At 50.1% G+C, this 278,063-nt stretch overlaps 12 protein-coding genes and 1 long non-coding RNA gene across 43 annotated transcripts in view; 6 read left to right on the top strand and 7 right to left on the bottom strand.

Moving 5' to 3' along the window:
• The window catches only part of GAPVD1 (GTPase activating protein and VPS9 domains 1), a 29,800-nt gene extending 23,589 nt beyond the window's left edge, over positions 1-6,211 (bottom strand). For 4 of the 7 annotated variants that reach the window (XM_054220351.1, XM_054220344.1, XM_054220347.1 and 1 more), the window contains exon 1: positions 6,096-6,211. The gene's annotated coding sequence lies outside the window, so the exon portion shown is untranslated. Of the gene's footprint in view, positions 1-72; positions 93-5,630; positions 5,694-5,859; positions 5,933-6,095 lie in introns of those variants that run through there. The other 3 variants (XM_054220348.1, XM_054220349.1, XM_054220350.1) reach the window with 3 other exon arrangements.
• A 3,499-nt stretch (positions 6,212-9,710) lies between these two features.
• HSPA5 (heat shock protein family A (Hsp70) member 5) lies at positions 9,711-14,035 on the top strand. The gene is made up of 9 exons (XM_054220357.1): positions 9,711-9,865; positions 9,985-10,123; positions 10,353-10,584; positions 10,884-11,021; positions 11,279-11,391; positions 11,473-11,863; positions 12,181-12,418; positions 12,598-12,765; positions 13,147-14,035. Exons 2-9 carry the CDS (start codon positions 10,008-10,010, stop codon positions 13,704-13,706), a joined length of 1,956 nt encoding a protein of 651 aa, XP_054076332.1. The 5' UTR covers positions 9,711-9,865; positions 9,985-10,007; the 3' UTR covers positions 13,707-14,035.
• A 965-nt stretch (positions 14,036-15,000) lies between these two features.
• RABEPK (Rab9 effector protein with kelch motifs) lies at positions 15,001-17,664 on the bottom strand. Its single transcript, XM_054220370.1, has 7 exons — positions 17,535-17,664; positions 17,309-17,457; positions 17,070-17,222; positions 16,697-16,858; positions 15,981-16,130; positions 15,649-15,798; positions 15,001-15,405 (listed from the first exon to the last, which is right to left on the bottom strand). Exons 1-7 carry the CDS (start codon positions 17,591-17,593, stop codon positions 15,104-15,106), a joined length of 1,125 nt encoding a protein of 374 aa, XP_054076345.1. The 5' UTR covers positions 17,594-17,664; the 3' UTR covers positions 15,001-15,103.
• Positions 17,665-17,695: 31 nt separating this feature from the next.
• On the top strand, positions 17,696-22,321 carry PPP6C (protein phosphatase 6 catalytic subunit). Its single transcript, XM_054220371.1, has 7 exons — positions 17,696-17,847; positions 17,923-18,018; positions 18,139-18,204; positions 19,095-19,236; positions 20,341-20,420; positions 20,567-20,776; positions 21,511-22,321. The coding sequence occupies exons 1-7, from the start codon at positions 17,773-17,775 to the stop codon at positions 21,757-21,759; spliced, it is 918 nt and encodes a 305-aa protein (XP_054076346.1). The 5' UTR covers positions 17,696-17,772; the 3' UTR covers positions 21,760-22,321.
• An 81-nt stretch (positions 22,322-22,402) lies between these two features.
• ARPC5L (actin related protein 2/3 complex subunit 5 like) lies at positions 22,403-26,499 on the top strand. 2 transcript variants are annotated; one of them, XM_054220372.1, is made up of 4 exons: positions 22,403-22,676; positions 22,959-23,030; positions 23,341-23,517; positions 25,945-26,499. In XM_054220372.1, exons 1-4 carry the CDS (start codon positions 22,536-22,538, stop codon positions 26,005-26,007), a joined length of 453 nt encoding a protein of 150 aa, XP_054076347.1. In that variant the 5' UTR covers positions 22,403-22,535; the 3' UTR covers positions 26,008-26,499. The 2 variants fall into 2 exon arrangements, with proteins under 2 accessions (XP_054076347.1, XP_054076348.1); XM_054220373.1 differs by lacking the exon at positions 25,945-26,499 and adding an exon at positions 25,055-25,938.
• Positions 26,500-27,352: 853 nt separating this feature from the next.
• On the bottom strand, positions 27,353-46,949 carry GOLGA1 (golgin A1). Of its 6 annotated transcripts, none has more exons than XR_008469266.1 (23): positions 44,884-45,195; positions 43,238-43,328; positions 41,770-41,844; positions 41,177-41,274; positions 40,621-40,653; positions 39,747-39,875; positions 39,287-39,456; positions 38,775-38,886; positions 38,557-38,652; positions 38,222-38,347; positions 36,970-37,065; positions 36,443-36,538; positions 36,052-36,204; positions 35,749-35,844; positions 34,947-35,036; positions 33,601-33,703; positions 33,220-33,377; positions 32,615-32,776; positions 32,028-32,087; positions 31,506-31,676; positions 30,414-30,500; positions 28,144-29,911; positions 27,353-27,825 (listed from the first exon to the last, which is right to left on the bottom strand). XR_008469266.1 is itself a non-coding variant. In XM_054220356.1 (23 exons), exons 2-23 carry the CDS (start codon positions 45,016-45,018, stop codon positions 29,831-29,833), a joined length of 2,406 nt encoding a protein of 801 aa, XP_054076331.1. In that variant the 5' UTR covers positions 45,019-45,195; positions 46,574-46,949; the 3' UTR covers positions 27,353-29,830. The 6 variants fall into 6 exon arrangements, 4 of the variants coding, with proteins under 4 accessions (XP_054076331.1, XP_054076327.1, XP_054076329.1 ...); XR_008469265.1 differs by having other exon boundaries at positions 27,353-28,351; positions 29,758-29,911; XM_054220356.1 differs by adding an exon at positions 46,574-46,949 and having other exon boundaries at positions 27,353-29,911; positions 39,287-39,444.
• Positions 46,950-49,360: 2,411 nt separating this feature from the next.
• On the bottom strand, positions 49,361-94,242 carry SCAI (suppressor of cancer cell invasion). Of its 11 annotated transcripts, none has more exons than XM_054220359.1 (19): positions 93,599-93,788; positions 93,367-93,411; positions 84,313-84,374; positions 79,304-79,435; positions 71,676-71,771; positions 70,963-71,049; positions 70,291-70,389; positions 68,877-68,973; positions 67,375-67,473; positions 66,156-66,308; positions 65,225-65,326; positions 64,334-64,435; positions 62,624-62,702; positions 60,392-60,491; positions 59,853-59,934; positions 54,894-54,966; positions 53,192-53,365; positions 52,864-52,964; positions 49,361-51,751 (listed from the first exon to the last, which is right to left on the bottom strand). In XM_054220359.1, exons 1-19 carry the CDS (start codon positions 93,599-93,601, stop codon positions 51,605-51,607), a joined length of 1,833 nt encoding a protein of 610 aa, XP_054076334.1. In that variant the 5' UTR covers positions 93,602-93,788; the 3' UTR covers positions 49,361-51,604. The 11 variants fall into 11 exon arrangements, with proteins under 11 accessions (XP_054076334.1, XP_054076333.1, XP_054076337.1 ...); XM_054220358.1 differs by having other exon boundaries at positions 49,361-51,754; positions 93,599-93,786; XM_054220362.1 differs by lacking the exon at positions 70,963-71,049 and having other exon boundaries at positions 49,361-51,754; positions 93,599-93,787.
• A 27-nt stretch (positions 94,243-94,269) lies between these two features.
• RPL35 (ribosomal protein L35) lies at positions 94,270-96,228 on the top strand. Its single transcript, XM_054220374.1, has 4 exons — positions 94,270-94,377; positions 94,641-94,777; positions 95,219-95,300; positions 96,008-96,228. Exons 1-4 carry the CDS (start codon positions 94,375-94,377, stop codon positions 96,155-96,157), a joined length of 372 nt encoding a protein of 123 aa, XP_054076349.1. The 5' UTR covers positions 94,270-94,374; the 3' UTR covers positions 96,158-96,228.
• Positions 96,229-106,995: 10,767 nt separating this feature from the next.
• On the bottom strand, positions 106,996-115,335 carry OLFML2A (olfactomedin like 2A). 2 transcript variants are annotated; one of them, XM_054221058.1, is made up of 8 exons: positions 112,956-113,467; positions 110,556-110,819; positions 110,213-110,320; positions 109,912-110,097; positions 109,427-109,688; positions 109,064-109,297; positions 108,715-108,900; positions 106,996-108,470 (listed from the first exon to the last, which is right to left on the bottom strand). In XM_054221058.1, the coding sequence occupies exons 2-8, from the start codon at positions 110,790-110,792 to the stop codon at positions 107,869-107,871; spliced, it is 1,815 nt and encodes a 604-aa protein (XP_054077033.1). In that variant the 5' UTR covers positions 110,793-110,819; positions 112,956-113,467; the 3' UTR covers positions 106,996-107,868. The 2 variants fall into 2 exon arrangements, with proteins under 2 accessions (XP_054077033.1, XP_054077032.1); XM_054221057.1 differs by lacking the exon at positions 112,956-113,467 and adding an exon at positions 115,222-115,335 and having other exon boundaries at positions 106,998-108,470.
• Positions 115,336-116,248: 913 nt separating this feature from the next.
• NR6A1 (nuclear receptor subfamily 6 group A member 1) lies at positions 116,249-207,584 on the top strand. Of its 7 annotated transcripts, XM_054220477.1 has the most exons (12): positions 116,373-116,431; positions 120,866-121,001; positions 126,668-126,709; positions 134,271-134,330; positions 184,442-184,672; positions 189,432-189,487; positions 191,444-191,601; positions 192,481-192,708; positions 193,311-193,565; positions 197,688-197,809; positions 200,033-200,185; positions 201,195-207,584. In XM_054220477.1, the coding sequence occupies exons 4-12, from the start codon at positions 134,288-134,290 to the stop codon at positions 201,281-201,283; spliced, it is 1,335 nt and encodes a 444-aa protein (XP_054076452.1). In that variant the 5' UTR covers positions 116,373-116,431; positions 120,866-121,001; positions 126,668-126,709; positions 134,271-134,287; the 3' UTR covers positions 201,284-207,584. The 7 variants fall into 7 exon arrangements, with proteins under 7 accessions (XP_054076448.1, XP_054076449.1, XP_054076450.1 ...); XM_054220473.1 differs by lacking the exon at positions 120,866-121,001 and having other exon boundaries at positions 116,249-116,431; XM_054220474.1 differs by lacking the exons at positions 120,866-121,001; positions 126,668-126,709 and having other exon boundaries at positions 116,249-116,431.
• LOC128917428 (uncharacterized) lies at positions 131,908-155,104 on the bottom strand. The gene is made up of 3 exons (XR_008469272.1): positions 154,946-155,104; positions 141,614-141,643; positions 131,908-132,028 (listed from the first exon to the last, which is right to left on the bottom strand). It is a non-coding gene; the product is annotated as an uncharacterized LOC128917428 (long non-coding RNA).
• A 6,430-nt stretch (positions 207,585-214,014) lies between the features above and the next one.
• On the top strand, positions 214,015-234,492 carry NR5A1 (nuclear receptor subfamily 5 group A member 1). Of its 2 annotated transcripts, none has more exons than XM_054221129.1 (7): positions 214,015-214,176; positions 216,632-216,747; positions 217,243-217,384; positions 221,171-221,811; positions 229,081-229,200; positions 229,792-229,939; positions 234,099-234,492. In XM_054221129.1, the coding sequence occupies exons 2-7, from the start codon at positions 216,646-216,648 to the stop codon at positions 234,344-234,346; spliced, it is 1,401 nt and encodes a 466-aa protein (XP_054077104.1). In that variant the 5' UTR covers positions 214,015-214,176; positions 216,632-216,645; the 3' UTR covers positions 234,347-234,492. The 2 variants fall into 2 exon arrangements, with proteins under 2 accessions (XP_054077104.1, XP_054077103.1); XM_054221128.1 differs by having other exon boundaries at positions 216,629-216,747.
• Positions 234,493-240,358: 5,866 nt separating this feature from the next.
• On the bottom strand, positions 240,359-264,295 carry ADGRD2 (adhesion G protein-coupled receptor D2). Its single transcript, XM_054221126.1, has 25 exons — positions 264,248-264,295; positions 264,097-264,160; positions 263,140-263,370; positions 261,741-262,394; positions 260,999-261,097; positions 260,424-260,509; positions 259,757-260,038; positions 258,358-258,469; positions 257,827-257,961; positions 257,395-257,515; positions 256,467-256,572; positions 256,140-256,195; positions 255,258-255,384; positions 255,043-255,146; positions 254,272-254,374; positions 253,499-253,652; positions 252,596-252,729; positions 251,793-251,908; positions 250,316-250,436; positions 245,423-245,464; positions 245,170-245,223; positions 244,667-244,811; positions 244,082-244,140; positions 241,535-241,565; positions 240,359-240,474 (listed from the first exon to the last, which is right to left on the bottom strand). The coding sequence occupies exons 1-25, from the start codon at positions 264,293-264,295 to the stop codon at positions 240,359-240,361; spliced, it is 3,300 nt and encodes a 1,099-aa protein (XP_054077101.1).
• Between the last annotated feature and the right edge of the window lie 13,768 nt (positions 264,296-278,063).

The following is a 278,063-nucleotide window of genomic DNA, read 5'->3' as shown; positions in this document are numbered from 1 at the left end:
ACCCACATAACACAGCACTATCCAAGTGCTTCGGTGTGATTATCTCTGGCATCCCAAATTACCCCCTCTCACCTAATGCATAAGACGCACCAAGCTCCCAATATCAGTCTTTTCTGCAAAAAAAAATTTAAATAATAGTAATATTACAAATTTAAAAAAAAAATAATCAAGGAGTATCAATATCCAGATAAGGCAGAAGTTGGAAATAAGTCTGGAGACTCTGCTCAACAGTAGAATTCATTCAGAAAAAAAATTCCTCAAATATTTAAATTCAGAAGACTATTTCTTTGGCCTTGATCCAAAAATGTTGCTTTAAAGAGAGAAAAACTGAAACAACCGTAGGCTTTCATAGCACATCAGGGACAAAAAAATCTACACAAACTACTGTTATGTCTCAATGTAACATCAGCTCTAACTTCCTAATTAGAAAACACTGTAGTTACCAGCTAGCAGTTAGATAAACAAAGAGTACCATGATATTCAAAACAAGTTCAAGGAGCTAAACCATTTAAAAATTAACTCTGTGGAAGAAAAAAACCCCATCAATTGCATTAATGCTGGCAAGGGAAGGGGTAGAATCATGCAGATCAGATTATTTTTCCATGGAATTAATGATTAACTGCTCTATGTCTTCTTCCACACCAGAACAAACAGCCATACTAGCTAATCTGGGAAGAAAATGGGTTTGATCAGATATAATCTGTAACAGCTATCTGTCAGATATATTGGTAATAGACATACGTCAGGGCTGTGAAGGGATCTGATGATGAACCCTTCAAAGCCATGCCACCATTAAACGAAAAATTTCCTTCCCATGACTCTAGAGGAGCCTTGCTCCACAAGACCATTTAAAGCATGCTTGAGAAACTACAAATAATGTACCATGCACTGGCCTAATGCTCTCCCCTTTTAGTGTTTTAAAGATCTGTGGTTCACTGCTCAGCATAGCAGGAGATGATCTTCTCTGAAGAATACAGATTAGCTCCCTAATTAGACACAGGTTTTACATTTGTTGGGGTTTTTTTTCAGTGTGTGGAGAAAGCCTGATAACCAGGTGCACTGACAACCATCACTGCGCGTGTAATTAAGTTCTTCCATCTAGGTTTTAACCTCACAACCAAAACCCTAGCAGAGACAAAAAGTGATGCTGTCACAAGCCTATATGCATAAAAAATTGCAATCCTGTTACACCTGATGGTTTAAGAATCATTCCTAGGAAATATAGACAGAAAAATCCTCAAAGAAAAAAACCCAAAAGCCCAAACAAAAAAACCCAGCAACCCTAATCAGTGGCTACAGCTCATATATCCAAAGGTAAGATTAAGCAAGGAACTTGAAGGATGCAATCGTTTAGATGTTTTTAACTAGGACAGTCTCAGAGAAATGATTAGAAAAGAAACACTGATGTTACTGCCAAAGTTCTTTGAGAAACAAATAATGAATTCTTGCAACAAATTTATTTTTAGTCACAGAATTTTAGGGCTCACAAAAAAGATAGCATTAAACTTGATACTGCCTGTAAACACAGTAATAACTAGTTATTAGGCTATGAGCTATTGATATCAGCCAGGTAAAAGAAGTTGCATCCATAAAAATATGCAGACACGAGATCTATAGAACCACATTCTGTCTTTTCAGCTTTCTGCTGCGAGGCCATACTTAAGAGTTGCTCATAGTTTATCAAACCTTAACAGTTTTAGTTGACATTTTTCATTTTAAGTTGTCTGCCCACAGGCTCCACTTTTCTGGACAGAAAGTTAGTCCCAGCGGTTCTCCTACTTGTGAGCAAGTTTGGGGAAGGAACAGGAGACCCACATGGGGTACCCGCTGTGAACAGCCTGTTGACTTCACCTGCGTTCCTATGCCTTTGCCTTGTCAAATTTCAAAACAAGTTTCTATTTTTGTGTCACTCGTTATAAACACATTTAACTATAGACAAGCTGATTACACGGCTTCTGAGGTGTCTCTTATACTTACAAGTTATTTCTCTCACTGGTTTGCTCAGTGTCTTTTGATTTTTTGACTAGAGAAGATGTTTTCAGCATCAGGGATGGGCTAAGTGCTCTGACAGCCTTCAGCCCCTGAGGAAAAGCTGTTCTTTCCTCCCCTGGCCCACAGGTGGGAACAAACTCCAGTCAGCAAAAGAGACAAAGGTGGCCTGAAAGCAATATACTTTTTCTGGTAAGTTATGATTATCAAAATAGCAGTTAAATTGCTGGTAACCTTTTCTGGAGCTATGGACAATCAAAAAAAAAATAAAAATCAGTTAATAGTCAGAAAGTAAATAAGACTCCCACACTCCAGAGTCCTAATACACATGCATATAATTCACCTATCCAGCATGCAAAAAGACAACAGAATAGTAGAAAAGGTCAGACTACTGCAAAACAATATTGTACCATCTGTGATGCCACATGAAAAAAAGAGACAGTATGGGCCTCGCCCATACTCAGAAAGCAAAGTTACCACCTAACATACAAATGATTTGGGCATCTCTTCGTGATAGAGCATCACAGCAATTAAAAAAAGACACTGAAGCACTGAGTGACTGTGAGAAGTTGCACACTGCTGTGCATTTTAATTTTTCATAAACTCGTTACCACCATGAACTTCAGGCCCAAAACAAAACAAGGCTCCGAGGACTACCATTACCTGCATCTGCACTTCTAAACATACTGGTCCCATGACTACTTGATAATATCCTATCAGTTGGCCACTACCCATGTGTCTGTCTTATCTGTCTCTACTATAGAACAGCAGAAATAACAAAAGCAAGAGGAGAATTGATTTGGAACTGAACCGTAGCAGGTTATTAAGTACCACCGCTTTGTCAAGAGCTATGAAAATCCACAGGATTTTCCTGTGGATCCGCAGGAAGTCAACTGCACGACAGCAGTTTTCACCCTATGTATAAGAAGAAGCGATCAGCAGCGTCTCTGCTATGAGGAGGAATGCCTCATTCACTCCCATTTACCAGATTTTAAAACCAAATTATTCTGAAGTCACACAAGTATAGCAAGCAACACTGCAAACAACTTTGTCTTCACCGTAAGTTTCCGGCAGACATTTGAGAACACTAGAGATGTAAAGAAGGTAGTTTGATACACACGGTACTTCAGCAGGCTTCAGACGGGCACTAAAGAAAACCTGCAGCGCAGTAAAGAAACTCCAAAAAACCTAGCTAAGCAAGATGCACACGCTATTACTCTATTCAGATACTGATACCATTAACATAGCCTGTCTATGTCTATTGTACCACTAGCACACCTACATGACACACACTGCTCCCCTCCAAAACCCTCTTCCCTTTACGATCAGCATGAAAAGACAACAGTTGCATTCTCTGACCTTCCCAGGCTATGCAACGCTCGTTCCACGCCAGCATTCAGGACAAGAGCTGTAGAAGCAATTAGCCACAGTTACGTATTTGGTAACACACCACAGAAGGCAGCATTAGAGCAGAGTGAGCTGCTGCAGCTTCAGCTGGTACTAATTCCAGAAAGTTGTTTATCAGATTACCTTATCAGTTTCTCATAAACAAAAAGGTGCCCATAATTGTCCAATTACCTGGTTTGTGACTACCATGCACCGTACTTGAAATAACAGATATCTGTACATAGGTGTATAAAGGAGACAGTTTAGGAAATGTAGATACCCAACAGTCTGCTGTGGCTGAAGAAACAACAGATATTAAATAGTTCCGCTACGTGCAAATTATTTTTCAATCCTGGCAATTTCATTTTGATATGAAAGCATTTCAAATTTTTGTCAGTTATTTCAAGACTGCTTACTAACCTACCAAAAGCTGTGACACAGTAAGAGAAACTTAGCACAACAACTCAAACAATTTCACTTTGTGATGCTCCACCATATCAACAACCAAGATTGCACGACCTGACAGCATCTAAGATGTTTTGCCCTGCTATTAGCATGACTCAAGTTTGTTCAGAGCCCAAGAAAATCTATGCCTCTGATGAACGCAGGACATAGACTGCTTCCTACATTTAAAAGTCCTGGAAAACACCGCATTTAATCTTTGGGTACTGAACTCCAGCTTACAAAGTATGTGGTTTTGTAGTGTTGCACACAGGAACAAGCAACATCTCTATTGAATATTTCTGCAATTCAGTTGACAGAAAAGAGATTAAGCAAAGTAGTAAATACAGCCAGTACACCAGATTCTTCTTCCTCCTCCAGCGTTTCCTGCTCAGGGTTATTTGCTCCTCCTGAGTCTCACTACACAAGACTCAACTTCCAAAGCAAGTTTGGGCAGATCTAATGTAGGCAGGGCAGGGCAAGGCAAAACTGAAATCACTCCGTCTTACTGAAAAATAATTCCTAGGCGAGCTTGAATAGCTTCCATGCTAATCCACCCCAGATGAAGCACCTCTTTCTTCATTAATATTTATAGTAATAACTAACAAGCCTTATTTCTTTATATAAGCTAACAGCCTATCTCCCAAAGTTGAGCTAAAAAAATCTATTTTCCAGTAGGATAGTTCACCGTGACTGAGGAGTTATCTGCTGAACTCTCACATTACAATAGCCGCCATCTCAAAACATGCGTACAACATACAAAATGCACTTCAATTTGCTACAGTTCAACTCTCTAATCAATATTAAGAAACTCATACCTCAAGTTTGTTTCTGCCCAGTGGCTGCTCTGCTGCTAGCATTGAACACACTATCTACCCTGCAAGATTTCTGTGCAAGGAGCACCTCGCTTCTCATGCCCCTTAACAGAACTTACCAGTAATGCACAGGATCAGTTGGCTATTAAACTATCTATTATGGTATTACTGTGTTGCGTAAAATCAACTAAAGCATATAGCCATGCTAAAATCTACTCCAGTTGCTCATGATGCTAGAAAGAGGAGTTCCCCTTATGTAAGGAGTTGACTAATAAAACTTTTAGTCAGAAGACGTGCAGAACTCGAAGCTGCTCAAACCGACAAAAACAACCTGTTCCCAGCCCCTTCGCTCGAGACTAGCTCCCGTCTTCGCTGTGAAACATCCCCTCAGTGGTCCACCATGAAGGGCAGTAGCTGCTATTAAGGATAGAGTATATCCTCCAGGACCTGACAAATCCCACAGCAAAACCCCCATGTGCAGCATCTTAAATATTTTCGAAGCCTCCACGGTAGCAGCAGTTCAGAAGTCCATTTCCTAATATTGCCATCCTGCTGCTTTTACAGAAGCGCAGTATTTCAGATTTCACATACTGTCTGTACCATTCCCCACTCCATCATCTTCAAATTGCAGCTCTACTTGCGAGGCAAGTGCATTGTCCACAAAAATAGCATTCTACCTATCAGTAAGTGTAGTGTCACATGCTGGGTTTGAGAGCTTAATCGCAACGGCTCTCTTTCCTTCAGAGCACAGTATCATGACTTTGCAAGAAAAAAGACAGATACCCGCTTGATCAAGCTCTTCAGCATTGAGGGCCTATTAGTAACAAAAAAGGGAAGTCACCATACTCATCAAGTTACAAGTTTTAAACCTGCAAAACATGAAAGCCATAAAGGAGAGACGGCAGCGACATTCATGCCGAGAGCGACTCGTTGCCCAATCCCACAGCACCCGAGAGCCGAGAGGGCCCCAGCAGCCAAGTGCTTCAATTTTTCGAATACCTCCGCAAACCTCAAGAACTACCGGTTCCCGGACACTAACATGGCAGGTAGGGCTGGCTCCGGCTGACAGAGAAAAAAAAGGCACAGATAAAAAAACACTCGAGGAAATCTTACGGCCAACTTTGCTGGGTCGCCCCCCACCGCTCCCAGGGCACCAGCGTTTCCCCCCTGCACATGGCTCTGGACAAACCTCCCTCCCCGCAGTTAAATATAAATAAATCCAGCCTACCTACCGGCGGCTCGCTCCCCCCGAGAAGCCGCCGCCCGCCTTCCCCCTCGCTTCCCTGAAAAACCAAAGGGTTTTGTCAGGCCCCGGGGCCGGCGGGCTGGCTGCGGCCTCGCCTTCCTCCCCCTCCCCGCTCCTCCTCCTCCTCCTCCTCCGAGGCAGGCGGAGGGGAGGGAGGGGAAAAGGAGCCAAACGGTACCGCGGAGCCGAGGAAGGGGGTAAACGAACGCGTCTCTTACCCGCCCAGAGCCCCGGCTCCGCCGCCCGGCTCCCGCTGCGGCCCCGAGTCAGGCGCGGCGCGGCGCGGCACTGCGCAGGCGGCGGGCGGCGACGGCGACCGAGCTCCTGGGACATGTAGTCCCCTCCATCGGGGCCACGGAGTTCCTCTGACAGGCGACATAGGAGTCCCTTAGCCGGGGATATGGAGTTTTTTGGCCGGGTCCGGGCGGAGCGGGAGCCGATGGCAGAGCAGAGCTCCGCTGGCAGCGCCCGCTCCACCCGGCCCCGGCCCATGCTTTTTGATGTTGGGTTGGTGGTTTTTGGGTGGTGTTTTTTTTCAGTCCCTGTTGTAGAGGTAGTTTAGGGAGCCGGCACTTATCGATAGGACATCTCTATATAGAATCGTCCAGGCTGGAAGGGATCTTTGAGATCAAGCCCAAGCATCAACCCAACATTGACAGAAACGTCACTAAAACATGACCCCTCAGCATCACGGCTTTTAAATATCTCCAGGGATGGTGATTCCACCACTTCTCTGTGCAGCCTGTCCCTGGGCAGTGTTTGATAAGCCGTTCGGTGAAGAAATTTTTCCTAATTTCCCATCTAAACCTCCCCTGGCACAACTTGAGGACACTTCCTCTTGTCCTATCGTTTATTAATTTGGAGAAGAGACTGACCCCCACCTCACTACACCCTCCTTTCAGGGAGTTGTAGAGAGCAACAAGGTCTCCCCTCAGCCTCCTTTTCTCCAGATTAAACAATCCCCGTTCCCTCAGCTGCTCCTCATAAGACTTGTTCTCCAGACCCCTCACCACCTTCGTTAGGACACGCTCCACAATCTCAATGTCTATCGTGTGTTTCATCTCCAGGTGCGTTACCGACAGGTAAGATCTGTAAATGCTGGCCATTACAGTAGGCCAAAAAGCACGGCAAAAGTTGTTAATAAGCAGGTATGCCAAGTGCGAAAGCAGGGCTGCATGTGGAGCAATCTAGCTTACAGAATAGCAATTGCTTCATCATAAATAGCAACACATCACTTCAGCATAAGCCATGATTAATGCAATGCAGTCACAATGATTTTCACTCTGCCCCTCTTTTTGAGGTTCTCAGAAAACGTCCATCTCTCGCTGGCACGTGACAGGCCCTGGTACAACCGTACAGTTGAAAACAAGAGGCTCAGACTGACAGAAGAACACGGTAAGGTCACAGTGTGACTGATCTGCAGGGATGGGGATGGAGGCCAAAGCCACAACTCCCAACACATGTGATTGCTCCTCAAAACACACTTCAGTCAAACGTCATGTCCAGTAGAAATACGAGGGAAAACTAAGTAGTAGAACATGATTTACTGCATGAAAATTTGTCCGAACAAAGGATTAAAGAAGACTGTTCTCTGAAGGGAAAAAAAAAAAGATAGCTGGAGGCACATAAGCAGCATTTGCAGCCTGTCGATAGTGCACAGCTCCCAAGGAGAGGGACACCTCGTCACAGCGCACATCAGCAGTGGGCAGAGGCTCTGGATGTCACCCAGCACTGCCGGCCCTCCAGGACAGAGGAGGTCCCAGGCACCCTGTGAAGAAGGGCACAGTATCCAGGCGTGATGGTGACTTCAGTGGGAAAGGGACAGCTCCGCAGCCACCACAGCTGCTTGCTTTGTATGTCCAAGTTATCTGCAAAGCTCTTCCCAACAGGCAACTTAAAACAAAAGCCAAATGTTTACACTTTCTATCTCTCACTCTCCAAAACATTGTCTATGTGCCTTTTTCTTAACTGACACAGTTACTGCCCTGAATTCTCTTCCCTGATAAAAGAGAATGTCTTATGTAATTGAATTTTAATACCCAAACAACATTTTCGAAACGACTATGGCAAACTGAAATATAACAAAAAAAAAAAAATGTTCACTAAGCCCAAACACACAAGATGCCAGCAAACTGTTACATCTTGTACCACACAGCCAGCTGTCCGGGCCGTATTCCTGGATTCCCAGCAGTAACCAGCTGTATTTACCACAGCACTCCCCCTAGAGCACTGAGGAAAATCAGCCCAGGGCCTAGAAGCATGAAACTGCCCTGTCCCCTGCCCTGTCTGCATGAGGTTTCCTAAAAAGAAATAAAACGCTTACATTATTTACAGTTCTCAGGACACATAGCTATGCTAGGAGATAATTCTCTTCCCAGGAATAAGCTCAATAATTTGCATTAGAGACCTCAGGATTTTTAAAGGGAGAAAATCAAATCAATGTGAATGTAATTAAAAAAACAAACAAACAAAACCCACAAACAGATATCAAGGACGCAAAATACACTTCAAAATAGAAAGAACAATATCAAGATTAAAATGGCATTTCCAGATGTGAGTTAAGCAACAACGAAGTCTTTTGACAATATCTCACTTTGTAATCATAAGAAATCCAGGCAGCTGGGCCAGGCCCCGCTGGCACAGGAGATAACTTTAAAATTGAAGTTGCTTACACTTGCAAAATGCTGCCTGAGCACAGCCGTCTCTCTCTCTCTATTTGTAACCGCTTTTTAATACAATTACCTGAAATTATTATTGTTAGATCTTAGATCTGATACCCTCCAAAGGTGAATGAACAACTTTTAAGTTCTCATGTCACTCTTCAATCACTCAAAACTTTCAGTTTTATTTGGAGTTTTGTAGTTTTAACTTTTGCTTTAAACGGTGATTTTAAATATAAGCAGGTGGATCCCATACGTATGCATGATCCACAGCTATATAAGCCAATGGATGGCAGAGATGCAGCCAGGCCTGTCATCCGCACAACACAGAGGTGGCCGGAGTGGATCTACACTCCTAAGGACGGTGCCTTCACCTTCCTGGGGAGTTTGCCATCCCAAGAAGCCAAGGGGCTGATGTAACCCTGTGTAGCGAGTTACAACTGAGTGAGGACACAGTGACTCAGTGTCCAGACATCATGGTTCAGAAGGTAGCCAAGTGCCTTCCTTGAGAGACCGGTTGGCTCTCTGGTTGGGGCCGGAGCAAAGCACACCACGCCTGCCCCACACGGGCTCCACACTCTGCGGCGCACATGGGGACACCCCTGTTTCCTGAGGGGTAGCCACCCACATGATGGCCTTGTCCCCAGCACTTCCGCGGTGCTCAGGGACAAGGGCTCACGGTGCCTGTCTGCGGGCTCAGGAGCGCACGTTGACAGGTCACGTTGAGCTTCTCATCCACCAGCACCCCCAGATCTTTCTCCTCAGGGCTGTTCTCCAGCCATTCTCTCTCAGCCTGGACCAGAGGGATGTGTCCTCCCAGCCTGGGCCAGGCCCCGGCCATGGCTGCTGAGGGGCCACCGCCCCACCGTACCTCGCTCAGCGGATCCCGGGGCGCCCCAGGACAGGAGGCGTCGCGGGTGCGCGGCCGCCAGGGCCGACTACCCGCAATGGCGGCTCCAGCCCCCCGGGCCGGTCACCATGGAAACTTCCAGAACGTCCCCCCCGTCCCGGCCCCGCCGTGACGGCCGCCCCCAGCCAATGGGCTCGCTCCGCTTGGCTCAGGCTTCCCCGTTGATAGGCCCGCGCCGCCGGCGGGGTGAACCAATGGGGTGGCGGGAGGGGGGCGCGCGACGTATGTCAGAGGGACCGCCTGATTCCTGCCAATCACGGCAGGCCAGCTTAGTAGCCACCAACCAATGGGAAGGCTCCAGCGAGGGCTCCGCAGCCAATGGCGAGTCTCCACGAAGGAGTAACGGAAGGTATATAAGGGCGGGCGGCGCGGCCTGGCCCGCAGCAGCAGTCGGGGGTCCGGTGGTTGGTCACTGACGGTAAGGGTGGCGGTGTGGGCCTGGGGCGGCCTGGTCCGGCTGGGGGGATGAGGAGGGGCAGCGGCGCTGCCGGCCGCGCACGTGGCGCCTCCATTTTGTGACCTGCGACTTCTCGGCAGGGCGGCGCGGGCGAGCGGTCGTCATGAGGCACCTCCTGTTGGCACTACTGCTGCTGGGCGCCGCGCGGGCGGACGACGAGGAGAAGAAGGAGGATGTGGGCACGGTGGTGGGCATCGATCTGGGCACCACCTACTCCTGGTGCGTGGGGAACGGGCCCGGCGTGGGGCGAGAGGGAGAGCGAAGCGGCTGGGCCTGTGGGTCCACGGGGAGCGCTGTGCCTCGGGGTCGGGGGGGGCGCGGCTGGGCCTGTGGGACCACGGGAACCGTTGGGCCTCGGGGTGGGGGGGAAGCGGGCTGTGGGGCTGGGCGACGGAAGGGGAGGGGGGTGCGGGCCCCAGCGCCGCCTGACTGCTCCGCTACCCCGCAGCGTGGGCGTCTTCAAGAATGGCCGGGTGGAAATCATCGCGAACGATCAGGGGAACCGCATCACGCCGTCCTACGTGGCGTTCACGCCCGAGGGGGAGCGCTTGATCGGGGACGCCGCCAAGAACCAGCTTACATCCAACCCCGAGAACACCGTGTTTGATGCTAAGCGGCTGATCGGACGCACCTGGAACGACCCTTCCGTGCAGCAGGACATTAAGTACCTGCCATTCAAGGTGTGCCCCTGGGGGGATGGAGGGAGGGAGGAGGGCTGACTACATGTCCAGACAGAAGAGGCTACTTAATTATGGTGCTCTTTTGAGTAGCCCTGCAGTTCACTAGCCCTCCTGAGAGGGTTAGGGTGCACTGATGTGGCTGTGACATAAGAGAGCAGTTCCTTGTGTTAGCTAGCATTTAAATCGTGTCATGTTTAATATACAGGCTTTGATTAGTCTTCAGAGAGAAAGAAACAGTGGGACAAGTGATAATAAGTCTATGAACTACTGAATAGGACAGTATACATTGTTCTTACCAGGTTGTTGAGAAGAAAGCCAAGCCCCATATTCAAGTCGATGTTGGAGGTGGACAGACAAAAACATTTGCTCCTGAAGAAATTTCTGCTATGGTCTTGACAAAGATGAAGGAAACTGCAGAGGCTTACCTGGGGAAGAAGGTAAGTTCGTGAGTGCTACCAGTAAGAACTTTACGCAGCAGCTTTACAAAACTAAAGATGGGTGGGCTGAATCTGTGGACTAATGTTGCAATCAGTTCAGTGCTGTTGGCCCCTTTGGCAGCCCAGTGGAATGGGCTTAGCTGGGTTTTTATCTCTCTTTAAAGAACAATGGGCTGCTTGTTATCAGCATTGCTATGGTTATTTACAACCTATGTGCTTTTCTACATTTCTGTAACAAAACTGTATCTCTTGTTCAGGTGACCCATGCTGTTGTTACTGTGCCAGCTTACTTCAATGATGCTCAGCGTCAGGCTACAAAGGATGCTGGTACCATTGCTGGGTTGAATGTGATGAGAATCATCAACGAGCCGTAAGTAGCCTACGTTGCCCTCCTTGCTGGGGAGGTGGGGCTGCCAGTCCCAGCTTTCTGAATGGGCTGTTCCCTCTACAGAACGGCTGCTGCCATTGCTTATGGACTGGACAAGAGAGAGGGCGAGAAGAACATCCTTGTGTTTGACCTGGGTGGTGGAACTTTCGATGTCTCCCTCCTCACCATTGACAATGGAGTCTTTGAAGTTGTGGCTACTAATGGTGACACTCATCTGGGTGGAGAAGACTTTGACCAACGTGTTATGGAACACTTCATCAAACTCTACAAGAAGAAAACTGGAAAAGATGTCAGGAAGGATAACAGAGCTGTGCAGAAGTTAAGACGGGAAGTGGAGAAAGCAAAGCGAGCCTTGTCATCTCAGCACCAGGCTAGAATTGAAATAGAATCCTTCTTTGAAGGAGAGGATTTCTCAGAGACACTTACTCGAGCTAAGTTTGAGGAGCTGAACATGGTAAGTTTAGAAAGGTAAAGTTGCATTGCCTCAGCTCTAGGTCGGAGACTTGTCAGCGTGTGGTAGTTCATGCTGGGACATTGCACTTCGGGGTATAAATAACTTCTGCTTGCACTAAACACCAGGCAGCTGCTCCTTGTAAGGGTGGCTGGGGCTGTGTATGTTAATGACAGCTGAGGTCTCATCAAGGCTGGTCACAAGTCAGTTGATGTTCTTCCTCTGTAGTGGTTGTCTCTTGTATTCTGGGGCTGTGTAATTCAGAGGCTAGGCATGTGGGAATACAGTCTTATGGTCCTGGGTTGTTTTTGTCTTTCTAGGACCTGTTCCGTTCCACTATGAAGCCTGTTCAGAAAGTTCTGGAAGATTCTGACTTAAAGAAGTCCGACATTGATGAGATTGTTCTTGTTGGTGGCTCTACTCGCATCCCCAAAATACAGCAACTAGTTAAAGAATTCTTCAATGGGAAAGAGCCTTCTCGTGGCATTAACCCAGATGAGGCTGTGGCCTATGGTGCGGCTGTCCAGGCTGGAGTTCTCTCTGGGGACCAAGATACAGGTAACTGCACCTTCACAGCCACTTCAAGAGCGCTGACTCTGAATAGTGGATATTAGTTACTGACAAGCGTAGTAGAACTTCTTTTCCAGACCTTTAGAAGTTTGGTGCCTCTTAAGACCTCAGGACCTGTGTTCCTTTCAGGTTGAAGTCATGTCAGTCTTGCTCTTGGTCTGTTACAGGTGACTTGGTGTTGCTTGATGTCTGTCCTCTGACACTTGGTATTGAGACTGTCGGAGGTGTAATGACTAAGCTGATCCCAAGAAATACTGTTGTTCCCACAAAGAAGTCTCAGATCTTCTCCACGGCTTCTGACAATCAGCCAACTGTGACAATCAAGGTCTATGAAGGTGAGTGTCATCTGTGGTGGCCCATGTGACAGCTGGAATCTGTCTGTAGGACTCACATACTTGCTACTACCTGGTCATAAAGGCTGTAGATAATTCCAAATGCTTGTGGATATCTCCTTAGGGAAAAGAGCTTGGTAACAGTGCTAGCTCTCTGAAGCTGCTCTGATGAAGCTTCTGTTCCTAGACTTTTTTCTCATGTGTGTGTTTTCCATGGTTGCAATTCTGAAGAGCTCTTCAGAGTATGAGGCCAGACTGTAGGTGTCTAGATGGATGTCAGGTTGAAATTAAAACCTTGCCTTTAGAAAGTGTGTGGCTAGTGGTTGCACAGAGTACAAGCCACAGCTAGGAAAGAAAGAAACCATATCTAATTGTGTTTTCTAGGCGAGCGTCCCCTCACCAAGGATAATCATCTTCTGGGAACCTTTGATCTCACTGGAATCCCTCCTGCCCCTCGTGGTGTCCCCCAGATTGAAGTTACCTTCGAAATAGATGTGAACGGAATCCTCCGTGTCACAGCTGAAGACAAGGGCACCGGGAACAAAAACAAGATCACGATTACAAATGATCAGAATCGGCTGACACCAGAAGAGATTGAGAGGATGGTTAATGATGCTGAGAAGTTTGCAGAGGAAGACAAGAAGCTCAAAGAACGCATTGACTCCCGGAACGAGCTGGAAAGCTATGCCTATTCTCTGAAGAACCAGATTGGGGACAAAGAGAAGCTGGGGGGTAAGCTGTCATCTGAAGACAAAGAAACAATAGAGAAAGCAGTAGAGGAAAAGATTGAGTGGCTCGAAAGCCATCAAGATGCAGACATTGAAGACTTCAAAGCAAAAAAGAAGGAGCTGGAGGAAGTTGTTCAGCCAATTGTCAGCAAGCTCTATGGAAGTGCAGGCCCTCCCCCCGGAGAAGAGGAAGCAGCAGAGAAGGATGAGTTGTAGATACTGCTGGCATCTCCGAATGTTGTGTGTGTATATATTGGACTCAGGAACACTTGTTTAAAATATTGAACTCTTAATTTGGAATGTAACTCTGAATCTTCACTCATGAGTGGAGCTGGAAATGCTAGCCCAAAGTGGCTGTATACTGCTTTTCGTTAGCAGTTGCTTGATGTCTGGGGAGGGAAGGGTAGCAGGGGGGGAGTGTAAATGCGCAATGGGGTTAGAAGTATTGACAGCGGGAGTGTTCTATTTAACAGCTTGGTCATGTGAATTTGGTGTAGAACTTTTCTACCTGAAGTGACCACAATAAATTTGTTATTTACACTGGACTCTGTTCTAGCTTTGTTTTCCATGCCCTAGTCACAGCAGTGAGTGGAGAGGATTTGGATCAACTGCTTTCCCCTGAGAGGGGGGAGCTGATGGGGGAACCTGACCTCGGCCTGTTTGGTGCTGATGGACTCTCCTGGTCTGTGCTCAGTCTATTCTGGGTGCTGCAAACAGCTCCAGAGGCTTGGGATCTTGCAGAACTCCTGACAATTGCTGCACTAGAGCCTGTCCCTGGAGTGTGCTGACGCACTCAACCTCACTGCAGTTCTGCAGTGTAACGGCTCCTTACAATGACGTGGGTAGCAAATGTCAATGATTGCTGAAGGGGATGCTCCCTCCTGGCTTGTACAGATCCTCTGAGGCTGTCAATCTGAGCTGACAGTGCAGACTTCAATGCGAAGCATGTGAGGGAGAGGAGACTGGGCTTAACTGTAAATTCCTCCAGTATTAAAACTGTTGTTAGGGTCTCACATGAGACAACTGATCTGTGTCCTGAAGACTATACCTAATAAATGGTTTTGGTTTTTTAAAAAAATTGAAACTGTCATTTTACTGGGATCCTTACCCAATCCATGGGATTAGGTAAGAAACTGAACCGAGTAGAGACGCAGCTTTTGTGGCAGCTGCTCTAATACTGCCTTAAAACCACTCAGCACTCTTATTTTCCCTGGCGTGGGAGATAATTCTTTCTGCTTTTCATTGACTCATTTTCAAAACAGTGCAAGCTAAAAATCACATCATCCCTGCCAAAGCCTTTTTTCCAGCTGACACTGTGACTTTGTAGATAGAAGTGTTTCTGTAGCCAACAGTATGTGTGTTTCCTCCCGTGGGAAGCTGTCCAGGCACAGCACGAATCATTCCAGGAACCTGCAGTGACGGGGGCTGGGAACAGTGTACCTGCCCTCTGCAGGGCTGCGTACTGCAAATGCACCGGTACCTTGGGGGCATATTAGCACAGCATCATCCATTTGAGGGCAAAAATTTGTTTATTGGAAAGAAGAATTAATTTAATCCAACAGTACTATAAAAACTGCATAGAAAAGGCCGGTGCTGTGCAGACAGCCACTCCGCTACTCGATCAGACTGACCACGCAGTCCCTGTATATCTCCCCCTGTGTGTCCATCCCACCAAATATTAACAGCAGATGCATGACCACAGCTTCAGCACACCCCTCCTCCTCTCGGCTCCCCTGTTGGGGCTCAGCTGTGTCACCCGATGCCACAGTCGACTCTTGCCCAGCTTCACCTTCCCAGGTGACAGCTCCCACGTCTCCGCTTGTCCCAGCCCGCCAGGGAATGACACACATGGCATGGTCCAGCCTCCCAGCAGGCAGAGGAGATTCAAACTGCAGGAGCGTCCACTGCTGCTTCTCTGCAGTGCAAAGACACACATTCATGTCTTAAAAGTGCAGCTTCACAGGCTTAAAAAGCATGCTGAGACAGTGACGTCATCAACTACATTAGCTTTCAACATCATAGAGCATTTCGGCTTGTACTGGTGTAACTCCAGTGCAACAATAATGACTGCCAGGGGGATGACGCCCAGGAATTGAGGGGGGAATGCATTTTCCAGCAGACGCATTCCCCATTCCCCAGCTGAGAGAAGTCTCCCTACCTATGTGATACTTGTACGTAGTATCCAGTGTCCCATCTGGACCTATTCCACCAAAAATGTACCAGTGGTCCTTAAACACAGCTGATGAGTGGGATGCCCGTCCTCCCGGGATGTCGCCAGTGGCTGGTATCTTAACCCATCTCATGTCATCTATTGGAAAAAAAGAACACATCTGTGGTTATGCATTATAAAAAACCCACAAGTTTTGCTGGTTTAAACAAATAGGGTAATACTTCAAGCACTGAAGAAGTGATCTTTTAGAAAAAAGGCCCCCAAAATCAAAACACATCACACAACAGCTATTACTCCACAGTACCTATGTCCACACTTACTTATATCGATGCAGAACAGATCGTTGTAAAAAACATCACCAGCCAAACCTCCATGGACAAAGAGTTTGGTCCCGACTGCAACCACAACGTGTCCCTGCCGAGGAGAGGGAGGATCCCCATGAGTATCTGGCTGGGACCAGGTCAAGGTGGCTAAAAATGGGAGCACACATGAATTAGGAAGAAAACTCTGGAAGCTCTAAAACCAGTGACCCCAGGGCCCTGCTGAGGCTTCCTAAGGAAGCACCTCCAGTGGGGTCAGAGTTAATGCCACACCAAGCTTCCTGATGGAGCTCTGAGTGCTCTTTGGGTCACACAGTAGCGGGAAAGATTAATTCAAACTGGAAAGCAAACCCTTTCTTGTGCACACAGGGCTGCAAGGATGAACGGGACAGCTCTGGCAGTACACGAGCAGCACACGGCGATGCCATCAGGGAAAGGAATCAGTTGTTGGGCAAATGGGACAAAACCATTCCCATCTCTCATGAGTTTCTCAGCCCAGAGCTTTACACTGCCATTTTGGCCCAAAGTCCCAGTGACTACATAAAAATAAGTGTATGTCAACAGCAAGGAACATCCACCCATCCATTTAGACTTGTAGCCAAAGCAGGGGCCCAACACTTCCATGGCTTTGACTGAATCTGAGTCGCAGACCTCCTGTTCAGCAATGGATGGATTCCACCGTTTGACAGAAGAGCAATTCATGCACCCAGAGGTACCTGTGTCAAACACGTGAAGCCGCTGGTCTTGGACCGGTTCTGCTCCTTTATCTCCCCCTCCGAACACATACAGACAGTCTCCTACAGCTGCTGAGGAGGTGTGAAAGGTCCTGGGCAGCGGCTGCACACCACTCACTTCAGGACTCTCCCAGGTTCCTATTTCTAAGACATTTGGTTAACAAAGTAATCAACAAGGTAACAGCAGCCAGGCTCCACTCCCCTTCCCGAATGACAACCGCCATGGAAGCAGCTGCCCCCCGTCCCGGCACGGCTGTGTCCCCGCAGCTCTGCACCTGCAGCGCCGGTGGGGTGAGCACCGAGGCCGAGCCTGGAGGGGAGCCACGGTTGCCTGAGCCGCCCCTCGGGGACTCACCCGGGTCCAGCACCTGGACGCAGCTCCGGTTCCCCGCCGGGTGGGCGCCGCCGAAGACCCAGAGGCGCGGGGGGGAGGCGGCGGGCAGGAAGGTGGCATGCTCGTAGCGAGGCCGCAGCCCGCTCCAGCCGGCGGCGGCCCAGCGGTGCGCGCCTGCGGGCGGCGGAGAGCGCGGTCGGTAGCGGTCCGGCGGCCCCGCGCCCCCGCCGCCCCCCGGCCCGGCCCGGCCCAGCCCTCACCCAGCTCCACGAAGTGGGCGTCCGCGAAGGCGGCGGCGGGGTCGGCGCCGCCCAAGAGGAGGACGCGGCCGGTCCCGCCGCCCGGCAGGAAGAGGCAGCCATGGCCCACGCGCCCGCAGGGCCGGTCCCCGCGCGGCGACAGCCGGTACCTGCGGGAAGCGAGAGCAGCGCTCAGCCACGGCGGGGCGAGATGTGCCGGGCCGGGCCGCGCTCCTCCCCCGCTCACCACTTGCCCGGCTGCGGGCGGCGCCCCGGCTCCAGCAGCGGCAGCGCCCGTGGGCCCATGGCGGGCCGGGCCGGGCCGCGCCACGCCGCGCTCAGCGGACGCAGCCCCGGGCGGAAGCGGCTCTCGCCTTCCGTCCCGCGCCCGCCGGAAGTCCCGCCGGCTTCCGCTGGCGTCGGCGGCCCGCGCCGCTCCCCGGAAGTGCCGGGACCCGCTTCCGGCTCCGAGCCGCCGTCCCAAGATGGCGCCGCTGGACCTGGACAAGTACGTGGAGATCGCGCGGCTCTGCAAGTACCTGCCCGAGAACGACCTCAAGGTGCGGCCGCGGCGGGCGGCGGGGCGGGGGCGCGGGGTGGGCCCGGGCCGGCGCTGACCCGCTCCTCTCCCGCAGCGCCTCTGCGACTATGTGTGCGACCTGCTGCTGGAGGAGTCCAACGTCCAGCCCGTCTCCACGCCCGTCACCGTCTGCGGGGACATCCACGGGCAGGTAACGGGTGGCGGCCCCGCCGGCAGACCGCAGGGCCGCCCTGCTTCGCCCGCCCGGGCCGTGCCCGGCCCCGGTGCCTGCCGGTGCCCGCCGCCCTCACGTCTCTGCTTCCCTCCGCAGTTCTACGATCTGTGCGAGCTGTTCCGGACCGGCGGGCAGGTCCCCGACACCAACTACATCTTCATGGTACGTGCGGGCTGCGCTTGCCCCACTCGCTCGATGGGTGTTTAAAAATTAGCTTAAAATTTAAATCCTGGTATAGTTATTGAGTTTCACTTTGCCAGTGAGTGTTGTGTTTGCTTTTGCTGTTTGGTTATGGCGTACGGGTTTTATTTTGTTGAGTGTTATTATTTGGTTTTGCTGAGAGTTGGGGTTCTTCAGCCTGGAGAAGGCTCTGGGGAGACCTTTGAGCCCCTTCCCGTCCCTAAAGGGGGTCTAGGAAAGCTGGGGAGGGACTCTGGATCAGGGAGGGGAGCCACGGGACCAGAGGGAATGGTTTTAAACTGGAAGAGAGGGGATTTAGATGAGATATTAGGAAGAAATTCTTTGCTGTGAGGGTGGTGAGCCCCTGGCCCAGGTTGCCCAGAGAAGCTGTGGCTGCCCCATCCCTGGAGGGGTTCAAGGCCAGGTTGGCCGGGGCTTGGAGCAACCTGGGCTGGTGGGAGGTGTCCCTGCCCAGGGCAGGGGGTGGGACTGGGTGGGCTTTAAGGTCCCTTCCAACTCTAACCATTCTGCGAGTAAAGCACGAGTTACTGGTGTACAGCAACAGAGGAGGAGGAGTGCGGTGCCAGCCTGGCTGAGCTGTGCCGTGGCGCAGCAGCACGTGGCCGTAGCGCAGGCTGTCCCCAGGGCCCATCGGGTCGTGTGTCAGGGCAGCTCCGGGTGAGTGCGGTGGCCAGTTCGAAGCTGAAACTCCGAGTGAACAACGAACATGTTCTTATAGATCCAAGCAGATCCTAGCTTCCCTTCAGCGTTAGGTTGTCTTTATGCACTGTGAGAAATTTAAAATGGATGTATCGCTTTGTATTTTTCCATTTGACTGTTTCTGCATTTACAAATATTTCTTTGACTTGCAGGGTGACTTTGTAGATAGAGGTTATTATAGTCTTGAGACTTTCACTTACCTTCTTGCACTAAAAGCTAAGTGGCCTGATCGTATCACACTGTTACGGGGCAATCATGAAAGCAGGCAGATAACACAAGTGTATGGATTTTATGGTAAGTTTTTATCCAAACAATTTCTGAATGGGGGTAACGCGTAACAAATGAGTCCGGAATCTTTCCCTTGGGAGACCTGTTATGAATGCGGCACCACCGGGGGCTTTCCTGGGACTGGGCGGGAAGTGGGCTCAGTGGAACTTCGGTGTTATCATTTGTTAACGTGACCATTGTGGTCCTGAAGTAGGACGTGTTTTAGTCCAGATCTCGCTGTTCTTTTCCTCCAGCATCTGGTTTTCTGTTTGTTTTTTGGTGCCACATTCCATTTCCAAGACAGAGTCAGAGCATGTATTTATACAGAATGTGCTTTGGGATCTTGTAGCGAAAGGTTCTACACAAAATCATAATGTTACTGTAATTCCCCTTAAGTTTCAGTGTAACTAAAAATCAGTGTCACAGGTAGAGTTTGCTGTGGAGGTCATTTATTGTCAACCGTGAGCATCTGGGAAAATGCCACCGGCAAGAAATAAGCAGCAGAACAACTGTTTGAAAAATTGAGGGAATTAAATTGCTTGGAAACTTCTTTGTTTTTGTGTGAGGCTTTGATAAAACCTGAGGAAATCCTGGAAAGTGTCCAACACCTGCCTCAAAGAATATGGTCTGTAACATACTTTCTTTTGGATAATGTGTCAACAAGAGCAACTACAAATGTTCACAGGTCGCTTAAGAAACGCCTGCCCGTCAGGTTTATTGCCACCTTCGTGTAGCTTTAAACAAAGCTACTGTAACTCCCGTTTGTGGTAAGAATATCTTCCGCTAGCCCTGGCCGGTTCATGCTTTCTGCCTCAATTTTCCTGTATAAAACTTGCTCATTTAAGCTCTGGTCTGGTCAAGAGCCAGCTCCCGGCCGGCCAGTGGTGGGAAGCAGCGAAAGCGTCGCCAGCCATGTTGCACGAGACGCTGCGTTCTCTGCACCGCTGGTGTGTCGCTCGCTGAGCAGAGGCCAGCGGGTACGACCCTGGGCATCCCACCCACTGCCCAGCCCGGCTCCTGGTGGGGGGTTTGTTACACGTCTGATTGCTGAGTTGTGCTGCGTTTGCCTCTGATCTTACTGTCTGAATGCTTCTCATCCATTAAGAAGAAAAAAAATTCTCTGTTTAACAGATGAGTGCCAAACCAAATACGGAAATGCTAATGCTTGGAGATACTGTACCAAAGTCTTTGACATGCTCACAATAGCAGCTGTAAGTGTAAACACCACATTACAAAAATACGAGTAGATTGTCTAAATGCGACAGCTAGAATTAGTGACCTTTCAGGGTCACACTGGTAGCATTCTGGGCTGGATTAAAATATTGAGTGTTTTGCACACGTGTCTCTCTTTCTCCAGTTAATAGATGAGCAGATTCTCTGTGTCCATGGTGGCCTCTCTCCAGACATCAAGACACTCGATCAAATTCGAACCATTGAACGTAATCAGGAAATTCCTCACAAAGGCGCTTTCTGTGACCTGGTTTGGTCTGATCCAGAAGATGTCGATACGTGGGCGATCAGCCCGCGAGGAGCAGGCTGGCTCTTTGGCGCAAAGGTGACGAATGAGGTAATGATGACATTGTATGCAAGATAAAGTAATGGCAGGTGTGAGACAAACCGAAGCGTTCATCTTGATTTGGTATTTACCCAGCGATGAACGGATTGAGGCCACTGCAAGATGGTGAACTTGCCTTGTAAGGCCGCTGTGAGTCAGTCATGGTGGTGGAAAAGGTTTGCCCAAGCCAGCTTGAAAAAATGAGCCATAAATTATGTTTAAGAGCGTAACTACAGCTGCCAGATGTGATAACACCGATCTTGCTTTTAAAAAGTATAATGCAGTGAGAATAACTAAGTGTCACTAGGGTTTGTGTAGAATACTTTTCTAGGGATTTAAGAGAAAAAAAGTGCCATTTTTCTTAATAATTCTTGACTTGATTTTTGTTGCTTTGGAAAACAGTGAGCAGATTTCTCAGGGCTAACAGTCGCTGACCTTCCCAGGCTTCTGATAGAGCTGGGTTATGAGTGCGGTCCTTGTGCCGTGTCCGTGGCCTTTCTGTAGCACTTCAGGAAGGGCTGAGCCTTGCGGGCGGCGCAGACTCCTCACCTGTGTTTCACAGGTGTCTCTCACTGCTCAGGTCTCAAAACCCCAATAGTTTTTTCCAGCGCGCTGGGTGAGAAAGCTTCTCTGTGTCCCCCAACGGCCCCTGTGTGTCTGTCAGGGCCGGGCTGCGCACGGGCTCTGGTGCGGGCGGTGGTGTGGAGCCGCTCAGAGAAACCTGACCGTCCTCCTTTCCTTTACAGTTTGTTCACATCAACAACTTAAAACTCATCTGCAGAGCGCACCAACTGGTTCACGAAGGCTACAAATTCATGTTTGATGAGAAATTGGTGACGGTATGGTCTGCTCCAAATTACTGCTACCGCTGTGGAAATATTGCATCAATCATGGTCTTTAAAGATGTAAATACAAGAGAACCAAAGCTATTCCGCGCAGTTCCAGATTCAGAACGTGTAATTCCTCCTAGAACAACCACTCCGTATTTCCTCTGAGACCGTCCCCGCCTGCTGTCTCCCTCTTCCCCTGTACTGTCCCTTTACAATATACTTTTTATTGAGCACTTTGCTGCTGAAATGCTGCCTCTTGCCTTTTTTATTTTTAAATTATCTAAATTTATTGTGTATTATGGTGTCTGTAGCAAGTTTCGGTTTTTTTCCCCCCCCGCCCCTAGATTAATTTCAGAGTATTTGTAATACGTCCTTGAAATTTGTACTACTGCATGTAGTTCTTACATATTTCTGGGTTTAGATGAAACGTTTTCCTTTTAACAGTGGTGATCCCCGGGAAGCAGCTCGGTCTCGGTGTTATTCAGCTTTTTGTTTGGTAGGTTTTAAGAGATTTCAGCAGCAAAGTCGGTAGCTGGCGTGCGCGAGGGGCCGTGCTGCCCTGCCTGGGCGCACCGCCCGCCTTCTTTTAAGTGGATAAAAATAAAGTGTCGGAAGGGCTGTTCCCCCCCACCCCCACCCTTTTTTTTTTTTTTGTTTAAAAATACAGTTTAAAAATACACAAACCTGCTACAGCGATTGAATTTGTACATTAAAATGATTGTTCTGATTTTTTTTCAGATACTTTGTATTTTTAATAAAGTCGTATCGTACGTGAGCCCCCTCCGAGGGGGGTGGGATGGTGTTCGTGTGTTCGCCCTCCCGGGGCGAATGGAAGGCCCGGCCCCCCCGGCCTCTGCTCCCCGGGGCGGGGCTGTGGCGGCGGATTCCGGTTCCGGTGGGGCGGGGGGGTGTTTCCGGTTCCGGTGGGTGCCGGTGCCGGCATGGCGCGCAGCACCCTCTCCTCGCGCTTCCGCCGCCTCGACATCGACCAGTACGACGAGAACCGGTTCGTGGAGGAGCCCGAGGAGGCGGCGGCGGCCGAGCCCGACGCCGGCCCGGAGGTGGAGGCGCTGCTGAGGCGATATCCTTTGGGCCGGGGGGAGCGGGAGGGGTGGGCCCGGCCCGGCGTCCCCCCGGGCCCGCGGCCCCGCCAGGAGCGGGCGCCGGTAGCCGGACACCCCGTCCCAGTCGCCCCGGGCGGCGAGGGCGGGCGAAGCGTCCCGCCGGGCGCTGTCCCCTCCTCCCCCGCCGCGGGGGCCGCGGGGTCGGTACGCGCCAACCGGCTCCTCCACCGGTGCGCGGAGGCGCCGGTGGTACCGGGGCCGCTGAGGGGCCGTTTGAGTCCTTGACTCCCGCGCCGCACAGGGGACGCGCTGCGGGCCTTCCACACCGCCATTCGGAGCTCCCCGGCCAACGCCAAGAGCCAGGCGATGAAGGTAACGGGGCGGGGGGCTCCCGAGGGGCGCCGGGTGGCTGGGCCGGGACCCCCGAGCGCCGCCCAGCCCCCGGGCTGCTGACGAGCGGTCCAGCCGTGGGCCGTGTGGCTGCGCGGGTGATCCCCCGTGTTCACCCCCTCCTTCTCTCGCTCCTGAAACCTGCAGTGAAGAACGCTCACAGCCGGTCGCAGAAATAAGCCAGCCTTTAGCGTAGCCACGGGCCCTCCGGGCGTACTGTGTCCAGCACAAATCTCGGGATCGTTTCCAGCTTTGCTGTTCTCATGTTATTCCCCTTTCCTTGTCTTCGCAGGAGCAGGCCCAGGGAACCATGCTTAAAGTCCTCACGTCTTTTAAAAGCAGTGAAATAGAACAAGCAGTGAATTCCTTAGACAGAAATGGCGTTGACTTGTTAATGAAGTACATTTATAAAGGATTTGAAAAGCCAACAGAAAATAGCAGTGCAATATTACTTCAGTGGCATGAAAAGGTACGTATTTGGTGCTCGCTTGGCTCAGCCACACTCCACAGAGCCCCCACAAGAGCAGCAGACGATGGCAGGGGGCTCGTCCTGGTATTCCCTTTTATCTCTGGTCTCGTTGAGCTCGGACTCGTTAAGCCTTTGCCTGTATTTCAGACCTTGCCCTCAGCAGGGGGGAGAGACGAGGGGCAGGGGCAGGGCGTACTGGAGGAAGCATCGTGCCTTCTATGTCTGATGAGTGCGGTGGCCCCACTGCGGAGAAGGGGCTGGGAGCGGAGCTGCGGTTGAATGGCACGGCTCGTGGCGTTCCTTTGAGGCCGAGTGTTCGGCCAAGGGTGCTCGGGCTGGCTCAGGCCTCGTGTACAGAATCATGAGGGGAGGGGTGGAAGGGCCCCTCGGAGACCAGCCAGCCCGGCAGTTTTCATCAGCCAAGTGCTGCTAGCAGCGTTTGTGTCACAGCTTCGCAACAGGATTTAGCAAACCTGTTTGGTTTGTGCAGGAGTGGTCCTCTCGTGTTCCCGTGACCTGCCCGTTGTGAGCCAGGGAGGGCAGGATGTGTTTGTCAGCTGGCAGCTGAACGTTCCCTCTCTGCGAGGGATGGGGCACGCGGAGCAGCTGCTCAGTGCCACCGCTCCAGGCAGGAATCCGAGTGAAATCCTCCCCAGCTGCAGGGTTTTAGCTGCAGCACTGGCTGTCACTGCTCCTCCTAGGAAAAACGATCCCCGGGAATGCTGCAGCTCCCCGTGCCGCCCGTGCGGTAGCAGTGCAGCCGGCTGCTGGTGTCATTTTCACAAAGTACGGGATTTTTCCTGTGATACGCAAAGACAGAACTTGCGTAGGGTGACCAGCTATTGGCAGCTGTCACCGGCTTTGCAGAACCTGGACAGGGGAGGAGGAGGGAATTTCTCAGGACAGCAAAGAACATGTTTCTGCTTGGTTGTTTGGGGTTTTTTTTCCTGTTGTTTCCACTGGAGACTATTTTCAGGTAACCAGGGGTGGGTGCTCCCAGTGCACCATGTTACACAACACTGCCCTGACTGGAAGGATGGCAGCGCTCAGAGCATGTAGGCACACGTAAAGCATCTCGTCCTCTTTGTTTTGAAAGGAACGAGGCAGGTCTGCAGTGGGCTGGGCAGGGTTTACACCTTGCTTGTGTTCTGCGTTTCGGCAGTACCGGTAGGACGTGTGGCTTGCTCAGAGAGGAGTCAGCTGCTCAGCAGTGGTACCAGTCTGTCTGCTGGAAAAGGGCTGTCGTCCCTGCTTGTATCAGGTCTGGTAACTCAGGAACGTTTACATGCGGGCAGCGCGTGCAGGTTCTGCTCCGAGCGGACGCTTTGTGACGACAGTGAGGTGTCTCATCCTCTTATCATTGTTCTCATTTCAAACATTGCAATAGCCACTGGGCTGAATCTGAATTGTGTCTGCAACTTTAATATTTATTTTTTCACAATCACATCCATCATGTTATAGACTTTAGAAGGATATGTTATTCATATCAAGGGATGCAAATGAAACTGAAGCGAGCCCTTCCTCCTTTCCTATCCAGGGATATGGGAGGTGAGACATTCTGCATCGTCAACGACATGCGACACTGGTATCCTTCTCTAGATCCAAAAGACAGTTAGATTTTGGAGAATGTAATTTTCCCTTCAGACTTAGTAGTGTATGGGTTACTAAATTATTGTATTTGGTTTTGTTTACCCTTGGTCTTATGTTATGGAGTGCATTTATAGAATATTACTATGTATGTACTGCAATAATTTAAGGCAAAGATCACTCTCATCTATATTTACAGAGGGGAAGTGAGGCACAAACTTCCCAAGATCAGAGTTCAGGTCTCAGCCTCCCCATTAGCCTTTTAACTGTTGCCCTAAATCCTTCGGAGCACACCCTGCAAGAGCAGTCAGTGTGCGAATGCAGACCTTGTCACCGCAGGGCAGAAGGCACCTGCCGAGACACGAAGAGGTGGAACGACCCGAGGACTGTATTTCCCACTCTGGTGGCAGCAGCCAGCGTAACGGGTTGTGTTGTGGTGTGGGGCTGCGTGAGCGAACCAGCCCCTGCGAGTGCTTTGTACCCAGAGAACCCCCGCTGCCGCCTTGCAGGCTGGTGGGACAATGCCGTCTTGTCACAGAGACCTGACACTGCCACATGCAGTTTAGTACCTAAGTGAAATGACTTTAAGTGTCTTTAATGTCTGCATGTGCTAGAAAGAACAAATAGATTTTCCCCAATTATGTATTTTAAAGATTTGAGAGCAAAAAGGGGTAGAATGAGGTGGAATGGCCCAAGCTGCCTGTGTGTGAAAAGTAAGTTTTTGAAGAAGAGCCATATACTCCTCTGTTATTAAACACTTAATTGCTTGTTCTTTGAAGTTACCTTTTGCGCGTGACGCAGTGACTCTGTGTAACACCTCTCCTTTTCCCGTCCCCACAGGCGTTAGCAGTAGGTGGACTCGGTTCCATAGTAAGAGTTCTTACAGCAAGAAAGACTGTTTAAAAGACTATTAACTTGAACCAAGACGACGATCAGTTTTGGACTCAGAAGAGGGAAGTAGCTGAACTGACACTGGTCCATCTTAGAGATTGCAATCTACTGAAATACTATGGAAACCTCCTCTTGGAATGCTTTTAACCCTAAAGGTGGGGGAAGAGTAAAGGTATTCCTGCATATTCCGACTATCAAATACAGGAGCCAAGACATTCTCCTGATCCCTTCTTTAAAGGCAGACTCCTGCCTCCTATTACTGTAAGAGAACAGGTATTTTCAGATGCTGCTTTAGCGATGCGTGGTGATAAAAGATCCTGTGTGTGCTGCTTATTTAAGAGGTAGCGATGGCCTAGGCAGATGCAAGATCCTGACAGCTTACGGGCAGGAGACGCGTTTATTAAAAAGACGGTTTTGTATGTATGGTCGAAGGACTAATTGGACTGTGGGGTTGGTTTCAGTGTAAAGTGCCTGCTGCATCAATAAAGTTCTTGGATCACAAGAGTTAAGTAACTTATTTTTTGCTAAACAGGAATCTGACACTTAAAAGCAGGCCAGCAATACACCAATTCTAAGCTAAGCGTCCCCCTGTGCAGGAATGCTCTTAACTCCAACTGTTTACAGAGTTCGTCCTCAAATCCAGCTATGCTGGCTCTAGGGAGGGAGACCAAGCTCAGCTGTTCCAATCAAGGCTTCTAAGATTCTGTGAATATAATACATGATCACCCAGAGTTTGATTTTTATATTCTTGTCCATCCTAGAAAGTCCAGATCTTCGGAACTTATTAACTTATGTATGTATTAGTGCATCCTCACCTTCTGCAGGACTTAAGTATAACAAAAGGAGCTGCTTGCTTGGAGGCAGTATGCAGGGAGGTGTTATCCTTGATACGTCCTGACAGAGGGACACAGCTAGTCAAACCGTCTCTACCAAAGCTGTCTCCACCATCAGCTCCAGGGCCCTGGGCGTGAGCGCTGGGGCTGTACGGCGTCCCTGGGGCTGGGCTGGGTGATCTGCCTGGAAGGAGCCCGCCTTTTGGCACAAACGAGCGCGCTCCCAAGCGAAGCAGCTGCTCAGGGAGGTCCTGCTCCAGCCAGTCTTTGCTTTTCTCAGCTGCTAAGAGTGCAGCAGCAGCAGCAGCTAACCCTGGTGAGAAGATTTCAGGAGGCAGCAACACTCGCCTTATTCCTGGCCTAAGTCCCTGAGAGAAACAGGGCCCTTAAGGACCTGGCTGACACCTGCGTTCTTACCCTGGGCAGAAGGGGGGGTTTGTTCCATGCTTTAAAATCTCTCAATTTTAAATAGCTATAGCATCCCAGGGGAGATAACCAGAACTATAAAAAGAAAGAAATCAAGATTAGGGTTTTGATCCAAAATGTATTGCACCACAAATTTCCATAGTGTTTCATAATACAATCCATATTTACAGCATAGAAGGAAAGAAATCCAATGGCCATAGAAAGGATTATGTATACCACTGTTTTTATACAAGGGAAAGTGCATTAGCTTTTTAATATATGCATACACACCATTCTTGCTCTGATATCTAAAGAAAATTCAACACTTAAGAACTAGTTTATGGTAAGTTGATCCTGTATGAGCTTTCGGATCTTAAATTATATATTCACTAACACAACTTCAATTTAAGATTTTAAGTTGTCACTCGTTAGTCTAGGCTGCCCATACTGCTTTTCTTACTGTTCAGCAGTAACCTTTCAAGCCAGGATCACCATAAACCGATTAGTCATTCAGCAGGCATCGGCGTGAGCAGAGGGAATCCTGTCCCCTGGTCTCAGGTCCCACAGAAATAGGCCGGGGCAGAGGGACATTCTAAAGAAAAAGACCTTAGAGAACAAAATCTTCCCAGAACCAACAGTCCATCCTGCCCCTGCTTTGTTTCAGTACCAGAGCAACTGATATAAACCCACTTTTTGATTGTCTGTTTTTGTATTAGAGCAGAGTCGTACTCATCCCACAAACTTCCCTATGCTATCGTTAAGGGCCATGGATCAGGTTACTAAAGACTGGCTTTGGACAAGCTTTAGTGTACTAAAAAAACCCTGTTGGTTTTCTTGACTTTAAATAAATATAACCCAGCTCTAAACTGAGGAGTGTCACTTGTGCCAAGGGAACAGCTACTGCGAGTACCTGTGTCTGGGCCATGGCTGATTAAGGAGAACCGGGGCGGCCGCTGGGGTCTAGATCTGCAGCTCATTCACCGCTCTGACGACTGACCTCCCGTGGAAGATACTTCCATCTCCAGCACAGCACGAGGGAGCATGGCAGCGGGGCGCAGCTCCCGTGCTGTACCTCTAACGCTACATCTCGACTGCCACCACCAAGGTCATTCAGACCCCTGTTAGCAAAGCAAAGTTAAAAACCTGAACAGTGACCGTATCTCTACTACAGGACAGGTTGAATTTTCTTGAATATATTTAATAAAAGTATTGTTAGTAACACAGACCTCATTGTAAGAGAATTACCAGAACTGCAGCCTGCTCGTCGAATTCCAGACATATGTAGTTTTTTGAAAATACGTCCCATTTTTAAGAAGCCAGACTTGCTGCTCCTTCCCGTTTTCATCTGGATTTTGTAGAAGTGTCAATAACTATGGGCAAAATTGTGCTTCCACTTTGTGAGGCAAGTGCCACCTTGGTCCCCTTTTCTTAGCGGGGAAGGAAAGCAAGCTGCTGGAACCAAGATTTATTCATTACGAGTTGAATTTTGCCCTCAAAACCAAAAACCTCCCAAGCAGCATTTCTTTTACCATGTAGTTAGGATGCAGTTAACAGCCCACTACATGTTCATAACAGTTTTTAAGCATCAGTATTTGAAGTACAGAAAACCACAACCCAAGAGGCGGATACTGGTTATGAAGATTTGTTGCTAGCAGACTTGGAAGAAAAAAAAATAAAATCAAAGTGTTTAGTACCAATATTCTTTACCCTTTGTCACTAGATTTTTTTTTTTTAAATAAAAGGTATTCTCCATGTGCATTTACAATACCTGGAATTCAGCTTTAAAAATTTAAAATGGTTTACTACCCCCTTCTCCCCAATGCTAACAACGTATGGTACAGGCTAATAGATTAGTTTTAAAGGCGACTGAGTATTAGGTACTATAATTAAGACCATTTTAAATATTATTTTTCTTTAAGAAAAGTAAAATCAGACAACTCTAAAGTTGTGCTCTCAAATTAAATAATCATCATCAACATGCAGCCTTCAGGACTGCAGGCCAGGATATACGCACCTTAAATTACACAGTGATATGAAAAAATGCAAACTATTAGTTATGTCAGTATAACAAGGCAAGGCAGATTTCTTTTTTGGTTAAAGCTCCTGCTCCTGTTCTTTGAAAGGCTTTTCAAACTGTCAGAAAGTCAGTACAGTACTGCCAACATTTCCTTTCCATTGCCTGCTTTCCACAGCGAGACGAGGAAGCTTTACTGTGCCCGGTTACTCAACTCAGCCCTCCAAACCAGAAGCTGGAATCACCACCATAAGAGACGCACGCGTCAGAAGCCTGAACTGCCAGCACCGCTATTAGTGAGGTTAACGTTACCCTTTGGTGCCAAGAAAGCAAGAGCGATGAGCACAAGGAGCCGACTTCCACTGAGACCGTCGAGACAACGGTCCCAAATCCAACCCAGAAGAGGTGTTTCAGTTTGTAGTGAAATTTTCTCCTTGCACAGTATTAGTTTTGTAAACAGTGTCAGAAATTCTTGTACAAAATACTGCAATGACAGTGATTAAGACACACCTGAATTAGTGTGTTCAGCGTTCTTTTCACAGAAAAAAGTGGCTAGATGCTGACTGCCTGTTTTCAGGTTCCCTTAAGGCCACAGTGTCCTTGGGCTTGAGATAGACGGCCGGATACTGCCTTTAGGAGATGGCTTGGACCCAAACCATGACATCTAGGATAGGAAAGCACAATACACGTTATGCCAGGTTCACACTTTTAAGAGGCTGAAGATTTGAAAAAGAAAGAATACGGTCATAGGCATCTCCCCCTCATTTGATGGAAAGAATCCTTTATAAAACAGAACGCCGCAGACTTCAGACTGAAGTGAAAATAGTTTCACACAAGGACAAACCAAGAATTTGGCTTCCTGCTTTTGAATATTTGACTGTACTCCAGCAAGGAGCTTCTGCCTTCCCTCCACGGACTGAGTCCTCTGGGCAAAACCGTGCCGTTACTCCTTCTCTGAAGCACTGCAAAGTTGCTGTTTCCCTCACTGAAGTGGACAATTTACGATACGCATGTATGTGATTAGCTAACATTTTAATAATAAATTATGTTTTTTTATTGTAGCTAACATTTGGAAAAGATACTTTTCATGATCTCCCAGCATCTAAGACTTTTCATTTTGGCTGCTGGGAGTCCCGTTAGAGACTACAAGTGAACAGAACCCTTACCTTGTACTCCAAAGTTTCTTTAAGCATGTTTTCTTCCTCTTGGGAAAAATTCAGTAACACAGATACAGCTTTAATTAGATGGAATGCCTGAAAGAAACCACAGCATTGTGTTGCCTAAGACGCTCTCAGGCTCTACATTCTGGACTATGATGCAGCAGTTTTTCTGCAGGTTTAGTCACAGACTTTTTAGTCACACCCGCGAAGAGCAGACCAGCAGCCTTCCGTTATCCCCAGTTCCAATAGACTAGGATGGCCTGTATCTTATTTCTTCTGTTTGTTTCCTGGCTTTCTGTTCTTTAACATTGGTTTGCATATTTTAGGGAAAGACGACAAATGGGGAGCCTAGTTAGTTAGAACAGAGAAGCAGCTTGGCTCCCGTGGCATCCTAGGTTTTTTTAAGCTTAGAACAGTTGATCAAACCAGCATGTAGGCAGGGAAGAATTGTGCCATTTAAATATACACTTGAGTCTATTAACACTATAGTACTAATATTCTAAATGGGGCACACAATGCAGAGTTTGTAAAGGAGTCAAGCACTCAGGATACCATGGAGTTGCGCAATTATTTCTTGATCTTACCCACTGACTTGCCATTAAGCAGAGTGTATTGTTGCGCATGAGTTTTTTTTACCTTTAACTTTTTTGACCCAATGTGGAGAATGTGAAGGAGCTCCAAATGCACAAGGAATTACTTCTTACAGATCAACAGCAAGTAATTTATGTCTTTTTCTTGTTTTTTTCGGGTTTTTTTTTTTGGCTGTCTTTCTTAAATATACAACCATTTGACTCTAATTACACACTCCATATGCTTTTCAGAGTAGTGCAGAAGGAATGTCTTGTAGTTTCAGATCTTTAACTTCCAGACATAACTACCTCTCAAAACTTCACATTTTCCTTTCATTTAGTTCCTTATAATCTGTACTTCCAAACATATCGCTCTTAGCTATTTTGCTTCATTGTGCTGAATCAGTCAACAACTTTTTAGATGTAAAGTATGGAATTGGCATAGAAGTGTCCTGTCCTTGGCAGGTAACGGGTGGCAGTTTCTAGAGGAAGACAGACTTAGAAAGAAAATGCAAGTGTACATCTTTACCTCAGATTCCCGGCAGGACATGAATTTCAGTACAACATGTTTAAGGTATTCAAAGTTTATCTCCCTTGAGTCATTTAAATCAGAGTTGTTTGTGACAGTCACAGAAGCATTAGGCACTTCAGAATTTGCTTTTTCACGTACTTCAGGTACCTCACTGTCAGGCCTTATTTTCTAAAAAAAGAGAAGTACATTGTAAGAAGCAATCAAACCTCAGTTGTTCAATCTACAGAAATGTATTAGACGCCCAAGGTAACCAAACACAGGTGTTCTGTAACTAAAATTCTCTGTTGCAAGAGTCAAGTGGTGATGGCTACCTGTCACACCATCCAGTCAATAAATGAGCCAGAATACCGTACTTCCTTAATTTAAGGGTTCACCGATCTGCCTGCAAACACAGGGAAACTGCAGACATCCCTAGTGAAAAAAGTTACGCTCTAGCTACCAGTCAAGCTTTTGGAATTAGTAGTGCAAGTAGCTGTCAGTAAGCGCCAGCTGAAGAGACTGAAAAAACATAACCCTTACCAACTCTTTCTGGAGGGTTTTCTTGAGTTCTGCCATTCTTTGCTGTAGCTGCTTTATCATCTGTAAGCGGAGTAAAGGACAGGGTTAATACAGTATTCATTGTCAGGATGCATTTTGACCCACAGATCTCTGGAAAAACCCACGACGAAGAGGTGTAATGAATGAAACAATCATTAAACAATGTTCACAGCTCCGAATAAGCAACCTGATGTCTTGCCTTTCCAGCTGCACAGATTAGCAGGCATGAGATAGGATACTTGGGCTTTCATGGGACAGCACAGTGGAAGTGAGCTGCATTCACACAAAAGGGCTCTGTAGGAAAGCTGTAAACAGTATCATTTGCTGCATCTTTCCACCAGAATAGATAAGTATTCCTACAATTCTGGCTGCAGTTTTTATCCACTGTTGCTATATCCTTGTACAATCCAGAGGAAAAAAACAAATTACTCACAGAATATTGGATTCAAATTGGATCTGTCATTTTGGTAAGCTTGTCCTTCTAAGGCTGCAGCGTAAGCAGCACCAATTATTAGACTTACTAATTAAAAGGGGAAAGACTAACAGCTGTTTCTGCTGTTTCGGTTCACCTTGTTTTTCTCAGCAATTTGCTGTTCCAGCTCTCTGTTATCCTTCTGAAGTTTGACAACGTCTGCAGCTGCTACCTCTCCGTTCTGTTCCACCACACGGTTTTCTGGAGAATGGCAATGCTCGTTACTCAAGACTCCTGTTGATTCCTCTAGTTCTGAAACCTATAAAAATGAAGAGAGCGAACTGCAGAGATACCACGACATTTGCAGCCCATGAACACTCCCTAGGGAGAAGGCTTGACTTCTGTTTGGTTGTTGGTTTTGGGGGTGGGGTGGTGGTGACTTTTTTAAACCAGAAAGCATTAGTAACAATCTAGTTGGCTCCATCTCTGTCTCATCGGTTTCGTAATGGTTCTCTCAAGAGATTTTACGAGTCAAACAAAATAATGGGGCGTCTTTCATAAACCAGTCACAGACCATACAGGAAACAGCTTTCTTTAGGAAGACAGGGAACAACAAATAATGGTAGTCTACACTGCTGGTGTTTCAGGTCGTGAGCAAGTTGTCAGAGCATGTATCACCACGCATGACAGAACTGGGGTCTCTTGCACACCGGTTTATTTTCTTGAGAAGTCTGAACAGATCAGATTTGCAACTGCACTCACATTTTTCTCATGTTCTCTGGCCAACAGGCACTGCTGTATCTGCAACTTCAGTTCAGCAATTTCCTTTCTTGCCATTTCTTCTTTCTCCACTGCTCGGCTATTACTTGCTTCTATGTCAGATTGCAACTGATGCATTTGCAGCAAGACAGCTTCATGATCTGAGAAAGGTGTGTAAACATAAGACTTTGATTAAAAAAAGTGGTTTTGTTTTTAAGGATGCAGGAGGGAGACTGACTAATTAATACTGAAGGATACAAAATTTTCAAAGTTATTAAATATGGAAGAAAATCTAGAATTATTACAATCTATCACACAAGACCAGAACTAGAGGCTGTACTTGGATAAAGCTGTCTGGGATACAGTAGGCTCATTTGGTCTAACCTTGACTGAGTTGGTTTAGTTCTTCCTTCTGTTTTAGAAGTATATCACATTTTTCATCAATCAGCTGGTCTTTTTCCTTTATTAAGGATGCCAGATGTGAAACCTTCAAAGCAGACAAACAAACAAGCAGAAGTCATTAAAGACAGAAAACTAGAAGAGGGCATTGAAAGATTTCAACGTACCTCAGAGGTTCAGAATCTATTTATTTTTTTTTTGTGGGAAGGACTGGAGAAGAATTCTTGTATCAGTAACTGGTATCTACAACTGGCAGGGGCTGCCTGAGCTCTGTGCTAGGCAATACAACACCTTGAGAAAGTGGTTTGCGCAGCATTAGTGTTACAGGTAATACAACGTGGATGTCTGTCATCTGTCCAGAGACTCACAGCAGGCACCAGTTCTACAGTACCGACCTCATTAAAAAGCACTGAAGTCAATGTGCTGTAAGGGCTAAAACACACTTCACTTCTGATAAACTCTGTGCCACAATCACAAATTGCCTCGTAACCAGCAGGTGGCAGCTGTAAAACAGCCGCTGAGCAGAACGAGCGATCGCCTTACACCCCTTTTACATACAGCTGGACTAAGCAAGCATAGATCTACAGCAGTCCCAGAAGAATAAAGAAACCACAAGATGGGACTAAATCCGGTCAGACTTGCTCAGCTGGCAGTTCCCAGCTTCAGCAAACACAAGCTCATTTTACCCACCATGACCATTTTTAATAAAAGAAGAACAAAACAAGACCACCCAGAATTTATATTTGGTTACTGGATACAAGCTCCTTCCTATGAGGAAATTTACAATTTTAGAACTGCTGTGCTTCAGAGGAACAAAGATGTGATGTAAGTGCTGAAAGGAACAACAACAGAACAAATAGGTTTCTTTAAAACAAACTGCCAACTAGTCTAATGCCCCAGGACGGCTGGCCCACTGGGACTAGGCACCAGCTCACAGATGTAAAGGGCACTGAAATATCAGTCACCTTCATTCTGCGCAAATGTATTCACTTGCTGCTACCCGGTCTTCCCCTCACTTGTTCATATCCAGCCGCCACAACTTGCCATAACTCTCGAGCCTACAAACTTAGGAATATCCTTAACTTTGCAGTCAGCAGCGTTTCACATTCTTCCACTGTAATAACTCACATAAGTTGATTACGCTCTTGTGCGGGCATTTACAGACACCCTTAAGTTTCAAGTTTACTGAGGCAACCACTGCTGTCTCACATGCTGTGGATACTTTTCTAATTAATGTTACTGACTGCTATGATAATTAAGTCCAAATCTAGTCTGGTCTGTGCAAGGTGGAGAGCACCCAAATATATTTTAGACCACCAGTATTAACCAACCTGCTGTTGTAATTCCTCTCTTTGGTTTCGTGTTTCTTCCAATGCTTTGGCAATTTCAACGCTGACAGTCTCTCTGCTGCTCAATTCACTCTGCAAACCAAAAGAAATTCAGAGGTTACTCAAGACAACTAAAATCAAGTCAGTCTCTCATGTTTAAACCCAAACCCATTAACAACTAGAACTTACGGGTGTTCTAACACACCATAATTTACGCTTCCAAGTGACAGTTACTGTTTTGTTTTACTGCACTGCTGCTATCTGCACATGTAAGAGCAACACAGAACTGATGCAAGAGGCCAAACATATCCAATGTTTAAAACATCCTTTAGCTTGAAGTCTCTATTAAAAAGTAGTTCCTTCCTGCAACTGATCTTTATTCCAATTGTGCATCCAAGAGTAGCTACAGAAAAAAGTTTCAACAATCTATAATTATAGTCTGTAAATCCAATGATAAGCTGTAAATACCTGACCAATTTAAGTATTTAACTTTTGTTTTGAATGTTATGAATGGAATTTGATGTTTAACTATTCTGTATTCATTACTGCTAACAGGACTCAAAAAGCTCTTCATGCCTGACAATACGCAGATGTATTATTTCTGCCTGATTTAGGCAGACCCAAGCATTCTGTTTCAGAAAAGGATCACCCATTTGTAACGGTCCTGAAATGCATTTCTACTGAGTACCAAAGCTGATTTACAGCTGGAAGTACATGCAACCTGAATGTAATACACTTTGCTGTTAACCGTCTCTCAAACGCAGCTCTGTATTTAACCCATGCCACTAACCAAGTAAGCCCTTACCTTTAGCCTGTTCAGTTCAGACTCTTGTTTTTTTAAAGAAGTCTCATACTCTTCTCTGCTTCCATTAAGATTTTCATTTTCCTTTTCCAACTGGCTCTGTAAAATAAGAGATTGCTCAAAACCTAAGCACAATTATTTTAATGCTTTATTTAAAAATTCAACACATCAAATGCTTTGTTCATATTTAGTTTCTCAAAGTATGAGATCTTCTCTTATAATGCCAGGAGCATGCAAGGCCTACAAGCTGTGTTAAAGTCATTTTGTGAAGGCTCACATGGTCCACTGAACAGTTTCCGTACTTACGATCTTCTGCTGAGTAGCTGTTTTATCAAATTCCCAAGCTGTTTCAAGAGCAGCAATTTGAGACTCCAGTCCAGTAACTTTCTGATCATACTGATGTTTCTCACTTAAAATCTGTTGCTGTAGTTTACTTCTTTCACTCTCTAGATCAGTTTGCTTAAGAGAAATAAAACCACTACGTTAATAAAATGGTATTTTGAAGCTCTGACAAGAATTGGACACCATTCCATGAGACATATGCTCAAACTGAAGCAACACTATTCCTTTGCAGGAGTGTCATGTACTCATATACAGACCCTAGTTCAGGAGACAAACAGCAAGAAAACACTTGAGTAACGAAACAACACAGAGAAATTAATCTCTCTGCGACTGGGCAGTGAACCATCATACTCACCAGCTTCTGGATCTTCAGGTCCTGCCCAGCTGCTGCTTCTTTGCTCTTTTTCAATGCTTCTGTTGCAATCTGTAGTTTTTGTTCCAGTTCTTTTTTCTAAAATATAACCATACATTAAATTCCTTACCCATTGGTGCCTACATTATTAGAAAAAATGTACAGAATGGGGGATGACCCAGTAGGGGAAGGTAAACATTAAAACCACAAAACCACATAGTTCAGAGAGACTGCTGACTTGACACACACTGCTTTTACAAACTCTTCACCACGCCACTACCCTCCAGCAACACTTGCACTTCAGCTACTTGTTTCTTAGGACAGAGAAGATATGCATGAAATCTCCAACTTCATACCCTCTAGGCCCACTGAAGGTGGGGAGATGACTGAGACATTGATCAATTAGACTTCCCTTTCAAGACTAAGTGTGACATACAGTCTCACCTTTGGCTGAAAGCACAAGAAGAGGTACAGGGCATAAAGATGCTGGGAACAGTGGGAATGTATAGTGAAAAAATAATAATATTTACCTGTGTTTCCAACTGGTTCACAGTCTCGGTGTGATGTGTTCTGTCTGTTAGTAGCTGCTGCCTGGTTTCATCCAGTTTCTGCTCAAGAGTAGCTTTCTGAACATTGAGATGAAAAACAGGACAAAGGATGAACAAAGAGGGAAGGTTTTTTTAATTAGCATTTTTCTTATTTCATTAATAAGGTCAAACTAATATGGAGCAGTTATTTTGATGTGCAATGCAGCTTTGCTCTTGGGAACCAGCAAGTTTGATGCTACTGCATAGGGCCTCTACAGATCATGTTGCCCTGGGGATAACATCGTTAATTAAGATGACATCATTAATTAAGAATGGTAAATTCACTGGCATCCTGTCATGATCCAGATGTAAGTTCTAATCAACAGCCAGGTCATAATTTTCTAACCCTGCCCAAGTTTAAGGAATTAAAAATATTTTGTCTGAGAGCTTAACTGCTGCATCACAGCAAACACAAACCCAACACTTTTGGTATTTACTTTCCAAAATGTTTTGCTACCCCTACATGGACTTCAAACTGGCTCAAGTTTACTAGGCCAAGTTCTTTTATGATAGCAACATTGTTGTTGCTATCATGAGTTGATGTGTCTTGTAGGCAACACCTGACTCAGGAAGAGCACGCCTTCCCTGCCAGCGCAGGATGCAGCTGGGGAAGCACTGCTCCGAGTCGATTCTGAGCGGGAGCATCGGTGCTCCAGAAAGAGATCAAGAAGTAATGAGAGAATGGGCATTGACCCAAGCTAAGTTCTTTGTTTTCTGCTGTTTCTTAACGCTTCTGAGGCTCAAGCTTCCAATATACAACTTTCTGTTTGTGCGTCTATGTGCAAGAACAGTTCCTCCCTGGCTCAATGCTTTGCAAGTCATGATAATAAGAGACGAACAAGGAGAAGCGTGCACTATTCTCTGTAAGGATTAACCAATAAAACTCTCCAGTTGTTCTACCTCCTGTGGGCATGTTAAAAAGCTGCTCTTTTGCTTCTAAGCAGTCAGATGCATTGCCTAAACAGACAATGCAGAAAGACCAATGAAGACATCTGTGCAATATCTACATAACCAGGCTCAATGGAGTCATGCACACAATTCTGCCCAGCACAGACCACATGCCAATATACACTGAAGGGACAAACGTGCCTGCATTACTTCATCGTATATTCTTTCCATGTAGGATAAGTAACTCATGTCCTAACAAAATCTCACTAAGATTGCACTTCTAAGCAGTCTATAAATGTATAATTACCTCCTTGAGTAGCTCCTGCACATGTTCATCCCCCGAAAGATTTCTTTCTAGCTTTTTTTCCAAGGAAGACACTTTTTCCTGCAGCTGTTCAGTAAGTTTACTTCTCTCAGCAAATTCAAAAGTCACCTGTGAGAACAAGAAATCACAGAATCTTTTTTTGTAGCAAAGCTTTTATGTAATCCATTGCAGTTTAACTTAAAAAAACTGCCATTAGGAAGAGAAAAGTCCTATTCGAAAAGACAACATGATCCCAAAGCACTTTCAAACTCGCAGCACATTACCCAAGTGTGCACCTTTACACCAGCCAACAGCAGATGCATCTTAAAACACTTCACCTTTTGCTTGTGTTGTTCATATTCCACCTTCAGAGATTCATGCTCCACCTGTAACACTTCCAGTCTCTTCTCACAATCAGAACCAGCAACTCGAGCCTAAAAATTTTGAGAAATTACCTGCTTTGAAACTTAGATTTCCAAAACACGTAACTGATATCTAATCTAACTTCTGCAGACAAGGAGCTCTTTGAATCAAATCTCACTTAACTCAAACTTACATTTTGCAAGTCTACAGAAAGCTGCTGAATGACAGTTTGTAGCTCCTGTTCTCTTAACTCCAGAGCAGTGATCTTATTTTCTGCATTTGTCTCAGCTGTCATTAGTTCATCTCTTCACAGAAAGAGAATAAAAAAAGGTGACATACCATTCCAGAAAAATAATCTTTAGCAGAGAATTCTGCTTCTTATGAAAATGGGCCAGGCAACATCAACAAGGTTTTCTTGTCCTAAAACCAGCCACTGCTTGATTATACATTTTCCAAAAAAAGTGGCAGTTAAGCATTCAAACTATGAAAAAAAGAAATCACAACAAGCTTACAAAATCCTAAACAAGTACTACTTTAACTGGCTTGAAAACAACTATAAACTTGGCATTTACACCCACATCAGCATACCAGTAGCAATTATTCAGTCAGCTCACTACATATATAAACTCTTCCAAAAAGACAGAACTGGGCACAAAGTATAGGGAACACGAATGCACTGCTCCTCCTGACACACCACATCCGTACCTCTGTGCCTCCAGCTCCAAGAACTGCTGCTGCAACTCTTGCAGATCTTTCCTTAGGCCCGACGACTCGTTGCTTGCAGCCCGAAGCACCTCTTTAGCGTGGCTTAGTTCTTGAGTGCATGCCTCTAGTTCCTGCTCTGTTTTGCTCAGAGATTCTTCCTTTTTCAAAAGCTGAATATTAGAACGTTATCTTTGACAATACAGATGACCTGGCAATACTGATAAAGTCTTCTCATTGAAGCTTGTCTCTTATTAAGTTATGAGCTGAATTAAATGAAATAATAAATAACTCCCAGGAAAAATCACTGTCGAAATAAACTACGTACCTACTGTTAGGATTTTGACACTGATCAAGACTGTATACAAGCACAAAGGCTAAAAAAGTAACGCAGAGCTACCACTAACTCAGTAGCCTAACAGAAATTTCAGGAAAGAAAAAAAAAAGTTTAAAATAATCTTACCATGTGTTTAACTTTGGCAATTTCCTGCTGTTGAAAGCCCTCCAGTTCATCGATTTCATCTCTTTTTTGAAAAAGGTTCAAACTCTGCTCCCTCATTTCTTGTAACTGTGTTTCAAGCATTTTTTTTTCCTGATAAACCAACAAAAACAAAAGGAATCCGAGAATACCGGTATGCTCATTTCAAGTCAATAGATTAAGTTTAGTTAGACTCTCTGGGAAAGGAATCTCGCCTTGCAGCTGTAAGGCTCTCTGATGGTCCTACGTGTAGAACTAGAAACTCGTCCCCATTCACGTTGCAGTAGGCAATGTGGAGCAAATTACCAAACTTCTACAATCACCAAAAAAAAAATATCCATATTCATTACAAGGCAGCCAGTGATCACGCGACTGAACTCTTGAAAATGGACAGCAAATAGTAGCATGTTTAATGTCTTCATAATCAGAGATACTTTAAAATAGCCTAAGCTAAACAGCTAGAACAAGACTGAAATCCCGTATTACAAATATCCCTACCACATAGTTTCATTTATTTTATGAAACAGATGATCTACTGCAAGACTTCAGACAGTCACTATCTCCTTCTGCATCCCAGCTGCCTCCTCTGTAACAAAGGAAACTATTGTTCCCCCTTACAGAAGTATACCTTTCTCACTGCAACCCATCATTCTTTGCCTCCCCTCTGAAAAACAACTCCAGATATACCTCCTGAAGCACTGGGGCTGGTAACGAAAGCAAATGTCTGGCCTCTCCCACTGAACAAAGATCAAACAATAAAAAGGGCTGCGCAGAGTTGAGCTGTAGGAAGCGTACAGGCTGGTGCTTACAAATACACACGCACAAGAAAGACCACCCCAAAACTCCAAAGCTTAATTACCTTTTCAATTTGACCCAGTTTTTCCATCCACTCCTGAACAAGAAAGAAGAAAAAAAAAAAATCAAAATCCGTTTGTAGACTTTCAAGGACAGCAATTACAGTTTAAAAAAAATTGCACGGTTAACGGAGATATCAAGTTGTGGTAACCATTAAAAAGGTCATCAGCAAAAGAAAACTAACAGCTAGTGTTTTAATATAAAAGCTGAGAAATCGTTTATGCTACCTGAATAAGCTTTATGCGAGTAAAATAAAATAAAAAAGTGACAACAGGTGTACTGCAACTGAATCTTACCTAACACAAGTGCAAGCTTAACCTTACATTAGAAGTTGTTGTGGGCTCTTTTTAAAAAGAGTGAGAACAGTCAGAACCATGAGAAGTCCTACACCATTTCTGGCATTTAAACTGAATACTCCCTTCTTTCCTCAATGTTGGCACGCTAAGCAAATACAATGCACAATGACTATTTTAATTAATGGCGACACCTGCTCAAAACATCAAGGTCACGCACTCAGGTCTCCACAGACGGTCAAAAGTTGAGTTTTCAAGCTCTCTTACCTGGTCCTTTTTTTCTAAGGCCAAAGCCATTCCTTCAGCCATCTTGGCTCGACTGGCCTGGTGAGCTTCATTCTGCTCCTGAAACTTCCTCATGGAGGCTATCAACAGAGAATCACCAGATATATTAAAAACTCCTCTTTTAAAATTGCTTCTCAATTTTCTATAAGTTATTTGTTACTTTAAAGAGCTTCTCCTGCAAGTAATTAGCCCCATCTTGACTCTCTAGCACTAACCCTGTGCCACCTACTTCCTCGCACCGCTTGCACGCTGTGCAAATGCCAGAAATAACAGCAGACAGCAGTCCTGTTCCTCACTGGATTATAACAAAGCTGTCGGTTTCAAAAAAGTCTCTCCCGCACGTTAGCCCCAAATTTGGCAAAAGGAGTATAACAACAACTGTGTTCAACAGCCAACACACTACTGCTGCTTTTTACACTGTAAACAAGGCAAGATTTTGTGTCTATCTGTTTGCAACCTAGAGGTGCACAGTTTGAAAGGAAGTGATTAAAACATCTGTACATCAAACCCATTTCCTTCCAACCATAACAATTTCCAACTTAAAAAAAAACAAAAGGAAAAAGAAAAGTACGTACAATCCTGATGCTTTTCTAATGCATTTTCAAGCTTCTCTTTTATCTTCTGCAAGTTTCGGATCTGATCAGCATAATCTTGTGGGAGGAGGGAGAAGCACAGACCAGGAATGAACAGACATTGGGGAAGGAAATTTATAAAAAAAAAAAAAGAAAAGAAAAAAAAAAAGAAAAAAGGATGAGTGGAAAATGACAATGATTTTCTCAATCAGAAAATCATTCCTGCTGAGGAAAACTTGGGAGACCATAACAATGAACACAAGCAAACAGTTCTGAACTGTCCATAGGGTACATGGTTGGTACAAACAGGAGGACCTATCCTAGGTGTGCTAGTTATACAAAAATGGGAATGAAGAACTATCCCACGTTTTACTTCATTCAAGAACAGTGATCTATTTAACTTGTTTTAGGAAAGGTCTCTCTTGCTGGAGGATGCAAGGATGGGGCAATTCACAGACGCTTGCATCCTTGTTCCATCCTGCTCCTTGCTGGAGTCACACAGTATCTCTGGGCTGAGCCCCGACTGGGGCTCCCGCTCGGCTAACAATCTCGCGCTCTTACCAGTACTGAGCCTACCGAGCAGAACTGACAAGGCAGGCAGATATAAAAAACCAGAACAAAACACACACGCACTTGGAAGAAATTTACGTACAATGGAAAGGCAGATTTACTTACTGACTGGCTGCTTGCATGAGTCTCTCAATACTCAGAGCCTCCCTCTCTCCTACTAAGCCCGAACCAGCACTTTTAAGTTTACCTTATGTAAACAGGTGAACGCTTTGCCCTTTCAAATTGCAATGTACAATCATTTTTGAATCCTACATTTTCTTGAACTGAACAGGAGCCTGGTAAATCTCCAAAATAAACTAAAATAATCCTGAGCTGGCTATAACCTTACCTTATTTTCCAAGGCCTTCTCTGAGCTTTGGGAAGCAGCAGCGTAACACAGTTTAACCTAGTCTTTGATCCACTCCATACAACAGGGATGGAGAGCAGCATCAGAGCAGGGCCCTTACTACAGCTTTACAGAACAAGGTATTATCTTTGAAAGAAAAAAAGCCTCAAGACTGTTTGAATATTTTGAATTTTTTTCATTTCAAAGTTCACTTCTTTAAGGATGGTTACTGTGTTACATCAGAAAGCTCAGATCTTAAGAGAACCAAAACCATTACGTACATGGAATAAGTAAAATGAAAGTGGGGAAAGACACTATTTGAAGCATGGGGACAAAACACTATCCCAGCTGTTCAAAAGAATCACGTAAATGTGTTGTGAAATCAGCAGAAGAGAGTCAGTCGTCTTTACAAAAAATCAGTTCTACTGGATGCTACCTAGATGACAATGAACAGAGTTGTTACAAATGGTAACAAAAAAACCCTAAACCCATGTATTTTTAATAAATTAAAACACTTAAGTTCAAAGGAAAATACTTCCTAAAGTAATAGGGTTTTATACGTATCAAGACACATACCAGACAGCTTGACCTCCAGTTTTCTTATTTGTTCATTTCTTCTGAACAACTGGGATGAAAGATCCTCTCTAGAGCTGCTTCCATCAGAAGCCTTGGTAGAAAAACAACACTCACGTAACTTACAAAATTTCGAAAAAGTGGATGCTGCCATATACTAACTCTGTGATAATAAACGCTACCCCACCCAGGAATAATGCTTCGGTTTCCCACATAAAGGGGAAAGTTGTACTAGCACAGCAGAATGTGTAAAAAATGCTGAAGAAGTAAAATAGTAAGGGCTTAAATTGTCAGCTCTGCAATGCTGGCCTGTTCCATGAAACACAACGCCTTTAAAAGAAGCTATAGCTGAAAACTGTTCCAACTGGGCACTGAGGAGATGGCAGAACACAAAGACTAAGGTGGGCGGGCGTGGAAATCGGGCTTTACAGCACAGGTTTCAGGATGGGTCAAAGCAAAAGTCTTTTGAAAAACTAAAAAAGTAGGAAAGAAACAGTAACACTCTTCACACGGGACAAGCTCGCTTAAGCACTAACGCAGTAGTCTTGCCATGCAATGGGCTCTCCATGCAAAATCCACTGCGTAACTGACTCGTGATTCTCAATGGGGATTTTTTTGCTTCATAAAAATCAATATTAAGAGCAGTTAAATTAATATTGCTAAAACAACTCATTCTTAGAGATTTTCTGAAAACTGCTCAAGACTTCAGCTACCATCGTTATTTGTTTTCTGTTCTGTAAACTCACAAGACGGTAAATGAAATTTCTATGTGGAACATATTAAGTGCAAAAAAATTTCAGAAAAACAGAAGACTAATATATTTCCATTATAAAATGTGTTCAAACATTAGGGGCTCCAACTTTCTGCTTAATAGAACTGGAATTTCAGCTGAGCTTCAGAAAAAAACCAAGTAAAAACTCAACTGTGTAAATAACTTCTCCATTTTGCAGACAGCAAATCAGAATAATAAAGCAACTTGCTGCAATACAGCGGGTACTGTTGGCTCCAACAGCAGTGCAACACCGTGTCTTAATCCAGGTTTTAAAAATACAATAGCCATCAAGGGGCAGAGGTGCCAGAGCACTACAGGGCTTCATTTAACCCTGGAATTATACAGCTTCCTCAAACAATGCTTTATAGTGAAAGAAAGTTTAAACCAGACATTGGAGGAACTACTATAGTTCTGAACGCAGCAAAACTGAACATGTGTTGCATAAACAATATGCTCAAGTAGGAAGGGTACCAGGAAGCCAAATGGTAAACACAGGACCACAGCAAGACCTTCGCTAGCCAGCACCCAGCTTACTTTCCTACTGCTTCAGTAATTAAATTTACAAATAGGTATCTTACACATTACTACAGCTTTATTCAATGTTTTATGTCTGCTAAACAATGTTATGTGCTGAGACAGCTTTGTAACTCATGTTTACATGGGAACATAAGCCTCCTGGTAACTCCTATGGTTAACATACAAACATTTTTTCTTCAGTATTTAAGTTTATTCAAGCTAATGATTCATTTATGCATTAAGACGTTCAAAGACACCCCAATACATAGTCAACCTATACACTAGACTTAAATTGTTGTGAGTAAAGCTGTAATAAAAATGCTGCAAGAAAAATCAAATTTCAAAGCAAAGCGTAACTTACAAAGTCATCTCCGGAGTCTGCTCCCACGGAGGTAACCGACTCCTTGCTGCCAGACCTGGGTATCCTGGCAGCTCCCCCCGGCCTGGGAGCAATCGCTGCCTCTTCTGCTATCTTCTTCTTCAATTTTGCAAACATTTTACTGCTCTGTAGCACTGGAATAGCCAGGTACTTTGAAAAGCCACTACCTCCAATATGGTTAATGTAGTGACACTCTGTTTAAAGCTTCCAGATGTTGAGATTTAATTTTGTGCCTCATCCACTCAGTTTTATTGCATTTCTAGCTCCATTAGAGCCTCCATAGCCTAACAGTACCTGCAAATTAAATAGATACGGTTTCCACACTAAGAATTTCTACCCATATTAAACACTTAAAGATAACTAAATACCTTTTAGTGTCACAGCTGTTATAAAACGCTGAGAAAAAACTCACCGCGAGCAGAACCCTTTAAAAAAACCAAACCCAACCCACGGCAGCGCTGGGTGGCACGGCTGGCCCCGCCAGCCCGGATGCGCTGCGGGAGCGGCTCTCCGCAGCCCGGTCCCCCCGCGACGGCGAGAGAAGCTCGGGGCCGGCCCGTCGGTCTCCGCCAGGCCGGCCGGCCGGCGGCTGCTGCTGCTGCCCCGCTCTGCGGCAGCCGCGGCGCCGCCGCCCCCCGGCTTCCCCGCGGCCCCCCGGCCCCGCCGCCCCCCAGCTCCCCCTCACCGCCCATATCCTGGCCCGGCCCAGCCCCGCCGCCGCCGCCGGGGCCCCCGCTTCCCCTGGCGCCGCTGACCCGGAAGCGCCGCGCGGGCCGGAAGCGGCGCGAGGCGGTGCGCAGGCGCGGTGGGGCGGGCCCAGGCCCCGGCCCCCCTCGTCCCCGCCCGCGGCGGCCCAGGCGCCTCCTCACGAGCGGTTGCCGCAGTTAATTGGCGATAAACTCCTCCGGGGGCCGGGCGGGTCTGACGGCAGCCGGGAACAGCGGTGAAGGAGGGCAGGGCCCCGCGGACACGGAGCGGCCCCCGGCGCGAACAGCCAAAGCGGAGCGATGTGGGGCGGGGGGCGGCGCACGGAAATCTGCCCGAAATTCAGTGAAAAAGGCTCAAAACGTGGTGACGGCAGCAGTGAGCAGGCCTTGCGGTTCGGTTTTATTACCAATACAAACCGAGGCGTTCGCTTCGGCAAGGCAGTAACAGCAGTTCTGGCTTTTCCCCGAGGCGCCCGGCAGAAATACAAACATACAGCTTTCCTCCACAGACACCAAACAACGGCAGAACAGTTCGGTATTACATTGCTTTGGCGATTTACAGATCCCTTGCAAAGAGAGTACTTGCTCCAAAAAAAGTTTATTCATATATCTATATATATTTTAAGTAAAATATCTGTTTTTACCAAAATACAATATACAGACGCATGGCTGTAAAGTAACTTCAAACCAATTCACTATAAAATTACTTTTGGTAATAAATACTCTGCTTCTCAGAGAGGGGAAACGCTCCTTCTGCCTCGGCCGAGGGGCTGACAGGGGCAGTGCTCCCCCCACTCCCACCTGCGTCCCCTCGGCCTCACTTCGCCTCGGCCGGGGCAGGAGCAACTTGTGCTTTTCAGCCTGCACCAGGCAAAATCCTGCCCCCAACAAGTCACTTACAACTGAGAAGTGGTAACAAACACGTGCCGAAAGAAATCTGCAAAGTCAAGGGGGCAGATACTCACAACAGACTTTTATTCTTGAAGGAAGAGCTGCTGCCGCTTGCTCTGGTACCACCTGCGCTGCTCAGGGCCAGCGAGCTGCGCCGAGGTCTGCTCTCCACGCCAACGAAACCTGGGTCTTTAAGAGCAAAACATCTATGCGTGCATCGGGGCAGCTGGCACGTCAATAAGTCAATAGGAATGCAGAGACACTCCTTAATCCTCCAAAAGATCTGTCACATTCAGAAATCTCAAACTAAATCTCATCTGTCTTAGCAGAGTAATGGTTTGGAGGGGAAAAAAAAGAAAGCATGGCTTACTTTTTAAGGCAGATACGTGTGCCTGATGTGTTCCTCCCCTCCTCTATTTGTGGATATTCAGATCTTCAAAGCACTTGCAATACATCTGGTCACAGAAACAGTATTGCTCTAAAAGTCAAAGATACTAAAAATGTAAGAGAGCCACCTCAGGAATGTACAATCTCTCTGCTGCGGAGATTTGTGCCCTGTCCTCTGCGCCAGTATCCCTCCCACGGAGGCTGACCGCAGCGAGTCTAATGTCACCGAGTTGCACAGAGCAGCTTTCAGCTCTGTGTATTAGATTTTCTCCCTTGTTCGTATGATTACTCTTGCTGTTACTGCCTGCGGAGCTCCCTCGGTCCCGGCAGCAGCAGCCACCACAGATCAGCTACCGACACTGAGCAGCCGCTTCACATGGAACGGGCAGGACTAAACGAGGGCTCTGCCACTGCTACCACTGGTGACCTGGAGTCAGAACAGCTACTGAAGAATCTAACATAGATAAAGCTTTTACAAAAGAAGCCTCAAGACAAAAAAGTTGTTCAGACGGATTCCAAGCATCTTAGCTTTCAGGAAAAAGCAGACTTAAGCACAGCATGGAGTTACAGCACAAGGAAGGCGGTGGGGCAGGGGAGGTGCTTTACAACAGCATGCCAGGGATGGATCTTGGAGCGGCACTTTCATCCCGTCCTTAGAGGAGAAGCCTGACCAGAGCTACTGAAGTTGTAGCTTCTGAAGACCATCATTTGAAGCCTAATTTCCCGTCCCCCCCATCTATTTCCTCTCCTTAAAAGATGTCTCTGCACATCTCCCTGGGGAATAGTCTTGAGGGGCTCAGTAAGTCACAACTGGATGGATGTTTTGATGAACTACCCAAACAAACCATCCTGAAACTTCTCAGGAAAGCACTCCAGGGAGCAAGTCCAGTTTGCACAGCTCACAGAAGTTGGTGCTCCATCTAGTTCACACGTGAAGCAAAATGACACATGACATCCCAAAAGTAATTAAAACACAGAGGGTTAAAGACTCATAACCCTATTTCCCCCTCTCGCTGTTACTTGGAGAAGTCAAAGGGGCAAAACCGAAAGGCAACAGCAGTTAACTCTGGCTAGATGTCCTAAAGGCAGTTTGAACAGGAGCACAAACAGAGGTGCCTATCGTGGGAGCAGGATTCATTTGAACATAGCATGCGCATAAGTAGGGAGCTAGGCAGAAGTAGTCCAGGAAGGACACATTCAATCCAGTTCACATTCTCCTCTCTATATATTACACACAGAATTTACCCCTTTAATTCCATATTGCCTGGTGGTGGCAAGTCTTCACCACTAGCATAAGCAATAAAGATAGGTGGAGAAAGGGAGAGTGAGACAAGAGGGAAGGCATTAGGCCTGAGAAGAAAAGGGTTTGTTCTCACATAAAAATGGTTCACTCTTTGCTTCGCTTCCACAGTGAGGACTGCTAGATACATAAACCAAAGTTTTCTTCAGTACATACAAGCATACATCGAGAAGGTACCTACAACCATAGCACACAGCACACAGTAGCACAAGTTTAGAATGACTTAGTAAGTTCAAACAAGACAAGCTTTTACTTGGAGGGGAAAGTATCAATATTTTCATCTTGAATGCAGTTGCTTTGGGAGGGGAGGGAGCTGGCTCAAAATCCAAGACCAGATACTCATCCTGTCTGCAGCTAGAGCAGACAGAGGGTATCAGCCTTTTGCTTACGAAGTACAATTCCATACTCCTTCTGACACAACAGGAGTGAAATCTTTATCTTTGAACATCCCTACCAGCAGCGTACCTTCTGAACCAAAGATCAGTAGGCAAGAAGAGAATGGGGGACATCAAGAATGAGTTTTTGACTTAGACAGTCATCGCTCCCAAGTTCCACTTCTGAACTGATTTTCAAGGCCTTACGTTCTCCTCCTACATTCTAGCTTCATCAGGTTTTTTTGTTTTCTAAAAAGTACATTCTCCTCTCCTCTGATTAGATCTACCTTGGTAACAAGCAAACAGAACCTCTTCTTAGGGTGACAAGGTGCATTAGAAGCCCTCAGATCACAAGCAAGGACTCCTCGCTTCAGCCCAGCTAAACTGAAGACCAGGTCTGCCAAGGCTTTCCCAGTTAATGAGCAACATCCCACAGAAGTTCACCAGCCCATGCTAATGGAATCATCGTCACTCCTATGCTTGGAAATAACATCCTCTTTTCCAGATATACAGAACCAAAATGAGAATAGCTTCATCAAAGCAAAAGCTAAAGCAAAACAAAAGCATTTGGTTGGAAGGGAGTGAGCTGGGGAAAACTGGATTCCCCTTTTCCATGCAAGTTGAACACTGCTGGAACAGCAGGCAGGGTAACAGATAACCCGTCTCTCACTTGCTGGAACAGCAGGCAGGGTAACAGACAACCCATGTCTCACTTGCTGCTGCATTAAAGTCTTTCTGTATCTTTAGCTTCGACATAGAATCCCATGTCTTCATAACTGAGGACCTCCTACCAGAAAGGCAGGCAGATCATCAGCTTCACAGTTAAGAATACAGGAATCTTATCACTGTAATACATACAGGAGTACTCATTCCCCTGGATAACTAAGGCCTCCTGTACCTGAAATCAGTTATGAATTACTTCAGGGTCCAGGTGGAAGTCCTTGGAAACAGCAAATTACAATGGCAGAAAAGCCATAACCTTTACTACGACTACAGATCTGCAACACGTTATGGAATGCACCCAAAATGGCGTATGTGTGTATATATAAATTTTGTATATAGACATTGTACTGTTTCATTCTTTTTAATACATATACAAGTACCTATACATATATACATATTTACAATTTACACAGCCAGTAGATGTATGCATATTGTACATATACACACAAACGCCTAGAATACACATGCACACACACAAACACACACTCTTTAAAATAAACTCCACATCCCAGGTAACAAAGTCCTGCCATAGTCCAAAGAAGAGCAGCACCAAGTGGTGGGGGGCTCAATATACCAGCTTCAAGACTGCTTAGAACAAACACTAGCGATTATGGAATTTTTTACACTTGGGAAATTAAAGAATGGATGGCATAAGCTTCAGCCCAGCTCCAAAGAACCTTTGTGCAAACCTCCCAGCTACACTCCAGCAATTCTCCCTGTTCCACACCGTGCCCTTCTCAGCTGAACGGGGTCCATCAGTGCTGATCTGCTGCCCTTCGCTATTCCGGCTGGCTGGCTCATACCCTGTACGATGGCATAGCCAACAGGCCTACCATAGTACTATGGCAGTCACCAACGTCTGCATTTTTTTCACCAAAAAATAGAGGCATGGCTGGGGTTCAACACAAAAGCACTGATGAGACTTGTCCTGTCACTACTTTTCTAGCAGCCCATGGAACAGTGAAAGGGGACTTTTTCATTTAATAGTTTAAAATATTTTTGGTTCCTTCTCCTTGTTCAGACCTTCACTGTCAGGAGTTGCAGGAGGTCCTCCATCTCCGCAAGGAAGGCAGTACAGCCCAAATGGGTCAGCAAGCGCTTTTCCCTGCAGTCAGACCAGCCTTCTCCAGCAAAGGCCTTTACAAGGGCCACTGGACTCCCTAACGTACTGAGACTGAGCATTGTAGGCTGAGGAAGCCAAACATAATTGCAGCCCCTTAGTTTTACTGGGTCAAAGATAGGACTGAGATGCAATGGCGGGCATGCAAAGCATTATCAGGGCTTTACGACAGCACCCACTTTATTCAACCTGTAAGAGGAGCACCAGCATCTCTCCTGGAGCACAGGGATCCAGCACAGATGGGTCAGATAAATGAGTGATAGGAAGGGCTCGTCTTCAGCACCATATGGGACATTCCTTCAGCTCCTATCAGGGACTGGTAACACTTGAGAGTGCCACACATTCCATCCACACATGGAAAGGAGGGGTAACACCTGCTGGAAACATAAGAATTTCTGTCTAGTACCTCAAAATCAAGAATGCCCTCTCCTCCTGGAAAATTGTGGCAGCAATACAAATGGCAAGATGATCCATATTACAGTGAGAGATGGGGGCTAGCTTTCTTAGTTCTGTCATTTGTTAATCTGCTAACCGTCTGCCCAATCAGGCAGAGTGGAAATTGTGCCCTTGGCCAGCAGTACAAAGTTCATGTATAAAATTGCTGTGTCAAATTTATAGGGAGCGTTAAGTATCTTTACAACTTCACTTCAAACCCACTGCTCCAAATGCAAATTAATTGTCCACAGTTTTGTCTACTTACTTGCCTAAGACTGAAAAAATATATTTGTTATGAAGGACTCTGTTTTATTGCTATTGTTGGTTTGCACTGTGTGGTTCCGTCTTTACCATTTCAAATCCAGACTCTTTGGGGATAAAATATTGTTTTTCTATTGATTTTTTCCAATTTCTTAAAATTGTATAAAAATAAAGGATTTCCACAAATGTGGGCTAAAGGTAACCAATAATACTTCTATGCTTAGGATCAGCTGTTGGAAATGTGGTTGATAGCCACAAGACCACAAATAAACCTCTAGTGATTCTTTAGTTTAACATTTAAAAGACATGAAAACTTCTGCTTATAAAATTGACCCCATACAGAATGGAACAGCTAAACTAACAGCTGTTTATTATTACTTTTTAAAATAATGGTCCTAAATTTAAAAATAAAATCAAGTACTTCCTTTTATGATTTTCACATTATAAAACTGCACCATTCAAAATCTGTGGCCAGGGAAACCCCTTTGCAGTAAGACAGTTTCTTTTAATAGTCATCGAGGGTGTTTTCCAGGAAAACATTCCTAACATCCAGTATGGAAGCCAGCTCCAAAATGTGCTTTTGGAGGTGAGGGTTCTCCACCGTTTCATCTCTTGGCAGCTGAGGATAAGATTCGGGATAATTTCGAGTCTCCTGCTAGATGACAGTGAAAACAAAAAGAATCAGACATTCGTTTATTTTTATACCCTTTACGAAGAAGATTGCAAAAGGCCAATCTCACCTAAGAGGTATCCTGATCTGTTTAGCATGCCACATAAAGAGAAAACGTTCTAGCATTTCCAGTTTTCTCTTCCCCTTGACTCAGAGATGGTCAGAGTGGCAATGCAAATGCCCATTCATCTAAGACGGTTAATAATATGTTCACAGAAGCCTTGCAAAAACAAAGAAACCAACAAAAAAAAAGACAAAAAGACTTCACATATACTTACCTACTAGGCTGGAGTTCATTTCTTGAAATTACAGACATGTAAGCATCTCCCCTGGGAGATTCATCTCATCCTAAAACAAATACCTAAGACACTGGGGCAAATCTATTCCCAGTAACAGAAGATCTGCTTCTTTTCCCTGGTACTGAAGCAGCCTGGGTTGTTCACTTTGGCTTGGAAACCTACTAGGTGGCTGCAGTCAGACAAGGTCAATACTGCACCTCTCTGTGCTTTGACTTCCATTTTTTTCTGTAACGTTTAGAATGGAGCAGGCAGTTTATATGCCAGTGCTCACATACATACAATGGTGTCGATTCAGAAGCAGACTTCACTGTTGGCCCAGCATTAACCAACAGGGAGGGACAATACCATCTTCCTGTTTAGCTTATTCATTTACACTTCAAAGACCTTTCAAAATCCATTCACACTAGAATACATTCCAGCAATAACATTCCACTCCTCCCCATTTCCTCTTATATTCTTGTTCTACACCTTTTTAGTTGTGTAGGAATAATAATCTTGAATTATTAAGAGGAATTTTTCTAGCAGACAAGGCTGTTCAGAGTGACATAAATGAGTAAGAGTGTGTCTGCTATTTACGTAGAGGAATAAGGCTTCAGCAAGTCAAAGGCTTCATGCCTTTGGAGAGATACAAAGGCACAGATTCAATACAAGCTGGAGGCATTAGCATGTGAGCATCAGTTATCTTTCTGAAGTCACAGTGCTACGCTCAGACCTAAGACCCTTCCATCCTGAGGCAGTGCAGTTCTGTATGCACTGGATTGTCCTTCTCACAAAGGGATGGATATCCCTGCATACCCGGAAAATTTTGTGCATCCTCATAGTAGCCGAACAGAAGATAAATCTTGTTAGAAGCAAGCGAAGAAATTCATCCCCAAAAAATTGAAGAAAGGACTGATCTGTAAAGAAGGCAAAGAAAACTCAGTTAGAAAGGCTTAAAAAAAAAAAAAAAGAAAAAAAAGAAAAGAAAAGAAAAGAGAAAAAAAAGGAGACTTGGGGGAAACCACTACGAATACTTGTGCATTCCCCTTATTCAATACTCTGTCCCTTGGAAAGGCTGAGCAAGAAAAAACAGCATCTGCTAAATAGCATGCTAAGGTTCAGTTGTGCATCTTTAGGCACGTACCTATGGATCGGGAGTGGGTCAGCAGCTGGGCAATATCTCGGTTGATTTTTCTAAGGTAATCTTGACACTTCTCCCACAATCCTCTGCGCATGCTTGATAATCCAGAGACAAATAGGAATGCCATTAAAGGATTGTTCAGAAAGAGTGTGAAGAGGCTACCCCGCTGAGACTGATCTAAAAAAAAATAATAAATCAATAGACAAAGAGATACATTTGGCACATGAAACAGAAAAGCCGTCTCTGCCACAGAATGAAGTCGCTCACCCACTAAATTCTGTAACAGAGGAACTACTCCTTTGTGTTAGTTATATCTTCCCTCCTCTTGTGGCAGATCTGTTCTCAAGATGATGCAATGACTAGCAATAAGGGCTTACTGGAGATGTGCATTAACACCAAGAGAAAGGAGATTTTTCTCATGAATTGTGGGAGGCCTATATCTTCACTTTGAGCACATAACTTGAACACAAAAGTCATAACTGAAACAACCGACAGGATTTATAATCAGTATCTCCTGAAGAGAAACATTAAACATGGGCATTCTCATTCTGTCCAAAAAAACAGGCAGTTGAACCCATACACCCTCCCCCCCAAAGTCCACATAGTTGCCCTTTTATTGGGCATCACAATATCCTAAAGCCCATTTACTCCATGTAGTTCAACATGATACACAGAGGTCCAAGTGTCATCTCAATCAATTGGGAAATCAAAAAGAAAGGTGATGCAAATAAGATCATGTGCCCAAACAGTAAGGCCACTTCCTCCTCAGCAAGGATTACTGACTTGTTTTGATGCATTTCCTTTTTTTCCAGGCCCCTGGCAAGCAGCACGTGTGCTGCAATGCCGTACTGATGCAGGGCTCGGTCTCTGCGTGGTGCTCCAGCGCACGGTGTAGCACCCCCTCAGAACTACAGCAAGACTTTCCTGACTGGCCCATCAACACAATATAAGCGTCCAGTATTTTCTAAAATTAGTTCTATTTTTCTAAGTTTCTGTTTAAACAGGATTCATTATTACAGTACTTATTTCTACTTAAGTTTTAGCTAAAGAACAGGAATAGTTTCAAAACGAATGAGAACCTTCCCCTTCTCGCACATTCTCTCATGACGCTTGCCTAACATCACTCTGTGTGGCTTAAGCTACATCTTTGTACTTGTCCTTGTGATGGATAACAACCTTAACACAGCAAATTCCAATGAGAAAGTCTGGAATGATTTATATTTTATAGTAGTCACAAGGACTGAAGAACGTAACGTTTCATTGCCTGCTCCTGCTAGAAACACACCTTCTGAGGGCGTACAAAGCCAATGCTTTTTCTTAACTTACCCTCCAAAATCCAAACAAGATCTGAGAAGATTTTGCTCTACACCTGGCATTTAAAAGCTGATACCTTAACTGACTCTGCTCACTTTCTGGGACTAATAAAGCTACTCAAAGTGCGAATCATCATCATCCCAGCACTGGGCTGGCAATTTTCTGAGTATCCGTGTTTGCCTCCTGGCACTTGTTGAAGCTACCTGTAGAAATACCATCGTTAAATTATTTGCCATAAACAGTAACTAAACTACTTCAGGGAACGTTAACCTGATCTAGGGATTACATAGTGACAAACATCTATCTTTTCCTGAACAATCGAAGTTATAGTTGTTTGGAATAGATACATGATGCAACTGCAATTTCTTAGGAAATACAATACCACACATACCTTGTAATGCTTTTGGATATGCTGTTGGAGACAGCAAGCACACCAATGGTTGTCCAAATAAGTTTGTGAAATTCTGTAACAGATAAGAATTTTGAAGTATTGATTGTCATTTTGCTTGCTTTTGAATATTCAGCAGGTTAAGGGTACAAACAAAGACTAGTAACAACAGAGAACACGCTAATGCCCGTCACACAGTTCAGAATCGGCAGTAAGGCTGATGACTTACTCATAGATTACAGCGCAGAAGGACTAAAACCCATTACTTTTTAAAGGAATTATAATTCTCTCACTTCACTGCTACTCATAGCAGACAATAATTTCATGGAAATACGGCTTTCAATAGTAATACATTACTTGAAAAAATCACGTTTTGCAATAAAAAGGAAAGCCATCGGCTTTCAGGTCAAAATAGATCTAGCATCTTTCCTCAGTACCAACTGAACTATCCAGTCAAAGTGATTTATTTCCCCTTTTCTTTCTAGCAGGAGGAACTATTTATGATGAAAAAGAAAAACCCAGTGGAGAAAAGTTTTAAACTAAGTTTCCCTTAAAGCAAGTATGCCATAACCTTAACATCTGCCGTACTGAACCCTCATTTTACAATACTTGTTTCATGCACCTTCCACCAGCACCTTAAATATTGCCAAAGTGTTCTGTTGCAGAAGACTTTCTCCAGAAACCTCAAACGATGCCTTTGTCCAGTTTCACCAACATTTACCTGATAATAGCTCTACTATGTATCTATCTGGTAGGTATACTGATTGGCAATAATTATCACCAAGAAAAAAAGTAATTTCATTTACACAACCTCATTAGCTGTCATTTGTCTCACCAAAACAGCCTGCTTAAAACCGAAGGCTTGCAAAGCCACAGAAACTGGAAGTGATCATGTCTGCATCCTGTCCGAGCACACATTCAAACCACGCAGCCAGAGCACACGAGTGCAACATGCATTTCTGCGCATTAGAGTCTTAAAATTGGCAGGTTGCGAATGTAAGGTATACATTACCAGAAGTATTTGCTTGTGTAGAATCATCAAAAAGCTCATTTTTTAATTCCTTCTGGCTTCTGTTTAATTCAAATGGAACTTTTCCTTCTGGGCAGTATATTTCAATTTAATCAGTTTCCCTGAATTAATTTAATCTAAGTCTGCTAACTGCTAAAGACAGTAATCTAGTCTAATCAAAACAAAACATTTCCCATATGTGACAGAGTGCTGACTAGTCCCTAAAAACCCTTCTATTTCATTAGAAGCCCAAGGGAGATTTATAATGGTAGATACTACGGTTTGGTCTCTAATGAAGAAACAAAGACTATTGCCATGAAGACAGTAACTGCAGGCCAAGCCAGTAATTAGTAAAACTGTACTACAGACCAATATTTAAAACTCCAGGAGTCATCACCTCAGACATCGCCAGTTTGAACTGGATACACACTGGCAGGTTACACGTCCTCAAGTAACGCGTATGCTTAGCGTTCGTGAGCAGATCCCCAGGTTGAATTCTATCTTGTATCACCAGTTAAGAGACCAAAGCAGACTTTCCACACACTCCGTCGGCAAAAATGACAATGCAATTAAACACTGCCTCAGCTACAAGGCAAAACCAAGGGTCACTGCTGTACCTCAGGGAAGGCGTTACTCACTGACAGTATCTGAGCTCATTTTGGACTCTGTCCCGGCAGAGGTTAAGTCAGCATAGCTAGAAGTCCTGCAAAGGGGAGAAACTACAGGGTTTAACGCAGAATGCGCTCTTTGGACACAGCTGCTCATGCCAGTCGCTACATCTAAACTATAGACGCAGGAGGATCAGACTCGAGCTTCCAGGCACCTGTCTCAGCTCCTGCCCAGACACCACTGCCTCCCGTAGCCCAGATGAGCACCAGGACTCGCTCCCCACCGCCTCCGCTCCCCATTGCCAGGGAAAAGGCTGTGGGCGTACGTGCAACAACAGGACAGGAGCCCAGTACGGCCACGGCTGGGAGTGGAGGAGCACCAGGTGCAGCAGGAAAACCTGCCCTGCACGCTGGGTGTTGGTGGCAGCTCTGGATAAGGAATGCCCTACCTTTCAGTGCATGGACAACTCCAAAAAGGGTGAAATACATTTTTGTTTCAAAATCGACTGTTTTTTCACTTCAGGATTCAAGTTTTCCAACAGAAGTATTGCTGCTTTTTAAAATGTGTGTCATATACAACTCTTTCCAAAAAAGAACTACCTGTCATCTTCAAAAGAAGTCACTTCACACGTAAGCTTTACTAAGCTGAACATTTTATACCACATCGCTGACAGAGGCCTTGCATTCTTACTGGCTGGAGTTTTTGGTTTGTTTTGGTTTTTTTAAGACTTTGCTTTTGACCATAATCTTAGACAACCACAGCTACACGAAGATATTGATTTAAAAATATTATTTCATCCACATATACGGTGGTAACCTTCAAAAACACAGCCATCTATATTTAAATGGAAGTGTTAAAAAAAATAAATCATAGCTTTAAGTAGGTATGCTTGATTTGCAGTTATCTTCCACTTTCAGCTAAATATACAGGGGAGGAAGCTGCTTAAGTGCCGTTGATTTGACAAAGTGGCAAGACCCTTCCTGGGAGGACTTACTTTCGGCCATCACCACTTAAGCCCTCCAGAGAGAGGGAGGGGATGGGAATGCATGCAGGAGAGCAGAAATGGGCTGTAGAAGATGTGTGAGCAGTTCCTGTTACTGCCAGTATTGCCAGCAGTGACATTTAAATGTCAGGATAGCTCCTGTCCTGTCAGAAAGGATCAGAGCAGCCACGTGGAAAAAAGCCAGTGGACTGACTTCAACTTCTCACACAGCTGCACAGAACATCTTTGTTTGTAGCCAGTGCTTGAGCCTACAGAGCATCTGCCAACACACCCAGCGCAGTCTCAGGACAGCACTACGAGGGTATTCTGGCGACAAGGAACCAAGCATGTAAGCACGCACAGAACGACCACAGACAGGAACTTACAGGGGCTAGAAACACCGAGATGGAGAGCTCTGCCATCTACCTTCAGTTGAAAACAAAGCAAAACACCCAAACCCCTCCCCACACATCTACACACCCAGGTTCAATGGAAACAGATTGTGAAGGTGAAGGTGAGTTCTCAAATGCTGAATATATATTTTTTAAGTAGGAGTCCGTGCTCCTCCCCCTCCGCCCCCCAGCTTTATTCTCTTGTGAAATTCCTCACAATTGTGCCCACATGCTTCTGATCTGGGTCAGAGCTCCTTGCAGCCACTTCCATAATCCCGTCCTGAAATACTTCCGAAACTCCCATTTCTGTGCTCCTTACAAACAGGCAGAGCTGGACTGTCCTCACACCAGCTGCTCTGTGGGCTGAACAGACCGAGCACCAGTGGATTTTACACTACTGATGGTCAGTTCACTGCAGAACAAGGAACGGAGGTTACAGTTTTTGCTTACTGTGTGACCACAAAATCCAAAGAAAATTCAATTAGAAAATTTAAATGTAATAAAATAAACAAAGTCTACTGTAAACACTTCACAGTTATGCTCACAAGAGCTACAAATCTACATACGGGAATCAAAAGATCCTTTGCTCTAAGCTGTCCACAGAACCCTGGTATGTCCAGAGCTGTATTTGAATTAAGGATCACCAGGAATCCCTTACTCTCTCTTACACAGCTGATCCACTTGACACCTTGCAGCAATTCTACTAGAGAGGAAGGGTATAAAAAAAAAATCCCTAAACAAAACAAAAACCCAAACCCAAGCCACACTTATTACACTGAAACAAAGCCAAACCCCCTGTTTGTTATACTGGAATTAATGTCAGGAAAGAGCAGAGGAATATAAATCCCTACCAAATCCCCATTTTCTCAGAAAGACAAGTAAACCATTCTAACTGTACTTCCCGCCCCTTAAATGGGGAAGGGAATTTAATAAAAAGCATATTTGCACTGAAGTTAAATGCAGTAGTATTTAAGAAGTGCTTTGAAATGCATTACAATATATAGGGGAGGCCAGATCGTTACTGAGACTGTCAGGTGAAAGTTCCCTGCCTCAATACAGAACTGTTCTGAATCATCCTGATCACGGATTTGGAACCTCTGGCTGGCTAACAAGTGCCTCTATAAGAAATGACACAGGCTGTGGATACCGAAGAAGGAACAAGTACATCTGGCCACTAGACGTCCCTGTTCCTCCTCTGAAACGCAGCTGTGAGCGTTCACTCTTCTCACTGCACATAATGGAGCTATAAAAAGGAAGACGTAAGGAAGTGGTACTTTCCCCAGATATAGCACATTCTTAATATTCTATTCATGAATGAAATAAATGTCGGAATTCTCCCCAGATGCAAGTGGCAACTGAGACTGAGAACGCCTGCGTCTGCATTACCTGCCCTGCAGACTCCCAAAGGGATTGGCCACGGAGCAATTCTACTGTGTGGCCAGAGCACCCTAGGAAGGGGGCTCACCGCCCAAGCATATACCACTCTACAGTTACACTGGATCCTAATTTGAGTCTTGTTATTGCCTTGGTTCAGATACTTTCCAGACACAGACACCCCGTGTTTTATAAGATCAGGCTCAATGCTTTGACTCCTTTCTGTTGCTTAAAAGCAACTGAGTGTTGGATGACTGGAAAAAAAAAAAGCACATTAGTTATCTCCCTCCCCCACGCACACACACCAAGATTTGTCTTTGGTATATAACAAAAATAAACCTCCCACCAGAGACCTTGGAAATCTTGAACCTTTTTTCCCTCCAGGAGGATTTATTACTTTCCAATGAGCGGCTGTTCATGTGCTTCTCCTTCTTGTTCCTATTCATAGGATCAGATCCTGACTAGCATGCACAACCTCAAAAGAAAAGAAAGACTGAATACAAACTGTTTAAAAAAAATAGCCCATTAAAAGTGTAAGCTAACTAGGGGTTGACACTGTAACCTATCATACCAGTAGCAGCCTTCAAGAGCCTTACCTTATAGGCAACACTGTTTGAAGAGTCCACAATGATGAAGAGGGGCTTTCTGGTGAAAGGGTAGAGATCTCCAGGGTGAAGACTGAAAAGAGAAAGGGACGCTTCACAGAGCGCTGGAACTGCTGCAGAGCTGTGACAGCGCACACGTGTCCCAGACACCCAGCTGCCCACGGCCAGACCAAAAGCAAGCACATTCCTCGCACCCCCATCCTCAGATTCATCCTCAGAGAAAAACTGCCAAACTAATTCTGTATTCTCTATAATATGGGCTATTGGACTTCTCATTAGCTTTTTCCCAACAAGAGATGTTTATGTTCTTGAGAAGTCATCCACCGTTAATTTGAAGTTTTCCAGTAATAAAGAATTCACGTTAAGTCATCATTTAGAGTTGCATATTCATTTATAATTGTTCACCTTCAAGCCAATCTGCATTATGATGTCCTGCACGAAAGAGTCTGAATTCAAGAGGCTTTGATGCATTTTTCTCTATTAAAGACAAATTCTTTTGAATTTGCAGTTGTCACACACGTGAGACTCACCAGTGCATCTCCTTGTAAGATTGGTTTCGCTTGTGGATAGCATCCCCATTTATAATGTCCCGGTTGCTATTTGTCAGGACACCACCAAAATCATAGGGACCTACACATGGCAAAAAGAAAGCTAAAATTAGCAGAGGGAATTCACCTCTGTTCAGGATTTAATGATTATATGAAAGGGAGGAAGAAACTACAAATCCCAGAAAAGTGAGTGAATCTGAACTAGTGAAGTTGTAAGGAGAGGATGGAGGAATGCGGAGACTTCACTAACTACATATCCAATTTTATGCATTTTTAGGAGTTTCAGGATCTATCAAATAGAAGCAAGCAATCCAACTTCCTAACTTCTAATTTATTTATTTGCTATTTATCCACAAACAAAATACAAAAGATCCAAATATTGGCTCCTGTTACACTACATAGCAAAAAGATTAAAACCCATTACACATTTCATACAGGAAAATCAATACCTTTGTAAAATTACTATATGAGTTAGCATATTCTAGATTCAGAATTTGGTCAAAAAATAAGGCTAAATCAATCAAAACGCCTGTGGCCTCTCAGAATAGATACAACACTGTCATCTGCAGTTATAACACTGCAGGGGGGAGAGACAGAGCTCAGAGAATGAATATGCGCTCGATACTCTTAGAAAGGACAAAACAGTTTTAAGCAGATTTCAAATCTGCAGTAAAGGTTTATTTTTTTTTAAGATTTCACATACAGAATTCACAATTTTTAAATGCACACAGCCTGGACACGTGTTCCTAAGGTAAGCTAAAGAAATACTCTGCAAAGTTTGCACAATCGAGCTACCCACCCAACTGTCTGATGGACAGCAAAGATTAAAGTAATGGCTATAAAAAAAAAGCAAATCCCCTACAAAAAAATGCATTAATGATACCAGGGAATATTTCTGCCATTGATGTGCGGATGAAATGTCACTAACGTTAGTAAAATAAAGTATTAGGATTTCCTCATTCTGTTACACATTTGCAGAGTTGGTTGACCCGTATTTGGCCACCAAATGCAATTTTTTCAGGTTTGGATACATAAGACACCTTTCCAGTTTAAGGGAAGCTTTGGGAACACAAAATTAGGAACAGAACATACATTAATTTAGCACCATTACAAATGTCTTGCGTGATCTGTCAAACACAAATGGTTTACAGGCAATAAACAGGGCAAGTTGCAGCTGCTCTCCCTTTTAATAAGGTAGAAGTTTTCGGTCTGTGCAGACTACACTACCTTATTAAAAGAATGCAGTCGTTATGGGATTCAGTTAATGAGAACTGAAGCCTGACTATGCAGCTCTTCAGCTGACACAGCCTGGATGCCTCTACAGCAAGGTATTAAGCTGAAACAATACACGCAGTGAAGTGGACGTAACACAGGCTTTAAAGAACAGGGGTTAGTTAGAACCTGTCACCAAGTTGCAGCAAAAAGTAAAATGTTAAAAGCATTTAAAAAAAATCACTGCCACAATTCAAAGCTGACAGGGATTTTTTTTTCCTTTAACATTTTGAGTGCTCTACAAATCATGCATTGGGGTGGACAAGGCATGCATCTTATAAAGGAATGCAAGTTCTCAAACAGATGAGGCATGTACAATATTTAGGATGTTAAAAACTTTTTTTTTTTCCTTAAATTATATAAACAGATCTTTTGACTGTGTTTGCTTCAGCCAACCAGTTTTCAGCTTTCAGATTGCAGCTGCATCCAAATATTCTGCTAGGTTGCAAAGAACAGGAGGATGAGGTGAGGGGAATTGTCAAGAATCATGAGAAGGGCTTGAATTGTCAGGCTAACAAGCGTGCAAATAGACCGGTCCCTGCAGACGCTTCAGCCCTTTTACCACCCATCTCCTGACCATTTGTTCTTGTAGTTTTGGAGATTGGAAAGAATCACAAAGTGCCAGTCAGCCGTTTTATTAACTTTGCACTGATGCATCAACTGAGCCACGTGGTCTTCAAAATTGGTGAAGCTTTTAATACTTCGGATGCATCAAAAACTGGATATGCCATTTGAAAAGGTCTCAGGTTAATGCAGACTAATTAAAAGACGCAGAATGAACTATTGTTTGGGGGAAAAAAAGGCTATCTTACTAAGCAGACAGGAGAATAAAATTGACTTGTCCTTTAAAAGGAGTTTTGTGACATCTTTCTTGGTCACTTGTCCTGGAACATAAAGAGAATTCAAGCCCTGTTCATGACAGGGAGCATTCCTTTATTGTACCTTCACTATCCGAACGACCTGATGGAAACACGCCCGTGGCAGACAAGTAAATCAGCAGTACACTGTTTGCAGGCAGCTCCTGAAAGTCAAATAGAGAGAAAAGCGGCAAGGGAAAAAAATGCGTAAGTTTATTTTAATATTCAATCATTATCTTCATAAATATGTGGTCATTTAAGATTGGGCTACTCCTGCCTCTGGCTTCCCTATTCTTCATATGTGTATGTACAGTTCCCTACCACAAACACCCCTTCAAATAGACACAGACAAAAATGGAAACCGATGATACGTTCCTACGTCTTTTCCCCACACAGACCTCTAGGCTGATATTAGAGGTTTAAGCAGCACTAAAAAAGCATCTGCATCCACACAGACTCTCTGACTGCCTAGCCAGACCTGAGGCTTTCCAGGACCCATGCAGACCCGAACTCCCCAACAGTTCAGGAGCCTAAAGGAAGTTCTTTGTTTCCAAATACCCCAGAGTCTGCAACATCTGCCTCTTCCCTGACCCTTCTCAGCTGGACAACAAGCACAACACACCCAGGTCTCCATACAGACCCGTAAAAGAAATCTATTTTCCACCTCTGTAATGAGCTGTTTGCATGAGGAAACAGATGCTTTTAATTTGTGCAAAAGGCTGAGCATACAGGCACCCAAAATTCTTAGTAAGGACGCACTTCCTTCACCTCACCACTTGTTTCTCCCCAGTTGTTTCTTGAAACAAACTGAAACTTGTTTCTTTATAGGATTCATATTCTGGTTTTACTACTAAATCCTAAGTTGCTGACTTCTACAGCCATAATTAAGCACAACGAACCTAACAGCTTTACTAAATTAAGTACAGCAACTGTATTTAAAAAGATCTACAAACGTATGGACTATTTACATGGAAGAGAGCAGTGGTTAATGAAATAAGACAGGCAGATAAAAATACAGCACGTGCAGGAGAGAGGTACAATTCTAATGGGACACAGAACTGCAAAGCTCCCCAGCATATCCACTGCTCAAGAGCCGCGGTCTCCCGACATACTGCCCTGCCTTTGGGTGTCTTTGGCACAACAGGAAGCAGAAGAACAGTCTTAAGATTTTTCTGTTCTCCAGATCTCTTATCTCAAGAAATATTTCCTATATAATATATATGTACAGGAAATAGATAAACTTTATATAAGAAACAATTATTTTTTATATATATATAAGCATATATACATGTAAAAAATATAAATGTCTATATATATATGCATGTGTATCTACACACACACAAATAAAATTACTGGATAAGATTAAACCATATGCAACTATTGCACTGCAGCCCATTACTTATGCTTCCCATAGCATTGCCACGCACCACTCTCGACACCAGACAGCCCGTGCTGAGACCACTTGCACAGGAGCTGCTCAAGCTCTGCTTTGAAGACGGTTGTGTTTTAGCAATGACGTAACAACTGCTGTATAACAGCAGGCTGGGTTTCTGTCTTAAAATGATTTTTTTTTATTTTTCCCTTAACAGCAGTCAACAGATTTGCCTTTATTATACAAATTACACATATCTATAATATTTCCATCCTCTCTGAAGATCATATTGAACATTTTAAGAAGGCAAAAAAGGCTTCATTTTCTTGAAGCATAAAAGATTATCTCAACCACATTTTATTCAGTGTCACATACCATTCTGTTTATTTTTCTATTACAAATAAATTCACCAATTTCACAAACCTTAAATGATGCTGCTAAAAATGTATACAGCTGGCTAAAAGTTGGTTTATAAAGTAGATATTTATGAGGGTTTTCCCGCCTGGCTGGTTTCTCCGTTGACTCCTGTTAAAAAAAGACAAACAAAACAGAACACAAAAAAACAACAATTGTATATTACCAAAGCATTTTCATAAGCCTCTAAATTTGTATTTATTAGAATGTTCATCTTCAACATACTTCCCACACAAACAGGCTACCCCTAGTGCATTTCCTACTGCATGGCAAAGCCAGATGCACAGTGTTTGAACCAGAACTTTATATTATCCCTCATTTAAATTTGTTACCTAAATCTTTCTTACTCTCTAAAGCATCACGCAAGAAAAGAGTGAAGAAAGTCATTTCTCATCTCAATTAAATAAATGAAAATCTACATATTTCCTTTTGCCTCAAGACAGAATATTTTTTATGCTTTCTCTGAAGGGGGTCAACTTTCAGATGACTTAGTGAGCGGATGGACTTATCTGGCTGCATGGCTGCTAGAGTGAAAACAAAGGAAGGGGGGAGCGTATATGGATAAGGACGGGCACGGCATCCCTTCAGAAGTACCCCCGCTAGAGCAATCTAAGCCATTTGTGAAACGATGCCCAAATAGTCATTTCTGCTATTTTTTTCTACTGTTGAAGGTTTGCTAAGGAGAAAAAAAAAGAAGGACGAAAAAAAAAGAGACATTACTAGGATCAAACTCCACAGGTCTGAGCTTCTCTTCTCTAACACCCAGTAAGGGTTAGCCCAGCTTTACTAACCTGCTCTGCACAGTGACAGTACTGAAAGAGTGCACCATTTAAAACAACGCAAACAAACAAAAATACCCAGTTAAGATGTTGCCAGGTTTGTCACTGAAATGGAGCTTACTTGCATTCCAGGTTTGTTCATTTGTGACGCTAAATTCATTGGTTCTCTTTCAAGTGCTTGTAGCATTCGGAACATATCGATTGTCAACTCGCTGAACTTGACCTACAAAAGAGTCAAACAGTTTATTCTGCCGGATACAGATTAAATAGTATTTTTTTGGAATTATCCAGATAAGAGATTCAACTGCGTACCCGACAGACCACTTTCTATCTCTCAGGGACCTGTCAGTGTCATCTTGGAATCTCTAAAGACCCATGAAGGACTTTCAGAAGAGCTCAGAGGACAAAATCTATTTATTACTGGTCTACCAGGCCAGCTGACCCTAGTACAGACCCCTGCTTCACAAATTTCAGACTCCTCTGGGGTCAAGTGCTGAAACTACTATGTACTATGAATTTAGAGAAAATCTGAAAATTATACACAAACTGCAGTTTAGATACAAGTCCCTTGCTTACCTGAAAAAAGAGCTCAGAGAGAAGTCATGAAGTCTGTACAACTTCACTATCATCATCATCTAAGAAACCAAGATGTTGAATGTCTTTTGAAAACCCCTTCCTGTTGCAACTGAAGCTGCAACAAGCTGGAGTACGTCATGTGAAAGTCTACGTCAAGCTTTTTCTAGACATACCCCAGAGGCCTCTCATGCTTGAATGTGAAGAATAATACAGTATATGAAAATCAATTGTATCTACTTAATTGACATGATGAATATAAGCAATAAGAGGTCAGCACCACAGGTCTAATATCTCATTTTTAGCTCTTATTTCTTCTGAGAACCTCTTCTTCTTGCCGTCACTGCAAACATCACAATCAAAATATTTTAATGTTCACCTCTATTGGAATCTCTGTTGTTAAATCAGAAGGGATGGTCACAGGGAGAAGGACTCTGAACTCCAAAAATACAAACCCAAATCCCTGGAATTTCCTTTACCTGGTTGTTGCAGTTCCCAATAATGAGTGCATCTGCAAGAGCAAGCTGTCCCACTATCATTCCCTGCTCTAGCAATGGAGCTCCTGTTTCAGAAAGCCTGTTAGAGGTGATTACAATGGTGTTGTCATCATTTAAAACCATGACAGGGTCTGCCTAAAAAAACCAACCAGAATAAATCAGGAATTCAAGAAAACATACAGATTTGCAGTCAGAGAGAAGTCCAAAGGTCTTGTCACTTACAGTAAACATTTCACAACTGAGGCAGATTTTTAAAAATTAATTTGCCATACATATATTTGTATGCAGGCTACAGAGCAATGCCTTACCACCTGGAAAAGCAACAGCTCTTAGGGACTGCAAGCAAATACATGGTACAAGCACATGAAGGTACAGGAAATAGAAAAGCAAAGTTCCTCAAATGACATGAACTCTGCTTCAGCTTTTCTCTACCTGAGGAACCAAAGGTCATCAACAACCTTACAAATTCACACAAAAAAACTAAACATTCCCACAATACAGAAGAACCCTGCACTATTTTAGTTCACCTTGCCTTCCTACAAATAAATAGCAAAGGAGATGAGCGAACGATAATGCTGCCATCCATTCTGGAAGTATTTAAATAAATACTTGTGTTACATAGTGACATCTTGTACAAAAGGAGGAAAGTAGAACACTGTCTCATTTGACAGAATAAAAAAAAAATGTTTTCCTTTTAACAAACTTTAGAAATCGGTCACATTACAGCTATTGTAAGAGACTATCAGTTAAGTGCCATGCTTACACCGTACTTTCCATTACATACTGCTTATGCATTGCCAGTGTAATAGACCAACGAAGTACGCTTTGAAACACAATCAGAACATCAGCAAATTGGACTGGCTTCCACTAGAGCTGCCAGTCTCTCCAAAATATTGACCATGGTAACTGCTGTGCTTTCAATTCCACCATTTTCTGAACACCAAGAGCAAAAATGATCAGGTGACCACGTGTATCTCAGCTTCGCGCTTCTGTCTTCAAATCATTACGTGACCAGGTCTGACCCTTCAGAGACTTTAACAGCTGTCACTGTTACACTACAGTGAAGACAATTCAATGGTTAAAGCAGACAGGAATGCTGCCCCTGCTTACCACGGAGAGGTGGTGATACAGGAACACTGCAGTGAATAAGTCAGAACATTTGACTTTTAAACTAACAACTAAAAGGGAATGGTATTCTCACCTCAATAAACGCTGCCACTTCCTGAAGAACCAGGTTCCACTCCACTTGATCTTCAGTATTAAAACGATGAGTGTAGTCCTCAATTTCATCTGACAGCTCCTGATATAAAAAGTTCAGAGACAGACATAGTCACTTCTTAAATTGAGAGATTAACAGGCAGGCAGTAACTTTACAATTTGGTTAGCTGTGCTGGCCTTTAAGAATAATGATAAAAAATAAATTACTTGAGAACATATGCAGCATGCTTATGACTAACATGCCAGCCAAAACGCGCTCTTTCACGAGACAGAATGCCAATGTTAGAGTTTTGGCAATGCAAAGTGTCTTCTAAGTAGGTTCAAATGCAAAGAATATCTGGAGTTAAGTACAACTATCCCACTCACATACTGCTATGTCACTGGTTATTACCATAAGCTATAGATACCAAGGACTCAAATTTCAGCTTACAAGTAACTTTAAATACATTGAGAAAGTGAATGGTACGGGGTTTTTAGCTGCTACTAAGCTAAGCTAGCAGTTCAAGTCAGCTCAGACACAGACAGCAATGCAGCCTACACAAAACTGTCAATCCCAGGAGCTGCTCGCAGCAAGGTTGTTGGAGGGTCTGGGAAGCATATGCTGGCAGGAGCAGCAGGCGCTTCCTTTGCTGCAGTTAAAGGGTCCCTCCCTGTCTAGGCTGCAGATAGTGGAATATTTTTACTTGGTGTTCAAACAATGCTATCAGATTATTTGAGTTTAAAGTGTCATTATTAAATGTCTGATTCACAGAGGACATTCACTATGTTGGATGTCACATATAGTAGAAAAGCAATGATGAACATTGGCCTGTACTCTATTTGTTGTACCTAACGACTTGTTTTTACGGGCATTCAGCGCTTTACTCCCACAGCAGAGCCATATGCAGATCCAGCCTCTCCAACTTCATAATATTAGCAAGGCTTAATTTGGATGGGTCTCTGGAAGGTGCAGGATGTGTTCTAGACACGGGACAGAGTAATAGCAGTTTGGAAGGGAAGAGAAATAAGCTCAACATCAAGCTAGGAGACACTGGCTTTCCAAGCACCAGTGTGTCATGAAGACTTGCTGGGGGAAGTTCCACTGATGTCTTAAATCCACTACAGGAATAAAGATGTACTCAGAGTTAGCAGATTATCGCCACATTTTCAGATGAATAACATGCATCTTACAATTTATTCCTAAGTATATAAATTTATAAAGTTTTTCTCTAGCCAAATGTTGCCACCATACTGAATCTTTCCATAGCTCTAGCCATATTAGTCCTTCCTCCTGTGGCATCCAACAATACAATCAATTAAATGAGGGGAGGAGAAAAAAAAAAAAAAGAAAGAAAAGCTATGCCACAGCAGCAGCTAACATCACAGATCTAATAAGTGGTACTTCAACTGAAATAGACTATATTATGGATTCCTTAATTAGGAGAAAAGCCCTGAATAACTAGCAACCTCCCACCCCTTCGCACCTTTATCCTCATTTTAACATACCTTTACAAGATCCTTTACAACATCCATTTTGTTGAGCAAGAGACAAACCACTATAAACCTTGCATAGTAACGCAGCTTCTTCACCACTAATTCAGGCCTAAACACAACAACAAAAACACCACAGCCAAATTGGAGATTAAAATAGAACATAGGGAGGTAACAGGGGTAAGGGAGAGGAGGAGTTTAAGACCAGAGCAAGGCTGAACTCTCCGCACATTAAGAGTTCTAACTGAACTCTCATGGAGATCAATAGCTACCTGGCTGCTTAGAGGTTTATTTAAAATTGAGTACAGGGACATAAAATATACATCAAGAAAGCCACAGCCTCCCCCTTCCCCGCTGTCTCCTTATGTGGGAACAGGCACGGGAGCCAGATATAACTGCTGGCTCTTCAAGCCTTTTGAGAGCTCATGGGCACTATCTGACCCCACTGCATCGCACGAGAATCACAGCGGGCTCAGAGCTCACCCGCTCGCGACAACTTAGAGATCTGCAAGTCAGCATAGCCCATAATTACTCATCCAGTTCGAAAATCTTCCGGCAGCATCTAGAAACATGCTTGGTCAATCCTACCTTGTTGGAAACAGCTCAAGCACTCAGACTGAAATTGGGAGATTTTTAGCAGAGAAGATAATAGGATCAACAGATACCGGAACAGAGCAGGGAAACTTTCATTTTTTGTGGCACACAGGTGTATTTAGACATCAGCAAGACTAGAGATGTGCAATTAGTTTAAGTCCAGACATCCTTGAACGCTTGTCAGGAAACTCCCTAACCATCTGCATTTATCTTGATGATGACTTCAGATGAGTTCTTCTTTACTTCAATGGGGGAAGCCAGGTTTACTGGCTAGAATGAGAGATCAGGATCCAGAACTGAGTTCTCTACCTATTCTTATTTATATCTGTCTATGCTCTTGGCAGGCAGCACATTTTCTGCACTGCCACCACACAGCCCTGCTTTGTGTCCCTTTCTCAGTATAGTGTCTTAAAAGGAAGACGTTATGCCTCCTGAAGCTCTTGGACCATGTACCAGGCAGTTACAGAGGGCTGTTGTACTGCAGTACTGATGTTCCCCTGAAAAGCCTGATTAGACTCAAATAGGTTCCTCTTCTTCAGCCCAGCTGACCTACCTTCCAGCCACAGCATTCTAGGTCCCAGCACTGATGCTGCTCAGGACTCAAAATGACAAAAATTTGGGGCTAACAGCTTTCTAGCCAGGCCCAGATAATAGAATATTCCTCCAGTCCTACAGCAAACCTCTTACTGAGGTTTTTAATCATGGCAGTAGCATTATAAGAAACTTCCTTCAACGATGCTAATTTTATCCCAGTTACGCTCCTACAGTTTATAGTTATTTGCTGCTTTCATACACCATTCAAGTCTTAAAAACAAAGGCGTTCATTCAGACATACCTGTCTTCTTTGTTGACTTGTGAGTAGTACGACCTCTGCCTAATTGCTGAATAGAAGGAGAAAGCTTCATTGAGATAGCTGGTTTCTGAAGTGCGCAAACTGCAGAGGAAGAATCAGATTAGCTCAGTGCTTCAGATGGAAATCCATGCCAAACCCTCCCTTCCTGCCCCCTCAACCATCTTGTGCATCAATGGCAAAACTCCCTCCTCAAGTAATATTGCATGAAAGCCAGACTCTCATTCTTTGTGCCTGCTGGGAAGACAGATTTCAGAGCTTGGATTCCATTTCAGATAACAACCAAATCTGCCCATCTTGTACCCACACGTACAGGTGACAGGTTAATTCAAAGTTTAAAGGAACATTAAGCTTCCAAACATGTAAATCACACTTTTGCACAAGAGTCAAATGCAGCACGTGTGGAAGACTTAGAGATGCTTTTGAGGCAGGAGGTCAGTCCTTAGGCAGTACCAATGTGACGAGCAATGTGGGATGGGGCTCACAGGTGCCCTTCTCTGCAGCACCCCCATGCAGTCCCAAGGGCCTTCTCATTCAGAGACAGGCATCATGAATCGACTGATACATTGATTTCTCCTGACTGAGTATCCAGATGTTTGGCATGGAGCTGCCACTAACACCGATTCCACTACTGAATCCTTTTCTGTGCTTACTTACTAATAATGGTAATAGAGCTGCCCAATCTTGGAAGCAATTTCCCCAATTTGCCACCGCTTCAACCCATACCGATTGTCCAATACTTGTCTATTTCGCAAGAGAGAAAAGAAAGATTAAAAGGCATTCCAGAATTTCTCAGAACATCACACCAGACAAGACAAAGAGCCATTGTAGGGCCAAATTCAGCTTTCATTCCTGGTGTGGCATTCCCAGTAGCAGTCCCTCACAGAGCCAAGGGCACCGCATACACACACCAGAACAAGGACCATTTATCTTGCATAAACTTGCAAGAGCTAGACGTAAGTATGTTGCAAGAAACACACACACCTAAAGGTCACAACTTCCCAGGAGAACACTCAGGCTATGCAGCCAAGGTAAGGTGTGAAAGATTGGAGCCCACGCTGCAGCAAGACGCTTCACACCATTCCAGATGGGTTCTGCACTGCAGAAGCCATCATCCCAGCTTCTCCTTGGGAATATATCACAGCAACGTGCATTCAAATACAGCAAAAGGTTTTGGTAAAAAAGTCACACTGAAAATTCTGCAACATTTTAATTCATTAGAGTGTGAGCGCTAGAGGAAGTGACTATTCCCTCCCTTCATGCTTGAATAACACAGTGAAATCTCAATCTTAACTGGGGCCCCTAGGCATACCAGAGATTAAAGTTGCACTTAAATCCACAGAACACGTCTGCCTACAGCATCCCCTTACCGATGTTGCTGTTGAAACTTCCAGAGTTTGGTGTAAACGTCAAATGTTCGCCCAAAATAGGATTGCCACTGCTTTTGCCCATACTGAGGTAAATCCCTGCAACAGAGAAGTGACAAATGCAGAGTTACAGAGCAGATTCCAGTCCGTCCAGCGTGACAGCAGCGTATTTGTGCTAGTGTCAGAATAGACTTCAAATGCTTTATAACTCTGCCTGCACCCAGAACCACAAGAACCATGATTCCTGTAGTTTCCCAAAACCTGCTGTTGCTGGAATCCGCAAGGAAGTCCTCTCTAGCTTGTAGGAAGTACATGTATCAAGATCTGACCTTAGTATCCATAAAAACATGCCACAGGCCAGACAGCATATTCATTTAACGCCTACAAGAAAAGACTGCATATGCATATGTATGAGAAAGAAGCGTGTATTGGGGGGAGGAAGAAATTCTTCAGTGCTGTCTCCTAATTATTGCTTCCTACTTCCAGATGAATTCTCTAGTCACTTTCCAAATGCAAAAGGATTAAAGTTATCAGTGTTAACAAAGGTCCCATGCATTTTGGAAATCTTCTGAGTGATTGCCTACATTTAATCATGGTGTGGGGACACAGAGAGCCAGCATCTCAAACTGCCTGAGCTCTGCAGGTTCCACGCACAAAATGACGACGCTGTAACATCAAACTGACGGTGTGCAGCTTAACCATAATTTTTTGAAGTAAAACTTTTCCTACTAAGACAATAACTTGGCGTTTCAAATGCAAGAACTGTAATTCAACCACTTATTCAAAGAACAGCAGAATTATTCTAGTTATTTTGGTGTCTATTGCCAGCCAATATCCACGATCCCTAATGCCCTACCCGAGAGCGCTTGTCCAGCTGCGGACTGTCCGTCCGCCTGCACAGACCCCTTATGAAAGCTTTACTCTCCTTCCCCAAAAGATTCAACAAGATGGGTCCTGTCCAACAGCTTCTACCAGTTATACAGGTAGACATTCACTTACAAGTTACAAAGCATATGGTATATTTACAATGTATTTATATGCTATTTATTACGAACATACGACACACTGTACACATGAGCCTGTTCTCTCCAGATGTGCCTGGGATTCTGGAATGGTTGCTCTAACAGGCAGAGGAGCAGCAGATGGAAGCAGGGCTCTCCATGAGCGAGTTCACGAGTCAAGTGATTGGATATGTGCAAAAACATTGGTATTTACGGACAAATACAGTCTAAAGGGCAAAAAGAAATCCATGCTCTCTAACCCCTGTAAACATGCCTTTATCAAGGCTCCTCAATATTAACAGGTTCCCAACAGCACGAGATGAACAGGCCTGCAAATAATCACTCCAAACAGGAAATGATCATGTTTCTACACACATTTTTCAACAGGTGATTGAAAACATCTTACTATCTTGCTAAAAGATAAGTAATTTTATGGTTATATGCACAGAGAAATAAATTGGACTCTTAAATATCATAGTAAAAAGAAACCCTACCCAAGAGCAAGCAGAATAATCTAATGGAAATTACTTCATTTAGACTCATCTAGACTGATAATATTTCTTCCTACTCATTAAGGAAATAATCTTTTTTAAATGGATGAGGCTGTTCACTGTGTTTCAGAAACAGACCCTGTAACATCATAGATAAATCAGCTGTCCAAATGTCACCAGGTCAAGCGAGCCCAGGGATGCTCACCGCTGACATTCACTGGCTCCAGTTACATCACCGCCACAATTCCTCCCCCTCCAACTCATAGTTAGTGATGTGTCAGAACCTCAGACCTTCTGGTTTTTCATATCAGTCTCCAGTGCAATAAGGTGAGTTAGTCAATCCAGTTCAGATCCGCTTTCACACCTCCAGCCCATTTCCATGCTGTGATATATTTCCCTCCACCTCCGCGCCATAACTATGGTGCAGTCCTAAGGATCTCAGCTTTAAAGGGTTGTGCTCTTTTTCCTAACAGAAGGCCATCACCTGGGAGTTATGTGAATCTTGGACCAAATGTGACAGAGAAGACTGAAACCCCTCAGTCTCACCGAACACACGTTGCTCACAAATCTGCACTACAGCTGATTCAAAGGAGATATACAGCTCTGCAAGTGGAAGTGGAACAGCTTTTTCAAGACAGCATAATCTCTCCTTTCATTCAAGGATGATTTCTTCAGGGAATGCTCTCTCAAATCACTGTGCTGGTTAACATACCATCCAACACTCAGTCTTCTGCAGAACGGCACAGAAAAGCAGCATTTTCCACTTCCAAGGCTGGGAGGTCGAGCCTAAGGGAAACCCCACCTTTTGGAAGCCATGCCGTGTCCTCCGGAGGAGTACGACAGGCAAAGCAGCACACTACGATTTCCAGAGCCACGTACCGGCATATTTTTACTAACTGTAATTGCTTTAACAGCACCCTAGGTAGAAAAGGAAATTAATATTCCTTTGCTCATCAGCCAACTGTACTTCCCACACAGCTTGAAGGGACCGAGCTTAGTTGCTACATGTAAAATGAATCCGTTATCAGCTATGACTCTTACCAGCCTGGAAAACCATTCCAGTACTTGCTGCTGCTATTCTATGAAGATGCCAAGGAATCTGGGCAGGATTTTACAAGAAAAAAAAAAAATCCTCTCAAACTTGCAATTGGCTGCTCAACATCTTGGAACGTACTTTGGTGCAGTGAAGGGTACACAGGAGTATAAACATGTGCTTCAGGGCACCAACATCTTCATCCAAACATAGGTTGATACAAATGCGTGCAAATATTAAGCATTTGCTGCAACGACTGATTCCCCACTTTCTATTGTTGTAAGAGATGTAAACATTTTAGCTAAACAAAAGAAGTTAAGAAACTGTCCAAACACATGCCTAAGATGTTGCAAGCTTTGATATAGCAAGAGGTAGTGTTAAATTTAATTAGCACATTCACAAGTTTCAATGTTAAAAAAAATAGTGAATACAAATATAAAACAACACTAAAATGGATCGTTTAAAAAAGATAATAAAAATCCAAGTTCAATGACACAAACTTAAAGAATGACTGCATTAGCAGGTTGACTCAAAGAACCCTACTAGTAGTAAAGTGGGTTTTCTAGGCCAAGTTGCTTAGGACATTTGAGCAAAGGTCTAACATAAGGAACCAAGAAAACATACCCTTCTTCTCTCAAACACTGAGAGGCAGATATGTGCACCAATTAAGAAATAAGCAGGTAACTATTTGCTGATCATCCTTATGCATACATCCCTCATCAGAAAGCTCATACACTCTTTATACCTCACCTGCATCTTCCCTTGCGCACCCCCGGCACCCCCTCGATTCTGTACCTTCCTCTGTACAAGCCCAAGCATTCTCGTAAAACCTAGTTCAACTCGCTGTGCTGCATTACTTTTGAATATACAATAATTAGTAGCATTTTAAAAAGCCTCTATTAGCGCAGTGCACACGTGCCCGGCCATTGTTGTCCACTGTCACTGCTGGGTGTCCACATGGATATTCTTCAAGCAGCGTGCTCGCCTAATTGCAGCTGGCATAGCTGCACAATGCCATGAGATTCCTCGGCTCCCCAGGGAACAGGAAAGATCTCCATGGAAACAGACAGTAGCACTTGTTCTTTTGATAGTATTCTGACATGGCTGTAATAAAACTTCATTTATGACAACACATTACTGTGGTTTCACCACAGATTTTTGCAGACAGGAGCTGCCATTGCTGCCATCCATTTACTGTTTTGTGTTCTGAACATCATGCACGTTGCTCCGCACGTATTAAGAAATTTTGCTGTGAGAAAATGGATGCATAAGCAAAAGAGGACATTTAGTGCAGTTTTTTTAAATCAGAGCAGAGGATCTGCATTATTTAGTGAGAAATAGCCCAAAAGAATACTAAAGACTCAGTTGATTGCAGAGTGGGTTATTAACACGGCTCCTCCCACTGAAGGAGACAGGGAATACACGATGCAGAAGCAATTACACACCCAACTTGAGAGCCAAAGACCTACGTTATAGGAAGAGATTTTGCTACTTCCAGATCTACAGAAGGATACTAGAGCAATATGGAGAGAAAAAGGTAAGAGCCTCCTCCTCCTGCGGGGGTCCCTGGCTGGAGACACTGGGCACAGAGCAGGCAGCGGCAGGGCTACTCACACGTGCTGCTACGCATCACCATCAGCGTTACTGGAGGGAGGAAGAGCCAGCAGGAAGGAATCCAGATGCAGAGGAGGGAATGGAAATGCTTTGACGTAGGACAGCTCTATCCAGACAAGGAAGACAGTTACGCACTTCCTTACAATAGCCTCCAGCAACAAGTGGAAACCATTTCCAATTTCTTGGCTTTTAAAACATTCCAAACTGGTCATGAAGACAGAAACTCAGATGTTCTAAAAGGATGGGTTCCTCACACTGGGCACAGAAGACTGGTTCCCTTGCCACATTAGAGTGGCTGGTGGATAAATTCCATAAACGGCCCAGAATTTTATGCAATGCTTGCTGTATAATCTCAACAAAGACCAGCATTACTTATGTGCTCATAATTCATTTTCTGCCAGCAGTTCATTTCAGCCATGCTGTTGGCAGAAGCCAGATAATACTGGCTGCAAACCAATTAAAGGTGCTAAGGTTTGTTTGGCTAGCACCACGTGGAACCTGCCACACGGGGACAACTTCCAGAGACATAAAGATGCTGAGAAAGTCCTAGGGACTCAGCAGTATGCTTCAAAAAGGAAGGTTACAATAACTGTAAGTTTAACATTCAGAGCTTTAAATACATTCACAGTTTTGACAGGTGATAAAAAAGACAATTTCCTTTTATGTTCATAGGCCTGTAGTAATTAACAGGCTCCTGTTTCCAGAGCCCAACCAGCAGTGGGATAATCGCTTTGTGGCGTAGCTTCCCATCACCTCTAATAACCTGCAGACAGCAAGCACACCAGTAACCCTCAGGTAACTTGCCTCACAGTACAATCGGTGCGAGAAGCCAGTCCCTTCCCAGTACCAGATAGGGTACAGCCTGCAGCGTTGCCTGATGCTAACAGGGTCCTGCTGTTTCTAAATCAGCAGCAAAACTAAGAGGTTAAACTTGCATCTTACTATCAGTCTACAAAGTAAATGATTAAACACCATCACCTCTTTCCACGAAAGAATAGCAGTCGTGATTCCTGCAGCCTGCACAACGAGCAACAAGACCTTATTATCTGGGAAAGTATGATATATGTGGAAAGTATTTCATTTATTAAAGTTTCGAGCTTCTCTGTGATACTGAACACATTTAAGCACTTTTTAACATTAAAAAGAAAACAATAACTGGTGACAGTACACCATGAAATTCTGCTTCCTAACACACTCCCGGTTTCCAGCCTCTTTCCAAGAAAACAGAAAGTGGGACTGGGGAAAGGAGAGAAGAGAGCAATTGGAACATACTTCATTCAGTTGTTTCTAACTTATAGCTGGGGGTGTTCAAAAAAGGAGTACAGACAGTAGAAAGACAACCTCCCCTCTAAGTTATTCTAGCTAGCATGGCCGCAAAAGGATGGTATCGCTGGTAATATGAGCATGAAGTATACTTTGGAGCAGCAACCTTGGCAGATCATCGTATGTTTTCCTCAAATGCTGTATTTGGCATCTGTATTGGGAAGAGAGGAAGGAAATGCTACTGAAACAAAGACGTGGCAGGCTGAGCCCTTGCATTTTTGGCAGCAGCGACAGCTAAGCAGCTGCCAACACAGCTATAGGCTCAGTTCCCTGTAGCTGAAGTGCCCAGAGGAGGTTTCAGGAAGGAAATCACTGCTCTCCTCTCCTTCCCCCATCACTTCTTTTCCATGAAACATGGTAGGCAGAAGAGAATGACAAAAAACACAGCAGCAAACGCAATCATCATCTTCAAAACAGAAGAAGGCAGGCATGCATCAAATGCATTTATTATACTAGAGGGAAAAGTAAGCAGTTGGACTAAGAATTAGGATATTGCCAAGGTGAACTACCCAGAAGAGAACAAGTACTAACAGAGGAGATGCCTCAACATTATAACGCCACTTTATCCAGTCATTGTGCCCAAAGGAATCACAGGCCTTATAGGTGAAATGGTGGTCAAGTTCAGTGCAAGAAGCAGCCATGTTAATTGTGTTAAGTTACAGTACGGACAGAGGCAGGCTCCTGTTCCGGTATGGTTTTATTTTCACACAGCAGAGCTGGCTGCTGAAGCTCATCTCTCTATTTTTATTGCCCAAATTTCATCCAAAGGTATTTTCCATTTTCTTTTTACCTAGCTGGATAAGAAGGTTCCTTTTTGGCAAAGTACCATGGGTGGACATGGAAACTACATCTCTCATCTGGAAATCTGATACAAACTCACTCCTTCCACGCCCAGAGGAAAAGACGGAACAGCTGTAAGTACTCTGCCATCTCTGTGCTCTGAACTGGAGCATCACGCACCCAGACATGAACTGTATTAATTTGTACTCTTCAGTGACTTAGGCAAAACTTCAAGCAAGCTGTGTCAGAAAGCCAATGTAATGGCCTATATGGTCCTGGAAATCCTGGTGTCAAGATCTCAGTCCTTTTGCTTTAGGCTCGTTTCATGGGGTGCTGAACACAATCACCAGGAACTCTTCCTCTCTACTGTCCATTTACCATTCAGATTTTGGAGCACAAATTGTTTCGGATTGGGTAATCAACTTCTAAAGCACATGAAAGGATTATCAATAGTGGAGGGCAGGGGGGGTAAGGAGTTAAAAACATCTTTGCTAACCATCTGTGTTTGAATAACAGCAAGCTATATGGGCCCAAACATACAGTATTACTCAGAGACCAGTAAGAGGCTGAACTGCCAACAAGATACCAGCTAAAACCCATGCTGCTTAAGAGACTCTACAGCAAAGCTTAGAAATAAAACAGCTCTTGAATACGTAATCTTTAACTCAGTATATATTGACATAAACAGGATGCCTGTATCACTGTCCAAACATGAACTATTTTCCTTGAACTCCCCTTACTCTTATTCCCCTCTTTATTGGTGCTGACGAAACAGCTGGGCTTTCTAGATGTTATTGCAGATGTTTGGAGATAAATGCAGATTTGGCCTTTCTCCACAGTTCAGATTACACATTTGTTTCACCCAACACATACAGGCTATGGTTTGGATGTTTCTGTTTATCACTTCCTAAATTTCTTCCCAAAAAAATACTCCCTCCCCCCATTTCCTCCTACCTAGGCCAAACCTTCTTATTCCTTTTTTTTTTTTTGGAACAGAGACTGTGGGGTTTTGGACATGCTGCTGACTGTATACAGCCACACCTACTCCTTAATTGTGTACTGCATACACAGCATTTCAGTATGAATTCTATCAATTTCACAGAATTTCCAACTTCTAGCTTACTCTTAACTGACACGACAGACGTTCAGCTCACCTTTCTCACATTTCCTTCCCTACTTGCTCAGAAGAAATGTGTGCACCTCTACTACAGACAAGCTTACATACATGGTCCAATGCTATCCGTACATAGGTGCACACTGCTCTCTCCTAAACAAACTCAAACGTGTTTCAGTTTGAAATGTTCATTGTATAACTGACTTCGGCATCACTCACACTAAAGTGTATGTTCCAATGCTTTTCTGAAGGAATACTGTCAAAAATGCACTAACCTTAAGCCATTGAATAGCTGTTTAGATTTATCCAATAAGTAGCAAAAGTCTGTCACTGTTTTCCTCTCTGCTTGAGGAATATCATCTTCAGCTCCTCCTGATGACATGATTTCTTTTAGGGCAAACTCAGTCCTATGAAGAAGAAAATAGCCGTATTACTCAAAAATTGAGGGCTATTATGAACTCATCCAGATTAGATGCATGTACAGTTCCATGGGGATGGTAACAAAGAGCATGCAATTCTCCCACAGGTTACTCTTCTCAGGACTCATTAAAAATAACAGCTGAGAATCAAAGCATGGGACTAATTATTGCACAATGCACCAGTTAACAGAGCAAAATTAAAAATAAAAGTGGTACAAAAGTAATAAAATAAAGTAAGTGAGGACTGTATTCACAAACACAAAACTGCCAACAAAAGGACTGTAAAACAAACAGTACTTGGGTTTCACACTTGGACAAAGAAATCCTCTCTAAATTTGCCTTTCTGCAGAGGTGTTTATCCTGCAGCTGTATTTAGAGAGACTAGCCTCAGTTCTGTTTACATTTCATTTTTTTCTGTAACTGTTGAAAACTGAAGCCACTAGTTGCTATTGCTAAAACATAGCAATTTTAGATAGAATGCTAAAAAATACCCTGCTTCCTCTCTACTTCCTCATGACTGTTCAATTCTGTGGCTTGCACTGCCCACAATTACACCTGCAGATCTATTTTTACTGTTCATATGAGCAAAATGTCATATTGTACAGTAATCACCAGAACAAAAAGACCGAGGATATAACATAGATAACCCTAGTATTGAGTCAGTAAGGGAATATAAAAGCCTATAAAGGCAGAGGAGCTTTTAAAATCTTACTTGAAACGTACAGATAAAAAATTATCCTTTTGATCGTCCAAAGGTGAGCTACAGATTTCTCAGCAGCAGCAACAACACATGCTGCTCTGGAAATGGCTGCCAGGTCTTTTGCTCTCTGTGCTCTCTAAGAATTTTAGTGCAAGATAAACACACCTCTAACTGGGCAAATGCAGAGCTTTTACTTCCAGCAACTTCTCTACCGGTTCTGGTAAGCACTTGTGTTAAGCAACAAGTTTCCATTTGTGCAGAAGCTCTGTTTGGACGCTATTTGCATAAATAATTACCTACAAGTCCCAATTCAAGCCAGGAAATGGCAAAGCTAACTCCTTATGGTCATTGGAAAGTACCCTGAAGTATCTGTCATCAATTGTCATGAAAAGCCTTCATAACAACCAAATGGACTTTAGAAATACTTCCCCGAACAAACACTTCATGCCTAGCAAATGCAGAAGAAATTGGCAGTTCCCCCAGCTTTGGGTATAAGTTAGTGGGCATATCCTGCCAACCAAGCAGTTTCACGACTTCCCAATTTAAAGAAGATGCAGCACACGTTCATGTGTCTTTTACACACCCACGAGACAGTGCACTAGAGCACTATGCAAGGACATGGGGTGCCCTGCACAAACCGCTTGTTGAAGAGTTCCAGAAAAAGGTAGGAAGTATCCATTTATTGCCAGGTAACCACAAATGGTAACCTGCCAGACAGCAGAAGAGAGTTCAAAACATACCACCCAGATGTGGAAAGCTGTTGGCACAAGCCTATCAAGCAGGACATGAGTACTGTGAAGCACAAGCCTGTGTTTCAAGTCTCTAAACATGTACATTTCACACAGCATGAAACATACAACACTGAGTACTTAAAGCACCAACATATGATATCGAAGTGAACAGTGAGAGCTAAAAAACAGACGTCAGAAGCAGCCAGGAGGTGATTCAGGATTTCAGGCAGAGGGACAATACCCCGGGTCCTGTGTGCTCCGCAGCAGGGGTGACCTAAATCCTGCGGCACGGCCCCTGGGTTCTGCCACACTCCACTGCGGGGACCAGGCGCTCTAGGGCAGCGTCAGATACATTTGCAAAAATTGAGGAGCTTGCTTAAATTGCAAAGTATGTTTCATACAGTCTGCATATCATTCCTTTCATTTAATGGTAAAAGTCAATTTTTTTTATGCTACCCTTAAATTATACTACCCAGCTACCCCAACCGCTGCTAACACTGCCCAGCTGAACATGTGTCAGCCCTGGCGCAGGCAAGTAGAACCCGCGGCAGCTCTCACCTTGAGGGAGCCTGCTAGACCCACCATGAAGAGGTCATTTATGCAATCAATAAAAGACATGCTAGAAAATTCACTGCCTGCCGATCTGAAAGGTATCAGAAGGCAGGAAAAATACTTGTTGCAGAGCAAGGAGAAACTGATTTTTTTTTCAGGTGATAGACAATGAAAGTGAATTTTGGAAGCCTACTCCAAGGCCAGCCAGTTCCTAAATACTTAGCGCAATGCTAGTTTGTGGAAAGACTGTTGAAAAATGTTAACAGTTGCACTGCATATTATTACCCCTACATTTTATATGATTTAAGCAGATGATGACCATCACAAACACAGGGTGTCAGTGTTGTAGGAAGGTTATCATTGTAAAGGATTGTTATCAAACATGACCAAAACAGTGGTTTAAAACAGAGATGTACTTACATCATTAAGGTACTGCGGCTCAAACTTTTTGTGTGTGTGTGATGGCAAAATATTTGCAGACCTTCTGCTAAAACATCTAAGTTTGTTCATTATTTTAATTTCCATTAAAACAAATGCTCAGCAATAGGATGATGATACAAAAAGACTAAAATACAGATAATCGTAGTAAACCAAAAAAACTCATTATGATAGTTGCTGCCATGAAAACATCCCTACCATTCAGCATTCCAAATATGCCTTCTACCTGCTTCCAATCTGGATTGCCATATGTATTTCATATGACATAAAAGACAGACTTGCATGTTAGAGCCAGAATAAAACACTCAATGCATACTTTCATCAGCATGCTTTGAATTACACATTTAATGCTTATTCTAAAAAGGGCTTTAAGCAGAACTCTCTATGACAAACTCGAAAAACTCTGCCCTGCATCATCATCTGTAAAAACCTATCCGCGAGCTTTTCAGCCATGCTTAGCCTAGCTTCGTTGTTTGTCAAGCATTTTGATAGTATTCCTCTTGCTAAACCTTAAGCACCTAAACAGTAAGACAGACGCAAAAATTCATCTCATCATCTACTGATGCTTGACGAGGGTGACCAGAAAACACTTGATCTAAGACATCAGAATGAACAGAGAAGACTCTGAGTGCTTATGAAAAGCTATTTCATTAGTACACAAACAGCTAAATCACAGTTAAAAGTAGAATGAAATGAAACCTTAGTTATCCACGCAATTACAAAACTATCTCTGCTCTTAATGACCTGAAGATGTACGGACAATTGCCTGTGGGACAGAAGACACAGCAGACGGAACACCTCTGGGATGACGGAATGAATGTGCTCCAAATAATCAAGTTTGGACAGTGACAATGGATGAGATCAAGTTTCACTCTCTTGCAGGATAATTAAAGGCACATTCTGGCTCTCTCACATATTGCATTCAGAAAACAGCAGTATTTCTAAATTATCCAGTGTATTTACACATGTACAGGGTATAGTGGAAAGTCCTATAGAAAATCCTTAAGGGTTACACTGCAAAAGTCAGCATGAGTCCTGCTCAGAATGGATTGGTTTCTTGCTCACTACATGTCAAATTTATCCCCCTGATAATTATAAAACAACACCAAACACAAAATACATTATAAAAATATTCAGACTAAATCCTATTATGGGCAAAAAGAGTCTTCCCTCTAGAAAAAAAAAAATCAGGAAAATAAATAAGGAGTTCAACCAAGAAAGAAAGAAAAGCAGTGAAAAATTAAGCAGAGTAGTAACAAGCATGACAATTTCCCTCTGTGAGATATCTTTAGAAAAGCTGCCAGAAGGTAATTCTTCTGCAGATCTCAAATTCAAACAAGCATTTTGGTTACAGACATGAGCGGGCGCTGCTGCAATTTAAACCCTGGTTTCACTCAGCCACAGCACATGCCTGAATGTGAAGGAAAGATGGGAACGGAAGATGGAAAGAAAAAGGACAACAGGAGCCGTTAAATGATAGGTGAAGCTGGCTTTTCCAGCTGACAGAAGGAAAATAAAATTAGTTATCTCATGCACTGTTTTTGGTTTATCATGCTCTGGAGGGGGTGGTATTTGGTGCTGTACAAAGAAAGAACCACTATCACGAGCGGCTCGGGAAAGGAGGAGGTCTCCCCTGCACTACAGACTGCGTTGTAATGCAGCAGCATTACAGACAGGAGAAAGAATTATTATTAGAAACAGCAAGTGGGCACAGCAAAGGGAGGAATATAGCTACTGACATCGCCCTTTCCTCAGGGACTGCTCAGCTCCAAGTGAAAAATATAAATAAAATGCAACCAGCAGTACATCCACAATGTGGAGACCTCTCCTTCTCTTTAATACTAGAAGGAGCCCACAGATCTATGCTCCTCTTCTGCAGACAGACAGTTCTCCCAGTTTTGACAGCCCAGCTGTACCAGAAATATCACCTACTTAATATTTCGTGCTTTTTGCTTTCTTTCATGCAAAATAAACTGTTGGGCTGTTTTGAGTGACTTTTTTTTTTCTTTTTTTTCTTAAGGAGCACACATAAAAAAAATGATCCCCAGAGTCTGCAAAAGGAGACGCTGAAACATTGGTTTAAAAGACTGGTAAAATAAGTCAGAAAATGGTGACTTCCAGCAGACCTTATTATTCTCTCAAAGATTTTGCCAACTCCTCAGGCCATACAAGGCAGAAAAATTGTGCTAGCCAAGCGCTGCACTTGGCGTGACGGGTTCTTTCCAACGCACCCTCAGATCACACAATTCCAGGTTTCCTTGGTACAATACAGGAATAGATTTTACAAATTCATCCTGTTGCAGCACGCAGGACAGAGGGGCATCCCAGAGAATGGCAGGACTATGCAAAGCAGTTGGAACTGAAAGGCAGCAGGACAAAGGGTATGGGAACAGATGAAAGTTTCACGATGCTGGCCAGTATTTTTAAAGTTATGTGTCACTTACATCACACACGTTTCCACTTCCCTGTGGTTTGCCGTCTTTTGGCTAAGGTTTTCCAGGCTCAGCTGGAAGGGAAAAAGAGCGCTGAAGTCAATGGCATGCAGTCCCTGCTGGCCCTGTGCTCAGTAGGACTCAGGCCTGTAAAGCAAGGCACGCTTTGTGAATGGTGGAAGAATACTCTGGTTCGAGGAAATCAAGCTGACAATGGAAGTCAAGCATAGATATGTGAAATAATTGTACCACGTGCACACCTTCTCAGCCAGATTTATTACTTAGCCAGGATCACTACAACCTGCCATTCAGTTGCCTGGTAGAAGGTGGTTGTAACTTCCCACTGTACACTGACAAGGGAACAAAACCTCACTGCACAGAAAACGAGGTGGTACCGTAACTGTCTGGCATACTGTACAGGCGGCAGTTAGGAACGTACGAACTGTCGAGTAAGGACAGGTAGAATCAGGGGCAGTCTCCCAGAGCTGCATAGCAGGGTTGGCTGGATGCGGAACCTTGACCTCCTGACAGAGCATTTGTACATACAACTCTACTGTCTTTAAGCCATCACTGCGGCTTGGTTGTGGAATCCTCAGGGTCTCCTGCCTTCCAGTCAAGCCGGACAGCCTCCTCATGTGAGTATTCAGAGGATAAAAGCTGTGAGTACCTAGTAGCAGAGCTTTATCTACTTCACCTAAATGGTCAATTGAAAGAACAACCCCCTTCTCACTACAGCATCAGCATTAGACTTAAAACTCTCATGTTGTACGACTAGATGCAAACAATCTCATTACAAAGACTTTAGCAGCACATTTGTTCTGTCTGGTATTTTACCCAGGAAATCAGAGTCCATACTACTGAATACAAGGAGCGTGGAGTAAGGATACTTCACATACATGATATACAACCTGTCTTTCTTACTTCAAAACTAGAAGAATTTAGTCTTAAATCTTTAGACATTTATACTTTAAACTATCACATTCACAAAAAATCATATGATTTTCTAAGTATGAGCACAAGCGTATCTTCCAGAAGCAACTCTTCCAAAAATCAGAACACGTCACTTGTGTCATTTAACAGGTGACTTTATGCACTTTACAATACTGATCTCCATGGTGTTCCAGCCTTCCAAAGATAAAGTTTGGATGTTAAACGCTCTCACTATGCCCAAGAACAAATTTATTACAATGCAGAGAACTGATCAATGTGACCCAGTGAAGTTTCTCGGCTAAAATTAGAACGAGAATCGGTATTTTATTTCAGGCTCCAGTCGTTTTCATTACTGAGCCTTCAGTTCCGTCCCTTAAATAACCCATACGCAACCTTCTGAACAGGACAGCAGCTACAAATCTAACAGGACACTCCAGGATGGTTAATGTTGGGGATGAGGATTGGAGGGAGAGGAAGAGCACTCTCTTTTTTGGAAGAAATGCTCTTGTTTTTTAAACCCACCCAGCTGCAGACAGCAAACTGCAAACCAAGCAGTGAGCTAGGGGGGGTCGACTATATTGATAAACCTTTAGCCTGAGAATCAGAACTTTCTGTGACAGATGTAATACAGAACAGTTAACTGATGCATCAACTACAAGCCCTGAACTCTTGCTGATCTGGAGTTTCATTGCTTCCATCAAATACAATTGGCTTGGGGTTTACAGGTGAGGCTCTGATTACTGTTAAAATTCTGGAGTTGAGCAGGAAGCATGTGCTTAGACACGTGAACTAATGGTTGGGGTAAGTGATGGCTGCATCCTGATTCACAGCTTCATGGATAGTTTTACCATTTTAATGAGGATATCACAGCACAGAAATATAAACTCTGTTTTTCAAATGCTTCCCACTCCTTAGTTAGAGAAGAAAGTGGTAACCAAAAAAGCAAAAGCAAACATACTTTCTACATCTATCTTGATACAGGAATTTCTCCCAACTAAGATGTTATTAGAACTGTTCTTCACAGAAACCAATGATGGAAAATACATTCCAATCTATCAAGATTTTAAAGATCTCGAACCCTGAGTCACAGAGACCAGGCCTCTCTTCAGTTTTCATCCTGACACATCTGCTGCAGCAGCACTGCCAAAAGAGGACATGATGTAAAGCCAGATGCCCAGTTGGTATCTATTTCTTATCTGCAAATGAATAGTACAGATAAAACTAAAGTCTTGATCATTCATACCCAAAGCCTAGTACCATCATGTCTCAAGTCTCTACCAAGAAACATCTGACCTTGCCTTCGTCAAGCAAGATGTCTACCTTTTCTTCTGCAGACTGCCATACTTGCCTCTTGTGTTTTCTTTCAAAGCTATACTGCACGTCTTGGGAAACCTATCTGTGTGTTCCCATGTGATCTGCTCAGAGTGCTAGTCCTGACAGAGCCTCAGACAACACAAAATTAATTAGAACCCAAATTCATTCCTCTCACCATAATACCTAATTCTCTATTGAAAGCCACTGTCCTGAAGTTCCTGAGACACCACTTGGTTCTATTCACGAAACACTGAAATAAATAGATAACAAACACCCATACATACAGGCTCGTAGGCACCGAAAGCTTCACAAATTGCTTCCCTACTTCAGAGGGAACAGCAAGGAGCAGTTATGTATCTGACTATTTCTTTATAAAATACATGGGGGGGAAAAAAGGATGTCTTTATTATTCCAAGCTTTTTAGTAAAAGTTGGAACCAAACACAGACATTTCTCATCCCCAACCACTGTTCACCTCAGGGCACGTCTGCACTGCAGTAGCTGCAGCTCTTCCAGACGTACCAAGCTCCTTTTACAGTAGGACGCTGCAGGAGGCATCTGTGCGCAGGCTACGAAAGCGCTGCTGGGCTCTGGCGGGGTCTGCAGCCCAGGAGGACAGCAGTACCCAGGTCTCGCTTAAAGAACCAATAGATTGTTCCTGTACCATCTCCGCTCACTGCTGTATAAATGTGCACACAGAATACACAACGAAAAGGACTTGGGCAGAGCCCAGGCTTCGGAGACATTTTTTGTTTGAATGCCACAATAAAAAGGAACTTACAGTGTAACTTAAGAAAAAAGTAGCTATTTTATTTAGCTGATAATGCTGGTCAAATGGTGTTCTCTCTGCCTGGATGTTTGCTTATTTCAAAAGGGCACTAAGGAGAAATGCAACATGAACTAGGAAGGTGCATAACTTCTGTTTTGTAAACGTTACCGTGTGGCTGACTGAAAATCACCTGCAAATGCAACTAGCTCTACTGCAACTGGGAATTCACCAAGAAATTTTTTTTCTTACCATTTTACAGCTAACCTGCAGAAGCAGAAGATTAAGCAAGAGGGAAAACATTTTTAAAAAAACCCAACAAAAATACAAACCCAACTGAGCCTGTGACGCTAGCCCAGACATTTCTGTGCGAACAGTCATACTCTCTTTTACAGAGGGAGGAAGCCAGGCCCCACACCGACCTGCATGTGGCCCTGCTGAGCTTTCCCTACCCATCACAATAACCCCAGCAAAGGGAACTGCTTCACCTGTCCAGGGCTCCATGCACACGGACTGGCTGGCCAGATGCCTCCTACAAACTGTTAACGACTCTCTTCTGCCTCTCTTTCCCTTTAATAGAGGCACTAAACAGGTCCCTCTCCTTCCGCTCCCTTTGAGATTTGTGAACGTTACTGGCTAGATAATCTTCAGGACCTTTCTCCCTACGGCAACACTTGTTACATCGGACAAGTGATTTAAAAGCTGCCTGGAGAAGAATTAAAAAGAGGAAGCCTGACTGTGCATCTGCATAAACTTTGTTTCCTAAATGGGGAAAGAGAATAGATAAGAAAACAAGGTAAAAACACGCACACAATTCTCCGGATGCACACTGCTATAGCAGGTAGAAGTGACAGACAGCAGGCACAGAGTTATACAAGAATTTTATTTTATTACCGCAGACTGAAAGCTTAATACTTTCACATGAACATGTAGTTCGTTCCTCAGCATATCAGAGTAGAAGATTTGCGAACACTGTCTCATATTAAGACCCCAGAGTTAACGTGAGCTGCCACCTCTGCATTACCTTGGACATCTCAGCAGAACAGTCTCAAGACTTCCTGTAGTGAAACAGTCAACACCACAAATTCAACTCCATTCTGAGTCAAAAGAGTTTGAATATCCAGCATGTAGCACCAGTCCTATTATTTTAGCTTCAAATAAGCTCTTATTCTATAGAATCAGACTTTTCATTTGGTTTACAAGTCTTAAAAAATCCTTTTACTGCTTAAAGCATACCACTCTCTATCCAGAACTGAAGCTTTGGCATCTTTTCTCACAGAACAACGCAGAGCTGCTCATTAACATCATACAACAGAGACAGTGTTGTCCCTTCCTGCCTTCTGCATGGAGACCATCTAAGCCACACCTTACCAGCAGACTCTTCCAAATTCACTATGGGCGACTAACTTTAAATACAAGAGACATGATATCACCATGGGATGCACGTGGCCTTTTTCAATTACCTTCATAACACAAAACTTTTGCTTCTCTTCTTTATGTTTCTGCCACTGGCAATTTGTTCCACCTTTGTCCATTCTGTGCCCTCTGTGATCCCTCTTTCACTGCAGTTCATGACCTTTTGTGTATAGGGTGAACGAAGGGCAAAGGCTAAAAATGTCATCACAGTTGGGCCTCTGCTCTTCTACTGACTTAACTAGTTTGCTGCTAAAAACGAGCTCAAGCTCAAAGTCAGACCAAGGCAGAGTTTCTGGGTCATCGGAGTCCAGGAATCCCCAGAAGACAGTTCAGAAGCAACGTGGAAGAGGATGCAAGTGTTTCCTTTCATCCCAATTCAAATCATGAATCTGTCATGGTGCCTGCATACCACCTACATGGTACTTAGTTGTCATTTGCATTGTATGAAAGAGCAATAGAAAAAAAGAACATCAGGCTCGCTTACTCTTGGCAGGGGTGGGAGGGGAAGAAGGGAGATAGAAAAACACCATCAGCTGCCGCGGGCTGAGCTGTGTGTATTTACATTTCACAAGCTAAACTATTTAGTGGTTTATTTACACACAATGTTCTTGGAGCAGCTAAAATGCCAGTTGTGTTTTATCTTGATTTTATGGCAATGCACATAAGCCACAAAATCATAGGAAGAGTCTGCAAATGAGATATGAACCTTGTACATCTGGAAAAGCACGTAAGCCACTGTGAGAAGAGAGAAAGATTTTGGAAGCACAGGCACAACAAGGGTTGAAAAGCATTAGTTATGACAAGACATCAAAATACAACCCAGGGACTCGAAAGCAATGATCAAGTCACAATACAACAGTTCATGCTGCAGGGATCACACATCCCACTACAACTCTCATCACCAAGTCAACCTACAGCGAGGCATACCGGGGCCTCAGGTCTCCCCGGGCTGCCCTCCATGTTAGCGTGAGGAGGGAATTGCAGTCAGCTCCATTTTATGCACATTCGATGGCAAGACGCCAACACAACTGTTGACTGAGCCAAATCTGGGCCCCCTTGAACTAAGCCATCACCTAAAGCAGGGCGGAAAAGCACATGCCTCTCGCATGTAGAGCGGCCAAGTTCCTGAAAAGCATCTGAGTTACAAGATAGATTTTTTTTTTTCTTTCTTTCTTTCCTCAGAAAACGACTGATGTTTTAACTCTTTGATGTACACTAATGAATTCAAAACTGAATGGTTGCTGTACAACGTAGCTTGATGTAAATGTGATGGGGAAACTTCTTTCTAGCAAGTCAAATTATTTATTAGATGGCCCAAATGGCAGTTCAGGCCAGCGTCGATCTGGAGGGCAGTTATCATCATGCTTGCATCTTGTTAGCATTCTCAGCCAAGGTGTCAGTGGCCGCTTTCCAACTGGAAACTCACTCTGACAAAAGAGAATGCAGTACAAGCTGGGGAAAGCTTTTTGATGAGTTCAGTTCACTTCTTCCCTCCGAACTGGTGTTTGGCGGTACGCTGGCAGCAAGCTCGGGAATTGCATGGAGAGCGTCATTGCTCTGGGAATTCACCCTCCTAGGCAGGAGCTGCTCCTGGACCGTTCCTCTGCCACACAGCAGAGAAATCCCTCTGCTGACTTCTGCTTTAATTATATTTAAGAAATTCCGCTTCTAGCCTGTGTTCCATTATAATAATAGCAATAATTAAAAATACTTCAAACGATGACTGCTCTAAACCTGCTGTTCCATCCAGGCTTTTTGGCATCGCACACTTCCTTTCTTGACTGACATCCTCAGGGAACGATTGATGGTTATTCTATTCTACTCCTGTTGCAGGGCTGTACTGCGCTCTCTCAGCACATGTAAACTGCTAGGTAGTATTTGTGTTGGCAACTAACTTACATACTTTATAGAAACAGACCTCTATTTGACCCTCCAATCCAGCTCCCACACACAATTTGGTCCACTCCTTTAAACTGCTTCTTTCTGCTGCAACACATACCCCGTTCCATATCTCTGTTTCTAAACTACATATACAGAACAGAGCTTATGCGCTTAAAGAGAGCGACTCGGCTACAAAAAGCCAAGCCTGCGGAATGTCCTTATACAAGAATATGAAAGAAAATTAATATATAACTTGCACGTACAGGTCCTGGTTTTCCTTCTACAAAGATTGCTCCAACCGAACATTTCTATGAAAAAAAACGACAAAAAGGTCCATGAAAAAAGGCATCAACACACAGATTTCTGTGATAAGACTCCAATAGCTGTATCATGCTTTGGGGGCCTAGAGGGGGTGTTGCCTTTTTTTTGTTTAAAATACAGTTAAGTTTTAGCTATTCAGGTAGGCATCATCTCAGAATAGATGTTCACACCAGAACTCTTCCTTCCTTGCCCAAAGCACACCATGCATAATAAAACATAAGCCAACAAAGTAATCTGTCCACGTAACCAAATGAATTCCCACAACCCATTTATACCGTGGCAGTTTATCAACAACTCCATTTAAAGCACACAGAGCTAAACCAGAATAAAAGTGATGCAAAAAGAGGTGAAATCTGACTGGCAGAGGCCATGGCGAGCGCAGCTGCAGTGGGAGCGGGGGACTGTGCAGTCACATCATGTGACAGCAGCGGCGCTGGCAGCAGAGGAGGGAGAGCTACAGCCCCCGTCCTCCCACCTTCCCAAATCCGAGCCTCCATCGCAACATTACGGACAACACAACCTCATTGCAATGCAGAACTGACTCAGGGTATAAAAGTCTCAGTGTTTTGATTTATTGTTCTCCATTTTTATTATTTCCCTCCACCAAATAAAACAGTAACACAGAAACGAATAAGAATACAGGCAAGCCATGTATTCCTCCCACTGCTAGGCACTTTCAGTATTTTATCACTTGTAGATCTAGTTTCTCAAGTGAGCATGGTGAACATAGAACACGGTGCTGTTGTTTGCATCATTCTTACATGTAGAGCTTAGCCCAAATAGTCATCCTTGTGATAAAAATCTTCCAATGCTCACAAGGGACATGGAAGGGCCAATTGAATTTTGATACTATATTGCACCTATATTTCAAGATAAAATGACCACAATCTCCTTTGTAGCACAGCAAAATACTTCTTCTCTCCGTACAGTTTCTATGAATGGTTTTTATATTTTCTGTAGCAAAGTACCTGGCTATCACATTTGTGTATGCTATCTGCATTATTTTGGCAGCCCAGAATGATTAGAGAATTATGCTCTTTGCACGAGTTAAGCGACTCATTGTTTCTTTCATTTAACATAAATTGTGATCCAGTTTATCAAAACATCTTAAAAGAGACTCACTTATCTGATTTGAAAACAAAGCATCTCTTTTTCTAGGAACATGATCTACAGTCAGGTGTCACGCTTTGTAATTGCTCCCTCAACAGCCTGAGCAAGGGAAGTTACAACCGTTACACAACAGGGTTCACACCAGGCGAGAAGATGCACCGGGCAGTCACCGCATTTGCCCACTTTCACAGCAAGATCCACACCAGGATGATGATCTATGATTTCTGAAGCTTGCTACCAACACTGCGGTTCTGGTGCTCGCAGGAACGGTGGGAGAGCATACGTGTGCTGGAAGACTCACTTCTACTAGCATTTTAGTCCAACACTGCTGTTTTGCATTACCTTAGACAAGATGCTGAGAATTATGGATTGCATTTGGACAGCTCTTGCAAAAACTAGTGATTTTTTATATTAAGGGATCCATTTTGTAGGTTGGAGGACTAGAATTGCTTAGCCGAGACACAGCTTAAGCAAGAAAGCTTGGCGCCTGGTTATTAAATTACAGAAGTGCAACTCAGACTTTGACAAAAACAGGTCCTATTCTGTAGTGGGGGATTAGACCTGGACTCTGAAAACCTGCAGTCTTGATCCTAAATGTTTTATCTGGGGCAGCTTTTGGTTACTGACATTATTATAGCCAGTAGCGGACAAGAAATCTGGGGTGATGACAACACATAACAATCATCCTGCTTCTATCCCCAAGGGCATTTCACATCACCTATTGTCCAAAGCATTTCTCAGCACAAAACAAAAATTTGGTAAAGGAGGAGTTGTTGAGATAAAAGTTTAAAATCAGAACAAATCCATGATGATTCCGTTGAACTCGCAGTTTGGACGTCAAGCCGTGCACCGACAGTTCTTGTAAAACCCATCAACATTTCACCTGAAAGGATTCATTTGCTGATGCAGAAATGCAGGTACCTGTCCAAGGCATGCTGAACACCTACAGCCGCCCCAGCTGGGAGAGGCAGGGTGGCAAGAGGTATGGTAACATATCGAATGGAGAAGTTAATAAAGAGGGGCCGTTTTCATAATTACTGCAGTTACGCCGCGAATCCAGGCCTAGGCAGAAAACGTGCCACATCGCATTTCTCCTCTCCGTTAGCGGCGAAGGCAGTGGTGGGCACGGCTCCGTGTGCCCAGGCTGAGGGCCTCGGCAGCCTCCACCGCCATCGCCACCCGGCACAGGGCACAGACCTCCCGGCCAACCTGCGGCTCTGCCCCGAAGGCGCCCGCCCCGCCGCCGGGAGATGCCCACCGGGAGGGGATGCTCGGCGCAGCCCCGGCCACCCCCGCCCACACCTGCCGCGCTGCCCGCTCCCGCCATACCTGGGCCTCCTCTTGCGGCAGGGCTTCTCCCCTGGGCCTGGAGCTCTGCGGGGGCGAGACAGCGGTGAGGGGCGCGCCGCCGCCGGGCCTGCCCTGAGCCGCCCGCCGCCGCTCCCGCCCGCCCGCGCCGCCGCCCCGCCCGCGCCCCGCGCCCGCCCGCGCCGCCGCTCCGCCCCCCGCACCTGGAGGCCGGGCCGGTGCGGGGCAGGCGCTGCCGGGCGGCTCCTCTCACCATCCGCGCCGCCTCCGCCAGCTCCCAGGCAGAGCCGCCAGCGCCGCCGCCGAGGCTCCGGCTGCGCCGAGTGCGGCTGCCGCCTCACGCTAGTCTGGGCCGGCTTCGCCCCGCCCCCGCCCCCTCTGATTGGAGGAGCGCCCGGGCTCACGGCGAGGGCGCGCTCTGACTGGCGGCGCAGGCCGTCAATCGGGAGACCCCCCCCCCCCCGCCCCTCCCGCTCGGGGCCGCTGAGGCACGGCGCGGCTACCTGGATACGGCGGGTGGTGGCGCCACCGCGCGGGGAAGTCCGGCCTATCCCGCCGCCCCGGACCCAGCTCGGCCCGGCCCGCCGGGCCACCTGCGCGCACGGCCCTGCTCCGGCCCCGCTCCGCCGCCGCTCCCGCCCCGCCCGCCGTCACGTCCCCACCGCTGCCGGGGTAAGAGTGCCGCACCTCGGCCAGCACCAGAACACCAGCCCCGCTCTCACAGGGCTCCAGCGGCGGGAAGAGCAGGCGACAGCAGCACCGAGCCGCCGCGGCAGAGCGGCGCGGAGCAGCCCCTCGTCTCCCGCGGGGCCGCAGCCCCCCTGCCCCGGGGCCGGCGGCGCTACCCCGCCGCCTGCCTGTCAGCGCCCCCCGCCGCTACCACCGCGCTGCCCGCGGGGGGTGCGCAGCGCGTAGGCTCCTCCCCCCGCCCGGCCGCGGATTGGTAGGCTCCGTCCGGCAGCGCCCCCCGCCTCCTGTCCCCGCGCGGCTTCCGTCCTTTCCGGCCTGAGCCGCGCAGCTGCCGCCATCATGGTGAGCGCCTCCCTGCTTCTCCCGCGGCAATCCGCCGCCATCCGCGCCCGCATCGAGCCGGCGGCTGCGCCACCGAGCCCGCCGCGTCGCTGTCGCACGCTGCCGGCCCGGCCCCGCCGTGATGGGGGGGGGGGGGGGGGGGCATGGGGGCGGGCGGCGGTGTGGGGCCTGAGGGGCAGCGGGAGGCTGGGGGAAGGCCGCTGCCGGGCTCGGGGCGCGGCGGGGTGAGGGAGCGGGGCTGACGACCTGTCCGCCGTCCGCAGGCCAAGATCAAGGCCCGAGACCTGCGGGGGAAGAAGAAGGAGGAGCTGCTGAAGCAGTTGGACGATTTGAAGGTGGAGCTGTCGCAGCTTCGCGTGGCTAAAGTGACCGGCGGGGCTGCCTCCAAGCTCTCCAAGATGTAAGCGGGGCTCGGTCCGGCCCGTCGTTGGGCCGCTGGGTGTGTCGGCTCGGGCGGAGGCTGCGGGGGAGCCTGGCCGAGCCTTTAGCAGGGGCGCGGGAGCGGCGGTGTCAGCCCGTACCGTGAGGATGCTCGCTGTGTGGGCTGCGGTGGGGTGAGGGGCGCTTTCGCAGTCTGTGGGGCTGCCTCGTACTGTAACACAAGAGAAGACGGTAACGCGACAGAGGAACAAATATTTGTAGGCTTGAAAATTGGTTTGTGCGTCTTTTTGCTGAGAGATGTTGAGCTGAGATGTGCCGGAAGTTGTTCGTGTTTTGCCGCAGTGTGGTACAATGTATGTTATTGGTTGTAGGATGTGCACGTTTTCGGTATACTGGGCTTTAAATCTCTGGTACTTGTCTTTTAGTATGTTCTGAGACAGACTTTTTTTTCCACCTGCAGACGTGTGGTGCGCAAATCTATTGCCAGAGTCCTAACTGTTATCAATCAGACCCAGAAGGAGAACTTGAGGAAGTTTTACAAGGTAAGTCTAAACATCTTGCATAGTGGGGTTTTTTTCTTGCTATTTTCAAATGCATCGTTTGTAGAAAGGAACTAATTTTGTAGATTGTTACTTTGAAGCTTCACACTCAAGAAAAAAAATGCTCATTTATGTTCAGTATCAAAGGTCTCTAGTCATACTTCTTTTTTAAATATTATTGTAATACTTGCCTGAGTTTTGTAAACTCGGTATGAATCTGTTTTTGCCAGGAGAGTCTCCTGGGCAGCGTCCCCCCTCTGGTTTGTACTATACTTTCCAGAAGATGCAGCTTCCAGAAATGGAGATATTCTGCTAAATTTTAATAATGTTGCAGGCAACCAAGGAATACTTTACCTCAATAAGTTGCTATAATTTTTAGACTATTATTTCTTGGGGTTTGAGTTATATAGAACAGGACAAAAAGAACTCTTCAAGAGGTGTTGGAAAAGTGGGGCTTGTAAGATTAAGCATTACTTAAAACTGAGTCAAAGCTAGAACAACTGGTACAAAAGTTGGAGTCAACTCGTGTTTCCCAGTGGAGAGAAGTGCTCTTAAACTTTCAGATTGTAATGGTAGTCTCAATAAAAAGAAGCTTAAAGCACTGCTGCTGAGGTTGTTCTTACAGGCAGCTCAGCTCTCGATGAGTTCAGGCACCTGATTGCTACCTCGCAGTCTCTCAAACTCAACTTGTTGTGTGTTTATGCAAATAGGGCAAAAAGTATAAGCCTCTTGATCTGCGGCCGAAGAAGACTCGTGCCATGCGACGCAGATTAAATAAGCATGAAGAAAATCTGAAGACCAAAAAACAGCAGCGAAAAGAACGTTTGTACCCTCTCCGGAAATATGCCATCAAGGCATAGAACTGCAGTGTGCCGCAAGTTCTTAATTATATTGGCTGAGTATGTCTCATTAAATAGAGTTTTGTTTGGAAGCTGTCACTGGTGGTGTTTTTTAGTAGTGGTGGGATAAAGAAATGAGTTTTGTGAAAAGAAATCAGAGGATTCACAGGAAGCTTATGTGAACTCTTATTGCTAATGAAAATAGTAATGTAACTTGCAGTTTAAGATCATTTTTCCCTTTGAAGAACAGGCAGATGAGTACAGATCTGTGAAGCTGGTGCAGCTTAACATGTAAAAAGTATTTCACTTGAGATTGTTTTAAAACGGATCACTTTAAAACAGCGAGTCAATGTTCATCGCTTCAGTAAGTTTTTGTGTTGTGCCAGTGTTTAAGTGTTATGGAGATGAACTGATTTGCTGAGAGGTGTTAGTGGACTTCATTGAAACCAGAGAATTCCATCAGCACTTGTTTTGGATCTCTGCACAACTAGTTGTAGCACCAAAGAATGTCTTTCCCTGGTTCGAGTGGGTGCCGTCAGCTGTGGTTTGTCCGGCCCGCTTCGGGCAGGCACCTGGGGTGGCTGGTCACCAGTGACCACCGCTGGCTGGAGCTGTGGTGAGGGGTGGCCAGGGGGCTGCAGCAGCCTCCTTTCCTGGAAACAACTTCAGTGTCCATCGGGAAGCTGGGTTCCAGTGTTATCTTCCAGGTTTGTTCCCACTTGTAGCTGATTTCATCTTGTCAAACAGCTTCTGATAGCCATCTATGATGGCATGACTGGATGGATAGATGAGGGGAGGGCAGTAGATGTGGTCTGCCTTGACTTAAGCAAGGCGTTTGGCACAGTCTCCTGCAGCATCCTCATAGGGAAGCTTAGGAAGAGTGGGCTTGATGAATGGATAGTAAAGTCGATAGATAACTAGTTGAAAGACAGAGCTCAGAGGGTCATGATTAGGGGCACGGAGTCTAGTTGGAGGTCAGTGATGAGTGGTGTTCCCCAGGGGTCAGTACTGGGCCCAGTCCTGTTCAATATATTCATTGATGACCTGGGTGAAGGGATAGAGTGCACCCTCAGCAAAGTTTGCCAATGACACAAAGCTGGGGGTGGTGGCTGACACAACAGAAAGCTGTGCTGCCTTACAGAGAGACCTGGACAGGCTGGAAAGTTGGGCGGAGAGGAACCTGATGAAATTCAACAAGGGCAAGTGTAGGGTGCTGCACCTGGGCAGGAATAACCCCATGCACCAGGACAGGTTGGGGCTGACCTGCTGGAGAGGAGCTCAGCTGCAAGAGACCTGGGAGCCCTGGTGGACAACAGGATGACCATGAGCCAGCAATGTGCCCTTGTGGCCAAAAAGGCCAATGGCATCCTGGGGTGCATCAAGAAGAGTGTGGCCAGCAGGTGGAGGGAGGTCATCATCCCCCTCTGCTCTGCCCTGGTGAGGCTGCATCTGGAGTGCTGTGTCCAGTTCTGGGCTCCCCGGTTCAAGAAGGACAGGGAGCTGCTGGAGAGGGTGCAGCAGAGAGCTACCAAGATGATGAGGGGACTCGAACACCTCTCTTGTGAAGAAATGCTGAGGGATTTGGGTCTCCAGTCTGGAAAAAAGATGACTGAGGGGGCATCTTATCAACACTTTTATAAATACTTAAAGGGTGGGTGTCAGGAGGATGGGGCCAGGCTCCTTTCAGTGGTGCCCGGGGACAGGAGAAGAGGTAACGGGCACAAACTTGAGCATAGTAAGTTCCACCTAAACACGAGGAGGAACTTCTTTCCTTTGAGGGTGGCAGAGCCCTGGCAGAGGCTGCCCAGAGGGGTGGTGGACGCGTTCCTGTGCAGCCTGCTCTGGGTGACCCTGCTCTGGCGGGGGGGTTGGACTAGATGATCTCCAGAGGTCCCTTCCAACCCTATGATTCTGGCAGTAGGAGGGTGCTCTCGCGGTGAAGGGAAAACACCACCCAACACCCCTGTCAGCAGAGGTGCGTTTCGCATGGAGGGTGTTTGGTCTGTCGGTGCCCAGTTGCACGGGGCCCTGTGGCAGGACCGCGGGGGTGCTGGCAGGCAGTACCCACAAAGGCTGCAGCGCTGCATCCACAGGCTGGCGCTGCGCTCGCACTGGGAAATGGGAGTGGAATGAGGATGTGTGTCCAGTGGACAATGCCAATATTTCTTTTGGGTGAAAATAGTCCAGCCAGGCTGGTGTTAGCACACAGCATTGCACGCCGTGGGATGGGAAGAGAGGAAGCTCAGTTCCAGTTCAGTGTTAGGAAAACACAGCGGGTGTGATAGTTTCAGACCAAGGGCTCTTCCTGTGCGCATGTGAAGACTCACTGAGGTCAAATAAAGTCAGGAAACCAGATTTGAGGACAAACTGGTTGAACTAGAAGATTTTTACCTCTAAAGTTACAAGGCACTCCCTGGTCTCACAGTTCCACGCTTTCACCTGTGAAGCACAGAACTAGTTAAATGGTTTGACTTTGTCCCCCACGGAGTTGTTTGGAACTGAAAGATGGTGGTGTGATTCCAAAGGCCTTTTTTGGTTCGGATGTAAGGAAGTTATGTAGTCCTGCTCGAGCATCAGTGATGCAGCAGTCATGGTTTGTGTTAGTGCAGCTAATGCAGTCTAATGTGAAAAATTCTCTACCCATTAGGGAGTCCTTAGATTGGATCCAGATTCTGTTTAGGAAAAAGATCTTAATTCTGCTCGGGGAACTTAGCGTAGATCTGAAGGACTTTTAAGCCTCAAACAAGTTTTAACCAGAGAGAGGTCCAATTATGTGTAGTAAAGTGAATTTCCCATATATTGAGCCATAACGAGGAATAGCTTTCCAATGATGCTAATCCTGGCTGTGTGATAGCTTTGTTCGGAGCTTGGCGTGGACCTGAACACAACGCGTTTGGCAGGGAAGGAGCCCCAGCCTGGCACGGCTCCGGGCTCAGGCTCGGCGTGGGTCCGGGCTGCTGAAGCATGCTGTAAGTTTGAGTGTTGCGTGTGGGAACTGGCCCCTTTGGCCCTCATTGGTGTTACTGTGAAAGCAGGGAGGGTTACAAAGTGCTTGCATTACCATTTCTGAGTATCCTGCAATTCTCCATCAGCTGCTGGAGAAGCACACGCTTTCCACTCAGCACACACGGCCCTCCGGAAGAAGGAGCTCGTCGCTGCGAGGATCCCAATCCTCACGCTCCGTCCTGGTGCCTGAAAGAGGGGAGGGAGAGGCTGGTGCCCTGTGCTGGGAACTGGGCAGGCTGCCGTTGTCAGAGCGTGCCCGGCTGAGCTTGGGTGTCCCTTTTGGAGAGGCGTGGTGTACCCCACGCTCCTCCGGCAGCGCGTCCTGGGGGAGCTTGATGGCTCCTACCAGCATTCCTGGTGCGGAAAAGTGAACACGGGTAACGTTGCCCTGATCGCCTTCCAGAGCGGGCTCCTGGGTAGCGTGAGCTGGGTGACAGGAAGAAGGTGGATGCACTGCAGAGCCTCCGCTAACATCAGAGTGCGCTGTCAGATGGCTGTCACCTTCCCCCTGGAGCCGGGAGAGCAGCAGCACTGCCTAGGGAGGGTCTTCTCTCTGAAAGATCCGACTGTGGTACAGGTCACTAAAGTGCTGTTCGTTAGTGAGTAAGGAGGGGGCGGGGGGGAATAAAAAAATCCTAATTAGCAGGTACTGAACTTCAAAGGAGAAATCGCAGGTTTGAAGAAATTTGCATTGCGTCCAGAGAAGACAAATCATGTGCCTGAGCTGCAGAGCAAAATGGACAGCAGTTTGAAGCCGATAGTTCCGAACGTCCTGAAATCCCAGCTGGGAAGGTTTTGCTGGTGGTTGTGTGTCTACAGTGCTACAGGGGGCAGTTCCAGAGATGGAGCTGCCTGCTCAGAGCAAGGCTACCTTTGAAGGCAAATCAGTTTGTACAACTTCTCAAGTATCTAATGGGGGTTCTGATTACAATCTGCTGTATTTTCAAAGCTTTTCTATACATCCTTGTGAATGGAGAACAAAAGAGAGGGTGCTCAGTGCGCTGCCACCTCTGCCTCCGGCCCAGGAGGTGGCTGTGCAGAGTGCGGAACTAATCCCTGGGGAGAGGGGACACCAGTGCAGCGCTCTGCTGTCGGGAGGGGGAGTAGGTGACCTGCCAGACACTCGCTGGGATGCCAGGACTGCGCCCAGAAGCTGAAGCGGGAGCTGATCTGGGAGAACAGCTCAAGCTCCGGTTTGTGCACAGTCCACACCACAGATTTCAGGAGGTAAATGGGTTTCTGGCACCGCACTAAATCCTGGGGCTGAATTGCTCTGCCACCCGTAGCAGGGTGGCAAAACCAACCAGTCCAACCCTTTCATCAGAACTACCCTGTGCTATCACAGAAGACGTCCCACGGACAAGCAGCCCTTTATCGGGAACAACGTGCTGATTGTCTGGATGGATGCAGAGGTGAGGTGGTGGGCTCTAGCGCGAGCTTCCTCTGGGGTACAGGTGGAGAACAGTTGTTACTGTGGGAGCACAGCGGGTCCCTGCCCTGGCCTGTGTCACAGCTCCGCAGGGCGGTCAGGGGTCTGTGCCCATTCCGGCTTTACCTGCCAGCCCCAGAGGACGGTGGGGAGGTCCCGGCTCCCTGCCGAAGCTGCTGCTGCAAAGCAGCTGGCTGCAAACTCTGGCTGCAAATCTCTTGGCGGGGGGGGAGCAAAAACAGCTAAGAGGAGAAAACCAAGGTAAACGTGCTGGCCAGTAGCCTGCGCCCATGCTGTGCCGTGCTTGCTCAGCAATGCTGGCCGTGCTTGGGGGTGTGTGGAGGAGCATCTGCATGGCCACGGGGTGGCCCTGGTCTGAGCGTGGCGGGGAGGGAGAACCCCCCACGGCACCCCAGGGGCGACCGGGCAGCGTGGGGTCTGCGCCCCCTGGCATGGTGCTGCCTGCGTGTGATGGGGGGTGCTTGGAGCCCCTCTCCGGGGGACCCCCCTGCTCTCCTGCGCTGACCCCGTGCAGCTGCCGATGCTGGCCCTGGCTTTAGCACCGGTGTCTGCAGAGCATCAGGGCCTCCAAGGCTCAAACTGTTTATTTTTCCCTTGTAACCGAAGATGTCCCTCAGCATTAGAGCAGGCTTCCCAGGAATAATAAATAATTTCCAGGGCGGGGACGAGGAAGGGGGAACAGCCGCCGGCTGGCTGCGGGGCACGGCCCAGGGCGATGCCACTGCGCAGGGAGCCCTGGCTGTGCGCCCTGGAAAGCATTCAGCAGGACCAGATGTTTCTCTCCCCAACTCCCCGGCACAGCAGGCACCGGCCAAGTGCGGAAGGTGTTTCTGGGAGCTGGCAGGACCTGCTCCTGGACCTGATTCTGCAGCTTGGGCAGGGGCAGGAGGTCTGGGGGAAGGGGGCAGCTGCAGAGGGGCAGAGGCAGATGGGAGCTGTGCAGGGTCTGGGTGGGAGGGCACGGGCTCTGCCTCCCTTGGCGGGTGTTTGCTGCGATGGATGCAAACCCCAGCTCTTCCGACGCTTCTGGCATTGCTTCTGTTGCCTCTCTCATCTGGGTCAGCGCCTCAGCAGCTCTCCTGAGCACTAACATGGAGGGCTGACCCTGGTTTCTGCGTGCAGCGGAGTCTGCAAGGATGTGCGCTAGGCGGGACATGCAGGGTGCTGCGCAGGGCAGGACGGGCTGGGAGCCTGCGAGTGACCACCCTGGGCACCTCTAGGTGCCCCCCACTGCCCCCCACCTCCTGGGGGGAGGCAGCCCCACACAGCTGCATGTGAGCAGCGTGTCTGGGGCATCTGGCTGACAACAAGCCCTGCGTTGTGAGTGCCTGGCCCAGCAGGGAAATGCCATATCCCGCCGGCCACGCGGGCAGCGCAGGTCTGCCCGGGGCAGCTGCCGCTCCCTGCCCTGAATGCCTGTTTTGTTGGCGGGGCTGGGGGAAGACTCGTCCCCACGCTGCCCCGGTCCTGCTGCTCCCATGAATACAGGCAGTGTCTGGATGCAGGCGCTGCCCCACGGGGCCCTGCTCCCGCTGTCCCTGGGGGATCCCGGGCAAAGGTGGCCCTTGGGCTCCTGGGAGATGGGGGCCGCTGCGTGCCGGGGCTCCTGGCTCCCTGCCAGCCTGGCTGCACATCCGCGGGGTGATGGAGAAACCCCTGCGTAGGGGTGAGCAGAGCCCAGCCATGAGAGCAGCCCATGGGCAGCCCTCTCCTTCCCCTGGTGCAGTGCCATGGGGTGCTGCCGGGGAAGGGGTGTTTGCAGGGTGCATTGCACCGCCCCAAGGGGCTGCCGTGCCGTGCTGTGCCAGGGGGACTGGGAGGGTTTGGAGGTGGCGGCGGTGAGCCTGGGAACAGATTTCTGTTTCCACTGGTGAGTGAGTCAGCGGCGGCACTGCCAAGGCCCACGGCTCCCCTCCCTTCCCTCCGGCCGCCGCCGCCACCCGGCCCTTTCCCGCTGCCATTCAAGGTTGGCAGCCGTGGCACCCACATCGCCCCGCGGCTCCCCAGAGACCAACCAGAGTCCCCAGTGACACCAGTGTTCTCCCACCAAACACATCCCAGCGCAGGTGGCCGATGGGATGGGGGCACTGCACGAGGGCTGCGGCACGGGCACCGCGCCTCCTGCTCCCCGGGGAGGTCCTGGGGACCGCCAGGCTCCGGAGGCTGCTGTCATGGCTGGGCACCAAGTTGCAGGCACAGCCCTCTGCCGAGCCCCTGCTCCTGGAGGCTGGCGGTGCTGGGAGGAATCCAGGCAGAGCAGCAGCCGGGTGGTCCCCGGCCCTGCGAGGCTGGTCGCAGCCAGGAGAAGGCAGGACCGCTGGGCGTGATGCCACGCTCCCTGCCAGGCCGCGCTGCCTCCCCAGGCGATGATGCAGTCGCAACCCCCTGTAAATCTTTCACTGGCCCTGTGGACGATCAGCTCTATTTTTGGTGCAGAGCAGGATGGTGCCCTACATGGTCCAGAGAAGGGAGGTGGTGGGGCCAGGTGGGTGCTGCCTCTGTGCCCGGTGCTCTGCCCCTTCCACCTTCCTCCTCTGCTGCAGCAGGTCCCTGCTGGGAGCAGTGGGTCTGTGCTGGGCTGTGCCCTCTCTGCCTGCCCCAGCCCAGAGACGGGGGACATGCAGGGATGCAGAGGCGCCCCCGATCCAGGGATGGGTTCATGCCTCGTCTCCCCGCCGTGCCATTTCTGACAGCCCTGGTGTGCTGGGAAGGTGCATGTGGCGCCGGCAGTGCCTGCTGCTCGCCCGACCCACATTGTTTGGGTTGGTCACCGCTCACATCCTGAGCCCCACCGCGCTTCCAGCCGCAGCTTCATCACGGTTACAAGAGAAACGGCTCCCTGCTGCTGGCGCAGCCCCGGCCAAGGGGAAGCACTTGGGCAGGTTTGATGCTGGGTACCTGCGCACTTTCCAGGGGAGCCTCGCCATCCGTGTCCTCCCCAGCTCCCTGCTGGCCGTGGGTGCAATGAGCTGGTGGGTCTCAGCAGGAACGTGTCCGTCCCGGTGAGGCACTGCCCTGCGAGCCACGGCTCGGGGATGTGGAGGGCAGGGATGCCCTGGCAGGGCATGAGGTTGGAGCGGTGCCAGCACTGTCCTGCTGTGCTGCCGCTGTGCTGGGGAGCCAGGGCACGTCCCTGGGGAGCGGGAGGGAGAGGCACAGCGGGAAATGCCTCCCCTCCCTGCACTGCTGCGCTGCCAGGGCTGCACCCGAGCCTACCGGCAGCAGGGACCGCACGGAGGGAAGGGTCAGGGAGGGCAACAAAAATAGATCCCTGTGACGCTCGGTGCTGCTGGCTCTGGCTTTGAAGCGTGTTTGCGATGTGGGCACAGCCCCAGGAGTCGCCCCCACCTGCTGCCAGACACACATCGCCTCCTTCCCCGGGTCAGTGGCCCCGGATGGACATAAGAATGGAGGGAAGGGCCCAATTCCCAGGGCGGATGCTCCATGCGCAGCCAGTCCTGGCCCTGCCATCCCTGGGCAGGCAGCTCTTGGCTCTCTGTGGCCCGGAAAGGGCTGCGTGGCCATGGGCGAGTGATGGCGTGTCTCGTGCCCCAGGGAGGGGGTTGGCACAGGGCCCTCCCCGTGGGAGCAAACTGCTGCACCCGGCTGCACCCATGGTGGAACAAGACTCAGGTTTTCCATGCAAGGAGGGGACGATCCCCTTCAGTGGGTGCCAACAGGCTGCGGCCAGGGACGGGCTCCAGCCGGGATGTCACCTGGAGCAGGACTGTGCCACACTCTACCCGCTGTGCATCCTGCTCGCCCAAAGGCTGGCCACCCCCCGGGGCTCCCCTGCGGCCCCGAGGTGGCTCTGCGCCATGCCAGCACCATGGCAGCAGCGGGGGGAGTGGGGCCAGCCCCATCAGCGGGGCCAGGAATGAGGCAAAACCACCACAAACAAACCAACCCCAGCTGGTCACTGGGAAGGAAGCAGCCGGGACAGGGGGGAATCAGGGCTTCACTGCCCAGCTTCACCGAGGGGCCGGCTGTGACCACGGGAGGGTGTTCTTGGAGGGGGGGCTGTTGCGCCAGCAGCCACCCGCCTGGATGGCCTCAGCCACCCTTCCCTGGGCGCTGGGTCGGTGTCACGGGGGCCTCAGGCACTGCAGCCCCTCAGCATCCCTGTCTCAAGCTTCATTTGCTGCTTGCTGCTGAACTGAGAGATTTTAATCTTTTAATCACGTTATGAGCCGAGGTGGTGCCGGCCACGCACAGGAGGAATGTCTGGAAGTCAACAGCGCCCGGCGCGGCGGGAGCCCATCCTGCCCCGACCCGCATGTCCCCCCAGATCCTGCTTGGGGACTCCTGTCCTCCACAGCCTGCCTCATCCTGCCTGCGACCGGGACCGGGACTGGAACCAGGACCACAGCCAGGAGCAGGACCAGGACAAGGACCAGCTGGTGAAGGGCTGCTGGGGCTGGAGCATCCCCCACCACATGCCCATCTGCCCCACGTCCCTGCGGGCAGCAGCAGGAGCGAGGGAGGTTTCCGCATGTCCCAGAGCTGCTGAGCCCAGCTGCTGGTGCAGCAGCACTGGAACGGGGATGTGCTGGTCCGGCCACAAGCGGGGAGCGTCAGAGCAGGCACTTCCATGGACCTGACCTGAGGTGTGATTCCCTGACGTATCATGGCAGAAAAAGGGGATCAGGGTGACTTCGGATTGAGAAAAAGGCGTGGAGCCGTGGGTGGCCCGGGAAGCCCAAAGGACCCAGCGCAATAACCCCCCCCCGGGGAAACAAAAGCCCCTTTGGTTTTGCTCGATGCTGGTGTTTTGTCGGCAGGGAACTGGGCGCTGCTTTCACAGTGTCTGCGCCCCAGCTTTTACAGTGCTGCAGCTTTTACAGCCTGTGCTGCGACGGCATGGCCCCGTGCCGCTGAGAACCCTCTTGAGGCTGCAGGCTGCCGCAGGGTCACTGTCCCGCATCGCCTCACATCAATCTGCATCACCCTCTATCACCCTGTATCACCCCATATCACCCCGCATCACTTTGCATTGCCCTCTATCACCTTGTATCACCCCGCATCGCCCCGTGTCACCCCCCCGCTGCCCCCAGGCTGCAGCAGGACAGGGCTGCAGAGCCTGGCTGAGCCGGGGCATGCGGCCACAGGGTTTGGGGGCAAGGCCAGGCAGCCATCAGAGGGAGAACATATTTCATTAAATGCCTGTCATGTGGGCATAATTAAAGCCTTTCGTTATCATGGTGTTAGCGGCAGCGAGGGGGATGCTCTCAGAGGGGTGCCATTGCAGGAGGCCCCACGGTTGCAATTAGGTGACGTTGCCCTCCAGCCACGTGGGTTTAATTACTCCCTTCCCCGTGTTTCCCCCCTGAGGGGAGCGGAGGGGCGTCCCGCAGCCCAGCCTGGCGCAGCCAGGCAGCAGAGAGCTGCGGCAGCCCCCGCCGAAGAACAACAAAGCCCTGGAATTAGAGATGTGCTGGGAGTTTACTTTACCGCAAAAAAATGTCAGAAATCCGTATTGTTTGGACAGGGATTTGATGTGGATCGCTAGATAAAAGCCTGGCAGGGACCCAGCTCAGGGCGGGGAAAAGTCAGCCAGCTCCTTTCTCGTGGTGGGGGCTTGTGGCCAGGCGAGGGATGCAGCACACCGCCGGTGCAGGGGGCTTCGGGGCCGAGGCACAGGCAGGGTCAGGGGCAGGGATGGTCGGTGCCTTCGTCAGCCAGAGCAGGACCTGGGCCTGGGTCAGCGTGGGGCCAGGGGAGGGGCTGCCAGGCTGCCCCGTGCCAGGACCAGCTTCGGGTCTTTGCAGTAGGAAGCATTTCGGCCATGCTGGCATCCTGGGACACTGGGCTCTGCTGCCTGGTGGCAGTGTCGCAGGACACCGGCTGGTGTGCAGGGCTCCTTGGTGCCGAGGGGTGGCTGCCCTGGCACACAGGGACAGGAGCGGGAAGGAGCTGGGCGGCAGGGGCTGCTCTCAGCCCTCGGGGTCCCCCCGCAGCTCCACGCTTGCCAAATTTTGCAGCAGAGCCAGGCCAGCTGCTCCCGCCGTGCCCACGCTCAGCTGCTCTCCTCTCCCCGGCAACAGGGCTCAGCTCCCAGCTCCTGCTGCTGGGGCTGCGGCTCACACCCAGGAACGCCAAGTCCCCTTTGCCCCAGGACCCAGCAGGGTCTGTTCCTCCAGGGCTGCGCTCGGGACTCGCCTGTCTCTGCGCTGCCCAGCCCAGGGCCCACGGGCACAGCCATGGCACTGCCGGGGGGATGTGGGGTGCCCTCCCTGGGCCAGTCAGATGTGCCATGAGCAGCAGCCGTGTGTGCCAGAACCTCTGGGCACGTCTGGCCATGGGACAGGGACAGCGAGCGCCCGCCTGGCGGTTCCTTCCCCGCCGGCTGTGGGAGAAACGACAGCGCACACAGCCTGCTTTCACATCGGTTATTTTTTTAATACTGTTCACGTCTAAAATGACCAAAACCAAGCCAAGCGCCCCCGGCCCCTCGCCCTGCCCTAGGCGGAGAGCAGGAGGGCTGTGGGCTCCCCGGCCATGCGTGCTCCCCCTGCCCGGCGCTGGGCACAGGCAAGGGTGCAGGCAGGGCACCCCGGCACGGCGGGCAGGCTGCTCGCACCCGCTGCCGGGAGAGGGGACCCTGCGCGGCTCCGGTGAATGCATTTAAATAATAAGCTAATGAGCGGCAAAAGCAAAGGCATCTTAATCACATCTCCTAAAATAGCAATCGGCAGCTGCTCCTCCTGCCCCGCAGCAAGGGGGCCCTGCCCGGCCCAGGGAGGGCACGGCCCCCAGCAGCCGGCAACAGGCCATCAAGGCCCTTGCACCGCTGGCAGCCGGCGGTCGCAGTACACGCGCGGTCATGGGGGGTGTGTGGGGAGCGGTGCTCGGGCTGGGTGCAGTGTGGGGAGTGCTCAGTGCGGTGGCGTGGGGCGGGTGCTGCCGTGTTGCCGGCGGCGCAGAGCCGACTGCCTCCTGGTGCCACAGGGGCGTGGGGCCAGGCTCCTCTACCACGTCCCCGGGAAGGCAATGCCGGCCGAGCTGCCGGCTGTGGGGCAGCCCCACAGCTCCAGAGGCCACGTTGTCATGGGGGTGTGTGCTGGGGGCTGTGCTTACCTGCACCCCTGCCCGGCGAGGCAGCAGGCGCGGTGCGAGTGCCTGGGGCACGGCGGGTGGGGAGGGCTGTGGGTGGAAACCGGGCGGTCGCCGCAGCCCTGGCCCAGCGGGGCAGCTGGGGCCAGGCTGCCGACGGGGAGCCCCGGCCGGGCACGGCGGAGGGTGGGCACAGGGGTGCAGCTGGGAGCCGTCCGGGCGCTCAGACCACGAAGCGGAGCCCGTACGTCATCTGATGGCCGTTGTCCCAGGCGTAGAGCACCTTCTCCTTGGGGTTGTAGTCGACCTGCGTGGTGAAGGCATACTGGTTGAGGAAGGGCAGCCGGAGCTCTGCCTCCGTGTCCGTGTGCGTGTCGAAGGCATAGGAGATCTGCCCTTCCTTCTGGCTGTAGGTGTCCACAGCGTAGAGGATGCCGCAGATGATGAAGCAGTTCCCGTAGGCGTTGCGCTTCAGACCCGTCTTCCAGGTGGTCTCCCTGCGCACAGAGAGGTCCCCGGGGTCAAGGCGGCTCAGGACGATCACCTCCTGCTGCGAGTAGTCGTAGTCCACGGAGGGGTAGATGACCCAGAGCCCACTCTCGTCCACGGCAAAGTCAATGTCTGAGTGGCCCTTCCACTTCCAGGGCGTCGTGTCCTCGTACACCACATCATGGAGCAGCGCCCAGCCCGCCACGTACCGCTCCTTCAGGTCATACTTGATGATGTTCTTGGTGAAGGCACGGTTGTAGTAAAAGGCCCCTTTGTACACCACATGCCCGGTGCCAATCCAGTTGTAGGGCAGCTTGTAGAGATTGCTCCAGCGGCCTGCGAGGGGGCAGGAGAAGTGTTGGGACCCCCTGCAGCACTGGGGTCCCATGCATGATGGCCCGAGCGAGCCAGCAGTGGCAGGGGACCTGTGTCCCCCTCACTTTCCCATGGGTGCTCCCCAGCACAGGTCCCCATCAGCTGCCCACCACCCCAGGACCCAGCATAGACGGTGTTGCCCGGTGCTGGGCACCCACCCAGGAGGAGCCGGGGCCCCTGCACCTGCTCAGCCGCCAGCCCTCACCCTGCTTGAAGTTGTCGAGGCTCCTGAACTCCACCAGGCTGTTCCCGTAGTAGTAGTTGGTGACGTAGATGCGGTCATCCTTGGCCGCCGGGTCCTTCATCCAGGCCCCCTCGTTGCGCCCGTAGCTGTGGTGCTCCGTGGGGGGTTCCACCGACTCGATGGTGCCTTCGCACTCCACCTCTTTCACTGGGTACCGAGGAGGAGGAAGGCTTACCCCTGCCCCAGGCAGCCTGCCTCCACGGGGTCCGGAAAGCCCTTTGCCATGGCAGGGCTATTGCTGGCCCAGCCTGGCCATGGGCACCAGGACCACTGGGGTGGGTGCCCCCTCCCAGCCCCCGCCCTCACCCACCTCTGTTTGGCGTGTCAGGGCCCCCGGTGCCGTCAGCCCCCTGCCCGAGGACAGTTGGGGGGAGGCTGCGGGTGGTGGTGCGGGGGATGAGGGCGGTGCTGGGCGCAGCCGTGGTGCTGGGCACAGTGGTCTCTGCCCGCCTGATGGCTTGGGCCGGGGTACCCTCAGCTGGGGGGGGCGGGGGGCCCCTCTCCTCCTGCCGCTCCAGTGCAGCTGCCCCCCTCGCAGGGCTCTCTGCAGGGGGACGAGACGGGGGTCGGTGTGTTGGCAGGAGCAGCCCCTGGCTCTCTGTCCTGCCGAGCAGCACCATGGCAGGAGGGTGCCCCCAGCCCCGCGCACCCCTGCCCCGTGCTGGGGACTCACCGCGGCTGCCAGCTGGTCCCTCCGCCGCCCCCGCCTGCCCGGCCTTGTAGTAAGTGATGCCCCGGACCACGGTTTGCTGGTGTGACGGTGGCTTGGGCTTGGGTGTAGGCTGCGCACTCCCCCTGGCCTTCGTGTTATCCTTTTTGGGCTTCTCGAGCTTCAGCTGCTTCTCCTTGGGCGCCCGGGGGGCTGCCCTGTCCCCCAGTGCCTTGCGGGTGCTGGGGTACCGTCCCGCCTCCTTCTCTCGGCCACCCGCCGTGTCCTGGGGGGCACAGCCCGGTCAGATCCCTTCTCCTCCCCTCCCGACGCCGTGACGGACAGCGGGCACAGGCACCAGCCCTCAGCTGCCGGCGCGGTGCACCCCGATGCACGCGTGGGAGCTGCCAGCACCCGCCGCAAGCCCGGGGGAGCTCGGCTCTGCCCCATGGCAGGAGAAGCCCAGCAGCACCAGCCGTGCCTGCGAGGGGCTGTGTCCCTGGGGGTACCTGTGCCTTGCTCTCGGGGACAGCGGCAGCGTCCTTCTGCAGCAGCTGGTAGCCCAGGTTGGAGATCTCCTTCTTGATGCTGATCATGATGTCGGAGTAGTTCTCGTAGCGTCTCATCTGGTCAGTGAGGTGCAGGACACTCTCCTTCATGAAGTCGTTCTCCCTGCTCAGGTTGGTCTTGATGGTCTGGAGGAGAGGAGAGGTGTGGAGCCCCACTCAGGGAGCCCACGGCATCCCCAGATGATCCCGAGCAGCCAGACAGGGCACACTGCAGGGACAGTGCCTGCCAGAGCTCACTCACCTCCTCCAGCGTGTTCATCTGGGCCACCACCTTGCTGATGTAGGAGTGCACCTTCATCAGATCCATGCTGTAGAGCGTTCCCTCCAGCAGGTCCACCATGGACTGCAGCTGCAGAGGGAGAGCGGGGCTGGGGCACGGGGCTGGGGCACAGGGCACAGGGCATGGGGCAGGGCTGCGCAGCCACTGTGGACACCCCCACATGTCCCCATCCCCGCTCACGGACAGAGCGCAGGAACCGCACTGCTCTGTTGCCCTGGGGGCAGGGCCAGGGACCGTGGGCTCCTGCATGTGAGGAGGGGGTCTTGGGCCCCCCAGCCCACGGTCCCACCACGTCTGCAGATACCTTGAAGAGCTCGGGCGCCTGCTTCTTCAGCTTCTCCATCTTCCACTCGTTCTCGCAGGGGTTGAGCGAGGAGGGGGGCGCGGTGCAGGAGCACTTGCAGTCAGACCCCGAGCTCACCGTCTCCACCGTGTAGAAGTCCTCCACCCGCATGCTGCCGTTCCTGACGCGGCTGCAGGCGTCCTTGCTGAGCGGACGCAGGATGCACTTGCAGCGGCAGTCGGAGCCCTCTGAGGTCATCCGGACCTGGTCCGCCTCGCCCAGCGCCTGCGGGGACACGCAGCAGTGGGGCGGCCAGTGAGCCTGGTGACCTGCCCGCGTGTCCCACAGGGCCCTGCCGACCCCAGCAAGCCATCACAGTCGGCTCCCTATCTGCTGCATGCCCAGAGGTCTCCCATCACCCCTGGGGCTCCCGGCCATGCCCTGACGAGCGTGGGGCATGGTCTGTCCTGGAGCACCCTGTCCCACCATTCTGCAGCTGGGTGACGGTGACGAAATTCAGGCAGCTGCTCACCCCCGTGGCCACCAGAGCATTTTGTTCCCCAGGTACTTTGGTCCCATTTCTGTAGCTGTTTCCCAGCCTCCAGCCAGACCCGAGTGAGCAGGGACGGTGGCGAGGAGCCCCAGAAGCGCCTCTGTCCCCCCACGCTCGCAGCTCCGAGCCCACACAGGGTCCGTTGTTCATGGTGACACGCAGCCACCTCGGGGTGAGCTCGGCCCCTCCAGACTCCCGCAATGGCCCCAGGCACACACTCAAGGACTCCCTTGTTTCCACACATGGCCCTGACTCACGCTATGGAGCCCAGGGTGCTTTTCGGCTGGTTTCTGCAGATAAGGAACCGTTCTCCCCCCAACCCCGCTGTGCTCGGGAACAAGGCTGCAGCTCAGGCAGCCCGGCGGGATGGGGAGCCGTGTCCCTCTCACCCTTGCCACCGGCCGTGCATCTCTGGGGGACATCTGGGCTGGCGGGGAGCACGGCCAGGCTGCGCTGGCTGCCTGTGCGCAGGGACGCGTCTGCTCTGAGCACGCGGGAGGGTGGGAGAAAGGGGAGAGGCAGCGCGGTGACCCCGGAGGGAGAGGGCTCTGCCCATAGGGACTCTGACTCACTCTGGGAAACAGAACGGTGGCAGAGCTGGGAAATGAGTTTAGCTCCGGCTCTCCCACCCTCCCTGGAGCACAGCACGGCGTGGGAAAGGGCAGAGGCACACAGGGCTGATGTCGTGCCTGCAGGGAGCACCCATGGCCATGCCGACGCCATTCTGCCCGTGCCCAGCCAAGCAGATGTGCTGGCGGCACCTGGGGAAGTGGCTTTCCGTGCAGGGACCCCCAGCTCCCCACAGCCCGGGCCAGGGGCTTCCCTTCCTAAAGATGCAGCAAAACTTCCTGCATTTTGCATTTCAAAAAAGCCTTCTCTTTCAAAGGGAAACGAAGGTCCCGCTGGCTGGCAGGAAAACGCCAGGCAGCCCAGAGGGCTGTAAATCCAACAGCATCTCATCAGGCTCTCGGCAGGGAGCAGCAGAGCAGGGAGCGGGACCCTTTCCCCAAACACCACCTCTCCAGGCCCTCGCACCTCCCTGGCCCCCCTGACCTCCCCACGGCAATGCCGGCGCTTGTGCAAACAGGCAGGACAATTCACAGCCTGGCGGCGAGCTGCCGGCCCCTCCGCATGCACCCGGGTTGCTCCTGGACCCCAGACTTGGGCTGCTGTCCCTGCCACCAGCTCTGTCCCTCCGTGTGCATGGCACTGAATGAGGTCCCAGAGTGGACACGCATCCTTGTAGGAGCCCTGCATGAGGTCCCGGTGTGTCCCACAGGAGCCCCACTTGAGTTCCCAGCCAGGGTCCCCCATTCCCACCAACACCCCAAGCACCAACCACCGCTGAAACTACCACCACCGCGGCACAGCCTGAAACACGGGGACACGCCGCGATCCCGCCTGCCATCAGCACCTTCCGCAGGGAAGGGCTGCAACTGCCTGCGCTGGAAGCTGGTTCCCGTGGGAGCAGGCGGCCGCGGGCTGTGCGTTCCCTCCCACCGCCCTTGGCAGCGCCGCAGCGGGAGGCACGGCTGGCGCGGAGGCCCCGCGTGTCCCACTGAGGTGGAGCGCGAGCGGGCGGGAGCCGTGCGCAGCGAATGCACCCGGAGCAGCCCCACCAGCAGCTGTTTACACTGCGCAACGCACGGCGGGGCCCAGCAAACGGAGCCTCCCCCGCAGCACGAAGGGGCAAACTCTTCCCCGGAGACCTCCCGGTTCAAGCCATTCTCTCTCGTGTCCCAGCCGTTGGTCCCCAGGCGGGGCAGGCTGCAGCGTGGCGGGCAGCCAGCAGGACAGGCAGTCAGCGGCCCGGGGGCCAGCAGCCCCTTTTGTCTCGCGTCCGCGCAGCAACAGAAAAGTCCGCTCACCTCAGGTCAAGGTGCGAGCGGGTGCTGGGGACTGGGGGAGACCGACTGCCCCTTCCTGGGCGCTGCGTGCACCTCGCTGCGACACAGCCAGGGCAGCCGCCTGCCTTCACGCGGGGTAGTAACATTAAACCTCGCTCTGCCTTTTAAACGGCTTCCTTAAACAGGAACCGTATGTTCTATTTATACAGAAAAGGCTGTAAACAAGGAAGTCTTAAAAAAAAGGCCCCCGCACAGTCCATTCCACAAGGGTCACCCCGCCTCGGTGCATCGCCCGGGCATCCATCATCCCGCTGTGTCCCAACCCCACGGGAACAGCCTGCACCCCCTGGGGCACACAGGACCCACTCCCCAACAGCCTGTGGGTGGGTTGGGACATTGGGGGCACGAGGCAGCCCCTGCTGAAGGCCAGCACACTGCACTGGCTGCTCAGGGTGGTAATCTGACAGCTCCCTAAGAAACCTTCATGGGGGCTGCTGCAGCCCCGCGGGGTACCCGGGTGGTTCTTTCCCTGAATCCCCCCGCTTGCTGCAGACCCCAACCCAGGATGCAGACAGGCGGGTGCTGCCCCTTCTCCGGAGCCGAGTCCCAGCCGCGCAGCGGGGCTGCGCACCCACGGCTGGCGTGGGGGAGCATCCCTGCACTTTGCTGGGGGTTTCCTCACTCCCAGTTTTAAGAGCTGGATGATTTTCCCAGCACTGCCTGGTTTCTGGGACCTCTTGCAAGAGCGTCCATGTGCACATGGAGTTTGTGCCATTATTTGGAGAAAACGGGACCTTTGACAATGAACCTTGGCCAGCTTTTAAGCTGTCCTTTGATTGCTGCCAGAGGACTTGTCTGGGAGGAAAACACGCTGTGTTGATAAGCGTGCTGCTGTGCTGCACGCCTCTCGCACACTGCTGGAAGGCATGTCGCCGTCACAGGAGGGAAACCATGTCGCCCTCCTCTTCCTCCTCTTCCCTGGCTTGGCACAACGCATTGAACACATTCCGCAGCACGGGGAGCCGAGGCAGAGCGGGGCTGGCAGAGCTGGCCGTGGCTGACGGCAGCCAGGCCCCGGGTGCTGGCACTGCTGGGGTGTCCCGTGTCGGTCACGGGGACACGACCATGCGAAACACTTGTAAGGCACATGAATGCCCACTGATGGGATCTCATCCAAATGGCAAGAACTGAGAAAATACCTTCAAGAACGGGGGGCAGCACCTGCGAGGAGGGAGGGAGGTGATGACAGCCCCACGTGGGTCCGTGGGCTGCGCATCCCGGGGTCCTTCAGACACCATCACCCCTGAAACCCTGCTGGGACCCCCAGCGTGGGGCTCCCCCCAACACCTCTCCCAAGCCAACAACAGCTGTGTTTTCATCTTGTTCCACTAAATGATTCGGAAAATCTTGGCTTTTTAACGCTTTGGTGATCCTGGCATCAGCGCCCTTCCTCCCTGGGGGCTGCTCCCACCACCATCCCTCTGGGCTGGCTCCCGGTGCCCCGGCTGTGGACACGGCCCCCGCGGGAGGGCAGCCGAGGAACCGAGGGCTCCTGGATCCACGTGAGAGCCCGGTTGCCCAACGCGAGCCCGGTTCCCCGACGCTGTCGCGTCCCGCTCCCACGCTCTGCTCATCTCGGCGGGGGAAATCTTGTCCGGGCTGTTCTCTCTGGCACGGAGGCGCTAATTGCAGAGCTCATCAGGGCAGCGCCGGGCTTTGGGCACCTTCCATCCCCCAAGCCCGCCCGCAGCCCAGAGCATTCCCTCCGCCGAACCCCCGCAGCCCCCAAACCGCACCGGCCCTTCCCGGGGAACATCCCCCGCCCCGGAGCCGGGGGATTCCGGGGGGGCCCAGCCATCGCCGCCCCAGAACCTGCCCCTGCAGGCAAACACCGCCTCCGCCCGCCGGAGCCGGAGCCCCGGCCCAGGGACACGCTCCTCGGTCCCTGGCGCAGGTGGCGGTGCCGGTGCCGGCCCGGGGCCGGGCTCTGCCCGTGGGGGTGCCGGGGTTCTCGGGCACCCCCGCCCGCTCCCCTCGCTGCCCGGGTCGGTGCGGCTGGAGGCGGTGGGGGGAAGTCGGGGGGAGCCACCGCCGGGCCGCGCCCCCGCCTTCGGACCCCCCCGGAGCCCTCCCGGTCACAGCGGCCACCGCTGCCGCCGCCGGGCCCTCCGGACCGGCACCGCCCGCCCCGACGGCACCGACCCCGCGGGGAGCGAGGGGGCTGCCCCCGCCCGCTCCCGTGCGCACCCCCGGCCCCGATCCCACTCCCGGTGCGGCCGGTGCTTACCGTGGCGGCGCCGCGCGCGGCGGCCAGCGCCGGGAGCAGCAGCGCCGGGAGCAGCAGCGCCCGCATGGCGAGAGCGGCGCCGAGCGCCCGCACCGAGCGCCCGCTCCGCCCGGCCCGGCCCGGCGGCGGGGAGGAGCCGCCCGCCCCCCCCGGCCCGCCCCGCCCCGGCCCGGCCCGCCGGCGGCACCGGCCCCACAATCGCCGCCGCCATCCCGCCCCGGGGCCGTCCGGGCTTTCCCTGCACCGGGGATGGCTGCTTGGCCCGGAGGGGGCTGCCCGGTGCCGGGGCTGCACCGCTCCCTCCCCGAGCTGCCCGGTGCCCCTTTCCCGCATTCCTGGTTCCCCCTTTCCCGGTCTGCCCGATCCCCTGTTCTATCGATACCGGTGCCTGGTTTCCCCCTCCTTGGCCTGCCCGGTGCCCCTTTCCCGGTGTGCCCGACCCCCTCTTCTATCGAGACCGGTGCCCCGGGCGGGCCCACCCTCCCCGGAGCTGCCCGGTTTCCCCCTCCTCGGGGCTGCCCGCTGCCGGTGCTGCACCCCTCTCTCCCCGGTCTCCCCGGTGCCCCTTTCCCGGTCTGTCCGATCCCCTGCTCTATCGAGACCGGTGCCCCGTTTCTCCCACCCCGGGACTTCCCGGTTTCGCCCTTCCCGGCCTGCCCGGTGCCCCTTTCCCGGTGTGCCCGACCCCCTCCTCTATCGACATCGGTGCCCTGGGCGGGCTCATCCTCTCCCTTCCCGGAGCTGCCCGGTTTCCCTCTCCCCGGGGCTGCCCGGTACCGGTGCCAGCGCTCCGGGCTCGGGCGAAGGGTGCCCCCTAGCGCCCCGCCGGTTCCGGTGCACCGAGGGGAACGGGGCGCGGCCACGCCCCCCCCGGCCGGTGCCTGCCGGTCCCGCGGGCACCGGTCCCGGTGCCCGCGGGACCGGCAGGCACCGGCCGGGGGGGCGTGGCCGCGCCGGAGGGGGAGTGGCCGGCGTGTGGGCGTGGCCGGAGGACTACGCTTCCCGTCGTGCCCCGCGGGAGGGCGGCTCGGCCCGGCCCGGCCCGAGCGCGGCGGCGGCTCCGGCTGTCAGCAGCTCCAGTGAGGGGCCATGGGGCAGCGCGGCCGCCGGGGCCCTTGAGACCTCACCGGCCCCGGCGCCGCCATGGAGCTGGAGCCGCCCGCGGAGCTCCCGGAGACCCGCACCGCCTCTAAGGGACCGCCCCGCAACGGTGAGCGAAAGCGCGGCGGGGAGGGGGGTCGGCCCGGCCGCCCCTCAGGGCCGGTGTGTGTGTGTGTGTGTGTGTGTGTGTGTGGGGGGGGGGGGGGGGGGGGCTGCGTGGTGTGGGCCTTGCCGGGCCGGAACGTGGTACCGGCGGCTCTGCCGCCGCTCCGCCCGGTGCGGGGCTGCGGGGACGCAACTTTCCGCGGCCGCGGGGCACAACAAAGGGCCGCGGCGGGCAGCGCGTGCTGCCCGCGGAGAGCCGTACCCCCCCCCACCCCGCACTGTCAGGGTCCCGGCGGGACCGGCCGCTCCGCGGAGGGCGGGGGGGCGGTTCTCCGCTCCTAACGCATGTCCTTCCGAAATCCAGGCGTTCCCTGCTCTGTCCGTAAAAAAAAAAAAAAAAAAAAAAGTATCTTTTTTGCCATCTAAATCTTGTGTATTTTGAGTTCTGGAAGCCGCTGCGGGGCAGCCCCCCCCCACTTCCCCCCTGTTTCCCCCCTCGGTGCGGCCCGGTGCCACCCTCCCGCTCCCCGCCGGCACCGGGCGCTCGTTTGATCCGAGCGTGGGTTTGATCCGCGGCTGCCGGTGGGTTTATGGGCACCATTTGGGACCTTTTACACTTCCATATGCAGATTCCGCATCTGCACTTGAATGTCCCTGCCAATTTTTATGGTTTACAATTGCATTTTACCATCTGAAGGTACCCTGTTCTACAAAGGGTTGGCTCGGACAAAAGAGGCTTCTTATCAGCAGCATCCCTGGCGCTTGCTGGGTACGAGCCCCACCGAAACATCCACGGTGCTGGCAGTTACAGAAATGGGTATTTCTGAAATCACCCGGAAATGTAATTTCGAATTGTGTCCCTTAGTGAGGCTGCTGGAAACACTTTATTATTATCTCTTAATTAGATGTCCGGTTGAATGAAAGATACTTTTCATCTTTAATAATTTCTTAACTTTCTGACTTCATTTGGGCAGCGTCTGTTCCTTTGGTGTCCTTAATAATGCAACAATATTAATACTTTGTCTGCATTTACTATTTTTCCCACAGAAATGTGGCATTTGGGGTGAATCTCTTTTGATTCATCATCTTAGTTTTAAGAATTATTTGTGTGTCTTGCACAGCTCTTTCATGTGGTAGATATTGTACCTGTGGCTGCAGTTAGTGTTTTGAATGGGTGATGTAACAACCTTTTACTACTTTGCCTTAAAAAATGTGAAATACTGGCATGGTGTTGAGACACTGCTTGACCTTCGGTCTTTCTAAAGCCTACGACAGCCAGGGGAGGAGCAGAAAAGATTGGCTTCTTACTTTGTTGGCTTATAAAATATCTGCAAATGGTAATGAAAAAGGAAGAGTCTTAACATTTCCTGGTTTTAAGGAAGATTCATAGCACACTTGATGGTACAGCACCTTCTCTCTTTATGGAAACAGTTAAAATTGTACGACATGTATATAGATACACAGGAGATAGCTATAGATAGTTAGATACATCTATAAAAGTAGGATTATATTCTTGGTGGCTATGTTAAAATCATTAATGAACTTAAGCTCTGCACGTGGCTTCTGTGTTAACCCTGAGTAAACTGACACAAGTTTATTGGCGTCTTCAGCGAAAGAAGCCTCAGAGTAACTTTGAAATGCAGCTATGTGATTTCATTTCAGCAGTTATGGTGAATTACAGCCTCATTATTTGAGGGGACATTTGACATTCTTAGAATATAAGATGATGGTTTTCCCTTACCAACTTGAGTACTTCCCCTTCCGTTTAAGAAAAATACTTTGTCATTGAGCCAATCAATGGCAATGAGTAAAGTGAATTATTAAAAAAAAAAATCATTTAATTAGGGCATTCATTTTTCCTGCACCACTAGCAATTATTTTTCAATGGGGTCCTATTTAAGACCAGTTTGCCTATAGCTTCAGTTGGCATGTTTTTCCTTTGTGAATGAAACATGATGGCTTTTAAAGCATAAAATAATTACAATGGTGTAAGTAAAATGGTAAAGCGGGTTATCTAGAATTAAGGTACTTTGGAACTTGTGTGGATGTGGTCTTGGAAGACAGATTTAAGTATCAGGAAACTACTTGAGTTTTGTGTTCCCTTAAAATTATAGGAGTTTCAGATAGGCAGATCGCTAATCTGGATGAATTTCGTACCAGAGAGAAGAGGAAGGTTGTAAGAGCATGGAGAATGTAAGGTTTTCAAAGAAAAATGCCACTGCTTGTGTCCCTTCCCTTTTCCACAGCGCTCTCAAACTTTACTGGCACACAGTGACATTTTTAGTGGTTCTTTATGCTTGATTGCTTTGCATCTGATGAGATAAGCCTTTGCTTAACAAAGACTATTTCATTGATATAGTTAGGTCTTAGTTTGCTTGCTATAAACATTTCTTTGAAGATTTAGGAAGAAAAACAAATTGAGTTGCTAAATGGTAATGCTGCTAAAGTCAAACATCTGAATAAACAGTGTTATTTTGACTCAGTATTGGCCTGTTGAATGTGGCTGGCTTTCGCTTTTGTAAATAATAATAGACAATAATAAATAATAGAGTTCTGAGCTTGTGCCTATGTTGGGAAATAAAAGACTTGTAATGTAGGAAGAACTTAATTCCTTTGTTATGATTTGATGGTAAGATGGAAAAATACCTCTTGGTGTAAAGTTGGAATTTGGTATTGATGGCTTCTGTAGATCATTAATCAGGAAAATGGGTTTATGCATGCCTTTTTGTACTAAAAACAGGACTAGCAATGTATGTTCAGCAGACGCAGTGTGTGATGTGACACTGAAACAACAGGATTTTTTTCCCTGCTTTGCTATAAAACAGTATAAAGATAACATATTATAGAAAATGAGGGCATTTTTCCTTATAGGAGACTATTTCTTGATTGTTGGGAAGCAATAGTCATCTTTCTGCCCTGTCTCTGGAAAGTCATTTGTGATATCTTTTTTTTTTTTGGTGGGGGGAATGTGCAAGTGGTTTATTAAATTACTGTTCAACTCTTAGATGGGTGGTAGCTTTGAACAAATGCATTTACACTAGCGTTCTCTGAGAAAGAGAGCACAGTTTATCCTGTTGATAAACTGCCTATTTAAATAAGGCCTTCAGCAGTGTAATCTGGTAATTCTAATTAAGTCATTTACATAAAGAATTGGCCCAGGGTTTCATCAGCTGGTTGCTGGTGAGCTGAAATGCATTCTTTCCCTCCAGCTGTATTAAACTAGCCTTTTGATCCTTTCCTTTTCTTAGCTTTAAGCCGGAGTGGTTATCACTTTGCAGACTGAATTGAGAGGGAAGTTGGGGGACAAGAGGACCCTTCCAGGTTTAGTTTTAGTCTTAATTATTGCAGTTCTAATTACCCAATTAGAAGACTCCCAGATTTTGTGCTGATAAAAATGATTCTGTACGCATTTTGTTAGAAAGAGGAAATACACCACCGATAGGCTAGCTTCAGTGAAGTTCTTTATTGGTAAATGATTGCCAATAACTTATCTTGAGATTGCCAATAACTTATCTTGAAAGCAGTTTATGTCTGGAGTATCTTAATTCTACTCCAGCCCTTCGATAAGGAGGTTTCATGTACAAAGGGTGGACCCCGTGTCCTTCAGAGAGCACAAGTTACGTGTCTACCTTCCGTTGCCCAATCTTCACAGTTATAGGCTTATATAGGTGGTGAAATTTAAACTTAGAGAAATGTCTGGTCAGTGTGAAGGATTGATTTTTTTTTATTATTATTTTAAAGCTCTTTTTCCCTTTGTGGATATATATCCAGAAAAAAATGATAGAGTTTTCCCTAAGGCATTAATGCCAGGGTGACTAGAAACTGCTGCGATGGCCTTGTCGGGAAATATCTCTCAGCTGAAACTTTATGGAAACATTAAATATTTTTAATGGAAACGTAATCCGGAATTGTGAAGCCCTTGGGACTGAATCTCAAAACTCTCTTGCCATGTAAAACCCCATCAGCTATTCCAGCAGGAGGCAGGGATTGCAGTGGTGGTATGTGTTTCTAAGGGTGCGTGTTGTGCTCAGGTCAGTGCGGTGCATTCTCCGTACTGGTGATGAGCCAGGTAGCGGGTACACTCTTTCTGAAATGGTAAATCAGTGCAGTGCTCCTATAAACGTCAGGGTTTATTCTACATATCTGATGCTGACTCTGGCACTGCTGAGAAGCACAGGGTTTATCTGCGGGAGTTGTTTTGGAGCCCTCAGATTCTGAAGCCAAGTGATTAAATGATGGCTGTCGCAGTTGTAGTAAAAAAACTTGAAAAGAACTTCTGGTCTCTGAAAGTTCTGCCAAACAGCAACTTGTCCTCCAAAAATCTCTTCATTCACTCACAGCTGTAATGGCTTTTTTATGTTGTTTGGCAATACTTAAAAAAAAAAAAATTACTCTGAAGTATATTGTAACTTTGATGTCTTATGTATGCTTTTGCCAGGAGACTGCATCCTGTGCCTGTTCTATCAGTAGCTGTAAGGAAATGCCCTTCCTGTGGATCACAAGCAGTGATTGTTCTTACCTGCAAATATCCTAATGCAGTTTGGCATTCTTGGTTACCGGGGCTTTGGTTTAAGGTGGGTAACAGCTCAGCTTATTTTGCAGTGGAACGTAAGCTCAGGGCTTGATTTAAGGTAGGCTTTTTCCAGAGTTAGGTCTGGGTGTCAGTTCAGCAGCGGCTGGTGTCACTTTGTTTAGCCTTTGTTGACTGAGTGCTTTGGGTACTAAAAGAATTTGGCTTTACTCATCTTTGAGTATGACTATCCCTTATTTGTGGGAGTATCCCCCGTTTGTTGAGGTAGTGTAATAGCTTGCTCCTACCAATTTGCAGCAGTGAGCTCACGGTGTAGTTAGTGCCTCCCACTTTGCTTTTTGGCTTGGTGAGGCTTTTCCTTGCCCACTTGTATTTTCCTGCTTACCTGATACGTGCTGTATGGGTCTGTCACCTTAACACTTGAGCTGACCTTTAGTATTTTGCTTTGATTTACATAGTGCCTCTGCTCAGTGAACTGTCCCTATCACAGGATGATATCCATAAAAATGACACTTCCTAGTCTTGAAAAAAATCTGCAGGCCCATTGGAGACATGTGAAAAGGACACCCAGCAGGAAGAGAGGCCCATGCCTTGAAATATTCATCAATCATTTTCCTGGCACCAGGAAACCAATCGACTCTTCTAAGGGGCAGGGCGTAATCAATCACACAATGTGGGAAACAGGGATCGCTGGCCCTACCAAAAATGTCCCTTCATGTTGACAGAGTAAAAGTGTTGTGTTTGTGCTTATTCACAAGTAGTAACTTACACCCTTGGTATAAAGGACTTTGTCTTTTGTAAAAGACAATTGCTGAAGAAAAAGGTTTAATGTTGTATACACCATCTAAGCTTGAACTAAAGACTCTGTTTCTAGTGCTGAAGTTGAGCTGTGTTTTGCATTGAGATTTTTTTTCTTTACCTTTCTGTATATGATAGGTGAAGGTTTTTCCTTCTGTTCCCAGACCTCCGTGTTCTGTAGGTGGCGAGTACAGCAGCACGCTTAAAATTTTAAAAGCAGTTTAAAATTTTGCACTTTCTTCATGAAACAACTTAAGTTTGAAACAGCCTTTATTGCAAACTGATATTGGGGAAGAAATGCACCTCTGGATGCTTGTCCTCTTTTTTTCTATGTTTTAGTTTCATTAAAAAAAAAAAACGTAGGTTGCCCAATAATGACTGAACAGTAGTTGTCAATATCTGTAGGGTATTTCATTGTAGCAAGTGGATATGGGTTATTTTAATTCTTATTTTTCTATTAAGGTGCTATAAATTGGAACGAGTTGTTTATAACCTTGTTCTTTCTATGGAAACCTCTGCAATAGCTGTTACATAAGAAATGCCATAATATTTATGGAAAAATAATTGGCAAGTAGATCACTAGAATTCCTCCATCAGGAAAACATTTCTTGTGTGCCTTGTGGGAAGTAAGCGGCATTGAGCGGATGGCCCCAAGGAGCTGTGGCTCAGTGCTGCCGTGCTGGGTGGCCATGTCAGGGCCAGTGGTAGCCACACTGGTGGATCTGGTGCTGCTTGCGCTTGAGTGCGTGGTTACTGGGGGGCTGCCACAGACTTGGCTGTGTGGTTGAAGGGCTATGCCTGTTCTCCTTTTCTATTTCAATAGCTACAGAAACTTGAAACAAACATTGTAACTTTAAAAAGTCTAGCACTCTACTCCTTTACAAATAAACTCAGAAAGTGGCAGTTTTCCCTCGTGGTGGGAGGCCAGAAGGCTCTGTGTCGAGATCCCTTTTTGCACCCCCTCCATCATGGGGCTTTGCCTCTGGCTGGGAGAGCCAGGCAGCTCCTGGGGCACGGCTGGAGGGGACAGGGGCTCTGTGGGGTCCTGGTGCCCGGGGATGGCCCAGTGGGACCCCCTGCATGGCTTTGTCCACGGGCAGCCGCCTTCAACAGGCACTGCTGTGGGGCTGGGGCAGGGCCGGCTGCCTCGGTGCTGACTTCGTGGAAAAGACGAGTCAGGACTTCAGTGACTTGTGTCAAACATGAAGTGCATTTTCCTGGCATACAGCCGTCTGCTGCAAAACCCCTTTGGAACAACAGTTACTGTTCCAGTGCATCCTATTTCTCGCTGTTTGGGTAAAGCCTTGATTATTAGGAATCTTGAAACTTTTTCTTATAAAAGTTGTCCTATTTGTCAGCAAGGAGGATAATACCCTGCAGGTCATAAAATGATAAACTGCTAAAGGGTAAGCCATCGTGTATATACCTTTTCCCTATATCTAGGAAGTTTGTATCCACTTAAGTATCCATACCTTAAAAAAGGAGGGTTTGCATGAACCAAATTTAGGTGAAGCCCTGGAGCGGAGCAGACTCATGTGCTGGAAGCTCCTGCTGTAGGTGCACCCAGGTTTGCCTTCTGCAGCTTGGCCCTCTCCAGTGCCGGGCAGTGCTCGAGCTGTTCTCGTCTTACTCAGTCTGCTAAGGATCAGATCACACTGGAATTACTTTCTCTTCGGTTGAGTAAGATGTTTTCAACCCTGGCCAGGGTTTGTGGTTGGGGTGGGGGGCTCAAATGACAAGCCTTACCCCACACCGCTGGCCAAGCAGAACCCAGCCATCTGTGGAACCTGGCAGGGAGGAACAGCAGGGATGCCCAGGTCAGGGTGTTCACAGGCTGATGTTTAGAGTGATGAATTTCTAATTAACATAGGAGGTGAGAACTCAAGGGTCTCTGGTTTGTAAGTATGAAGATGTCAAGTATTGCTGAGACAGTGCCAGAGAACTGATACCAGAGCAGATGAGGGCTGTGGTGGACTCTGCCCTCCAGACCCGGCAGCAGGAGCCTCCGTCCTCCTTGCTGTGCCAGCGCCAGGGGAGTGGAATGGGCCAGGAGGGGCAGGTCACTGCTGGGAGCTGTCAGAGCTGCTGGGCGCTTATCTGCCGCTTTGTTTCATGGATTTATTTTTAATACTTCTTTATTAATTCAGTGGAGATGTCTGAACAGAAACGGTGCCAGTTGTCTGCAGTGACTTGTTCTGTTCCTTGTTTAAAGCTGGGAATACTGTCAAGAAACAAAAATATGACTATAAATTCTTGAGGATGTATGTATAGCAGTGAATTGCTGTGCCTGTGTCTTGTCCTGCTGTGGCTGACTGGTCTGAAGCCTCAAGGACAGACCCATGGGTCATGTCCCATCGGCACCATGGCCTTGCTGAGAGGGAGCAGTCTAAGGGGATTGATGAGTAACACCTTCCTAAGGATGGCTGTGCTGTAGGGATGCTACGGCGTCCACCTGCAGAGCTGCAGGAATACAAGCCCTTGATGGGTCTTATCGCAGGGATTAAAAATTAAGCTAAAACTTTAAAAGCATGTTAATATTTGTTGTGGCTGTAATCAGCTGAAGTGCCCTGTCCCTGCGCTGAGAAGCGTGCAGACGAGCGTGCTACAGGTCAGGTAGCTGGAAGGGCTCACGTGGATCCCCAGCAGATACAATGAAGTACTGAATCTCTTTCCTCACCCACGCATAAGACTAGCATCAGCCTGAATTGCCCCTCAAATGAAATGTTGCCTGACTCCTTGTAATTTAATTTGCTGCCCATTGAAATACTGACTTTCTGTAGTGCTCTTTTTGTGCTGTAGTGCATCGAGGCGTTTAGCGGAGAGCACAGGCAGCAGCTCCTCGGCTCCAGGGATGATTTGTTGTGAAGTGGCTCACCAATGGAGTGTGTACGCTCCAGCTTTGCGCCCCTGTGGGCTCGGGCTCGCTGTTTGGGGGCTGTGCTGGCCCCACGGGGGTCTGGGCGGTGGGGGGACCAGAGGACAGCTGGAGGGACAGTGCAGGCTGGTGGGGAGGGACAACAGGGGCAGTCTGCTCATGAGCAAGGTCTTCCTTGCCTGAAGTGGATGGTGAACAAGTTGTGTGCATGTATAGATGGGGAGATACTGATACACTGAATTATCTTCCGCTGTACTGGCAGCTGGAGATGTGAGCCAAGGAGCTAATTCCTTTAAGCTGCGTATTTGCTGCTGCATAAAAAAATTGCACGGTAAATCATCACTGCTGAATGTTTACCCTGGTTTTGAAAAAAAGCTATAAAATGCTGGTCTTTAAACATTTGTGTTTGCTTACCTAGTAGTAGATTACTCAGCTTCAGAAGGAAGAATATAAATAGATTTCCCTTAGCAATGTATGTAACAATCATTTTAGAATTATAAAACTCCTAATCGTATGTCTTAAAACCTGAAATTAAAAAAAGCAAAATTGTACACTGTTTTTTTATGGAAACCAGTAAAATATGAAGTCATGTATTATTTTTATAAAGTTAGATTAAACTAGAATTAAAACTTCAGGTTGTTCTTCAGAGCAACTGTGTATACTAAATTCACTCAAACAACTTTCCTCTTGAGAATGGGAGCTTTGTTTAAAAATGCAGGTATTTTTCCTGTATTTAAGGTAACTTCCTAGTAAAAGTGGAGGCAAATATCCACAAATATCCAAATATTAAGAGTGATGCTTCCCTTCAGAAGAGTATTTTACAGCTGTCAAAACAGTTTCTGATGTGCTTTTTAAGATGCTTAGATATGTTTCCACGATTAAAAGCTAATAAGAGACATGGCATCCTGCAAAATGAGATTATAGCAGTAGGCAGATGTGGCTGGAATGAGCCCCAAAGAGAAAGGGAAGTGTTTCTGGAATTGGGAACAGCTGGAGCTAATAGGGTTTGCAAACATGGTAGGCAGTAGGCAGAGAGGTAGGTGGGGAGAGAATCAAATTTCCCTTGGTTCTTGCCTGTATGTAATCCCTGTCCCTGGGAGGCCAAATGCTTAATGTGAGCTTTTCACTCCAACAAAACCCCAAGTCCTGGTGTTGGTAGGGCTGAAAGGAAGTGGTCAATGAGACTGGAAGGCTGTAGATCACTGAGGGAGCTGCTTGAATCAATACAGGAAGAAAAACACTTTTAACAGGACATAACTCTCATATTCCACAGCAGGCATTACAGTCATGGCAAGCTGTGGCTACGCTCTGCTCCAGGTGGCTGTAAAGCTGCCATGTGCCAGCCATTTTTGTAGCCGTTTCCCAGGACGAGCATAGGGTGTCCGCTGGTCCCACCGTGCAGAGCTCAGGTGAGCTGTGGTGTGCGGTGTTGTCTCAGATCTGGTCCAGAGCAGAGTGCCCGGTCCCTGGGCATCCCACAGGCACGGGGGCTCCGGGATGATCCCTCTGCCCCTGAAGGACATGTCACTTACTGCAGCATGAGCCACAAAACACTTTCAGGTGGCCTGTAGGAAATTAAGACCTTGCAAAAATGAAAGAGCAACAACCACAGCTATACCCATGCTGACAAATTAAACGTTGAGCTCATTCATTGATTTGGTCCTCTCATGTGATGTGCAGTGAGAGCTACAGCTCTGGTGATTGATTTATACAGTACAGAATATATCATATTTCTAAAACCTGTCATTTCCATGTGCTGAGACATAAGACCTGTAGCATTAAATACGGAATGCCAAGAGTAGCTTTTATATGATAGTGAGCATACTTCCTGCAACCCAACCGTCTCATCTCTTTGTTGAGCGTTATAGGAATGGACTGCACCTAGGCAGGCGTAAAGCTTTTTCCCTATAATGCTGTTCAATGTTGAATATACATTAGCGGTTGATTTGGATGATTCAGTTGTTCTGTGTATGTGTGGTAACAATGAGGAAACTTGTTTCAATGTGTAGCGCTTACACCTATTTTTCACATTTTAGGATTGTGTCGAGATCCTCCCACAGAGCATGATGCATCCACTAGTAAGTACTAGTCAGTCTTCTCCTTTCCAGGCTAGTGCAGCGTGCAGCTGAAGTCCATTAGTGTTAGAAGCTGTAATATTATCTCCACTAATTAAAATTTGAAGATAAATGCTGTTAAATTCATTAACCTTGAGGTTAGGGAAAGAAGCTGTTTTCAGACTCAGTATATATCTGTGCTTCTCCAGGATCCCAGTTTGTCAGTGCCGTTCATGCACTAGCTGTTGAATTAAAAGGGCATGTTACCTGCTTTGTGACAAAAAGGTCCGTTGACAGTAGTGTTTCTAGCCTGATGCACTGGCTGGCATCTGGAACCACTCACCTCTGGGAACACTGGCTAATTTGCAACATGATTTCTGGCATATTCTGGATGTTATAATGTGCTATTACTTATCAATAGATGAGTGTTAATCTGGGTTGATGTCAACTCTTAAAAAATACCAGTGGCATCTCTACTCTTGTATAATACCAGTTAATTCTGATTTTTGAAATACATCATTCTAGTGGACTCGGTATGTGGATTTGGCTATAGCAGTATGCCTTGTGTTGGACAATGCTTTATCAGTGATCAAAAAGTAAATAAAGAATTTCCACAGATTTACAGAATGATTATGCAATTGATCTTTCAAAATTGGAGTAGTCTGGGCTGCCGGGCAGGCAATAGTCTATACCACCAAAACGTACTCTGGGCACAGAAGATGCAAAATTGCCTGTCTAGGGACAAAGCCAGCGCGTGTGTGGAATAGGGTGTTGTGTGCTGGGAAGTGCTGGCTGTGGAGCAGACAGAGGTATTTGAGTAAATGCCAGCTGCCAAACGCAGTAGCAAAAAGCACTAACATAGTCCTTTGGAAATTGAAAGTAGGTCTTTTATGTTTATTGCCTATCTAGTACTGACAGTGCTGCATTGGAACGCTGATATTGTCCTGCTGCATAAAATCCTGATGCTGATCTCTTAAAGTATTGGGAATTGGCCCAAAAGATGGAGGCAGCCTGATAGTCTTGGCTTCTTCAGCTTTATCAAAAAGATGGAGAGCAATTACACTGTTGAGTTACAGCTGCAGAGAGAATATCTTGGGTAGTAAGAGGTTCCTAAAGAGAAGATATAACCAATATAAAGAAACTGCAAACTGAAGCTATGAATTCAAATTAAAAACAGAATTTCAACTGAATATAATTTTTATTATTGCTTATGACTTCATTTTGTAGGCTTTTTTGTCCTCAAGTCAGGACAGAGTGCCTTCTAAAAACAGATGAGCCTTGTGAATAAGGGAAATACTGTCTTCTGAAATCCTCATTTGCCTGTGATAATTGAATGTGAACATGCACTGCTGTACCAAGGAGCTGCCTTGTGCTTAAAAGCCCAGCTTCTCGGGAATTGTTTAGTTTCAGAACATGTAATTTTGAGTATGAATGAAACGCTTTGAAAGTGAAAGGGAATGTCACCCAAGGACTGTAAAACATTTCAGTATTGATCTGTGGGGAACGATTAACACCTATCTCAATTCACAGGCAAAGAAACTAGATGTTTTGGTAAGGCATGTTTTTAGGCTTGATTATTGTAGTTTCAGTCCCTGTTGAATGAATACTCAGCGCGCTTCATGGAGCTCTTCTCATGGCTTGTGCGAAGTGACTGAATATCACTTTCTGTTTAGGACATGCCTGGAGGCTTTCTTCAGCATAATTGTTTTTTCTAAAAAGCTTTGCTTCTTGCCTATGTATGGAGTTTTCCCTTTCTGTAGCCTAAAAGTCTAAAATGAGATGCAAAATTTCTATGACTCCCCTTTGGAGGAATGAGTTGGCTGCCGCAGTTGGCTGCGAGCCGCCCTAACGAACCTTGCTCTTCCCATGTGGTGGCTCAGGGCACTTCGTCTGCACCATCCTGCGCTCTTTTTCAGAAAACCCAGGATTTCCAGGGCTTCTCAAAAATCTAGTCCATAACATATGTGGTAAAGCTGATACCACAGCAACACACATCTCCTTTCTACTTCGATTTTTCTGTCTCAGGAGGCATTTCAGGAATCCTATGACTTTTGATGGCATCAATAAATCAGATACCATGCCGACAGAATTTTACTGGAATGTAAACAGGCATTTGAAATAACAATGTCTGTATAGTGTTTATTGAGGAATACAGTGCAGGTATAGCTCTGTAAGTGTGTGGAACATTAAACTGCTGTGACTGTTTCCTTTCAGTTACGTTGGTAAGCAGGAGCTGTGATTGTTTTCCATGTTAATGAAAACAATTCAAAATCTTTATCATGAGGTGACCTTATTTCCCACTCCTCTTTCCAAACAGCGTGTGTTTTCAGTGCTGAGGTGAGACAAGAAGCCCTACCCGATGTAGGGGAAAGGGGAGGAATGTCTCTGGATAGTAAAATTTAGCTGATAAGGGATAATGAATCACCTTTAACTCAGCTCTGCTGAATAGAGCCGATCTGGGGAACTGTGGGCTGGCCAGCCTCATCTCAGGCCCTGGGAGGAGCATGGAGCAAATCTTCCTGAAAGATGTTTCCAGGCACTCGAAGGGGACAGGAAAGTGACTGGGAACATTCACCATGGGTTTACCAAGGGGAGATTCTGCCTGACCAACTTCATTCCTTCTGTGATGAAGTGACTGGATCCCTGAACAAGGAGAGAGCAATTTTGTCATTAGCCTTAAGCAAGGCTTTTGATGCAGTCTCCCATATCGTCCTTGTAGCCCAACTGGGCTACAAGGCAAATGTGGGTGGAAAAACTAACCATGCTTTCTGGTTCAGAGGGTAGCAGTCAAGAGTTCAAAGACTAACCGGTGGCCAGTTATTCAGAGGTTGTCCTTGGGAGTCAATATTGGGGCCAATACTATTTAGCAATTTCATCAACCATCTGGATGATGGGATGCAGTACACTCATCAGACTTGCAGATGACACCAGATTGATACTTTGGAGGGCACAGCTGCTATTCAGAAGGACCTCAATAACCTGGAGGAAAGGGCTGATTGAAACTTCAAAGTTACAGAGACAAATGTCAAGCCCTGCATCTAGAATGTAATAACCCCATGCAGTGGTATGGGCTGGGCAGCAGCTCTGCAGAAAGGAGCTGGGGTCCCGGTGAACCTCCCGACTGTGAGTCAGTGGTGTGTGCTTGTGGTGATGACGGCTCATGGCATGCTGGCTGGTGCACAGCCAGCAGGTGGAGGGGGTGTTGGGGACACGGCAGAGTCACATCTGGAATGCTCTGTGCAACTCTCCCAGCAGAAGACAGGCTGAACTAAAGCGAGCCCACTGGAGGGCTGCTTAGAGGTTTGGGGGTGGAAGGCATGACAAATGTGGACTGGCTGAGGGAACTGCATTTGTTTAGCTTGGAGAAGAGGAGGCTAAGTGGGGATTAACCGACAGGCTTCCCCTTCTTTAAATGTGGCTATAGGAAAAAATGGAGCCAGGCTCTTCAAAGGTGCATGGCAAAAGGCCAATACAATGATCATGAGTTGCAACAAAGGAAAATCCTACTGGACATTTGGGGGGTGTGTGTGCATAAAACCTTAGTGGAAGTGATGCAGCACTGGAACAGGGGTCCAGAGCGGCCATGGAGTCTCCATCCTTGGAGACTTTCAAAGCTTGAGTGAACAGACCCTGACCAAGCTGATCCAGCCTCGAAACTAGGTCTGCTTCCAGTGCCAGGCTCAACTAGATGAGCTCTAGAGATGACTTCCAACCTGAATTATTCAATGATCATAGAAGTATAATTATACTGAAAGGTCTTAGGGATGGTGTTGCCACCTCCTACCTAGAAGTTCTGATGCCTCAGTTTCAGCTTTTGGAGGGAGAAACCTATAATCATATGTTACAGTATCTGTATCTTTTCAATGTCAGAACTCCTATTTTTAGCGTTCGTATTTCAGAAAGTCTTTACTAAAATGTTACCAAACCTACTGAGATTTTACTATGCAAACGTCCTTCTGTTTGCAACCTCGCTTGCACCACTGTGTCTTTACCAAATGGATCCATGTGAGTGATTGATCCTCAGCAGGCTGGCAGCTGGTCAGAAGCAGTGGGAGAAGATGCAACTCGCTCACTCAGCCATGTTCTGCTTATTCCAATGCGAGTATCTGCATTTGTTCAAGGCACCGTATTTTACCTACTGCACTCCTCCTGTATGTAAGATGACAACCTTTGGGGAGGGGGTACCAAAACTCACGCACCGGTACTTTCAAAGGCCAACGCTATGTCCCAGGTTCAGGCTAAGTTCATTTCTAGGAGCAGCCCATATACCCCTTGGATTAGCATAAACAGGGACAAGGGCAGTCAAAGGTCAAGAGAAGTTCAGGATAGCATAACCTCTTTTTGCTAGTGTCCCCAAACGTTCCTAGTCCTGCAAAGTTCTCCAAGCTGTCCTTGCCATCGTGTTTACTATACAGTTGTAAAAGTCAAAGAACAAGGCCTGGCTTCATACAAGGGAAGTTAGGAATCGAGTGGCTGAGAATAGGTAGCATTGTTGCTTAAAACAGGAGAAATAATTGATTTATGTTATGGTGGCCAATTAGGCTGTAAAGTGAAAACCTCTTAAAGAAACCCTGTGGCTTCAAGGGAGCTTTTTGCTCTGATTTCTGCTCAGCAAACAGGGGTACCCCAATAAGGGTCATCAGCTCCGTGAGCTAAATTATTAATTCCTTTCATGCCACTCAGGGCTTGTAAACAGTATATAATACAAGAAAACAATTGGCACTGTTCACTTTCTGGGCAGAGGAGAGGTCAGAGGGTAAATAGTTGTATTGGCAGCAGCTGTTCTTCATAGCTGAGCAGACTTTTGTCCTTTTCATCTTTTAGAGCAAACCAGTTTCCAAAATCTTAGCTAGGCATTAATCCATATCTCTGCTCTCTTAGCTGAATTGTTTTTAGGAGCTTAATGTGTTGCATATAATTATGAAGATAACAAAGGGCTGGAGGGGAGGGTGAGGGGTTATGGATAAGAACAAAACCAGCATTGCCTTGTTTCATAAAAAGCTGTTTGAATTTTTTTATATTAATTTACATGGATGAGAGAAATCTTAAAATCCACCCATTCAAGGCAAGTTGTAGGATAAGTACTTGCACTTTTATATACTTTATTTTAAAATCATGATTTCTGCAATGAATAGGTCATAAATACTCCTCTGCCGGCAGCACAAGAACAGAGGTGTTGGGGTGTTCCTACTCTTCTGACGCTGTAGCCCTGCTGAGTTCTGCGCTGGGCTGCGGGTCTCGGCCGGTCGCTGGGTTTACAGCGGCACTTGACAGGACATTGAGGCAACTGTAGTAACTTCAGACTTGAACAACCGGAGAGCTGTGACCGTGGTGTTAGCCTTGCTGAACATATTAGAAATAGTAATTAAAATATATATTTTTCAAGCGTGAACTGAAATTATCCTTTTCAAGTATAGCTAGGAAATACTGTTACACTTCTGTTCATGACTTTTAACATGGCAGTATAGTGAACAATCTAAAATTACGGGACTTGAAAGATTTGCAGTGGCTTTCTCTAAACGCTTACCACTCAGAAATTTCTTTGCAGAAGGCACGTGTGTTATTTGGTTGCTTTTTGAATGATACCTGATAAACTATTCCAGATGTTTGCAGGTGTAGCTTACTACCCGAAGCAACTGTTACTGGCACGGTGGCTTCTCAAGTGGTACGTGCTGCTGCTGGCCCTCCTCGCCTGCCCCTGGCCATCTGGTGGCTCTCGGGCAGCTGACCTCTTTCTGCCAGAGAGCAGCAGGTAACCTTTAAACGGCCATCTGCTAATCTCTTACTTCAACCTTTCTGAAAGCTGAGTTGTGCTCAATACTGAGATTTACACACAGGCTAAGTCTTACCACTCTCAGAGGAATAAAAGCAACTTTAATGCTCTACTTTTTGGGTTATTTTGGCTGTATGTGAAAACATACTTAGCTTTAAGCAGGGAAAAATACAAAACTCTTTCCAGGTATCTGATATTGCCATACTGCATATGAAGAATCATTTTTACTTAAAAATCTGTATGGTTTCTGACCTTCTAGCTCTTTCAGAGGGTTAGCAGCTCCCACAGTAGGGAGATTATAGTAATAAGGTGAAAAATCGGAAGATGAAAAATCCAATTTTTCTTCCATAAGCAGACTAGAGACCTTTAAAATGTACTGCGGAGTGAGACTGTCGAAAATGCTGCAGTCGTAGGCAGCTTTCCGAACATTGGTGCAAGAACTGCAAGGAAGATCCAAGTGAGATTATAAATTAATGTTTAGATGTTCTAGGAAGCGTCGTGATAATTCAGTGGAGGATTGGACAGGAATAACCCAGGGCATTTCTTGAATAAATTTGCCATGGTGTGTGTCACTGTTTTTGACTGGATGGGTGTTTAGCACATGAAAGCTGCCAACTTTGCACAGCAACACGGAGGCTGCGAAGCAAAGGGCTGGCGAGGTGCAGGACAGCGCCTAAGTGCGGTGCTCTGTCTGCTCTTCACATTCTATAAAAATGGTCTGCTGAAATGTTTACGTTTGTTTGGTTTGCCTAATGAGAGCAGAACTTTGCACTTTCCAGTGTACACAGTTATCTTCAGGGAACTGCCTGCTGCCGAATAAACGGGAATTGTAAGAATGTGAAACGCGGGATTTGGACTGACAGCAAACCCCGGCTGTGGGATGAAGTTATGCTTCTGGGACTGTGTTCTGTGGTTAGGAATGTAAACTTGTAGTATGCATTTATTGGGCCTTAAAGCTAAAAGGGAATTATAAAACATATAATTATGTGGTCTCTACTAGCATCAAAATGACAGAGGTAGAGACTGATTTGTTTGACTTGGGCATTTGTGGTGATGTGCTAGGAGTGATTGTGGCTTTCTGAGACAGAGATTGAGCTCCAAAGAATGTAACTTTGTTTTACCTAACCTTAGGTTAAAACTGCCCCTGTTACTGGAAGATGGGCCTTTCCTGGTTTGGGTCCCGGGAAGCTGGACCTGTCCCAACAGGCAGAGGGCATCTGGCATTTGGTTCAGGCCATGCTCTGACTTTGGGGTTTTTCACTGGCAAAACACAGGAAGGTAGTTCTGTTTCTTCTTTCGGCTGTTAGAAAATAAAGCTTTTGGAGTGTATGTATTTAAAGGCACTTGTTTCTAATGCTGCTTCAGATCAAATGCCAGCATTTTGCATACCTTTGGAAGGGGGTCTCTTCCTATTGGGAATCTTTTGAAGGTGCACTGAACACAGATGGGAGATTGTCCTTTCATCCCACAGCAATGCTCCACTTACAAGTTGGTACTGTATACAGATTAAAGCTGATATTCAAAGTTTCTTTGTGCTGGAAATTGTTCTGAATTGATATTCTCAAACCATCACAAGTTACAGACTACCAATATGACTGCTCGGAAAAGTAGATCTGCAGATAACGCGTATGAGAGAGAAATATCTTAAAAGAGAAAAGGACAACATTGTTAAAAATTAACTGCTTCTCAAAGAGGCTTCCTCAAGTGATCAAAGATACACATTCAATTTAAATGTAAATGAAAGTTTTCAAAATTAAAGACTTCTTGGTAACATGCACATCACAACTTTTCTCATTTTCACTTTCCCATTAGCTACAGATGTGGAGCAGATGAGTTCCTCTTCTCCTGTCCTTCCTATGAACTCCATGGGCAGTAAGTACCCCTTTTCTTGCCACATGTGATGAGTGGAATTTCTCATTCTGAGATAATCCAGAGATATGAATTCATACTTCATGGTAGAGACTTTGAGCTATTTAAGAGCTAATGCTTATTCACGAAGGTGAGGATTCCCATACGATAACTGATCAGGTCTTTCTCACAAAAGTAGCGTAGATCAGGTCTGTACATCACTATTTACACCAGCAGAATGTAGGCTGTGCAAGATCTTTTTCTACCAGAGATATATCAGTGAAAGCTGTAGATGCCTGTCTGTTATAGTCATAAACACCTGAGGTGCTGGTAAATTAGGTTGACATAAAAGTATCTACCTTAAATGTATCAGTATTATACTTGGAAATCCATAGCCTGGGATTTCTTATGAAACAAAGCAGTTGGTGAAATCCTCTTCAATTTCACTGCAATTCTGGGCCTATAACTTTTTGAGACATTGAAAATCTGAGCTGCTGGACAAGTAAAATAATGCGAATTCAGAATTCTTTCTTAATACTCCATCTAGTGGTATTTGCTGTGTCCAAAGACCAAATGCATTTTGTCGATTATAATCCACTAGATGGCAACAAGTCCTTGTCAGGCTTGCAGAAGTCACAGACTTGCAGAATTCAGAACAATTGCGCTCACAATAGAGGGATGAGCTCTGTGCAAATTTCTCATTTAAAGCAACTTTTCATGTCATTCTTTGGAAAGTCTCTGGATTTTTCCAATGTGGCAGACTATTAACTGACAGCTTATTCTAAGAATAACGCTCAGATGTTGAGAACTGCTAAAAGCCTTCCAGACTCAGGACACTGTCCTTCCCACCCGTGTCATCCTGCTGATGGACTTAATGCTATTGGAGAACTTTGAAGCTTTGCCGAACTGTTGTTCCTCTACAGTGAGAAATATGGTTCCTCTTTATGAGAACAGTAGTGTGGAATGAATGTATGATAGGCTCAGAGTTGCAAACAGGTATAATTATTAGTGTGTTGATTAATAAGGCACGCTTTTGTAGGCATCTAGGTAGGTTTTCAGGTAGTTATCACTTTTATATGGAAACAGATAATTTCACATGCATATGTAGAATAATTTAAGTTGTCATTTAGATACACATGTAGTTCATGAAGACGTATTGGCTAATATTCTGTTGAATGTTCGTAGCCCGACATAGATCAGATTTCCTGTATTCGGGCCTCTCGTGCATTAAAAGGTATTCTTATATCGTAATGTATCTGCCAAATGCTAAAAGCAAGACTGCCTAATGTGAACTGAACGACCCTCTCTTTCCTTTAAATAATTGTATATTATTGCTAGTCGGAATTTGTCTCGCTGCAGCTTTCATGTCTGTTATTTTTCGCTAAACTGAAAAATGCTTGTCAAACTTCTGTTCCCTATGAAGATATTTATATAAACTTTTGATAAACTAAATAAACTGAGCTCCTTGAGTTCTTTTGATGTCTTCCTGTCTTTTGATCCAACCCTTCGGTGCTGGTGGGCAGGCTGAGCCGCAGCAGCAGGGTGCAGGTACGCTGGTGGGCTGCCGGGGTCCCCCCAGCTGGTGGCATGGCCACGGGATAGGCGGGCAGCGGTGTCCTCAGCGTGCTGCAGCCAGCTCAGCCCTCGCTGGCCAGCCAGAGCTGCCAGGGGCTGACAGACGAGCCCTGGAGATTCCTGCTGGGGCCCTCAGCCCTCCCCAGCTGCCCAACTGCTGCAGTGGCAGCACCGAACACGTGCCGGTGCTCAGCGTCATCCTGATGTGCTCAGTTTGGCCACCGTCCGGGGCAGGCAGTTCTGTGGGGTGGCCATCTCTGGCAGGGAGGGAACAGCTGCTGCCAGAAACATCTAAAACTTCCCAGGCATGGATTTTGAAAAATTCTGAACATGTCTGCTAACCTGCCTTCCCCTAGTAAGTTTTTTCCCTTGCTGTCTCATTACCAAATGTGATTAAAGGAAAAAAGCTTGAGGATTTTCACAACAGAATTAAAAAACTGAATTCTTAGGTTTATTTGTGCATCCAGAGCATTTGAGATCAGTGGCGTGTCTGCTCAAGCCTTCTGCTTGTTGTGCATTAGCAAACAAGGGGATGGCCCCTTTACTGGAGTTTCTCCTCTTTGTCCGAAATATCTTATTCGGAGCAATTGTAGTGAATTATTTTCACATTTCCTTGCAGTAAAGATGAACTTCTCTGTCAGGACTTCTGTATTCTGTATTTTCTTTTGTATTTTCATACAGGTGTATGGGGGAAAAACCAGTAGGCTGAAATGTCTGTTTAAAATAATACACAAATGCTTTCTTGTATGTCATGTAAGATGCCACTGGAAAAAATCCAAATTGTGCATGCTCATTTCTGAATGAGTTTTTCCAAATGTGCTGACAAATTTCAAATTGCAAAGGCAAAATATCAAACTGCATCAAAAATGAGTCATCTCTAGTTTTCCTAATGTTTAAACAATTTGGTGGGCGTGCTTTCAGGCTCTTCACTCTTCTATTACCGTAGTAAATTCTCTGTCTTAAACTGCAGCGTTACCAAGGGTCCCCGTGGAAATGCTGCTGTGGGCGAGTGAAGCCACTGACAGCGCCTCAGAGCGGGGGAGAGGGGACATTTAAAGCCCCAGTTTTGCAGAGTTCAGGCCGTTTAGTTTGTAACACTGTTGTTGAACTCAGTGCAACTGTTTCTGTATAAAATGGAAGAAGCTTAAGTCTTTTAGCAGAGCAAGTAAACAGGGATTTATTTTAAATATTCACCTAATTGGAGTTTAAAGCCATTAGCAAGTTGTTCTGACTTGAACTGTGCAGCGAGCTTAGGGAGACACTTACGGTGTGGTATCAGCACAGCATGTCTGAACAGGCTGCTTGAAAATAATCCCATAAGCAACCGGAGGAGGAAACAAGGCAGAAGAGAGATGGTTGGACTCTTTACTGCGCAGTGAGTGGATGTGGTACCTCTGCTGGGCACCACAGCATCCCCTTTCCCTGTTGGGTCCTGCCCTCTCTTCGCCCAGCATGGCCTTTGGGGAGCAGGGGACGCCTTGCAGCGGTCTCTTGCCTTCACTGCACTGTGGTCTCTGCATCCCGCTGTCCAGAGACAGTGGTGTGCCTGGGCACAGGTACGGCATGTAAATCATTAAAAAAAAAATAAAATTTGGAGGACAGCTCAAGAGGTTGTTCTGCCACTGTCACTAGACTTCCTTCTGCACAAAGCTTTTCTGACCTGAATCTTTTCCCCTGTACCTGAAGCTTGCCCTGCCCACCACCGCAGTCAGGAATGCTCTCTGCAGCAGCATCTTAAATTTTCTGCTTTGCACCCTCCCATTCCTATCGCTGTCAGTCCAGTCACACAACTTCAGTCCTTTGTCATCTCTCACCAATCACTCTATAGGACATGGTGTTGTTCCAGGGCTTGTCTCATGCAGGAGGAAATTTCATTTCCTGTAACCAGGTGAAGTTCATATGTAGGTTTGCGCTTTACCGACAGTGAAAGTAGAAATTTACCAAAGAACCACAAAGAGTAAGCTGTCACCTATAGTTACTCAGCTATTCTGTCTCCTTTATCCCCTCTAAAAATCCCCATGCAGCTCTTATGAGCACTGAAAGCATGATGGAACTCTTGTTTAACCTGGGTTAAGTAAGATCGCCATAAGGTACCTAAGAAGCGGAGGAGGGACCAAGGACCACATCGCACCCCAGAGTCCAACATGATGTAAAGTCCTTAGGAGTATCTGTGCTGAGAACAAGGTGGCTGGGGAACAGAGGGTTTGAGAATCCAAGGGCAGAATGCTAGAGGAAAGAGGTTATTGTTTTCATCCATTGTCCTCTGAAACGTGACCCCTTCCCAGGCCGGGAAGGTTCTTGTTCAGCGGTAATGGGCTATCTGGGCTGGGTTATGGTGGGTCCGTGCAGTCTCTGAGCTGGCTGGTCCGCAGTTTGCATTCATTGATCAGTGAGTTGATAGAAATGAAAACCCACCGACAGCAATGAATGTTGATTGCAGCCATTAGATGCTAAAGATGTTCAGCACTGGTCCTTTGGAGCATTCTGCTCGTTTTGCGCTTTCTCATGGAATAGCCAGGATTGCAGTCATCTTGACCTCAGGACGTGTAGCTCTTTTGGGGCTTCTTGAAATCTTGGTGACTTCTGCAAAGCACACTTTCACAGGGAGAGTAGTAGAAAAACATTCTTCAACTTAGAAACTACACTAAGAATATGATATAAATTGCCTTTTTTGGTAAAGGTGATTTGTTTTGCTTGGTTACTCCACCTATATTACAGATTCTTGTCCTCTAGCTCAATGAGGGCTGGGCCTCATCCCAGCAGTATTCGCATTCCACCAGTGTGAGAGACGTCCTGCTTAAAAGCATTTATCATGCTCTCATTGAGTCTACCTCTTGGCTATCAAAAGAACTTCAAGGCCATCGTGTTTTCTGAGGCACCCACTGCTGCTCCCAAGTGGTTTATCGCTTCGAGTATCTGTTTCAGATCGCAAACTTCTGCGTGGTTTGAGGTTTTTAGACCTTCTTTATGGTAGGAAGGCTCTGATGGTGTACGTAGCTATCAGCTGAACCACCTTCTACTGGCATGTGTTTTGACAAAGGCCTGTTTTGGTATTTTAATGCCACTCAGTTGTATGATACAAGGTGCAAAGTGCACTTCAAGGGAACAGCCTTAACTTTCAAGAGCCTGTGCTTTCCCTTGGTCCTGAGACAGGTATCTATTTTATTAAGTGCTGTCCATCTGTGACCGTATACAGAAGTAAAATTATACACGTCACAAGATGTCTTCAAGAGCAGCCCAAGACAATATTCCCTGGCATGAGCTTTGAGCCTTTTCTTCTTATATGAGTTCTGCTGTCCCTGTGGGAGCCACACACCTGCCCGCACCCTGGTGAAGGCAGGGGCTGGGAGAGCCTGCTGCGCACAGTCCCATGTCCCGTCACCCATTGGGACAGAAGATGCCACGCGGGTACAACCGAGGTGCCCCTGCCTTTGGCTTTCTTTTCCTTTGAAAGGAAGGACACGTTCTTGCTTGCCTGGTTGTGAAGCAACAGCGTGAGCTGCAGGAGCAGCTGGACCGTGCTGGGAGGGATCCGGTCCTCGGCCAGCGTTCCCAGTGGGCAGCTGCTGAAATCGAGCACAGGTTCCTGTGAGCACATGAACTGACATTCCAGAGCTTTTTCCAGCGAAGCTCAAGTTGCCAGCCCAAATGGAAAGGAGGTTTCCCTCCCGATCTGGCCTGTATTCTGCTATTTTGAACATATACCGTGCTCAGATTTGTTTCCAAGTATCCCATGTGGTGTGGATACGTTACTGCTTTTGTGCTGCCCGTACAAAATCTCCCATTGCTCTCAGATACTTTGCTTTGCAGAAATTCTGCTCTGGTATAAAGTTTTAATTCTTTTTTTTTTTAAAAAGAAAACAAACACTTCTTATACACCAATTCATTTCTGGAGAAAGTAGAACTGGAAAAACTCAACCTCTGTAGCTCTTAATATAATCTGTAAATCACGACCTGTTAATGGCAACCATATGTGAAAAACTATGAAGGTTCAAGCTTTCCATTTAACAGAGGGTTTGTGATAAACCTCAAGGTACAGTCAACGGTCGATGGTTTTTTCTAGTTCTCAAACTCACCGACAGCGTTGAATGTTCACTGAAGCTATCCAAAGATGGCTGTATACATGCACTGTACATATTTTCCATGCATATGTTTTCCATAGAGTAGCAGTGGAAACACTGCTGAGGACTGCACATTCTTTATTGTAAAGTTTTAAACTGCAAGTATTTTAATTACGAAATGGAACCATGAAGACTAATGAATTGCAGAAGTGTAACCCTGCAGTTATGGATGCAAAGTTGACTTAGTGTTTCTTAAAACCTCTTTGAATGTATCTGAATTGCAGTTGTGAAAAAGCCTTTCTCCCGTGGATGTGCATATTCTAAATAGCTACGCTAAGGGTGCAGTTAATGTTTCAGACTTCTTCACTTTAAAGTTCACCTTAAAAAGAAAAAAAAAAGTGGGGGCGGGGGGCACCCGTAACTGTAAACCACGAAAAGTGGGAGCAGGGGGGATCTACTTCTTACTGGAGTACATAAGGTCTGTTTGTATTTCTGCAGCTCCTATCCCCTCTCTTCTTGCTCAAGGGTTTCTAAAGGCTTTCTCCGTGCCACTGCTGTAAAGCAGGCGGGTTCTCAGCAACTGCTCGGTTCAACTAAGGCGACCCTTCAATGTAGGAGCATCTTACTGGGCAGAGCTGCCGGAGAGTGGCATGGGGACTGGTCATGATGCTTCTTCAGTCCCTCAATCCCAACTGCATTGTTGGCTGCAGTTGGGGTGATGCTCCCAGCCTGTCGCGTAGGGCAGGCAGCACAACATACGCTTCGCCCAATGGCTTCTTCCCTCTGCTCCCTGCTTGTCTGATGCTCGGGGCTGCTGAGATGGTGTGTCCCTATGTGCTGCGGGAAACTTGCGGGTTAAACCTTCCAGAGCTGCCTGTGCCAGCTGGAAGCATGAAAGGGTGTCACTGACCCACGCACGAGTTGTGGCTGCGGGCTCCCAGAGGGCTCAGCACTGGACCGCTCTTCAGTGGGATCCCTGTTCCCTGGAGCGGGATGGAGCAGCCAGGCGTTCAGGGCTGGGGGTCACCCACCGCGTGAGAAGCCCTTCAGAGCCTCATATCATTTTTAGTATGATCTAGAACATTATCGGAACAGTTTAACTGCAAGTTTTAAACTACATATGTAAATGTCTGCCTAAGAATGTTCTGGTTAGCATAAATGAATTGCATTATCTTTCCTCTGAAAAGCGGGAAAAGGGATTTATTCTCTTTAAATCTCTATATTGCATCTGCCTAATTATCTTCACTTTTTCCACCTGGCTTGCATGGTTTGAGAGAAGGGAATTATTTCCAACTTGTTTGTTAAAAATGGAATCTGCTGCTTTATCTGAGAAAACTCTGCTGTGAGTGAAGTGGAGCCTACAGAGTTAGTGGGAATAACCTATCACTTTAAAATTCCGGAGACTTGCTTTTAATTCAGAGTATTTTCTCTTGTCGTAGGGACTGTTAAGTGTCTCTCTGAATATCCTGAGCTGATACATGTAACTTAACAGTAAGCGTACTGTCTAATAAAGTACTTGAAACAATCTACTATATTGACTAAGCTGTTTGAGAGACGAACTTCTTCCAGAATGCAGTTTGTAGCCTGCCCTTGCATGGGCTGATTTTAATGGCATCATTAAACATTAACTGATACTGAAAATCAAAAGAATTCTCTGAAAATTAGTCTCACCTTTTTCTTGCCATCTTTTTGGAGTAGGAGCTGGTGGAAAGAACAAAGAAAATTTGAATTAATAACAAGCAATGCTCAGCCTCGAGTGTTGAGCCTCACGAGTGTCCCAGTGTAAAGGGTGGCTACACATGGTAGGTATAATATAAATCAAGGAAACTAAGTTCAAGTCAAGCATGAAATTTTGGTTTTAACAAACCAAAACAGTGTGTTTATATTTAAAGTACATTGTGAGAGAGGCTTTTTCCACTACTTCCTCCTCCTCTTGTACCTCTGCTGACCTTCGACTTGCTAACTTTCATCTTCTCGTTTCACGATTTGAGAGCTTGAATTTCTTCTGAATGTTAAAAACAAACTCTACATGTTATTTCTATATCCTGGCTGCACACTCCTTCCCTCTTGCAAAGTTCAAAGCTCTCCATCAGCTAGGTTTTTGGACAGATTCCAAGATGATAAAATAATTCTCTGGAAACTGTAACTGGGCAGTATGTACAAGGCTCGGGGCAGACAAAGATGAAATCTTTAAAACCATTCCATTGTTGGAAGTTTTACCTTCAGAACTGCGTACAAAACCCATGTTCTCTTTTCACTCTCCAAGTCCTTTCTCTCTCTTGGGGGTGTGTGTGTATATCCATACATACGTATGGATATATCTATATAGTGTAAGGAAACTTGGAGAGGATTATCCTGTTACAGCAAGAGCCATCTGCAAGCTGCAGCAGTGAGTGCTACCAGCACGGCGATAGGGCTTCTCTTCCACATAGTCCTAGCACTTTCTCTTCTTATTGCTGCTCAAGTCATGCCTGTATCTTATCACAAAACAGGTCATGTCATTTTTCATCCATTTGCTTCCCTGTTTTGCTCACCTATTGAAGCATCTTTGTGCTTACTGGAAACCGCGATGGTGGGCAGCAAAGCAGGGGCCGCGGTGTGAGCTGGGGAGCAGAGGGCAGTTAGACAATACTCAGTGTACTGAGACGAGACTGTACTCAGTGACTCTTGCCTGAGCCTACTGTACAGCAGCTTTTATTCATTTTTTCACATTAGCATGGCGGAACTGGTAAGATGCTGTCAAGGCTGTATTTTGTGGCCTGCTTAGTTTGGTCCAACACACCCCAGAAGTTACTATCTGCACTGAATCTTCAACACGTACCTTCCTCTTGGACTTCTTTTGCTTAGGAAGCACTGAAACCAGCCCATAGTTGACAGCTGCCACCTCTGTTGTTATTGCTTAATTACTATTTCCCGTTGTGGAAAAAGCATTAAGTGAACCCAGCACCTTCCCTGGATGCTGAAGGCAGTCAGCCACGGGACGTGGGTCTCTGAACGCCTGGCGCCGTTAGCTCCCTGCACGGAACGCCTTATACATTGGAATCCCTGTGCGGTTTATCAGTGCAATGATGTGAATCAGGGAGGCGGTGGATTGCTCAGGTAGAACTTTATCATGAAAATACTGCAGACTCAGAGCACATGGGGCTTTCTTATACTTACAATGGGGAGAATGGGTTTCTGTATGAAGAAAATGGTTTCCTCGCAATATGCATACAAACCCGGAAAGAGAGAGGTTCCCGTGAAAGTCTGAAGCATGGGGACAGGATTTAGTTAGGATTTAGTGGACGTTTCTGGTACTCTGGTATTTATGGTGCCTGAACAATTCTTACACCCCAATTCAATCGTTCTATTAGTTCCTCACAATAAGGCTTTCATTTATAGCAGGGCGGGAATCCTAACGGCACTGCCTTAAAGTGTCATGAAATACATTTAACGTCTGCATCTGGGAGGGAAGCAGGTACGCTCCCCTGCCACCCCCGTGCCGGAGCTGTGCTCTGCCGAGGGAGGTGGCTGGGACTGCGACAGTGCCTGCCTCCAACCATCCACGGAAATGCCACGTGCAAGCATGTTTACTCTGTCCTGTAACACGCTTTAATTGTACTACAAAAATGTGTTTTATTCGTAGATGTAAATGGCCAGCAGCGTAGGCATGCAAATACACCTTGACGAGACAACGGGGAGACGAGAGGATGTAATCACTGGCAGTATTTGTAGTTACTGCTGTTGTTTCACTGAAATGTGGGTGAGCAATGTCATGGCCAAACACTTCAGACACAGAAGTCTTCTACAATTAGGACTGGAGATTTTTTTTTTTAACTTTTTTTTTAACTGTCCAAAAGCTCCTTGGGCTACTACTTGACCAGTCTTGGGACTACATGAAATCAGGGCACCAAGTTACCATTTGGTCCATTTTCCCTTTTCGAGTGTAGTGCTGTGGTGGTGATCCTAAAGAAAATAAATGCAGAGCTCTTCTGGGACCTTAGAGAAATGCAGTTAATACCAGTTTCCACTGATTTATCGAGGACTTACCAAGTTATTTTGATCTCATATTGAGTTGACAAGCTTCCTTCTGGATGCAACATACCCTAGACTTTTGCAAGGTGTTTGACTTAATACTGTATGACAACTTAAACTGGTATGATACAAATTTGCTGTGGCAAATGTTAAAAGGATTAAAAAACGACAAACGGGTAGGTCTCGGTGCAGTTCTGAGGGGGAATTTGATGAACTTGGCGCAGTGACTGTCTGCCATGTCCTAAACCGCTGCTGTTACTGGCCTGGGAGAAACACAGTATCAGATGTTAGCAGGTTTGGGGTTTTTTAGACAGAAAAGTGACACAAATCTGGGTCTCTAGATAAATCAAGCATAAATGAGCGATTCAGTACAGCCAAATGCGAAATTACATGTTTGGGAACGAGGAATATAGACCATGTGTGAACAGAAAGGGCTGCACTGTACGACGCGGTACTCGCTATGGCAGATAATTAACTGCATGTGTGTGCACAATCGGACTTTTACTACTGTGCAAACAATGAAATACTGAATAGCGACAGAGGCTGTTCCATCTGCATTTAGTTCTGAAAAGATGAGTGGAGAACAATGAAATAATCAGAAAGACTGTCGCCAGTAAGATGAAAGTTCCTTAAAGTAAACCAGTGCAGGTGAGGGAGTTTTGGGCTGCCTGTTAATAGCTTTACCTGCACAAATGAGCCCGTCAGAGCAGAGCGACACCGCCTTGGCCTTGGGAACGGGTCCGGTTTTTTAGGGGGAAACCAGAACCTTGAAGCTGGGTGTCAGCAGGGAAAAATGGTTTGACTTGATCTTCAGAAACTTGATGTGTGAACTTCTATTTGACAAGCATATAGAAGAATGGAAAGCTTTTTTTGAACCGCAGGGAGGTGATTCTGCAACAAACCAAATTATTTTCTATTATATACTCCTTGTTCTTGGACAATATTGGACTAAGTCTCAGCAAGTGATTTTAGCAGAAAAATAAAACTATTCTGGGTTTGATTCTTTTTGCCAAACATGATAATATTTTAAAATAAGGCATTTATGAATGAGCTAGTCTGGATGTTCTTGCAATCTGACATCCCAGGTTGAGTAATCAGATGCCCTCTAATTTTTTAAGCACTTTACTGGCTTTCCAAGCCACTGAAATAGTGAAATAGTTGTATTTCTTGAACAAAACTTGTTTTACCTTTCTGGAATAAACACACAAAGCTCTCAGAACCAAACCCTCCGTCTCCTGTTACCTGCTAAGGGAAGTATTTGTCAAATTTGCTTGTAGCAAGAAGGCGGCTGGGGCTAGAAGACATTGCCATGGTCTGAAGCTTCCTTAGCAGGACTGATGGGACTGGATTAGGCTCCAGCTCCCTATCCTGTCCCCAAAGTTGGTTTTGAGTAAGGTGAAGGGATGGGACGCAGTGTGCTGCAAGACCTGCTGCCTCTTCACCATATTCTCCACTGGACCAAGTACAGTTTCACCCTGGCAAACTGGGGAGGAGATAAGGAGCTTCTTCAGGACTGGAACAGCTTTCCAGCACCCCGAGGGTGGCGTAAGGGATGTTCTTCTGAGTAGACCCAGCAGGGATGAGTTTTGGAGCAAGCTGCAGCTATGAGCTATTTGTACCTGCAGTGTACATGGAACAAAAATAATCTCAGCCCAGGATGTCTTATTAAATAGTGGATCTTCACCTCATTGCACATAACTTCAGAAACTGTCCTTGTTGGGGGGAAAAAACCCCTCACTAACTCTTATCTTTTAAGGTAACATTTGTTGCAGTGAACATTACTGTCTGTACTAGACTCATGGTAGAGAGGAATGGGAGGTGTCCTCCTGATGAATTCCTGCAGTTGTGCTGTGCCCTGACACATCTAATGCTGGGTAAGCAGCTTCTGTAGATATAAATAACACTGTCTCCCTTGGTCTATCAAACATGCTAATAATTCTTCATCACTGAAATACTGCATTGCTCTAGACCTAGGCACTTTACATTCATTATGGTGGTGAATTCAGGAGAAGTACTTCTTCAGAAGATACTCCTGTGCTGACTGCTCTTCTTGGCTGGCAACTCTTTCTCTCTGCGAAGATCAAAAAGATCTCCCATTAATCTGTGAATTGAGGCATAGTTCCTGTGCCTAGGTTTCGGAAAGGAGAGAGATGATCCTAACCACAGATGATTCTGAGATTGTTTTCTGCCTTTTAGCATTTTAGAAATTATTGGCACAGCCCTCAGTATGACAGCCGTCTTTGCAAAAATTAGTTATTCTGTTGCAGAGAATTGCCTTTTTGCTCTAAGACTCGAATTAGCTGGAGTTGGCCAGGCTTTTTCAGGGCAGGGAGGGCAGAAAACGCCTTCTGTTGTCATGCTAGCCTCAACAGTCAAACTCAGATTCCCATGTTATTGTTTCTCAATTGCATAATGTAGCTGGAGATGGCAATGGTAAAGAGAATCCTGGTTTTTTGGAACTGAGGTCTCCTTTGTTTTTGATGCGCCAGTGCATGCGCAAAGCCCGCGTTGCGTGGGCTCATCCTGAACGCAATGCCTGCCCTGGCAGGTGTGTTTCATGAGGAATCACTTTAGTTTGTCGATTTGAGATACTGAAGAAATGCCCAGAACCTGCACGTACAGTTGACAAACACGGGAAAATGTCTTGCAAAGTAATCAGGAGAGAAATTGGAGGTATTTGTTTTGTTTATATGGCTTGATCTTTAAAGACTGTACTCAAACATGATCCCTGCTACAGAAGGGAAGGTCCATTCCTGAGCGGGACATTTCACAGGGGGCTTCCTGTAGCTCCAGACCAGCGACATGATCCTCTCTTTACCTGCTGCAGCGTGCCCCTGTGCACACACCAATCATATGGAACAATTTAAAAATACAGATTTTTTTTTCGTAAGTTAATCGGAACTTTTATATTTGGCTCACTTTGGCATATTAGCAATTCTAGCTGGATAAAGCTTAAGTTATCTGCCTGGGAAGCAGTGTGGATGGAGAGGGATCAAATGAAGGATTTGCTTTTCATAATCGTAATGTCTCCTCCTGATTCACTGATAACTGTCCCTTTGAAGATAATTAGGTTCTGTTTTTCAGCTTTATAATTCAACTGTTCTCATCTGATAGACTTCAAGACTCAGAGTTCTTCTCAAAAGAGACACCTCTAAAATCTCACTTTTTGGTTCAGTTTTGTCAGCGTCGCGCCTCCGGGTCAATCTTATGCTGCCATCTTGCGAGACTCCATTTCACAATACGCTTAGTACGATACAGATTTTACTCCCAGTAACTGAAGCAAAGAGAATGACGTGACAATGACGTTGTACTGAGCAGGTGAAGATCCATCCTGTCATCTCCCCCGTTCTCCTTCTCCCAGCCATTGTGACATTTATCACTTGCCAAGGTCTGGCTGAGCTGGAAACGCACTACTCTTTCAGGGAGAGGTATGGCTTCCTCCTGACCTGAATGGCTGCTGCACACACGCAAAGTGCCCGATCTCAGCTTTTGCCAGATGCTGGCATCCCTGTTCCCGGGGCTGGTTACTTGCGTTTACTTATGGCAGGTACCGGGATGCTCCATGTGTAACGCTCCCGGCTGTCTGGGAAAAACATTATTACATCCTACGCATGGGCTAACACACACGATGGGCAAATTCCCACTGCGTTTCGTTGCTGTTTGTTCACGTTTTCACACCGAATTCATTTAGCCTTGTTTACAAATGATCTAAACCACAGCGCACACACAGCGTTGACTTTGGAGACCCTCAGCCGTGTTTCTGTGATACTTTTCTTTGCGCTGCTGCTCAGCATCTCTGTAACTCTTCCTCAGGTGTTAAAATTTAAAATAAAGGTATCTTCAAAGACTCTTGTAGGACAACTAAGTATGATTTGGGGGGGGGGGGAAAGCGCACTCTTATATCTGGTTACCAGGCAAATATTCTGTTGGAAGAAAGACTTCCTCCCCCTCTCTTATATATTTAATTTCTCTGCTTTTGTGTGCTTTTAAATATTGGATGGATGTGGATATGACCCCCAGGTGTGCAGGACTCAGCCATTCTTTTCTGAATTATACATTTAGCCTATTTAAATGCAGCCATCATGTGAAACAAGAAGGAGAAAATGTACTTGTGTTCATTTAGAAGAATGGTCTTTGGATAACGTCACCCAAATATTGCTGGGTTTTTATCTTGCCTATAAAATAAATTGGTCCCAGTGTGCTGAGAGATGCACATAAAAGTTTGAATATGAAAGTAGGATAAAATTCAGATGACTTGGTAGAACTGGCTTTAGAATTTTGAAAAAATTGGAACAGATTTACTAAGTACAGTTTATGAGGGAGTAACGTACTGGAGATTTTAATCTGCGAATCTCAATCTACTGGCACCTTCTTTTTGTGCCCATTTCTATCGCTGTTTGATGGCCTTACCTACCTTTTCTCCTGCGGCGTGATGAGAGCACAACTGCGCTAGATGTGTTTTGTACCACGGCTCTCAGCACGATACGCCACAGACACTGATGATGATTCTAAAATTTGGCTGGTGTACTGTTCTTTGAATTGCAGAATCTGCAGCCGCTTAACTGTTTTTATAGTTTTCCTTTTACACCAAACTCATTAGAAAATATTTTCTAATATTTTAAGATACACTTTCTCTCCTTCCCTCTCCCAAAGACTTACAGCAACAAACTGGTGTGTTTGCATGATCCGTGTTTCAGTAATTGCTTTCTAACCAGAACAATTAAAAGCTGTGAGAGGCGAGGAAATTTGTCATAAAATGTTCCAAGTGGAAACCTGCTTTTATGTGGTTTCAGAAGGACAACCCAGAAAGCAAAGGTGGATACGCTGCACTAGTGTCAGAATTCAGCTAGCAGAACCTTTATAGTCAAGAAGTAAACACCAGGGCTCAGGAGGAAGGGCTGGTTCTGCTCTCAGGCTGAGCACTCCAAAGCAGCTCTCCTCCGAGGGCACCCCAAAGCTCTCACACCATGCACACGAGATAGCCTCGCTCTACTCAAATATTTCAGTATGTTCTTCATCTCCAAAGTAGGCTGCGGAAATATTGCATCTATCCACCGGTTTCTGCACGAAAAAATGAATTAAATAGGGCAAACAAAGCTGAAGCTAAGCTATTATGTATTTCAGATTGTTTAGTATTTGGCATGTGGACCAAATGCTTTAGATTATAAGGCATAAGCCTTTCAGAACCTTAAGTTATTTTAAAATTAAATGGATGACAGGAACAGGTCTGCTGCATGGATTTGATTTTCTTTGTGTCTTAGCAGAAGTAGTAAGCAGTGTCTGTAAGTATCTAACAAAGCTATTTTCTGCTATTATAGAGAGGTTTACTATGAGAAACAGAACTGAGACAGTACCACATTTTCAATAAAACAAATTGAACAGATTCTCAGAAATCTAGGTCACAGTAACAGATGACCTATACATGGTCCTAGTTTTTGATGCAACTGTCTAATCTGCTCTGAGAGTACTAGCCAGACATCATTCCTAATTGACCTTGATATTCAGTGAACAGAAAGAAAGCTAAAGCCACATGATATTTAAATCTTTAGCAGAAAAAAATATATGGCAAACTTGAATGCGTTCTGTTTTGTAACTAGAGTCCATATTTGTCATGTGAACCTTGTCTGCAAATGTGCTGATTGCCTTAAAAATCTGATTTGAGACTCCACCTAAAGAAATAAATCTGAATACCAATAGCCATTCAAAATATCCAGTACCAGAGGAGAGTTTTCGTGTCCCTGGAATAACTGTATTTTGTACTGCAGCTGCCCTGTCGGCTCCCCCAGACTCTCTGACGAAGGTACGGTGTTCCCTGGCTGGATGCGAATCCCCTCCTTCCCTTGGACTAGCCAGTTCGCTGGAAGCACAAGCCCTGGTGGCACACAGATTTAGGGCGCTATAATTACGTAAATGGGAAGTGCTGACTCTCCAGGGCACAGCTCTAATTGTAAATATAATACGGGAGACTGGAAATTACAGTATGTACGGCTAAACCCTGACCGCTGCAGTTTATAAAGCAGACTGATCCTTTTTGTTCATGGCATCTGCCTTGAAACATAGGGTTATTTACAGAAGGCACTACGGACTGTCTACACGTGAGAAAAGGTGGATGTCTGCTTTACTGCTGAAATAAACATATGGGCTGCTAGTAAACCCCAAAGAAACTAAGTGGTAAAGCCTTGAATGCTCATATGACAGATACTTTTCAAGAAAACCATAAACTGATTGAGGTTACCAAATTAAGACTCAGTAAATGCATCCCAGGAATGTTTGGGATTGATACCCTATGGTTTGCTGGCCCTCGCCAGCTCAGTGCCCATGGCAAGGAATGACTGTGTCCCTGCTGAGGCTGCCCATGCCCAGCGCCAGAGCCACCACCAGAGCACGGAGACATCATCTGTGGTGCACTGCACGCAGTGGTGGGTTGTGCTGCGAAGGAGGTGGTGGCAGCATCCTGTGGGGACACGTGTCAGTCACCGCATGCCGCTCTGTGCCCATCCACCTCAGCGCACCCGCCCCGAGCCTTCTCCTGCTCTTAATCACATCTTGGCATCTCCTCTCAGACAGTCTAGCCTTTCTGCGTCGGACACGGGTTAACCACAGGTCTGAGCAATGCGGTGTCGCAAAACCATGGTGTGCAGGACTGGGAGATGGTTAGGATGGACAGTGAGCTGCCACCCAGCAGAATTCCTGGTCTCAAGCTTACTGCAATATTTATTCACACGCGTCTGTTTAGGTGGCACAATGAAACATTAATGCAGAAGGGTTTTGGTATTGAGATGCAGCACTTCAGTGCACTCAAAATTTGCAGTTTTATGCAACGGTCATTCACAGTGGCTGTGTTTGTTTCCCTGTATTATGGCTCAGGACAGCTGCCCACGGCTCACTCTAGTTTCAGGCAGAGCAGGGGAAGCAAGAATGACTGAAGTCTATCTAAAAAGGTGATGTCATCAGTCTGCATGGCAGTGTCGCTTCTCACGAAAAAACCCCATGCTTTTATTTTATCCTTAACATAAAAATACCCAATTGTTGTCTTTTGAGTTCTTAACGTTTGAGTGATACTAATCAATACTGTGGTTTTGAAATTATTACAGCATCTGCTGGCTATTATTGAGATAAAATGAAATTCTTAGGATTCCACATTTTTTGTTAAATTGCCAAGTGTATTGCTAGATTTCAGCATACCTGATGCATTTTTATTGGCAACTAACCCTGTAATGCAATACTATACATTAATGTTTAGTCACATTATATATGCTCCGGTCTTTTCAATCAGCTGCAACTTCCAAGTCTGTTAGTGGTTAACAGGTTTCTTCTTTTTTGTGAGTCTTTATAAACTTTCTATTGGAGTGGCTCTAACTGTAGTTGGGAAAACTGACTTTTGAATTATCTGTTATTTCTATGTGCAGTTTAAAAAAAAAAAAAAGACCACATGAGAACAGCCATCAACATCCTTTTCTTATGTGCAGGATGGGATTATTCCCATGTCCAAGCTGAGTGTGCAGATGTTTATGGGGGTGGGTTATGCCCAGACATTCCTTTTATGGCTATTTTGATTAGGCAGAAGCTCTTTTTGCCAACCCCTAATGGTCTGTTTTCCATTCAAAGTGATATGCTTAACAGGTATTCAAACTCTAAGATGCAATTGCAAGGGCAGAATTTAACCTTCCAGCATATTTTTTTTTTTTCAGACAGCACTTTCAAGGGGTAGGTTTTAAAGTCAGCCTCCAGACCCATACCAAGTATTAGCAGTCCTAGAGGTAACAAAAAGGGTTGCTCTATTTTAAGAATACCATGGTATTTAATCTAGAAGTGCTTTCCAGGTAGAACCACCTATATCCTTAACCTTTAAAAAGTAATCCATAATATTTTTGTTCAAAGGCCTATTTTAGGTAGGCCTTTGCGGGCTTCTAAGTACCACCAGCAAGAAAAAAAAAAAAAAATCAAAATAGCATGATTGTAATCTAGCCTGATTCTTATCACCTAAGTTTTACTGAGAAGTCATACACCCAGGCCATTGTACTACATCAGGAAGAGAATTCAAGGAAATTATATAATTACTCAGACAAAACTGACTCCTGTGAAAAGTATTTACATTCACATTTGTATTTCCAATGTTCTGAAACAGCAGCTGAAAACCGTATGAGCCAGCCCCTTGCATACACGGGTGTTTTGTTAATCTGACAAGCAGCACCTTAGAGAGGATTTCACTTTTTTCAAACATTGTGGTGTTTTTGTCAGCTGGTCTTTTTTTTGCCCCGTGTTGCTCAAAGGAGCAGTGGCAGCAGGTCCGTGGCCACCTCACGGAGGTGTAGGACCCCCCGCCTGTCCCCCAGGTGCCCTGGGAGAGGGACCCGCTCCCCTCGCTTTAACATCCTGCCCCTTGTCCTCAGGTCACCAGGATCACATCCATAAAATATGCTCATCAGCAGCAAACAGCCCAACCTTTGTTTTCTGTATTTTATGATACTTTGTATCTCTTGCAGTTCATCATAAAAACACCCATTTCACAACTGCAGCGCATCCCAACTCTCAGTTTCATTGTTTTTCCCCGGTGAAGGAGAGCGGAGCCATTCCTGCCGCACTTCAGTGGCACACACAGACACTGCTGGCGGCTCTAACGCCGTATGTCTGGGTGGATTTTAAGACTCTTAATATCCAGTCAGCCCGGGGTATTTTATCCGGTGCTAAGTTGGTAGGGTAGGTAAGATTTATGGATAACTATGGAAAATGAGGAGGAACAGCCCAAAGCTTGCTGCCATTGGGGCGAAGGCTGACCCGACTCCCGCCCCTCGGCGCGGCGCCGTGCACAGTGAGGGGCAGGCTTTGCATCTAATAAAACCCACCGGTTGGTTTTCTAATCTTGATAATTTCTGCTCATTGGCTCCAATCAGCGGATTAAAGCCCAGTCTCTGAGGAGTTCTCATTTTAACTCTAGACTGGGGGGGAAAGCAGGGGAAATAGGAGGTACCAGACACTGAACCGTTTGGTTTTGTTTTTCTTATTTATTTTGGTATTTGCCAAGTTGACACAACCGAATAATGTCCTCCTACACGACTGATACAGGAGATGCAGGGAGTAAATTTACTGACCCTTTTAGGATGAAATCACCAGCCTCGTCCCCTCACTTAGCCACCCTTAAAATGAAGTCCATTACAAGAACAACACATCTCATGCTAGACATCAGCTGCCTTGGTAATGAATCTCCACTCTTTATAAACACTTTGAGGTTTTCTGTCCTCAAAATTCTTTTAAATTCCACCCCCCCACAAATTAAAAATCTCCAGCCAGATCATGCTGCTACCTTCCAGACATGGGGCAGCGACCGCAGCTGAAAAGTAACCCATATGGACTTCATGATTTTATGTACTGTGACAATAAAGCTTTTATGACATTCTAGGTGGTTAAAAATGGCAGTAAGGAGCTCTTAAACATGGCACAGTCATGTTGCTTTTCTGAACCGGCAGAACCTGCCAACAGTGCATCAAAAGCCGTAATTTCCTGTGCACTGAAGCCCCCATCTCTGCTGCCTCCAGCTTTGTGTCCCAGGGCTTGTGCCTGTGTGCTAACAAATCTCTATTGTCCAGCGGGGCGAATAGTGGCTGGGACCAAAGAATTGCTGTCTGGTTTCTATTCAAATCCAGGTAGTCGGATATATGAATGGAGTTTCTCGAACGGCCATGTGAATAACCTCTGCTCTGCGTGGAGGCTGCGGAGAGCGCAGGAGTTCAAAATGCACTTTTAAGGCTCCTCGCGGCTTTTCGTACTTATTAACTTTAAAAAAAATAATAACAAATATGCTATCTCGCATTCCTGGATACAACGAGGAGGGTAAACCACCCCCTTCTCTAACTTTCTAAACTTGTTGAGGAATTCTACTTCACAGCTTTAGAAACGAGTCGCTTTCGCGGAGAAAAGTTGACGGAAATTATTTTCTTAGAACATACCAGATTTATAGGTGTACATTGACCGAGCCTTTTATTGTACACAGAGCCCCATGGCAAGCGTCGCACTTAATAACCGCAGATGGTTTGGGGCGGGGGGGGGGGGGGAGCAAAAAACGCATTAAATTTCTTTTAGAGCAAGTTACCATGAGGGGGAAAAAAAAATAAAATTAGTTTGAGCAGGAATACTGCAAACCGGGGTTGATTTTACCGATTTTTAATATTTTTTTTTTTTTGTAATTAAGGAAAATAAGGCTGATTTCGTGGAAAACGGAGTTTTCCACCGCCTGGGAGCTAAACACCGGGGGTTTCGGCCTCTTCCTACTTCACCCCTGAGCCACGACAACTGTCGCTAAGCTGTCGCCGGTCGCGATATCGTCTGTAAAAGCCGGGTATCTCTCTCCTCCGCGGCAGCGGTCACCGGCACCGCCGAGCCCCGCGGTCCCGCGGGGCTCGGCGGTGCCGGTGGCCGCTGCCGCGGAGACGGAGGAAGGGGCGGGGGGGAGGATGGCTTGTCTGGGGCTGCCCCCCTCCTTTGTGTCCCCGTCTGGCTCAGTTCCTCCCCGCCAGCCCTCGGGCGACAACGCGTGTCTGGTTACCGAGCCCAGAAAAACCGGGAGCAACTTCCAGCACCGCGGCGCGGGGTAGGGTGTGGGGGGGGAAGCAAAAAAAAAAAAAAAAACCCAAAAAAAAAACCGGGGAAAATCGCTCGAGTTTCTCCTTCTTCGTCAGGGGATGGGGGGGGGAAATGTCGCCTTGACACACACACACACACTCAGGCCCCCCCCTCCCCACGGAGGGAGCGGCTCCCTCCAGCTGTGTTGCATTAGCAGATATATATATATATTTTAAAGAAAAAAAAAACCAACGCTTCTGTTGGGAGAACAAAGGAACACGTGCAGAAATGAGACTTAGGGGGGAATTATAAATAAATAACACCCCCCCCCCTCCTCGGGACGCAGGGCAGACCCGCCCCCCCGCTCCCACCTTCCCCTCCCCGGCGGCTTCAACCCCAACCGGCGCTTAATTGCAATTAAAGCCTTACCTGGCGGGGCTCCGCGCTTGGCTTCCCCCTCTCCCCAAAAAGTTGCCGCCGGTGCGGGCGGGACAACGACTCCCCGCCGCTGCCCCCCACCCCAAACCGGGCTCATGTTTAAGCCTCCGGGCCCGGGAAGGCATCGGAGTTCCTCACCGGGCCCCTCCGCCCCCGCTCCGGCCGCGCAGCCCCGGCCGCCTCCCCCCCGGCCCCGCTATATAGGGCCCAGATGACGGGCAGGGGCGCCGCCGGTCACGTGCGCCCGGGCGGCGACGCCCATTGGCTCTTCCCACGCGGGCTCGCCTTCTGATTGGCCCAGACACGCGCACCGGAGGCTTCGCTCCCGCCCTCCGCCGCCGCCGCCGCCGCCGCCGCCGGCGGCACCCAAACAAGCGGCCCCGAGGCCCGGCCCGCGCCCGTCCGGCCGCGGGCCGGGCCTCGGGGCCGCTTGTTTGGCTGCCGCCGGCCGAGCACGGCTCGAAGCACCGAGGCACGGGGTTATTTTCGCACAATAGGCCCCGAAACGGAGCCCCGGGAGACGTACCGGGTGGCCACACGGGCTCCTACCGTGAGATAACGGCGCCGGAGCAGCGCGTTGGGTGGGCAGATCGACAGCCCTGCGCTTTATCTGTCCTAGGGGGATGTCACCCCCATCCCGGCGTCCCGCCAGGCAGAGATTGCGGAGGGTCCCCGGTGGTGGGACGCGGGCTGTCACCCCAATGGGTGCCGTCCCGAGCGATGGGACACGGCCTCCATCCCACCGGGTGCTGTCCCCAGCGATGGGACATGGCCTGTCACCCTGATGGGTGCCATCCCCAGCAATGGGATGTGGCCTCTGTCCCACCAGGTGCTGTCCCCAGTGATGGGCCACGGCCTCCATCCCACCAGGTGCCATCCCCAGCGATGGGACAAGGCCTCCATCCTGCTGGGTGCTGTCCCCAGCGATGGGACACGGCCCTTCATTCCACCAGGTGCCCATCCTCACCAGTGGGACATGACCTCCATCCTGCTGGGTGCCATTCCCAGCGATGGGACATGGCCTCCATCCTGCCAGGTGTTCGTCCCCAATGATGGGACACAGCCTGTCACCCCAGCGGGTGCCATCCCCAGTGGTGGGACAGGGCCTCCATCCCGCCAAGTGTCTCTTTCTCTAATGTGATGTGGCCATTCTCTCTCTGCTTGTGTTTTGCTGCTGTTAAAACGCTTTTAGCAATGAGGATGGTAACCCCCTGATGATTCTGGATTCCTCTGCCTGGGGAGGTGGGCAGACCCAGCCCCCCCGAGGCCGTGCTGGTGACGCTGCAGGTGACCGATGGAAAGGAAGGTGCTGCAGCAGCAACGCGGTTCATGCCCTTTCCTTGGTCTGGCAGAACTTGGGTTTGTTGAGCATTTTCAGACATGTCATGATGTTGGCATTAGGAGCCCCCCTCCTGGGACACAGAGGACGGGGGTGGGTCAGAGGTCCCTTTTGGGCATTCTTGACTTGTATTTCTATAGAATTCACCCTCAAGGGCTGGATGAATGCATAGATGTAAAATGAAAATGAAATGAAAAACCAAGTGACAGTTACATGGAACTCATCCAAAAGGAAGCAATTTGGAAAAAGAAAAAAAAGGTTAATATTTTGCTTTAATGGTGACCCAGGCTTGTATCAGAGTCACGCAGCTGCTATTGATGTGGATGAAGAGGTTCCCACCTCCTTGTCATGAGTGTGAAGGAGATGATAGCACTTATCTGCTCGCCGTCTGCCCACAATAGCCATTCTAGTAACTTCGGTGCTTTCCAGCCAACTTCCGTTCTGTCTCCTCTCTCCAAGATTATCTTTCACTTCTTCAGTCACTTGATGATTCCTCTAAAACGTAGTTCATGCTATTGTTAAAATACGTGTTCTTGTGCGTACTGGGGTATGAGTGTGCTTCTAAGTGGTCAGTTACGGGTCTCACTGGCTGAAAAGCAGACAGTATCTTTGATCCTATTTATGAAAAATAAGAAATTAAACTGTAAGAGTGTCTGTAGTGTTCTGTTTACACGCCATCTGAACAGCTACTGAACTCTAGGAGCTTTTACAGACTCCTGTGTGTGGCTTCATAGACCTACTGTAGTTCCCAGGCCCCGTATGGTGTCCAAATAATGAAATCTTTTAATGTAATATTCTTGTGGTTTTGGTTAATGCTTTGTTCTTAAAACTTACTTTAAAAAAAACAAACAAGCGGGGCAAATTTCACTGAAAAACATTTAGGTCTATATCCGAGATTAGATTCCAGCCTAGTGCTGTAGCCCAGTACATTAGAAATGCTGAATTAGCAGCTACGCAGTGCTGTCTGCCCAATACCAGATTGTGATAATTGTAAAACTTTAGGAGTTCAGAAGTCCTCTGGCAAACTGATTTTAAGATTTGCAGAAATAATATGAAAGTCCCCAAATATGAAATGTTAGGGCCTAGAAAAAGAAGCAGTGTTTTGTCACAGCGCATCAACATAACCATACCCCAGTCTCCCGTGTCAGAGGTGATCTTCAGATGGTTAAGTTGCTTGACTATTTTGAGGCTCATCCTACTTACATTGCTCTTGTTCTCAAAACACTAAGTCCTGTTCAGCTGGATGTACATCGCGATTGCTAGATTAGAACCGCCTTTCACTAAATCTGTGGAAAATATAATTTCCCGCTGGGAAAGGAATGGCTGGAGCTGTCGTGGAGAACAGGTTCCCCAGGCAAGGGCACCGCCGCTGAGGATGCTGTGCCCTGGCTGCTCCGGCCAGCGGGAGCTGGGCCCTGCAGGACCCTGGCAGCGATGACAAGGATGGCAGGAGGAGGTGGGGGTCTGACCCAGTTTTCAGCCTTTAAGCCATTTTACAATTCTGTATGCAACTTTGTGTTATATTTTGACACATAAAATTCACCCAGGTCAAAAGGAAAAAGCAATGGAGATCTGTAGAGGCATCTAAAGGAGAGGCAATGCCAGCGCTCACTTGTGCTTCTCCCAGTTATTCTTGAGTCGTTCTGGCAGTTCCCAACCTGGAGAAAGGCTGTGACAACTCGGAGGAAGGAAGAATCTTCCAGTAAGTCTGCTCAGACCCAACGCGCTGGGCCCAGACAGGCAAAGTCTGGGGCAAATGCGTCTCATTTCTCTTCATACATTAAAGCCCAGCCAGCTGAGAAGACCCAGCTAGGTCATCGCCTTATCCCTCCCCATCGCTGCTCCTCTTCCTTTCCTGGGGGAACTGAAACGTGCCTATCGTCAGGTTCATTCAGGCAAGACTGTAAAACAGAGTAGTTAAGAAAATAGTTTGGAGCAAGTTAATTTGGGTTGAAGAGGGATTAACTGAGGAAATTGTTTCTACTTGTACATCCTTCTGCTAAGAAGCAAGCAAGGAAAAGCTTGAAAATAAACCTTGTTGAGCCCATTTTTTAGAGGTTTTTTTTATGTGCTCTGTCCTTTTGGTAGCTGTCCTTAGGCCCTCATCTAACTCAATGAGGGAGGAAGGAGATTCAGCTCGAGAGCAAATTCAAAATCAAAAGATTGGCCAGTGGCATTATGAAAGGGGCAAGCGGAGGTAGAATGGGATTAAGCAGAAATGTTCTTGGTATTGACCACATGGTTCAGAGGCCTCTTCTTTAGCGCTCTTTGCAGTTTTATTTAAAGCTAACTTTGGATCTCTTTTGCATGAAAAAGGAAGGAGAAAATTAATTTTAAAAAAATCAACATGAAACTGAGGGAGACAGAAATTGGTTGCCAGCAGTGGCAGAGATTTGTGAAGACTCACTACAAAACTTCAGGAGCAGCATTGGGGAAAGAGCGTGTCAGGAAGGACCCTTGGATTTGGGGTGGGTGATCCAAAGGAATTGTCCCCCCTGTCTGCTCCTCAGTGCCGGGGCCGGAGCTGCCAGGGTCTCTGGTGGCAGTAGGTCACCGCTGGCATCCGGACGCTGCGCAGGACGGGGTTCGGCTGCTGCGTCGCCCCAGGTTCCTCGTGCCGGGGACAAGCAGTGACAAACAGCAGCGGGTTTCATTCTTGCTTTTCTGTGCGTGTAGTTTCCTCTCTGCTCTAAAACCTCAGTTAAAAAAAGTAGCCTGTAAAAGTGGAATTACATGGGCCTTCAATGGGTATTCCCATTTATTCCCATTAAAATGTGTCCTGTATACAAGACAGCCTGGTGTTTTATACTGCAGTGTGGCACAGAGGCAGTTCCGCTGCGCGTTGTGCAGTCAGGTATCCTCACAGCTGTGAGAGGGAGGAAGTAGCGGGAATTCTCACACTCCAGGAGTAAACGAGAGGGAAAAATGAAGGCATAGGACCAAAACTAAGTCACAAGTCAGCAGAAGAGCCAGAAATGGGGGCTGCTAACTCTGTGCATGTATTTGTTTTTTAGGGTATGCTGCCAGTATTAATAACAAAAGAATTGGCTCAGTTTCCACATTTCAGCTATGAAAAATGCATGTCTGTGTGCTTGTAATCAGGGGAGCACTTGTACTCGGGGAGAGGCACGTTGCAGGTTAGCACTCCGGCAGTGTCCCTGTGGCTGTCTTTTTCTCGGTGGCTGTCACCTTCTGTAGTCATCAAGTGGATAAAGAATTTTTGTCATGCTGCTTCATGAATGAAGTCTGTGCTCTTAAAGAGCATAAGAATTAGCTCTGAAGTATGCATTATCACAAAGCCGACGACGATGTTGAAAATCATAAAAACTAAAATATACTTTCGCTCCGTTTTCCATTTCTCTTATCGCAGCTCCGAGGAGCTGCAGGGTCTGGGTTTAGTTTGTCATGCTTGCTTTTTCTCCTGGCTGCTGCTAAAATGCTTGGGATTGTGGAGAGCTACCAGCCCTTTGCTTTCTGCATCATTCAAAAACCTTCCATTTAGAAACCATTCTGATATCTTGGTGGTTTTTTTCTTCTTCGTCTTTTTTTAACTACTAAGGAAATTTGCATGAAAATGGAATCATTGTTTCTGAAGAGTTCCATCTGCTCCTGCTGCTTATTCTGTAGCTGAAGTCATAATCCTCTGTTTGTGAAATTTCCCATTGAAGAGATTTTTGGCTTGTTATAGTTTCAGCACAAAATTTCAGAACAGAGGAAATGTAGATGCTTCACCCAAAAAAAAAAAAAAGAACCCCTTGAGATGACATCAGAACCTCAAGTGGGTCTGCAGCCAATGCACTGTGGTTCTGCAGGGCCTGAGTGGGTAGGAAACAGGACAGAGAGTGAGGCGTGCGGGGCTTGGGGTGGGAAAAGGCATTTCCTCACGCTGCCCGAGCTTCGGCTAGGTGTGCAATGAAGGAATAATGGTTTTCTGGTTGACTCACTATATCGGTATTTCTTTCGGTCGGAGTCGAAGGGCAGGGTTGAGTCGGGGTAACGGGGATGCTCTAACCAGCTGAAGAGAAATGAGCAAAGTCCCTTTAAAAGAGCTTTAGCCAGAAGGGAACAGCCCGGTTCCTTCCCAGCAGTTAGGAGGATCCTCGGCTGGATATTCATTTAGCCGCTCTCCCAGCCCTCTATCTGCTTCAGAGGAATGTTCTGCCAATGAGAGCAGGGGGGTTTGTTGTTGCTCTAATTCCTTCTGTTCCTGGGATTTATGCGTTTTACATACATTTATGTGTAATGCCCTGTTGGGGTGTGCCTGCATGCAAACGCTGAGCGCATTCTTCCAGTCCAGGCAGCGGGAAATGGAGAATCCCATGGGCTGGGAGGTGACACTTGTCCTGCTGGGACCTCTGTCGCTATGCAGAAATACTGCAGGAAAGTGGGTCAGGGCGAGCGGCGCTGGGAGCCACCGCACCGCGCCCACCGCGCAGGGTGACAGTACCACCACACCGTGACCACCACGCAGGGTGACAGTACCACCATGCTGTGACCACCACACAGGGTGACAGTACCACCATGCCGTGACCACTGTGCAGGGTGACACCGCCGCCACGCCAGCAGCGCAGTGACACTGCCACCATGCCAGCAGCACTGCAGGTCACCGCCAGGACCTGAGCGTGGACGGCGACAACGTCTGTGGCAGCGACAAACCTTCGTTCCAAAGACATTCTGAGAGAGAATCAGTGACCTCATTTTGCATCCACATTTACGGGATTGTTTTCTGCACCACGTGCGGTGTTTGTGAAAAACGTTGCATATGTATGAACTAGGCTGGGCTTAAAGTAGGTGATACGTAGTTCTGCTTGGGAAAAACAATTCATCTCAAACGTTTGGCATTTTCTCTATTAGTCAAATTGTGGTTCTCTGTTCACTGAACTGTGGTGTGCACGTGTGCCCCCGTGTGCAGTACGTGTGCTCCAGGGCTGCTGCCTCATTAACCCTTCCCAGTATTACCAGTTTCCAGAACAGCCTTCTCACCGTCGTCACTGCAGACCGAAGTCACACACTACTCCTGCATTCCTGGTTACCTCATTCCCCATGGGAAGGCTGTAAAGGCGCGCTCCTCCTTTTCCCAAGCAAGGCCATGTGCATGCTGCTCTGGGACCGGCGGTGGGAGACGACCGACCGTCCCCTGGCCGGTCCCTCGCTGGGCTGCCCGTGCCCGTCCCTCGCTGGGTTGCTGTCGCTTCTCCCCATCTGTTGGCCGCTGAACTCCCTGCCCTTTGTAAAATCCCTCCAAGGATTATCCCTGCACAGGAATTGGCTCCCATAGGTTGTTGCTCCACAGCTCTGTCTGCAGCTCAAGCATAACCTTTCACAGTTTTTCAACTTTGTATACAAGTCAGATGTATAATTTACCTCTTTAGGGACAAAGGATAGCTGATATCAACAAATCTGCATACTTTGCATGCAGCCGTGCTTTGTAGGCTCCACAGGAAATACACTTAGCTAAACAAAGTCGTAATTACGTGCAGCTTCCTACCTCTGTTTTCTTGCTGCTCTGTGTCACTAGTACTCAAGTGCCGGTTATTTAGGAAAGTTCGCCGTATATGCCTCACCCCAATCACCCTCTTGTTCCCTTGTTGCCAGCTTCTTTTCCTCCTCCGTCTCCTCTTTTATCTGTCCTTGGCCTTTAGAGCCTTTTAAAGAGGTAATTTAAGTCTGGTTGTCAGGTAGTGCCTGGCCGCTGGTGCCTGCTGGGCTGTGGATGGGGTTCTGCGCAGAGCCCGTCCTGCTCCCCCTTTTCACCCACTTAATCCACGGTTCTCTCTGCGGTGGGGCCTCCCAGGGCTGGTCTGGAGCTGGGGAGAAGGCCCTGGAGAAGGTCTGCAACCCCCCGGCTCCGAGCAGGGCTCTCACGCCGAGCGTTACAGACCCCGGCATCCCACAAAGTTGTTAATCAGACACAGACTGCAACAGTAGATACTGGCTGGGTGATGGACTCTGTTCTGTGGATGCTGAATGCTTTTAGCGGAGAAGCTAATACGTGTCATCAAGCATAAAGAAATACTGGCAAATTTACGTGTAGATACTGTTATGGGAAATGTATGAACTTCTTCAAGGGGGAAAAAGCCTCTGCAAAAGTTTGTTTTCCATTTTGGCACCTTCGTTTTTGGGGAAGGGTCTCTTTCCCCTCCCTGACAGCCACAGGAGACACAGGCGGTTTTCGGGTATGTTTAGCTCGCTGCCGTGTTGGTTTGGTTTCCTTTGTTCTGCGCTGCAGGGAAAGCTGCGAGCTCTGCTGGGCTCCCAGTGGTGGGGGGCTTCTCTGTTTGTCCTCAGGAGCTGGACAGACGACTGCCTTTAAAACCGTGTTTGAGCTGCAACAGCATTTAAACGTTGTTCGAAACATAGGTGTTCGTATTGTTGTTTACATACAAATTCTTTGTTGTTTCTTTCTAAATTAATTCTGGTTTTCATTTCCGTGTGCGGAAACACGGCAGCTCACATGTATGACCCAAGTACAAATTCTGCACAGCTACAGCTAAGTTATAAACCAGGCTGGAAATTACATGTAGCTCTGTGATTTAATTTTCTCTGACATATTGAGTCTATGTTTTAGCCTACAGAACTCCACAGCTGTGCCCTAATTCTCTTTTCCTTGTGATCTCAACATCGCTGCCTTTTAAGGCATTGCTATTCTTGGATGCCAGCGGGACACCATGTCAGACTGTCACCCTGCGCGCGCTGCTGCCATTGCGGGGACCCGCTTCTCCCGGCCCTTCACGCAGCATCTGCAAGGAAAAGTGGGAGCCATTCGGTGGGTGGGTGAGACCAGACCACATCTATTCTACACGATAGTGTATAGTAAGGTGTGGGTGTAGGGATTCCTCTCTGACTGCTGTCTGAGGGCATAAGGAAAACGTTTGTATTTTGTTACAAATAATAAGTGATAATGTAATTAGGTTTCAGCAAGACTTACGGCCCAGATGACAATTCACCCAGGAGAAGATGGATGTCTTTTCTGCTTTAAATAAGAGGGTCACTGCCCTGTGGGTATTTATGTTCTCTTTTGTTAAGTGGCATTCATATCTATAGAACTATATAAGCCTAACTCTTGATTTAACCAAATATTTACTGTGTTTTAATTCCAGTGCAGCCTTTATCTAACATCCTGCATTTGCTCGTAGAATCGTAAGGCAAGTATAGTTTACTAAACTTGCTGGATGGGATTTAGCCTGTTGTCACACATGCTGGGCCACCCTCAGACACCTGTATCCGAACATTTCGAGTGTCTCCCGCGAGCAGCACGGACTGTTCCCTGTAGTACGTGTGCTGCAGAGTCGTCGCCACACAGCACAAATAGCCCCCTAATTTTCTGCTGATAAGATGCCTGGTGGTAAGCACCAGGAGGGTTTGTATTTGCCTTGTTTTCAAGATATACGATAAAAACACCAATGCCGATTTTAACTTTTAACTTTTAAAAAATGGGCAGGCTTATCTTAAATAAGCAACAGGAGAATATAATACGATTGGAATTTCAAAAATTTAATGCTGAAATCCAGTTGGGGCAGATAGTTTTCATTTCCAATCTGAATCTTCTGTGTTTCCTCCAAAATCATCTCCCGTTTCTGCCACACCCTGCGCTGGGGAGGGTCCCTCAGGCTGACGGCGGGTGCGCTGCATCGTGGTGGGGGAGTTATGGAAGTCCTGGGTGGCCGGCGGGGGTCCGGCAGCAGCCGTGCAAGGGCAGCTTGGTCCATCCGTCCCGCAGCCCCTGCCAGGAACAGGGAGAGTTTGTTTGGGTTGGGAGATGCGGCATTTCCCCCTCCCAGCGCAGTGCAGCGCAGCCAGTACAAGAGGGCAGGGGGTGGGTTCCGAAGTTGCAGGGTTTCTCCCGAGTTTGCAGCGCCGGCCGTGCCAGCGGAGTGCAGCTCTGGGGGGCGAGAACGCTTCACGAGGGGAAATCAACCCCCCTTATTCTGGGGCCATGGTCCCTGGGCAGTCATGGAGAAAGGTGGATTCCTGCAGTAGGTAATTTAGAGGCATCTGTTGGGCAGTAATCGCTGCCCAAGCTCGGGTATCCTCCACGTACGAGGTTCCTGCAGGAGGAATTAAGATCCCTGAATCCTGCCAGGGAGCTGCTCTCCAGCCGGCCGCTGGAAGAGATGCTGTTCTTTCTCGGCTCTACAGAGGAACCTGGAGCCTCTCCACTTCCAACATAAAAGTTGGAAATCTCTGTGGTCTCAGGTCCAGCTCTGGTGGCCCATTGCTTTTGGTCCTGTATGTGCAGGCTGTTTCGGTAATTAACGGAGGCATTAACCTGCTCCTGCTGTTAGATGTCGTGCAAGCTCAATATTACTAAAAAGCCATTCCTTCAGCTATTCTCCAACGCAGCACCATCTCAGACTCCCACTGTTCCAGTTCAAGATGGTTTCCACATCATTTTGGGGTCTGTTGGAAAGAAATGTAGGACTTTCAGCTGCCCAGAGCTGGCTGAGCCCCTATGGACCTTGTCCCGAATCCTCCAGAACCCAGTGGCGAATGCCGGTCTTGGGCCAGTTTCTTTCTGTTTGAAATCAACAGCAAAGCAGCCACAGCTCACTGGGAGCATCTCCACCTTTTCGAGGGTACTTCAATTAGGAGGGTTTTATTTCTTGCCTCTGGAATCTTTTTCCCCAGTAATCCATTGCCCCGTTCCAGCAGCATTTGGGGTTCTATAAATTGGTACCTGGGTAGGCTTAAAGTGCAGCGAGCTCTCTTCTCCAGAGAAACCCCTGCCGAGACTGTAAGAAATTGGCCAAATAACCATGGATGCTCTAGACACAATGTGCTGGATAACTTGTATTTACAAATTGCGATATGTGAATTTGTTCAAGCACATTTTATGCGACTTGTTGCCTTTAAGCTGTAGCCACCGCTATTTATTTCTGCTTGTGCAGCTCCTGCCCCGGCAGACCTGGCTGGGGCTTCCAGGCCGTAACGTTGAGTGCTGCAGTCAGTCATGACGTCACAAACATCTCCAGGACATATAAAATACAAAATCAAAAAGTGAACGATAATGGAAGAACGCTGTCAGTAGTGGAACCTGGTGGGGAATTCAGGGTGCTGTGTAGGATGTCCAGTTAAAAAGGGGAAATTAAAAATATAAACCACTTTTATGCACCCTGAATTCACAAATGCCCCCAAAAGATGTGTAGTTGTTTTGAGAAGAAATGTAAAGGCCAAGAAAGCCTCCGCACGGTGACAAGCTGGGCAAAGAGAAGCCATTGGGCTGGCTTTACTGCCAGCGCTGCGTTCCGGAGGGGACTCGGAGAACACTGGTGGTGGTCCGAAAGGGTGTGGAAGTGGGGTATTATTTTATGTTTAATGTCTTCCTCTAAAAGAAATGTAAATTTTACTTAAGGAAAAAAATTAAGAGGAGAAAAAAAAAAAAGATTAATCTTAGTGCTGGTAATTTGCTGTTTCCTCTGCATCCGCTCTGGGGGCCGTCAGGACCGGGTCAGGGTCAGGGCCAGCACAGCCCCCTTCACGTTCGGGTTGCCTTCTTCACGGGAACGTCACGGGAATGATGCGTTGGTTTAGATACACAATTAGTACAAATGTGAGCGAGGTCACCGTAATTGGTAGTTATTATTGTTTGGATAATGGACATCCCAGGTCCGCTCAAACAGCTGTTTTAAAAAAGAAGTTGAGAAATAGGTGTGAAAAAACGAGGAGGAATAAAATAATCGCTTTACAAACTGGAAAAAAAAATGATTCCAGCAAAAAGCGCCTTTCTGAATCTCGCAGAAATAAAGCCTGGAGCTCCTGGTCTGCGCCCACCCTCCGGCACAGGAGCTGGCGAAGGCAGAGCTGCTAATTCTGCCCATCTCTGCGGTGTCCTGCCCCTTCCCCGGCATCCAGCTGCGCGCACAGATCCCAGAGCTCTGCAGGAAGCGATGTTGTGAGCGGGCCAGTAGCAGACCAGTAGCAGACTGGTCTGGTCCTGGATCCATGGGTCGCTGCTGTGCTCAGATGCCTTAATGAGGCAGGCTTCTGCGGTCAGGGCTGCTGACAGGAAAGAAAAAGGGGAAAATAAAAATGTGCGTAGGGAAGTATCGTGGGAAGAGCTTTCCCCAGCGTGCATGGGCTCTTCATGTCCTGAGGACAAAGTTAGAGGAACTCAAAGAAATAAAACCTCTTGGCTGGCTATGACAAATCGTAGCATTGTTACATTACATTTAATGTATTCTAATTGACTCTGGGTTTGTCCCCCGTCGGTTTTATAGTGCTGTCATCTGGAAGACAAAATATAGAGCTGCGCCGTCCCAGCAGAGCTGTGCTTGGATCTGCGCTGGTTGGATCGAGAAGACCAGGCTTTTTGTGAACTGGATAATTACCCTGTAAATGAACCAGAGCAAATGTAGGTTTGTGAAGTATCTTCTAATGTGAGTAAAATACTGACTTGCTACCAGTTAAGTTAGCATGAGGCTGGATCATGTGGAAAATAGCATGCGAAGATGTAGTTAGACTGTATCGTCAGACATATGTACATAGGGATCAACTTGATACCCAAAAAATTAGTTCCACCACATGGAATAAGTTCTTGACTCCGAAGCAGATACTTGGCACCGAGCAGATCCTCTGCTGCTCCAGCCGGGGAAGTAGCTGGTAATTAGAGGCTCATCTTCTGTGAATCAGCCACAAAAGAAAATGAGGGCACATTTTTTGAATGGGCTTGATGAAAGCAGAGGGATATTGGGATTAGAGATTCTCGGTTTCTTCTCCGGGTTTGGAGAAGGGTGCGATTTGTCATGGTTCCCTCTGAACAGCCATTGTTGGTGCACCCCGCCTGGTCCTCTTCCCAGCTACTCCATTTCTCTGGTGGTTGTTGGGGTTTTTTTTGTGTGCAAGATGACCACAGTTCCCAGTTCCTCCTGTTTTCCTCCCCATTAGTGAAATTAAGGGAAATTCCTTAGTAGACAGAAGACCCCCTTTATCTTTGAGCTTTCTAGTTCTGTAGAACAGTTTTGTGACTATAGGACTTTCATCCTGAAAACATGTTGCAGTCCTGGGGGCTCGTGTTAGGAACAGCCAGCTGTAGCTGTTACCAGTACGTAGCAGCTTTCCTCCTCAAGTACATTATCTTATTACTATAGATTTAAATATTTGATTTACAAAATGTTGCTGCCTGATAGTCCAGTCGTATCATATAAGGCACATCACAATAGATACCGAGTTTAAAGATTGTTTTAAATGGCTTTAATACAGACAGAGGTCAGAAAAGGCAAGATAACAGCAAAAGAGGCTATGTCAAAAAGTAATTAGAGCAGGACAAATGGATTGTGCAGGCATGTCGAAGGCTGTTATTTCTGTAGGCAGTGAGTAGGAAAGGTGTTAATGTAATGTGACAGATCTGGAGCAAAAATGAGGGTGCAGGGAAAACAAATAGGAGCTGACCAATGGAATGGTTTAAATTATGAGGTCTGCTTTAACATAATTTGATTACACATGAAAGAAATGTTTAGTGTGGTTTCTTTGAAAATCTAATTGTCTTAAATACTGCACGTTCAATTCAGCCTTTACACCCAAAGCGGCCGTCCCCGCTCCGCGGCAGCCTCGCTATCTGTCAGTAATAAGATGCGAACAGTCCGCCTGGGTAGCTTCACAAACGGAGAGGAGGATGGAAGATGGCTTTCCCCCGTGTTAGTCTAGTGGAATGGGCTGTTATTTGCAGTCACGTACATCTTAATTTGGGACCTCGTGCTGGCTGGGGTGGGTGGTGTCTGGGGCCTAGGAGCTGCTGGTAGAGATTACGTGAAAATTGATTTTCTAGTTTATCAGAAGTTTATCAGTTTATCTAGTTTATCAGAAGGAAAGGGCTAGGATCAGGTTTAGCAGAAGGAAGACGGGGAGGTAACAGTTATTTTTTCAGGGCCCAGTTCGAAAGTGAGAGCAGTATTAGTAGGAGGGGGGTAGCAATGCAGACGTGCCCCAAAGTTCCAGACTGCTCCAAAGGACTGGGTAGAATAAAAAGATGTACTTTCCTGAGCACTGTCCCCCGCTGTGGGGTCACGCTGAAATCACGCTGCCTGCTGTACTCGTAAGGGTTTGACTGTACCCGGAACAACCTGGGCAGTTTATGGGAGTAATTCTCCAGCGTCTGCAAGAGCAGAAACTTGGAATGATGAAAGCATCTTTCCTAAGGAGCCACCGATGAAGCTTTGAGCTGGATGCTTCGCTTTATGGCTAGACAATGAAAGGGGGCTCAGGGCCCACAAACAGCCACGCTCATGGGCAGCCAGGCTTGGCATTGACCCCTCACCCTGTGAAACAGTGCCGGGGTGTCACTGTGCCACCTCTGCCGTGCCGGGTCTCTTTCCTTACTGCTCTGAGTCCCTCTAGAAAGAAAGCTGAATTTACACAATTTTTTTTGAGTATGGGAATTTTTCCTGCCCTGTGGTCCGGTGTCATCTTCTCTTTCCTTAATTGTCCTCGCATTTCTGAGAAATATATTTTCCATGGACTTCAACATCTTGCAATTTCATTTAAACTTGATGTCATCTCAAGAAGTAGTTGTGGTTTATAGATGGATCAGGTGAGATACATTCAAGGTGGTAAATCATTCAGTCTTCCAGCTGAGGAGGTGCTGGCAGAGTTAAGGACAGAAGCTGGAAGTTCTGGTGTTGTTCTTTTTTTTTCCACTGGAATATGCTGTTTTGTGAATGGAGGTATTCTCGGCCTGGGAACAATTTGGAAGTCTGTGGGTATTGTCAGGGTAGAACCAGACAGTTTCTCCATACTTTTATTCCCATTCTTGTAAGTTCTGGAAGGATATTTCTGTTCAGGATTTCCTTTTCTTATAAAACAAGAAAATAGCATTACAAACTTTGAATCATAGAATGGTTTGGGTTGGAAGGGACCTTAGAGATCACCCCCTCCCACCCCCTGCCCTGGGCAGGGACACCTCCCACCAGCCCAGGTTGCTCCAAGCCCCGTCCAACCTGCCCTTGAACCCCTCCAGGGATGGGGCAGCCACAGCTTCTCTGGGCAACCTGGGCCAGGGGCTCACCACCCTCACAGCAAAGAACTTCTTCCTAATATCTCATCTAAATCCCCCTTCTTTCAGTTTAAAACCCTTCCCCCTCATCCCATGGCTCCCCTCCCTGCTTTCCTGGAGGTTAAATGTGATACTCAAAGAAGATTTGCAGAAACGGACGTTTTAAAGGGCTACTCCTAATAACAGAAACGCTAATTGCAGTAAAAATAAAACCCAGGGGCCAAGCAGCCCTCCCGCCAGCGGGACTCAGGTATGTGTGGGTCACCTACGGAGGGTCAGGGGAAGGCGACAGCGCTGTGGGGTGTTTGGTGGCAGCGCGGGGGCCGGGAGGGCTCGGCGCTCGGGGCGCAGCTGACGGGTTTCTGCTGCCGAGGACAGTAAAAGCTGCCGTGAAAGTCTCCGTTTCTGCCGGGAGGGCTCTGCGCTGCCCGGGGCCGTGTCCGCCCTGCGGTCGCGCTGCGACACGGCCCCGCCGCGCCCCCGCCGCCACCGGCGGGTCGGGCTGGCGGATGCTGCCCCCTCCCGTCCGCCGCCCGCCGGGAAACCTGCGGCGGGCCGGGGCCAGCGGGGGCGGGCGACGGCCGCCCGCTGCGGTGGCGGCGTGGGCCAGCGGGTCGCGGCTGGTGGCGAGCGTGGGGCGGGGTGCGGGGTGCTGCCCAGGGCAGCGGGACGGGGTCCCACCTCACCCCGGTGCGTTCGGGGGAGCGCGGCTGGTCAACCTGCCCTAAAGCCCAAGGACCAGGAGCTGTCGGCGTTTTCTCTCTCCCCGTAGAACGCACGTGTTTATCTTTGCCCTGGTGACAGGCGATGCTCCAGCCTTTGCTCAGTGTCACTGTCATGTCACGCACCTTCCGATTGTCTCCGCGTGGTTTCCGTGCAGTGCCACCTCTCCGTCCCCTCTGCCACGTCCCACCCGCGCGCAAGAGGTACAGAGCAGCCGGTTAGCTCGCAAACAGGCTTTGCCCCACACTCCCAATGGTCTAAAGCAGCTGATGAGCAACTGCAGTCACAGCGATGTGTTTGGTGCAGGTACAGAATCTGCAGGTTTAGTTCTGAAGTTCTTTTTCCTCTTTGTTTTGCTATCTGACCTGAAATTTGAGGAAATGTACTCTCACTGTGTTTTTTTCTGGGGGATACCAGCAATTGTTGCTGCCTGTTTGGAAACAATGCTCAGAATGATAATAATAACAACAGTTATAATAACAAACTGTTGGTCTGTTGTTATTATTATTAAAAATACAAGCAACTGCAGCAGTGTAGTTGGTACAACTGCAGTGTATGTAAGTTGAGCCTAAAATAATCTTTCGGCTTTTCAGTTTACCACTTAAACGCACAAAACTTTCCCCGCCTCTTCAAATCCGGGAGGTACTCTGCCTTCTGACCCGCACGCCTTTCCTGTTTCTGCATCCCACTAAACATCTGCATTTTCTGCCCAGGCACGGACCCATTTCGGGTTTGGGTGAGGAGATTTCCGTCCATTTGTGCAGGCGCTGGTGCTGGTGGGGTGCACTGGTTCTGTGGGTGGGATATGCTGGGACGGAGCCCTACTGTTTGCCCGGGGGCTTGTCTGCCTGAATATTGGCCCTGGGGGAGAAACGACCAAGTGCAGGAGACAAGGCGGGTGCGAGGGGGGATCGGGCCATGCAGGCGCCGCGGTGAGCTGCAGGTGCTGGTGTGCTGCCGGGCTCTTGCTGGTGACGGGGACCCAGCTCCAGGACTTCTCCCTGTTTTCTGGAATGATCTGAGGCTGCGTGACTGACTTGGGTTCCTGGGAGCTCCGGGAGACGCGCTCCCAGAATGGGCTGGAGGCATCCCCTAGGAAGGGAAGCGCTTTCTGCAGAGAGTTTAGAAAGGAGCTCGATTGCCTGCTCATAGAAATGTAAAGCTTTTCACTTCGCAATTCTCCTTTCTTGTACTTGCCCACTAAGGCAGTAAAACCATATACTTCTCATGCCTACAATCCCATTTGTTTTCCTTTTCTCCTCTGAAGGCGACCTCTCTAAGGAGCCCTTAACCTCCCCCCTGCCTTCTCCTCTGTCACACAGAGCTGCTCTCGCTCTTTGTCACCCATCAAGCACGATGCAATGAAACGCTTCTCGCAAGCCATTCAATAGACTGGGATGGCAAATTCAGTGGCCAAGAAAATAAAAATATAAATAAACAAATAAAGCTGGGAATTTCATAGAAGGATTCGTTTTGCACAACAACCTATTGAACTAGTAAGAGCGAGGAAAATGCTTAATTTTATGTGCACCAAGTGAATACCTTCATCAGAATTACCAACACCACAGTCCTGGTGTGTTTAACGCTATGGAGCAGAGGAATCACCCACATCTGTTATTAAAGCCTTATCACAAGACTTCTCGGAAGTCAGGCAGGTGTTTATTATAATTTCTTGCAGTTCCTTCCATAGCTTCTCTAAATAATGTTTTGGTTTTTTTTTTTTTTTTTTTTCTGGGAAATATCTGTATACATTGAGTGAGGGAATAGAGTTTTGGGGGAGGTATGTGCTGTGTTTACCTGAAACCCATTCCCTCGCTGCAGTGGCTGGAAGTGGTAACGTCCGCAGCACTGAGGCTGCTGAGATGCGTTAATCTGAGATTATACCATTTATTCAGCTACATTTGCAAACCAGCCTGATTTTGGGGCAGGGGGCTGCTCCTGACAACCCACACGGGCTCAGGGACATCGGTGCTGCAAAAGGGAGATGCTGCCAGGGGCACCTTTGTGGGTAAAATATAAACAACACCAGGGCTCTGGTATTTCCTGACGCGCTCTTTGTTGCTTGGAATCAAATCCACTCTAGTATTTTAGTTGGTCGGTGGCAGGCCGGGTTCTGTGGAGGCAGCTCTTGGTTTAGTCGCCTTCAGCTCCGAGATGTGCTCGGTTTTGTTATCGCAGCCCTGACTTTGTTCGTGCCACAAAGGGGCCGATGTCTCAAACTGCGTCGACACAACAGAGCCCCGATTGTCATGAAAATGGGCAAAGCCTCACTGGAGCCCCAGGAATTATGGAAGGGTGGCTGTGGGTGGGAGGGTAAGGAAGGGCTGGCCCCATCCTGGGGCCACGCAGCTCTGCTAGCCCCGCTCTGCCCAAATTTGGGTTTTGTCATCGAAGTTTTTAGGGATCAGCTATGACAAGTGTCGGTGTCTACAGACAGCGTCCTGGAAGACCGTCCCTGGCCTGGCCTGGCAGTGTCTGACCCGTGTCGGCACTGGCTCGTGACTCCAGTTAGGCTCTGAAAAAGTCAGTCTTTTGGGAATTCCTTCTCTCTGGAACGGGGGGCTCTCAGAGCGCCCAGCAGTGCCCGCTCTGCTCTGCCTGCAGCCGTTTCCCGCAGGTAGCCCGGGAGAGACAGCCGCACTCCCAAAGCAAATAGGGAAAACGTTCTTGAGAAGAAGGACCTAGAAAAAGGACTAGATGGCCTTCAAGGGTTCGTTCCAACCCAGACTGTCCCATGATTCTATGCAAAAGCTCGCAAAGCTCTCCTGCATTTGTACAGGATGCCTTTTAAAGCATTCCACAACTCTCATGCATAGTTTCCCTTTCTCCTGCCACATTTATAACCTGTCATCTCCTGCTGGCTGGTTTGCCTGCCACCACACTTCACTGTCGACAAATCGCAGCAAAACTCAGTGTTTTTCCTGTCCTCGCTTGCAGACAAGTGACCCCGTTGGCAGCGGGATGAGGCGATGCTCTGCACACCCTGGAGATCTCCCTGTGCCTCCTCTCGCTTCCCGTGCCCGTCCCTTGTGGCCATAGTGTCAGGACAATAAATCTGTTGCAGGCAGCGGTGTCACTTGTCCAGTTTTTGGCAATGGTTTTGCCTTTTACCATTGTGAACTGGTGTCATTCTAAAACGTTAGCTCTGAGTTACAATTGCACCAGATTTTTCTGTTTGGGGTGGGAATTGGCCCATTCAGGCTAAAATAAGAACCAGCCACTTTGTTTTTCCTTTTACCAGGCTTGCTTTGAGGCTGTTCGGTTCAGACAACGGAGTCAATCTCTCTTGTCTCTTTGCCTGCCCTCTGCCCGTTCCCAGTTTGGCCGCTCATTTTACAGAACGGTTCCAGATCTCTGCAATTATTTTCTTGCCCTTAAAGATTTATTATGGACAAACTGTGATGTGTATTTAATGTGAGTATTGAGTAATTTGTAAGATTTGGGTTGTTTGGCCAATTATCCTTTCCCCAGCCAGGTTTTGTCTATACTCACAGTTGTTTCCGAATTAGCAGGGTTTTTTTTGGCGTATCTCTGTTGTGAGTCCCAGCAGAGGTTGTGTGAACAACTTTGTGTTGGCCTGTTCCCCTGAGATTAAGTTGCTTTAATTCAGATCGCTGTGTCCACATCACAGCGCGGTGTTACAAAATAAGCACTCTGCATTCTGGTCACACTTCTCCGAGGGGTGCCGGGAGCGAGCGGAGCGCTCGCATGGGATGAAGAATGTGGAGATTTGGGAGCAGGCACAATTGCAAGCAGCTGTGTCAATAGCGCAGCCGGGGGATGGCTTACCTTGGCCGTGCGCGGCGAGGGCAGGGAACGGCCCCTCGCACAGCCCTGCTTTGGTAACCTCCGGAGTGAAAAAAGAGAGGTCAATCCGAAGAGCATGTCAAGGACCGACACAGCATCTTTACAGATTTACAGCACAAGCAAACTGGAGACCTGGCCTGGTTTGCCACAGCTCGCTCCTGCGCAGTGCACCTGCTCCCGCAGGAACGCTGGGTTGGAAACGGGATTGTGAAGGACAGAATCACTGAAGGGCTGGGATGGCAGGGACCTCTGAGACTGCCAGAGCACCCTGCCCACGCGGGGTCAGCTGCAGCAGGGTGCCCGGGAGGACGCTGCTGAGCTCTGCTCTTGCCTGCACACGGGGTTATTTGCACTGCTGGATGTCACCAGAAAGCAATAAAATTTCAGGCTTGGGATGGAGTGAAATACGACCTCTTTTGTTGCCTCTGTGCCTTGTTTATTTTAAGTCAGGCATTTCCCAGAGCATGGTTGAGCCCCGCGGTCCTCAGGACGAGGAACGGAAGCAGACTCTGAATTTTGAGCGGAGTGGGTGTAGACATCTGGAGGACAGGCTGAACTGGGCAGAAATGTCTTTGGCCATTCCCTTAAATGCTTTGGTGTGGTGAGCGTTGGTTTGAGCTTGGTCAAACCCAGTTGGCAATTGGGACGGGTTATTGGGCACCCCATGTTTGCAGCACTAGGAACACATGAACTCTGCAATATCCAAGGCTGAGTTCATCCCAGGAGGAGGATGAAGGAGCAGAAGAGCTTCCTGAAAACATTCACTGCTGCAGAGAAACACGTGGCTGTATTTGACGAAGAACTCACTGTTACCGGTGCTGCCGTGGTGGTACCTGTTTTGAGCTGGGCAGCTAAATCAGCCATGGATTTATTGTTAGGGAAGTTTGCAGAGCCACCGAGTTTAGAGTCGGAGATAATCTGCCTCAAGGAGGATGAGCAGCATTTTTTTTTTTTCTTAGGGGAGAGAGAAATTGGGAAAAGATGAAGCACACAATGTCTCATGTAGGGTTTTTCATTATAGTGCAGGTTTTCTTGTTGGAGCTATGGCCGGTGTGGTTTTAACTCCTTTCTAGCAGTAGCGCTGCTGAAACTACTTCCATTAGGAAAGTGAACGCCAGCTGACAGGCAAGCCAGTGTAGATCATACTGTGAAGTTCCGATCATTTGACTGACCTTTGCACTTGTCCATCACCAGCTGCCTGTGCACGTGTGTGTCCCCCCCCCATTCATTGTCTCTTGGCGCTGCTGTCCTTAGGCCACCGCTTGGTTCAGGCCACTAGAACTGGGTTGCATGGCTCCCTTGTCCCCGTCGGCATTGACCACACCACTGCTCCCATGGGACATGCTCCTCTGGCGAGGAAGACAAAGTGAGCATCCAGTTTCCAGCGTCCCATCCCTGTAGGCCGACTTGCGCAGACCCCGAGGAGGAGGGCTCTGGCCCCCTGCCCCACAGCGACCACCACGGCAGCGCTGAGTTCCCAGTCCCGCGGGAGCTGGGAGTCCCAGTCCGTGCTGCCGGTGGGCTGTGGCGTGGGCTGCGGCGTGGGCTGTGGCGTGGGCTGTGGTGTGGGCTGTGCCGCGGGCTGCGGCGTGGCGGGCTCGGCGGGCCATGGGCGCGGGAGGGCTCGTGGGCAGCGCGGTGCCGTCCGTCCCTCGCCCGCGCTGGCGCGTGCGGAGCCGGTCGCCCGGTGCTGCCTCTGTTTGCCCAGCCGTGAAGCGGGACCCGTCCACCCCCAGCTTGCGTTTCAGTGGCGATTAAAACTATTAAAACAAATGGGGTTTGGGCTAAGAGCTGTTATCGGTTTGAGGAAATAATTTTCCTACTGGAGATTCCTGTTGTTTCCTGCCCTGTGCGTCAGGCAGACGGTGCTCCCGGCGGTGCCGGCCGCTCGCTGGGAAAACCACCCAAAGCGGGGCCGCCGCTCCCGCCGCCGCCCGGCGAGGACCGGGGGGGGGGGGCGGCTCCTGCCCGGCCCTGCCCGGCCCCGGGGCGGTGCGGGGGCGGTGCTGACACCCCGCTCGTTAGCATAGGGCCGGCCCGCGGGCGGCGGCGATGGCCGAGCCGGGCTGCTCGCCCGCCCGCGCCGCTGGCCCGCGCCCTGCCGCCATGAGGCGGCCCTAGAGCGCGGCGCCGGGGGGATGAAGCGGGACTCGACCTGCATGGAAGGTGAGCGGGCACCGGCGCCTTTGTGCGGGGAACGGCCGCCAGCGCGGCCCCCGGGGAGGCGGCCCGTCCCAGCGCCCGGAGCGGCGGGGCCGGACCGCGACGCGGACCCGCACCGGGACGGGGACCCGCCCCGGGGCTGCGGGAGGGAACCGGCCGTGAAGGGTTTTCTGCTTTCTCTCCTTTTTCGCGGCGTGCGGGGCCGGGCGGCGTGCGGGGCCGGGCGGCTCAGCCTTCAGCTGCCGGCGGGATTATGCAATTTTTTTTAAAAAAAAAAAAAAAAAAGGTGGGGTATTAGTTTGTTTTGGGGCTTAATTTGTTTATATTTTAAACTTCCTAATCCCTTTGACCATCTGGAGGAGCTTTTTTTAGTATCGTTAATTATTGATAGTATCGGGGTCATGTAGGCACTTGATAACGCAGCTCCATCTCTCCTGGGACTAATACTAGTTCACAGATATTTTCCAGCTTCCCCCCCCCCAACCCCCCCTCCCATGATTGAAGACAGTGGCAAAGCTCCCCTTCAGAACAAGGGAGAAATATTTAAGGCAAGCACATTGCATGTTTGGGTAACACGCATTTTGAAAAGTCATTATTTTCAGTTGTGCCTAGGCCCTGCCTCCTCGCAGGGGGCTGGGGGGGGTGTGTGTGTGTGTGCTGGGGCTTTAATCTTACGTTTTCTTAATTCTGCATCGTTCTCTGTCGTTGCATATCTAGGCAATTTAAATAGATAGGTCCAAGAGAATTATTTTTAGGGAGGCAAGTCGGCTTTTAATCTTACTGCTTTGTAATGTACCAGTTTTTTTTTTTTAAATAGAGCCTAAACCAGGTCTGAATTCGGAGCGTATGGCCATGCTGGAGCAAGGGCAGGGGACCGTGCAAAAACCTTTATTTTTCTTAAATTGGATTAGAGAAAGTTGATCGCTCGGGAGAGTGACTGTTCACGGGGAGCGGGTCTGTGAGCCGGGTGAGGGCGGGCAGGCGGTGGGGACCCCCGTGTCCCCCCGTGCCCCCCCAGCAGCTGCCAGAGCCGCTGGGCTCTCGGGGGCACATTTTGGCGCAGTGGCTTTTGTTCCAAACTCTTTGTGCAACAACTGGCTGGAGTGAAGGATCAGGCCCTGTCCCCGTCCCCCCTGTGCCGCACAATGGAGCGGGGCCAGGGGCTGGCAGCGTCCCTTGTCCCCGGGCCCGCTGCTGCAGGTCCCGCAGGACGTGGGTGCTGGGGGGCTCCCGGCCCCTCCGGGAGAAGTTCCATTTCCCAGATGAGTTTTTGATATGCAAATGGTGGTGGGTCCCAGCCCGCCGCAGGGAAGGGTGATGGGTTTCATCAGCTGCACACTCTTGATTTATACCTACATGAAAAAGAGCAACCGATGAGTTTTGTTTTTTTTTTTTTAATGAAGGTTTTCTTTTCACTGAACTCTTCTTTGGCAGACACAAAATCGGTGTGGGATAAGATTGGGAGTTTTGGATTTAATTCCTGGAAAGAGAGCAAAGCTGAGATGTGCTGGCCATTTCTCTGTCGCAGCGTTTCTCTTTTCTTTTCAACACCCGGTTGGTGCTTTTCAGAACGCAGCCATGCTCTCTGGGGCTCTGTAGGCAGAACATCTTTCTACAGTACAGAGAATAAGGTTGCAGCAGCCTCTTTTTTTTTTTTCTTTTTTTTTTTTGTTTTTAAAGGACTTGAGGAGGCTTGTCCATTTAAATTAACCTTTATCCCAGCTGGGCACACAAATGTTTTTGTTTTAGTTCACAGAGGGTTAATTCTATTCAGGCCCTGGCCATGGCCGGCCTGATCCGGGCAGCACAATCTGCTCTTTGAGCCTGGCCTGGCCGGGCAGGACGTGGTGCCTTCGCCCCCATCCAGTGTGGGGCTGGGACCCCCATGGCGGGGAGTGGGGGAGCAGGGCGCCCCGGCCCATTGTGTGCCCGGCCACGGGCTCGGCCGCCCAGCTCGCCGCTGGCCCGGGGAGGGGCCGCCCAACGGAAAATTTAATCCCTGTGTTCATCGATTATAAGTTGAAGAAAAGCCCCTTAAGCGAAGGCGGCTGGTTTTGGGGGGTGGGCTTGCTCAGACAATGCAGCGCTCGGTGGCACAGGGGGAGTCACCCCAGTTCTCTGCTGGATTTAACAAGATGGTTTCTTGGAACTAAACATTGACAATGAAAAAAATCGTTAGGAAAGATAAGGGGGGGGGAAGAAGCCTTTAAGAGGTTTGTTTGTGTTTGAGGCATCATCAGAGGCGAGAGGCAGCGGGATTTGGTTAGGATTTAAGTAACACATGTGTGAGATCTCCCCCCCCAACCCAACCCCGCTCCCCCTCCCCAAACAGCTGGTATTCAGCAGCTTGAGATTTAAACCCAGCTAAAGGCTCCTGCGGGGTGTGTGAGACAGGGTGAGTTAATCACGAAGCAAATAAATGATACACAGTTGAAAAGATGTTAAATACATTAATGAATTGCGGTGCTGAGTGTCATCTGTAAGCTCTTTTTGTCAGCTGCAAAAGATTTTCTTAGCTGTAAATCATGTTCTGTTGTATAAATGGGAAGTTTTGCAAACTGCAGCTTTCTGCGTCCTCCCTCTCGCTTTCCAGCAGGATGGAATCCCAGCACCGAGGGTTTGTGCCTTCACTTCTGCCCTCGCTCTAGGAAATAAAGTCTTTGTTTCTGCGCCGTTATAAAGCACCGATGTTGGAAGTAGCGCGAGCTGGCTGCATGGACGCTTGGGCTTGTTTCCGAGGTTAATCTCTCGCAGGGCGCTGTAGGTGCATCTGCCAGGTGGGTGCGATCCTTCTCACAGCTGAGGGAGCTGCTGGGACGAAGCCAGCGCCTGGTCGTCCACCCCCCCTGGCCCGTGGCCGTGCTGCCCTCGGCCACCGCTCACTGTGGAGGGCGGGCGCCCGTGGGAGTGACACAGGTGGGAGCGGTGACAGAGGCTCGCTGCGGGACGGATGGGTGTCCCCATACTTTAATTTACTTGCTACGTATTTTATATGCTTATTCATGCGCTTTAGTGTTTTCTGTACGTGTCTTTGCCGCGTGCTTCAGCAGGTTTGAAGGTGTTTCCTTTTGGAAATTCATAAGAATTTTCTTTTTAAAATTATCAAGACTACTTCCGCTGAGGGGAAAAATAAGTCTTTCAAGAATTAAGTGTGTTGCTTCTACTGTTTGCCTGATAAAACATAGACAAGTAGAGATTTCTTCTCTATCTCGCACCATCTTCTGTGACTCTTGTGTAACATCATCATATTCTTGGAGAATTTACATTGTATTAAAATGTGGTATGAAACCTACCATGACCTTTGAAAACAATACGGCCTTTAATGTGGCTTCGGGGAGGGGTTAGCGAGGGAGTAGCCATAAAAATCTTCAGGGTTCAAGATGAGGTTGAGATTTTTGTGAGTGCTTTTGTCGTAGCAGCAACTGTTTGATTTAGTGGCCCCTGCTACAATGGGTTGTGAGAACAAAGCCAGAATATCCCGTGTATGAGTTCGTTAAATGTAAGACATTTAAAATGTCTTATCGGGAAAATTTGGGGGGGGGGGGAGGAGGCTTCCTCAGGCCTCTCTCTGAAATAAAACATGTGCAAGGTATTTGGGGGGAAAAAAAAAAAAAAAAACTTCTTATCAATTGCTTTGTTTCCTAATCTGCGTTGTCTTGTATGGCTTTTGAAACCAGAGGGATCACTGAGATGAGAGTGACAGAGCCAGAGCTGCTTGCTTTGAGATTATTATGCTTACTATGTGGTTCGATATTCTAGTGAAACTTCAAGGTTAAGGGGGTTCAGAGCACCCCCAGTGCAAAACTGCTTTAAATTTGCTTGTGCTTTACCATTTCTGTAAAGTTTGCTGCGATTCCACCCCGGCTGTCCCAGCGTTCGCCTACACAAGGCACTTGCATTAAGTAGGGTGAAAAATAGCAAAGGTCAGGAGCCAACGAACCCCTGGGCCACAGCGGGAGCGTCCCGGGCCTGCGCACGGTTCCTACGGGGCTTTTTTAAACCTCTCAAACCCTGAGACTTCCTGTAGGTAATTATTTTTCATCTCCCAGTTTTGTTTGAGCAGCAGTTTACGGGGTGTAGGGGCACCTCTCTGGTCCTTGGAGGTCTGTGTCTTTGTTCCCGGTGTGTGCCGCTCTTCTACCGTGAATTCTAATCTGGAAGTGCACCCAATTAACAGTTTCTGCGGGGAGGCATGTGCAGTTATTGTGGCAATGGGGCCATTCACACTGCCTCGCCATCACCCTGCTCGCGGGGAGATGGGGAAGGATTCTGATTCCTCCTCCCTTTCATCATCCCGGCTCCCCGTGTTTGCCGGGCCACGGCCCTCCCTGTTCTTCCCGCAACAAAAAAAGCTGTGCCTGGAAATGAGCCCTCATTTCTACTGGGGGCTGTCGGAGTGTTGGGGTGAGGAGGGAGCCCTGGCATCCCTGTGGGATGCTGCTGTGGGATAGGGTGATGCTGCCGCGACACACCGTCGCCCCTCTGCCTGATGCCATGTGTATAAGCTGGTCCTTTCCCAGCTCCCCGGTTCCGCCCCGGCAGCAAGAGCTGACCCCGGGATCCCCCAGCGCCTGCGATTTATGGCACGGCTGGGGGGGCTGAGGCTGAGCTGAGCCCTGCAGATAGAGGACTCCTCTGTCCCAGGCTAATCCCTGGCCCCTCCCGGCCTTATCAGATGGCTGAGGGTGGAGATTATGCAACTGGCGACTACAAAGTCATGTTTAGCTGCTTCCCTTCGGCGAGATGCCCAGATACCCCCGCGATAGCCCCGTCCTGAGGGGTACTAGCATTCCTGTGGGGCTGCGCGGAGCACATACCTGAGGTGGTCTGTCCTGTAAAACTGGGAATGTTTTGGCGCGGTGATGACACCATGACCGTTTCTTTAGTTAAAGTTTGTGTTTCCTTTATTCATCCCTTTTATTTTAAGGTTTTAGAATAATCGCAGTGAAATTTGCACAGCATGCAAATTTGCACTTTTCTGCATTAGCAAACCTTTTAAAGATTAATACAGATTGCTTATGGTTTCTACTGAGTTTAAACCGTGGAGAAAGCTGCTTGGGAATAACAGCAGCTGGTTTAGATTTTTACTTGGCTTGTGTAACTGAAAACCGGTTTAATTTCTGATCCTAATCCGTTTGGCTCCTTTATTTCAAGTGTGTTCGCGTGCTCTCCAGTAGTAAGAGGCTACACACTGGTTTGTCAGGTTGCTTAGGCTTTATGGAGATCGGAGGGGACTTCACTGTGACCTCTACCCCCTGCCGCTCCAAAAATCCTGTAGATAAGAACACCTTTGTCTCAGAAAACTCCCTGGGCAAATCCAAGTGACGAAAACCAGGCTCATGTTGTCTTGCTGGAGTGAGTTGGAACCAGCTCATCGTCCCCAGCCGGGCGCTCTGGAGGTTGGGTTTCTCCGAGGTCTGTGTCATTTCCCTGGATGATACAAAAATGGGAACAAGAAGTGCACTTCTGTGGCCCTGTCTAGTCTGACTTTTCGGTGACTCGTGGCAGTGCGTGGCATGTTATAAATGAGAGAACCTCGCAGTGCAGAGAGGGGAGCCCTGGACGGGGCAGCAGGGGGTTGCTGGGGAGGCATGGGGGGGTCACACCAGGCTGGGTGCGGGCTGGTGTCCTTGGGGTCTGCCCAGCTCCCTGCACCCAGCTGCTTCCTCCTGACCCCCTCCGGCTGGGTTATCTTTTTGGGAGTAATTGTGTCAGATGGTTTCTCTGTTTTGAATTTGTGCTCTTCTTTTCCTCCTTCTTGCTTTTCAAGGTTTTTTTTTTTTATTATTATTATTTCATTTCCTTATACTGTCTCCTTGATTTCTCTGACCAGGCCTGTCTGTCTCTCCCTTCCCTTAGTGCCCTCTCCCCGCCTCTCGTTATTCACCTTCTCAGCCACTTTCCTTTACCCATTGAGACCTGTCATCTCTGACACGGTGTGACCCTCTGCCGCCCAGGCCGAGCGTCGCTGTGATTCCCTCCTTGCCTGGACAGGTCACCGTTGTGTCCGCTCGGGTGCCATCCGGAAGGAGCCTGTGTCCCTGCTGGGGTGTGAAGGTGCCACGTGGGTCACTCTCTTCTGCCCTGTCACCTGGACGCACCTAAAGGAGTGCTGGCCCTCGAGTGCCTTCACTCTCCAGCTCACGGACGTCTCAGAGGAGCAGAAAAGCCACTCTGGCTGCTCTCCTTGCCGGTGGCCCAAAACGCCATGTGGTCTGGGCTATCCCACCTTCCCCTTCCCATGGGACAACCTCAACCGCTTTCTGGTGTCTCCCCCATGCCCTGCCGCATGCTCCCGATTTCTCCAGTCGTAGCCATCGTGTGAGCTCCTGTAGCAGAGAAGTTTCTCCTCTGCGTTGTGAACAGTTGGGCCATGGAGGAGTAACTCCCCGCGCAGCACAGCCTGCATCCCCAGGGCCGGTCCTGGAAAGCTACTTGTGCCTCCCAAGCAGCTTATCTGTAACTAAGCGTGATTAAATACATGTATCATACAAACTCCATAGGGAAATGACAGAGACACGGAAGTTAGACTCTGGGTACCGGGGGCTTGCAGGGAACAGCCTGCAGCATCCGTCCCCAGGGAGCTGCAGAGAACTGTGGCCACCTCCCGGATGCGTATTTCTGCCTGTCGGAGGTTGCATGGTTGTGGGTTCAAGCCAAGAAATACCGGAAACAATCTGGTTTAACCGGCATCCCTAGGAAATGCGTGTCAGTGAATGGCAGCAGTGTGGTTCCTTGAGTCCTGTTGCTCTGAACCAAAGCGATGCCCTTTCTGTTCCTCGGTGCCTCTGCCTCACTCGGCCAGGGTGACCTGGTCATCTGGGTAACGATTATTTGACACTCGGGAGAGCAAGCCCATGAAGTGTACTGCAGATTTGGGTGTACTTGAGTAGTGCCCGTCGTTGAAGCGCAGCTCTGCAGCGCTCGGGCTGTGGATGGGTTGAGGCGCTGGGGGGGAGGCAGATCGCCCTGGCGTGCGGGGGGTTAAGCTCTTCGGCTGCTCTAAACATCTGCTGCAGGAAAAGCCGCTGGTGCTGGTGCGACTTGCTGGCGTTATCTGCGGTGTAGCTGTCTGTCGGTGTGAGGCCGAGGCCTCCCTGCAGATGCAAGGCAATGGGGACCCACCTGGGCTCACTGCCTGGCTCTCTTCAGCCAGAACTTACTTCTTCCTTTCCGTTTGACTCCCGTGCCTGCGGAGATCACTGCCTGCTCATGGGTCCTGGCTGAGCTGCGCGTTGTCCCTGCGCTGTCTCAGGGGCAATGATAGAGCCTTACAATTTAATCTGCCAGGTCCTGTTGCTGGGAGTCCTACAACTTACATCTTTAGCCATCCAAAGGTCTTTCCAAGATTTAGAAAAGGAACAGTAAAATCACATTATTGTGGCTTAACTGTAGAGTTGTTTCTGTAATAACGAATAACATCATTCATTTGGGTTCTGGGGGTTTACTTGTGCCGTGAGGCTTTTCCGGAGCCGCAGGAGGAAGCGAGGAGGTGGCCGGGTCTCTCTGTCTGCCCCAGGAATACATAAGGTGTGACAGTGTTTTCTGTTCGTTGGTGTCTGCCCAGCACGGTTTCCATATTCGCACACCCTGGTCTGTGTGGTTGAGGCACTTCAGACCCTTTTTCCCCTCGGGGTTTCCGTTCCTCTCTGCTAAGGACAGCATGAAGTTGGATGGAGGCTGCTGAAGAGAGCCAGGCTCTTGCCCTTGCTCCGGCAGTCCTGTCCCGGCGCTGGGAGAGATGGAGCCTCCCCTTGCAGCCATCCTCCAGTGATGGACCCGCACCAGCCCGGCAGCTGGATGCCTCTTTGTCAAACCTTACAGAAACTCCAGGGTTTTCCTCCTGCGTGCCCATGGTGGGTGCTGGCACCACCCGGCACTGAGATCAATGTTCAGAGAAAAGCCTGTATATTGGGAACAAACTGCTCGTGCCACACTGATGAGGACACATCATCCAATTCCTTGCTCTCATCTCTGTTCTTCGTTAAGGGAATACATAAGGTGGTGCCAGGGAAGCTGCTCGGGGACTCGTTTGGCCCTGGTGGTGGGTTTGACCTCCTGCCCATGGAAGGAGGAGACCCTGTTTGATGGCAGAGGCAGGGATTGCAGCAACGTGGCCTCTAATAGCTATAACATGAGCTCTTTGCGATCAAAACAGTGCTTCGCTTCACAAACTAATTCCATTTCTGATAAATTGTGTGACTAAGGGCATTTCTAAGAGGCTGTTTTTTAAGAAAACTTGTTTCTGGACTTGATATCTTATGAGTATGTTGAATTGAAATAACTTTATTGGTGGTTGTGGAGCTGGATTTGTGCTGGGCTGTGTCAGGCTGCTGGCACTGGTGCTTGTGCCACATCCATCCAGCAGGCCATGGGGTGACGAGACTTTCCCAGTCCCCTTGGGAGAGTTCCCGATCGCTCGGTGAAGCTGATCTGCTGACCGCAAAGCCTTTCTCTTCTCTCGCAGATGAGCGGGTGGATCAGCGAACCTGCCTGATCTGCGGGGACAGAGCGACGGGGCTGCACTATGGGATCATCTCCTGCGAGGGCTGCAAGGGGTTCTTCAAAAGGAGCATCTGCAACAAGCGGGTTTACAGATGCAGCCGAGACAAGAACTGCGTCATGTCACGCAAACAGCGCAACAGATGCCAGTACTGCCGGCTGCTCAAATGCCTCCAGATGGGCATGAACCGAAAAGGTAAGGAGAAGTGAGTTTTTTACTGGTGGGGGAGCAGATTGGGGCCGGTGTCAGCAGTGGGTGCTACCCTTCCTCAGCTGCCGTCTTGTTCTGCAGTTCTGCCTCCCAAATTCTTGATGAGAAAAAGTGAAGCTTCAGCAAATGGATAAAAAATTCTTCCTCAACTACTTTGTTAGTGTATTGGAGGAAAAATCTGTGTGAATTGAAAGCACGTATAAGTATTTGGAGAACTGATCATTGTGATTCCTGTTTTCAGGGAAGGTAACAGTTTGTTACTGTCCTTCCTGGCGGATCTGTCCCCGCATTTATCCCGAGTGAGGCGGTCACTATTTCTGTGCTTCACTTTACTGATGGGGCAAAAATGCGTGCATTTAAATAGGCTTTTAAAGTCCCAGGAGCTCTCATCAGGCTCTACCTGTTTGTTGTCATGGGAGCTTAGACTCACAGCTGTTGCCCAGTGATAAGGTGCGAGGATCTTCCCTTAGTGCCCGGCTCCAGATGATGGCGCTGGCTCCTGGCAGCGCCGTGTGGAGCTGGGGAATGCTGGAGGTGGTTTTGCCAGGTACCAGGTCACTGAGGAGACAAGTGTGACCTGGGTTAGGGACAGATACCCCTTATTCCCCACATGTGCAGGGGTGATGAAATGCTACGCTATCATCTCCAGGATGGAAAGTCGTAAGTAGCTCAGAAACTAACAATAAAAAAACAGACTGGGATTTATTTCAGTGTCATATCCCTACTCTTCACTCCAATCTTTTGACTTCTTAATCTCTGGAAATGTTGTTGCCCATTAAAAGCAGAGATTTCTTGGTTCAGTGTCAGCAGACAGGAGTCTGTGCAGAAGCGGGTGCTGCTGTAGCTCCGGGGCTGCTCGGGCTCCCCCCAGGCATGCAGTGATGGCGAGGGGGACCCTGCCTGGCCACGCGAACCAAAGCGTCATCTCATGTACTTTAAATGCAGCTATTGATGCCTTTAGTGTCATCACTCATAGGAAAGCCGCCTGTCCAAAGCACTAAAACTTCCATAAATTTACAGTAAATCCACCAGGATCTTCCTTAGAAACCTTATCCTGGGGTTAAGAGGGGAAGCTTACCTGCTGGCCGCTTGGATTACAAATACTCTGGGGGAGGTTTATGTGATGGGGAGGCAGGCTAGTGCCTGGTGATCTTTTACCCAAAGGGTGTAGTTCTGGTGACCAGGAGCGCTGTTGGGGTTCATTTATTCTTTCAAGTGTCTGCGGTGGGATTCTGCAGTGGGGCAGCTCAGGGCTCTATCAGCTGGGGCAACCTCCTGAACAGAGGGTGTAGAGAGTTGTGGGTCAGTCTCTTGTCCCAAGGAACAGGCGATGGGACAAGAGGAAATGGCCTCAAGTTGCGTCAGGGGAGGTTTAGATTGGAAATTAGGAAAAATTTCTACACTGAAAGGGTTATCGACCACTTGGAAGAGGCTGCCCAGGGAAGTGGTGGGACCGCCATCCCTGGAGGGATTTAAAAGCCGGGCAGACGTGGTGCTGGGGGACACGGGTCAGTGGTGTTTGGGCAGCGTTGGGTGGACAGTTGGACTCGATGGTCTGAAAGGTCCCTTCAGCCCAGACCATTCTGTGAGTCTGAGTTACGGCCCTTTCCCGGCCCTTTCCCGGCCCTTTCCCGGCCCTTTCCCGGCCCTTTCCCGGCCCTTTCCCGGCCCTTTCCCGGCCCTTTCCCGGCCCTTTCCCGGCCGCCCGTGGCTCACCCGCGGGGGCACAGCGCCACCTGCCGGCCCGACCGGCCGCCGCCGCCCCCGGCTCTTCCCGGCCCCCCGGGCCCGCCCCCGCCGGTGGGAGCCAGCGGGCCCGGCGCGCTGCGGGGCTCCCTGCGGCTGGCCGTGATGGCAGCTCTCGTTAGTGTAGCGGGGTGTGCGTTTGGGGGAGGCGCGGAGCTGACATCGGAAGGAAAACCAGCTTTGAGGAGAGGTTGTGTCGTGCAGGCGGTACCAGGACGGCTCTTCTGGGGGGGGGGGGGGGTGTGTGTTAGAACCACCCAGGTCTCTTGAAGCCTTTTGTGATGAACCAGCGACAAAAACATCGCTACTTTTGTTGCGGATCCTGGCTAGGTCATGCAACCAGCAAGACTTCCAAAAAAACCCCATTTAAGCGAAGCATCTTGAGCGTGGTGCGATGTGGGAGAGCAGGGCACGGTGCTGGTCCACGCTGGCTCTGCTCCCCGCAGCAGAACGTGCGTCTGGCTCTGATACCCAAGTCAGGTACCGCAGCAGATGGAAGTATTGCCAAGAACCTCCCTGCTGTGGGGGTTTTGCTTCTGTTTAAGCCAGGAATGGTTGTAAGAGTTTGCAAAAATAAACAAAGTCGGTTGGCATCCCGTAAATCTTGCTGTGGGATGCTGTGCCCGGGGGGTCCGGCAGCCTGGGGAGCGGGAGTCACTGGCCAGCAGAGAACTGCTGTGGCACCAGTAACTGCATCAAGAGTAACGGGGTTCCTTTAACCCCCAGATGCTGGAAAATGTCAGCATCTTAAAATAGCATGCCTGAGCTTGGGTAAGGCCTTGGGTAGAGCTGTGGTTTGAATGGCTCCTGCTGCTCTTGGGACGTGCTGAACCACAGACTGATCTCAACAGGGACGTGAAAGCTTTTACCTGGTTTGGGTCCGGAGTTGGGGCAAAGCACTGCCCGCAGCAGTGCAGGGCCGACCCTGCCGCTCTGAAGCCAGTGCCTCAAACCAGCGCAGCTGGGAGCACGGCTCCGCGGGCAACGGGGCAGAGCTACTGCCCTGCTTGTGGGCAAGGCAGGAGCCACCCGAGCATAAAGACCGGCCTGGTGACAGCCAACATCATCTCCATGGTTAAGAAAAACCGTAAACTCCACAGAGGCAGGTTTGCCAAGGGATTCTGTAAAACAATGCGGACGTAGAAAAGGAAGATGTAAGCTGATGTCAGCTAATGTCTGCTCCAATACACTTTGAAATCAAAAGACAAATTTATGCCCATGGCTTGAAATGGGAAAGCTGAGAAGCTTTCTGAATCACAATTAGCAATAAAATATTTTGGAAAACTAGAGAAATTTTCCGCAAATTGGAAAACTGTTAATGTAGTTCCATTAAGTTTAAAAAAAAAAAAAAAATGAAGGGAGTAACAGAGAGCTAACCATGGTGGGTTACTTTTACATCATCACGTTTTTTTAATGAGGAACTAATATTTTCTGGAAAGACCTTTCATAGAAAATAAACAGCCTTGTTTGTTAAAATGAGTTTGTTGTTTTGCTGTATCTTAAAAGATTTGCGTGATGTAAAGGCGAACAGTAATGGTTTTATATCCTGTGTTCGAGGCTTCTCCAGTGTGTTTAAATGAACGCTATCTGGCATTTTAAATAAAAATACTTGCTGGGCTATGGAGGTGGCAGCCTTTGCATTAGGAGGATTAAAACCGTATTGCTGATCTCGTAACGCGCTGTAAGGTGCCGTGGGGATCGCTGTGCTGGTGAGCTGTAAATGGTCAGGACAGCTTTGTGGGGTGATTTGCATGGCTCGGCTCACTGGTGAGGACTCAGGAAAAGGCAGGTTGTGTCCCAGCCTGTGCGTGGCTCTGCCGTGCCGCCAGTGCCGTGGGTGATGCCCGCGCTGCCAGCACAGCACCGAGGCGGATGGGGGTGACTGGAGCTGAGGGCATCTCAACTCCAGCAGCAGTGTGGCTCTCCTGCTACACAATTTTTTCCCTAAAAATTTAGTGTGATTTTTTTTTTTTTTCTGTTTCTGGAGGGCGGGCAGCAGCCCGGTGTGCGGCACAGGGTGAGGCCGGCTGGCAGCAGCAAGGTCACGGCGCAGCTGGGGAGAGCCCGCTGCCAAGTCTGTCCAGGTCGTGGTGGGAAAGAGATTGGGACCCGATAAACAGGGGGACCCAGCCCGGGAGAGGAGGCGTGCGAGGAGCAGGGCTGCTCCTCCAACCTGCCGGCGTCCGCAGGGCTGCCCTGCCAGGAAAGAGAAAAGCAGAGGGAAGAGGAAGGTGGAGAAGCAGCTCTGAGATAATCCCCTTAATTGGACTTCACCGAAGCTCCCTGGAAGTTGTTTAAAGAGCCTTAAAAATGCAGCTGCCATATTGAGAAACTAGGCTGCCCTGCTGAAACAGAACTGCATGCTGGGTTTAGTAACTCAGGTGCTAAACTTCACATGCAACTGGCTGGGTCAAACATCTCCCTCCATTTTCCGTGGTAGCTGCAGGAGACCCAGCCCACGGAAGCGGCAGTGGTGTGGGTAGTCCCCAGGGAAGTGCTCTGTCTGTGGCTGTCAGCAGCGTGGGCTCCGGGGGTCTCTCTGGCTCGTGGTGGTTCAGGGCTGCCTGCAACGGAGGTAGAAACGCCAGCATTTGCATTCCATTTTCTAGCAGCCGTGGGTATTCACTTCTGGAGGTGAAGTACATTTGCTTTCTGTGTGCCATCTCTCAAATTATCCTGGAATTAATTATGGTAAAGGATTGCTATTCCTTCATTACCTGTCACTATGGGATCACATGAAGAAATACTGAACTCCCTGAGTGACGCTTGTAGCCCCAGCGATGGGCTTGTGCCCTTTGGGCTGAGGATGGTGGTGCGTGCTGCTCGCGCTCCCCGGTGCCCTGGGAAGCACCGGGGGTTTCTGTGTAAACTGCTTTGATGAACAAAACGAATCTTTAAAGATATAAATATTTTTTTCAAAATAGTAGATACCTTCTTGTGTATTTCTGGACTAGCGAACAGTAGTGTTCCTCACCAAGGTTTGGATGTTCTCTTTCAGCAATCAGAGAGGATGGCATGCCAGGAGGCAGAAACAAAAGCATCGGACCTGTCCAGGTGAGCATGTCCAACCGTCTCTCCAGGGATCCCTCCAGCCTTTGCTCTCACCCCAGGGGGTGCTGGGCTTGTGCCGCGGCAGCAGCTCGGTGGGGAATGGCGACGGGGGTTTGTTTGACCGAGCCTTTCCCAGCCCCACCTATGCCTTCTGCCAGCGTCGTGGGGCTTTGACTCTCTGCAAGTGTTAGAAACACATCTACAACAGTAGATTTGTATGTAAAGCTGGTGCTTGCTTGACCCCGAGGGGACCGGGCGCAGTCCCCGGGTGCCTGCGTGAGCACAGGGCAGTCCCCGGCCCCCGCGGCACTGCCCTTTGGGAGCGGCACAAGGACGTCCGTCCCTCCGCAGCACCCAGTAAATCTCACGGCTGCCTGCTGCGGGCCCTGCAGTCCTGCGAGCAGGGCACCCAGTAAACATCTGGCTGATTGATGGCGCAGCTTGTCTGGAGATGTCTTGTAAAGCGCGAGGTAATTCAGCACAACAGCTTGTACTGCACGCCTGAGAAATGATGGCCATTTTCAGCTCACTTCTAGAAAAGAGGTCATTTAAAAGTTTACTATTTATTTTAATAAAATAGAAATAACACTGAAAGCTTTTTCTGTGGCTGTCTGTGCCTATGAAGAGACTACTCAAACCGAACGCAAACCGGAGAAGCCCAGCAGCCAGGTGCCCTGTGGGGGAGGGAGGAAAAGGCAGGAGCTGGGCGGCGCGGCCGTGCTGCAGTCGGCGTCAGGGAGCGCCTAGCTCAAACAGGAATGTCTCTTAGTAATGATAGAACGCTTTCTGCCATTTGCAAACATCTTATTTATAACGCATTAGTTGCTGATTCTTAAAGCCTGCCTATCAAGGAAAAACAAACATTTCATTTCTGGCCAGGTAGCAATTTTTGCTGCCTCTCCGAGCAGTGTAGCCGTAGCAAACCAGCAGCCTTTGCTGGCCAGCGCGGGCCCTCGCCCACCTGAGACCTGGGCGATGGGTCAGCGCTGGTCCGTAGCTCATGCCGTGGGCTCCCTCTCCTGGGGTGAGACTGTCCAGCCATTGTGCTCTTCGGATTCTGTGAGGGTAAGCTTCCGGAGCTTCTCTGGGCTTTCGCAAGACTGGAATAAACTGTCTGGGCAATGTTTGGCTCTTGAAAATGATGTTCAGAGTTCACTTCACTTTCTTGCAGCACTTTAACTCCAGGTCTTTCAATATTTTGTGACAGTCTTGCTGAGGGACGTGCACAGAATTAGGGGGGAAAAAAAAGCACAAAACCAATTACGTTGCATTTTCCCCACTATGAATCCAACACTTTTCCAGGAGCATACCTAGCTCTTTCTTGAAACTCTATACTTAAGGGAACTTCATTTTTTTTTTTATTTTAGTCCATTTTAACTTCATATCTGTTATTCTATAATTCCTGTTTTAAGTATTAGGTGCTTGATTTCTTCTTTAGGTGCCACCTCATTCTTATCTGGGGAAAAATAGTGAACAATGATTCCCTGTAAACATTTTTTTTATATGTGTCACCTTGCCTCTCTCAATTGCTTTATCAAACCAGAGCCCACTGCACCTTCCGTTTGCCTGTGCCTCTCCCGAGTACTGAGTGATGTTCCCCATGAACTGGCCTCAATTACTCCCAGGTTTTTCACTGTGTGACAGCGTCTGATTTACGGCTGGTGGCTGCGAGTGTTTGACATCATCTTCTCATGTGTCCGTTTCTGTCTGCTGTGCTATCGTCACTTGTACTGCAGGCACTGGAGGTCACCACGATTAGCTGTAAACAGAATTTTTCATGTGCGTTTTTCAATGTAAAGGAAAGGTGCGGTACCCGCAGGAATGGCAAAGCGTTTCTCCTGCTGCGGGGTGATTTTGGCTCTGCTGGATGTGGCTGTACAGCCAAAGTGTCCGTGGACTGAGGCTCTGCCTTATTTCTGTTCTCAGCTGAAGTAACGATAATGGTCCTGTATTTGACAGATATCAGAGGAAGAGATTGAGAGAATTATGTCTGGGCAAGAATTTGAGGGAGAGGCAAACATGTCATGGAGCAACAACGGAGACAGTGACCATAGTTCCCCTGGAAATGGAGTTTCTGAGAGCAACCAGCCTTCACCCGTTTCTACTCCGTCTTCAAGGTGGGAATGGCCTCTGGAGGAATTTCATATTGCAGTGATCTTGTCTGTCTTGTCCTGACTCGTACTTTGGGTCAATGTAGGAAAAATGCGCCGTGAGCGCGTCTTTGCATAAACTGAGCGTCCTGTGGAGTCTCACGTCTCTAATTGTGTTTTAAGACAGCCAGCCACTGGATTGCAGAGGATTGAACTGGGAGGTGAAATGCTCGTGAGCAAACGAAAAAGAAAGCAATATTGAGTTAAAATTATATTTAAAATATATCTCTTGGTTTGTATTGATAGCTTTTTCTGCAGATCACAGGAACTCGATTACCTTTCGCTGCTCATTCTGTATAAGCTCTTTTTCTGCACCGCGCTGGGATTTTGAAAATAAATGACTCCATTTAGGTTACTAATTGGTGGTGTTACATTAAGGTCAGTTACTGTTAGTGCCAGCCTCCTGACGTAGCCTTAGATGGCAAACATGGCGAGAAGCTCAGGCTTGCGTTCCATCTGCTTGCAGTTGCATCTTAAGCTGGGAGTTATTTGTGTTCACTGGCTGGGTAAATAGTTTACAGTCCTAAATTCTGGCCCTTTAAGGAAGCTGGGCTGGAAATGCTTTGTACAGTTGGGTTTCTGTTTTACTCTCCGAGTGGCTGCTCGGCAGCAGTTCCCGCGTCTCTGTTAGTAGAACAAGCGCTGAGCCAGGCTCGAGGTGAGGCAAGTATAAGGTGTCTGGTCTGCACACTCTCAGCTATTTCCAGTGTAGGGTTTAAATACAAAGGCATTTTCCATACTGTTTATTTTCCTATTTTTATTAACATTTCTGATATAGCTGAATGCAAAATTTTAATGAATCGGGTGGATTTTTGGGGGTATATTAAAAAGCTTTTCCTTTTCCAGTAGGTCCGTGGAGCTGAATGGATTCGCTGCACTCAGGGATCAGTATATTGGGACGCCGGTGTCCACGCACTATCAGTACCTCCCGCACCTTTTTAGCTATTCTGCTCACTCAGCTCTGATGCCCCCCCAGACACGCAGCCTGGACCCGCAGTCACACAGTCTTATCAATCAGTTGGTGTCAGCAGAGGACCTGGAGCCACTGGGCACACCGATGCTCATTGAGGACGGGTGAGTGGTGCCAGGGGCTGCCTGGGGCTGCGTGTTCCTGGCTGTCCCTGGGATCCGGCTGCCCCTGCCTGCACCCATGGCTCCAGCTCACGCGGTGGAGGCTGCTGGGGGCGAGGGGGGCGGCTGGGTGCCTGCTGTCATGGCCCCATGGGCACAGGGAGCATCTCCCCTGGGAGAAGATGTAGCCGTAGTGCAAGCAGCAAACCAGACCACGTCCATGGGAGGCCTGTGCCCTTGTGTGGGAATGGGGTGTGATGGGTTTCAGCCCTGAGACTGTATTAGCTGTACAAAAGGCATGGTAATAAGCGCGGTAGCTGGAAAAATACACATGGGTGGGAAAAAAGCTGGGTAGTCAATCCACTGGCAAGAGCTGCGGGGCCACCCCGTGCCCAGCAGGCTGGGTGCTGGCGGGTGGGTGAGCCTGGGGATCGGGGTGATGGCCATCGCTGCTCCCAGCGCCAGGTGACACCCTGGGCACCGGCACGGTAGGCACTTGAACGTGAATTCATGTGGCGTTTGCCTTGCTTTTCAAGTGCCTCGTCAGATGATGTCATTCAATGTTGTTAATTGTTTTTATGCCTTCATATTAACTGTGCCTGCAGGTATAAAGTGACTCAGGCAGAGCTGTTTGCGTTGTTGTGTCGTCTGGCGGATGAATTGCTTTTCAGGCAGATTGCTTGGATCAAGAAGCTGCCGTTCTTCTGCGAGCTCTCCATCAAGGACTATACCTGCCTGCTCAGCTCTACGTGGCAGGAGCTGATCCTGCTCTCCTCGCTGACTGTTTACAGCAAGCAGATCTTTGGTGACCTCGCGGATGTCACCTCCAAGTACTCTCCCTCTGATGATGAGCTGCACAGGTGAGACATCAGGCTGAACCTGCAGGAAAGGGAGCAAGTTCTAGAGATGGAGGAGCCATCAGGAGGATGGAGGTTGGGTGCGTGTTTCTGGCCCTGTGACCAGCTAACCACCTCTTCACCCGTGGCTGTTTTCCTTTTTTATTTTTTAGCGAGTGGTTATTCCAGGCTTAGAAAGTACCATGGTTCGTCAGTGATGAATCAGAACTCCCTTCTGCAGGGGAAGGTGCGGGTGCTGTACACGTGTTTGAAGTTCCCGTAGCAATGCTGTCGTCCTCCAGCACAGCGCTACAAACCCCCTTTTTTATGGGGAGAGTAAAACTAACCAACGCTTTGGGTAACCCTGAGATGCGGGACAGAAGGTCTTATTTAAAAACCCTTTGGGCCAGTGTAAAGGTTGTTCACGAAGCCGGTTGTCTGTATTATCAAAGTGTTCATTATTAATTGCTATTTCATTGTTTTGATTACATAAATTTAAAGATGTTGCAACTTAGCTCTTGTTCTTTCCGTAGTACGTACTATCTGATGCTCTGAGGAACCTGCCTTTCATTTATCATTTTGGTGAGGGTGTTGGGTTTTTTTTTTTTTGGTTTGGGTGTTTTGTTTTGTGGTCTTGGTGCCAGACAGATCCTCCTTTTGGTAGCAGACTTGCGATCTCACAATATTATGGCAGAATACGTAGGATTTACAGAAACTGCTGCCCACCCTTCCCTTTAACATCTGCCCTGTCTGCGCTCTGCCCTTGCTGGCCTTGGCAGTTTTGCAAGAGTCACCAGGGGATGGAAGTGTCTGATAAGCAGAGATGTAAAATTCTGCTGTGGCCCTCGGCCGTCGCAGCATCAAACGGTTCCTTGAGGTTCCTTTGTGTGTCTCTTTTTGCCCACCAGAGGGGCTGGCTGAGGCCAGGGCGGAGGAGCCGAGAGCTGGCCCCAGGTGTCTCGTTTCCTGGGGCAGGTTCCTCCACGGTGATGTTCTGCCCAGCCATTCATGGTGCATCTGGTGCTGCTCCTGCGAGGAGCAGTGAGGGTCATAGAAACCCACAATAACACTTGTTCTGCATTCAGCCGTCCTTTTGTTCCTGCTGTCCTGGTCAGAGCCTCAAAAGACAAGTGTTTGTTTCATTTTGGGTTTGTGATAAATACAAGCAAAAGGTAAGACAACAAGACAAAGGAGGAATCCTCGCCCTTCAGAAACCAGCAATTCAGAGCTGGTCGCCTTGAAAGTCCTTCAGAGAAGATCTGTGCACATGGATGAAAATAGGTGTTCTTGGGAGTGGAATGTTTCTGCAGTCTCTTCTTCTGATTTAGCTGTTTGAGTATCGTTAATTGTCATTAGTAACACGGGAAAATGCACACTGAAAAAGCCATTTAGCGGGCAGTTGCACAGATATGAGGGGTCTCGAGCTGCACGGCACCCTCCCGCTTGTCTTCGTGGCAGTTCAGCCGTAGCGTGCCTGTCTGCAGGCGGCAGTGGGGTGGTCCATGGGTGTCCCCTGTCTGATGCACGCGTGGAAAAGCTCGTCCCTGTGGATTTGTGAGGGGCTCTTACAGAGTGGTGCCCGACTTGGGGCTTTCTCAGAGAGCCCCCGTTTCCTCTGGCATTGATCAGTAACGATTGCAAACCACAGTCCATTAGATCTCATGGCTGGCTGAAGAAACCTCACTGAGCTGTGACAGTCTGGCACTTTGGGGTTAATTTCTGTTCCTATTTAGCAAAATGACGGGAGCTGTGCTGATGCTTAGGTAGGTGATGAAGGCAGGCATAGGATGAGCTCCACAGCCCCTGCGTTTTAATCACTTCTAACAACTGGCTAAACGTTCTGTTTGCCTGCTAGATCAAATGCTTTCTTTTATTGTGCTGTTTTTCTGGAGATGAATATGAAATGAATAGATTCCTGACCTCCCCCAGCACTCCTGATAGCGCTTCCCTCCCCCTCCTCTCCAGCTGATCCCGATAACTCCCAGCCAGAAACTTGCCTGGTGTAAACTGGGAGGAAAAGTGTGTGGAGGAGTCAGTCCTCGAGAAGAAATAGGGCTGTGAAAAACAGAACAGCTTTGTTCGAAAGGGGGAGGAAAGCATGCGGAGAAAAGTAAGACAGTTCAACTGCAGGAATGAGAGAAGAGCTCTCCTGGATTTATGAAGTGATGAGTGGCTGGTAAAAATGTGCATGCTCTAAAAACAATTAAACCCAACAGACGACTGAGTGGTCTTTGTGCTCATTAGCTTCTTGAGCTTTGCAATCTTGCACCTGCAAGATTTTTAATGTCAACTTGAGAGCAAGAAAACTTGTACAACTTTAGATTAGCCGACAAGGCTTTCATCGCTTACAATATTACTTTCTTGAAGAACTGACCCGGAGTTCAGATAGCTTGTTTTCACTTCTCTGAGGTCAAACTCCACCATGCATTTTACAAATAACTTTGAAGTAAACAAACACACATGCCAAAATAAGGTATTATTCAGTGAAAAAGGTTCTATTTTTGTTCTATTCAAAGATGGCTTTCTGGCTGGGCTCTTATTCTTTGCGCTGTACAATGCCAGAGCGCAGCTGACGCTTCCCTAAACACTTCTGTCCCACTTCTGAGAATTTTTGCAATACGCGGTTTCTTTGAAACTGGGGGTACTGCTGTGAGATGTGTTCCCGAGAGGCCATTCCGGCTGTTGGCACGTGCAGGATGGTCCTGGAGCGTCCCAGCAGGCACCGGCAGCCCCCCGTGCCCTCCAGCTCCACCACTGCCTATTCCTCAACGCCGTGGCTCTTTCATGGTGCACACGCAGGGCGTTGCTCCTGAAGAAGCCCAACACCCCCTTCAGTGGGAGGACCTCATTCTGCACCCACAAAATCTCCATCAGGCCACTTCCCAGGGGATTTTGGGGAGGTTTACGTTCCCTGTGCATCCGTGTGCCCTCTCCAGCCCAACCTCCAGCGCCAGCTTCCCTTGGCGAGTGTGGAGGCTCGGGAGATGCGCAGCTTGTTCTCAGGAGGCGGCACAGATTGGGTGGTGATGGGGCTGGCCCTGGTGAGATGCTCCAGGGCTGGCGCGGATGGTGATCCACATCCCAGCAGAGCATCCCTGACAGGCCACACGAGCAGCAGTGCTTTTCTGGTTGGATCTTGACATGCGTTTATTACGTGCAATGGAACTGGCACCTCCTGTTTGAGGGGGAAAGTTGAGAAGGAAATGGGGTGTGTTCCTCAGACTGCGCAGTTCAACCTGAGACCAGCCTGCAGCTCCGCTCCCCTCAGCGTTGGCTCTTTGGGGTTTCATGCGTACTTGCATTCATGAGAAGGATTCCAGCCTTCCTGCAGCATGTCTCACCCTAGAAGCTCTCAGCCAAGGAAAATTAACAAACCATAACGAACAGGCAATAAATACAGCTGCGTGGAAGTGCTGGATCTCTGTGAGTCACTCCCGGGAATTTTCGGGAGGTGAGCTCCCGCACCTCTGTCAGATAAAAGACGCGTGTGCCACTGTGCTACACGGGTCAGAGTAATTCCTCAGTCTTTAAAACAAAGCTATTTCTCCACAGAAGGGAGAAACTGTAGGCACTTTAGCTGTTGGAAATGGCCTTTGTGGGAGGCGGTGTCTGTGCAGAGGGTCTGGGTCTGTGTTCCCAGCCCTACCGGGGAGTCCCGCTGCGCTGGAATGTGCTGTGCAGAGCCAGCGCCTGGGCATGGCACTGACTCAGTAGGCAAAGGTTAACGTTAACTTACCAGCTTTGTAGAATGGAGGGGTTTGAAACCCAACAACTTGGGTGTGAGGTTGAGTGTGTTTGTTGCGGAGAAGCAGCGTTCCTCTGTAGCGAGCTGTAAAGCGGCGCTGATCCCAGCTCTCCTGAGTCCTCCAGGCCCCCAGGGATGGCCGCCTTCTGCTGGTGGCCAGCATGGGTTACGCTGGGCTGCTGCAAGTGGTGGAAAGCACAAATTGAAGAATGGTGCGAGGTGGGGAGGTGAAACGTTGCTGGGGACGGCTTGTCTTCTGAATGGGGGAGGCACTCCAAGGACAGGGCTTTTCTAATTCTCTTGCATGGTGTTAAAATCTCTGAAGTTATAAAACTAAGCTTCTTGCCTTTATTGTACGGACTGTGTCCTGTGTATGTTGACTTGTGATCTCTATCCTCCAGATTCAGTGAAGAGGGGATGGAGGTGATGGAGCGGTTGATCTACCTCTTTCGCAAATTTAACCAGTTGAAGGTCAGCAACGAGGAGTACGCGTGTATGAAAGCCATCAACTTCCTAAATCAAGGTGAGTCGGCGCGGAGAAGGTATCGGCCCCACTGAGAAATTCTCTGAAACAGTCTGAGCAGCCTTTGCCTCCCTGAGAGAAATGGGAGGAAGGGGTGCGAGACCCCGAAGGGACTCGAGCTCTGAAACCTCTCTGCACGTGTTTGCTGAGGTGCAGACCGTGCTCCCTGCAGAGCAGGGTACTTGAGTACCCGCGTGAAGAAATCCTGGAAGTGAATTAATTCATTTGCTTAGGCAATTTTTATTGCCTTTGAATACAGGCACCAAGGACAGTAAGTGTGTCGTTTTACATGCGTGCCAAGGGCACCAATACCCGAATAAGAACAGAGCAGAGAGGCTGGCGAAACCTTTCTGGATAAGGTTTGGGTGCATGATGACTTACCAGCTGCTAACGAGCTTTTCATCAGACAAAGAAATGTCATCTAAAAGTATTACTGCTTTAGGTAACTGTTTAGGCAATTAACTAAATGATGCTTTAAAACCAGTTAATTCACCTGACTTTTTTTTTTTCCTGAAGTAATAGTTGACTATTTGCACACCCAACCAGAAAATGTATTTGTTCATTTTTCTGCTTTAAAGGGTGAATTTGTAAAAGCAGTCACACCCCCCCCCTTTTTTTTTTTTTTTGAGTCTTTCTGACTCTTTACAACATTCACCTTCAGACGATATGATTAGGTCACCTAGCTGGGTTCCTACTTTTTAGATTCTATACCTAATGCTAACTCTTCCCAGTGAAAAGTAATGGTGAATGAAGTGTCTACGTGCAGGCAGTGAGTCCTGCCTAAGAAGGGGCTGTGTTGTCCTGTTGACTAGCCCGTGTGTTAAAGCTGGCAGCCCAGGCTGCTGCAAGACCCTAGGCATTTCAAAATCCATGTAATTCTTCAGCATGTGAGAAGATCCTGGCCGTTTCCTGACGACTGGAGCAGGCTGAAATGGTTGGGAAGAGGTGGGCTTTGTTCCTCGGGTGGTGCTCGTCCCTCTCCCCGCTCCTGTGGGCTGCCTCAAGCCACTGCCTGGGGGTCACCTTTCCCCGCCGTGTGCTGGGGCTTCGCAGGACATTTCTTCATGTTGTAAATGAAGCAAACTGTTGAGAGGCGAATGCTTAACGGATGGTCTTCGGCCGTAATTTTGGAAATAAATGTCCCCGGAGTCTTTTGTGCTGTGAAAGATAGTTGCAGTCTGTAAACATGTGCCGCGGGCTCCCTCCCCCCAGCTCGTTCCAGCAGCAGATAGTGCTGACGCTTCAATCTGTGCCGGGCTGAGGTTCCGGTTTGCTTCCCTGGGCAGTTTCCTGACACTGGATAATGCACTTCTCGAGCTGTCTCCATTGTTTTCCAAAATGTATTTTCATTAACTTCCTGTCTTCTTTTATTTTTAGTTGGAGTTTGCAATTTTTTATGTGAAATACCTGAGAATAATTTTTAAAAGTCAGCTTTTGGGCAGCAGATAAATGCCTCTTCCGTCAGATGGGCTCATGGCTCTGAGCCTGCTCCGAGGGTCCGCAGCTTCCGTGCTGGGTCCGTCCGGGTCCCCAGCAGCCGGTGCCGTTGATCACGCTGCGCGCTGGCCGCGGGGCTTCCTGCCGCTTTGATGGCTTGGAAACGGCCATTTTTCCTTTGTGCGTGTTGCCTGACATTGTCAAAGCTAAATTTAAAAATAAGAAGTTGACAAGTTTATAAAGCTCGTATGACATAATTCATAAGCAGATGGGGAGAAATATGATGATACCTTGAATTATAGAGTCGAGCGCTTTCCTCAGCCAAGATGATGTAGCTACAATCAACACGTTTCTGTCTGAGGAAGCATTACGCTGAATCCACTGAGAGGACTAAACCTTGACATAAAGCTGCTTTGCCCCAGGCAGGCGGGGATTTAAGGTTGCTGGAGCTGTTATCTCCAGGAGCATCCCTTGAGCTGCAGAGGAGCAGCTCAGGACGTGAGCTGTTCTCATCCTGGTCTCCCGTGGAAGGAAATCCTGTGCCCAGACACGCGTGTAAAGATGCGTCCGCGCTGCTGGCATGCTGGAGGGGGGACGGGAGTTTTAGCGTTTGTCCACCTGGGAGTCAGAAACCAGTCTCCAACGCAGGGACCCAGCTTGGGGTCTACCCACCCAGTTCTAGCAACCCATTTGTCTTTCCCGAAGAAGTGACAATCAGTGTGAGCCTGCTGCTTTTCTAGGATGTTTTCATCATGTTTTCATTACTCTAATCATACTCGTTTTCAGACATCAGGGGTCTGACTAACGCGTCCCAGCTGGAGCAGCTGAACAAGCGGTATTGGTATGTTTGCCAGGACTTCACGGAGTACAAATACCCACACCAGCCAAACCGTTTTCCGGATTTAATGATGTGTTTGCCAGAGATACGATATATTGCAGGTAACTTTTTGAGCTCTTCTCCCACTGGGATCTCGTTGTGCAAGTTACGAAATTTGCTTTAAAAAAAAAATAAATTAATTGATAACAGCAAAATTCTTGTCGACTTTGGTGGAGGATGTTTGTGGGGGACCTTTTTCTGTCAAAGCTTCTCCCCCACCCTTAAGCCGATCTCCCGTCACCCCTGGCTCCCCAGCCAGACCGGCTCTTTGCAGGTTGTCCCTGTGCTGCTGGTGTGACGTCCCGCTCCCAGGGAGACGTGCCTTGCTCTGACCTGCCGCCCTTTAAGTGCTTCGGTCAGGTTCCCGTTTTATTTTCTTCCTCTCAATTCCATCTCGGAGGCATTTTGTCTCAAAAGGGCGAAATGCTGGTTTGAGTAGTTATCTCTTAAGAAACGGAGAGATCCCTGAAATGCCGTGTAATTAAGGAGCAGGTGATAAGCAGAGCGGCGGGCAGTTCTGCAGCGTAACCCCCAGGTCTCACCTCGTCTGGACCTCTGAAATCTGCAGGTGAACTTTCAAATGCAATTGTGTCACTAATTGGATCTACAAGATCTGGTGTTACTAAAACATTGTTTGTTCCTGAATGTTATGGCAAAGGGAGATACTTGCTTCCCCGTGTCAAGGCTCCGTATGCTTCATCCTACTCCACTGTAACGAACTAGATAATAATCACAGAGTAGCTCTCGTAATTTACTCGTTGAGATCAACAAGGGAGTTTGAGGAGAGGTGGGATTTAGTCTTTCCCAGTTTCTATAAATACTGCTCCATTGTGGAGAAATCATTTTGATCTGACTTTGTCCATTTATTTAGCTTTCGATTCAGTAAATAATAAATCCTGTTGTGTCCAAATGAATATCAAATGTCTAATGTAGCAGTAGGATGATTAACTGTTTCTCTGAGAGGTTCAAGGTAAAACCATCGCCAGCGTTGCTGGCTTAGGTGTCTCTGAAATCTGATTCAGGAGTGGCTGCTAATTCTGGGTTGTTTTTTTTTTTTTTTTTTCTTACCAGGAAAAATGGTGAACGTCCCCCTGGAGCAGCTGCCTCTCCTTTTTAAGGCCGTTCTACATTCCTGCAAGACGAGTGTGAGCAAAGAGTGAGCCCAGCTCGCCCCGGCCGGTGCCTTACGCTGTGCCCCAGGCAGGGAGCTGGCTCACCCCGGGAGAGGGGCAAACGCCATCGGGCAGGCGACGGGGCGGTGGCCGTCCCTGCCGTTGTAGCAAGAATCTTTTTTGGGTTGTTTTTTTTTTTTGTTGTTTTTTTTTTTACTCTTTTTCCTATATATTTATTTCACGACAGAGTTGAATGTATGATCTTCAACACGATGCACATGGTTCTGTATGAATGCAGCAGATGCATTCTCCAGCGGTTTACAGAATGTGAAGATGTTTAATGTTACAGTGTTTGTTAGGGTTAGTTCTTTTGTATTTTGGGGGCTGGGGACCGAGATGACTAAGACTACCTCAAGGAGAAGATGCTGTTCGCGCACTGCTCTTTCCATGATTTGTACCCAAAAGCATTTGTCGTAGAGAGCAAACGGCCTCACCACATCGACAGAGCTGTTAGTGTCCCAAGTGGACGATTTTGCAGAAGTGGGTGTTAGAGAAGTGCCAAGCTTTTTTTCTTAAAATATAATAATAATTTTAAAAAGGCAGGGAGTGGAGATGAAGGAAGGGTCTGTCTCACCAGTTGGTTTCTTTTCCCCGGACACTTTTCAGGTGCGGGTGGTAGCTCCTGCGCTTTCCCTGAACCCTGTTCCAGCGGGATCGTAGTGCTCCCAAGGGGCGAGGGGTTGCTGCCGTGTCCCCTCCTGGGGGCTGCAGGAGGGGGCTCTGTCCCCAGCCTGACAGCCAGACTCTCGCTGCCGCTGCACACCTTCTTGTTGGACTGAAACCGCCTTGCTGCAGTTCCTAGCAGGCTCCTGGCGTTACACAAAGGTACTCTTGTTGCTAGAGAACTGCAAGTAATTTCTCATCACTTCCTCAACATCCATTTTAGGCTCACAAAAGCAGGAAAAACCTACTTAGAGAAGAGGCAGGATTGCCCCTTCTAGCGTATTCCTCCAAGGTGGTGTCTGACCACTGCGGAGCTTCTGCATTGCAGCAACCCCAAGCAGCCTGTTACGGGGACAGTTAATGCACCCTGCGGTTAAAAGTGACCTGTGTAACGGGACAGGGGACTCCAGTGTCCTCTGGCGTGGCTTTCCCTGCTGGACTCAGGGAATGCACGATCCATAGTTGTATTCTGCCAGGACTGTTCTGCTGCTTGTGGAATCCCTTCTCACCAGGAAGAAATGGGTTCACTGCAGTACTTGGTAAACTGTTCTGTCCTAGGTGTTGCAAGGTTTGGGGTTTCCATCTCGCAACCTCCACAGCCCACCGCCGCACAGAGAACTGGTTTGATGACAGCTGGTTAGCTGTTTGAGTAATTGTGAAGTGCTGGCATTTATCTGAACTGGGGTGCCCTCATGGGTAACCTCGTGGCTTCCTGCTCGTGGTGGTAGTGGGCAAGTTGGATGAGATGCTCTTGTTCTCATCTCCGTCGTTAAGAACTAACGTTCAAAGACTCGGTCACTCTTGCAGGCAGCTGTGTCGCCCTGGCTGGATTTCCTTCTCTGTGTCCTTAGATATGAATCTGACGTTTATGTAGCAAGAAGGTTCATCAACAAATTTTTGAATGCTGTTTTAAAAATGTTTCGGGAAACAACTTCAGTTCCGTCAGGGTAGGGGAGCCAGCTGCTACCTTTTTGTCTTGTCCTGTGGCACCGAGCGAGTAGTGCTCAGAGGTACTGAAGCTGCCGCGAGACCAAAATGAACATGATGGTGAACAGGAGAAAAGTCTCATTCACCAAAGCCGTGTTTCCTTCCCCTTCCTGCAGCGGGCGCTGCCTCGGTTGTGACCCCTGCCTTGGCCGCCCCTGCTCGCTGGGACCTCTCTGGGCCCCGCTGCTGGCTGGCCACCGACCCGCGGCGCCATCGCCGCCTTTGCCATCCTGCTTGGGCATCTCTCAGCTCGACGGTTTCCCTTTCCTAAAAGTCCACAAGCTGCTCATTTTTCATTATTTAAAGAGGATGTTACGGGTAACAGCTGCTGGGCGCAGCAGCAGCTCAGCTTGAGAGAGCTTCACAACCCAAAGGTGGTTCCGTCGATCTCATTTACTTTTACTGACTGTAAAATGAGACCAGCGCGTGTTTCTCAGGAAAGCCTTCTGCATACAGCCTATACCTCAAGTGTAAATGGGAAGATTTTAGTATATCTGTTTGTAAGTTAGAAAGTATTTCTCAGCTTTTAAGTTTAATTTCCAAATAGCTTGATATGATCTTTTTATTACGGGTTATCTTCTGGCTTGCTGTTTTATACACTCAAGGAATTGTTAAAATTGCATAGGAGTAATTTTATTCTACAGTTACTGAATTATTATAATCTGTTGATGAATAAGAGTTTGTTTTAATTAGTGTACATAAAAGCGGTCATCTTATTGCCAAATACCCAACAAAAATAGTCTATTAGGTATTCTGTGTTTATCCAAAATAGACTCCCAAGACTAATGCTGTACCAACAACAAAAAGCCTAAATTCATTTATGATGACAAATGGACAAGAAGCTTCTACTTTTTGTTGTATAACGCAAATTTTACAAAGGTTGATTGGCAGCAGTATCCCTTACCAAATAACCCATTTGTTGTAGGGAGTCGAAAATCCTTACTAAACTGACAAGTAAGGAGGAAGGTAATACACCGACCAGAACCTCGCTCTCCAGACGGTCATTCTTAATATCTTCTGCACCAAGTCCTCTAACGACTTGTGTTTTTTAAACAGGGTAAAGTGAATGTGTTGCATTGCAAACTCAGGTATTACGAGAAGGTAGGAATGTAGCTAGAGACGTAGAGACGTTAGGTCAGGCACTAGATGTATTTGTGAATTTGGTTTGAAGGACACCCTGGAAAGGTTGGAATTTTTGTTCCATTCTTCACGTAACATTCGGTTTACAGGGACTCATATTTTATTTGTGCTTAATGCTAGTAGGGGGAAGTTCATTATCTTTGGTATCTATCTGCTGTTGCTTATCTGACCTTCTGTCATAGAGGAATCAATCAACAATAATAGTCTTTGGTAGAATTTTCTGCCATGACAAGTCAATTTTTATCCCCGATTTGAAAGATAAATTGGCTGACTGACCCCCTCCTCTCCTTCATAGCGTTTGTGCAGATGGAAAGCTGAAGAGTTACTTTTAATCTGAACAGAGATTTGGGACATAAATTTGAAGTGCTCAGGCATTCGGAGGGGCTCTGCCAAGGTGTCCGAGTTGCTGTTTTACGGCTGGAAGCGCATCGCCCGGCGCAGAAACGGCTGCTCCCAGCTGCTGGGGCCACTGGGGTGCTCGGGGATGCCAGGTACCTCCAAACGGATGGGCTCTGGGCACAGCAAAATTGACGCAGCAGGAGCCAACTCTTCAGCCGTTTTTCATCTGCGTTAGCTACTTTTCTAATTGTTAATAATGCCAGCGGCATTCGTTTTTCTCATCTCGTGGCTGCCAGCCCGCAGTGCTGCGCAGAGGCGCTGCGAGCTTCGGGTCATGGGGGTCCCTGTAATTCTTAAATCCTGAGCTTTTGCCGTCTCCCACCACACAAAGCCCAGAGGGGGAACTCGGCATTTGCGGGGTGGTCAGTCGGATCGCCAGTTGCGGGGCACCCGGTGCCGGGGAGCTGCCCCCCGAGTAGCACCCGTTTCCCTGGTGCTGTGGGGATGCTTTGAGCGAGGCCACGGGAGCCGGTGGCGCCAGCAGAGCCAGCGGGGCACCCGCGTCGAGTGCCGCTTGCTGCCCGTCCCCCCCTCGCCACGCACCTCCCCTTCGCTCTTCAGACTCCGGCGCAGAACTGCAGCCGCCTCAGGTTAAGGAGTTTGTCTTGTCCTTCAAACCAACCTTCTTTTTAAAAAAAAAAAACAAAAAAAAAAACAAAAAAAAAACAAACTTGAATTTCTTTTATCTTTACTACATTTTTAAAAACGAGAAAAAAAAATATTCTCCTGTGAATGTGCTATTTACCATTCATTCTTTCTTCTTTCTTGGTTCTGATTTGAAGCTATGAAGCTTGGTGTCTGTGAAAATGTTGTTATTTCTGTATTTCTCAGGATAATAAGCGGCAATCATCCCTGCCACACGAAAGGCAGGAGAAAGGGGGAAACTTGGGGAACTAGTTTAAGTATGAAGCTAATTTTTAAGTTGTAGATGATGTGTAAATCGAGGGTAATGCATAGGATGTCAGTATCAAGCTGTGGCGTTTCTCTGGGTTCACGGTGTGTTGTTTGCAATACACAGAAGCTCAGGGATAAGTATTTAAAATGTGACCCAGAGAAACCCTAGTTTTGATGTTGCAACAGTTGCTTCTTTCATGACTTGTTTGGAGGACCCACTGAAAGCTGAATAAAGCCCTGCCCTGGAGATTTTTTGGGGAAAAAACTTTCAGTTGGGCTTGTGGGAAGTTTGCCTACTGGAGGCTCAGGTCTAATGGGAAGAGCACCTGGAAGGCACGGGGTGCCGTTCAGGCTGTGGAGAGGTGGTGGCTGCGGAGTGCAGCCCCTCCGTCCTGCGGCGCCCGGCCCTCCTCACCGGCGCTGTTGGACGGGGAAATAACAAAGTGTTAAAATACCACCGGTTTTGGTAACTTCACGCTTTCACTGAAGGCACAGCAGCTCCTACGGCTGGGAGAGGTTTGTCTGTATTTCCACATTACCTCATCTTTCTGCTTTCGGTGTTAAATGTGTTTGAGTGCTTGTGGAAAAGGGGAATTTCTCAATGTATTGACTGGCTCCCTGGCAGCCAGTCCCAGTGTTCTGGCCTCAGTCTGTCGCTTATGAGTTAGAGCGTCTCACCTTCTGGTCAGCACGACTTTCTCGTCGTGGCTGGGTGAGGCTGTAGACTCAGACTGCTCAAGGAAGTCACTGGCCTGTGGAACTGGCTCCGTTACGGCTGCCAGGAGCCACCAAAGGCCTGTCCAGCCGATGCAGCCGTGGGCAGTGCCGGCACCGAGCACCAGTTTGCAGGGCTGAAACCCCCCTTCCCGGCACTCCCACTGGCCGGGATCTGCCAATCTGAGTTTAAACCAGCTCCGCAAAAAGCTGGTGAGGCCAATCCAGGCAATATCTTCCCCTTGAAAAAAAGTAATTAAGAAAGAGCTCCTGTGCAGCTGACCTCTAACAAGTCTATGAAAGAAGCAACATGGTTCAGTGGAAGAAACGCCCCCAAGGGCAAAAAGAAACAGAAATTGAAACCAGATGACGATCAACCTTAACAAAGCCTTTTGTGATTCATTGTTTTCTTTCAATTTATAAAATGTCTTGTAATAGTTGATAACATTATTGACTCAATTTCCATAACAAAACTACCTCGTGTGACATCCTGTTTATCATCTCAAAGGGATTGTGTGGAAAAACAAAATCCTGCCAGTGTTTGTTGCCAGTGAAGAACCAGACGGGCAATGGCTGGAGTATTTTTTGTCCTTCCCATGGGTTGTGGCTGGTTCCTGTTGCTGCCACAGCGTTTCATTCTGCGGGATTTGACTTTGCGTCCCACCTGGACCCCCGGCCATGCACACCCTGCTGTAGCCAGCACCGCTGTGCCGTGGCAGTGACCACCGTGGCCCCTGCCGCACCGAGCCGCTGGTTACAGCGTGGGCAGTGTGCTGCGGCTGCGGCCGTGTGTCCCCGGAGTGGCTCTTGCCGGTTTATTTTTTGTTGGTGCCCATCAAGCCACGGGCCTGGTTCCAGCTCTGTCCGGGTGCAGGTGTGATGCAGAGGCTGCGGTTGTAGCCTGGGACCTCGCAGAGCCCTTGTGCGTACGTCCTGGGCGAGGGCGTGCTGGGCAGCTCGAGAGGGTTTGCTGCTTGTGTCGGCCCCTCGCTGATTTAGGGGACATCTCCAAGGTGGGTTGGTCCTGGTCTTCAGGTCCTTCCACTGATGTTCCAGGTGATGGTTTCTCCTGGTAAAACACTTCATTTTTCCCACGATCCCTTGCTTAAATCAGGGAAGCAGGATGTTGCCTCGGCATGACACACGGTGAACGTTGGCACGCTCAGAGCCGGTGCTGGGGCAGGAGAGCGCATCCGGCCACCCTCGCCCCGCAGCGCCCAAGCTGGAGCAGGCACCGTGCGGCGCCTCTCGGGAGCCGCCTCTCCGTCACTACACTACGACCAAATGAATGTTTCTGCCGGCACGTCTGGGGCACGCCGTGGCACAGCCGGTCCCCCTCGTGGGGTGGGACTGGCATGGGTCCCTGTCAGCCTGACCTGCCCCTGCTCCGCTGCGCTGCTCTGTGACTTGACTACCTGTGGAAATGTGACCAATAAGTGTTGAACGCATGTTTAGCGAGTGTTAGCTGTATGAACTAATAAATGTGAATTGTTCTGCACCGGTGGCATCTGCTATTCGCTTGCACCGTCCTGCTTCAGCTCTCCCTTGGTCGTGAGGGTGGTGGAGCCCAGCGCTGCCCTGCCGGCGGCCTTCCAGCGGTGGAGCAGTGGGGGCTGGAATCGCTTGTGGGTCTGGGAAAGCCTCGGTGCCCTTGATGTGGCTGGGGATTCGGGAGGGTGCACGAGCCCTGCTGTGGGCTGGGGGTCCTGCCCTGGGACAGGAGCGGGTGCTGTGCCAAAGCAAAGGTTTGCATGGTCTTCTGGACCCTGCCATGTGATGGACACGTGGTGGTCCCCTTCCCTGCCCAGGTCCCAGAAGAGAAGGTAGGAGGACAGGTTTTCTCCATTTGGTCATCGCACTGTTGGCATGCACAGCACGGCCATGTCACCGCTGTCACCCGGGGGGTTCCTGTCTGTGGGATGGCCGGAGCGTGCGGTGGTTCAGGTGGGCAGCCATCGCTGCAGGTGCAGCAGGAGGAGGGTTTGCAGCAGTGGCAGGAGGAGACCTGTGCGGTGGCAGCTGCTGCAGGCAGGAATAATCCCAACAAGCAAACACACCAGAAATCCTTGACCAGCACGCGTTGGAGAGACACTGCAGAAATCATTTAACGATCTCCCGTGTCACTGAGGTGGGTGCGTGTTAAAAGACTAAGAAGCACTTTTCATATTTACATTTCCACGTGTATTAGAGAGCGCGTGTTAAGGCCCACTCAGGGAGATGCTGCGCTGCCACAAAGGCAGCTCCAAGTGAGCAGCCGGCCCCCGCACTCCACTGCTCCTTCCCGCATTTCTGCATTGCTAAACTCATGAAAATGGAAATTCTTCCTTTTTAATGTTTAGGAGCTCTTGTGCTTAAGAACATTTAGGGTTTGTTTGGTTGGTTTTTTTTTCCCCACTTATTTTAGTAATGGGAAGTTCTACGGCAAAGAAATAGCAGTTAAGTGCCTGCCTTCTGGCACACAGGGATGCAGCTCTCCCTGCACTTCTCCTGAGCTGAAGGATTTTGTCAGCCCCCTTGGCAGGCATGTGTCCCATGGGGAAAGGCTGGTTCCTTGTGCAGGACGGGTGGATGAAGAGCTCAGCCCTCCCTGGCCATGCGCAGGGGAGGGACTGGGTGGTTCTGGGTCCTGCGTGGGGCAGAGGGATCCCTGCGAGGGCTGGGCTGTCCTGCAGTGGAGCCATGCTCTGCCCTGACCTGGCCCTGGGGCACCTGCAGCCGGGTGAAGCGGCCCTTCCCCCGAGACGCAGCGTTGTGCTTGCAGTAATCCCTCACAGCAGACACGATAAACGTGTTGGATCATAAATCAGCACTGAGCACGTTCAGCCTCACCCGAGGTCTAGTCCCGAGCTTGCACCAGGACAGCTCGCTTTTTGGGAGGATGCTTGTTCCAGCCCTGCATCGCAACCTCGTGCTGTCCCTGCATGTCCCCTTCCCGAGGGCATCGTAGGAGCAGGCGGTGAGCAGAGGGGAGAGGGAGGAGAAGACCCAGTTCAGGAAGGGGAACTGCTCCAGCAGCCTGGCTGGAGGTGTTTCTACAGAAGATCTTCCTTTCCCATCGAGAAAGCTTTGCTCCTCTTCCTAATGTGGTAGGAACCGGCCACGGGGAAGACAGATGGGCTTGACATGGAGTGCTCAGAGGCTGCAGCAGTGCCCAGACTGCTGAGGCGATGCAGGGGAGAGTGGCCGGCTGGCTCCCCATCACCCCGGGTACTGTTCCCCACAGACGCTGGCCCCAGACCTGCTCCGTCTCCCCCAGCGCCTCCACGGACCTCACGGCTGCACTGCCTCTGCCCCTGCCCAGCTGCTCGCTGCAGGGTGGCCATCGCCCTCCGAGCTCGTGGGGCCCCCGCTCCCCTCCCTGCACAGCACCACGCCTGCCCCCTCCCCGCTGCTTCCAGAGCGTTTATCACATCCTCGCTTCAATCCAGGTATAAGCCGCACTGCCCCGCTCTTCTGCCGAGCTCTCACATCTCCTGCCCTCTCTATTGTGTTAATTTTTCTTATTTACAGCAGTTCTCCTCCTCCGCGGAGCAGCTCCAGCGGCTTTGACGTTGCGCTGCCCTGGATTTATTCCCCATAAGGGGGCCCTGAAGGTCAGCAGTGGCGGGGCTCGCTGGGAGGTGGCAGAGGATGTTTTGCACACGTGGGGCGACGGGTTCGTCCTCACCTTCAAACCAGGCGAGAGGAGCCGCTGGAGCCGCGCTGCGGCCGCCTCTCCCCTCGCCCTGCGCTGGCACAAAGGGCTGCCTGGAAAGCAAGGCTGGAGGGGGAAAAGTACCAGCACATTTTAATTTTCAGCTCAACCTCTACTGACCACTGTATTTTGATTAGAGCTCTGCTTCCTTTTCATCTCGGTGCTCCGGCTGGTGACAACTGCCACAGCCTCATGCACGCAGTGCAATAGTTTATCACCGAAGGCCAGCCGCTCTATGAATTCAGAGCCAGCACTGAACAAATCACGCTGTCACTAACGTCAAACTTGTTAACCTGATCTTTGGTGGATCACTAGTGTCAACATTGCATGGGACATACATTATCGGGCCCAAGGACTTCGGGAGATGTGTTTGTCAGGCTGCTCTGTCACAGTCCCACTCTTGACCTTCGCAAAGTAACTTTCAAGGATAAGCCGCTTTCCTCTTGGAAAGAGTTGCTGTTCCCAGGAGCGTCACCCCACGGCCACTAGCCAGGACAGGGCTGCGAGGTGAGGCTGGGTCACCACGTCATGGTGGTGGTGTCAACCCAGTGATGGGAGAAGGATCTGCTGGAATGGTCCTGTGGGGTGTCCTGAAGGGCTGGGTCTGGGCTGGGGTCCACTGATGTCCATCACCAGCCACATCTCTTCCCTGAACTTCTCCCCATCTTGTCACCAATTGCTCTCACATTTCTCCTCATCTTTTGCCCAGTCTCTGTCCCTCTGGAGTGCAAAGCTGGAAACCAGTCTATTGCTTGCAGTAGACTGCTGGGTCTCCTTTTACTGGACCATCATGAGTCTCATGTCTCGGTTTGTCAAGTGCAGGTGCAAGATTTGCTTTCAGCGTTTCTGAAGGGGTTGGTCACTGTCGTGGAGGTCAGATGAAGGACGGGCCACCACGGCTGCATGCTGGAGAGGTGCGTGCTCCCGGTAAGCTCCTGCCCAAGCTCTGGGAGGTGGTTGGGTTTCATGGTACCTTTGCTCTGGCTGGTGGCATCCCCTCCATGCAGTCCCCCCCAAGCCGGAGGGGAGCAGTGCCGTGGGGGTGCGGGACGGGCTGGACACCCTGCCTGAGGCTGTGCGGTGGTGGGGCCGGCGGGGTAGGACTGTGCCAGAGCAGACGGGGCTCGTGGCCAGAGGGACCCCAAGGTGGGTGCTGGATGCGAGCTCCACGTCGCTGTCCCCACGGGCTGACCCTGCTAATCAGCTGTGAAAGAGAGAGAGAAAGCTGGAGAGAAATCTTTCTCTCTGCTAACCTCATCACAATAAAGATTCCTATAAAGAGCTCTTATCCTTGAAGAAAATGAGGCACATAAGCAGGAATAGTAAACAAAAGGCTGTCATTTTGACCCAGGAGTGCTTCATGTTGTTGGCAACTGCCAAGAGGAAACATAAAGAGAGGCTGCATCCAAGTCCCAATTATGCAGAACTATGTGACTGATATGTCAATGAGTCCTCCCGGGAGGAGACCACCAGCACTTCCCGGCGCTGCCTGCGCACCATCTGCACACGCCGCCATGCACCGGGCCCGCCCGCACCCCCGAGCGAAGGCGTGCGTGGCATCGGAAGAATGCAGAGGACAAGGTAATGTCATCAGGAATGCTATCGCCAAAGTCCTCGCCGCGCGTGCATTATCGGCATGGGCCCCGGAGTCAGGGACTGCGGGCAGCCAGCGGTGCAGGCAGCGAGATTTGGCAAACAGTAGTGCTGACCACACCTGCTGCAGGCACGCTCCAGGAACGTGGCGCAGGCAGGAGGGCTGCCCCGCCGCCGATAAGCTGAGTGGATGGAGATAAAATCCAAGCAGGAGATATGCTTTGCTGAGCATCAAGGCTACGCACCAGCAAGGAGCCAAAGCATGGCTGCAGCCTGCAGACGGTGGTGCAGCTCCATGGGCTCCGGCTGTGCCATGGCCATGCTGGCCCAATGACCTGGCCAGGAAGAGATGGGGCAGGGCAGTCACTGGACCAAAACCTGGGGCTTTGGTGATGGATGTGCTGGTGCTTGGGCCCGTTGGGAGCACGAAGCAGGGGCTGTGCTGGTCTCTTGGCCGTGACAATGCTGTGGCAGAGCAGCGACTTTGGGGTCCATCCTCATCCCTGAACACTAGCCATCCCCTCCCCAGCGCATCCCTGGAGACCCGTGAGGCTGGAAGCCCAGGGCCACTTTGTCCCTCCCTCTTGGGTGCTGTGACCACCGAAATGTCACCCCAGTCTGCACCTCCTCCCTGTCCCCAGGGAGCCCTAGGGCTGTGCACAGCCTTCAGGATGGGTTCGGCATGTGCTGGCCACTCCTGCCTGTGCGGGCACGCGCTGCCTGGGGTATCCCGTGTCTCCTCGGGCACTGCTGGTCCCATGTCCCAGCACAAGCCCAACTCAGGGCAGGGAAGGAGAGCAGCAGCCTGGCCAGGAGACTGGTGCTGCCGCTGCAGGGGGCCCTGGTGTCGGTGGTGGCACGTGGCTGGTGGCCATGTGGCAGAGGGGCCTGGGTGTCCCCGGTGCTGGAGCCCCACATGCCTGCCCTGCTGGGAGCCAGCCCTGCCCAGCCCCTGCATGGTCACTCCGGAGCGGCCTTCCCAAATCCGCCCTCCCTACACCACTGGCCGGGACCTGCCGGGCTGCAGCATGGCCCATGCACTGGCCCTGACCCAGGGCCGCACGCCCGCTGCAGAAGCTGGGCCACGGCCTTGGCAAGGGCCCGTGCAAAGGAAAGTGCCCAAGGCCGGCGGGGACGTATTTGCCCCTGAAAGCACCTTGCTGCAAAAATAGCAAGCGGCGGGCGTGAAGCCGGGGCTTCCCAGGGGAACAATGCCCGGCCGGAGGAAGTGGCCGCGGCCGCCCCGCAGCTCCGTCCCTGCCTTGCGCGGTGCTGAGCCGCGAGCCGCTGCGTGCTGGCCCGGCAGGGACCTTGAACCTGCCACAGATTTATTTTCTCTGACATTGGCATTGCGTCGGAACATCTGGCATGCGGCTGATAATTGCTGGGGATCAGGGCGGAAGCTGCTCCGGGCCTGGCGCTTCTTCCAGAGCTCTGTTTTCATTAGTTTTTCTCCTCTCTTCAGCTGAAGAGCGAGGAAAAAACAAGCAGGGCTGCGCAGCTCGCTGCTCCCGCTCCTCTCCCCTTGGCTGCAGCACCGGGGGCGCGTCCCTGCCACCCCCAACTCGGTGTGGGGACACTGCAGGGCCCGCCACTGTCGTGCCGTGTCAGGGCTGCGTCAATGCCGAGGGCGGGACGAGCCCTTCCCTGACCCCTGAGCCCAGGACTGTGTGTCCCACCATGCCGCCCTCGGTGTCAGCGGCCCCCGGCCGGGCCAGCCCGTCCTCGGGGCTGTCGTCGCTGTGGTACAAGGCACAGAGCGGGTCCCTGTGTGCAACAGGCCGGGAGATGCCGCCGTGATGGATGGCTGGAGCATGGGGCTGGCGGTGGGAGTAAACCCCCGCCCTGGCAGGACAGGAGGTGCCGTGCACGGCCTCTCACCCCAGTGCCTGGCCTTGCTGCCCTTGTGTTTTCGCAGAGCGATGGGAAACCCGAGCTCTGCGGCCAGTGGGGTTCTCGCGGGTCAGGACTGTACCGGGCAATGGCGAGTGGGAGAACCCATGCGGCAAACACACCTCCACTGCCAGGAGCTTGGCTGTCCTGCCACCTCCCTGGCCCAAGGGGTCCCACTTCTCTCCGGTGCCATTTTGGCTCATGTGGAGCTGCCAGCGTGGGCGCTGTGAGCTTGCAAGGACCCTGGGCACAGGGCCCCACGCATGGAGGAGCCCTCTCCCACCCTCCTCTGCCGAGGAGACCCCTTGGGGTTGGGGAGGTCCCGGCTGCAGGTCCCGGGGCAGGGTGGGTGCTGTGGGCTTGTCCTCCTCCCGGAGGCATCCTGCCCCATGCCCGTGGCCCCCTCCCTCCCGCCCTGGGCTGTAAATCAGCATGGCCGTGGGTGCTGGCGCACTCGCCGCCGCCCGCCAGTGCCCCCCCGCCTCCCCACAGGGTCTCTCTCCCCTGGCGCGTTATCTGCCGTGGGGGTCCCACTTATCTCCGCTGTCACTTTCTAATGCTAGTTTATGGGCAGCGTTTTGTAGCTTAATTATGATGTTTTTCATCGCGGTCACGTGGCCGCAGAAGCCAATAAGGCACCGAAGTGGGTCCATCCCGGCTGAGCCTGGCCCCCGCGGGGAGGAGATTGGCCGGTGTCCTGCCCAGCGCGGCGTGTGCGCAGCCAGAGCCCCAACACCTTCCCAGCGGAGACGGGTCCCATAAATTCCCCAGCTCACTGCGGACAGGGCAGCGGTGCCCAGCACCCCACGAAGGCTCCTCGGGCAGCAGCTCCTGGTCAGCAGAACAAGCAAGGCTCTCCTGCCGCCCTGGCCCCACACACAGCGGGGCACACAGCCGCCTCGCGGTGAGTATGTGGCTGTGGGGAGAACCGCGGTCCCTCTGTCCCACCCGTCTCCCACCCACTGCCACCATTCCCTGGCATGGCAGCCGCCGAGGCCGGAGCTGGGGACGTGGCAGGGCTTGGCGAGGAAGCGGGAGCCATGCGTGGGCCTCCGCTTCCCGTCCCGTCCCCATCAGCGGGCGTGGGGACGGAGGCTCTGTGTAGCGCGGGCAGCTGAGCGGGGCCTTGCCGTAGCCTTGGCCCCTCGGCCATGCTGCTGCCCAGAAATGCCGGATTTGGCTGCTGATCGGCGTTGGCCGGGGGGGTCCACAGTCACCCCAGTGTTGTGTATTACCCGTGGGAGTGCAGGCAGCCCCTGCACCCTGGAGCACGCGTGGGACGTGGCCGGGACCCCTTGGCATCCAGGGTCGGCTGAGCTTGCGTCCCTTCCCCATCCCACGCCAGCAGGCACCGCAGCCTTCGGCTCCGTGTTGCTTTTGTTCCTCGCGGTGTTTGCTCAGCTCTTCTCCTGACCCGCAGTCCCTCCTGGGCTCCTCTTCTGGGATGGCAACTCCTGCTCCGCAGCTGCCCGGCAGCTCCCCCGGGAGCTCACGGTGAGTGCGGGGGCCGTGGCCGAGGGGCTCTGCCGGTGGTGGTAGCACTCCTTCCCGGCCAAACGGCGGCTGACCCGCACTGGGGGCTGCTCTGCTGCTATTCTTAGCCTGGGCTCAGCTCCTGGTGCCTCTGGAGCGATGCTCTGCTGAGCCCGTTTCCTGTTTGCCGCTCTCCCTGCCAGCGCCGCTTCCTACCCGCCGCACCCACGGGAGGCAGTGGGCGCGTGGGGCGAGCCGGGCAGGATGAGCCAGGTGGGATGAGCTGTGTGCAATGAGCTGTGCGAGTCAAGCCGTGTGGGATCAGCCGCGCGGGATGAGCTGTGTGGGATGAGCCATGTGGGGCTAGCAGCCGTGGCTCCCCTTTGCAGGGCTCTGCCAGCAGCACAGCCCCCAGCAGATCGGAGCTCCGGGCGCCCACGGCCTCAGGGCCCCCACACCACTGCCCTCCATCGGCATCAAAATGCCTCAAATTGGAGCTCCCTCCCTGGGGCTGTGCAGCTCCTGCCAGCCGCAGGCACTGCAAGCTCGCAGGGACCCTGCCCGTGCTGGGACAGGCTGTGACTCTGCATCAGCCATGAAGGGTCTCCTGACAGAGCGGTTCATCCCTGATGGGATGGGTTCAGTCCTGGTGCCCGGCTCAGAGCCGGAGCCTCGAGCTTCCCATGGCCAAGTGCCTGGGCCGTGGCGCATGGCCGGCAGGCCTGGGAGCATCCCAATAAACAGGACGCGCTGGGAGCATGGGTGCTCCTCTGCCGGTCTGCTGTCGTCATGGAATATTTCGTTAAGAATCTCTAAATGTGAAACAATTAATTAAATACTGGCAGTGAACAACTGCTGTCTGACAGGCAGACCAGGACACCATTGGCAGTGGCTGCTCCACATGGGGTGGCCAGCACTAGGTCTGAACCGTCATCTCGTTAGTAGTGGTCCCAGAGGAGGTGTCAGGAGCTGCTGCACCCCCCCAGTGCTCCTCACGCAGCTTTCCCCGGGCTCTGTGAGCACCCCCCGCAGCCAGTGGCTGGCAGGACTGCCTGGTGCGGGGTAACAGGGGTGGCTCTGGCAGGGCCCAGGGGTCTGGAGGCTCTGTGCTGAGCGGGGCTGGCTGTGGGGTGTTCCTCTTCCTCAGACACATTTAATTGTGCTCCAGCCCCTGGGACTCCTGGTTCCCATGGTGGTCCTGCTGCTCGCAGGCCGGATGCCTGGGGAGGTGGGGGGGTCGTTGATCCCCACGGATGGTGCGGGGCACCTCCACCAGCCCCGGGGGGGGCAGGGAGGGTCTCAAGCCCCTTCCTGCAGAGAGGTGCCCTGTGCCTACCCCTGGGGTGGCCAGGGCTGGACCCTGGTGCTGCTGAGGCCTGTCTGAGCAGCTTTGCAGCTTTGCCCAGCACGGAGCAGCAGGGGAAGGAGGGGGCTGCTCCTGCCCCGGCCCCCCCAGCCCCAGCTCCCTTCCTGCCCCCTGTGCTTGGCCCGGGGCTGCTGCCGGGAGCTGCCGGCCCGGGGTACCTTGCCCGCCGGGGCCTGCCGTGCCGGGGCCGGCAGCGGGGTAGAGAACGGCCCCGTCCCCGTGTCCCCCTGTCCCCGGGCTGGCAGGTCCCTCCGCGCCCCCCCCCCCCCACTTGTCCCCGGCGCCGTGAGCCGCCCGCTCTCCCCAGAGGAGGTTCCCCAGCCCCCGGGGGGCTGGCCGCTCGCCCGCACCAACATGGAGATGCTCTTCCAGGCGCTATAAAGGGCTCCGGCTCCGGCACCTGCCGCTCGGTCTCCGCCGCGCCGCGCTCCCGCTCCGCACCCAGCGCAGGGGCTGGGGGCCGCCGTCCCCGTCCCCCGCCCGCCCCGTCCCGCTGACCCGCTGGCTTGTCCCGCAGCAGGGCCGCTGGAGGGGATGGACTATTCCTATGATGAGGACCTGGACGAGCTCTGTCCGGTCTGCGGGGACAAGGTCTCCGGCTACCACTACGGGCTGCTCACCTGCGAGAGCTGCAAGGTAGGACCCGGCCGGGGCGTGCGGGGCCGGGGAAACGGGGCCGCGGCTGTGCGGGGACCAGGGGCTGTGCGGGACCAGGGGCTGTGCGGGGACCGGGGCTGTGCAGGAGGTATAGCCGGGGCTGTGCGGGACCAGGGGCTGTGCGGGGACCGGGGCTGTGCAGGAGATATAGCCGGGGCTGTGCGGGGGTTCGCTGCACGGGGGAGAGGGGGCCAGGGCTGTGCGGGGAGCGGGGAGGAGGCTCTGCAGGGGCCGGGGCAACGGGACCGGCCGCGGGCCGCTCCTCGCCCGTTTTCGTTAGCGGCGGATTCGCGCTCGGCGGCGGGACGGGAGCGCGGCCGCGACGGGAGCCCCGACTGCGGCGGGGGGCGGCGGGGGCGGCGGGAGCCGCCGTCGGAAGCGGGGCGCGGGGCCGGGATGCCGGTGCCGGGATGCCCATGCCGGGATGTCGGGATGCCGGTGCCGGTGCCCGCCGCATCGCCGCCGCCGCCGCAGGGCTTCTTCAAGCGGACGGTGCAGAACAACAAACACTACACCTGCACCGAGAGCCAGAACTGCAAGATCGACAAGACCCAGCGCAAGCGCTGCCCTTACTGCCGCTTCCAGAAGTGCCTCACCGTGGGGATGCGCCTGGAAGGTAGGGCTCGCCGCGGGCACGGCCGGGCTCCGCGGCCGCGGAGGGGGCCGGGGGCGGCGGAGGGGGCGGCCGCGGGGCTGCGCGGTCCCCCCGTGGCCGTCGCGCTGTCCCCGCCGCCGCCGCCGCCCCGCCGCCTCCCCGGGCCGGTAATTCCCGCGGCCGCTTCGATTCCGTTTTTCCCTCCCAAGTTAAAAAAAAATTCGTTTTTTCGCGTCCCCTCCTGCTTTTCCTTTTTTTGTTTTTGTTGTGTTTCCCCGGGGGTTTTGGCTGCCGCGGTTTCAACTTTCCAGGATTTTCTTTGCTGGCAGAACGGTTGGGAAATAGCGCAGAAATTATTGTTTTCCTTAAGCACATAATTCCAGAAGCCGAGACTTAAGGAAAACATTAAAAACGATGGGGCTTGCAATAACTGCTGCAGACCCACCACGAATTATATTTTTCCTCTTGGTGACATTTCGTTTAACAGATTTCTCGTCTGACTCTCGGGGAGCGCAAATACAGCCCCCGCAGCCGCCACCTCGCTCATGTCGGAGAAGTTGATCCCGACTGAGATATCAGAGTCGGGCCCCACCATCCCCGAGTCGGGTGTTGTGGTTTCTCCAACGCTTACCACGGGCCCACAAAATACATTCGGGGCGGGGGGGACGGAGAGATTGCTGGCAAGGGACTGCAAAGCAAAAGCAGATGCGGAAAAGAACCCCCTCCCCCGAGTCAGCCGCCCCCCTCACCCCTTCTCTCCTGAAATCGTTTACGTTTCGCAGCAGATGAAAGAGGGCAGATGCACTGGCCGGGCTGAGCCCCCTGGCCCGGCCGGGCTGGCTGCACGGGGCTTTGCTCGCCCGGGGGTGCAGGGCAGGGTGCGGGTTCATCAGAAAGTACTGCGTGTACTCGCACAGCGGCCGCTCGCTTCCAGCAGCGGGGTGAGAGCCTGCGAGCAGAGGCGCAGGAGTAAGACACAACATCGAGCTGCAAAATCAGCCCCTGCAAAACTCCTGGTGTGGGCTGGCTTCCAGCCCTGTCTCCGAACAGATCCCAGTTTCGCCCTCCTCTCCGGACTGGAGTTACTGGTGTCCCAGATCAATCCATGCGTGCTCTGGCAGTTTTGACTAGTGCTGCAGGGGAGTTTGGGCACTGGGCAGGGGCTGGGCGCTCTGGGGGCAGACAGGCAGAGGCAGTGCTTGGGGTGGCTGGGACGGGACAGACACGGTCTCATTTTGGCCATTTTCAGCAGTTTTTGCTCACGCTGGAGCTCATTTGGTTCCGTAGCTGATGAAGGCAGCTGCCGGGATTTTTTGTTTATTTTCCTACTGTTAGCTCCTTAAGCGGAATCCCGCGGCTGGGCAGCCAGGGGGGGACCACCCAGCGGAGGGTGATATTCCTGTGGGACCATCTCTTTTGTTGTAAAACCTGGAGCCCACCTTTCCTCAGTTCCTAGTATTTTTGGGCAAGGAGTCTGAGGTGACGTTTTGAAGGCGAGCCTCCAGCTCCGCAGGACAAAAGCGAGCCCGAGGTGGTTTATTTTGTGGACAAAGTGTTGACACAGGCCCTCCTCAAACTGTCCAAAGGGATGTTGCAATGAAGCTTGGCTGGGGAGAACAGCACAGCCCCGGCCCAAGCCTGCCTGGGCACCCCCCCAGGCACCCCCTGGGCAGGGAGAGGTGGGTGAGGGCAGGCAGAGCTCGGGGGGCACTGAAGCAGCCAGGGATCTGTGTTGGGGATGAGGGCAGATGAGGCGGAGGGAGCTGGGGGCCCGCTCTTGCCACCGTGCCGGCTGGCTGCACCCTGGGTGGGTGGCTCGGGGACCACCTGCAGATGCTTTTACTGGGGGGATGCTGGGGGTGCAGGCGCTTCCTGGGCAGCTCTGCTTGGGCCCCCCTGCCCTGGAGGTCGGGCTGCATCGGTTGCTTCCCAGCCGCCAGTTGGGACGTGGCAAATGGCACGGGGGCCAGTGGCAATGACATCGGCAAATGTTCCCGATCCCAAGTGAGGCAGAAAAGGCAGGAAAAGCGGAGCAAGAGGGAATTAAAAGGCCTCTTCTGCCTTTGTGTTCCTGCCGGGAGAGGGAAGGAGGTGTACTAGCGGTCGCCTGCGGAGCATTTGTGAGACTGGGCCGTGAGCCCCTCTCGCTGTGGGGGGTGTGTGCAGGCAGAACAGTGGGGTCCCTGCTGTGCCCCGGGTCACAGGGGTCCGCGTGGTATGAGAACCCTGGGCATCGCTGGGCCCGGCCTTGAGCGGTGGTGGAAACACCCTACTTTGAGTGGGTGGGAGACTGGGGCTCTCGGTGGGCTCTGGCATTGCTGGGGGTGCGGCCAGGGGCCCCAGACCTGCCACTGCCCGCTTGGGCTGCGTGGGGGGGTCTGCCTGCAGGGGATCCCAGCAGGGGGACGCACCCATGCTGAGTGCGGCCATCTCCCTTGTACCCCTGAAGTTAGGAACTGCCCCGGGGCAGCTGTCTGCTGCCCAGAAGCGTGTGGGCAGCCGGATGGCGGGGGGCACAGCACCCCCCACCTCAGAGGATGCCTCTGGCCGCCCTGCTCCCTGCGAAATGCTGTTTTCATGAATACAGAATAAGGGAGGAAGCGCAGGGCAGCTCCCCTGGGAGCACATTCCTGCTCGCCCTGGAAATGCTGCTGCTGCCGGCCGATGCTCCTGTGTTTCCAGCCTGCCTGGGGAGAGTCTGGGAGGTGGCCTGGCTCTCCGGGGTGCTTGGCTGAGCTTCCAGCGGCCCCAGGATAAGCAGTCAAAAGAGAGACAGAGGTAACAGCTGAGACACAAAAGCAAGACCCGCCTGCTGTCAGCGGGGACGCAAACTAGCAGAGGATTTTTTTTTCCCCTTTGATGCTAAGTCTGCGGGCTGCGCTCGCTGGCACACTCTCCTTCATCCCTCTGCACTGCCGTCCAGCTCCCAGCGTCCAGCGAGCTGTGGCTCTTCCAAGGGTGGGCCAGGGCAGCAGCCCCCGGGAGCACAGCAGGGCGGTGAGGTGGGATGAGCTCGCGCTGCAGAGAAGCACCTGCTCCATTGTGCTCTGACACATTCTTGGGTTTCTTTGGGGGTCCGGAGGGAACATCTGCTTTGCTACAGCCGTGAGATGGCGAGATGAGTCAGAGTGACTCCAGCAGTGGGATGCTCCAGCAGAGCCCCTCCGCCGTAGCTGATACTTGGCCGGGACTGGCAGCCTTGGGCCCAAAAGCCGGCACAGCGCTGCCGCGGGGTGCAGTGCACCCGGCTGGGCCTGCCAGCCATGCTGCCCGTAAGAGGGACACAGATTTGCAGAAAAGAAGCCTGTGCAGCCTGGCTGCAGGCGAACCAAAGACCTGAGGGGGCTGTGGGGGTCCCAGGCTCTACAGAAACAAGGAAACCCCAGGGCTGGTCCAGAGTCAGGGGCCGCAAAACTGAAAGTGGGTGTCAAGACCCTCATCTGCCTGGGCTTCATGGGCTGTCCCCCCAGTCCGTGAGGGAGGCAAGCTGCTTTATCCCCCAGCCCATGTTGTAGTTAAAGCCAAAATCTCTTCCTTTCCTGAAGTGCCCAGAGGCTCTGAGGGCTATGCCAGCACGGCAGGAGCTGGGCCCAGGCACCCGAACCTGCCATGTCACATCCCCCGTGTGTGCGGCTGGGCTGGGAGGGGCATGGTCCTGCTGGTGGCTTTCTGGGAAGGTCTCCCCAGTGTCCCCCAGTCCTGTTTGGCCACCAAATCCGCCCCCCCGATAATTTTCTCCATGCTGCATGGAGGTGCTGGTCTCCATCCGCGTGGGTTCTCTGCAGCCCCTGTCCTCTCTGCCCCCAGCTGTGCGTGCAGACCGGATGCGCGGCGGGAGGAACAAATTTGGACCCATGTACAAGCGGGACCGTGCCTTAAAGCAGCAGAAGAAAGCCCTGATCCGTGCCAACGGCTTCAAGCTGGAGACCGTGCCTCAGATCATGTCGCCGGTGCAGAACGACTACAGCCTGTCCTCCACCATCCACAGCATCCACGCCATGTCCAAGACCTTGCCGCCCAACCCTGCCGCCCTGACGCCCGTCGACTACGAGCGCAGCCCCTATGGGACACCCTCTCTGGGAATGACCGTGCCCAGCCACGCACCACTCACTGGCTACCACTACCCCTCCTTCCCCAACCGCACCATCAAGTCCGAGTACCCAGACCACTACACAAACGCGCACGAGTCTGTGCCCACCTACGTCTACCCAGAGATCTATCCCAGCAGCTCCCCTCCGGACATCCCCGAGGTCATCCTGAAGCTGCTGCAGCTGGAGCCCGACGAGGCCCAGGTGAAGGCGCGGATACTGGCTTGCCTGCAGCAAGAGCAAGGCAAAGGCCGGCATGAGAAGCTCAGCACCTTCGGCCTCATGTGCAAGATGGCTGACCAGACCCTCTTCTCCATCGTGGAGTGGGCACGGAGCTGCATCTTCTTCAAGGAGCTGGAGGTAGGAGCCTGGGTGGGGGAGAAGGATGCTGCACTGGGCGGGTGGTGGGGGGCAGGTAGGATTGGGGCTGACACACCGTGAGGATGGGATGTTGCCATGGGCAGGATTGGGGCAGAAATGCCGTGAGGACTGGGCAATGCCTGTGGCCACGAGCCCGGCGCTGCAGATGTGCTGGTGTGTCCCTGTCCCGCTCCCAGCTCCCCGCACGGCAGGGCTGGAAGCACCGGGGCCCAGCTGTAACGCCGGAGCGATCCCCGCTGTTGCCGCGGGGCTAATGATTTCAGATTCATCACGGTGGGGGCAGGTGTGGAGGCAATCGCCGGCAGAGTGACTGCGGTGTCAAGCTCAAGATATAATTGAAAAATGTAACGTTGAGGAATTATAGTTGAGACAATTCTCTCCTCCGCCTTTAGGAGGAAAATCGATGCTGTCAGGTGGGTGCCTATTAGCACCAGGCAGCCGGGGCAGGGCTGGCTGGGGCAGCGGACACCACCAAGCCTCCTCTGGAGCCTCTTCTGCTGCTGGCAGCCCACGAGTGTGCCCAATGGGGCGACGTGGTGCTGACCCCCGTCCTGCCAGGCCACCCCATCTAGGTGGATTAGCAGGGGTGGGGAGGCTTCTGCCATCCTGTAAACCTTGCCAAACTTTCAGACATCTCCCATTTGTGTCCTGGGCTGATCTAAAGTCCCAAACTGGTGCAAAAATGGGAGAGAAAATTTTGCAACATGGTCAAAAGACAAAGAGCCATGTCCCAGGGTGGTTGGGAGATCTGGGTGCCTTCCCGTGCTCTGAGCGTGAGGCTGTGCTACCTGGCTCTGCCCAAGATCACCTTCCTACCACGGTGCTGTGGGGGCCATGGCCAGGCCAGGGCCAGGGTCTTCTCCGTGCCCACCCCACAGGGTGCATGGGGCTGAGTGTGGCAGAGCCTCGCAGCTCAAAATAGCCCCCAGCTGCCAGAACAGTGTCAGGAAATGGCATTGTGGGGGTGGGTTGGGCTCATTTCAATCATATCAGTGTCCAGCCTGGATTTTGGGAACAGGGTGGTTGTTGTTTTGCAGAAGATATTGTAAACAGTGTAAATTCAGCTCCCGGCTGCATTGCTGCGTAGCCTTGTAACTCCATTGTCAGCCTGATTGCGCCACCAAAACAGGCTGTTTCCATGTGAATCCGCATCGGCGGGCGCTCCTCCTCCCGCGGGGCTCTCAGGGGGACAGCAGTGGGAGAGGTCTCACCTGGGCAGGGCCACTGGCGTCTTGCCGGGAGTGGGGCACATCCCCCACCATGCCCAGGACATGGGATGTGGTGCCCCCGGGACAGGACCTTGTCTGGGTCCATCGCTGCCACCCCAGGGCCTCGTGCCTTTTGCCTTCGTCCGTGCAGCGAGCGTGGGGCAGATTTCCAGCATCTCGCAGGGCCAGGGACTGCAGGACACCGCGTCCTGCCCTGACTCCAGAGGGAGCGTGAGAAAGTCTGCTTGTCGCTGGCCTTGGCTCCCTCTGAGCCCCCGGCACAGGGCTGTGGTGCCCGCGCCCCTCTGTGCGTGTCACCCCTGGGGACAGTGCCGGGGCGGTGGCTTTCCCTTGGGCATGTGGAGAGAAGCCGTTGGGAAGTGGAAGCAGGTCTGCAGCTCCTGAAACCCCCTTCCTGCTCCTGCCGGCGCGTAAAAGCAAACAGCTGCTGGGGCGGTAAATGAACTCCCGCTAGTGCAGAGTTTATGGCTTTACGCTGAAGCCCACTAGCACGGAGTAAAATCGCGATCTCAGAGATCGACGGCCATCATGCAGGCGGTCCCTGCTGGGTGCTCAGGGCTCCTGGGAGCAGGGGACGCTGGCAGCCGCCTCCATCCTTTGGGAACAGCTGCCTGAAGGTGAGGGTCTCCATCCCCAGCCGGGAAGGGCTGTTGGCTGAGGCCAGTGCTGGGCTCCAGGCTGGAAGAGCATCGTGCCGGGGCATCTTGCCGGGCTGATGCCAAGCGGGGAGGGGGTGCAGATGGGTGACAAGGGGATGTGAGCAGATGCCTCCATGCACAGTGGCCCCATCTTAGCACTCCCAGCTGCACAGAGCAGTTCTGCAGACAGCCGGCTTCTTGCGGGGGGCCTCGCAGGGAGCCTGTAGAGGAGGGAGCAAACCCTCGGGGGAGCGGGAGAGCTCACGCCTGGCCAGGACAAGGCTTTGCTCCCTGCCTGGGGGGAGCGGGAGCAGGTTCCCCCCGAAGCCGGCAGATCCTGTTCCCATTCCCATTCCCGTTCCCATTCCCAGTCCCAGCAGCCCGGCGGGGGGCAGTGGCAGAGCAGGCCCTTTGCCGTCTCCTCCTGCCGGGGTGGGGGCCCTTGGGGTGGGAGCCCCCCCGGCTCCGCTGCTGTGCCCAGGGAAGGAGGGGGGAGGTGGGCTAATGGCCTCTTGACATCGGCTCACACGCCACGTCCGCCCGCAGGCGCGGGGCAGTCAGATTGAAAACAGATTTAACTTCCCAGATATATCGTTTCATTTAAGGGCCAGTAATTCTGTCAGTCTGCCACTGACAAACGAGGGTCCCCATGCCAATCCGCCGGGGAGACTGATGTCGCCGCGTTCATCTCGTGTCACCAGACAGAGAATTACGGACTGCGCTGGCCTTCGGAGGCAAGACTAATAATGCCGCGCGGCAGAGAGGGATTTGGGGGCCCACTTGTTTATCGAGGGCCGGCCAGGCAGCCGCGGCGCGAGGCCGCGCGGGCGGAGGTGGAAGAGGTCAGCGCTGACGCCCATAAATACGAACTTTAACTGAGTCTAGATGAGATGTGTCAGGACTGAGGGAAGATTTGCAGCATCTCTTCAGGAAGAAAAATATGGGCCGGGGGTGAAATATATTTTGTTGGGTCGTGAGTCTCAGGCAACTTTGTCCTTTCAGATGTAATTTTTTTATATATATATGGAGAGAGACAGACAGAGAGATGTGCATACACACGCACACTTACACACTCACATTGTGTCTGGTTTTGGTTTGGTTTATATACACTTACCTTGCACAGCCTGGGTTATATACGTGTTACTGCCATATGTACATATAAATGTCGTGCACTCAGGGGTGCAGTGACCTTTAGATTGGGATGAGCAGTCAGGAATGCTAAACAAATTGCACGGTTCCAGCCTGAAGGCCGGGCTGTGCTGGGCGTGCGGCGGGTCCCTACTGCTGGTGGAGGGGCTGTGGGGAGATGGGTTGATGCCGGTCCCCCTCCTTGGCCTCTCCTCGCTGTGGGGCCAGGGCAAACCACCCTGCCATCCATGGGCAAGCACCCATGGCGGGGGGGCACACACGCTGAGGGCAGCACCGCTCCCACGGACAAAGGGGTTCCTGTGGGTCGCTGGGTCTGTCTGTGGCGCTGCTCTCCCTTGCTTCTCGCTAGAGATCTGGGAGCCACGAGGAAGCCTATTTGCAGTCAGTTGCTTCTCTGCCTTTAGCATGCGTGGGTCATCTTGACCCCATCTCCTGGCCAACAGCCAGAGCGTTTTTGGCAGATTTAAAATCTCCTTCTGGTCGTGGATGCTGCAGCAATGTTTAGCATCCTATGCACTGGGGGAAATGTGACGGCTTTCCCTGCCTGCCGGCGTCCCAGCTGGCACGGCCCTGCCCTCGCTCCCGGCACATGCAGAGCCATGATGCTCACACAGCCTTGCAGCCAGCTGCCTGTGAGTATCAGCAAAAAGTGGTAGCCTGGGCACAGCAGCATGCTCTGCCAGCAGGGAGATGGGATCCCGGCGCTGCCGCACTGGTCTTGGTGGTTTTTTTGCTTTAAGATGCCCATCATGGTGGCATCTGGGCAGGAGGATGGGGGCCTGCATTGCCTATTAACACCTTAGACTTGTGTGTGGTTTCAATTGCGGGTGGCTGGCGGACAGTAAACCACTTTCGCACTTCTCGGTAGCCAAGGTGACGGGTCCTGCTCGCACCCAGTAATTGCCTGGGCTGCGGCTCGGGGCGCCAGTGTGTGCCGTGCACCTGCGTGGGAGCTGCTGGGGCAAATCCTGCACCAGTGATCTGGGAGGAGGCCCAAGAGCATCCCGGGGGTGAAGCCAGGCTGGGGGCACCTGAGCGCTCCTCGTGCCTGTGGCGTGCTGAAGCTGGGTGGGGAGAGGCTGGGGACCAATGTCCTGGGACCATCTCAGGGCTTCCAAGCAAAGTGGGATTGCTGGTGGGTGACTCTGCTTCATAACGCTGCAGAGATGTTCGAGGGCAGATGGCGGTACCCGAGGTGGGGGATGCCCTGGACCAGACGTGCAGGGGGCAGCGAGAGCAGTGGGGTTGTGCCGTCCCCACGGGGGCTTGGCTTCGGGGTGCTGAGGCACTGGGGTGGCCTGGGCACATTTTGAGGAGCCCCAACACTCTCAGGGGCTTCCTCCCCTTTTGCCTACGAACCCACAGGGAGGGTTGCAGGAGGTTTAAAACTACATCTGCCTGCAGGTCCTGCAGCCCTGCATCTGGGCAGCACCATGCGTGCCCCCGCACACCCTGCCCCACATCCAGCCCTGGGTCCCAGCCCATTTGCTGCAGGGAAATGCATTTTTCTGTGGGTCACAGACCTTCAGCAGCAAGGCGCTTTTGGCGGCGGGGCAGCAGGGGAGTGCTCTGCCTGCATGGGGAGCATTTTGCATGTTTTGTGAATGGGTTAAATGCTTGCTTTGGAAAAAAAAAAAAAAAATCACCTCTTAAAGACAGCTTGCATCAGGTCCTTGATAAAGCACTCCGTTGAAAAGCCTTGACATTAAAAGAGGAAGATCCTTTGCTTAACTTTTAAAGGCGAGGGTGCGTGTGTGCTGCCTCGCCGGAGGATTGATTGACCCTGAGTGGCCATCCATTAGCAGCCTCTGCTCCTGGGGGCCAGGCCGGTGCTGGGCACAGGCGGGTGGTCTCCAGCCGGGAGCCCCCTTGCAGCCGAGCCGCACTGCCGGAGCGGGGCCACGGGGAGATGTCCCCGTGCTCTGTGCCAGCCTGGCGCACGGGAACACCCAGCCTGGTGCTGGGGCGCAGGCAGGGCTGGGGTCCCCGGAGACATCCCCAAGCCCTGACCAGTCCCCAGAATGCCCAGCCCACCCCGTCACGCTCCCAACCACGTCCTCCCCGTGCCCTGGCGACATGGCTCCGGTGCACCGCGATGGTCCCAGGAAAGGCTGCGGCACACCGGAGCGTGTGGGCCGGGGAGCAGCCACGCAGCAGCCACAGAGCATGGAATGTGTTGCTGACGGAATGGAGGGAGGTGCTCAGCCGAGGGAGCTGAACCCGCCTGCAGAGCTTGGGAGAAACTGATAAGTAATTTTTAAAGGAAGAAAAGAAGATTTCAAAATAGTTTAAATGCTTCCTTTTGGAAAAGCTGAATTTTTTAAAACCGTTTTCAGGGCAAAACCTTCAGTCTGTCCCTTCCGGAGCTTGTCCCACTCAGGAATGAGCCACAGGAAGGCGCTTCCAAAACAACGCTGCGACTCAGCCAGAGCGGAGGAGCTCGGCACTGGTCGGGAGCGTGCGGCTGGGCTGGCAGTGTGCTGCCACAGCGGGAGCCCAGCTCCCTGCGAGGGCTGGCAGCGTGCGGTTAGAGCCAGCCACTTTCCTTGGGGCAGAGGTCATCACAAGTGCAGAAAATGTCCATTTTGTTTTGATGCAGAATGAGATTTTCCCCTGTTCTTTGTTCAGCAGCTGAACAGAAACCCCACAGTCTGTACTGCTGGGCTGTGTACTGTGGCTTCTTCAGCGGTTTGGGTGATGTGGTGGCGAGCCCGGCCTTGGCAGCCCCATTGCACCTCGCTGCAGGCAGGTTTTGTGCCGTCGGGCAGGAGCAGGCGCCGCAACCCCGGCCACCATCGCTGCCTTCTGCACCGCACCTCCCTCCCCGCGCTGCTGCGCTCCGTCTCTGACCACCCACCGCACTTGAGAAACAAATCCCGGCGGCTCGCGAGGAGTGCCGGGCTCCGAGACCATAAAGCTCTTTCTCATCTGACTTCTATTCCTTTTGCAATCTCCCAGCACTGGTTTATTGCAGCCTCTTCAGCAAAACGAGGGTATTATCCAGTCCTGTGATACTGCATCTGTCTTCCTTCTATTAAAGGCAGCGAGCACAATGGCACTGCAGAGCTCTTCTGCTGGCGCTGAATTTGCTCTGCGGGGAAGTATTACTGATAACCCCCGGCCCTTTCCCTACACCAGCCCTGCAGGAGAGGGGAGCTCTGGGCAAGGGGGGGTTCTGCTCTTTGCTGAAAGGAGTTGGGGTCCCACGGAGAGCAGTGCCGAGGGGACGAAGCCGGTGACCCATGGCAGCTCTCGGTGGGGCGGTGGGGAAGGCAGCTGAGCAGCGTGCCCCCTGAGCAGCGTGCCCCGTGTCCCGCCACGACTCTGGGCACCGGGGCCTGGCAGGGCTCTTTGTTTTGCTAAACGCAGCTGTTGGCCCTGGCAGCTCGTCCTGCCCGTCGCTGGTGCCGCCTGCAGCCCACCGGCATTCCCACGAGACCTTTGCAGGTCCTTGCAAGCTGTGTCCCGGTTCGAGCTTCTTACATACAGTTGCAGGCGTTTCGTTGGAAGCGTAGCTGTGGACGCTTATACCCGTGCCTGCGTGTACACACCAGCACAAGTGCAAACATGCACGCGATCATGCGTGTGTTGATGTGTGGGCTGGGGCCTCCCTGGCAGCTGCAGGGCGCAGCGATGCCCCGTAGCCGGCAGCTCCCTGCGGCCACACTGTGCTGCGGCAGCTCTGTGCCCCCCCCGCCCCAAACCTGCCATTCCGGGCAGGGAGGAGAGGATGGGGACTGTCTTGTTCAGTTTAAAGTATCCAGAGGGGCTGCCTGGAGACACAGGACCTTTGTGCAGCAGCCGTGCGTTCCCTCCTGCCGGGGGATGCGGCCAGCAGCCACTTTGTTAAAGATTTGTGTGTGGTTCGGGGAGGTTGTGCCTGGTGGGGGAAAACCCGTACCAGTCTGCCAGATAACCCTGTTCTGTTGTGCTCAGGGTGAGACACAGATGGGTGCGAGCCCTGCCCATGTCCAATGCCAACGTGGCAACATGTCGTAGCGGCTGATGGTGTGAGTCTGAACCGCCGCTGCCGCAGGGCTGGAGCGTGGAGCTGACCCTCAAACGCAGAGCCAGGGGGGCGGAGGGGTGGTGCAGGGACCTGGGCAGCCCAGATTCCTCCTGCCAGCCGGGAACAAGCTCGTGCAGAGGTGGCTGGCTGCCCCCATGGCCACGTATGGCCGGCCGTGCCCCTGCGCGATGGGTGCCAGCGGTGCTGCTCTGGCTGGTTTCAGGTGGGCGACCAGATGAAGCTGCTGCAGAACTGCTGGAGTGAGCTGCTGGTGTTCGACCATGTCTACCGGCAGCTGCAGCATGGCAAGGAGCACAGCGTGCTGCTCGTCACCGGCCAGGAGGTGAGTGCCAGCCCATGGAGACCATGGTGGCTCCTGCGAAGGGGGCAGTGGGGGCCAGGTAGTGGGGCTGGAGGGGGGCCCCAGGGGTGATTTGTGTCTTACCTCTGGCCGAGTGTGGCCAACTCGGCTCAGGGTGGACGGGTTGTTTTTGCTGTGCTATGGGACTGCTTGTGCAGAAGGTCCCGTCCCATTACACACCATCCTGTCGCATTCTGTCCCGTCCTGTGCCACCCCATCCTGTCCTGTCCTGCCATCCAGCTCCTGGTTCTGGAGAAGAATGTTTCTCATGGAAAGATCAACATCCATACTGGTACTTGCAGAGGTGGGATGTGAGAAGGGGCCCCTTCCCTCCCTGGGGGTGGTTTTTGGAGATGCAGGTACCTGCAATGCCAGCACCCCGCAAAGGGCCCCTTTGTTTTAAGCAGTGCTGGAGAAACAGGGTCCCCGTTTCACCTATCAGCCTTCGCTTTGACGCTCCTAATTCTCAGTCAGTGCTCTGGGCTGGTGCCCGGCTCCTGCCATGTGTGGGGTCCCTGCAGCCAGTCTGGGGGGGCTGGGGCACCATGGCTGACCCCACCCCTGTCCCCGCAGGTGGACATGTCGACCATCTCAGCCCAGGCTGGCTCCATCCTGAACACGCTGGTACTGCGGGCGCAGGAGCTCGTCCTGCACTTGCACTCGCTCCAGGTGGACCGGCAGGAGTTTGTCTGCCTCAAGTTCCTCATCCTCTTCAGCCTTGGTGAGCACCGCTGTGGGGGGCACCGGGAAGAGGGGCGGCCACGCTCGGGGGTCCTGGCCATGCTGCCGTGGGGTCTCAGGGGTGGGAGCGCAGCTGGAGGGAGCACGCACAGCTCAGGGTCTGGCCGTGCCCGCTGCTGCACCGACTGGTGATGAAGAGGCTTTTAATGAGGAGGCAGGAGTGAGGGCTGGGAACTGCCAGCTCCCCTGCCTCGCCAAGGGGTCCGAAATATCTCCCGCTGCAGGGCCAGGCTCTGCCCCCAGCCGCGGGGGATGTTGCTGCCCTGTTAGCTGAGCGGAGACTGTTTTGGTCACTCTCCCTTTGCACCAGGCAGGGAAACAACCGTCTGATACAGTCATGGCAAAACAGGCATGTTGACAGAGACGGCGGCTGGGGATGGCCCTATCTCCCGGGATTTGCGTCAGAGGGCCCGTGCCACTGCGGGGGACAGGGGCTGCGCACGGCTCCTGATTAGGCTCAGCCCCGGAGCCTGCGGTCGGGCCGAGGCGGCGGGTTCACACCGTCCCACTTCGCCTAGACAAAATACACGGGAGCCGTGGGAGCTGCTGCCAGGGGCTGCACAGCGGCTCTGCCCTGCTCCTGCCCCAGTCCTTCCCTGCTCCAACCCTGCTCCTGCCCCAATCCTGCCCCACTCCTGCCCTGATCCTGCCCCAATCCTTCCCTGCTCCCGCCCCGATCCTGCCCTGATCCCACTCTGCCCATGCTGCCACCCCCATGGGGAGCATCTCCCCATCCACCGTGGGGAAGATTGCACCTCCTTCCCCCAAGGCAGGGATGCCCATGGGAGTCCCACCGGAGCGATCTCAGCCCTCGGAGGGACAGCGGGGCTGTGGATGGTGCTGAGCACCACCACCCATGACGCCTGGCTGCCTTCATTACTGGTGCTGACACTTTCTCCTTGGCCCCATCCCAGCGGGAGATCTCACCTCCCAGTGCGAGGATGGTGGCGGGGCCTGCGAGAGGCTCAGCTGGCTGTCGTGCTCCGGGCTCACACCTCTGCCACCGCGGCTGCTTCACTTCCCACACCTCCACAGCCACGGCTAATTGCACACACCCAGACAGGGCAGGAACTGGCATTTCCCCAGGGGAATTTGTGCTGGGGTCCCTGCAGCGACTGGGTGCTTGTGCCGAGCTGGGACGGTGATCCTGGCTTGGGGCAGCCCTGTCTCCATCCCCGTCCCCATGCCCATCCCAAGGCCCTGGTCTGTGCTTGCACTTCTCCACCCAGGGGGGCTCCTGCCCGTGGCTCTGGGCCTCATCACCAAGCATAGCAGGCCACGAGCTGCGCTCTGCGCCGTACGGACACTGCTGTGTGTTTTGGCAGTTTGCGCTTGAGGGAGAGTTTGCATCACTGTATGTCGCCGTCACCGAGGAGCCAGCCTGCTCCAGGAGCAGCACCGCCACTGGGTTAATGGGTTAAGTGGGGGCACTGACATGCTGCAGGCAGGGGGAATCCACTCCCCTGTCCCATGGGCCCGGGACCAGGGCCAGTACGGTCTGAAGGACCCACTGGTTTGACTGGGGTTTGCAGTGGATTTGTCCCCGCTAGCAGGGGGGCCCGAGCAGGGCGGGCGTCTGCGCTGCCGTCCCCTCCTGCACCTGCAGCATCTCCCCCCACAGCTTTCTTTTCCTCTAGAGCTGTTTTGAAATCCAGGGAAATTAGATATGATAATTTGCTGTTCAAGCAGTGATAAGGTGTAGCACAAACAGTGCCCGGGCTGGGAAACAAGGGAGTCGGGACCTTCCTTGGCTGCTGCCCCACAGGCTCAGCACCGGTGGGGATGGTCCCCCCACGCTTCCCCGTGTCCCCCACCGCCCCCGGCCCAGCAGGAGCAGCGTCCCCCAGAGCGCAGCCAGCCCCGCAGCCACCGTGCAGGTCGGGGCTGTGGTTCCGCTTTCCCAGAGCAGCGGCTTTTGGGGAGGGCGTGGAATCAAATAGCTGTATTTTCCCATACATCATTTTGCCCCAAATCCAACTTTTTCTTTCCATATTGCAGAGCTCACTTGGAGTAATTTGCCCTTCGCAGGCTCAGCTGTAGAGGATGGGATTGTGTATTATGTGCAGGATGTAATTGCCTTTAACAAGAGAATTTCCACATTTACCACTCTGCCACAGCACAATCAAAGCCGAGCCCCGCTCACAAGAGCTGCCATTTGAGTTCTAAATAGATTTCTCTCCTGAGCAGGTAAAGAGATTTAATTAAAATTAGGGCTTCTCAAAATAGCAATATTTATGAGGACGGCACAGGTTAGCTTTGTTCTACAGAAGGGCTTAATAGAGCCTTAATGGATTGACCTATCATTCGATTTCATGACTTACATTCATGAAGCAGCTACTCTTGGGGAGGGGAGGAAGAGAGGCTTTTATAGCCCACATTCCCTTAAGCGTTTGCAATTTATCAGCAGCTTCTCCCAAACAAAAGGAGCTGTGAATAGGAAGAACACTTGAGGGCATAGAAATAATCCCAGGCATATCTGTATGTGTGATGGGAGGCTTTGTCACAGGACAGTCTTTGCAACTGCTGCAGTGTCTCTAAATGAAGTGAGTCAATGTTATTTGGACAACATTCTTTATTCCTTGCAGGAATGAAAAGATTATTCAAATATTCAATTAAACAGTGAATAGGGTCTTTCAGAGAACCAGGTGAGTTCATCGAGTAGAACTAGCTATTGTTGAGCCAACTCAGGGGATAGATTTGACATTTATCAATATAACTTCTTTTTTTTTTAATGACATGCACAATAACCTTATGCAGATAAAGAGATTTCATAACAACAACACGGGTAGAAGGGAGGCAGCCACAATAGGAGCAAATGTGCCGCAGGAGTGAAAAGGGAAGGGTGATCTGATAAAGTGCACCTTGGCGCAACCTGTGGCGCTTTGTGCCACGGGCACGGCCGGGGCTGTGTCTCCCCAGGGGCCCCGCGGCCTCCCCGGCTGCGCCTCTACTCCCCGGGCTCTGCCAGAAATAACCCCCAAACTCCCATCCGCCTTGGCCAGAACCCCTGCCCTGATTTCTCTCTTCCCAGCCCCGGGCGGGATGTGTCCAGGCTGCCCACACAGCCCTGAATCTGGCCGTGCATGAGCGCTGCTGGCCGTGGGCAGCGAGTGCAGCGCTGCCGGGTGCCTCTGTGCCCTGCAGTCCCTCTGCTAGACCCGCTCGCCCCAAACGGGCTCAGTGCGGGGGTCTGCAGTAGGGTGTCCCGTGGGCAGGTGTTGAGGGACCATCGCTGTGTGTCGCCGTAGCCGGCTGACGGGGCGGTGCACAGCAACGTTCCCCTGAAGCCACTGAAATCTGTGTGCGGGGCTGGCTTGACAACGTGTTGCATGGATTAAAAACCAGTGCTTCCTTCTTGGAGCACTCGTGGCAACCCGAGAGCACTGGGGCAGCATCCTGAGGCGTATCCCAGCTCAGGCTGTCCCAAAAGCCTGGAGAAACCCCAAGCCACCAGCCTGGGCTGCCCCTGCAGTCACCCTCCTGCCACCAGCCTGGGCTGTCCCTGCAGTCACCCGTGGCTGCAGTCGCAGGGTGGTTACAGACCAGTCATGCCTGGGGATGGTCTCTGCCCTGGGGCTGTGCATGCCCCAGCTCAGTGCCATCGGGGCTGCATCTTGGCTGCCAGACCCTGCCTGCTCCTTGCTGCCGCTGCCTGCCGCGTCGCTTCCCACCCTGCAGGCAGCAGAGCCGGCAGCGGGATTACCAGGGAGCTGCTGTGGCCCTGGCGAGGTGCGGAGGATTAAGGTTTCCAGGCTGGTGAGCCCGGTTGCCACATTGGAAAGACCAGGTTTATCGGGGAATTAATGCAGCCGCTTCCTTGACCTTCAGCTGGCAACAGCTCCCTGTGTGTGGGTGCAGCCGGGAACACGTTTTGGCTTTGCAGCTTCCTGGGTGGCAAGGGCAGGGGGGCATCTGCCCTCCTGCTGCTGGGGGTTTGGGTGTCTGTCTCCAGCATGGGGGGAGACTTTGGGAGACAGGGCAAGGACAGGGAGCCCAAGGCTGGGAGGGATGGGTCGTGGGACCCCTCCTGCGCTGCACGTTTGTGCATGAGGGGCATTGACACAGGAGTGTGGTTCCTCCTGGCATACCCAGCACGGCATGGCGTGGATGGGGTTCACCATCCTCCTCCTCCCTTGCAGATGTGAAGTACCTGGAGAACCACACGCTGGCTAAGGACGCTCAGGAGAAGGCCAACGCGGCGCTGCTGGAGTACACCGTCTGCCACTACCCCCACTCCACGGACAAGTTTCGCCAGCTACTGCTGCGGCTGGCGGAGGTCCGGGCGCTGAGCATGCAGGCGGAGGAGTACCTCTACCACAAGCACCTGAGCGGGGAGGTGCCCTGCAACAACCTCCTCATCGAGATGCTGCACGCCAAGCGGACTTGAGCGCGGTCGCCCGCAGGACCCGGCGGAGCCCTGGCACTGCCAGCGGCACGGCAGGGGCAGGACGCGTGCCTGGGGCTGGTGGGCCAGCGCTGCCTCGCCACCCCGCCTGTCTCAGTGATGCTATTTAACCTGTGCTATTGGAAAAGTCCCAGATGGTTTATTTTAATACACAGTAAGGACGGTTGATGGCTGCGGGGCCGTGGGCTCGGCTGCCGGACTGCCCCATTGTCAGCGCTGCCCCCCGGCTCCTCTGCACACACGGTGCTTGAACTATTGCCTGTCCAACCCAGCTCTGCGGCATGAAGGAAGGGTAAAGCCTGTCCCGGCTTTTCTCCTATTTATGCTCCTCTCCTGCTGCCCCTACCAGCCATTTCTCCACCGTTACTGTCCCTCCCCAACCCTGCCCCATGTCTCAGGGCCCCTCGTGCACAGGGCAGGGGGAGAGGTGAGGCGAACCCCATGGGTTGTGGTTTCACAGCGGCTGGGGTGTCCCCAGGCACCAGCACGGAGGCAGAGGATTTCTGCAGAGCCAAGCGGAACACCGGGGCTGGGGCTGGAGGTGTCGGCCCCACGCAGCCGTGCTGGGACCCCAAGATGCACGTGCCGGAGTCCCCGGTCCTGGCTCCCCGCAGCGTTGCTGCCTGCTCTGCATCCCGCTGCCCTGGCCAAGCGAGGGCAGGCAGGGATGGGCAGCGCTGAGCCCTCGGCTGAGATTTATTTTCTCAGCGCTAGAGGCACCAGCTGTGGCTTTGCAGCCCATGGCAGCCGCAGTGCCCAGAGCCCACAGGTGTCTGCGGTCAGCACGTCTCTGGGATGTCACAGCTTTGCTGCAGAGGCTCTAAGGGATTCGGTACCGGGAGCAGGGGACTGTCCTTGGGACATTTTGGACCTATGGCCCTGCTGCTGTGCCCTTGGTGCCAGCACAGCATCCCCTCGTCTGGAAAGCTTTGCAGGTCATGGTGCCCAGGCGGCATCGGCACCACGAACCAAGCTGGTTCCCGAAGTGAGAAGACATGGTGGACCTGGGACGGTGGCCCTGGGCAGCACATGTCCTGCCTTGTTCCAGCCATCAGCCGTGTGAGCAGCCAAGGGGCAGGACGGGACAGGGACAGAGCAGCAGACAGGGCAGAGCAGCGGGCAGGAGGGAAGTGCGGGGTCCGGGGCAGCAGCACATCCAGGCTGCAAATAGCCCAGAGCTGCTCCCGCGCCAGCAAGTGCCCAGGGGCTTGGGGGAGCTGCGGGCTTTGCAGCCCCTCCTGCGTTTACCTGCCCAAGCATGTGGGCAAGGAGTAATAACTGTCCTGTGCTTCGTGCCAGGCCAGGCCAAGCCCCCAGACCTGCAGTCACATTCTGCTGTGTCCCCAGGTGACAACAAATGCTGTGCCAAAGCCACAAGCGAAGAGCTGTCGGTTCCTCTTCATTACAGGACAGGGGCCCACAGACGCCACTGGGCAGCACTGGGGGGCTGCAGCCCCCTGAGCTGGGACATACCGGACTCTCACTGCTGCTTTCTCTGGGCCTCATCCATGCTCTCCTCTCCTCCTGCCCCACTGCCAGGCAGCCCAGCACGGCCCCACGCCATGTCTAGGACCCCCTGGCTCCGCTGGGGCTCCCCCAGGACGGCTGGGGGTTGTTCAGCTCTGTTTTCCACGGCGGGTGTTTGCTCCTGGTTTCAAGGGGACCGTCACCAGCCACGGCTCTGCGCGGAGCCGGTGCCTTGAGGAGCTGCAGACGCTGCGCCTGGAGCTGCGCGGTTTGTGGAAGCTTGTTAGATGCAGAAGAGCATGTTTGTCTCTGCTTTCAACATGTTTGTGCATTTTCCTCCTGAAGTCTGTGGTTCGGTTTCACCTTCTTTTTGTGAACTTAAAGAACTGGAGAAAACGGTTTGGGAGGTAAAAGACGTTTTATTTTCAGAAAATGAAAAGTGTCCTTAAGTGTCTCTCTCTCTCTCTCTCTCTCTCTCTGTCTCTCACATCCTTTCCTCCCTCTCATCCCTCCCTTTCCCCACTCCCCACCCTTCCTTCCCAGGCAGGAGGTTACCAACTTCCTTGTCAGGAGCAAACCACTGTAATAAATTTTGCAGTTCATTTAAAAGGCAGACTTTGTCTTTTTTGACTGTCTTTCTAACCCTCCTTGTTGGTGCCACCCCCTCCTCCTGCTCCCCATGGCCAGGCGGGATGTCCTGCCGGCTGTCCCCGCAGGAGAGCAGTGCTTGGCCCCAGGAAGCACCGGAGCCCACGGGTGTCTCTCCCATGTGTCGCCTGCCTTCAGCGGGACCGGGACCCTGCGGCTGCGGGAGGGGGGTCACTGCTGTGGTGTGATTCAAGGCATTGGTGACTCAGGATCCAGTTCAAGGTGCTGCTGGGAATTGCCATAGCGACTCCAACTGTGTTTTGCAAGTGAGCTCATGAATGACAACATTTATGAGCAATTAGCTTAGACTTGGGATTTTTCATGTAGCCTGCGGTGGTCACTGTGGCTGAGAGCCCCCGGCGAGCCACGCACTGCGGCAGGGAGCAAACCCATAGCAAAGCACAGAGCTCTGCAATAGTTTGGTGACCCGTCTGTGAGTATCTCCCTGCTGGGAAGTGCCCCACGCCCCGGCTCTCCCCAACCCCAGCGCCTGGAGATGCTGCTTGGCTGACTCTGACGCCTGGAGCAATGGTCTGCACTCACACCCCGCTCTCCTGACCAGCTCGGGGCTGCTCTAGGGCTGCGGTTCCCAACCCCACGTAAATGCATGCTGGCCGGCACACGCCATGCTGAGACCAGGGACGGCAGCGCAGTGGAGGAGACAGCACACGGGAGAGAGCAGTGCCCGGGTCCCCTGCACCGCAGCCAAACCGCCCTCCCCTGCGGTCAGCCGCGTAGAGCCCCGGCACACTGCTGCACCTGAACACGAGCCCATTCCCACGGATACACTGCAACAAGGAGAGGATGTTGCCTTTAAAATCAGCATTTACTGTCATCGTAATCAGCAGAAGAACCAGCTCGTTTTATGTGCTCTAAACACTAGGAGGTAACAGGAGAGCCAGTCGGATGCAAAGAACAGAGGGAGAGAAAATAACCCGTGCTGGCAAGGGGCGGCACCAGCCGGGTGGGACCCCGGGAGGAGCAGGGAGACGATTTTTGTCCTAAAGATGCTATTGAAGTCAGCTGCCTTAGAAAAGACTGGAAGCCAGCTGCTGTCTTCCCTAGCGCATGTGCTTCCCCCGCGGCCCATCCTCAGCCTGCCCCAGCAGAGCAGCGTGCTGGGCCGGCGCAGGGACGGAGACAGCAGCCGTCCTCGCTGCCATGGGAGCCTGGGCATGGTTGCCACGGGCAAAGCTGGGCTTGCTCCCGTGCTGCCTGCTCCAGGTCCCCCAGGCTACACAAACTCTACCGGCAGCCACAGCCACCACACATAGCCAGGTGCTGCCAGCGGTGCTGTGGCAGGGGCTGCACGAGCCGCGGGGAACCCTGGGCTGGCACACAGGCTGGGTAGGAGTCATGATGGTACCTGCCTGTTGGTTGCCCACCCCTGGAGAGGAGTGGGTCAGTCTTCAGCAGCAGACAAAGCCCCATGAGACCCCAGGCTACCCCAGCCCTGCCTTGGCTTTGTCCACACATGCTGCTGGGAAGACGCGCAGGGCTGACAACTCCGCCTGGGCTGGGACAGCCCTCCACACGGAACCCAGCTCCTCTGACCTGCCGTCCTCCCAGCTGCTGGAAGAGCCTCGGTGGTGTGGGCCCGTCACCCAGAAACTTCTCAGAAACCTAAAGCAAAAGAGAGACGGTGTGAGTTGCGCCGGCAGGGAGGGGAGGGCAGGGGTCTGGGGCAGCGGTGGGGGTCCTACAGCATGCTGGAAGAAAGTGCAGCCCAAACCTGCCACAGGACAGAGCACGTAGGATGGAGAACAGCCATCCCACGGCCACCCCTGCCCCTTTAGGAGTCTCTGAAATACCGTCCTTACGGCACGGAGCCAAAGCAGCCTCCGCACATGGGGCCGTGGCTGTAAGGAGAAACCTCTTCTTCCCCTGCTCAGTAATCAGCCCACCATGCAGAGCACCAAGCTCTGAGAGCGCTGAAGAATGAGGTTTAAATGGGATTTAATGAAAATACCAGCGCTATCATGGCAGAGAGCACCGATGTCGCACGGGCTGCACCTCCTTCCCTCGGGGCATAAGGTACCTCTGCCCGTCGGGAAGGACTGTGGCACAGATGGCAGCGGCAATCCCACCGCAGGGCTGGCACGGGGAGCCCACGACACTCAGGTGCTTTCCTGGCTTTGAATCCCAAAGACCCATAATTTCCTTATTGTTTTAAAACCAATCTTATTTAACGCGGTGTGGCGAGAGTTGCAGAATTACTCAATATTGATCACAGAAAGGCTGGGCCATGGAGACAAGATCCATGTTGCTATGTGTGGCTTAGCAACATATAAATGTATTCAAACAGAATAATGAAATTATCGTGGGGAAACAAAGCAGCCATCACTTGAAGAGATGGAGGATGTGGAGGCCTCTTGGAGCTCTTGTTTGCCAAGACAAGGAAGATGGTACTTATTGTTTGTGCAAATATGTGAACCCCCCCTCCCCGGCCATCCCCTGCTTACATAAAGGGTGTAATGAATCTGGGCAGCGCGCTCGCTGCAGCGTGCAGCTTTGTACAGCCGGGCTGGAGCTCATTACTGCCGAAATGTGCGGCCTCGAGGAGGGAATCGAGTCCTTGCGGGGGGAGCCCCAATATTGGGGGTGGGGAGGGAGCCCATGCCTGCCTCCTGGCCACAGCCGTGCTGCAGAACTCCTCATTTCTCTTGTTCTGAAACCAGCCTGGTGTTCACCTGCATTTTATCTGCCCTCATCCTCCCAGGTGTTAGGGCACCGCTGGGAGCCCGTCCCATCTTCCCCCACGGACCCACCGGCTGCCTCTTGGAGCCAGCGCGATGCCCACAGCTCCCGCAGGAGCCGGGGAGAGGTGGGTCCCACCCCAGACCCAGCACAGCTTTCCAGGGAGATGGTGAGCAGTCAGTTTAGCCCTGAGTCTCCCTCCGGTGCCCAGGGCCCAGCACTCCCCTGCCCCCCGCCCCCCCCCCGGCTCTCCCTGTGGGGCAGGTGGGCAAACCCTGGCTCTGCACGAGCTCCCGCGAGCCCACCACTGGCACCACTGCAGTTTTCATTAGAGCTGCCTGGAAATCCTCAAATAATGATACTTGGGGCAAAATATGTCCCTTCAGTGAACTATTTGGGAAGAAAACAAACAGAAGAAGGGAAGCGGAGTCTGCTGGAATGATTTGTCTCTCGTTCATCACCACGCACACAGGTTTATGGCTTGCTCCCCCTGGCAGCTGCTATTCCCAGGAGCTACACAGCATTTTGCTCTGCTGAACAAGCTGTGAAGACAGGAGCCTGTGCAACGCTGAGCTGCCCTGGGGCCTTCCAGGCATTGCTCCAGCTTGGCATTACTGACTTTTTCTTTTTTTTTTTTTTTAATGGCTGGAAGCACTTGTCTTTGAGCCCGGCGCCTCGGAGCAGCGCAGCGTAGCCGGCACCAGCGCGGTGCGCACACCGGCTTGCACGTACACAAGTGTGCAGAGGAGTGCTCTTCTGGTTCAAGGAGATCTTCTCGTTCACCCCAGGCTGAAGGACTGCCCAAGCAAGGGCTCCCTCGCCCCGGGGCGCGCGAGGAGCCGCTCTTGGTGCTCGCGGAGAGGGTGGCCGTGCACCGCGCTGCCCTGCACCCCCCGCTGCTCCCACCGCCCTTCGGCCTCAGCTGGCGCATGACGCAGAGACCGTCCTCTGGGCAGACCCCAGCTTTTAAAAATATACTGAGGGCTTACCTGAGAAAACAAAACCAAACTAAACAACCCGCCTCTTTGCACAGCTGGAGTTTAATTACACATGTGGCTAGATTAATATATGCAGGAGCACGTTAGGGTGAGAGTGTGGGGGGACAGGGCACAGATGCACGTGGTGGGTGTAGGTCTCGCTGTCTCTGGGACCCCATCCTACGCCTGAAATGCCGCAGCACATTTACTCCTGGATGCCACCGTTTCTGCCTTGCTCATGTGTCCACTGTGGGGAGGCAAGCTGCGATGCTTCTGGGTGGCATCGTCTCGAAAATAGTCTAAGTATGCCCTGTTTAGACACTTGATGTGGAGCAAAATCAGAAACCTGCTAATGCACTACTTCCTTTGACAAAAGAAAATGTAACAATGCAGAAAAAATAATATCAAGCCATCCCTGGTGCTTCTTCACTGCACTGTCTGCTTGAGTGGCCCCATCCAGAGACTGCACTGAGAGTGCTGGGGGTACTCAGCAGTGCTTGGCAAAAAAAATAAAGCTAAATATTCTACACCTGTATCCGGCGGAGCTGGTGCTTGCCCAAAGCCAGGGGCAGGAGCAGGGGGCTCCTGGCCGGCCTCCCCCAGCACTGCAGTTGAGCAGAGGTCTGGGGCTTAGGAGGGATTTCTGGTTTTAATTCTACCCACCTCCATGGTGACATTGGCCTTTCTACAACCTGAAACAGAAGCAGCTAAATGGCTGCTTTTAAGCTCATAAATCCAGCCCCGCCGGAACACCCCACCTTCCCTGTCTGCCCTCCTTGGGGAGCAAGGCACTTCCAACACCCACCAGCGCTTTCTGCGGCAGCTGCTGGTTTAAAATACCCCGCGGTGGCAAAGAGCTGCTGCCACCCCTGAAAGCAGCCCGGGTCTTGCCAAGCACCGGGGTGTGCCGGTGCCTGCTGCACCCCGCAGGGTGCAGGGCAGAGCGCTCGGCATCGGCTACCGGCAGGTACCCACTGTCCCTCTGCTGCCCACCAAGGGTGCGACCTGCAGCTGTGCGGTCACCGAGGGGCCCAGGGAGCCGGCATGCAGTGACCTGCAGACATGAACGGTGCAGAGAGATGGGGAGAAGCCAGGTGGGTGCTGAGAGATGGGCACCCTCGGCTGAGCCACCAGAGCTCCCGGGGGGAGGCAGCACAGGCAGAGCTGTCGAGGCTTCATACCCCCCTCAATCTGTTCAGGGGGACACGGATCTCCCAACAGCCTGGCCAGGACTGCACCCACCAGGGCAGTTTGGAAATAAAATGCTTCCTAAAGCCTGAGCAAAATTTACCTGCCCTCTGGGCAGCACTCCACCATGCAACCACAGAAACCAGTATCACCAGTAACAAAAATTAAAGAAAACAATGTAGGCAAATGTTACCTGAGGATTTGAACGCTGTCAGCTCTACAGCCTGAAAGAGGGGAGAACATTTGTTAGGAGAAGGTACAGGTCTGATTGCTTCGCTGCTGGCAACCCCACAGCACCCTCCCTGGGGCCAGCAGGGCTCCCCCAGCACCCAGCTCCCTGCCACTGAGTCACCACACAGGCCGGGAACCGGAGCCTTCATCCCTGTCCCCGAGGGATGGCACCTCGCAGGGTGTCCCTGGACACACTGCACCTCTCAGCAGTGCCGGTGTGGTGAGCTGTGACCAGCTCCGCACCCCACCTCCAGGACCCCTCCAGCCCCAGGGTGATCCAGCAGGCTGGACACCGTGCTGGAGACCCCAGGAAAATCCAGGAGAAGAGGAAAGAGAACTTTCTCCCCCCTCGCTGTGGTGGAAAGAGCACGCGCATGCCCGCACCCTGTGCTTACGCGATGGTTAATACTCTGTGAGGTGTGAAATTCCTGCTCCCAGCCCAACAGCAATAAATATCACCAAACAACATTTAAAAAAGCTGAAATACAAAGAACATCTCGTCTGTGTCTGTATCTTCACTCACTCAGTGTTTTGTCATTTTAAGTGTTTTCAAACGTTTTTAAGTAGCATCTTCTCTTCATCCAAACTATTGTGCAGCTGCCAGTGACATTCTTAATTCCCCGCTCCTCCGGCGAGTGCCATGACTCATTTAGCCAGGGAGCAGGAAAAACAGCACTGACTTGTGTAAGTAAGGAGCAGGGAAAGCAGCACCTCTCCAGCGGGGCTCAGCTGCGCCGACCACCTCTGCTGTGAAGATGGGGCCGGGATGGAAACTCCCCGCAGCCCTCGGCACCGATGCCGTGGGACCCCCACGCCGTCACGGCACAGCCCTGCTGAGCCCCCATCCCCAGGCAGGCACCGGCAGCAGCCTCGCCTTTTGCTGCATCCACGTTAATTTGAAAGGAAACACGTATATTAAAAATGCAATGTTTAAGCAGCAAAGACACAGCAAAGCCCTCGGTGACCCTCACACGGAGGAAAGCGCTTTCTGTCTTTGCCTGCTAGGAAATGCCACGGCCTTGGCATTTAGGGGATCTGCCGCCTCCTAATGCTCCCTGCCTCAGGAAGCTCAGGCCCCTGGGCTAATCCCTTTGGCCCACGTCTCGCATCTGTGCCAGGGGCTTAGCCCTGGTCCCAGTTTACACAGCCAGCAGCTGGCTGGCTGAGAAAAGCATCACCTGCGACTGAATCCTGATGGGCGCTCAGCACGAGGGGAGGAACGGCATTAACCACAATATAAATCATGAGAGATGAAAATATGGATTTTATTGAGTGGCTTCAAAACGATATGCCAGCTATAGAAGTATTATCTATTGGATAAATAAGAGCTGTCTATGTGACACAGGTTTTCAAAGGATAAATATTAGAGAGGGAGAGAGAGATCCTTCAGCGAGGGACTCAAATGAAAGTAGCATTGGATTTTATTCTGAGGAAATTACAGCACTTGTATGTCAAGTGCACAAGGACTGATGATCATTTCAATAGTGGGAGATGGAAGTTGGATCAGAGCAGTCAAATTTGAATTGTTCCCTGCTTTAGGCCCTACCTCACTGAGCTCGACATCACACTCCCGAAGACAGCACAACGTGCCCTCCCGGGGGGGGACGCGGCTCGCCCTCCACGGGGACAGCAAGCCCCTGCTGCCCGCTTCTCATCTGCTGTCCCTGGGGAAGTCTCCTGCCTCGATCCCTGCCTGGCCCAAGTTCACTGGTCCTTCTGTCCATGTATGCTCCTGCTACAGTCACCTCCCAGCGCAGCAGCGGGGCTGGTTCCCCATGGGCTCAGGGGTGAGCTCTCGCCTTGGAAATCGGCCATTCAGGGTCCTCCTCCTCTCCCGCCCCCGGAACACGCTCTCTCCCCTGTTCTCCTCTGCTGCCTGCCCCAGCCCCAGCTCCAGCAATCGCCTCCTGAGCCAAGCCCTGCCCTTAGTGCAGCCAAGTTAGGCCACTGGCCAGGAGCTCCTGCCCACCAGCCCACCCTGCTCTCCATCCTCTGCTCCTGCAGAAGGAGCAAACACTCCATTGCATCTGGCTTGACTATGAGGAGTGGCCACTATGGGCGTGAAAACATACGTCTCAAATGATTTAAATGACTTAAATCAATACGCTGCCGATAATGAGTACATATCTTAACGAACCAAAGTCTTCGGGATGTGTATGAAAACCTCCTCGGTTTTGACAGGCAGGCCGTGTGTCTGGACCAGCCCCCAGGAGGAGAGCACTGATGCTGTGCTAATGCACTGCCTGGTTCCTCACCAACACTCAGCAACCTCTGTAACACCGCGGGACAGAGGGGGTCAGCGTCACCCTCAGTCTGCGCACAGGGCAGAAGGGTCGGGCAGCTTCTGGCACTTGCTCAACATGAAACACTGACTTTGTGCCACAGCTGGTAACACTACCAGGTGTCCTCCATCCCAGCCCCTCGCTGGAACCATCAGGCACCATTCCTATGTAACTACTATGCTCTGTGTATGGGTGAAGGTGGAAAAATAACAGAAGACATTACATACCGGTCTCTCAGGTGACATAATTGATGAAATCCCCATGGGAATTTTGGCTCCAAAATTTCCTAGGGGATGAAGCATCACTATGAGTTTGGAGACTAGAGAGTAGAAATATTCATGCTTTACCAAGAACTTGGTGCTTTGTGTCTCCCCTAAGTATCTCCCACTGGAGCAAAAGGACCAAACAGGTTACCTGCATAATTGCACCCACAAACTGGCTGGAGCATGCAACACCTATTTCCTAGAAGCTAAAACCCCTATTTTCCTATTGCCACCTTTGCCTCCCCTTCTCCAGAAAATTAATTTTAAGAAACAAACATGGATTCTTGCCTCAAGAGAATGTAATGCTGCATAACACGGTGATGAGACCCCGCATGCCCACACCCAGCCAGCCTGCAGGCATGAACCTCATCCCTCTGAGATCCGCATCACGGTCCCTGCCTTCCCTGGGAATCCTTCATCCCGTGCTGCATTTGCAACACCAGACCCCAAGTGCTCACAGAGGCACGGCAAGCAAATGAGTAATTTCACCACATTTTACTGTGGTCTCATGGCACAGCCTGGGCCAACAGCAATGGCAACCCTTTTTACCTTTGTTGGTGATGTTCTTCACTGGAGGGTCTTTCTGCACAGGGCTCGAGAAGGCACTCTCAGCTGCAGAGGGACTCGGTTTCCCTGTCTCCCAGGAGGTCGTGTTTCTTGGACTTGATAAGTAGTTGATGGGATGAGAGCAGTTCTGTGATGACAGGGAAGAGCCACAGGACAGTGAAAATTGCAACATGAGTCTTTGCTAGATCCAGGTCCAACTTTAAAGACTGATTTCATCTGCCTTGCAGCCCCTGGGACTTTGACTCCCGTCCCAGCCGGGTACAGCAGGCTGCTGCCTGATCAGGGGAGATTATCTTTGGGTCCGTGCTGCCCGACAGGACTGCAAAGAAGGGAGACAGCCTCTGCCACACTCCCTACATAAGATGAGAAAAATAAGACTTCTTTCCAACATCATCTCCTCAAAGGAGTCTAAATGTACATCTAGGGCCCTCCTCTGGTGGATGCATGATGAACGAAGGGGGCAGCAGGGCTTCCTTGTGACTTACTGTGAATGAGAGTGCTTTCTTCTTGTCCTTCATCCTCTGGATGGCATTCCTCACCTGGAGCAGAGGAAGGACATTAGAGGAGGCCACAGCAGCTCAAGCAGAGCAAGTCATGGAGAAAACACAACCGCTGTCCCAGAAGCACAGTCGGGGCTACGCTGCCTTTTGCACCTACTACAACCCCAGCTACCCCCTGACTGCTAACAACGAGTCGCTGTGACGAGTGACTGAGCCCCAAGCCAGGGGCATCTCTTACCTCGCTGTTATAGATTGCATAGACCAGGAATATGTACAGGCCCTGGAAAGGAGAGAGCACAGGAAGGGTTAGAGATACACGGCTGGTTTGTGCCGCCTGGCATGGGAGGAAATGAGTGTGATGGAGGAGATGAGCATTACAATGGGTGAGGGCCCGGGCTAAGGGGAAGGGGCACAGATGGTGGGCACGGCACAGCCGGGGACAGCTGGGCAGGAAGGACCTTCCTTAAAATGACACTTGAGACCAGGCTCTTCCCAGAGATTCCAAAGGAGAGCTGGTCCCTGCCCCAGTCCCTCCTCCTTCTTGTCTCCCCCCATGTCATTTGGGGTGCGTGGGCATCTCTCACTGGGCACTTGGCTTCCTGAGACGAAGCTCTCCCACACTCCCATTCACTCGTGCAGGCAAAATCCCCCAGGAAACACCTCCTTCAGACCTCAGAAACAGAAACCACCAGGAACGAATTTCCATGTGAACTGAAATCCGGGAAGCAGACCTCCCTTCCCACCGAGGATTGACCCTGGGCGGGGCTTTTGCCAGCCTCCCGCAGACCAAATGCAGTGTGATGCCAGGAGCAGTTCCTCTGTCCCATGCAGTGACAGACCACAGCGTTAACAAGACCCTCTGACCCAAATCTAGTGGGGTATGGACCCAGAGGCTTTGCTCAGCCCCAATCTGGACAACCCTTCCCGTCGGCCTGGAGGCCACTGCCTGGGGCTAATTACAGCTCCAGACCAACGATTTTGGCCTTAAGGCAGCCCTATCTGGTCCACCAGATTTATGTTATATCTGTGGGGTGTTTGTTATCGCAGCTAGATAAATCAGCCGCAGCAAGAAAAGTAATCCATCTTGTCTTCAATGAGCCTTGCTCTTCATCTGCGAGCTCTTGGCAGGCGTAATGGTAGCAGTACCCTGGCGCCGTGCCATGACCTGTCCTTCAGCCAGCAATGCTGGTCACTCCCCCAGACCAGATTTCTGGCCGGGCTGCCAAGGCAGGTCTTCCTTGAAATAATCATTCTGGATGAGCGCGGGGAGGGGGGTCGGCTGGGAGGAGAGCGAGGAAGGAGAGGAGGCCCAGCTGCAGCGGCGGGCGGAAGCGGGACTGCTGCTCTGGAGGAGCCCATTGCTGCCTGTGATCCTGCCTGTGCTCTCGCCTGTGCTCCTGCCCTCGTGCCATCTTCTCCCGGCAGGGCCCGCGATGCCCCGGTCCCAGCAGCTCCCCACCCACAGTAGGGTAAGCGCTGGGTGGCCACAGGCGAGAGCACAGCACATGCCGGGGCCCGCAGAGCGGGATGGATGCTCCTGCCTGGTGTCCCTCTGTCCAGCAACCACGTCCCGCTGCGCTCTGCACCCCCGGGCTGGGAGCAGTGCCGTCTCCTGCTCCCCTCTCACCGGAGACCCACGAGTGGCTCTGTAAGTCCCTGCCCTGAGCCAGCCTCAGGACCATCCTTCCAGCTCTCCAAGTCCAAATGAAGCCGGCAGGTTCTACCTACACCGTTTCTTGACACCTCCACCCACCACTGGGGGCTTGGCAGGGTGTCGGTCCTGCTCCCTCTGAAATCCTGGGCTGGAGGGAAGGCGCTGCCGCCACCACAGCCACCTCCGGCACAGCATGGCTCCGCGTTGCTTCTCCATCACTCGGCTGAATTCCTGTGCTGCCTGGCTGGAGAAGGAGTTGTCGTGTTTGGTGTCGACGCACAGAGTAACCTTGAAGACAGGCTTCGGTTTCCGCAGATAAACAGAAAGCAGTCAAACAAACAAACAACCACAGCAGCAAAACTTTCCTGCACAAGACTCGCGCATGAAGCAGCACGCTGGCCTTAAAGGAAATTCCAAGGCGATCCATAAGACAGTCAGCGAAGGGGCTGGAATGGGCCAGCTTTGTCCCTGCTTTCTCTCAGCTCCACAGCTCCCCACCAGCCCTCCTTCTCTGGGGCAATCTGCAAATTGACCTGAACGTGGACATGAAGGGACAGAGGCAAACAAGCACAGCACAGTCACGGGCAAACCCTCACTGTCTGTCCACGCAACAGCCACGGCTCCTGCTGAGCTTTAGGAGAAAGAATAAAAACAAAAGCAGCAATAACTCAGAAAGCAAGGGAAGGAAACAAATCCTGACCCAGCAAACACCTCAGCTCCTATCTCACCCAAGGTGTACATTCTCGTTGTTTGTGAGAGGGAGTCTCAGGAGATGTATCATCCAGAGGACATGTTTATTAATTTCAGGAGTTATTCCTTGTCTCTCAAGAAACTTATATGCCCAGCATCCATGTTACTATGGCCAGCATCCCACAGCCCCTCTGCTGGCACCGGCGATGAATGGAGGCTGCCTGAGCCATGGAGGACACAGGCTGGACACATTGTCCACCCACAGTCAAGGGGTACTGGCAGTCACTGAACAGGGAACTTGGCCTGGGATTTCCCCTGCCAGTGCCGGGTTGCAGAAGGAAGAGCAGCCCTGAATGCTACTGGAAGCATTCAGCTCTCCTGATGGCTATCCAAGCCCGAGATCCTCAGCAGGACCCCTCTGGTGTGATATGCGTGCTTGTGTTTTTACAACGCTGAAGCAATGTGGGTGCTGGGACGCTGGGCTCTGATCTGCCTCTCTGCTGATGTTGACAGAGTTCACCCAAGCTGAGAAATGTTTTTTTTTTTTTCTGTGAATGAAAAGAAGCTGGTGCTGGTCTCAGCTCTGTTCACCTCATCACAGCACTGAGCCTGGAGTTCTCTTCTGCTCAATAACTTAAGCATGGCATGAGGAGGCAAGGAGAACTGATGCTATATTTAATTACAGTTAGGACGGGCCTCCTGCCACCCTTCTGATATCCCTAATAGCAGAGATGTGGAGAGGCATCCCTTGTCTGGCCTTGGAACATCCCCATCTGAGAGCCGACGGATGTGCGTGAGCAGCACCCGGCCGCTGGACCCTCGCCAGCCACAGCCAGAACATCCCTGAAGCAACCACCCATTGTGTGCACGTGGTGATAACGCCTGCACTTCACCCTTGGAGAGCTGGGCCAATGCTACGCTGAAACCGGCCAAGTGTGCCAGAGGGAAGCACTGTGCACTCCGCTGCTCCGTAAGCGAAAGCTACAGCAGGAGCCAATTTCCGTTGAATCCAAAGAAAAAAGGGAGATAGGGGTAGAGAACTCTTTGGACCCCAATGGTTTGGAGGGTAGTACCCAGTTGCTCTTTTGACTTGGATGCCCTGGAGTAGGATTTGTCCTCACGCACTGGGCAAGGGACTCTGAAAAATGTATCTGTGGATGGCGAGTGCAAAGGGACAGGACCGAGTGTGCGGGTGCCCGCGGGCGCTATCCTGAGTGTGTGTGTGGGTACTCGCAGGCGTCACCTGGCATAGTCTGAGTGATCCCAGGGGCTGGACTGAGCCCCTGCCTGTTCCCCCTGGCCAGGTCCCTGCTGCCAGGAGCTGCCTGCAGAGACCCCCACCGCCCGCCTTGGCTGGTCCCTGCTGCCATGACAGCACAGTGGCGTTCAGCGCTTCTCTAGCTCCATCTACAGCTGCTTTCTCTCCAGGTTTGGAAAGCTTCTGCCAACAAGGGAGCTGACGCTTTGAATCGCAGGTGGCGAGCACATGTTCTGGGACTTTTTGTCACCATGTGTCCCTGAGTTTCAGATCTCCCGAGGTCCTGGGAACAGTCCTACCTCAGTGCAGAACTGAGCGCTCCTGGCTGCTGTGACTAATACAATTCGCTTCGCTGTCTTAACCACATACAGGCTGGTTAAACTCTTGATGAAGTCAGTAAACTTAGAAGCAAATATTAAGTATTGCTTTACACACCAGGGTCACTTTCTGCCCTATAGAGATCCCTGTTCACACTAAAATATTAACAACGTGACTCTGAAGTATGGTAGTCACAGCCATGGCCCTGGAAGACACCAAGACAAGTAAATAGCCTTCAAAATGTAGCCAGATGATGCTACCTAAAGAGGCTGAAGGAGATGACAGGACTCACCCAAGGTCTTGCAAGTCAGAGCTAGGAAGAGCACACACACTTCCAGCCTCCCCGTGCGAGGCTCTGATCACCAGCCCACAATGCAATCAGTCCCACCTAACACCCCTGCATCCCACCAGATTCCAGTGCAGCTCTCACCGGGCACTGGGAGCATCCCTGGGGAGCAGCTGCATGGCTGCAGACAATATGGATTTCAGGGGTAAAGATTTTCAGTCCTTGATTCTTAATTCTTCTTCTCCCATCTGCCTGCAATAATGCTGACTTCCAGGCAAAGGGGTGGTGGTTCTGCCTGTACAGCTCTTGGGCCACAACCTCTACGTACGTCTGAACGTGAACCAGATGAACCACTCAACCTAGAACACACCATCTGAGCAGCCATCAAGCACACTATGGCTGGACGTGACCTTTGAGATGCTCTCTGTGAAGAGCCCCGTTCTGACAGTGGTGCTGGCACACGCGGCCCATCCCTACCCTGTAGGAAGGAGGCTCACATAGCAGCTGGGATGCCTGCCCCATTAAACTGGACAGTTACCATTTTAATTACCCATTAAATGACCAAATCAGAACTCTAATGAGGTTCCCTACAAGCACGTCAGTTTGCAAGTGTCGTTTTGAAACCATGCTAATGTTAGAAAATCTAACATGAGAAACAAGATTTGAACTGGAAAGCTGTGTAAGACACTCCAGAGACTGGTGCTGAAGGGCCATTAGATGAACCAGGTCTCCAGGGCTGTATTTCATATCTTGCGAGTATGAATGAACTCCGTTTTCCCAGACAAAACAGCGCTGGGAAAGCTGGGCTGGGCTTCAGAGCTGACAAATGTCCCCAACTATCAGGACAGGTAGAGGACACTGAAGCACAAGAAATGCAGATGCCTGCTTGGCTGTGCTGTGAGGATCCACCTGGTACAGGACTCACCTGGAGGGAGTTCAGCACGATGAAGACATAGGCCCAAATGACGCTGAGGTGGACGAGGACCCCGCAGACCCAGGTCAGCCCCAGCACGGGCAGCAGCACCAGGACAGGCTTGGCTGTGGCCCTGTCAGGAAGACGAGCTCAGAGTCACCTGGGCACATTTCAAAGCTGAAACACTGTGCACTGGCACCCACCCCCCAGCCCCCAGCTCCCCATGGGGGTCCCTGTCGTGTCCCACGTCCCTGAGCCCAGGGAGTCCAGGCAAAGCACCCCAGCCTGCCAAACACCCTTCCTGGCTCTGCAACCCCTGCCCAGGGTCTCGCCATGATCTGCCTGGCGCATCTGCGCTAGGTTATGGAGCACTGAGCGGAAAAGCCCTGGAAAGAGCTCCAGGGGTTTAGGAGCACCTTGGCCTGTGTCTTGCAGAAGAAACTTCCCTCACCTCCATGCTGGAGGCAGATCGCCTCCCCCAGCAAGTGCCTTTCAGACAGCGTGTCCAGCAAGAGGCACCCAAGATGGTAGCCAAGGAACAAATTCCTTTGCAAACAAAATTAGTTAAGAGGGGAAAATCCAAACATTTCACCTCCCAGCCCCCAGTGTGCCAGCCCTGCTCTTTATTTATCACTGAGAGTTAGCAAGAAGGGAGCTCTGACGTCATTAGCCATGAGAAAACAGCTATTTTCCCCCCAATTGCTGCCACAAGGAGGGCTTCTGTATTTGTTTTATTAGCATATAGATGTCACCCTGCCCTCCAGCAATGCCCTATCTTTGCGCTTCTGTAAATTTGGGAAAATTTATTTATGATACAGGGGAACAATGCGTGTCTAGCAGGGGTATCCGGCGCCAGCTAACAACAATAAAGAATCACAGAGGGTGATAAAGTAATGACTCAAGCAGCAGTTTTTTAGAGGTCTCTCTATATCGACTGATTACAGAAGTCCACACCGCCCCTCCTTCCCCATGCATGAAATCCCCACCAGCGTTACTGTCAATCCACCAAGTTCCAAACTCGTACTTTTTATAATGGCAAACAGCCCAAACCCCAGTACTCTCTACAGCCGGCATCCCGCTGAGGGGCACACGCAAGTGCTAAGGATGGGAAGGGTGGGAGACAAATTCAGTTATGAGCCCTTCAAACTGCGAATAAGAGAGGAGCCTCTTCTGCTTTGATTTCAGCAGACGCTGCCAAGGGTCTCCCGTCCCAAAGTGGTGAGAATTAGGAGCGAGAGTGCAGATGTGGGAGTCCAGCACCGGGTTGCCCAGGCTGAAAGTGCTGGCTGGGCTTCTCAGCGGTACAGACGTCAGAGCAGACAGGCTGCCTTTGGGTGATACACCGTTACCCTGCAGGAGAAAATCCTTTCTGCCCTGACACTCTCCCAACTCACGGTCTTTCACTTCGCCAACGCAAAGACTCTCAGCTCAACAGTAATTCCACCATTTCATACTCAGAGCACGGCTGGGGAAACCCTTCCCTGCTCACCATATCTGAACTCCAATCTGGTTCTCCAGGCTGCTGTTGGGCGTCAGCATCTTTGATCTCCTGCGAGCACTGGACACAGTCACCATCACCACACGGAAGAGCACGAAGGTGTTCACCTGTCAGAGAAGAGCCATTGGACCCAGTCATCTTCTGTAACCTCAGCTCCACTGGCATGAGGCTCTTCTGCTCTACAAAATTCTCCTCTAAACAAAAATTCTCCTCTAAAAGCAGCAGGAACTCAGTAACTGCCAGAACTTGGGGAGAAAGATATCATTCCTGAGAAAGCAGTGAATAAAGTACCCCATAGAGCTATCCACACAAGTATGACATCTATAAAACTTATCTCAAAACTTCTCCTACAGAATGTATTCTCTGTTAAGTGTCTACTCTAGACCCCTTAAACATTGCACCTTTTCCTGCTACCGTGTTGTCTAATGACACTGATACTACTTCAAGGACATAGATGTTCCCGTATTACAATCAGACCTTTAGCTAAGGCAACGTCACGGTCAATCTACACATTTATCTACATTCCCAATTTGACAGCCAACACAAGAACTGGTCAGCAAAATTTTCTTAAAGCACTTTTTTCTCTAAAAAAGCTGCTTTGGTTAAAGACATTATTTGCGTTGTGAAAGTCTGCACAAAGCATAACAAAATTTCTCCTCTAAAAGCAGCAGGCACAACGAGCCCTGCGAGCAAGTCCCTGAGCTAGAGAAGTGCTGACCCCCCCCGACTCTGCATCGCCTTCCTAAAACCGGGCACGAAGGAATCGCGCTTTCCCGGCAGGTTTTGGCACTTACTGCCAGGATGAAGAGAACGGGCCCAACAAAGGCCCAGATGACGTTGGTCTGAATGTTCAGCCAGCAATGGTTGTCTGCCACATACTTGTTAAAGGAAGTTGCAAGGGTCACGCCCACGATAACAACGGGAAGGCCTGCAGAAGAAAAGCACAAATTAAAGCCCAGGAAAAGCAGAGATGACCCACGCAGGCCAGCCGTGCTCGAGACAATTGCTTCAAACCCCCCCTGACCACACACGCTCCAGCATGAGCTGGCTTAGCCTCTGAAACCCCATGAGTAACATCAATTTACTGCAGCCGAAATCTCTCCCGGCTCTACAAGAGCAGATTTATACGCTGTCAGCATCACTCTCCTAGGTATAAAGCATTCCAAGTCCTGAGTCCTGACCAAAGCAATTTACTCCTCAGATTGCTTTTTTAACAAAATGGGCAATCATAGACATAAAACAATCCCAAATATTTGAACCGGTTGTCCGACGTCCAACTAGGCGTGTGTTTTGCAAGGAGCACTGACCTGAGGAGGCTCCTCTTTGATACGAAATTCAGCTTATTCAAACGAGTTCCATGTCCCTAAAGGGTTCGCTCAGAATAAAGGGTGCTTAGTCCGGACCCTGTTTATATTTTGATTACTGTCAGGCTGTAGTAACGCTCTCCAAGAACAAGAACTTACCATAAACTTTCTTCTTCATTTTTTTTGTATTGAACTCTTGGTTTTAGAAAAATAACAGAAATGCTTTTTAACTTATATTCTAAGACCGGCAATGGACACATGAAGGTACGAAAGCCTCTGCAGAGCAGTGGTACCCGACTCACATACTGAATCAAACCAAACACTCTGGAATCTCTCCTATTGAAACTTTTGCTAGAGAAAGAAATGGACACATTTTTCTGAGCGTGTAGATACCCCAGCCTGTCACGTAGTAGAACTTCATTCTCCTGTCTTCACTCATGTTGACTGCTACCACTTTGCTCCACAGGAGAAGTCCCTCTACCAGCATCCAGGAAAAGGCTGCCATGAAGAAGAGATGAAGGCAGGCAGTGACCGTGAAACACAGCACCTGGAGAGAAGAGAAATCACACGCTGTTTCAGGAGGAGGAGTCCTCCGGGAGCTTCTGAGCGTGTGTGGTCAGGAGCGTAACCTGCAAATTATTCTGCAGAATGTGCAAAAATGTATTTAAACATCCACAAGCTCCAGGAAGAGTTCTTAAAATTGCAGCACATGACTAGCCCAACTGTTGCAGCTCACATTCATTTCATCTGTGTGACCACCTCAAACCACAGAAGAGGGAACAGATAAGCATCTTTTCCTGCCATTCTTGGACTTCCCTTGCAGCTTTCTCATCTCAGAGATGCTTGATCCAGCCCCGGGGTATGAAGAGGACACAGAAGGGGACAGAACTGTATGTTGCTGTTTTATAACTACTTACATTTCCTGAAGGATTTTTTTTGTCAGAAACATACTGTCAGAAAAAGGGTGAATTTTCCTGACAGTCTGCACAATGCATATATGCATATCTCCAGACACAGAGACACGATTCCTTCCTAGATGCAAGTTACAGGTAATTAATGAAACATTAATAAAAGGGATTACACTTCTGTTGTTTGCTCTGACAATAATGCTTGAGTCAGCCTGGTCCTGCTGGCCACACAGGACACTTTGTGGTGAGACAACTTACCTGGTTGGCCTTGGCCAATTCACTGAACATGAGCAGAGCTTCTGCGGCAGCTAACGCAAAGATCAGGTTCTTGTGCACGGTCATTCGTTCACTCTTGGGCACACTGAGGACGGAGAGAGGAAGCCCTCAGCTGCAGCCAAATGAAAGGGTGCACAGGTTCTTACTAGTCCTTGCTGGGCTGTGCAGACCTGCCTGGGTGACCTGCGATCTCTCTGCTACTCACTGCAGAGACGACAGTCCGAAGAGGCAAGGGGCTGCCCTGCTGGGCAAGCACCTGGTGCTGGGGACGTGCCTGGGCACGGCTGCGCAGACCGTGGCCAGGGCTCCATGGACCAGCGAGGATGAGGCGGAGGAGCCACTGCTGTGCTCACAAGGCAGATCTCTCTGCTTGCCAAGTGACACAGGAGGGTTGGCACTTGCAGACATAGTCTTTGCTCCATTTATTTTATAAAAATTAACTCTAGCAGAGCAGCTTTTATGGTAAACATTATTAGTTTAATCATTGATAAGTCTTCCCAGGGACACTCAGGTGTGTGCAGAGCTCACACAAACACCTGCCCAGAAACAACCAGCACGGCACCCCCTCCCAAGCCAACGGCAGCTGCTCCCCTCCCTCCCCCTGCTACGGACCACCAGTGCAGCCCCCAGCCCCTCCCCGCGCACCCACATCACCCCGCACTGGCAAAGGAGGCCTTGTCTGGGTACTTGTTCTGAAGCAAAATATCGAACAAAAAATGCAGAGAAGGCTACAAGTGTCTGGACTTTTCTTACCCAACCACCACGAATAAAATGAAGGTAACTATCAAGGCGCAGAAGGAAACTCCACATCCAATAAAAGTCAAGGTCTGCAGCGTGAGCTCCTCCTTGGTGGTCCTCTGCTCCAACCATGAAAGAACAGAAGAGACAAACCCCCACCAATTAGCCACAGACTGCTTGCAGTCCTGGCATCCACCCCACAGAGTGGCAGAGAAAGGCTCCTCCCTGACCTGCATCTCGTACACCTGCAGCAGGACAGCAAAATTCGTGGTGTGGTTGCAAACACAGGCAGTGGAGTCCAGGAAAGACGTCACCACAGAGCAGCCGGCTGTGGACCACATCCCACCAGCATCTGGGCTAACACACAGCAAAAAAACCAGAGAAAACATACGGAAATTACCATCCACTTCAACAGAAAGCCAAGGCGTTAAGAGAATTTCATTCTCCCAGAAGCAGCAAAGTCGAAAGGAGGTAGAAGAGGATACCAGAGACAGGTCTTCACATGGGCTTCCCTTTGGCTCATCCTGCATCTCAGCAGATTTGCTGAGATTAAGGGAAGATCAAATTCAGAGCAGGGCTAGTGGAACTGTTGGTGCAGTAACCAGCTGCGTTCAAAAACACCCTCTTCCCACCTTCCCCAAGCCGATCCATGCCAGTTACAAGACTGGGACTCTGGAGTTTTTTTGCACTTGAATGCACTTTTGCACTTGCACCAATCCATAATGTATCACAGTCTCAGTGTTCCCACTGCAGTGACATTCAGCAAAAACACATCTCAATGCCAAGCAGTATTTATGGGGCTGGCAGTCCTGCATGTCTGTTGGGCTATATATCTTGGACCAACCCTCCTTTGTTGCAGACAACAATCATAATTAACTAGGGCTTTCCATTTTAGTTGTATATGCCTCATTAAAGGTCATTTGCTTGTGAGTGACTTTTCCAAAGGAAATCTTCCCAGGAGAGTGCTCTATTCCAGCAGATAGAGGATGCCAGCAGGCAAGCAGGCAAAGAATTAGATCCCTAACCTTACCATTACATTTATGTTGTTATGTTTGGTTTTCCAGTGGAAGTAAAAACTCATAAATCTGGAGACCCAAATGAAAACAAGGCACCTGAGGCTGAAGTTCCAGAAGGCACAGATGGGCCCCAGCAGCTTATTGGGCAGTTCCTGCAGGCAGAGAGGGAGAAGAAGAGATTACACAGCCATGCACACACTGTATGTGGACTGATGCAGGTCACTCGGCTGCAACGAGGTCTGTCAGCACAGGACAAACACCTCCCTGGGGAAACAGGAGTCAAGGTGTGAGACCTGGGCACAGGACACCCCTAAGTCCCAGAGCTCCAGGGGCCTTGGGCCAAGGCCGGGCACAGCCTTGGGGCCAGGCTGCACGATGCTGCTGGGGTGGGCAGCTGGGGAGTACAGCCACGTCTGAGGGTACCTGGACACGGTGCTGCAGGTGGTAGCGCACGGACGTGCTGATCTCCTGGTAGTCACTGAGCAGAGTGGATGAGATGACAGCAGTGCCCACCGTGGTGCTCAGGTACCTGCCAGGGAAAGCATGCTGCTCACAGGTGCAGGAACCACCAGAAAACAGGATCTCACATTATACAAGACAGCCGGAGAGATCCGGAGCCACTCCTGGAGTGCTTCAGTGCCACCAGCGAAGGCACAGGGCAGAAAGTACCTCAGATTACCTGGCAAATAGAAAACACCACCACTCCCGCCATGACTGCAGGGGGTGACCGCACAGACCAGGCACTGGAGCATCCCGAGCGGTTGGCAGCCGAGCAGCGCCATGGCCCAGCCAAAGGCCTGGCGAAGGAAGGAGCGGCGTGTGCCGGGCTGCGCAGGCTGCCATCCCCACCTAGTGTTCACAGCTCCCCGGGAGCTGGGTGCTGCCTCCCGCCCCGCTTTGACAGCCCCATCCACATGGGCCCCGCTCTGACAGCCCTATCCACACGCGCACCCCGGCTCCAGCAGCTCCGGCCCCAGCCGGAGGGGACCCTGCAGCTGCCCTGAGCTCTGGCCCCAGCCCGCCCCAGGTACCCTCCGGGGAAGCAGAGGCACGCAGAAGAGACACTGCGGTGCACCACTGCACATGGGCAGCCCCACTGCACAGCTCAGGCTGAGGTGTGCCAAGAGCCTCTGCCTCCACAAAGCACTGCCCCGGGAGCACCTTTCCATTGTCCTGTCTCCGCAGGCATATTGGAGAAAGCAGGGACAAGGACAAACGGGATGGGATGGAGCAGGGTGGAGGTGACCCCGAAACAGAGGCATTGAGAGACTCAACGCAGACTTGGAAACAATTTCTCCTGCGGTGCCGAGAGGGCAGCCCTGGGCTGCAGGGGTGTTTCTGTTTCACTCACTTCTGTCCTCCGTCCGAGGCAGCCACGTCCTGGAAGACAGCGCTGCTGCCAGCGCCGGACAGGCAGCGCTGCAGGGAGCTGTAGCCGAACCACATGTTTTTCACCATGACTCCGTGGAGACCTGGGCAGAGAGAGCATTGCGGGATGGGCGCCAGCACACAGGGCAGCTCTGAGCAGCCCCTGCTCCAGCACCGCTGCCCCAATCTGGGGGTGGGATACTGGGGGTCCAGGGCACCCACAGCTCCAAACTGTGCCTGTAGAGAGGTTGTAGATAATCTCTCCCCCGCAGCCCATCTCCCTTTCACCACGGGCATCTCCTCCCCACGCTTCCACAGACTGCATGTGTGTGGGGTAAAGAGCTCCTGCTTGTTAAGGAAGATGCTGCAGAAGTGCCACGGGGGGACCCAGGGAAGCACAGGCGTCACAACCTACCTCTGGCTTTCAGTCTTTGCATTTCTTCTGCGGGAACTTCAATGAGGTCGTGTCTGCCTTTCTCAGGGCTCTGGACCAGGTACGCCTCGCTGCTCAGCTCCTGCCCGCTCATGTCCAGCTTCCTGACCTCCATCCCTGTGGAAGCGGTAAAATCAGGTACTGAACCAGGGTTCAGCCTTCCTCCAGAGCTACTGCTACAGCAAGGTACCACAAGGATATTAGAACCCCAGCCAAGACCCACAGCAGCAGCAGCAGTCAGATCTCTTTCAGTGCAAACCATGTGCATCTGGGCTCAGTTTGTCTCCTGCGCCCAAAGGTTTCTTACAATCCTTCTACAATCCACAGTGTGGGAGACGTCTGCCACACTGTGACACTTGGGCACGAAGGAAACGGGGACAAGACCATAGGGTTAGCAAGAGATGAGCCAGAGAAGGAGGGGTGCCAGCAGTGGACTTGGACTGGGAAGCAGACGGGACGACTAAGCTGGGTCCCAGTGAGATGCCCTCCCCAAGCTCTGCCAGTGCCACTCACCAACATTCCCATGCTGGATTGTGATCTTTGTCCTCCCTGCAGTCAGCAGTGGGGCTAAGTGTGACACCATTCTGTCGCAGAGCTCAACAACAGCCATGGGCCCTCTGATAACCTGCAAACACAGACAGAGCAAAGGAAATCAGCACCTGCACCACCAGCTCACACTTCCCACAGCTCACAAGTTCTCTTAAATGCTTGGTCCTTGGCAGAAAAAGAGAAGTTGGGACTCAAGGCTTTTGTTTCACTTTTCTTTGATTTCTTCAATGAAGTATGTTCCCAGTTCCTCCAGCAACGGAGACAAGACTGGCAATGAGGGAAACTTGCTGGTCTCTATAAAAAGTCATTAAAACAGCATGGAAATAAACAACTAAACAGGCTTCTGGAAAGAATGGAGTTTTTTAGACCTGACTTCTGACTTTTGCAAAGCTGTAGAACAACGATCCTCTCTTCCTGGAAAGGGTTTCACCCAGAAAGAGACTCTATTGCTGGAAGGGTAGTGGTGACTGGCCCCATTACTCAAGGTCCTGCGTGTGCTGGGCACCACAAGTGCCACCCCTGCAGTACACAAACCCAAACCCTTTCTCCTGCAGCAGATACATCTGCTGCACCAGCTACACTGTGCCAGAGCTGGTTTTATGCCACTATCGAGAAGCTGTGAGTAATTGTGGCCACGGAGACCTAAGCAACTCTAAGCGATGAGGTAAACTGAACTATTCAGCATCCTTTCATCTCTGGAGGTCCCTGGCTTGGTTCCTGGAGCACTGGCCAGGCCAGACGCTGTCACACATTTCCCAGAGACAGGTGGAGAGTGCAGACCATACAACAGACACAAAGGACCCATATGAGAAGGGAAGGAGCTAATGGAGAAAATCCTAACGGGGGTGGGATGATGGAAATCCCTCACACAAAGCCTGGCGGTGTTTTGAACAGTGTGGGGGCTGATGACAGATAGCTCCTTGGCAGCCCACCCACGGAAAATACAACAAACTATAAAGCGAAGGGCATTGCCCTGCCAGAGACAGCAGGATGTGGGAGCAAAGAATCTACAAAGCACTGGGAATCTGCAAACTGTGTGTAAGTCCTGTAAATCCAGGCTGACAAAGTGGAGAAGCTTGAAGAGAGCTGAGACAACCACTGGAAGGCACCATTTGACTGCACTTGTTTGCACCTCCAACAAATGAGGTGATGGTAAGATAGCTGGCCCTTATGCGAGCTGCCAAAGAGGCCCTATGCCCATGCTTGCAGCAGTTTCACAAGCTCCAGAATATGGCCAGAAAGGCTAAATGTGACCATGCAAGGACAGGTCCTCAGCCTGTGGTCATACAGCAGGACAAGGAGCTGCACACACAAGATGAACAGATGTGGCCCACAGCGGCCAGACTGCCGGTGACACTGTTACCTGGCTGACTGATGACCATGTTTCAATATTCTGCTCTTCCAAGATTAACTCCATCACTTCCACATAATACTGGCCCAACTGCTCCAACATCTCCAGATCCTCTCCCTCCTGGACTTCCACATCAGAAACTTGCTTTAGCAATTGAAGCACCGCAAGGAGGTCAGACGACTCCAGCACGGGTGTCTCCGCTTCCCTCAGAACAGTTGTCAAGACATCAAGAGCACCAAGAGCAACAGAGAGGTTCGTGTCTTGGACACCACTTGTGAAGAGGTTCTCAGGAATCTGCCATGGAAAAGATGTTTTAGTTCAGTGCAGAGCCCTGATCAGCTATGCCTTGGCAATGCCTTGCACATCCTCACTGGGGTGAGGACACTTGCCTGGCCAACCAGGCATGTCTTAGGGGAGGATCTGCCTTGACATTTTGAACTCTTTTGTCCAGCCTCTCAACCTCAGTGAGCCGAGTCAACCTGAAGCAACATTTTGCTTGTTTGATCATAGCGTGAGTTACAGCTGTATTGGTCACATGTTTCAACAGCAGCTCAGAAAAGGCCACAGGTGTACCTGCTGGCAAAGTGACCTCAAACACCAGTAGGTGCCAGCAAGTCCACCCCAACAGCTCCTGCCTGCTCCCAGCGTCAGCTGCCTCTGCTGGGGCTGCAGGACTCACCACAGTCCTCTCCGCAAGTGTGTTCACTCGGCCAACAAGCGAATGGCTGGTTTCCAGCTGAGCTTTTTTCAGTTGCCAGTATGCATCTGAGAATAAAGCAAAAGCATAACCATTGCATGGTGTCTAGCAGCATGGTTAACACATGCCATGTTCAAAGCCTGGGGAACAGTCCTCAGATGGTGGGTAAGTTTGTAGGACAGTTGGGACAAGGAGACTTCACAGCTGTATTTTATTTCTAGTACAAGATCCCATCTGGAAAGACAGTCTAACACTTGTTTTCTGCCTCCTCCCCATGTTCCCCTGGCCAATGAGTCTGCAGATGCCTGGGCTGGAGGCACTCTACAGCATTGCATCCAGAAGCCATGTAACACGTACAACCACTGCTTAACTGGAGAACAGCGAAATAACCTGTCAGAGAGCATGCAACTGAAGCAAAGTCAGAGCTACAGCAGGTTTTGCATGCGATCTCTTCAGAGCGGACACGAGGCCTCCCCAACACTGGCCATCATCCTAGCTAGGACCTCCAGGAGTGAATGCTGTGGAAGTAATGAATAAATAAATAACAGATGCTGTACCCTTTCTGTAGCGACAGATAAAAGGCAAAGACTGCAAACAAGATGCGTAACTGAATCCACTGCTGCCAACTTCAAAAACTCGGCATTCCTCAACAGGCCCTGTGGAAACACACACAAACAGAAGGCCCAGGTCCCCCAGAGACACGCCATCCCCTGCAGGCACCATGTTTCCTGCAAGCAATCCACAAACCCCGATGAAGACAAAAGCTGCCGGCTGCTCCTCCAGCAGCCCCAGACCGGGCTCAGAAACTGCTCCCGACCCGCCTGGTAAATCCTTTCCAGAAGGAACCCAGAGGAGGCGGCAGTGCCAGATCCTGAGTTCGTGATCTATCAGTGATGTCACACCAGTCTGGCTGAGAGACCGAACCCCCCCGCAGCACAGCGCCGAAGCACCGGGTGTGCAAACCCAGGAAGCAGCAGCGCTGACAAGTAAGCCCTTTCTCTCCATAGAAGAGAAAGCCCGTAATTAGCCCAGGACATCTGAAGAGCTGTCTTTGCCAGGGTCATTGCAGGGGTCTCCAATGACCCAGGGTTTAGTGAAGACTGTCCTTAATCCAATGATTTGTAAACCACCCAGCCCAGCTCTGAATGTGCTTCTGCTTTCCTTCCCGGAGGCGAAGCATCATTCTACAAACTGCACCAAATTCCCTCTCTAAGGACAGGACTGGCTTCTCAGACCATCCCTGCGTTCTGATCCCCCATTGCAGGAGAGAGCCGAAGCAGCGAGGGGAATGAGACCTACCTGGGCAAAGAAACCGTGCGGTCACCTCCTGAACGGTGCTTTCAACCTCCAGAGCTTTTGAGCTCCACCCAAATACAAGGTCTTGCTCTACCACCCAGCACGACCGAACCTTCTCAATCTGCTCCGCGCCGAGGACTTTCTGCCAGATGTGCAAGTCGGTGATGTTCCCACTGAAGGACTCTTTCTCCCTGAAGGTGCCCCCCAGGGAATCTTGATCCTGCCCAATTATGAAAGTCCCCTGACCGTAGATGGCCTGTGGGGCAGACGGCCCCACAGCACACAAACCGCTGGCAGACGCCCTCCTTTTACCATCGGCATAGATGGCCCAGGTCCCGTTTTCCTGCTGCCAGGTCACGCAGAAGTGATGCCACTGTCCATCAGCACGGAACACAGGCAGGTATGGGGAATGGTGCCCGTGGACTATGAGAGCAAATCGAACAAAGTCTTCCTCGTCGACAAAGCCACGGAGCTGGAACTCGTTAATAAAAGCCGGCACAGCATAGGAGAAGATGGTAGCAATCTCCTGGGTCCTGGTGTCCCACTGGAGGTGGGCGCAGGCTGTGACAGCAGGCAGCGCTGGGAAGTCAGAGAGCACCTTCACATATTTTGTGTCTGTTTTGTCTCCAAATACCAGGACTGGTACAACGTGGTCCCCTAGAAGGAGAAATTTCAGCCAGCATAAAGGAAGAAGCATGGGCCAAAGCCTGCTCACCTTCCACTGGGACGAGACCATCATTTTCATCTGCCCCCTACTCAAGCTAAGGACTCGTGGGCCCTGCAGGCAAGGACATCCTGTGAGCATTCAGCAAGGCTTCTGCTTCGCCCCTCCCTGGAGGGGTCAGGAAGGCAAGCAAGCTGAGGCTGTGTCATTTCAGCAAGTGTAATTTCCAGAAACTTAGTTTTTGAGCAAATAGGATTGCAAACAATGAATATGGAAGGAACAGCATGTTCCCAAGCATCCCATGCTATAGCAACCAAGAACATAGTCAAATAAGACCTTTGAGGCATCTGCCATGCGGTGCCTTGCTGCTGGGGAACACACTTTCTCCTGGTCCTGTCTCTAACACCATTGCTCTGCAGGACCCGCGGGTCACAAATGGCCAGGCTGGGCAAAGCCAGACCGGCTTTATGGGAGATGGTACCGGAGGGCAGAGCAGAGGAGCCCCTTTGCAGCTCCTTTCTCTTGCAATGCATTAAAAAATCTTGACAGTGACCAGCTGATGTGCTGGGATCACTGTTGTTCATGCTGCCAGTCCCAGCTTGGGACTAGAGGTCCTAGGTGTTACCACAGTGACAATAGATAATGAGTGGCAACTTTTCCAGTCAGATGAATTTTTCAGGATGACAAAGATCCAGCAGTGAACCAGTCTCCAAATAGTCCAAGCCCAATTATACTCACGTCTCCATTTTGGTTTGTGCAGGACACCGTCCCTCTCGTTTAGCCAGACAGAACCTCTGATGTGGTGGGACTGCAGCAGTTTGCCGAGGGAACCTCGCTCACTGTCCTGGGGTTCAAAAAGCAACTGAGCAAAGCGTTGTTCACAGGATCTGTCTGCGTGCCACCAGTCCAAAGCAGTGGCCACATATTCGTACATGTGTCTTGAGGTCTCCATCGTGACAGGAGCAAAACCTGGAGAAAGAAAGACACACACTGTGTGGAGAAACAGAAAGCCTCTCCCATCCACTCTTGTGCCACATACACCACAGGGTCAGTCTCCTGCCGCAGCCCCAAGCACTTACAAATACTGCCTGGTGCACCCCGGAGGAGCTGATGGTAGGAAGCTCGTTTTTGTACCCAGCCCTCGGGATGCTCAGTGGGCACAGTGGGACGGAAAAGTCCAGACTCTATTGGACCAAAAATGCAGGACAGTGATGAGTCTGCCCACAAACGGAATGGCTGGCGGAGGCTGGTGCTGAGCATGATCCTCTGGGACATACGAAACCCAGCTCGGTCCGAAGAGAAAGCTCCCTGCGGTATGCCCAGGGATTGCCCTCAGGGTAGCTCGTTCAAAGCAGTTATTTGCAAGCAAATTTTCTCATTTCGTCCCCACTTCCCAGTTCCCAACAGCTTCTGCATTTGCCGATGCAATTTGCAAGCACAAAATAATCCGTTTTGTTCGCAGTTACAGCAGCACAATGACGAGCAGCTGAGCAGTACTCACCTGATGTCAGACAGTAATTTCATAGTTAGCCAAGCAAATACCTAGCTATGCAAATATAATTTCAAGCACAAAACAGGGTATCAGAAAAAGTTTCTTTACCTTTGTTTCTGCCACCAGACATCTTTTTACACGCTGTTTCTCTGTGCTGAATATTGCTTGTAAAAACAGACAGAAGTACTGATAAAAATACTAACCTTTAGAAGTCTGATTCTTGGCAAGGGCTGCAAAGGTAAAGAGACTCCTGGACAGACTACCGACCTGTTGGAGAGGATGTTTTGTAACATTCATATAAAGCATTAATGTTATCTCAAATACTCAAATTATAAAAATTACTGTAAAACTCACCAGAAAGCTGAAGAACCAAGAATCAGGTCTCAAGTCTCTCCTAAACATGCTGACCAGCTGGAAAGCTTTCACCCTTTGCTAGAATAAACAAAACATTACTAGAGATGCACTGCAGAGACAAAAGCATTCTGCAGAAAGCTAGTTCCCAGCCAGGGCTGCTTTCTTCAGAAAGTCTTGAATGAAAAAGGAGAAAATGACTCTCTCTGAAGTACCTGTCCTGGGTAGTACCCCATCAAAATAATTCTCAGTTCTTCTTAAAGAACTCAAGGTCTCAGTTTAACATTTGTTTCCAGGATACAGAATAATTCATCGTAAAACATATACAGATGCACAATATTAATAGAGAGGCAAGTTGGCAGAGCCTCTTTATCTGCACTAACTAAATAAAAAAGCCATCATAAATTGCATCGTTAAACAGTTAAGCAGCTTTTCACGGTTCTTTTAAAGCCCACAGGAATACAGCACCAGAACAGATCCCGCAGACCAGTAAATCCAGCTCCATGAGCAGTGCCCGAACACACAGCCCAGTACCATGGAGCCGTCCCAGAGAGTGCCCAGTGTCGGGGCGCTGCCGGCGAGCACCTGCCACATCACCTCTGCTCCGCTGGAGGGGAAGCCTGAGCGCACCGCCCTATAAAATCCAGTAAACTCGTAGAAAAGGGTACGTAAAGATACAAACATGGAAACTGGCAATGCGACCTACAGTGCAAACAAGCCCTGACGCTGTCTTTCGGCACTGACACTGCCAGCCGTGAGTAATCTCTTTGCTCTCTCTGGGCTCTCCTGTGTGCACAGCAAAAGCACACACTTCAGCACTTTGCTGCTAAGGGACTCAGGAGGTGGGTTCTGAAGCCCTGACTCTAAATATGCTCTCAAACAGTTTTCCAAAGTTCAGCAGCGACTTTATAACCAAAGAAAAATGCTCCAAGCCGTGGGGAGCGGCATGTTGGTCCCTGCGCTCATCTGATGGGCGAGCGATGGGAGCTGGGGGATCTGCCCACAGCGCCTGGCACCGTGCTGGCAGACGGGCACCGCCAACCCCCCGCTGCCCCCCGAGCTGCAGCCGCAGGTCAGCGCTTCTCCATGGAGGGCCCCGAAGATGCTGCCGCAGGACACCTGGACAGGACGCCCCCCGGTCCCGGCAGAACAGACAGGGTCTCACGGCGTTGGGGGAGCCCGGGGAAGGGGGTACGTCCTGCGCAGCCGCTGACGGGACAAGCCCGAGAGCCGGCAGCGGGAGCCGGGCGTCCCCCGACGGACAACGCGCCCCCCTCCGCGCCCCGCGCCCCCCGCAGCCCCGCCGCCGCCCGGCAGCCCCCCCAGCCGCCTCGCCTCCTCCGTGCCGGGCTCCTCGCCCCTCGCAGCCCCGCTCCGCTCGGCGGCTCCCCCGCCCCGCACACGGGCGCTGCCGTTCCCCGCACCGCGCCCGCCTGGCCGCTCCCGCGGGCGCGGAGGGGCTGGGCTGGGCTGGGCTGGGCTGGGCGGTGCGGAGGGGCGGCGGCGCCGGAGCTGGCCGGGCGGTGGCTGCTCGGCGACACCGAATCCTCGGGGCGGCGCTGGGCTCGGGCACCCCCATCCCGCACTTCCATCCCACAACCCCGTCCCGCAACCCCATCCCCACCCGCACCCCAGCCCCATCCCGCACCCCCAGCCCCATCCCGCACCCCATCCCGGGCCGGCTCCGCCGGCACACTCCGCTCCCAACGCCCTCAGCCCCGCTAACAGCAAAGCACTCACGATCCTTCCCCCTCCGCAACCTGTGCTCGCAGCGCGGGGGATCTTCTTCCCAGGCAATCACTTCTCCATGGAAGTCCCCGATAAAGCTTCTGGGGGGAAGGAAAGAAGGAAATCTGGCACGTGGTCTTGGCAGAAAATCAGGCAGTGGGGGAGTTACCGGGGCTCCTCACGGTAGCAAGAGTCTAATATCTGCGTGCTCCAGAGCTCAGGTGAAGGTCAGCTCTAGAGATGTCCAGGAGGACAAACAAAAGACCCGGCTGATGGAGTGAGCAGGGGCAGGCCCAAAAGGCAGAGTCAAACCAGCCAGAGCTCTGCAGGGCACCCCAGTGTGTCCCTCGTGGGATTTCCTCACCGAGCAGCTTCAGCGTCCTGGCATTTCCTCACGCCCGGGCCCGTGGCAGCCCCGGGGAGGGTGCGAAGGATGGAGGGTCCAGGCCGCCTCCACAGGCCAGCAGCGCTCCCCACCTCGCTGGGCAGAGCGGCCCTTCTGATTAATGCCCACTCACTTTTGCTACAGCAACAGGCATACGGTTCCCGCTCCTCCCCTCCAAGTGAATGCTTGACTCACACCATGGATTCACGGGCAACTGGCTTTTGTTCTTCAGGGTCTTCGTCTGGGAATGAAGGCAATTATCACATCCCAGTGCCTCTGCTCGCTGCAATAAATCTCTCGCAGAAGAATGGACCTTGGAGGCAGCTGCTCCAGGCTGCTTAGTCACCGCTGCCCGTTGGGAAACAGCCTGGCACTCACCGACGGCACAGCACAGAGCACCAAAGGCTTGCGAGGCAGCATGGCAGCACCGGGAGAGGGCTCTGCAACTCGCTGCCGTTTGGCCAAGACTGGATCCTACTTTCCTCAGTGACGGAAGGAGGAAAGGGTATGAGGCAAAGCCCAAATTTACACCAAAGATCCTCAGAGGAAAAGTGCAAAGTGTTTTTCAAACTTACAGCTGCATTAAGTTTAATAAGAGTTCTGAGTTCCCCAGTAGATAGTAAACTATTTTCTTTATGCCTTTGTCTTGGACAGAATTAAACACCTTTTGCAACAGAACTAAATGCAGTTTTCTGTTAGCATTAGAAAAGGAATCCAGCCCACAGCCTACAGCATGACTCCTCTTTTCTATAGCTGTAGAAATAAACCAACCTCTGTGCACATGCAGAGAGGTGAAGAAGAGTTTCCCATGCTCATTGACTGCTGCCTGAGTTTCTAACCTCACCTACAAGAGTTCTTTGGATTTAAATGTGAACTAACTTCCATAATCACCCACTGGACTTTCAAATAAGACTTGATGCTTTGCCTGGCATCAAGGATGGCTCTAGACACTCTGGTAAGAACCCTTCGCCGGAGTTTCAAAGGAAAGGTCACAGCCGGCAAGTGGAAGCTAATAATTGGCACCTCATTGTCCTTTCGCTTAAAATCACATCTAAAAGCCCCCAAAGAGCACAGGCTCCTGCGCTGCTGAGCAAGTCCAGAAAGCGGGGTGCAGCGCCGGGCCTGCAGGACGCTTCCTTTGGACCTCCCAGCTCCTCGAGGGTTTCCCACAGCCACACGCACACCTGGGCGCTGCCATCTGTTTGCTCCTTGCCATGGCAGCAGAGTCGTCACCACCAGCGCGGGTAATTCATCGTTGTATCGGCACTAATTCCCACAAAGCAAATATTCCAGCCAGTCAGCTGTCTCCTTAAGGCAACTGCAGTTCCTGAAGTCAGCCTCTGTTCATGTAGCTCAAAATAAATTAGAAATAACAGAGTTCTTAGAGTTAAGAAGTGTCCATCAAGTGCCAGAAGACCTTGGCAAGCAGACATATGACCCTGGGATGGTTAGATGGCAAAATCTCAACGTACTTTTAATGCCTGTAAATCTTTCTAATAAGCAGCTGAGCAAAGGGCAAATCGTGTTGCGCAGTTCGGGTGATGCTGTCACTCTGGGTTAGCTTTTTTTTAAATAGGTTGCAATTTTGTTTACATGCAGTCAATTTAAAAAATCAGCTCAGGTGCATTGTAAGAAGTGTTACCCTTCCCGGTTAGTAAACTCCGATCTGCCACTCTCAAGGCACATCTTTCACACAACCCTTAGAAGAGCTTCCCAGCGCGTGGGCTAGCAACATGTTAATCTTTATAAAACAAATATTTGCCAAGTGAAGTAGAAAGCCATGTGTCTAAGGAAAATGCATTGAAATATAGAACAAAGCGCTGTGTGTGTCAGAGATCACTAGGTCGTGTCGCAAGCCTGTCCCTTGCAGAGTTATCTTTCGAAATAACATTTCCCTCACCCAGCTGTAGATGTTATTCTACTCCAGCTTTTGCTTTTTCCCACTTTTTACCGCTCAACACTGACCCTCTCCCTGACCCAGCTCCTCCTCGCGGAGTTTAATGTCACCCAAACTTTGTTTGAATTAGGTTTGGTTCTGAGCAGAGACAGGGCTTGCCAAGTGTTGACTTAGGAGGCAGTGGGAGAAGAGATGCAGACTTACCTCCCTCCCGCCAGTACCGGGGCTGTGAAAGTATGACACACGCCTCCCCTATCTCAATTATTTTACAGTTTCACACATCTGAAAATTTCACAAGCTGCTGTTTGGTGCTGATGCCTCACACCGATAACCAGCGCTGCTTCTGCAGTTCAAAGCTTCTTTGGTACCCTTATTTATCTGCATATGGATGTTTCTCTGCTTCTGCAAGGGATACTTCTGTTGTAGGAAGGAATGGAGAACACAGAGTCTCCATCCTAATAAACCATCTTCGACTGTCCAACTGCTTATTACTCAGAAAGAAGCACGAAGCAGTTGCTGCTTCTCTAATGCCAAGTACCTGAAAAGGGGCGGTTGGGCTGTTCGGGAGTGCGCGGGTAAGGATTTGAGCCTCCTGCTGCCTCTAATTCCAGCACTGCCTTGAGGAGTGCAGGCAGAGCCCAGATTTGTCTCACATGTGGAAACTAAAACTCCAAGCTGCTTCTACGGGGCCAAAACACTTCAGCTTTCCAGTTCCACCAACAAAGCCTTCCACGTACTGCCATCCGCCCCAGCACAAGGGCACTGCACATGGGCAGTTTGGAACTTCCACGGATAAAAGTCTGTGGCAGACTTAAGGCTGAGAATGGACAGTCTGCCACTGAACAGGATGGATTTCTGTGTGTGTTCTCAGCCTATATATTTAACACATCCCTGGAACAGACACTTCTGTGCTAAAGCTCCTCTCCTTTTCCTTCCCAGGCCCCTGAGATTCCCGTGTGTGAAGAGAAACAGGAGCTTGCTGTCCCGTGAGCTCCCACGGGCTGAAAGGCTGCTGGCTTCTGCTCCTGCAGCACCTCCAGGTCAGCTCTCCCAAAAGAAGATTCATCAGTATTCAGGAAGCAATTAACACTGCATCGCAGTGATCCGGTCATGGCACAACTTCCCACTGTTCCAGCTGACAGGGAGGTGTCAGTCCAGGACTTCCCATGTCTGTCACCCCAAGCAAGCTGTTAACTCACGCTATCCCTCTCACATGGATTGAGCTATCAGAAGACAGCGGTCTTGGAAAAATCTGGACAACCCTTCCACCTCCCCTGGACAAAGTCCCAGCACCACCAGCCAACCTCCGCGCACACCTGTAGGCTGGTCTGCAGCTGCACGGCAACCGCTGACCCGCCAAGCCAGTCAGCAGCAGTCGTCGAGTGCACAATTTGCTCTTTGGACTTTGAATCGTGGATGTAATTTCACATTCACAGCTCTGCAGGAGAGAGACAGGAGGACATGTGTTCAAGCTAATTCTTCAGGTTTCCATTCTGCACACTAAAGGTCTACACTGATTTGCTTTTATGGCCAGACACCTGCATGTTTGGCAACCCATTATTTGTCTAGTTCTCTCAATTTCCTCTCCCCTTCTCCTTTCACGTCTGTCACATCAGGCTTGACCAAGTTTCCTGATGCTACAAGCTTCACATCGAGAGCCTGGTACATCAGGGATGTGTCCCCCGGGAAGCCGAGGGGAGAGGGCACAAGTTCACGGGCAGGAAGAGCAACACCTCCCCAAGGGGACGGAGTGACCCAGGCAGGTCTCGGGTGCCTGTCTGTACCAGCTCACCCCCTCGCACAGCAAAACGCACAACTCACCCCGCAGTCCTCGCCCCCCGTGCCCCTGTTAGCAGCATCGTGGCCTGCCCTCGGCACACCAGTCACACCTCACACCAGTCACGCCAGTCACACCTCAGCTGCTGCAAACAGGAACCCGTGCAAGTGTCTGTGTCTCCTCTCCCTGCGCTGTGCACCGCTGGAGTACAGTGCGGGATCCACCACTGAAGACCCACTCTGTGGCATACGGCGATCTGAAGTTATATGCCTGGGGAGATGGGACTGATAGCAAGGAAAAGATTGTCCTAATTCACCTCTGCGCCTTTCCTGATGCCTGTGAGTTGGAAGAACTCCTGCACCAGCAGAAAAGAAGTTTGAGCCTTGCTGACCAAATTAGTTTATTCTAGTAGCGTGCTTCCCTTCCAGTTCAGTACTGGTCACGCAAACCAGCTGAGACTACTTGTGCTGCTGCACTGCTTTCAGGGCCCCTCTAGGGTGAGTAATTTGGGAGACTTTTAAACATTCAGAGTGCCAAGTATGGAGTATTGCCCAGAGCTTAGGGCTTGCATTAGTTGGGTAAAAAATCTATTCCATGGATGCTGGTGCTTAGTCCTCGTCCCGGTGAAGCGACGCAGGAGTCCCACTGCCGCTTCAGTGCCAGAACCCCTCTTGGGGCGTATTTCCTACGATACACCGCTGACAGCTGCAGGACATCTCACCTGAGAGGAAAGTCTTTCCTCCACAACCCCAGGCTTATATTTCTAAGGCAAATGATCCTATTCCAGTGCTATTTTGCTTTCTAGACTGGTTAGAGTTAGATTTAACCAGGGTTTTATTTTGTTGCTTTTGTTTCTTAAATGCCCCAAAGTCTCAGTGAGGTTTGTTTCAACAATCTCTTGCGGACATGTCAGCCTTAATCTCTCTCTTCCAGGCGCTTCTTATTGTCGGGGATGAAAGCACAACACAGAGCCTCCTCTGCTAATTGCCAGCTTTATGTGTGCCAATGACAGGTGTATTGTCTGGAGGAACAGACCCAGTTGTGTCCCTGCGCAGTAGGGCATCAGCTGCTGATATTAGAGAGCCTTTCAGGGGAGCTTGGGCACGGCTGGTTATTTAGTGCCATCATTTATAACAAATCTGTGTAGCCTAGAAACTTTTAATAGAAAAAAAAAGGACCTGCCTTTATTATTCATCATTGTTTGTTTGGGTTTTTTTTTCTCAAGCTACTAACTACTCCTAAATCTCCCATCCTCCTACCAGCAAGACAGGGCTTTTGGTTCTGATCCTCTTTGAAACACTAAATCTCTCTGGTATCCTTTTTCCACAGTTTTCTAATAAAGGGGTTTTGTTGGTTTAAGCAGACGCCCACTGTGGATCTACTTCAACCTGTAATCACAGCAAGAAGTTTGTGAACTGTTATTCCTGTGCGGTGCATTCTGAAGCGATGGGACTAGTCGACGTGCTCGGATTCACAAACATCCCGGAGAGATGGTTTATATCCTCCTGAGATCCTGAGTAACAGCCCCGAGGCAGGGAGCTCGCTTTGGGGGACAGTGGCTCTGTGCCCGCTTTATCAGGTAAAAAGAGGGGCTCTGCTGCTCAGACGGCGTGAGGAAAGGCGGCAGCAGCAAGAAAGCTCCTGAGAGAGGAGAAGATTAAGTACCAGAACAATATTAGACCCAGATTGCATCTGTCTCTCCCATTTTTCACATTAAAGGGTAAAGCTTTCCATACGCGACTGTTGCACAACAGCAGAACCCCAGCCAGTACCGCAGCACCGGGCGACCAGAAATGCAACAGACCATTAAGCAGATGGCCAAGTCCTCGCTGCAGGAGCCTGGCAATAGAGAAACCATCTCTTCACGGGATTTATTCACGTCAGTCACAAGACAGAAGGGAGGGTCTGCAAACAACCGGCACAAGCAGTTCCACATCAGCTTACACGAATACAGATGTTGAGAAGGAGGAAGCGTGTTGTGTCTGGCTGAGCCCCGGGTGCCTCCACAGTTTTGGAGCTGTGTTTTGGTTGGATTAGCACAGGCAGCTGCAAGGAGGTTTCCCCTGTTTCTGCTTTCTCCCGCACTGTGCAACATCAGTACACGCATCCAACAGCCTGGCGTAGCTGAGCTCGACCGCAACATTTGGAAGGTGCCAAACCCACTGGAGACAGCCGATGTTCTCGGACAGGAGCAAGCAGAGCCAGGGAAGTTGGGGGCTGTGATCCGCACACACCTGCAAGAACAGCAGCATCTCCAGCAGGCTGTTTTTCAAGAGCCAGGCATCGCGCCCGACTTCCCTGCAGTTTTCCTCATGCTGGCCTGCAGTACCCCGGCTGCCCAGCTCCCAACACCCCAGTTTAAGACCAGGTCCTCACTGCTCCGTGTTCCCACTGTATTTTTCTTCCCACCTCACTCACATCTAGCGGTATTCCTCAGTGCAAACAGGAGATAATCTTCCTGTGACACAGCAGGTTACAACCATAATATATATATACAGCCTCTACCTGCTGCTCCAAATGTGTTCTGCAAATGTGAACGCTTACAGGTTACCAACACCTATTTCGGGTGTCTTAATAACGGCTGTACCTCTGCAGCCATGTTCAGTCAACTCAAGTGCTTATTCTTGGTCCAGATGGAGACTCCCCACCCCACACCCCTTTTAATGACACGCAGCAGCATCTCAGAGAGCGGCACAGAGGCCTCTTCATACCTGAAACTCTCTTCCTCCTCTTCCAGCTTGTGTCGTTTTGCCAGCTTGTTCTGCCAGAACCTAAATAAAGCTGAAAACTTATTCCAACGCTACTAACAGAAGGACTTTTGCAATTGTCAACAGAACACCAGAAATTCAGGCACTGCTCCTCAACAGTATTGACAAGTGACAGACAGTAGCGTAATGGTTTGAGTATCAAAATGCTAGACAATACTGAAAGATCAGCACTGGACTTCCTTGAGTTTCTAGCATCCTGTAGCATTAGCTGAAGGCAAGCAAAGGGCTCCCCAGGTTCTTCATTTGTCCCCCTCCCTTGGAGGCAGACAGTCTATTTCTTACGTCTACACCCCTGCCAGCTCCTTTTCACCATTCGGAAACAGTTCTTTCAGAAACTTTTGGGAACTTGTTTCACATTTCAGCGCATCATCCCCTTGACTGCAACATTGAAGTTCCCAGCATCAACCTCTTCTTTCAGTTGTCAAAGTAATGAAGACACCCTCCTGGACTCAGGCCAGCTCTCTATTTCCTGTAATGAGTTTAAATACCTCTCCTGCTTTTGGAAGCTACAGTTGCACAGCAAAGAGGATCCCCGAGAGATCACCTTCTGTCCCGACCTGGGCAAGCACTACTCAATTAGCTTTGTTTCAGCCACAGGTTGGTAAAGTTTTAGTCTATCTAGTTCTGATCTTGTCAGAATTGTATTTAAATTCTTCTGACAGATTCTTGGCCTGCAGTGTGTTAACAGATCGTTGTTGAGGCAAGATGTTTGAAATTAGAGTGGTTTTGAACAGGAGAGACACATGGTGCATTTATTCTCCAGTTCAGTGATTATCTCGCTGCCTGGCTCCACTCCTAACACAAGTTCACCTTGGGACATTACCGGAGTTGCTGGCTAGTTTGGGAACCAGCGAGTCTGTCTGTTGGAACACGCAGAAGACAGAGCCGTGACCAGGGTTCAGGCGCCACTGCAAGATGTGCTTTCAGCTTCCGGACAATGTGCGGTGCCTCCGGCCAGCTCTAATGAAAATCAGTCCCAGGCAGGGCTGGAGGGAGCAGGGCCCCAGTGCATTCTCCCAGGAGCTCTGCAGGCAGATGGCGAGCGTAAGGGCCATCAGCCATTCACTTGTCTGGACCTGGGGCAGCAGAGATACAAGCGTGGCTACTCAGCACGAGAAAGCATTTCTTAGGTTTCTCTAATTGACTGTCATTTCACATGCACGTGCCAGGGGTGATTTGTCACCTTTCATTTTGAAGCGTTGTAGGCACCAGTCCCGTAGCCACAAGCTACCGGGCACCACACTCCCACCAGTGCTATACTGGGATCCTTGCTGACTTTACCTAACGGTGCTTTGCTGCCGTACCACAGCGTGCTCGGGACTGTCTCAGGGTGTGCGGCTCTTGTGCTGGCTGTGGCTAGCAGGGCTGTCTGGCTGTCCTTCGAAAACCTTCAACATCCAGGTGCCACGTTATTCCATCAGAGAGTGCTGGAACAACGGAAACCTTCTGTCCATCACTCCAACCCATTACATAAAGCCAGTCCTGTCTCTACAGGACCCAAAGCCTCATCTGCTAAGACTTTACTTTTTGCAACCCCCTTATCCTAGAGAGCAAAAAATTGACTGATGATTTACATTTGCTACCCTGAAGAATCAGCATGTTTGTCTTTCATACTGCAAGAGCAGGTGCAAGCTTCATAGAGTAAAACTGTACTGAAGATTTTGTTACACGTTCCAAGTTACCCAGTGTCTCTTTAAATGAGGTCCAAGAATTTAAGATGTCATTTGGCACTCACGCACAAAGCAAGCGCTGAATACAAAACTGGGAAACCAGGCAGGGTATAAATGCAGACACTAAAATACCTGGGAGTTTACACATTACATACACACACATACTGTAGAGACACAGGCTTCAGCTTGAATGCCCACCTGTTGAGAAAAACACTAACATTCCTTGTATCCCAAGTAACTTTAAAAAAATGTGCCTGGAGTGCTATTTAACTTCCCTGTCAGATGTCCTGTAGGATGATAAACCTGGATTGCAGCTTTGTTAAGGCTAGAAACAGACTTCAGGACTGCTTTAAAAAATAAAGAGAAAAGTTTGCATTCTTCAGGCTTCAGCACAGTTCATCACACCAGGTGAAGGTGAGCCCTGACAGCATGTAGCCCTAGATTCTCAAAGAGGCTATTTCAGACAGTGCGCAGATGAACTTCCTCATGCTAAACAGAAACTACTGAACAGACCATGTGCTGTCAGGAGACCATGCAAGCACTCCTTTATATATTGCCCCAGAACCTTAAAAATTCATTTAACTTGACACTCTTTCCCACAGTGTGCTTTCTTCTAAAATTTTTAGACTTACCAAGCTCTTCAGAACTAGACCATCATGTTATGTCTCTTCCAACCTAGAACAGTCTGTACCCAACGACGGTGGTTGCACCTAGCGATGCCACCCATTACCCCATCCTCTGTTCAGAGCACTGCGGGGCAGCATCAGGGTCAGTGGCCCTGCTAATACCTGCACTTGAGGACTCTGAAGGACTGTAGAAAACATGAAGGCAACATCTGGAAGGCATATAGAGTGGAGAGCATCAACCCAGAAGCAAAGGTGTGACAAGGTCGTGTGAGATGTTCAGAAAAGATCTTATTCGTAAGACCATAAGTTATATCTACATAAATGGGACTGGAAATAGGTATCCTGTAAAGTTGAGAGGGAGAAACAAGTATTTGTCTGAATCTCAGCCGGCCATTAACCAGCAATAGATGGAGCTAGTGGTGCACTAAGGTGGCTTTGAACTAGGGAAGAGATGTACCTGCACATCTGCAAAAGAGCCAGTCGCGTACCTGGGAGGATAGGAAAAGACACTATATTACTAGAAGGTAAAACAATAATTGTAGGACATCTGCTTAGTTGTCAAGGACCAAGAGGGAAATAAAGCTGTTGTCCCCTCTAGCTAAAACCTGCTGTTTCTTTTTCCCCAGACTCCCAGCCACCAACTGCTCTACAGTTTGTATGCCAATCCAATTTTGACGCCCGTAATTCACCCCAGAGACTATTTATTTTAACTTTATCAAGTGAAGAGAAAAACAACTGTGTTAGAATAAAAAAAGAGCATCTGGCAGCAGGATATTCTTTCTCCTAGGCAGCTTCCCAGCCTAACTGGTATACAAGAAAATGGGATTTTAGTTACTCAAGGGTCGAAAGAAGGGGGAGAAGAAAGCATAGAACAGAGGTTCTCTGTGTGCTTGTCTTAAAGATGGTCTTTCGTGGTCTGTTGGAACAAATGCTCTCAGTACATTGGGCTCCACCTCATCTGGGCCCTCCTGGACACAGCAGCGATGAATCCACACGCAGGACATTCTGTCCTATGCTGAAAAAGGGACCTCTGGAGCTCCACCAGCTTTGTAATGGATCCCCAGGAGCCGCCAGCCTGCATGGGACAGACCAACACGACTTTCTGATGGTTAACAGGAACCAAAAAGCACTGAGGAAAACAGACACCTCGGCTCCTTCTTCCAGATTGCAAGTACCAGGCACCCTCCCCCCTCTCCAGCGGCACAGCGACTCCGAGCAGCGTCAGCACATCAGAGAGTTTACCATATGCACGGTGTCCTCCATGAGAGCTTGTAAATCACAGGGTCTCGTTTCCCTGTCCCCAGCATAAACTGATTCTTTCATATCTCATTGCAGGACGTTCCTATGCACTGGCAGGGGCCAGTGCCACGCGCGGCTGTGCAGGTTGTCCAGTCTGAAAGTTGCTGGAGGTTTTTTGCTGCAAGAATGGCACAGTCAAGAAAGAGGTTGGGTTTTGATTTTCTTCCCCGTGGCTGCTTTTTGTTCCCTCCCATTGGCAAGTACTTTTGAGCATTGGAGGAAAAAGCAGACATTGCACAATAGCTTTGCCCACCCACCCCATTTTTGTTTGCATACTTTCATCTGAGCAACACACTGATGGAGAACACTCATTTTTAACTAATTAGGAGGGACACTGCAGACATGCAGATTTGGTGAGGACACATGGGACCCTAGTTTCATTTGTAGGCCATCTGCTAATTGGGTACTGTTCAGAGGGAGTCTGCACGGTGTCTGACTCACTTCTGATGCAAGAGCCATTGCTGCTCCTGGAATGAAACGCAGGCCTGCTCCTCTGAGCAACGCCACCGACTCTAACGATGGCGTGTGCCAAGCGTTAACTACCTGAAGAAGGAACACACTTAACTCGGTAAAATACTTGGAGAAAGTTTCCTGTAGGCAAGAAGCCAAAGCACTACTTACATTCATGCGCTGTTCTTGAAGAGAGAGGGCCTCGTAATTAACATTTCATGTTTGAAACAAGTAACACTTTATTTTTTTTAATCAACAAGATTTTTAATTTCAGGCATTTATACATCTAGAAAGCAAATTAAGTATGTGACATACTGGAAAAAAATCTAACTACACGTCTGCATTACTTTAAAATACATCCTTTCTTGAGAAGCTGTCACAAGTTCTTTACAGAAATGTTAGGCCATTCCATTTAACAGGTCAGTAAGCTCAAGGAATGGTTAAAATGGAGGTCAGATGTAGTTTACCTAAAAAATACTAAATTTAATTTTCCTGACCTCCTTGACATACAGCAGGACTTTCCTGATTTTGAAAAAGGCCATTTATCTTTTTTTCTTTCACCATATAACCATTATGTTAACAGCACAGCAATTTTAGGTAGGTTTACACTTTCTCATGTAATTATAGGTTCTTTGTAAGATCTAAACATAAAAGTTTGGGATTATTTTCCCCTTTTTCGTCCTTCATCTCCCCTTTCATTTTCTTTGAAAGTCTCAAAGCTTTTTACAAAACCCATTAGACAAGTCCTGCAGCCCAGTAAAAGCAGCATTACTGACATTTTAAATGTGGTAAAGCAAAGGCAAAGGAAGGGATAACGAGACAACCCCAGTTTACACACAAAAGTGCAGTCAGAGCCTGGACATGCACCTTGGCCGTTCCCGTCCTTCCCTGCTCCAGCCAGTCCCTTCCCCAGGGACCAACGGCACCTTCCCAACCAGCGATCCCTGGAGATCATCCTGCAGTTGGATGAGCAAATGGAAGAATGGGGTAATGTGGCTCATTTAGTGGTACAGGACAAACACACACCAATAGCCCAGTATATATAAAACACCTCAGCTGCGGTTTGTCTATGCAGGCCCCTCTCCTTTGGGCAGCACCGGGCGCCCGGGCCCCACACCAGGCCGGACCCCTCCCCACCCGCACTGAACACGCCACCAGCCACAGTTTATAGTGCTAAACTCAGCGTGTTCCGCAGCCCAGTGGCGCCCGTGCCCCGCGC

The sequence above is a fragment of the Rissa tridactyla genome, chromosome 14 (assembly GCF_028500815.1).
Source record: "Rissa tridactyla isolate bRisTri1 chromosome 14, bRisTri1.patW.cur.20221130, whole genome shotgun sequence".
NCBI classification, from domain to species: domain Eukaryota; kingdom Metazoa; phylum Chordata; class Aves; order Charadriiformes; family Laridae; genus Rissa; species Rissa tridactyla.
Note: the sequence above shows the minus strand (reverse complement) of the source record. Positions and strands in the feature narration are given on the sequence as shown.

What these genes read in the sequence shown, in the direction of transcription:
- HSPA5 (XM_054220357.1), top strand. Translation starts at nt 10,008, where the DNA reads ATGAGGCACCTCCTGTTGGCACTACTGCTGCTGGGCGCCGCGCGGGCG. An exon ending in CTGGGCACCACCTACTCCTG is followed by an intron (nt 10,124 to 10,352) that starts GTGCGTGGGGAA and finishes GCTACCCCGCAG; the next exon opens with CGTGGGCGTCTTCAAGAATG. An exon ending in CTCTGGGGACCAAGATACAG is followed by an intron (nt 12,419 to 12,597) that starts GTAACTGCACCT and finishes GGTCTGTTACAG; the next exon opens with GTGACTTGGTGTTGCTTGAT.
- RABEPK (XM_054220370.1), bottom strand. Translation starts at nt 17,593, where the DNA reads ATGGGCCCACGGGCGCTGCCGCTGCTGGAGCCGGGGCGCCGCCCGCAG. An exon ending in GCTTCACGTGTTTGACACAG is followed by an intron (nt 16,131 to 16,696) that starts GTACCTCTGGGT and finishes TCCCATTTTTAG; the next exon opens with CCACCTTGACCTGGTCCCAG. An exon ending in TACGTACAAGTATCACATAG is followed by an intron (nt 15,406 to 15,648) that starts GTAGGGAGACTT and finishes TTTGCACTGCAG; the next exon opens with AGAAGCAGCAGTGGACGCTC.
- PPP6C (XM_054220371.1), top strand. Translation starts at nt 17,773, where the DNA reads ATGGCGCCGCTGGACCTGGACAAGTACGTGGAGATCGCGCGGCTCTGC. An exon ending in ACACCAACTACATCTTCATG is followed by an intron (nt 18,205 to 19,094) that starts GTACGTGCGGGC and finishes TTTGACTTGCAG; the next exon opens with GGTGACTTTGTAGATAGAGG. An exon ending in ACAAGTGTATGGATTTTATG is followed by an intron (nt 19,237 to 20,340) that starts GTAAGTTTTTAT and finishes TCTGTTTAACAG; the next exon opens with ATGAGTGCCAAACCAAATAC.
- ARPC5L (XM_054220372.1), top strand. Translation starts at nt 22,536, where the DNA reads ATGGCGCGCAGCACCCTCTCCTCGCGCTTCCGCCGCCTCGACATCGAC. An exon ending in TGGAGGCGCTGCTGAGGCGA is followed by an intron (nt 22,677 to 22,958) that starts TATCCTTTGGGC and finishes CCGCGCCGCACA; the next exon opens with GGGGACGCGCTGCGGGCCTT. An exon ending in TACTTCAGTGGCATGAAAAG is followed by an intron (nt 23,518 to 25,944) that starts GTACGTATTTGG and finishes CCGTCCCCACAG; the next exon opens with GCGTTAGCAGTAGGTGGACT.
- GOLGA1 (XM_054220352.1), bottom strand. Translation starts at nt 45,018, where the DNA reads ATGTTTGCAAAATTGAAGAAGAAGATAGCAGAAGAGGCAGCGATTGCT. An exon ending in ATTAGAAAAGCATCAGGATT is followed by an intron (nt 41,275 to 41,769) that starts GTACGTACTTTT and finishes CTCTGTTGATAG; the next exon opens with CCTCCATGAGGAAGTTTCAG. An exon ending in CCTTAGAAAAAAAGGACCAG is followed by an intron (nt 40,654 to 41,176) that starts GTAAGAGAGCTT and finishes TTTCTTGTTCAG; the next exon opens with GAGTGGATGGAAAAACTGGG.
- SCAI (XM_054220358.1), bottom strand. An exon ending in TGAACAAACCTGGAATGCAA is followed by an intron (nt 64,436 to 65,224) that starts GTAAGCTCCATT and finishes TTTTTTTAACAG; the next exon opens with GAGTCAACGGAGAAACCAGC. An exon ending in TTTTAGCAGCATCATTTAAG is followed by an intron (nt 62,703 to 64,333) that starts GTTTGTGAAATT and finishes TTTGACTTTCAG; the next exon opens with GAGCTGCCTGCAAACAGTGT.
- RPL35 (XM_054220374.1), top strand. An exon ending in GCCTCCAAGCTCTCCAAGAT is followed by an intron (nt 94,778 to 95,218) that starts GTAAGCGGGGCT and finishes TTCCACCTGCAG; the next exon opens with ACGTGTGGTGCGCAAATCTA. An exon ending in ACTTGAGGAAGTTTTACAAG is followed by an intron (nt 95,301 to 96,007) that starts GTAAGTCTAAAC and finishes TTATGCAAATAG; the next exon opens with GGCAAAAAGTATAAGCCTCT.
- OLFML2A (XM_054221057.1), bottom strand. Translation starts at nt 115,287, where the DNA reads ATGCGGGCGCTGCTGCTCCCGGCGCTGCTGCTCCCGGCGCTGGCCGCC. An exon ending in AGGCGCCCGAGCTCTTCAAG is followed by an intron (nt 110,321 to 110,555) that starts GTATCTGCAGAC and finishes CTCCCTCTGCAG; the next exon opens with CTGCAGTCCATGGTGGACCT. An exon ending in CCTCGACAACTTCAAGCAGG is followed by an intron (nt 108,471 to 108,714) that starts GTGAGGGCTGGC and finishes GCCCCCTCGCAG; the next exon opens with GCCGCTGGAGCAATCTCTAC.
- NR6A1 (XM_054220473.1), top strand. Translation starts at nt 116,365, where the DNA reads ATGGAGCTGGAGCCGCCCGCGGAGCTCCCGGAGACCCGCACCGCCTCT. An exon ending in AGAGCATGATGCATCCACTA is followed by an intron (nt 126,710 to 134,270) that starts GTAAGTACTAGT and finishes CTTTCCCATTAG; the next exon opens with CTACAGATGTGGAGCAGATG. An exon ending in TCTGATGATGAGCTGCACAG is followed by an intron (nt 193,566 to 197,687) that starts GTGAGACATCAG and finishes TCTATCCTCCAG; the next exon opens with ATTCAGTGAAGAGGGGATGG.
- NR5A1 (XM_054221129.1), top strand. Translation starts at nt 216,646, where the DNA reads ATGGACTATTCCTATGATGAGGACCTGGACGAGCTCTGTCCGGTCTGC. An exon ending in TCACCTGCGAGAGCTGCAAG is followed by an intron (nt 216,748 to 217,242) that starts GTAGGACCCGGC and finishes CCGCCGCCGCAG; the next exon opens with GGCTTCTTCAAGCGGACGGT. An exon ending in CCTCATCCTCTTCAGCCTTG is followed by an intron (nt 229,940 to 234,098) that starts GTGAGCACCGCT and finishes CCTCCCTTGCAG; the next exon opens with ATGTGAAGTACCTGGAGAAC.
- ADGRD2 (XM_054221126.1), bottom strand. Translation starts at nt 264,295, where the DNA reads ATGTTTAGGAGAGACTTGAGACCTGATTCTTGGTTCTTCAGCTTTCTG. An exon ending in TGCAGGTGTACGAGATGCAG is followed by an intron (nt 255,147 to 255,257) that starts GTCAGGGAGGAG and finishes TGGTTGGAGCAG; the next exon opens with AGGACCACCAAGGAGGAGCT. An exon ending in GAAGAACATCACCAACAAAG is followed by an intron (nt 244,141 to 244,666) that starts GTAAAAAGGGTT and finishes TTCATCCCCTAG; the next exon opens with GAAATTTTGGAGCCAAAATT.